This window comes from Artibeus jamaicensis, unplaced genomic scaffold (assembly GCF_021234435.1).
Source record: "Artibeus jamaicensis isolate MK-2021 breed Jamaican fruit bat unplaced genomic scaffold, CSHL_Jam_final contig_710, whole genome shotgun sequence".
NCBI classification, from domain to species: Eukaryota; Metazoa; Chordata; class Mammalia; order Chiroptera; family Phyllostomidae; genus Artibeus; species Artibeus jamaicensis.
This window is the reverse complement of record NW_026521933.1, coordinates 91923-380280: the sequence shown is the minus strand read 5'-3', so window position 1 is coordinate 380280 and position 288358 is coordinate 91923. Positions and strand designations below refer to the sequence as shown.

At 41.4% G+C, this 288358-nt stretch overlaps 3 protein-coding genes, 1 non-coding gene and 2 pseudogenes across 6 annotated transcripts; 4 read left to right on the top strand and 2 right to left on the bottom strand.

The window, feature by feature from the left end:
* Window positions 1–1566: 1566 nt before the first annotated feature.
* On the top strand, window positions 1567–1683 carry LOC119053815 (small nucleolar RNA ACA64). Its single transcript, XR_005083380.2, has one exon. It is a non-coding gene; the product is annotated as a small nucleolar RNA ACA64 (small nucleolar RNA).
* A 19635-nt stretch (window positions 1684–21318) lies between these two features.
* Window positions 21319–22132, top strand: LOC119053813 (RWD domain-containing protein 1-like; annotated as a pseudogene).
* Window positions 22133–49733: 27601 nt separating this feature from the next.
* On the top strand, window positions 49734–165736 carry CCDC93 (coiled-coil domain containing 93). Of its 3 annotated transcripts, none has more exons than XM_053671818.1 (25): window positions 49734–49945; window positions 57696–57809; window positions 59287–59381; window positions 66998–67109; window positions 72685–72783; window positions 74721–74777; window positions 86503–86603; window positions 87218–87235; window positions 103909–103945; window positions 106446–106538; window positions 106809–106859; window positions 107750–107836; window positions 118643–118756; window positions 124563–124625; window positions 129199–129272; window positions 133363–133444; window positions 134373–134444; window positions 135736–135789; window positions 137300–137362; window positions 140815–140923; window positions 144770–144852; window positions 148977–149014; window positions 150423–150507; window positions 152396–152509; window positions 157495–165736. In XM_053671818.1, the coding sequence occupies exons 1-25, from the start codon at window positions 49904–49906 to the stop codon at window positions 157546–157548; spliced, it is 1911 nt and encodes a 636-aa protein (XP_053527793.1). In that variant the 5' UTR covers window positions 49734–49903; the 3' UTR covers window positions 157549–165736. The 3 variants fall into 3 exon arrangements, with proteins under 3 accessions (XP_053527793.1, XP_053527792.1, XP_037007464.2); XM_053671817.1 differs by having other exon boundaries at window positions 118640–118756; XM_037151569.2 differs by lacking the exon at window positions 87218–87235 and having other exon boundaries at window positions 118640–118756.
* LOC119053810 (voltage-dependent anion-selective channel protein 2-like) lies at window positions 87255–89127 on the top strand. The gene is given in 1 exon segment (XM_037151572.2): window positions 87255–89127. A coding segment is annotated over 1 exon segment (885 nt). The 5' UTR covers window positions 87255–87871; the 3' UTR covers window positions 88757–89127.
* A 1796-nt stretch (window positions 165737–167532) lies between the features above and the next one.
* LOC128628363 (5-hydroxytryptamine receptor 5B-like) lies at window positions 167533–175266 on the bottom strand (annotated as a pseudogene).
* Window positions 175267–198152: 22886 nt separating this feature from the next.
* DDX18 (DEAD-box helicase 18) lies at window positions 198153–214607 on the bottom strand. Its single transcript, XM_053671819.1, has 14 exons — window positions 214424–214607; window positions 212346–212810; window positions 209934–210074; window positions 208823–208958; window positions 208353–208453; window positions 208034–208233; window positions 207829–207943; window positions 204868–205007; window positions 203734–203895; window positions 203254–203406; window positions 202455–202568; window positions 200766–200822; window positions 200033–200210; window positions 198153–198294 (listed from the first exon to the last, which is right to left on the bottom strand). The coding sequence occupies exons 1-14, from the start codon at window positions 214506–214508 to the stop codon at window positions 198155–198157; spliced, it is 2187 nt and encodes a 728-aa protein (XP_053527794.1). The 5' UTR covers window positions 214509–214607; the 3' UTR covers window positions 198153–198154.
* Between the last annotated feature and the right edge of the window lie 73751 nt (window positions 214608–288358).

Here is a 288358-nt window from a genome sequence, read left to right as displayed (position 1 = left end):
AGTATTTCTTTTAGGACTGGGTTGGTGTCAGCATATTCTTTTAGACTTGTTTTGTCTTGAAAGCTCCTTATTTGGCCTTCTATCTTGATTGAGAGCCTTGCTGGGTATAGTAGCCTTGGTTGCAGACCTCTGGTTCTCATTACTTGGAATATTTCTTGCCATTCTCTTCTTACTTGGAGTGTTTCCATTGAGAAGTCAGTAGCTAACCTTATTGGGACTCCTTTGTATGTTACTTCTTTTTTCTCCCTTGCTGCCTTTAAGATTCTCTGTTTGTCTTGGAATTTTGCCATTTTGATGATGACGTGTCTTGAAGTGGGCCTCCTTGGGTTCCTCTTGATTGGGACTCTCTGTGCTTCCTGGATTTGTGTAGCTTTTTCTCTCATCAAATTAGGAAAGTTTCCCCTCTTTACTTTTTCAAATAGGTTTTCTATTCCTAGTCCTTCTTCTTCTTTTTCTGGTACCCTATTATTTGAATATTATTATGTTTCATATTGTCTTGCATTTCTCTTAATCCCTCTTCATTCTTTCTGAGCCTTTTTTCCTTTTCTTGCTCTTTCTGTGAGTTTTCTCTATTTTGTCCTCCAACTCACTGATGTGATCTTCTGCTTCATCGATCTTGCTTTTGTTTTCTTCTACTGTGATCTTCAATTCGGAAATTGTATTCTTCATTTCCTCTTGTTGCTGATAGTTTCTATTTCCTTTTTCATGTTGATATAGTTTGCAGTGAGTTAGTTTTAGCTCCCCTGTAGTTTCTGGTAGCTCATTGTGAGCTCTTTGAACTTCCTGATAACCAGTGCTTTGAATTCAATATCTGATAGTTAACTTGCCTCTATTTCATCTAACATTCTTTCTGAGGCTTCCTCCTTTCCTTTCATTGGGGTGTTGTTTATTTATTTTCCCATTGTTTGTGAGACTCTTCTTGTTAGCCTCAGCTTCTTGGATTGATCTGTTCTGACTCCCTGGGTTTATGGTGTGAACTTCTGTGGTGAAATGCCTGTGAAATTCAGTGGTTCAGTCTCCTTCAGTTATCCTGGTGTTCTCAACTTCCACCTACTCCTTTTTGTGTGTGATCATTTTGGGGGGGGGGCAAAATGGTTTATGACAGCAGAAGACTATTTTATGATATTTACAGTCACAGCCAATAGAGAAGAGATAGAAGATCTTTAGGCTATATATAGTGTTAACCGTAATCTTCACCCCAACTTGCCACTTTTAAGAGAGGATGGACACAAGATAAGTCTCTTGTTGGAGAGGGAAGGCTAGTGAGTTGGATCTAGAAAGCAGTGAGGTTGTGGTCGATCAGATTCTAGGGTAAGGTGAGAATAAAGGATAGGAAATAGGTGTAATGTATGAGCAAATAAAGTTAATTACTCCAGTAATAGAATTAAGGAAATTGTAAAGGGGACTAAGATCCAGAAGAAGTGTTATGAAGTATTTACAGTTGTATAGAACAGCTATTATTTACAATAATGTTAGAGCAACAATCATATGACAGACTTTATGTGATCTGTCTGAATAGGGGGTATAGAACTTTGGGTAGTGTGCTAAACGAAAACAAGTGGCGTGAAGTATAGAAAATTGGCCTGTCCGTGACTGTGGGTGAGATTCGGCGCCCAGAGTCACCGGGGACCTCAGCTCACTGCCCACTTGGTGTAGGGAGGTGAAACCCAGGTCCCGACACATGTAAAAATAATAATAATAAATAAACTAATTAATTTTTTTAAAAAAGTAAATTGGCAATACACTGTGGAGGAGAGAACAGGGAAAACCTGTCAAATGATACAATATAACCAGCCAAGGCAAAGGAGCCTATACAGAAAGAGGAGGGATACAAAGATACTGTTAAAATATAAAAGAAGTGAGAATAATGAAAAAATAATAATAATATACATATGCAACTTGTGGCTTCTCTGCTATAGCAAAGTGAAATTTGACTCTCTTCCTCTACTGTTAAGAAGCCTCTTCTTTGGGTACAGCTCTGGTCTGTTCGCAGTTCGAAGTTGTTTGTGTCACTTGTGGGTAAAAGAAAAAAAGAAAGGCAGGAGAAGGGAGGAAAAAGCGGTAAGTTTGGAAAGAAAGAAAGAAAGAGAGAGAGAGAGAGAGAGAGAGAGAGAGAGAGAAAGAAGAAAAAAGGAAAAAAGTATTGAAAGATAAAACAATGATAAAATTTAAAAGATAAAAGATTACTTAAAAAAAAAAATCACCAAAACATCTCTTGTTGGATTCAAACTGGCCAAACCAGTTTTTCTGGCTGCAGCAGGCTGAGGGAATATTAGCGTGGTCTTTCTGCCAGTGCTCTCCCAAGAGCCAAACGGGCGCCTCTCCCCACCTCCCTACAAAGGGGATCTAGGACTTCCTCACAGCGCTCTTTTCCCAGGGGTTACCACCATGGGATGGGTTTGCGGAGGGCATGTGCGCACACACCGGCCAGGCTGCCTGGTTGCCGCATGTTTGGGCGCAGACCCAACCCAGTTCTGTGGGGGAACTCCAGGCCCTCCGTCCAACTTTGGGTTCACTGCCAGGCTGGGTGGGGAGCAGACGGGGCAGCTGTAGTAGAAGGAACCTTTAGTTTACATTACCAAAATTTTCTCCTTTAGAAAGCCTGCCTCTCAGAACAGCCCATTCCCCCAGGCAGACCAGTGACTATTGGAGTCAGAGCCCCACACTGCGCCTCTCAGTTCTCCCAGGCTGGTGACCACAGAGTCCGTGGTTGATCTCGGCCCTTTGTCCTCAGCATCCTCTCTTTGAACTCTAGCAAACAAGTTGCTTCTGGTGCCCAACCTTGCTTGGCCGGAGAAGGAGAGAGCTGATAACCTAGCTCTCCCCCAAGGACCCTTCAGCAGGCCCGGGGTTCCCAAGGAGTCTGAGGGAGATGCACCAGGAGCTGGTCCTGAGCGCTGGCACCAGGCACTGGGCCCCAGGCTGTGCACTGCTCAAGCCCCTACTGCTTCTATCTTTGCTCCCATCCCTGAAACTCCACTGTACTGCCGCCGTCTCCCTACCATCTGGATCCTCTGTGACCGTCACAATTTCTGGTCCCTTATTTTTATATATGCTGGGGAACTGCCAGCTGCCTGTGCTGCTCCTCTGCAGATTGGCCAGGATCCTCTCCCAGGTGTACAAGGAAATGGAATCCGCTCCATCCTACTCCATCGCCATCTTGCAAGCCTCATTTGGCAGTTATCTTGAGAGCATCCAAAGAACCACTGGCAACATCAACCACTCATTTCATAAGCAGGCATTAAGAAGTGACAGGAATCCCTGGGTCATAGGCATTCCACAGTGGCCACACTAGTCTACATTTCCACCAACAGTGCACAAGGGTTGTGGGTTTCCTTTTTCTACAACCCTTGACACTTATAACCACTCACTGTGGTTTTAATTTGCATCTCTCTGATGATTAGTGACGTTAAGCATATTTTCATATGTCTACTGACCATATGTATGTCCTCTTTGGAAAACTGTCTTTTCAAGTCCTTTGCCTGTTTTTTAATTGGCAGTAGAGGGATGGATAAAAAAAGTTGTGGTATATTCACTCAATGGAATACTACCCAGCTATAAAAGAAAAGAAGAAAATCTTACTTTTTGTGACAGCATGGATTGACCTAGAAAGTATTGTGTAAAGAAAAATAAGTCTGTCAGAGAAAGACAAGTCCCATAGGATTTCATTTATATGTGGAATCTAATGAACAAAATAAACTAAAGAAAAAATAGAAACAGATTTATAGAGAGTAGACTGACAGCTGTCAGAGTGGAGGGGAGTTGGGTGGCTTGGTGAAACAGATGAAGGGAGTAAGCAGAAAAAAATTTGTAGACATAGACAACTGTATGGTGATTACCAGAGTGAAGGGGGATTTAGGGAGTAGGATAATAGGGATAAATGGTGATGGAAGGAGACTTGACTTGGGGTGGTGATTACACAATACCATGTATGGACAATGTAATATAAAATTATACATCTGAAACCTATATAATTATATTAACCAATGTCACCCCAATAAATTCAATAAAAACATAAATAAATATGACAGGAGGGTACTTGGCATGGTACCATCCCTCCACTATGGAGCCCTTCCCAGGCAGGAAGAAAGAGAAACAGTACAACATAGAGACATTATGGAGTACTCGTTTTTGAATAAGGTTCTACTAATGTGTAAATAACCTGCTTTCTCTGACCATGTCTTTAGCAGACTAAGTGGTTAATTGTTATTGATCAGTTCTGCCCACTGTTCCAATATCAGTCATTATTGGAAATAATCTCAGTATCCTTCATTAAGCATGCATCTGTTTCCATGGGAATGTATTTTAAACATGGAAAGCTACTTGAGTGTTATTGGTTTCACTGTTTGTGCCGGCACCGAGGGCTGTGGTTGCCCAATCTGTCATAGTTAATCAACTTTCATCTCTTAACACTGGCTGCAGTTATCAATGAGGTAAGGATTAATATTCTGGGCAAAGCAGATGATAAATCATTTGTATATAATTAGTGTACAGCAAGGTTACAGCTGACATGAATTTTTATCTTAATTATGAGAGAAATTTGTTCCATTAATTTAATTTAGTTTGCATGAGTGGCTAGACACCTAACAAAGTTAATCTTACACCTGTCATTACAACATTGAGGAGAGAACCTCATGTTGAGGCAGTAGTCTCCAGTCCTCCAGTGATGGGGATAATCTATTTTCACGTCCTGATGTGAAAATAGATGATTGTAGACAGAAGATGTAAAGTCAACTCTTTTTAAAGTTGTCCCTGGGTATTTATGGGAGAATAGTGAGGCGTATCAACTGATGTTGCACTTTGGATACCAGAGTATCCTTTCAAAACAACCTCTCTCCTGCCTTGTAAATCAGGTGGAAGACACTAGACACAAGAAGAGATTTGTTCTGTTTTCAATGTATATATGTTAACATCAGAGCCTTTGCCCCCCCAAAAAGAAAGCTTTGCCTCATGACAAGCTATTGCATTTTTATCGAATGCATTGAATTAAGAAATGTGTGCTATTCAGGTTGTCTATTCTAAGTGTTTCATGTTTATGTTATAATTGAATAGAATAATTCACATAACATGATCTATTGTACAAGTGGTAATTATGCAGGCATCCTAACCGCTTCAAAGTACTGCACAAACCTAAACCCTGCACTAATTATCTAAGTAATTACTAAGTCTGATCAATCATATTTGATTGATAGAATAGGTGGGGCTGTTTATGTGGCAGAATGTGATCTTCTTTCTTTTCCTAGTGATTAACTACACATTTAAGATAAAAAAAAAAAACAACTAGCTAACCTGGCTTATTTAAAATCATTTCCTTATGGACTCACCTCCATAATAATTATTTTGCCTTATATGTCTGATCTGGTGCAAGAGGAATCTTTAAAGGATAAGGGTGGAAAGTCACAAAGTCACAATACAAAATTCTTGTATCCAGTATGTCCAAGAAATGATTCCAGTGATGTTGAAACAGGACTAAAAATGAAATCATGGATAAGCCCATTTCTGAAACTGCATTTTTGTAATATAAGTTGCAGTGTCCAAAGGAGTAGGCCTTTGCATTTAGGAAACCCCAAATCAGCCTATGACTGAAACGCTAATTGCACAGTAACTCAGATTAATGTATTGTAATATTAGTCCACAATTATCACTTGGTGATAGGGTCAAGAAGTGTATAGTTGGTTATTCACAAGAAATGACTGATTTAAAAACAAAGAGCTCTAATGGAATTCAATAGTGCTTTTCAGTCATTCTGCTTGGCATCTCTATTACCTGAGATGATTCACAGTCCATTATGGGAGCTTCCATGCTAATAGAATGTCTATCTTCTGTAATACAGACACATCAGAGCACTAACTGGGAATCTGTCACAATGAATTTCATCTAGATTTCACTTCATCTCTTCATGGACTGTAAAATTTGCTCTTGTACAATGCCTAAATTTACTGTGGGTAATTGAGAGAGATCTATAGATGCAGCAGCACTCAGTAAAAAGCAGTTTTCCAAAGATCTATTGTAAATTGTGCAGCTTTGCCTTAGCTGGGGAAAGATTATGGTGAGCTGAATCTTGCTTTTACTAATGAGATGTTTTGGTGAGTTCAAAAAGCAGGGATATGCTTTAGGGGATTCTGCCACATGGAAAAAGAAAAACAAGGAATGCACCTATCTTTCATTCCCAGGAAATCGTTACAAAAGGACAAAAATAAGTTTGGACACAAGCTTCATTACCTTCCATGGGAAGTATAAATCAGGGCTATGATAACCATAATATTTTCCAAATCTGCCTGCATTTCCTTGGCAGAGAAAGAATGTCTCACGCATGATCCAGGCTACTAGGAGCTTACATTTGCCTTCTCTTGCAGCTGCAGGTAGAACAAATTCCATCTCTCATTTGCTAAACCTTCTGTTTCACAGATTGTTAATCCTACCTAAAATGTTTGGTATTAAACTATCTGCATGAATTGTTGATAAAGAATTAAGATAACATTTGCACTATTAAATATAATGTGTGCTCATATTTTTTCAATGGATACTTGGGTTACTGCTCATAAAGTATACATGTCAACCATTTTTTCCCCTTCAAATCGTTTCCCTTTCTTTATTTTACTTATCCCCATCAAAAGCTAAACAGAATCACTGGGTGCCCTTAACAATCATAAGGTTTAATATTTGTTAGCCAATTAGAATTGTGATATATTCTATAGCTCTTTTCCTAAGCCAGGAACTGAATAATAGCATCATGCTTCACTGGCAGTGAAGTGAGCTGAGCCTTTACATTAGGAGAAAATCAGAGTGGTATGACTGCAGTTCATTACTGAAATAGGCAACTGATGAACTGAAAAGACAAAGGGCATTGTTAAATGAAATGTCATTATTAGAGGTGCTCATGTTTAACAAATGTACTGTAAGTTAATTCAGTAGTGTTTTCTATAAAGTTCTTCACTGAATGTTCACTGCTCATTTTTACTGTCTCTGCATACCTAACATCTGCTTTAAAATGTTTTAAAGGAAACAATGTCAACTCCCAATCATGGGAGTAATTAAACCTAGGTCAGAAGCATCCTCTCCTGTGTCACTTTCATTGAAGATCCTGGCCAGATGCTATTGTGTTTCTGTTCCTAGATTTACATGGATGTAAATAATACTGGAAAAACAAACCCATAATCATTTTGCAGAAGACTTGAGAAAAATATTTTCAGCTTAAGGGAAAAAAAGCAATGAAACCTCTTTGGCATCTGTGCAAAACTGTTTGCTTGGCTCTGGAGGTGATAAAAATAATTTATGAAGCTCTACATTTTTAGCAAGAGGAAATGACCTCAGTTTTTGGCAATCTGATGCAGTTAGTGAAGCCTCTCTCTACTACTTTATGGATTTCCTTGAGCCACATATTCTGTGACCTGTATTTCAGATTTATTGGCAGATACATAAGCCACATTAAGTAATATAAAATGCAGTGAATGCATCAAACAACTCAGCGGGGACCAACTGATAGCCAGCAAGAGGTTGTATTTTGGAAGAAATCACTCGGAATAAGATACCTGTTTATGCATTTGTTTAACCGGACTCTCATTTTTTGTTTTAAATAAAGACATTATTTCAAAACAAAGAGTCTCCAGCTGAACACATAATATATTGGGTGGCAGAAAGAGGATGTATGGCCAACTTTAAAATCTAATCAAACCCTCAGGATTTTGAGTGTAAACACTCCTTGCTTCCAGTTTTGGGGGAAGCTCCCTTTTCAGTAGAAGAAAGGGAGCCCTCAGTGTATTGTATTTGTTTGTAAGCAAGACAATAGAGTGTCATTTTGATGAGGAAGATGGAGACTGCCCAATAATGTGTTTTAGTAAATACTTACTGCCCTAATTGAGAGAAGGAAGGTATCTGAGAGGAAACGTGTATTAAATAAGGCCATATGCTAAGCACTTGAAACAGAGTGGGAAGAAATTTTGTAAAACCTACCCCACCCCCATCCCTGATGCCATAAAAGGCAGGGGTCCAATGTCACAAAGTGAAAGAGAACCCATGTGGTAGTCAGGAGGCGTGATTTCTAGCTGGGCCAGCTGTGTTGTCTTGGGCAATTCACACCAGCTTTCTGGAGCTTACAATGGGACTCCTGGCATCCCTTCCAGCACAAAAATTCTTTGATTCTTTAAACAATGAGGCCCAAATGATTGATGTAAGAGAAATGAGATCATAGGATGCAGGGGACACCTTGACCAGCAGTGAATTACTTGGGAAGATGCAGTCCCTGGCATAAACTCAAATAGAAAAATGATGGACATATGGTTTCATGGGGAACTTATAATTTACCTTCTTATGATTGTTACATTTTACCATTAACTATTATCCTTTATTTTTTAACTATTACCTTGTAAAAACAACCTTGTGTGGTGTTGGTAAGGATATGAAGAAAAGAGAAGCCTTGTGTACTGTTGTTGAGAATGGAAATTGGTGCAGCCACTGTGGAAAGCAGTGTAGAAGTACCTCAAAAAGTAAAAACAGAACTACCATATGGTCCAGCAATTCCACTTCTGGGTATCTATCTGAAGAAAATGAAAACACTAACTTGAAAAGATACATGTACCCCATGTTCATTATATCATTATTTACAATAGCCAACATATGAATACAACCTAAGTGTCCATTAATGAATAAATGGATAAAGAACATACAATGAAATACTACTCAGACATAAAAAGAATAATTTCACTTATATGCAGAATCTTAAGAAACAAAACAAACAAGAAAGTAAAACAAAACAAAACCAGACTCATAGATACAGAGATATATAGGTACAGAGAACAGATCGGTGGTTGCCAGAGGGGAGGGAGGTGACATGGGGACACAAAAATCAGTGAAAGAAATGAAGAGGTACAAATTTCCACATGGAAAATAAATGAAGTCATGGGGATGTAATGTACAGCAGGGAGAAAATAGTCAATAATGGTGTACTAACTTTGTATGGTGACAGATGATAACTAGACTTATTGTGATGATCATTTTGTAATGTAGATGCATGTTAAAATCACTATATACCTGAAACTAATGCAATATTACATGTCAATTGTAATTCAATAATAAAATAAAATAAATAAATATAGTCTTGTGGGACTCAGATAAATGTACTCTTCTCCAAAATAAAATTTCAGGTGAATTCCACCCTATGAGGATCTCTCTGTTTTCTGAAAGTGAATTACTTTGTCTGCAACCCTTAATACTGCCCATATATGAACATGTAAGAAGAGTGGTTAAAGAGTGGCTCAGTTTCTAGAGTCAGATGGCCTGAGATAAAGTCCCGGTTTCACCACCCTTAGCTGTGTGACCTTGACCTTGGGCACGTCTCCTAACCTTTCTGTGCCTCACTTTTCTTGCCTGTATAAGACAGAGGGCAATAAAAGTGTTTGTTTAATGGACTGTTTATGATGATGGAATGAGATCCAATTTGTAAAGCATTCAGCACAAAGTAGGACACAGAGTAAAATTCTCAATATATATTAGCTATTATTATCCTTTTTCATGCCTTTTCTTAACAAGAGAACAATTCATTAAATGCAGAGTCACAGCAGTACATGCCATTTTGTACTGTTGGGATCACATATCTTCAGAAAATAAGCACTGATGGATAAAGTCCTGTGAAGGTGTGAAAAATAGAATGAAGCATAATAGTAATAGACTAAAAATATCTGCCCCTGTTGCATGAAGAGCAATTCTAATAATGGCTAACATTCAACACATACCTCATGCCAGACACTTGACGTAAGTGATTTCCAATCACTACTCTGCAAGATCTGTATTATTATCTCTGTTTTACAGAAACAAGAATTGAAGTTCAAGGAAGATAAGCCATATTCACAAAGAATACAACATTGAAGTGAAAGAGTGATATTCAAACCCAGGTCCATCAACTGCCAATATCCATTTCTGTCATGTAGTCCTTGTGGCCACAAAATACTGTCTAATCAGACAAACACTCGACCTCTGAACATGTCATAGAGCTATGTCCTGCTGATGAGAGTGGGAAGAGATTAGAGATAAGGTAACCATAGGAGCCCTCAATGCTGAGTCACAGAGCAAAACACAGTGGCAAAAATTTAGTCTTCATATATGCGTAGTGTGATAAGAAATGCAGATTGTAGCCACTTTGGGGCACATATTATAGCCATTAACATCACTAGGGTTCTTTCTGAACCTTAACAAAAACAGTGGCTTACAGAAAAAAAGGTGTTAAATAATTAAGACATTGAATATGGACATTAAGTAACAATAATATGATGCCTTGTTACCTGGAAATAACAGTCATATCTTATGCTTACAAAACTCCTCTACCTTCCTAGAATGTTCATCACCGTCAAGTTCCAGGTAGTAAATGGGGGACTTCCCACTGACTAAGTTGGAAAGTGGCCTGAGAAGAAAGGGGTTTAAGAATGCAATCAATACCAGCCATAAAATCCCAATGGGAAGTGCCAGTACAGGTCATGACTTGGATGGGGGCCAGTGGAAAAATCATGCTGGGGGCCATATTCTTAGAAAAAACATGGTATTATGAATGTCTTTGTCTGATTGAAAATATATGGTCTCTCTAAGCAACCATTTCCAGATCTGAATGCTGTCCACCCTTCAGAAATATTTCATCCTAGACCTGAGTTATTCTCATTGTTTACCCAGTGCCAGATATGCTTGGGATGATAAAACAGAGAGCACAAGAATATATTTGCCTTGGGTAAATGTTCTTAAAGTGCTTCACAGCAAAGAAGTCCAGAGCTCTGCTAGTAAATTAATAAGAGAGTTGAGGCGAGCACTACCTCTAATAATTCAAAACTAAAATTAGATATTCACCTGAAATATTCAGGTAACCAAAACAAAAACAAGGGGGACTTTGTTTATTTAAATTGTGAAGATAATTGCCTCAATTCTCCAATTCCCCTCACTCGGGTAGACTTGGCTTGAGTGCTTCAGTATCCATGGTGACTCATCTAATAAGTAAACTGCATTAGCTCTGCCACTAGCAGAGAAAAAATAAAAAGGTCTTGAAATCTATCTTTCATGGCTTCCTTCCAGAGCCAGGGATTTCATTATATCCTGAAGACATGAGGCAGTTCAAAGAGATTTGAAACATGGGATGAGAAGGAGGAGAAAAAGAAGTTTGGGCTTATACACTTGCTTTTTAGTTTTGTTTTTATATATGATAATCAGACGCTAGAAAGGAAACTCAATGGGGATGCTCCAGAATTTGGTTTGAGTTTGTTCTATGGTTGAGATCTTTGCAAAGTGTTTCCCCACATAAGGAAGCTTTCACATTTACCCTTATATACATAATTTCCAATAAGTAAGACAGGAGAATCCTTTAAAAAATACATACATGATTTTATATTCTGTGGCTGGAATGCAACTTGATGGAACAAATGCAAAACAGTACCTGTTTAATAAATTCAGATGGTGTGGAATGATAATAGAAATCTTCCCAAAAAAGGCACCATAATATCCTTGCAAAAGCAGAACAGCAATTTGCTTTGCATTTGCATCCAATCACTTTTGAAAACCATTTTATGATTATACGCATGTAAGCTATTCTAATTATTACTGTAAATAATTAATCATTTCTTTTGCAACCACTTACTAAATGGCTGTCATAACACTGTTGTGAGTTAGGGGAAGAAAAAGATTCAATATTCAGTTATTAAAACACGTAATTAAAATATTTATTGTTTTCTATATGTTGTTTGTACTTTTACTTCCTCACACTTGATCACAGAATTTCTCTAGCAAGGAACAATATTCTCCATTTGCTTAGCTACATCGCCATCTGTTGTTGGGAAGTGGAAAACAACCTCTTCTGTCTTTTTTTTTTTTTTTTTTTTTTAAACATGAACAATAGCTTCATCCTTACTGCTCAGGTTTTATTTGAATTTTGAAAAGTTTGATCCTCAATGTTCTCTTCCTAAAATATTTTTCTTGACTTTATTTGTCTTATCACTGACTATACTCTTCTGCTGACTAATTTAATGACATCATCTAAGTGGTAAATTAAGTCAGCCCATTACAAATTACAGTGAAATATTCCTATTACAACAACATAGAAAAAATGTGAAATAGGAAACTACCTAACTAACTTGGTTTACATAAAGTCATGATTGAAGGAAACTTAAGTTTGGTAACCTACAGATTTACTTTATACCTACTCATCTTTATAATAAATCTCACATTTGTTGAATGATTGCTGAGTGCCAAGAACTGTTCATTTTTGAGACAATCTAATGATGGAGACACTTTTTGTGCCAATTTGCAGTTAAGGAAAACAAGTCCCTGAGAAGTAAAGTAATTTGCTAATGCAGCATTAGTTACCTAATTTACAGGGTCCAGTGCAAAATAAAAGTATGGGGTCTCTTGTTCCAATAGCAGACAAAAGTGCCATTAAAGGTACTAAAATATAAGCGTTTTTACTTTCTTCCTAATCTGTCTATGAACTTGTGATATTTTAATTTGCTATTTAATGCCACTCTAAGCAAAAAATAATAATTTTGAGTTAGTATAAATTTATCATTCATTTTTATATTGTGCAATGTCAGCTTTAAATGTAAATATAAGAGCATTTAAGTTATATGCAAAATAGCGAAAGTTACACAATTTGTTGTTTTGCAGCTTATATCATCATATAAATGTATTTTGCTCTTAGCAGAAGAATAGAAGTGCTGCACAGACTAACTAAGCTGTTTCTATTACACCTGATGTGTGAACATTCTAACAACACTTTCTACTTTTGGCTTTCTGAGGCGCAAAGAAATGAAAGGAAAAGGAATTATAATAATAATTCTCTTTCCTTCTATGTCATTGTTTACAGCAGAAGTGGTTGCTTTTTTTTTTTAAATTTTATTTAGTTATTTTTCAAGTACAGTTTTTGAAGTGGTTGCTAATACAGAGAAATAATATAAGAAAGGTTTTGGTACCATCCCCTGTTATTCATGTTTCTCAGTATGCTATTGTCTTCTTTCTGTATTCAAAGCAAGTTTTTGTTCAAATGGAAAATAAATCATAGACATAACATGCTTACCTTGTATGTACTTTGAGTCTCACGGAACTTCCACATATTGTGAACTCACCAGAACTCTGTGCTCATGGGGCATTGTGAACTCTTTAAAGGAATGGGGGACAGATACAGTGGATACCCATATGAGCTCATCTTCTCTGCTCATGTTCATGCTCTAACATCTTGTCAGCCTTCACTTACAAAACATAAATTCAAAGATATAACCATCAAGAATTTCAAGACTGTGATATCAAAGCATTCAATCATGTGTGGGGCTCTTGGTACATGGGGTCCCCCAAGACTACACAGGCCACAAACCCATGAAGCAGTCCTGAGAAGACAGATATACACAGACTGTCTGAATCCAGAGCTCATGCTCTTAAACACCATGTTCTCTTGGCCCTCAGATTGTGCCAAGAGATACTTTTAAATGTTCTACACTATAGATTCCATTATATACAGAATTAAAATTAAGACTATGTCAGCTGGAGCGCCTTATGAGTCCAGCCTCCTCTTTTTGCAGGCAGGGGATAAGAAGCCAATGGAGCCAGGATGAAAGCCCTGGTGCTCTGGATCCATACTCCTCAATTCAACTGAGTAAAGGAACACAGTATCTCTCTGTCTTCATCTTTCCTTTCCCAACCCACCCGTCCTTCAGTGACTTGCTATTCCCTTCCTATGCCATAGCAGTTATGCTCAGTCCCTGTGATTCAGATGAGGCTGACTCTCACTTCTTCCACCAGGGGCCAGAGAAGGACCCCAGGCAGGCCTGGCAAAGCCACATGCTCCACAAGGACCTCACCTTGGCTATGGGGAAAGGGACACCCTCTTCCTCTGGAATCTTGAGGCATTGGGGACAAAAAAGTTATGGAGCATCCAGTGGCCAACTTGTTACCATGTAGAGAGGGCCTGTCTGAGAACAAGGCCAGTGTGGAGGAAAATAGAGTCGAGATGCTGAGCAAAAAAAATCCCTAAGGGAGTACAGCTTTTGAGCATCTTGGCTGAGTCCTCAGTTACATTAATGAGCAAATAAATCTCCCTTTTATTCTTAAACAAACTTAAATCAGGTTTCTGTTACTTCTAACAAGGAAGCCTGACCTAACACAAATGAAGATATAGATTTACAAACCATCATATAAACATGGTAATTGAAGCCATGGTGACAGTGTAGTGAAGAGAGGTCCGAAAGATGAGGATTGAAAATAATGTATTGACTTGGCAATTAGGAGGTTGGTGGAGACTCACACCAGGAGTTTATTGGGTTTTGGGAAACAAGGCCAGGAGATAGGGGTTAAAGAGTGAATGTGAATACTCTGTGTTAAAAATGGTGAGTTGAGTACATGTACTATTGCTACTTCCTTCTGAGACACAACTAAAATGGAAAGAAAATATTTTTTAAGGTGTTCAACCTGCAAGAACTGTGATAACATGGCAGACTACAGTGGATGAAAGTGGGCCACTGCAAATAAAAAATATCAACAAATTTTTGGAAGTGGAAAACAGATGGAGGGCTAGAATATGGCTTTACAAGAGGGAGGAACAGTAATGCCTCAGAGCCTGCTTGAGGATGGTTGGCAGTGATTTGCCACCTAGAACTCTGAAAGCCTTGGGGCTGAGGTACAAGGTAGCTTGAGAACTGGAGTAAGGCTCCAGTCTGGCAATAGGTTAACTGTCTGAAAACCTCTGTTAGAGCCACTGGACACATCCCTAATCCTCCCAACCCCATCTTTCATAGTTGGGTCATTAATTCCTTCATTCCCACAATAAATCAGACCATTATTCTCTGGAGATACTGAAAGGGCCAGAATCCTAACTGTAGAACCCTTTGCAATGTAAGGCCACAGATGTGGTTCTGTGCCCCAAGCCAAGGGGTTAGAGAATGTCCAATAGCTACTGATTAGAGCCCCCTCCTGTCCCCTCTATTTTGCCAGAATATCAGTAGTCAGGTGTATACACCCCAAGAAAAACACTGTAAGAGCTTCTCTGTGGAAACAATACAGAGTATCGACAATGGTGGTTTATACTGTGGCACTTTAACCAAGTGGAAACTACATTTAGCTGAATCCCCTTTCCTGTGTGGTTCTGGGTGAGGGTGGCAGGAGGGATCTGTGTGAAGTTTTGAGACAGAAAGAGGAAAGCAGCCTCTACCAGGCTTTGAAAGTTGGTGTAGGGGGCCAGACCTATCTGCAGCCCTTGTCATTGGTCCTCTGGCTCATCCTGGTAGTGTAGGGCAGTTCCTCCAGTCCCGACCAATGTTTAGCCTTTCAGGGTACTGGATCGTGCATGTGTGCAGCTCTATGGCAAAATGCTTTAACTTCATTGGTGGGTCACTTGCATTATTGAGGTTCAGGTGTCAAGATCATCCATTGCAGCCACCCCACCCCTTTTTCCCAGCTCACGAAGGAACTTAGGGAGATGAAGGAAGAAGTCCTCAAGTTGAAGCTGCCCAGAAGAGTCACAAGTATTCCTCCTGGCCCAGTCACTGGATCATAGGAAGTATGGTCCCGATGCAATAAAAGATCAGAGCATAGCACCTGGGCCTTTGGAAAACTACACTCACTGTGTGAGAGATCTGAGAGGTGCATCCTCAAGAGCACTCTAATGATAGTAAACCAGTAAGGGAGTGGGGAGACCTGGGGTATTCCTTCTCCTTATGCTCTGTATCAGTTTTCCAAGGCTGCCATATAACAAAAGACAACAAGCTTGGCATCTTAAATCAACAGAAATTTGTTGTCTCACAGGCCCAGAGACTAGAAGTCTAAGATCAAGTTGTCAGTGTGCTAGGCTCCCTTTAAAACCTGTAGGGGAATCCTTCCTTGCCTCTTCCTAGCTTCTGGTGGTTTACTGGCAATCTGGCATTTCCTGGGGTGCAGTTGCATAACTGTATATGGCTGGATATGAGGATTTGTTTTAACATTAGCAACACTTCTTTATGTTTCAGGTCTTGAGTCTTCACCCATAAAATGAGAGGACTGTATTAGCTAATAAGATTAATGCCAACACCAAAAATACACAAAACACTCAAATTCTCAACAAAAAGCATGGTTCCTTCTCTTTGCCAGGCACCATATGAAGCCTAAGGACAATCTCTGAAGTTTCATGAAGTTTATTTTTTTTAATATATTTTATTGATTATGCCATTATAGTTGTTCTATTTCCCCCCTTCATTTCCCTCCACCCTGCACACCCCTCTCCCACCATTCCCCCCCTTTAGTTTATGACCACGTGTCTCAAGTTCTTTAGATTCTATATTTCCCATACTATTCTTGCCCTCCCCCCATCTATTTTCTATCTACCGTCTATGCTACTTATTTTCTGTACTTTCTCCCCCCTTTTCCTCCTCCCACTCCCCTATTGCTAACCCTTTGTGTGATCTTCATTTCTATGGTTCACTCCCGATCTAGCTGTCCTCTTAGTTTGCTTTTGTTATAGGTGTGTTTGTTAATAACTGTGAATTTGCTGTCCTTTCACTGTTCATCTTTTTTATCTTCTTTTTCTTAGATAAGTCCCTTTAACATTTCATATAATAAGGGCTTGGTGATGATGAACTCCTTGAATTTGATCTTATCTGAGAAGCACTTTATCTGCCCTTCCATTCTAAATGAGAGTTTTGCTGGATAGATCAATCTTGGATGTAGGTCTTTGGATTTCATGACTTGGAATACTTCTTTCCAGCCCCTTCTTGCCTGGAAGGTCTCTCTTGAGAAATCAGCTGACAGTCTGATGGGCACTCCTTTGTAGGTAACTGTCCCCTTATCTCTTGCTGCTTCTAGGATTCTCTCCTTCATTTTAATCTTGGCTAATGTAATTATGATGTGCCTTGGTGTGTTCCTTCTTAGATCCAACTTCTTTGGGACTCTCTGAGCTTCCTGGATTTCCTGGAAGTCTAGTTCCTTTGCCAGATTGGGGAAGTTCTCTTATTATTTGTTCAAATAAGATTTCCACTTGCTCTTTCCCTTTTCCTTCTGGTATCCCTATAATTCAGATGTTGGAGTATTTAAAGATGTCCTGGAAGTTCCTTAGCCTCTCCTCATTTTTTTGAATTCTTGTTTCTTCATATTCTTCTGTTTGGTCATTTTTTCCTTCCTTCTGGTCTGCTCCCTTGATTTGAGTCCCAGTTTCCTTTTCATTACTTTTGGTTTCCTGTGCATTTCCCTTCATTTCTATTAATTTAGCCTTCATATGTCCCTCTAATTTGTGGCTAAAATCAACCAATTCTGTGAGCATCCTGATCACCAGTGTTTTGAACTGTGCCTCTGATAGGTTGGCAATTTCTTGTTTGCTTAGATTTATCAGCTCTGGGGCTCTGAGTTCTTTCTGAGCCATCTTTTGATTTGTTCGCACCTGTTATGTATGAGGAGTGGCACCTTAGGTGTTTACTAGGGTAGGGCTACTCAGGTCGCTGGTTTGTGACGCTGTATGTGGGAGCGCGGTCAGAGAGGGAGCAATAGTGGTCCCCTCTGCTCCTTCCCGCTACTGGGGCCTGCCCAGTCTGTCTCACTGCTCGCTCCTTTGGTGGTTTATCTGCACACAAATGTGTGACCATAGTCAGCCTGCGCCTTGCGCCTTCACTGGGTCTGCCCGTGGCTACCTCACACCTGGGATCAGCCCTAGGCTGCCTCCGCTCCTGGGTCGGGGGATCTTTTTGCCCCACCCGCTCTGCTGCTGGCTCTGCCCCTCTTACCGGTTCTGGCTGAGTGGTTCATTGTTGTTGGACTCCCATGCTGTTCAATTTTCTGTGGTTTGGCTGTGTTTTTTGTTGCTAAAATTTTGTTGTTTTTAGACTTGGTCATGTGAGAAGGCACAGTATTTTCACCTACGCCTCCATCTTGGTGGAAGTTCTCATGAAGTTTAAAGTACAGACAGGAAGAAAGTGAAGACTATTCAGAATAAATGAATCGTGGTACATTCACACAGTGGAATGCTACAACAATCAAAATAAAATACTAGTACATACAACAATCTGGGTCCATCCCATAGTCAAAATAGTGAGCATCTGTAAGGAGGTCAAGAACAGGAGAATTAGTCTTTGGTGATAAAAATTAGAAACGAGAGTAATTTATGTGGAAGGGGACATAGTCTTTTGATATATTGGAAATGTTCCGTAGCTTTATCTGGGTAGTGGTTCCTTGGATGTACACACATATGTAACATTCTTCAGCATCAGGCACTTTACTGGGTATATGTTATATTCCACTGCAATATTAACAAATATCCTCATGTATAATTAATTATTGGCAATAAATGCTACTAAGGAAAACAGAAGTGTTCCACAATAAGACCTGATCTGATCTGGGGACTACAGCACAACATCCCCCCAAAAGTCAGAAGTGGCAAAGAGGGGGTTCACAGAGACAAGCTTGTAGAAGGCAGTGAGGTGAGAAAAGCTTGACCTCTGGAAGATCTGAAAGAATATCAGAAAGGTTGTGGCACACAACACAACAGAGGGAACAGTGTGAGACAAACATGAGGTGGTGGGCTTGGGCCGGAGCAAGCAGCTACTTGTAGCTCATGTAAAGAATGTTGCGCTCAGCTCTGGGACCTATTGGAAGGTCTGTCAAGGAGGATATACATCACAGATTATTTAGAAAAGAGTGGATGTTCAGATTTCCTGCTGGATGAGTTGAAAACTGAGGGTCTCTCTGTAGCAATACTTAATTTTCCAACTTGCATTTAGGGGATCCACTCTTAATATAAATCATCAAATCTCTCCTTATTTTTATTGCCCATTCTACACCAGAGAGCTTTGTCACTGTGTTGGTCTCTCACAGACACACAGGAACATGCATATACTCTCCCAGATATAACCCCAGGGAATGGACTACATTTAAGTGTACAGACAAGACCCTTTTGCATAACCAGCCAGCATAGTCATTCAGTGCACCACTGCTCAGTCTTCCTGGGGAACACCAGTGCTCCACAAGGTATCAAGTGGTATCCATAGGCCAATACCTTTGTGAAATACTTGATCGAAGTTTCAGTTTTTCTATTGCAGAACTTCTCCAGGTATTTCTCATGTTAGTATAGTATTACAGTACATTATAGTATTCTTAACAGATGGAAATAACGCGTAGCACTTCCAAACTTATTGGAACCATGGAGTCCTTTTGTGGGATGAACACCAAGGTTTTATTCCATAAAACACATTGTTGGGGGTAATGGGGGAAAGAAGGGAAAGGATTATCAAGGAACATGTATGAAGGACACATGGACAAAGACAACAGGGTGGGGGTAGGGTTGAATGTAGGAGGTGGGGGTGGGTAGGGCAGGGGGAAAGTAATGAGGGGGAAATGGGGACAACTGTAATTGAGCAACAATAAAAAAATCCTTAGGTGAGGATAAAAAAATTTTAAAAACACACTGGAAATGGTGATCTGAAGCCTGACAGCACAGTGCTCAGGGACATTTTAAGAGACGGTGATTTATGGCATTACGACAACCAATAACTTCCTTTGTCTTAATTCACTTTAAGAATAAATGTAAATAAATGACAGAAATCTAAGCTTGTCTTTTGTCTTTCACCAAGTTGGATTTCTTCCTTCACCATTCCTGCTCATGGGTATGTAAAATACAGCATAGTCGATAATATTGTAATAACTATGTATGATGTCAGGTAGATACTAGACTTATTGGGGGACCACCTTGTAGGTTACATAAATGTCTAACCACTATGCTGTACACATGATACTAGTATAAATAACTGAAAACTTTTCTAAAAATTTAAAAAGAAGAAAGCATTTTGCATTTAACCCCTTTCAGCAATTCCCATAAAAGTAATTGAACTCAGATCCTCATCCTAACTTCAGTGTTGACACATCAAATTGTGTATTTCATATCTCATGTCTAAAATCATGTTATCTATTGTAGACAATTTTAGTGGAACAGAATGTAAAGAATCCTAGAAATTTTAATTCTGTTCCATCTGACATATTGAGAATTGTTGGTATTCAACCCAAGCTTTGCATTTTCTTTGAAATTTTCAAAATGCATAGCCCCATGCTTTCTTTCAAAAGTTCTGGTATTATTCAGAAGCAATTACGAAGAAAAATGAAATTACCTTTCGTCATTCAATCTACTCAAGGCCTTAGAAATGTAGGCTGACAATGAGCTGACAATTATTTTCAATCCACTTTCAGTTAATTTCACTATAAATTGAGCCTGAGGACTGCTGACAAATAAAATATATTATTCATCTGAAAACATTCTCTTTGGGGTTACAGATCTCCAATTTATTTCATTAGTGATCATGATCAAACTGAGAATTGATTTATGCAATAGTTATCCCTCTACAATAATTAATTAGAAAACTAATACTTTGGTAGAGCTTTGAAAAGGAGCAGTTTCTAAGGCTCTTTGATAAAATAGAAAACTTTTTAAAATAATTATGAGGCAGTGTTCCTAAGGGAGTAGATATGCATTGCCCTTGCCTACTTCCACATTTCACTATAGTTAAATCACAGTCAAGAAAAACTTCTTGAATCTCAATTCATTTCATCTAAGGATTTTTAGTAAGTATTGTACTACATGCTAGTCACTGTGTGCTAAGTCTGTGAGTATTAAAGAAATGGAGCATCCTCAATAAGTGAACATGGGCAGGTAACATTCACTGTCCTAATAAATGCTACAGTAGCCATAATCACAAAGTGTTTGTATAGTCACAGAGGCTCCAGGGATTAATTCTGCTTGAATCACAGGAAAATGCTTCATGGGAGAAAGTGGTAATGGAACTGGTCCTAGGACAACGAGCACATTTTCAATTGGCTGATATGAAGGGCTGCGGGCCAGAAGGAATGCAAGCGTAACTCTGAGCAGAGAGAATAGTATAAAAAATTACAAAGAACTGGGGAAAATCCAGGTAGGTTTGAGAAGAAGTGAGAAATCTAGAGTGGCTGTGAGAGGTTTAGGAGAGAAAAAAGTGTTGGGACTAGATTGTGAAGGAGAAACCTAAAGCCCACAGACAATTTTTAATAAGCTGTTCTTTAAATTGGGGGCTGTATTGTTCATATAATAAGATAAATCTGGTGGTAGTGCCATGGTACTGTAACTTTTCTGGTGAGAGGCAATGAAAAAATTGTGGAAGAGGAAAATAGGGATGCAAGAGGGAACAACACTTGTGAATTGTTCAGTTCATTCCATGGGAGTCAAGGTACATTGAGACTAGCAGTTGGAAGGATTTATGGGTGATGATGTCATGGAAGCTGTAAGCAAGAATTGGTGAGAAAAATAAAGTATGAACTGGTCCCGGCTGCAACACACTGCCTGGGTGTCTGGGCAATCTGTGGACAGCAGCAAGGGCCATGATGGCAGATGACAGTGAGGAGGAGTACAAAGGGCTGGAGGCTCTGGAGTCCATCTACTCCTACTCCTTTATAGTATTATCAGAAAATCCTCCCAGCCTCACCATTACTGTGACATCTGAGGCTGGGAAAAATGATGAAACTGTCCAGACTATCCTCAAGTTTACATATAGTCAGAAATATCCCAATGAAGCCCCTCTTTATGAAATATTCTCCCTGGAAAGCCTAGGAGATAATGGTGTCTCAGTATTTTAAAATTATTAGCATTACAGGAGGAGAAAATCTTGATATAGTGATGATTTTTACTTTAGTGACAGCTGTGCAAAAAAAATTAAACAAAATAGTGAATCAAATAAAAACTAGAAAAGAAGAAGGAAAGAAATAACCAGAAAAAGAAGAAGCTGAAGAGCAATCATTTCATGGTACTCCTGTTACAATTGAGAATTTCTTAAATTGGAAAGCCCAGTTTAATGCAGAACTCTTGGAAATTAAAAAGAAATAAATGGGGTCGGGGAGAGGGGTGAGGAGAAAATACAGACAACTGTAACTGAACAACAATAAAATAATTTAAATTTAAAAAGTAAAAAAAAATGAATGAAAGAAGAAAAACAATCAGGAAAAATAAATTAGTGGGAAACAGCTCTTTGAAACAGATCATAACCTTGATACATCTGATACCCAGTTCTTGGAGGATGCTGGAAACAGTGTGGAGATAGATGAGTCTATGTTCCAGAAAATGGATGACTTGGAGCTGGAGGATGATGAGGATGATACAGACTACAATCCTGCTGACCTAGAGAGTGACTTGACCAATTGATGGACCATCTCTGTCTGCAAAGAGGCTTGACTGCCACAGTATCAATGGCTATGCTGAGAGGATATAGATTTTTCTTTCTTTTTTCCTGAGGAAAAATAATTTTCAGGGTAATATTCTTTTGAAAGCTTTCATCAATAAACTTAATAAAACTGACCTTAAAATTTCAAATAAAAAATAAAGCATGAATTAAGTACTAAAGTCTTAAAGGAAGGTGAGTGTGTCTTGGAAGGAGACAGAGGAGGATGATGTTTCTTCACTCTTTGGTTCATTTATTTATTTAAAACCTACTCCACTGGACATTGGGAAAACACACACCAATAAGACACATTAAGTAAGCAGGTTTGATCAAAGGGGTAACATATTGTGTTCATTGAGGGGAAGGCTTCAAGGTGAGATAACATAACTACAAAGTGGAAAGTCATGGAATTCATAATAATGTGTACAGTTTAACAACACCTTATAAAGAAATGGGGGGAAATGGTGCTACAACTCCTGCTTCCTGCTTCATGTTACTTTTCCAGGCAGAAAGATAAGAACAGAAAAGGGCAAATGATGTGTATGCTGTGTGTTACCAACTCTGAAGGATTTTTCCTAGAAAACAGCCACTTACATTTTATTCTCAGAATTGGGTCACATGTCTGCCAATAATCTGCATGGCAGCGTGGGAAGTGTAGCATTTAACTGAGCTCATTTCTAAGCCAACAAGTTCTCCTGGAAAGGAAGCAAAGAAGAATGAATGTTGTATAGACAAATAAGAAGTACATTTTGCATGTTTAAATATATTTTTATTCTATCTCCTGGTTGATTAAAGTCTTACTAAAGTAGAGGAGGAGGAAGATGGTGGCAAGGAAGGAGGGAGCAGATTCCACTTCCCCCTACACATGGGAGAAAAGCCTAGCCAATCTACAGAGGAACAGAGCAAACAGCCAACAGTACCCCAGCATATATGAAGATAGGAAACCAAAAATTGTAGTGGACACTGAGAAACCAGATGGTAAGGAGAGTGCTTGAAGACAATAAGGTCCCAGGGACCAGTGCAGCTCCAGCCCCAGGCCCGGCACCTGCCTGGTCTGCCACAGTGTTCTTGGGAGAGAGCTGGGTGAACTGCTCCCTCCCTGGACAAACAAGGTTTGAGCAGCACCGGGGAGAGACCTGGTTGTTTGAAGTCACAGAGAGGAGAGTAAGGACTAAGTGGCAAACACACAGGGTCTATGACTACTCATGGAATCTGTGGACACCAGTTGGGGAGAGCTGAGAGTTATGCAGTGATAGGCCTAGACCCTGATAGTCCCCAGTCTGGCTGGAGAATTGGACTGTTCAAGAAGCCAGGTCTCTGTATGGAGTGGCAGGCATGAGTAGGAAGAATTTCTTAAAAAGAAAAAATGAAAAAGGAGACACCGTTTGGGGAATTTTCCTGCAGCAATCTCTCCAGCCTCCTCCCCACCAAGCCTGACAGTACTCTGAAAGGAAACCCTGCACATTCGCATAGCACTGGGAAGAGTGCACACCCAAACTTGTGGGGCTGCAAGTGGCCTAGCTAAGCGCACAAGCCCACAAACCAGGGAGGGTGCACTCTGAGGAAGACTTGGAAACCACACCCAAGGCCTTGTGGAGAGGCACCAGGCTGACTGAATTCGGGAAGGGAGAAAAGCCCCTCAGCCTGTTGCAGCCAGCAAGACCAGAAAAACTGGTGTGGCCAGTTTGAAACTAGTAAGAGGACTTTTTTAAAGTAATTTTTTTATTTTTTAATTGTTATTATTTTTTCATCTTTCAATTCCTTTTTCCTCTCTCTCCTTCTTTCTTGTTTTATTCTTTCTTTCTTTCCAATTTTATCTCTTTTTCCCTAATTCTTCTGCTTCTTTCTTTTTAAATACCCACAACTGAGACAAAAAAACCTGGAACTGTGAAAACACTAGAGTTGGATCCAAAGAGGAGGCATCCCAACAGCTGAGACAGTGAGACAAATTTCACTTTGCTATTACAGAGAACCTGCAAGATATTGCATATTTGTATTATTATTTTTTCATTATTCTTACATCTTTTATTTTAATAGTATTTTTGTGTTCCTTTCCTTTCTGTTTAGTCTTCTTTGCTTGGCTGCTTATATTGTATCATTTGACAGATTTTCCCTATTCTCTCTTTCATAGTATATTGCTAATTTACTGTCCTTCACTTTACTTGTTTTCCATTAGCACACTACTCAAGGTCCTCCCTATTCTTGTTATCCAGATCCCATTAATTCTGTCATATGATTGTTGCTCTAATATTATTGTAAGTAATAGTTGTTCCATACTATTGTAAATACTACACAGCACCTCTCCCAGATCTTAGCCCAATTCACGGTTTCCTGAACTCTATTACTGTAGTGGTTAACTCTATTGTCTAACATACTACACCTATTTACTCTCCTTTACTCTCACTTTAACTCATAATCTAACCTCCCACAAACTCATTGCCTTCTAGATCCAACTCACAACCCCTCCATCCACAACAAGAGTCTTACCTTCTTTCCATCCTTTCTAAAAAGTGGCTAGTTGGCTGGAATATCATGGTTAACACTATACATAACCAAAGGATCTCCTATCTCTTCTCTACTGGCTGGTACAGTAAATATCAGAGAATATTCTCTTGCTGTCTTAAACCATTTTGCCTTCCCCCTCCAACTGATCACAAAAAAGAGAAGGTGAAAACTATGAACACCAGGATAACTTCTGGAAGAGGAAACCCAACAACAAAGGAACCACCAACAGATAACAACAGAAGAAGGTGAAGAAAGGAGTGGAAGCCACACTAAACTCAATTCAGAACCTATCTGGAAATACAACTAAATAGTGGAGAAATTACTGAGAACAAACAACTGAACAAGAGCAAGAAAGAATCCTCAAAACCTTATACACACAGAAGAACCAGCTTCAATACAATCTGCCCTCACCAGGAAAACAAAATATAAGAGGTGGTGGGCAGAGTGACCCTCAGTTAACCAGCTGGTGAAAAGGACTCAAAGGCAGCAAGGGAGAAACAGGAAGTAACATACAAAGGAGCCCCAATAAGGTTAGCAGTTGACTTCTCAATGAAAACACTCCACGCAAAAAGAGAATGGCAAGAAATATTCCAAGTAATGAGAACCAGAGGGCTACAACCGAAGCTACTTTACCTAGCAAGGCTCTCACCCAAGATAGAAGGCCAAATAAGGAGCTTTCCAAAAAATTGAAGTCTAAAAGGATACACCTCCACCAAACCAGCTCTGCAAGAGATGCTAAAGGGACTGCTTTAAGGAAAGGAAGGAAAAGAGAGAGAGAGAGAGGAACACAGGTACAAAAATGGCAATGAATAAGTACCTATCAATAATACCCTTAAATGATAATGAATTAAATGCTCCAATCAAAAGACATAGAATAGCTGAATGGATAAGAAAGCATGACCCACACATATACTGCCTACAAGAGACCCAACTCAATACAAAAGGCCTACACAGAGTAAAAATGAAGGGCTGGAAACAAATTTTCCAAGCAAACAGAGGAAAAAAGACCTGGGGTAGCAATACTCATATCAGACAAAATAGACTTCAAAAAAGGGGCCATGAAGAGAGACCCAGGCCCTGGCTGGTGTAACTCAGTGGATTGAGCGTGGACCTGCGAACCAGAGGATCAAGGTTCGATTTCCAGTCAGGGCACAGGCCTGGGTTGCAGGCCAGTTCCCTGCAGGCTATTTCCCAGCAGGGGAAGCACTAGAGGCAACCATACATTGATGTTTCTCTCCCTCTCTCCTTCCCTTATAAAGATAAATAAATAAAATCTTAAAAAAAAAAAAAAGAGAGAGACCCAGAAGTCACTTCATAATACTCAAGGAAAGAATACACCAAGAAGACGTAAACATTGTAAATATATATGCACCCAATGTAGGAGCATGCAAATACATAAAGAAAATCTTGGAGCACTTCAAGAAAGGTATTGACAGCAACACAATCATAGTAGGGGATTTTAACAGCCCACTGTCAAAAATGGACAGATTTTCCAAACAAAATATCAACAAAGATATTGTGGCATTGAACAATGCCCTAGATTAAATGGACTTAACTGATATATATATATAGAGAGAGAGAGCTCTTCATCCCAAAGAAGCTAAATACACATTCTTTTTTTTAACTTTATTTATTTTTTAAATTAATTTATTATTTTTTTGATTATGCCATTACGGTTGTTCTATTTCCCCCTTCATTCCCCTCCTCCCTACCCCCCATCCCCACCATTACCCCCCTTAGTTCATGACCATGTGTCTCAAGTTCTTTAGATTCTACATTTCCCATACTATTCTTGTCCCCCCCATCTATTTTCTATCAACTGTCTATGCTACTTATTCTCTGTACCTTCTCCCCCCTTCTCCTCCTCCCACTCCCCTGTTGCTAACCCTCCTTGAGATCTTCATTTCTATGTTTCCACTCCTGATTTAGCTGTCCTTTTAGTTTGTTTTTGTTTTAGGTGTGGTTGTTGATAACTGTCAGTTTGCTGTCCTTTCACTGTTCATGTTTTTTTAACTTCTTTTTCTTAGGCAAGTCCCTTTAACATTTCATATAATAAGGGCTTGGTGATGATGAACTCCTTGAATTTGATCTTATCTGAGAAGCACTTTATCTGCCATTCCATTCTAAATGAAAGTTTTCCTGGATAGAGCAATCTTGGATGTAGGTCTTTGGATTTCATGACTTGGAATACCTCTTTCCAGCCCCTTCTTGCCTGTAAGGTCTCTTTTGAGAAATCCGCTGACAGTCTGATGGGAACTCCTTCGTAGGTGACTGTCCCCTTATCTCTTGCTGCTTCTAGAATTCTCTCCTTCATTTTAATCTTGGCTAATGTCTTTTTGTTATGAATGATGATGTGCCTTGGTGTGTTTCTTCTTGGGTCCAACTTCTTTGGGACTCTCTGAGCTTTCTGGATTTCCTGGAAGTCTATTTCCTTTGCCAGATTGGGGAAATTCTCCTTTATTATTTATTCAAATACGTTTTCCACCTGTGGCTTTTCTTCTTCCCCTTCTGGTACCCCTATAATTCGGATGTTGCAGTGTTTAAAGATGTCCTGGAGGTTCCTAAGACTCTTCTCATTTGTTTGAATTCTTGCTTCTTCACTCTTTTCTGTTTGGCCATTATTTGCTTTCTTCTGGTCCACTCCATTGATTTGAGTCCCAGTTTCCTTTTCATCGCTATTGGTTTCCTGTGCAATTCCATTCATTTCAATTAGTTTCACCTTCATATGTTTCTCTAATTTGTGGCTATAATCAAGCAGTTCTGTGAGGATCCTGATCACCAGTGTTTTAAACTGTGAGTCTGAGAGTTTTGCTATTTCTTCATCACTTAGATTTATAGGCTCTGGGGCCCTGAGATCTTCTTGAGCCATTTTTGGTCTGTTTGAGCCCCTTAAGTATAAGGAGGAGTGGAGCCTTCGACTCCCAGGTTGCTGGGTTGTGACGCTGTATGTGGGGGTGTGGTCAGAGCGGGGAAATGGCGGCCCCCTCTGCTGTTTCCCGCTGCTGGATGAGGAGCAGAGCCTTAGGTGGTTCCCCAGGGCCCGGCCACTCAGAGTCGCTGGGTTATGACACTATATGTGGAGGCAGGGTGAGAGCAGGGAAATGGCGGAGCCCTCCTCGGCCACTCGCCGCGGGGACCCGCAGGGTCCCGTCCAATCGCCCACTCCCTCCCTTGTCTATCCGTGCACAAATACGCGACCACAGTCAACCCACAGCCCTGCTCTCTCGCTGTTTCCCCGTGGTTGCTGGGTCTCTCACTAGGTCCAACCCTGCGCTTAGATTTCGTGCACCTGAGTCCGTCTGACTGAGTTTTCCTGTGCTACCCCAATCTGCCAGCTGCTGGTTTCGCCCCTTACCAGTCAGGCTGAAGAATTTGTTGTTGACAGACTTCCGAAAAGTTCAATTTTCTGTGTTCTTGCTGTGTTTTCTGTTGCTAATATTTACTTATCTCTAAACTTGGTTATGTGAGAAAGCACGGCACCTCCACCTATGCCTCCATCTTGGCGGAAGTTAAATACACATTCTTTTCAAATGCACATGGAACACTTTCAAAGATAGACCACATGGTAGGACACAAAACAAGCCTCAACAAATTCAACAGAATTGAAATTATACCAAGCATTTCTCCAACCACAAGGGAGTGAAACTGGAAACCAACCCCAAGGGAAAAAACCCAAAACACTCAAAATCATGGAGATTGAATAGCATGCTATTAAACAATGAATGAGTCAAGAATAAATTAGGGAAGAAATAAAAAAGTTTCTGGAAACAAACAACAACTTAGGGGACACAGCGAAGGCAGTCCTGAGAGGAAAGTTCATAGTGATACAGGCCTACTGAAAAAAGATAGAAACATTTCCAACAAAAAACCTAAACCTATGCCTACAAGTACTGGAGGAACAACAAAGACAGCCCAGAGCAAGTAGAAGGAAGGAAATAACCAAGATCAGAGCAGAATTAAATGACATAGAAACTAAAAGCACAATTATAAGGATCAATGAATTCAGGAGGTGGTTCTTGGAAAAGATAAACAAAATTGACAAAACTTTATTCAGACTCATCAAGAAAAGAAGAGAGAAGACCCAAATAAACAAAATCAGAAATGAAAGGAGAGATTACAACTGATACCACAAAAATACAAATGATTGTAAGAAACTACTATGAAGAACTGTATGCCAAGAAATTGGAAAACCTAGGTGAAATGCACAAATTTCTAGAAAACTATAACCTTCCAAAACTCAATGAAGAAGAAGCAGAAAGCCTGAACAGACCAATAACAGCAGATTAAAATTGAAGCAGTAATCAAAAAACTTCTGACGCACAAAAGCCCTGGACTAGATGGTTTCACAGGAGAATTCTTCAAAGCATTTAAGGAAGAGCTAACCCCTATTCTTCACAGACTATCAAAAAAATTCAAAATGATGGAAGACCCCCAAACTCTTCTTATGAAGCCAGCATCATTCTAATCCCAAAACCAAAAAAGACACAACAAAGAAAGAAAACATCAGGCCAATATCACTGATGAACATAGATGCTAAAATCCTCTACAAAATACTGGCAAACAGCATATAGCAATTCATTAAAAAGATCATACACCACAACCAAGCGTATGCAAGTGAATTTATCCCAGGGATGCAAGGATGGCACAATACTCACAAATCAATAAACATAATGCATCACATAAACAAGAGCAAAGATGAAAATCACACGATCATATCAATAGATGCAGAAAAAGCATTTGATAAGGCACAGCATCCATTTATGATAAAAAAACACTCAGCAAACTGGGAATAGAGGGAACATTCCTCAATATAATAAAAACCATACATCAGAGACCTATAGCCAACATCATACTCAGTGGGCAAAAATGAAAATCTTTCCCACTAAGATCAGGAACAAGACAAGGTTATGCACTTTCACCACTTCTGTTCAATATAGTACTAAAAGTTTTAGCCACAGTGATCATAACAAAGAAAGAAAACTTCAGGCCAATATCGCTGATGAACATAGATGCTAAAATTTTCAACAAAATATTGGCAAATCGCATCCAACAATATATCAAAAAGATCATACACCCCGGCCAAGTGGGATTCATCCCAGGGATGCAAGGATGGTTCAATATTCGCAAATCAGTAAATGTAATACATCACATAAACAAAAGCAAAGACAAAAACCATATGATCATATCAATAGACACGGAAAAAGCTTTTGATAAGGTACAACACCCATTTATGATAAAAAAACACTCAGCAAAGTGGGAATAGAGGGAGCATTCATCAATATAATAAAGGCCATATATGAGAGACCTACAGCCAACATCATACTCAATGGACAAAAACTAAAAGCTTTTCCACTAAGATCAGGAACAAGACAAGGATATCTACTTTCACCACTTCTATTCAATATAGTATTAGAAGTTTTAGCCACAGTGATCAGGCAAGAAAAGGAAAAAAAAAGGCATCCAAATAGGAAAGAAGAAAGCAAAACTGTCGCTGTTTGCAGATGACATAATAGTGTACATGGAAAATCCTATAGACTCTACCCAAAAACTGCTCGAACTAATTAATGAATTTGGCAAAACAGTGGGTTACAAAGTCAATATCCGGAAATCAAAGGCATTTTTGTATACCAACAATGAATCAGCAGAAGCAGAAATCAAGGGAAAAATCCCATTCGATCCTGTAGCAAAAAGAAAAATAAAATATCTGGGAATAAACCTAACCAAAGAGGTAAAAGACCTGTATGCAGAAAACTACACAACACTGAAGAAAGAAATCAAAGAAGACACAAACAAATGGAAACATATACTGTGTTCATGGATTGGATGAATTAACATCATCAAAATGTCCATAATTCCCAAAGCAATATACAGATTCAATGCAATACCTATTAAAGTACCAATGGCATATTTCACAGACATAGAACAAACACTTCAAAAATTTATATGGAGCCATAAATGACTCGAATAGCAGCTGCACTTTTGAGAAAGAAGAACAAAGTAGGGGAGATCACAATACCTGATATCAAACTGTATTACAAGGCCATTGTAATCGAAACAGCCTGGTACTGGCATAAAAACAGGCACATAGACCAATGGATTAGAATGAAGAGCCCAGAAATAAACCCAATTCTCTACAGTCAATTAATATCTGACAAAGGGGGCAGTAACATAAAATGGAGTAAGGATAGCCTCTTCAGCAAATGGTGTTGGGAGAACTGGACAGCTACATGCAAAAAAAAATGAAACTTGAGCATCAACTTACACCATACACCAAAATAAATTTAAGGTGGATAAAAGACTTAAATATAAGCTGTGACACCATTAAAGTCCTAGAGGAGAACATTGGCAAAAAAAAATCTCAGATATTTCACGCAGCAACATTTTTACTAATATGTCCCCTAGAGCAAGGAATATAAAGGAAAGAATAAACAAATGGGATCTCATCAAAATAAAAAGCTTCTGCGTGGTTAACAAAAACAGTATTAAATTTAAAAGACAACCAACTGTATGAGAAAACATATTTGCCAATGATACCTCAGACAAAGGTTTAATCTCCAAAATATACAAAGAACTTACCTGACTCCACTCTAAGAAGACAACCAACCCAATTAAAAAATGGGAAAAGGACTTGAACAGACACTTCTCCAAGGAGGACATACAGAACATCCAGAGACACATGAAGAGATGCTCAATATCCCTAAGCTATCAGAGAGATGCATATTAAAACTACAATGAGATACCACTTTACACCAGTCAGGATGGCTATCATAAACAAAGCAACAAACAACAAATGTTGGAGAGGTTGTGGGGAAAAGGGGCCCTTAGTTCACTGTTGGTGGGATTGCAGGATGGTGCAACTATTATGGAAAACAGTATGGAATTTTCTCAGAAAAAATAAAAATCGACCTGCCTTTTGACCCAGCAATTCCACTGCTAGGATTATATCCTAAGAATCATAAAATATCAGTTTCAAAGAACCTATGTACCACAATGTTCATAGCAGCACAATTTACAATAGCCAAGAGTTGGAAGCAACCTAGGTGCCCATCAGTAAATGAATGGATCAAAAAATTTTGGTACATATACACAATGGAATTGTATGCAGAAGAGAGAAAGAAGGAGCTACTACCCTTTGGAAAACATGGATGGAACTAGAAAGCATTATGCTGAGTGAAATAGGCCAGGTGTTGAAAGACAAATACCATATGATCTCACCTTTAACAGGAACCTAAACAACAAAACAAACAAACAAGCAAAATATAACCAAAGACACTGAAATAGAGAACAGGCTGACAGTGACCAGAGGTGAGAGGGGACGGAATTTCAGGGGAAAAGGGGAAAGGGTCTACAGGAACAAGTATAAAGGACACTAGAGGGGTGTCCTTTATAAAATTGTAAAGAACTAGGGGGGATGGAAATGGGAAGGGGGTGGGGAGGGCTGGGGCAGTGGGCTGGGATGGAAATAAAAGAAAGAAAACTGCACTTGAACAATTAAAATAAAATAAAATAAAATAAAATCTTACTAAAGTGTAGAATTCTAAGTTTAAAATATTTTTTTTTATAATTTTGAATGCATTGATTCATTTTGTTTTGGCTTCTGGTATGACTCTTAAGAAATACCAATGTGATTCTCATTTCTTCTGTATTGATGTGGTCTTTTGAATCTTAGCAACTTCTCTTTTTCTCTAGTGTTCTAAAATATTAGTATAATGTGCCTTGGTGTGGATCATTTTCCCATTCGTTATGCATATTTGGAGGGTCTTTTCAATTTGACATGCCTGTATTATTTCTTCAAAAATCCCCTCCTCTATTGTCTTCTATTGACCTCCCAGATGTTTGCATGGCTCTATCTTCCAATTCTTCTGTTGAATTTTTTGTTTCAGCCATTGTTCTTTAATTTTCAAGAACTCCATTTTTTACTTTTAATTATTATTAATTATAATTAGTAGTTATCCATAATTATAATTATGTAATTATAGTATGCAAAGCTGTTAGTTTAGGTTTTAAATAATAAATTTGGAGTTAAGGCTCCAATCTGGGCTTAGGTTCAAAGCCCAGAATGTAATGTAGCCCCATATTCCAAAGGAAGATGCTTGACTATGAGACAGTAGGACAAGTCCTGTGTCCTTAGCCCACCTCCCATCTCTAGCTCATATATAAAAATAAATAAATATACAAATAAATAAATAAAAAGGCTAGAAACTCTTCAGAGTCTGCACTTTTTGGAAGAGTTACATGTGTGAGTATGAACATTTAAATTGGATGTTTCTCTCCACCATTGAGCCAAGGAAGGGGAGGCTTCATGACACACACTGAAGACCCTGGGTTCACTTCCATGGGTAGAGAACATCTCAAGCCCTGGTCTGCTTGTGCTGAGCTGAAGAAGCCTGTGGGCTTGATCTATGCCACAACCTGGGTGAAGGGTAGAGGGTCAAAGAGATTAGAGCCTTCTAATCACCTTGGGACTGTCTGGAGAGGCCTGTGTAGAACAAAGGAGGAACTACAGTAGAAATGGTCTAAACTTCCATAGTTACAGTGCACAGATTCATGAGTTTTTTCAAGGACTAAGAGGAAAATTAGCAAAGTAAAAGTGAGCTTGAAACAATTCAGCTCAAGAGCTCTGCATTACCAGAATGAGCTTATATCAGGAGTAGGTAGGAGAATTAAGGGAACATTATTAGACATCAGCCTCATGGTGCTCCCTGCAGTAAAGTGTGGGGAGAACAGGGCAAGTTCAAAGTCCCACAAGACAGTACACACATAAAATCTTTTAAAAGCACCACCACCAAAAGCATCATCTTTGGGACATCTGCCACACAGAGGAATCAATGGTAGGTTCAATAGCCTAATCAAATATGATTTCCTCCTCTTCTAATTCCATTTTCCCTTGGCATGACACTGGGATTAAGGTAAAACAATCAGTTGGTAAATAGGGGAAGAAGTGGGGTGAGAAAGAGAAAAAAACACCATAAATCCTCACTTTTGTTTTGTAAATTCAAGGTCAGACCTAAGTGAGGAAGGGGAGAAAGTGTGAATTGGATGAAAGATAAAAGACTAGATTAGACTGGGCCATTTAACATCTGAAAATGAGATTATTCTAGTCTACAAAAGCACCCTGAAGAGCCTTAGAATCTACACAAGATACCATCCAGGTGGGGAAGAAAGAAAATCTGAGAAAGCAACTTTAAAGAAGTTGGATAGGAAGAAAACCAGGTGGCTTCCTGCTTGCACCTTGACAAGTACGACCAATGTAATAAACTGGTTATAATAGCATTGTTGTTGTTTTTCCATTCTCTTTGTCCTTGTAGAATTACACCTTTTCCATCATTTTATTTGGATTTCAGGATGGAAACATGTGTTCAGCCAATGCAATTATACTTTTTCTTTTTGTACCAAGAGCTCCTTTTTCAGAAAAAAAACTAACTTGACCTAGTGATATTCAAAATAACAAATCAGTGGATGACAGAATGGTCACAATTTCCACTTAAGAAAGAAATTCTAACTTGTAGCTACCATTTGAACTTCTCTGAATGATACAGGGTGCAGCCAGGGCCCCCCCCCTCAAAAAAAAAGATTTAGAAAGGTGTCCAGAATTCAAAGTGTATAGAAATATTGGAGAGACATATTAAGATGTCCTCACCGCCCCCCCCCCAGGGGGAAGGGATGAATGGAGCCAGGCCATTGAGAGCTATTTTGCATAGCAACAGTTTTGGAGCTAACCTCTGGAGGAATGGTTATTTAACATATCTATAACCTTTAACTGGTTTCATAGATATGTTAAATAGCAGTGGCCAAGTTTGGGGCCAGAGAGAAGGAACTAGCAGAGACTCGGAATGTAACTAAGGGCTGCTCTCCTGAGTGAGTGGACTGGGACTCAGGAGAATGTAACTAGGGTCGGCGCTCCTGAGAAGGGAGAAGGTAGTGAGCAGGGGACTCAAGATGGAACTAGCAGGGACTGAGGATGGAACTAGGAGGACTCAGGATGGGAACTAGGGGCTGCTCTCCGGAGTGAGAAGGGCTTGGACTCAGGAGAAAAAAACTAGGAGCTGCACTCCTGAGGGAGAAGGTAGTGAATGGGGACTCAAGATGGAACTAGCGGGGACTGAGGATGGAACTGGGACTCAGGAGGATGTAACTAAAGTCTGGACTCCTGAGAGAGAAGGAACTAGCAGAGACTCAGGAGGATGTAACTAAGGTCTGCACTCCTGAGTGAGAAAGGCTTGGACTCAGGAGGATGTAACTAAAGTCTGCACTCCTGAGTGAGAAGGACTGGGACTCAGGATGGAAACTAGGGGCTGCGCTCCTGAGCGAGATGGCCTAGGCGAGAGCTTGGAAAAGACTGGCTCCGAGACATGAAGGGTCCCCGCTTGGCCAGAGGGAGAGAGCCACGCGGTTTCAGCAGAGTGAGGACCCCCTCTTGGTGAGGTGAAAGAGGGAGCCACGTGGTTTTGGCAGGGTGCGGACCCCCTCTTTCCCAGGTGAAAGGGAAAAACCACGCAGCTTTGCCAGAATGGAGATTCCCTGCAGCCAGGTGAAGAAGACAGCCACATGCTTTTGGTGGAGTGCAGACTCCTGCAGCTTTGGTAGAAGAGGCCCACGCAGCTTTGGGGTGCCCCCTTTGGCCGCGTGGCCTGAAAAGCAACAGAGACTTTGACTGGAACTGGGTACAAAGGACTCTTGCCAGTGGACCATGAGAGGGTACCACAGTACTTTGGATTAACTCGAGATCCTGCCTGCACGGTGACACAGCTGACGGTGCCAGCGGCCTGCAACACAGACGTGTGCTCTTTTCCTGATTTACAGTACCCGGAGTTGGGACAGTGGGAGAAGGGAGCGCTGTGTGGGTGTAGGTGTACAACCTAAAGGACTTTGATATTTTAGTGGTGGCATTAGGCCTGAATAGCATTAAATAAACATTTTGTTTCCTTTTCACAAATCTCTGGCTTTAAGAGATGTCTTTCCAATTGGCGGCGGACAGAAGGGCCCAGTAGATTTTAGTATTTTGTTTTCGGGAGGGGCCCTGTTGTATAGCAGTTTTGGGCATCCCTAGGTGGGCCAAATATTGTATTGCCCCTCCCTCGGACCTCCTCCTCTTGTTCGGTAACATGAAGACAATTATTGACTGTCACATATGCCATCTTGTGGCCACTCTGAGGCACACAAGTAGGTGAATTTTACCATACTACACTTTTCACCCCTTCACTCATCCACCCACCCACTCATCCACCCACCCATCCATCCATCCATGGCACAGTTGTTCAAGGCAGACTTTGAGCATGCAGGTAAAACACAGACAGACCTTGTCCTTTCTTGAAAAGCTGACAATCTATGGGGAGAAAACATGTTTTGTTTTGCTTTTTGAGGGAGATTTGTAAGAGTTATGCTTCTAAGGTTCTATTTTATATTTTCAACCTTTTTTTTTTTTTGTCTCTTAACTGGCTTCTTCCCTGTAATTTGATTAAAAAAATTTTTAAGTCTTTTCCATCTTAAAAAAAAAGCCAAAGAAATAAAAGTCTCTATCAATCATGTTGCCCCTAACTAAATCACAAAATAATTTTTCTTTTCTTCAGTTCATAGTCAAATTTCTCCACAGAGGAGTCTACACCTTGGTTCCTTCTTTCTTGCCTCTAATTCATTTTAGTGCTTGTTTTTATTTCACTTCAACATATCTTTATTATAAAATATTTAAAATATGCAGAAAATAAGAATATTATAATTACTCATCTATTTGTCACCCAGTTTTATCAAATATTGATATTATATCATAATTGCCTTAGGTCACCTTTCCCCAAATATAAAACATTACTGATAGAGTTGACACTCTCGGGTCCTCCTTCCTGCTCCATCCCCAGCAAAACCTTAATTATGAGCATAATTATCAGGTATGCTTTCACACTTTTACTACACATTTATGTATTTGTAAGCATTGAATGTGAACTTAGAAAAGTCATTATGAACGTTGCTTTTCTTAAAAACTCTTTACATTTTAATATTTATCCATATTTAAACATGTAACTCTAGTTGATTTTCACCACAGCATATTCTATGTATAAAGAGATAAAACATTATATATCTATTCTTTTAATGACTATTTAGGTCATACTTAATATTTGTCTATCTCAAACAATGCTTGCCATGAACAATCTCAAGAATACTTCCTTGTCCACATGTGTGTTCTTCAGAAGAGGAACTTCTGTCCTTCCTCCCATCATGCAAAGTGAAGAGGAACCTCCCCAGGAGTTCTTCCCACTAAAAGTCTTTGCTAGCCCATCATATCTTCCACTGGCAACAAGAAATGTTGCTACACCAAGCAGTGGATTCAGTCTTCTGTCCACACAACCTAAAAACGGTGATTCAACTTCCAAGTTGATTCTATCTTGTAATGAGTCCACTTCTGAAGCTCCAGAACTGCAATGGGATAGTATTTTTCTCTCTCTACTGATGTAATTATGGTTATTTTTCTCTTACTTTTACTGTTCTTAAGAGATGATATAATAGTTCAAATAAACAGTTTTAGGATTATGATTTTTAGAATGATGTTTTATAACTTTAGGTTATTTAAATTCCAGTCTTATAAATCAATAACTTCCATAGTATTCTATTGGGTTGGCCAAAAAAGTTCATTTGGTTTTTTCCATAAGATGGCTCTAGTAGCACTTAGTTGTCTTTAACTTCATTTGAAATAATTTTGTTAGATTGTATTGTGACAGCTGTCATATCAGTGTGCATTTTAAAAAGTCATTAAAATTGGTAAATTTTTGTGTTGCCATTTTAATATTGAAGATGGGAGAAAATAAGCAACACTCTTATTATATTAGGCTTTATTATTTCAAGAAAAGTAAAAACACAACTGAAATGCAAAAAAAAAAAAAGATTTGTACAGTGCATGAAGAAGGTGCTGTGACTGATGGAAAGTGTCAAAAGTGATTTGTGAAGTTTTGTGCTGGAGATTTCTCATTGGATGATGCTCTACGGTTGAGTAGACCAATTGAAATTGAAATGATCAAATTGAGACATTAATTGAAAATAATCAGTGTTATACCACGTGGGAGATGGCCAACATACTCAAAATATCCAAATCAATAAAGTTTTTAGTAAAAATGAAGACTGTCTTTTATTTTACAAAAAGAAAAGCACAAACTTTTTGGCCAACCATATATTTGTAAGTAGAGGAATTAGACTGTTTGTGTTGATGTTAATAGGTTTGAAAAAATAATCCATAAACATGGAAGTAATATTTGTCTTTACCAAGAATGTTTGGGTAAAAAGATTCTACAACATAAGTATGAATCTTACTTGCAAATTATTTCCATCATTTGATTTCAAACTGAAAATATAATGTGTTTTTATTGCTATTTAAGAAGTCTTTCTCACTGATCCAGAAAAACATCATTTTCAGTTTCTCTTCTAAAATAATTTTGGGTTTTCTCTCATTTAGTTTCAGATAGACACTTGACAAAACTGTAATTCCTAGGATAATGTTATATAAATGTAGATTATTTCAAAGTACATTCCCTGAGTCACTGTTTCCTTTCCTTCTGTAGCCAGACAGTGTAAGGGTTGAATTCCAATTTTTGCTATTTACTAAGTCCCTGTAATATGAATGGCAGTTTCACATGAGCAATCTTGTCAGTAGGGACATTTGGAACTCAATGTTCGTTTCTAGAGACCAGTGGCTGAATTGACTCCAGTGATAGGACTAACATGTTTACCCAATAATTTTTCTTTAGGTCTTTGGATTGCTCTCTATATGCTTAGGTGAAATCCAAGCCCTGTTCCCTGGTGCATATGATCCTTCCTGGGCCAGGCCCCTCCGCCTCATGCTCCCTGTGTTCCAGGCCCCAGGCCAACCCAGCTCTTCCTGCTCTGCCCACACAGGTCCTCCAGCCTGAAACACTCCCCCTACTCTGAGTCTCACTCTTACTTGCCCCCAGTATTATTTCCTTGGGGAAACTCTCACTGAGTTCCCATTTGAAATCATTGCTCCTGCTCCTCTTTCTCACCTTACCTTTCAACTTGCCATTAAGGGCACTTACTTCAAAATACAATCATACAATTTTTGTTACAATTATTTGTTGACTGTACACATTCATTACAAAGCTCCACTTTGTTCCTTTTCTGTAGCCAATGTTTTTCAGGCAGAGAATTAAGGCATCTGGAGAGACAATTCTTTCTTGTTCGGTGTATTAGTTAAGTTATGCCACTATGAGAGTGCTTAGTAAACAAACTCCAAATCTCAATGCTCACGACAAATACTGATATACTACTCGTGGGTCTGGCTTGGCTGGGTTTGGCTGGGTTTGAGTCCGTGAACTCCCTCTTCTCCTACATCTGGTTCCCATTCAAGGGCTCAGGTGAGGGTTCAGTGGCTACCTGGGTATGTTCCTATGATGGATGGAAGGAGCATAAGAGAATAAAGGAAACAGAATAAAAGGTTCTTAATAACTCTGCCCCCAAACTAGCACAGTCTAATATCTTCCCACATTCCTCTGGACAAAGGAATTCTTGCGACTCAAAGTTAAAACAGGACACTTGATATCCATAACATCTGGGTGCTAAATGTTGGTAATACCTTCCAGTCATTGTGAAAACTCCAAGTGCCCCTTAGGTGCTGAGTCATTCCCCCACCCCAATGACAACTCTTCTCAATGCCTGACCACAGTGGGCACTCAATGAGTATTTGCCGAAAAATTAATTTTGCCAATTTGCCCTTCAGAACCCTTGTAAAAACTTAATGACTAGGGAGTGCTATGGCATTAGTTTAATATTCTTAAAACATTATTTTTTCCATGCAAAAAGGTAGCTAATTTTAACTTTTTAATGTAAGGCTGATAATTTTTTTTTTTATATTTAGTGAGAATTTCTTTAGGAGTTCTTTATTCAAGTCTTTTACCCATTTTTCTATTAATTTTTCCCTCATTTGTAATAACTCTTGTCACAAGTAATGAATATTTTTCCAGTTTGTCTTTTAAATGTTTTAATACTTTTTTTGATAGGCAGATATTGCTAATACTCAAATAGCTTCATGTCTCATCCTTTTCTTTCATGACCTTCTGCAGTCAATGTTTTTAGTATCAACGTAATGTTATACCAAATAGACATATTATAATGTACTTAACCTTTCCCTTTTTATGGGCTATTTACATAGTTTCTAGGTCTTTCTCTCATAAATAACATTGTGATATAGATATTTGTACATAAATCTTAAAAGTGGAATTATCATATCCAGGGATAGGTTTTTAAGTTGATACACTTTGCCAAATTACTATTGAGAGTCTACTCTCCTGGTGCCATAACCTATATCCTCCCCACCTCCCAGGATCCACACCCCAAATCTTCACACCCTAGGTGCCCACACTCCAGGCCCTGCTGAAGGAGCCCTTACTGGCCAGCCTTATATAGCAGCAAACAAGGCAAGAGGGGTGAGAGTGAATCTGGAGGGGCAGAGGGAAGATGTCCAGATTACCCCAGATGGTCCTTCTGCCTGAAGTGCTTTTCCCTAAAGTGGTCCCATGCCACCTTCTTGGGATTTACGTCTCCCCTTACACATGAGAGCTCTTCATGTAAAAGAGCCTCCATTTATGCCCTATGATAATACACTGGACTGCTTCCCTGCTCCCCTGCAGATCACTTATTTCTACCCTGTGTTATTTTACTAATTTACATGTTGAATGTCTATTGGCATCTGGTATGCTGGCTGCAGTACCTCCAGTGCCTGGAACTATTCTCTGGCATGGAGAGGAGTGGTTCTCAAATTGGCTGTTCAGTGAAATCACCTGAAGTTTTAGAAATTCACTCATCCCAATAAGAAGTGTGTTGTAAAATTTTACTGTTTGAGAATTGATTGGTATATAATTAACAATTTTCAGAAAGAACTCTTTTAACTTAAGGACTTTTACTTTATGAATTTCAAACTTTGTATGCCACTGTGCTCTATAAAGAAATATTATATAATGAGGTCACTGTTCACTACCATGTTACCCAGAGTATAAGAGTTCTGTCCACAAGGTATCCAGCCATGAAAAACAGAGACATTTACTGAAGAAGATACAAGATATAAGAACTGTACATAGGACAATGCCACCTCAGCCCCCTTCAAAGTAGGTACCTTGGACCTCACGCAGTTCTCCTAGTTGCCATCAGCTGCCCTGTCATATTTTCCTGAATCTAATTGATGGCCTAAAATCTCATGATTTTAGTTTTCAAAAAATCCAGAAGTTATAGGGTGCCAAATCTGGGCTGTAGGGAATCTGAGCAACCTGGGTGATTTGATGTTGTGTCAAAAATCTCTGTACAACAGGTTCCAGGCAAGATGGAGGCATAGGTACAAGTGCTTTGCTTCCTTACATGACCAAAAGAAGGATAACAACCAATTTAAAAAAATAAACAGCCAGAAGTGCCAGGAAATTGATCTGCATGGAATTCCAAATACCAAGGAGTTAAAGAAACATTCACCTAGATATGTAGAAAGGGTGGAGAGGTAGACGGGCAGCTAAACAGAAATGTTGTAAAATAAGGCAGCTGATGGGATGGGTGAGGCAGGGCTGGCTAAACAGGAAACTAAAGACTCAAAGCTAGCTGTAAAATACTGCGTGGGTTGCAACAATGGGAGACACTCCCAGTCTCACAGGAGAGTTCATTGGAAAGCAGGGCTGGAGCAGAGCAAGCAAGTGTCATTGTTCCCTCTCTGAACCCTCCTTATATACAGTGCCACAATGCAGCAAGAAGGGTTGCCCTATGCTGGTGAATACCTAAGGCTCTGCCCCTTACAGTGTAACAGGTGCACAAAGACAAAGAAATATGGCCCAAATGAAAGAAGACTTTTCTGGAGTCTAAACTCCAGAAAAAGAACAAAGTGTTAAGAAGACAGGCAATCTATCCCATGCAGAGTTCAAAACACTGGATGCTCACAGAATTGGTTGAGCTCAGTCGCAAAAGGAAGGAAGAATTGAAGGCTACCCAAAGAGAAATAAAGCAAAATATACAGGGAACCAACAGTGAAGGGAAGGAAACAGGGACTCAAATTAATGATTTGGAACAAAAGGAATAAATAAACATCCAACCACAACAGAATGAAAAAACAAGGACTTAAAAAAATGAGGAGAAGCTTAGGAACCTATGGGACAACTTTAAGCACTCCAACATCTAAGTCCTAGGGGTACCAGAAGGAGAAGAGGAAGAGCAAGAAATTTAAAACTTATTTGAATAAATAATCAAGAAAAACTTCCCCAATCCGGTGAAGGAAATAAACTTCCAGGAAGTCCAGGAAGTTCAGAGAGTCCCAAAGAAATTGGACCCAAGGAGGAACACACCAAGGCACATCATCATTAAATTAACCAAGATTAAAAAGAAGGAGGGAATCTTAAAAGCAGCAAGAGGAAAAGAGACAGTTACCTACAAGGAGTTCTCATAAGACTGTCAGCTGATTTCTCAAAAGAAACCTTGCAGGCAAGAAGGGGCTGGAAAGAAGTATTCCAAGGACCTACATTCAAGATTACTCTCTCCAGCAAAGCTATCATTTAGAATGGAAGGGCAGATAAAGTGCTTCCCAGATAAGGTCTAATTAAAGGAGTTCATCATCACCAAGCCCTTATTATATGAAATGTTAAAGGGACTTATCTAAGAAATAGAAGAAAATAAAAAATATGGACAGTAAAATGACAACAAACTCATAACTATCAGCAAATGAAACTAATAATCAAAAACAAAAACTAAGCAAACAACTAAAACAGGAACAGAACTAGAGAAATGGAGATCACGTGGAGGGTTTTTAGTGGGGAGGGGGAGGGTAATAATGGTGGGGAGGTACAGGGAATAAGAAGCAAAACTGGTGGGCATAAAATAGACAGGGAGAGGTTAAGAATACTATAGGAAACAGAGAAGCCAAAGAATTTATATGTACAACCCATGGACATCAGCTAAGAGGGGGGGGATGCTAGAGGGTAGAGGGTTGCAGGACAGAGGTGGATAAAGGGGATGAAAAATTGGGAAAACTGTAATAGCGTACTCGATAAAATATACTTTAAAAAAAAAGAAAGAAAAATCTCTGCACAAGACGTGCTGCATGAGAGGGCACGTTGTCATGCTGAAGCTGCCAATCATCACTTTCCCATTGCTGTAGCCTTCTGAATCATCCAAATAGTTCCCATGGAGGAATGTTCAAGCTTAATGCAAAACATGATGCATTCATTTCTCTACTCAGTCATTTTGAATTCGGTGGTCACACAGTACCACCGATGCTCACTCAGTGGCATCTACCACCCCCAATTACTAGTACAGTGAAGTCATCATTGTTCACACATGCAAATTCCAATCCACTCTCCATGGCTGCCAGGTTACATCAATGTCAGGCAAATCACTCTTATTATATTAACAATGGTTGGACTGTTTCTGGACAGACCTTGTATATCCCCTGTATTGGTTTATATATAAACAGTATATATTATGTATAAAACAATATATTTCAAAGAAAAATAAATATTTATGTTTCTCCCCAGACCAATTAAATCTTAATCTCTGGGGGTGGAACTCAGTCAGGCATTGGTAGCTTTTCAAGCTCCCCAGGTGATTCCAACATGCAGCCAAGTTTGAGAGCCAATGACATAGAAGGAACTCAGAATATTTGTTGGATGGATGAATGAATGGATGATGGATGAATAAAAAGACATTGTAAATAAAAAATTTGGAGCTCTAGTCCCAGCACTGCCACTAACATGATATGTAACCTATGCTGTGTCACAGTACTTTCCGAACACCAATAGTTGCAGTAGGTGCCTCCTAAGGTCCCTTTCTGCTTCAAGACTTCATGATTCCCCTTCTTAGTGACAGCAAGAGCTCAGAAGGAAAGGACCAGGAAAAACACGAGGGCAGAATGATTGACGCTTTATAGAAAATTTCATCCAGGATAAAGGTGATCTAAACAGGAAGCTCAGTACTATAATACTCTTTTACCCAAGGAAGAAAATATTTGTGAGGGTCTTGAGAATCTTGCACTTAGAAGAACATTACATATTTCTGTGCTGGAGGTGCAGAGGAGGAAAAAAATGATTCCTAATACATTATATTATTAATATAACCCCTAATATCCCAGTAGAAAGACAAAATGTGTGTGTGGATACTCTGAACCAGAGTGGCAGGAGAGAGATGCATTTATCTGAGAGTCTTCACAAAGCTGCCTTTTCTCCAAGGCTCTGCAGGGTTCCTCTCTCAAAAGTGGGCTACTCAAGCATTCTCAAGCTGTTTTGCTGGGATCTTAAACAAACAAACAAAGAAACAAACCCATGCTGTCAACTCAACTCTGCTACTGTCACACAGACAGTTTAAACAGGAGTTTCTTTTTTAAAATTTTTATTGTATTTTTTAATTATCATTTAGTTCCCTTATACACCCTTCCCCCCAGCTATCACCACACTGTTGTCCATGTCCATGAGTTCTTTTTCCTTTTTGTTCAATTCATCCACCTTCTAACCTCCCCCTACCCCCAACAGCTATCTTCTGCTCTCCATCTATGAGTCTGTCCCTATTTTCCTTGTTAGTACAGTTTGTTCATTAGATTCTATTATGAATGGAAATCATATGGTATTTGTCTTTCTCTGTCTGGCTTATTTCATTTAACATAATGTTCTCTAGATCCTTCCATACTGTTGCAAGGGGTAAAATTTTCTTCTTTTTTACAGCAGAGTAGTATTACATTGTGTAAATATTCTATTGTTATAAACAGGACACTTTCTTACTGGGAAAGATAACCACTCATGTTTATTAAAAACATTACACAGGGATTTACAAGAGAGGACTTCTGTATAGCCTACACCAGTGATTTTCAACTGGTGTTCAATAAGGAGCACACTGATGTGCTACAAGAAATTTTAGAACATGTATTACCTGACTATTTACTCAGGGGCACTAACCTCTTCTTCCTTAGACTCTCAAATTAAAAAATGACAACAGCCAACACAGCAAAAGCTGTCCAGTGTGAATGAGTTAAAATTATTCCTATTTTTGTCAGATTGGCAAAATATATCTATTTTTTGTTGTGCTGCAAAATTTTAGTAGTTTAAATGTGCCATGCAACGAAAAAAAGTTGAAAATTGCTAGCCTACCTGAGTTCAATTATTCTTCAGGCTCTATTCCCTGGGCTGCTTTATATACAGTTATTGAGGCTCACCTGCTATATGAAATTCCGCTACCTGTCCGTAGGCATCATTACATGCCTGGTCACCCAACAGTGGCTATAGATTATAGCACTCCATTCTCCTTCATTCTATACTATCTCAGGGAAGGACAACTTTAAGATTACAAAAATAACACATTTGGGGGAATTATGAGAGTGGGCACTTTAGAAATTGAGTTTCTGACTTTCAGCCAAGATGGAGGCCTAGGTAGACCCACTGTGCCTCCTCATACAACCAAAAGAAGGACAACAACAAATTAAAAAAGCAAAACAGAACTGCCAGAAAATTGAATTGTATGGCAGTCTAACAACCAAGGAATTGAAGAAGAAACATTCATTCACACTGGTAGGAGGGGTGGAGACAGGCAGCCAGGGGTGGAGAGGACTCATGGAAAGGTGGCAGCTAGAGGACCAGGGTGGGCAAGTTGGTGGCTGGTGGAGCAGGTGGTCCCACACTTGTGTGTGGATAAACCAGGAGAAACAACTGGGGAGTGGGACAGACCATGCAACCCATGGTTCCAGTGCAGGGAAATAAAGCCTCAAAACTTCTGACTAAAAATACCTGTGGGAGTTGAGGCAGCAGGAGAAACTCTCAGCCTCACAGGAGAGTTCACTGGAGAGACCCCACAGGGTCTTAGAATGTACACAAAAACACCCTCCCGAGAATCAGCACCAGAAAAGCCTAATTTGCCTGTGGGTAGTGGGGGAAGTGTTTGAAAGCTGGCAGAGAGCTGAACGAGCTGAACAAGCTTCATTGTTCCCTCTTGGACCCCTCCCACACATACAGCACCACGATAGACCAAAGTGGGTTGCCCCACCCTGGCAAATACCTAAGGCTCTGCCCCTTACTACGTAACAGGCTCTCCCAAACCACCCCCCAAACAAAAGCCCCGAATGAAAGAACAGGTCAAAGGTCCAAAAAAAATACAACTAAGCAATGAAGAGATAGCCAACCTACCATGTGCACAGTTCAAAACACTGGTAATCAGGATGCTCACAGAAATGGTTGAGTATGGTCAGTGAAGGCTATGCAAAGTAAAATAAAGGAAAATGTACAGGGAACCAACAGTGAAGAGAAGGAAACCAAGACTCAAATCAACAGTTTGGAGAAAGAAGAAATAAACATTCAACTGGCACAGAATGAAGAAACAAGAATTTGAAAAATCAGGAGATGCTTAGAAACCTCCAGGACAATTTTAAACATTCCAATATCTGAATCATAGGTGTGCCAGAAGAAGAGGAAGAGAAAGAGATTTAAAACTTTTTTGAAAATATAATGAAGGAGAACTTCCCCAATCTGGCAAAGGAAATAGACTTCCAGGATGTCCAGGAAGCTCAGAGAGTCCCAAAGAAGTTGGACCCAAGAAGGAACACACCAAGGCACATCATAATTACATTAGCTAAGATAAAAATGAAGGAAAGAATCCTAGAAGCAGAAAGAGATAAGGAGACAGTTACTGACAAAGGAGTTCCCATCAGACTGGCAGACTTCTCAAAAGAGACCTTACAGGCAAGAAGGGGCTGGAAAATAGTATTCAAAGTCACGAATGAGTAGTCACGAATGAGTAGCATAAATGGCAGGTAGAAAATAGACAGGGGGAGGTTAAGAATGGTATAGGAAAGGTAGAAGCCAGAGAACTTTTATGTATGACCCATGGATGTGAACTAAGGGCGGGGAATGCAGGTGAGAGGAGTTATGCAGGGCTGAAAAGAATAAAGGGGAGAAAAAATAGGACAAGTCTAATAGAATAATCAATAAAATATATTAAAAATAAAAATATGCCAGGAAAAAAAGAAATTGAGTTTCTTTGGCTTCACAATGGAGGCTACTTCTACTTCATATTTTAATACACATAAAACATAACAGTTCCCATCTTAACACTTTAATTTGCACATTCAATTTTTTTAATTATTGGGAACTGGAGAGTAGTCCATGCAATTTTGTCAGTACACCTGCATTTAACAAGGAAATGGCAGTGCATAAGGCCTTTCCAATCATATGTGTACCTGGGTTCCAGAGACACCTGACACCTCTTTTATCAGGATAAACTCCAGGAGTGTGGAGTACAAAAGGCAGGGAAAATTTCTTCAAGGACATTTACTGAATACCCACTTTTTAAGATGCTAGGGCAGCAGAGAGGAAACACACAAAACCTATTTGATCACATGGAGCTCATAGCCTCATACTCCTGTCCCTCCCCCAACACAGAAAAAGAGAGTAGAATCAAAAGTTTTCACAAGTTATCTCCTCCTTCATCACTTAAAAAAAAGAAAGAAGACTTCCAGCCAAGATGGAAGCATAGGTAGACACACTGTGCCTGCTCACACAACCAAAATTAAGGACAACAAAAATTTATAATCAAAAAACTAACCAGAACTGACAGAAAATTAAACTGTACGGAAGTTTGACAACCATTCATCCAGATTAGTATGAGGGGTGGAGTTGGCAGCCCGTGAAGAGGGGTGGTGGCAGGAAAAAGTGGTGGCTGGCAGACCCCGGGCACAGGGTGGCAATGAGCAAACCCAATGAGGCACACAAGGTGGCTGGCTGACTACAGTCACACATTTGAGCACAGATAAACTAGGCAAAAATGGGGAACGAGACAGACTGTACAACCCAGGGTTCCAGAGCCGGGAAATAAAGCCTAAAAACACCGATTGAAAACACTTGTGGGGGTTGAGGTGCTGGGAGAGACTCCCAGCCTCACAGGAGAGTTCGTTGGAGAGACCCACAGGGTCCTAGAATGAACACAAGCCCACCTACCTGGGAACCAGCACCAGAAGGGCCAAATTTGCTTGGGGAAAGTGATAGAAGGAACTGAAATATGAGAGTGGAGCAAGTGCCATTATTCCCTTTCTGACCCCACCCCCACATACAGCATCACAACCCAGTGACTGGCTTGCCCTGCACTGGTGAACACCTAAGGCTCCACCCCTTATACGTAACAGGCCCAATCAGACCAAAAAGAAAAAAAGAAGGGCTCAAACGGAACAACAGATCAAAGCCCCAGAGCCCATACATCTAAGTGACCAAGAGCTAGCCAACCTATCAAATGCACAGTTCAAAGCACTGGTGATCAGGATGCTCACAGAATTGGTTGATTGTGGTCACAAATTAGATGAACAAATGAAGGCTACACTAAGTGAAATGAAGGAAAATGCACAGGGAACCAATAATGATGGGAAGAAAACTGGGACTCAAATCAATGGAGTGGACCAGAAGGAAGAAAGAAACAACCAAACAGAAAAGAAGGAAGACACAAGAATTGAAATAAATGAGGAGAGGTTTAGAAACCTCCAGGACATCTTTAAACATTCCAACATCCGAATTATAAGGGTACCAGAAGGGCAAGAGAAAGAGCAACAAGTGGAAAACTTATTTGAACAAATGAAGGAGAACTTCCCCACTCTGGCAAAGGAAATAGACTTCCAGGAAGTCCAGGAAGCTCTGAGAGTCTCAAAGAAGTTGGACCCAAGGAGGAACACACCAAGGCACATCATCATTAAGTTCCCCAAGATTAAAGACACGGAGAAAATCCTAAGAGTAGCAAGAGATAAGGAGATAGTTACCTACAAAGGAGTTCTCATAAGGCTATCAGCTGATTTCTCAAAAGAAACCTTACAGGCAAGAAGGGGCTGGAAAGAAGTTTTCCCAGTCATAAAAGGCAAGGACCTGCATCTAAGATTACTCTACCCAGCAAAGCTATCATTCAGAATGGAAGGGCAGGTAAAGCGGTTCCCAGATAAGGTCAAGTTAAAGGAGTTCATCATCACCAAGCCCTTATTATATGAAATGTTAAAGTGACTTACCTAAGAAAAAGAAGATAAAAAATATGAACAGTAAAAAGATGGCAAACTCACAGTTATTAACAACCACATAAACTAAGCAAACAACTAGAACAGGAACAGAATCACAGAAATGGAGATCATATGGAGGGTTAGCAACAGGGGAGTGGGAGGAGGAGAGAGGGGGAAAAGATACAGAGAATAAGTAGCATAGACAATAGGTAGAAAATAGAGAGGGGGACCAATCTTCCGCACCAATCTTCCTCTGTACCCCTATTTCCGAATCCTCCCACAATCCATTACACCTGCCAGTATTTCTGTATTATTACAAGTTTACAGGGCTGCCATCATTACTCTGGGCAGTTATCATCCCATGTCCTAAAGCCAATCTTCTTCAAGCCCCCAAGCAGGTGCTGTAACTTGGGAGACCTGCCCCCCAGTTACATCTTGGAGGGGGAGTGACTTCATCCCCCTGGCTCCAAGCCTGGCCACAGCCATTTAACATATCCAAGTGACCCACCAAAGGCTATAGATATGTTAAATAACCACGCCATAGATTAGCCTCAAGGCTATGGCTGTACAAAACAGCCCTGCATGTTCCTGCTCCATGTGTCACTTCCCCCAACTCACACCTGTGAGGGAACAGGTGAGGACATCTTATATGTGTCACCAATAACTCCTATACACCTTGAGTTCTGGACACCATTCCAAACCTTTTTAGGCCCCCCCCCCTCTTGGCTGCACCCTGTAACCCCTTGATACATCCCGATCCTGAGCTAGCAGCAGGCCTGAATTCGGAATTCCCAAGCTCATCCGCACTGGAACTCTGACCCAGGAGAGAGGGATCTTCTTAAGTCCAGGTGAGGGAGAACAAAACCCACTTTAGTTATGCGAGCGAGAAACAGAGAGGGAAACCAGAATGCAAAATTTCCCAAGACACGGGACTAGTCCCTTTAACAAAGCACCCTGAAGGAATATGCAGAGCCCCAGCGCAAAGATTCCACAAAGAAGGACAGCCCCCAAAGTGGAACTGGAGTTCTCAGGTGCCCCCGACCCAGCACAATCTGGCCTCTCCCGCGCAGACGCAGTCGCGCCTAGTTCCGGTCTTAGCACGCATGCTCCACAGGGCAAAGGCCCTCCCAGCACCGGCGGTGGCGGTTGCTGCAGTTGAGGCGGCGGCGGCGGAGGAAGTTCCAGCTTTGCACTTCACCCCGGTAGCAGCTTCGCAGCCGAATAGCTTCCTCCCGGCCCTCCACTGGCTTCGGTGCTGCCCACACGTCTGTCCAGCCAGGTCATGGGGTTACCGAAGGGGCCGGAGAGCCAGGATGTCCCAGAGGTAAGGAACCCCCCTCTTCCTGACGCGTCAGGCTCCTGAGAGAGGGCTGAGCAAGCCAGGTGGCGGGCATAGAGGGCTTCGACTTCATTTGGGGCACCCCGCCCCCTTCCTCAGGTGTGTGCAGAGGCGGGGTCGGCTGGGCCTGAGCAAGTCCTCCAGCATGGGCAGAGATTAACTTGAGCAGTCCCGGGTCTGCTAGGACTGAGGTGGCCTTCCCTGCCCAATAACTGCCCCAGCGCAGCCCTAGGTGCCGCGGGACTCAAGGTCCCAGCTCTCTCCTGCTTCGGCCGGAGGGCCGGGGTTGTTACACCAGGAGTCACGAGACTTGCTTTGGGACCGTCTGGGCTAGTGTTGTGCAACCAGCAGCGACCTCGCTCCTGCCGCTGTCTCACTAGACCCGCGGGGTTCTGGCGGCCAGCCCCACCCGCCTTGGTGCCTGGAGGGGACTCCCCACTACAGTAACCCCTGTGCTGGGACCCGGCGGCGTTAGGACGCTCGGGGGCTGTGCCCCGCTGAATCAGCTGTCGCGGTGTCCCGTGGTGCTGCGTGGCAGAGGGACGCAGCACCCGGCAGAAACGTTGTTGCTTATCTGGAAGATAACTGGTACCTTTCCTTCCAGAGGTGTTTATTAGTAAGTACTCGCTTGGTCCTAAAGGACGGGATAATCGGTTGTTTCCGGTTTTCCCCGTTGGCTGAGAATAAAGGTAAAGTGCATTTCCTTCTGGATGCAAGTGTCGCTTAACTAGGTGGTTTACAGCTGCCTTCTCTTGTAGTGGATTCACCCGAAAGCTAGTCTAGTTTTTTACATTCTTGAAAAAAATGGAATCCACGCTGTATCTCTGTCCCTGCCTAAGGTTCTGAAGCAGGTGTTTGACAGGGGATTGATTTCTGGGCGTGATGAGTGGTCCCTTTCCTCTTAGCTGTTTGTGGCCAGTCTTGCTTCTCTGTCTTCCTCCTCCTCAGTTCTTTCATCTCACAAGTACCCGCTAATTGAAAGATCACTGTTCTGTGCATAAAAGCTGGGGTGTAGTGATGGAAGGATAGACTTACCTGTCAGTGTGTATTCTGTCCCCAGAATGTAAGTCCATTTTGTTATCTTAGGAATCCTAACAAGTGTTGGGTTGTCAGAATCTTTGTATTAGGTAAAACCTTACACAAAAGGTGCTTTGATGATGCCGGGAATTGTGAATACTGGGGATCTGTACTGTGATATTTCATTTGACATTTCTTTTTGCCATTTCTTTATTCTAGGCCTTTATGAAGTTTTTTCCCTAGTCTTTTGCTGTAGACTCCTGTCTCCCTGGTTCTACTTTAAATACATTGGATTCAGTGTCTCACTACCAAAGGAGATCTTTCTAAAATAACACGCAACCTGCTTCTGTGTGTCCTATGTTTAACCCTTCTCTTACTGCTAGGAGGCTAGGTCTTACTTGTCACTTTTCCAAGAGCCTAGAATAGTTCTTGCCAATCAGAAGGCAGACAAGGTGATTATATAATCAAGTTATATCATTTAGTTAAAAAACCAGTACATATAGTCTGTGTCATTAAGCTGTTACTAGTCCTATTAATTTGTTAACTTCAGTTTTTTAAACCCTTTATGGTATGCATGTGGAGGATAGAAAGATAGCTCAGGACTTGGCCCTGCTCTCTAGCTTACATGAATATACAGTAGAATGCAATTGAAAATTTAGTGTGCCTGGTTTAGGAGCTCACAGTCATTTATCTTCACCAGAATTTTTTTTTCAACAACTGTATGTATTACCCAGCCTGCTGCTTTTTATGACTTTAAGGAGACATTCCTTCATGCTCTTTTCCATTTTGTTTCAGTGTTAATCTGTGAAACAAATTTGGGGTCTTATTAGCATTATCCATTCAGTCAGTGTCTTGTGCCCAAAATTCTGGGGGTGAATGGTTGAGAAGAATGCATCTTCCATGGGGTGCTCCTTATCATGGTCATCCCATGATAAGCTGTACTCTTCTTGTCCTTCAGAGTAAACGTGAATTCCCATTATCAGTGTCATTACTGTGAAAACATTTTGCTAATACAGGACTGGTGCAGGTCACGCACTTTATGTAATGACTGATTGTGTCATTCTATAGCAAGTGTGTCTTTGAAGCCTAATGCTGTTTCAGAACAGAGGGGTGAACATGGGTGAATAATGTATGGGTCCTTTCCTGAACCAGGTAATAGAATAGTCTACTCAGAACAACAGGCATGCCACTCAAAGGAGGTTCTTACTTAATTGTGTGAATGGCATGGATTATAAATAAAATAGAAATGCAGAGAAATGACCATTTCAGGCTCTATTTGTAGGGTTTGACTTCAAATGGGAGCTAGAATTCGAAGATAATTTCTGGATGATCAGGGAATGTTAGGAGGAGGAGACTGGTGTGAACACTGGTTATCTGTGTTGGCCATAGCCGTGTCTGGATTGTTTTGGGGGGAGGTGAAGGATGAAGCTGAAAAGATAGCTTGCAACCGAAGATCTGGATGACAGACTAAGACATTTGGAGTTTATCTTATAGATAGTGTCTATAAGTGATGTAGTAATAATGAAAGCCAGGGGATGAGCTAAAAAGATAATGATGTGAAAGCTGTGATTCAGAAACAAATGAGCAAGACAAATTAACAAAGAAGAAAGATTGAGAGGCAGTTGCAATAGTCCTGGCATGAAGTGTAAATAAAAGAGAAGGGAGGATTAATGTGAGGTGCATAATAAAGGAAGATTTTAAAGTCGTTGTTGAGTAAGGGAGTAGTCAGAAGTGGGTACAAGGATTTGAACTAGGATACTTTGGTGCTGGTTTATATAGATAAATTTTTTTTTCTTTAATTTTCTGCAGCGATGCAAGAGAGGAAAGGCACAGCTCATGAATGTGAATGGAAACAAAAGTACTAGAAAGTTTAGATATATTTGACTTGTAAAGAAACACCTGCAAGTAAAGGTAGAATATTAAAATTGTTAAATCAAATCTCTATATATATTACATAAATTTATTATTTTAAATTATATTTTATTGATTATGCTATTACAGTGGTCCTCAATTTTTCTCTCTTTACCTCCCTCCACCCAGAACACCCCACTCTCTCAGGCAACACCCCATTCTCCTACCATTGTTCATGTCCATTGGTTTCATATAAGTTCCCTGGCTACTCTATTTTCTATACTGTACTTTATATGCCCATGGCTATTCTGTAAATATCTATTTTTACTTCTTTAAAAATTTTTTTAAAGTACTTTTTATTGATTATGCTATTACAATTTTCCCAATTTTCCCCCCTTTATACCCCCTCCACCCTGCCCCCTCAACCCTCCAGAATTCCTCTCCCCTCCCCCTGTTGCCACCCGCACTTAGTCCATGTCTATGGGTTTTACATATAAAGTCTTTGAGTCCTCTGTTTCCTATACCATTTTTTATCTTTCCCTGTCTATTTTATGCCTAGTAATTATGCTTCTTCTTCCCTGTACCATTTTCCCCCATTCCTCCCTTCCCCTTCCCCATCCCCACTGAACTCCCTCTGTGTAATGTACATTTCTCTGATTCTGTTCCTGTTCTGGCTGTTTGCTTAGTTTTCATCGTTTTTCTTTTCTTTTAGTTTCATTTGTTGATAGTTATGAGCTTGTTGTCATTTTATTGTTCATATTTTTAATCTTTTTCTTAGATAAGTCCCTTTAACATTTCATATAATAAGGGCTTGGTGATGATGAACTCCTTTAACTTGACTTTATCTGGGAAGCACTTTATTTGCCTTTACATTCTAAATGAAAACTTTGCTGGATAGAGTAATTTTGGATGTAGGTCCTTGCCTTTCATGACTTCAGATACTTCTTTCCAGCCCCTTCTTGCCTGTAAGGTTTCTTTTGAGAAATCAGCTGATAGCCTTATGAGAACTCCTTTGTAGGTAACTATCTCCTTATCTCTTGCTACTCTTAGGATTTTCTCCATGTCTTTAATCTTGGGGAACTTAATGATGATGTGCCTTGGTGTGTTCCTCCTTGGGTCCAACTTCTTTGAGACTCAGAGCTTCCTGGACTTCCTGGAAGTCTATTTTCTTTGCCAGATTGGGAAAGTTTTCCTTCATTATTTGCTCAAATAAGTTTTCCATTTCTTGCTCTTGTTTTCTCCTTCTGGCACCGCTATAATTTAGATATTGGAACATTTCGGGTTGTCCCAGAGAGTCCTCAGCCTCTCTTCATTTTTTCGGAATCTTGTTTTTCATTCTTTCCGGTTAGATGTTTATTTCTTCCTTTTGTTCCAAATCATTGCTTTGAATCCCGGTTTCCTTCTTGTCATTGTTGGTTCCCTGAATATTTTGCTTTATTTCATTTTGGGTGTCTTTCATTTTTCGTCCAAGCGCAATCAGTTCTGTGAGCATTTTGACTACCAGGACTTTAAATTCTCCATCATTTAGGTTGGCAATGTCCTCATCGCTTAGTTCTGAGGTTTTGCTGTGTTCTTCATTTGGGCTATATTTCTTTGTCTTGGAGCACCGGTGTGGTTGTTCTGGTTGAATTTTTCTTTAACTCCTTTGTTGTCGCAGTTCCATGTAGTTTGATTTTCTGGTGCTTCTGGCTGTTTATTGATTTTAGATTGGTTGTTATCCTCCTTTTGGTTATGAGAGGAAGTGAAGGGTCTCTACCTACACCTCCATCTTGGCCGTAACTCCCCCCTATTTTTACTTCTTAATCCCCTCGTCTCTTCACCCATTCTCCCTTACCCCTCTCCCATCTGGCAACCATCAAAATGTTCTCCGTATCCATAATTTTGTCTCTGTTCTTCTTGTTTGCTTAGTTTGTTTTTTAGATTCAATTGTTGATACAGATGTATTTATTGCCATTTTATTGTTTATAGTTTTTATCTTTTTCTTAAATAAATCCCTTTAACATTTCATATAATAAGGGTTTGGTGACAATGAACAACTTTAGTTTTTTCTTGTCTGGGAAGCTCCTTATCTTCTCTTTGATTGTAAATTATAGGTTTGCTGGGTAGAACAATTTTGGCTGTAGGTCCCTGCTTTTCATGACCTTGAATATCTTTAACCTTTGGCATTTTAATTAATTTTTTAAATATATTTTATTGATTATGCCATTACAGTTGTCCTATTTCCCCCCTTCATTCCCCTCCACCCTGCATACCCCTCTCCCACCATTCCCCTCCTTTAGATTATGTCCACCCGTCTCCAGTTCTTTAGATTCTATATTTCCCCTACTATTCTTGCCCTCCCCCCCATCTATTTTCTCCCCATCATCTATGCTGCTTATTCTCTGTACCTTTCCCCATCTCTCCTCCTCCCACTCCCCTGTTGCTAACCCTCCATGTGATCTCCATTTCTGTGGCTCCACTCCTGATCTAGCTGTCCTCTTAGTTTGCTTTTGTTTTAGGTGTGGTTGTTAATAACTGTGAGCTTGCTGTCCTTTACTGCTCATATTTTTTATCTTCTTTTTCTTAGATAAGTCCCTTTAACATTTCATATTATAAGGGCTTGGTGATGATGAACTCCTTGAATTTGACCCTTATCTGAGAAGCACTTTATCTGCCCTTCCATTCTAAATGAGAGCTTTGCTGGATAGATCAATCTTGGATGTAGGTCTTTGGATTTCATGACTTGGAATACTTCTTTCTAGCCCCTTCTTGCCTGGAAGGTCTCTTTTGAGAAATCAGCTGACAGTCTAATGGAAACTCCTTTGTAGGTGGCTGTCCCCTTATCTCTTGCTGCTTCTAGGATTCTCTCCTTCATTTTCATCTTAGCTAATGTAATGATGATGTGCCTTGGTGTGTTTCTTCTTGGGTTCAACTTCTTTGGGACTCTCTGAGCTTCCTGGATTTCCTGGAAGTCTATTTCCTTTGCCAGATTGGGGAAGTTTTCCTTTATTATTTGTTCAAATAAGTTTTCCACTGGTGGCTGTTCCTCTTCCCCTTCTGGTACTCCTATAATTTGGATGTTGGAACGTTTAAAGATGTCCTGAAGGTTCTAAGCCTCTCCTCATTTTTTTGAATTCTTGTTTCTTCATCCTTTTCTGTTTGGTCATTTTTTTCTTCCTTTTGGTCCACTCCCTTGATTTGAGTCCTAGTTTCCGTTCCATCACTCTTGGTTTCCTGTGCATTTCCCTTCATTTCAATTAGTTTAGCCTTCATATGTTCCTCTAATTTGTGACTAAAATCAACCAGTTTTGTGAGCATCCTTATCACCAGTGTTTTGAACTGTGCATCTGATAGGTTGTCTATCTCTTGGTTGCTTAGAAGTATTGGCTCTAGAGCTTTGAGATCTTCTTGAGCCATAAGGATTTGGTTTGTTTGCACAAGTTATGTATGGGAGGGCAGAGCCCTAGGTGAACACCAGGGTGGGGCAACTGAGTCGCTGGGTTGTGGGGGCGGGGTCAAAGAGCGGCAATGGTGGTCCCCTCTGCTGCTTCCTGCCTCTGGGGCCTGCGCAGTCCTCATTGCTCGCTCCTTCACCTGGTTTATCTGTGCACAAATGTGTGACTGCGGTCAGCCTGCTGCCTCTCGCCCTGACTGGGTCTGACCGTCGCCACCCCACACCTGGGATCTTCCAACCGCCACCCGCGCCCCTGGGTCGGTCTGGCCAAGTTTTTCTGTGCAATCTGCTCTGCCAATTGCTGGTTCCGCCCTTCTTACCAGTCTGGCTGAATGGTTCATTGTTGTCGGACTTCCATATAGTTCAATTTTCTGTGTTTTGGCTGCGCTTTTGTTACTAAAACTTTGTTGTCTTTAAACTTGGTTGTGCAAGGAGGCACAGTGTTTCCACCTACGCCTCCATCTTGGCTGGAAGTCAGTGGCATTTTAATTATGATGTATCTTGTAGTGGGCCTCTTTGCTTCCATCTTATTTTGGGACTCTGTGCTTCCTGGACTTGAATGTCTATTTCCTTTACCAAGTTAGGGAAGTTTTGTTTCACTATTTTTTCAAATAAACTTTCAATTTCTTGCTCTTTTTCTTCTCCTTCTGGTGCCCATACACCCATATGATATGACTGTTGGACCTCTTGAAGTTGCCCCAGGGGCTGCTTATACATCCTCATTTTTTTAAATTCATTTTTCTTTTTATTTTTCTGGTTTGTTTTTGCTTTCTTATATTTCAAATCATTGATTTGATTCTCAGCTTCATTTATTCTACTGTTGTTTCCCTGCAAATTGTTCTTTATTTCAATTAGTGTATCCTTACACTTTGGGAAGTCCAAATTTATTATTTTTAAGGCAGTTCTGTTATATGGCAATAAGGTCCTTTAATATCTCTGGGTTGAAAGCCTTTATATTTGTGTTAAAGATCAGAAAGAGTAGTGTAGAGAGGCATATGTATGTGAATTAATTTTTCTTACACCTTTTAAAAATAATTTGGACCAAAATGAGTATGCCTCTGAAGTTAAAAATGAAAAATAAAAATCACCTTGTTCCTGTCTGTAAGGAATTTATCAACTAGTTGAGAGTCTATCGAGTAAACTGTGTGTTAGAGAACAGGGAGATAATGTGCCTTAATCTTCCTTTCTCTGGATTTCTTTAGCACCTGGTGAATAGGCTGCGCTGCCTGTGTCTTCTCCCCCCACCAATGATGATTAATAGCTTGTTGAAGACTAGGGACTTTCTTCTGTGAAACTGGCAGCACTGTGTCCCCATGTTCCTTTATGACTACAGTGATACGGCCACTGTCACTTGGCAGTATTGGGCATTGGGAGATACACCTGGTGTTCCTTTATTCAAGGTAGCATTTACCAGTCCTTTACATTTTGTTTTAGGTAGAAACAAGAGAAGATGAAGAACAAAATGTCAAATTGACTGAAATTCTGGAGCTCTTGGTTGCAGCTGGGTATTTCAGGGCAAGAATTAAAGGCTTGTCACCTTTTGATAAGGTAAGAGGAAATGTTTCTAAACCATTACACTTTTTTTTTTTTGGTCAGGATGGCACTGTGGAAGGGAGAAAAGATTGTGTTTTTACTTTCTCCATGTTCATGTTTTCCTTTCTGCCTAATTCGGGTTCATTATGGAAATGTTCAAATTTCTTATTAAAATAATAATATATCAATAGATACACTTTGAATTCCTTTTCTATGCATGAAGCTTTGGGAAATGCAAATGAGCCATTGAAAGTACTCATTTTGAGGAACTTAAATTTGGGGCAGGAAGATAAAACTTATGTAAAATAAAATAATCTGAGTTAATGAGCTATCCCAAGTCAGTCTGCTTACAGACAATTACCAGATTTTCTTTGGATGAATGGTAAATGCTTCATTTGGAGGAGGGAGAAGTCACTGTGGGGTGAAGTTTAATTTGGCAGAACCTGAAACAATTATTATGCACAAGGCTTAGTAATAGGTGTTGAGGGCAGAGATAAGACAGATACCCTGTAATCAAAGGGTCCGACCTCTATAGCATAGAGAAGAGAGACAGAAAAAGCAACATGCATAGAATAAATAATATGATGCAGTAAATACTACTGCAATGAACTATACACAGCAATGAAGCAGGCTGGTCAGACAGGGCAGGCGAGAAAGCTTCTTGGTAGAAGAAAGTGCTGAGTGCTCCAGTGGGCCACAGCCCTGGCTGCCTGTAACAGAATCACTGTGGATTGTTTTAGATACAGATGTCTAGGCCTCACCATTGAAATTCTGGTCAACTAGATCTGGACTGGGACCTGGAATGCATATGTTATTAGGCATCTTACACTTCATAGCACAGCTAGAAGTAAGATCCACTGTTTTGGGGGGTTTTTTACATCAAGTTGTGTTCAAAAAGGATTTTGTTTAAAGTGGATTTTTAGTCTTAGTGTCATTTGCATCTCAGAGAAACCCTGTGAAAAAAGTAGAGCAGGCATTCACATTTCCTTTTGGTAGGTGAAAAAAAAAAGATGTATGGAAATTAAGTAATGAGCCACAAAATCTGTTTTGCTACTAATTTGTCTGGTCCATAAAACACATGGAATCTGGCACTTGCCTGAAACTGGGTAGTTAAGGCTTCTCTGACCTGAGCATTAATGTCTGTCTCCTTCAGTATAAAGAAAGTGAAGTGTGATATGTCCATGTAGTAATAAAAATCAGTTTCTTAGTCATATTAGCCACATTTCAGGGGCTCAGTAACTACATGTGGCTAGTAGCTGCTCTGTTGGACAGCGAAGTTACAGAACTTTTCCATCACTGGAGAAAGTTTTATTCAACAGTGCTATTTTAGATGAATTGTAGTTGATAGAGTCAGAACATATATACCCTCTCTAACAATAGAAAATTGTGTATATTCATTGAGACTGTAAAAAATATTTTTATTTTAACTAGTTTTCTCTTCTTTCCCTCTCTCCAAGCTAGGAAGAGAAAACATATTTTCTTTGTCTTGCAGGTGGTAGGAGGAATGACATGGTGCATTACCACTTGCAACTTTGACGTAGATGTTGATTTGCTCTTTCAAGAAAACTCTACAATAGGTCAAAAAATGTAAGTTGTTAGGGTTTGCCTAAAGGGGAAAAAAGAGTAACTTTTGAGTGTACCAGAGGTTGTGCTAGACATTTTTACATATTGTATTTTAATTTTCACTATAACAGGTATTTCACAGTTTTATAGATTACAAATCTGAGGCTGAAAGAAGCCATGGTCACACAGGTAGCATGTAAGAGTCATTTCAATATTTAGGCTCTTTCTAACACTTTTTAAAAATTTTTTTTTTCAGTTTTTCTGAGATGTAATTAATATATAATGTCATATTAGTTTAAGGTATACAACATAATGATTTGATATATATATATATATGTGTGTATATATATATATATATTTACCACAGTAAGTTTAGTAAACATCTATCCTCTCACATAGATATACATTTTTTCCTTATGATGAGAACTTTTAACATCTATTCTCTTAGCAACTTTCAGATATAGATGTAGTATTGATAAAAATAGTCAGCATGCTATACATTAAATCTCCAGAACTTTTTTATCTTATAATGGAACTTTGTACCTTTTGACCACCTTTGCCCATTTTGTCCACTCCCACCTCTGTCAACCACCAATCTGTTCTCTGTTTCTGTGAGTTCGGTTAAGTGAGACCATACATATTATTCATCTTTCTCTGTCTGACTTCTTTCATTTAGCAATGTCCTCAAGGTCTATCCATGTTGTCGCAAATAGCAGGATTTCCCTCTTTTTTATAGATTAATAATATTCCATGGTATATACACTACATTTTCTTCTTCATTTGTCTGTTGATGAACACTTAGGTTGTTCCCATGTCTTGGCCACTGTAAACAATGCAGTGAATATGGGAGTGCAGATAACTCTTTAAGATAGTGTTTTTGGTTCCTTCTAATATATACCCAGAAGTGGAATTTCTGGATCATGTGGTAGATATACTTTTAATTTTTTGAGGAACCTCCATGTTCGTTTCCACTGTAGCTAGACCAATTTATAGTCCCTCCAACAGTACACAAGAAAAGAAAAAGGGTTTCTTTTCTCTAGTGCTTGTTACCTGTTGTCTTCTGGATGACACCCATTCAAACAGGTGTGAGGTAATAGCTCATTGTAGTTTTGATTTACTGTACATTTCCCTGATGAGTAGTGCTGTCCAACAACTCAAATACTTTTTCTTGCCCTGGCTTGTATAGCTCAGTGAATTGAGCGCGGGCCTGCAAACTAAGGGGTTGCGGTTTGATTCCCAGTTAGGGCACATGCCTGGGTTGCAGGCCAGTTCCCAGCGGGGGACTCACAAGAGGCAACCATACATTGATATTTCTCTCCCTCTCTCCTTCCCTTCCCCTCTAAAGAGAAATGAATAAAATCTTTAAAAAATTTTGTTTAAAGGAAGGGAAGTTAAGGGGAAAAAGGGGGAGGTATTTGGAGGAACAAATAGGAAGGACACAGGGACGAGAACTAAGGGGGGTGGAAATGGGAGGAAGGTGGGGAGCAAGGGGTGGGGGAGGCTGGGATGGGAGAAATAGACAAAAAACTGTACTCGAAAAATAACTAAATAAAATTAATTTAAAAAAGGTTTTTTTAAATAGTTTTTCTTGATGAAAGTTTCTATAGACTGCTTAGTGTATCTCTTTCTAATGGCAGCTAATTTCAATGGAAGTTGAATAGGGTGAGAAAAAGAGAATCTTTCCCTCCCTGTTGCCTCTGTGAAAGACAGAGCTTTGCTTTGGAGGAGGCATGGGCTCCTTGCTAGAGATTTCACCTGAGGGCCCCCTGTGTGGTCTTCCATAGCTCACCAGGGGCTTGGCGATTTCTTTAGACCTTTTGGCATCCCCAGTTCTGCTCCCAGCCCTGGCGTTGTGTATCTGTGTGAACTTAGGCAAGCCTCAGTTCCCTTATCTATAAGCAGATGGATTTGTGACCTCAGATCTCAATGATTCTGTGACTTACTTTTTTTTTTTTTAAGTCTTATTCTCCCCCAGGGGGGGGAAAAACACTCCCCAATGGATTAAAGATGGTTTACAAATATGTATATGAACCAGTAATAGCTGAAAGTTGAGGCAAAGATAAACGGAAGGGAAAGAGAAAAACAGTGGAGACAAAAGGCAGGGTTGGAGATAAGGCTAACACATTTGCAGTGGGCGACAAAATGCCTTGTTTTCCTAAGGGTAGGCTACAGATTGAGCCCTGACCTTCTGGCAGACAAGAAAAAGAAAAACATAATAAATGACCCAGTTCACAGTTTCTATATAGTAAAAGAAAAATCAGTCCCTCAGAATCATCAAAATTCTTAATACTAAGACCATCTCTCCAGGTCCCTGTTGTTTAACACAGTGACACTATTCTCATCAGTTCCCCGGCCATGGAGAATGGGGCTCTGCACCCGTAACACCTGCTGCTGTGGGACTGTGGCATCATACCCTGCCAGAGCAGTAGTGAAAAGTCCTGCACTGGGAGGCAGTGCAGTGCAGTGCAGGTGTCTGGCTTTGCTCTCTGCTGGTCAGGCTAAATCAAGAGGTAGCTTTTTATTCCTGTCTTTTTGTTTGTTTTTATTGTGTTAAATTCATGAAGTTAAAAAAAATTCAGATACTACCAAAGGGAACAAAATATACAGCTGTCTCCCTCTCCCTCCCCATTCTATACATCAGTTTAATTTCTTGGAAAGAATCATCTTCGACTATTTAGGTTTTAGATTGTTCAGAGTGGTGACTTCTGCATCTCCCAACTATGTATACACTTTGTTTCATCTGTGTCTAATGAGAAGAGGAAATTAGCTCCCCTATACTGCTCAATACATCCATCTTCCATCTTCCAGTCTTTTATTACCTGCTCTTCTATGATCACTTGTATAATTTTAATCTGTTTAATCTTCTATATCTTGGCTTATAAACCTAAGATAGTCTCTTCTGGCTCCTACGTACATAAAGTAAACATTTTAGTATCTTTGTTTTCCCTTTTACCTTTCAGCCTCCATCTACCATTATAACATTACTTTTGTAATCTTTGGGCCATAATATTTAGAGTCTCTTCAATAATAGGAATTAAATTGTCCATGCTTTATCTACAGATAGATTCTAAAAGTAAATCTATAGTGTTTACAGGAAGAACTAAGACTTTTGCTGGGAGCAGAGAAGAGGAAATGTTATCTTTTGGACAATAATGATATTGTTTAAAGTAGAATATTTAAAATATTATAATCAAAAGGAATCTCTTCACTTATTCATTGACTCAGCAAATATTTATTGAGCTCCTACTATGCATCAGGCATGTTCTGGGTACTTTTGATATATTAATGATTTCATGATAGATTGGATATCTGGGTATGAGTTAAGAGGGAAGTCAAAGGTTATTCTGAGGTATTTGGCTGGAGCAAGGTGGCCTGTATGAGTCACTGAAAATCAGGCACATCATATGTATTTTCAGTGGAAGTTGGGAAGCCACAGATGCAGGGGGCTAACTAGTTATATTTGAATTTTCAACTCTGTGGGGTCAGTGCCCCAAACCCCTATGTGGTCAAGGGTCAACTGTAAATCGCTTTATAGCTTTTTTTTTTTTTTTTTAATTTCTAATTGCCTTCTTGTTAACAAAGAAGCACATACATTTGCTTGTAGGAAAGATCAGCCTGCTTCTTAGTCTGTGTACATACTATCATGAATTCACTGTCTTCTCGAGGACACTCTTGATTGAAGCCTCTTTCTGTTAGAGTTTGAGGTGATTGCTTTTTACATTTGTGGCACCATGACATACTAGGATTTCTTTCCATTGCATATTTTTCTGGTTTAGTCTTACCATTTCTTACATTCTACGTATCTTTTCTCCATAACTTCTTTTGATACTTTACAGTGGTCCTTAGTTCTTTTTCACCTTGGTGTTCTTGGGGGTTATGATACATTTCTATCAGTGGTAGTACTGTTAATAGATAGTGTAGTATATTGTTTTTTATATAGGTTCTCAATTTCTTATCCATATTTCTGAACTCTAAAACACTGAAATATTTTTTTTCTTTTTAAGTGTGGGTTTAAAACTCATGGAAGCAAAATATAACCTGAACTAACTTAAAGCTATTTGTTGTCTTTACTGATCCCATTTATGTGAGTATTTGTAAGTTTTGCTGTAGGGTGCTGCTCTAGATTTTACTGGAGTCCTACATAATATATAGTATATGCATGCCTCTTAGGTGCACTAAAGTACAAACATCTGAAAAAGTCTGAATTCTAAACCACATTTGGCCCCAAAAAGTTCGGTTAAGGGATTAAAGATGTGTTATGTTCTCTGGTATGTACTTGATGTGTAGCCTTTAAGTTTATAGCTATGAACAGTAATTGTGGGCAAAGCTGGGGACAGGAATTTGCATAACTTCAAGTTATCTGTCAGACTCCTAGCAGTTCTTCAGGAAATTGGGTCTTTATTATCTGTAGGAGAATTGACATAGCCACAGGGCACTGAATTATCCAAAAGTCTTCTCTGTTTGGTTTTGGAATATGTGTTTTGTTTGGGAGTTGCTCCTTACAAAATTTCTAGTTAGGTGCAATTTAGCCTAATACTACCTGTTTACAGTGCCTCACCATATCCCAGCTGATGTTATGGGTGGCCAGGTAGCACAGTCCGAGGAGTGCACTCATCTACTGAGGGTATGATTATCTTTCAGGCTCTTTTCTGCGTGCCAACTACGGCCTTATTCCCCTTGATCCTTCTTTCTTGAGGGTTCCATGAGCTCCTGCCCTCCATCCCAGCCTGTCCTAAAGCCCTATTACTACTTATGCTCAGAGATTCATTGATGAGATTTTAGGCTTATAACTGAGTTCATTTTAACAACATTACTAGGCATCTATGTGCAGAGCATCTATGGACATGTTTTTTATTATTTAACCTTTGCAACAACCTTTGAATAGGCAGGACAGGGGTTATCCTTCATTTTATGATAGGAGTATTAGACCAGAGCTGTCCGTGTGACTTGCCAAAAATCCCAGAGTAGGTGAAAGAACTGGAATTTAGATCCAGGTTTAATTCACCCTCTTTTAGACTGTTTGCAGTGGAGGAGGAAACAGTGCACTGAACACTTTTAAAAGCTAAAGAATCAAACTAATTCCATGTAGTGACATGTGGGCATCATAAAATCTTAGACTGGGAAACCTGCCTGGTGTCTCTGCAGTTGTCATTTTCCCTTAGTTTTAGAAAGTCAGAGGATTCACCCTGAGCTCCAGGGAGAAGCCAGATGGCATTGGTGGGTTTCTCTAAGAAATCCTTGCTTTTGTCCCCTGGAAGTGTTAGTGCCTCAGGTGCTTCCATATGCTGCCAACAAGGAGGTGGGTTTAAGAGGGTTGTAAACCCTGAGCTGACCTATAGCATCCTCCCTCAGGGCCTTTATGAACTGAGTGAACAGGCTGTCTTTAAGGACTGGCCAAGGAGAACCTTGTCTAAAGGTGGAGGGTTGTGATGGTTGTTGGGGGTTCCAGCTTCTTTTTTAAGCCACTGAATGATTATAGGCAGTCATTACCCTGTGCAAAACCATAGACCTATAGCCACTAGAGGGAGCTTTCCTCCTACTGAACTAAAATATAGCGGAGAAGAAAGGTGGCCCCCCTCTACCATAAATAGTTAAGACCTGCCTGGAGCAAGGACACAAGGCTTGAAGTTTGGGGAGTAGGGCCAGTTAATCACCCACTTCTTCCCCTCTGAAGTTTGCATAGGAGTCTGGTAAAGATGAAAATAAAAAATAAAACCCATCAGAGAGAAAGAGCACAAGATATTGCCAAATGGGTTTGCTAATACATCCCTACCAGACATCTGATTTGAGCCCCAGGAAGAGCTGGACAACCACAGGCTTCCCTACTGAGGCAGGGCACACATCTCATGGCAGAAAAGATGCATGGACAGGCTACTCAGAAAGGAGGGACTGCAGGAATGGCTGAGAGCCACATGACAGTTTTCTTTCATATCTTGGACCTTTTGGATAAATTGCACATCCTATATGCTTCTCTTCTGAGAAGTAGATATTCCTATCTTAAGTGAATGTGTGTAGTAGGGTATCAGTCGTCCCCTCTCCAAGTTTTTTATTCTTAACATATTAGACTGGACATCGAAACTACAGGTGAGTGGAGCCTGGGATGTGGCTGTTTCCCTCAGCAGTTTTAACCTTGGTCCCACCTTGTATAGCTGGCTACTTTCTGTATATAAATGTTTTCGTAATGTGTTCTCTGGGTACCATTCCCTGGGGAGCCATTGAGCTTTTATCCCTAGATTATTTAGTTCCTACCAAGACTGACAGATGAAACCTACTAAGGGAACATAGATAAGATTATTTCTCTCATCTAGACTGAGTTAGCCATTGGTCTTAAGGGTATGTCTCCTGGGAAGGATTATGGAACTGCAGAAAAATGAAGAGGTACAAGATTTCTTTGAACAAGGACTACTTCTGGTACACCCCAAACTTAATGAATTTTAAGCATGTAATAAGACCTGGTAACCTCATTCACCAGGGCCTTCATTTATTAGCAAATTCTACACTTATAAACAAGGCCACAGTATTTACTGTAACTGGGTAAGATTTTTTTTTAAATAAGGGTCTTATATGAGGATATAATCTAAACTATCCCTGTAGGCTGAGCCAGAAGCTCCCATTTCTCCCCTTGTAACTTTAACATTCCTGTCTGTGTGCCATGGCTTTGGGGTTTAGCAGAACCATTAAATAATCTTTATTCACTGTAATTGGATTCAATTCAGATATAAGACGTTGGAGATCAAATATCAGCTGATAAGAGATAGAGGCTTAAATCTGTGGTAGCATGGACTTGTACACAAGTCCCTCTGTTACTCCTGTCATAAAACTGACCCACCCGGGCCCAGGTTGAGCTGAAAAACTTCTCCAGCAGCAGAGAGGGGCTTACTTCCTGAGACAGAAGAATGCTTTGGGACCTCAGGGAGCCTGATTCCTCCCTTTTTACTCCCAGCCATCTAGGAAGAGGACTGAAGTAAGGTATTGGAGAGAAGTCATTGTCCCTAATGCAAAGCAGAAAATTTCTCTCTGGAAAAAAAGAATGAGGGTACATGGTTCCCCAAAATCTGGTATTTATTCTAGCATATCAAAATTTAAGACTTTTTTTATTTTGAAAATACTTTTTACCAGAGTAGAGAACTCCAATTTTTTCTTGAGCTTGAGGCCTCATATTTTATCTTAATATTCTGGGCACCTGGTACAAAAAATAATTATTTTTTGCCTGACTCATATTTACAACAGTTTTTAAAAGTGTAAGGTAGCAGTTCCAAGGCTTGTGGAAAAAGGAGGGTAGTAAAGTGAAATGTAAACAAATGTGGCACACTCATAACTTTTTATTTTACCATGTAAAGATGTTAAGAAACAAACCTACTACTTCAAACATCACCCTCATTTCATAAAGAAAAACTATATTAAAAAGTAGGAAGCACACAATCTTAAAATAAAGGAAGAAGGCAGTTTTGTGGCCTTAAATGCATGTACAAACACATCTCAGTTGTGCTTTTCTTTTCTAATTTTGCAGTCAGAGAAACTTGGTGATGGTCTGGCATTGAGAAGTGCCAGGTTTTTCTGTGATACTGCCAAGACTTGAGAGATGTCTTATAGGCCACTGAGTGTGTTCTCACTCTTTGCTTGTTGCTTTTTCCAAATAGAGCTCTATCAGAAAAAATTGTCTCAGTTCTTCCAAGGATGAAGTGTCCACACCAACTGGAGCCTCACCAGATCCAGGGGATGGATTTTATTCACATATTTCCTGTTGTTCAGGTGAGACCCTCTGTGTGGCTTCTTGTCCTCTGAACATCAGATTCCTATAATACTCTTGACTCTTGAGCTCTCTGGCCTAGATTCTGAATCTAATGGGTGTGGTATGGATTTGGTGGCAGCAGAACATGACGTGGTTTCCTGATGTCTTCCTCAGAAGGTCGCTGGTATTCCGCCTTCCCTAGTTTCACATCTTCACTCGATCTTTGAATGTCCCCATTAGTTGCTTTTCATTGTCTTTTTGGAAAAGCTAGGACTCTACAGCCAGCATGGTCACCTCTGACCTATCCAGACTCATTCCTTGCTTTTCTTTGTTCTTTCTGTTTTAATCCCTCTGACTCAGATTTTCTCATGGCTATAATGCTTCCTCCTGTCACAGGGCCTTTCCAAAAAGGCTCTTTCCTTTTCTTCTTAACTGCTTAATTCATATTTATTCTTCAGGGCTCAGTTCCACCAAGCCTTCTCAAGAAAGCTTCCCCTGAATCTAGAACAGGTTTTTTTGCTATATCCAGTCACATAGCCTCATTCCCTTTCTTCACAGGAATGTTCCATACTGTAGTTTTTATGATATATATTCAAGCGTGTGGTTATTTATCTGTCTCCATCAGACTGTAAGCCTCATGACGGCAAGTGCCACGGCTGTCTCACTCACTGTTGTGTCTCCAGCACTTTAAAGTGCCTGGCACTTTGTGGTCATTTAGTTCTTATTTGATGGCTGAATGCCTGATGGGAGACTTATCTCCTCCTCAGCTTTTCCCAAAGATTCTGTGATTAAGTGGCTCATGCTGTACAGCTCCTGATATTCTCTGCAGTTCTATTGTGCCTCTCCTTTAGGCACCTTGAAAAGATGAGGAGCAAAGAAAGAGACCTGCCTTCATTGTTTGCGTTGTGAACAGTACTTTGTATATACCGGATTTTTTAGACTGTAAGATGCACTGGAACACAAGATGTACCTAGGTTTTAGAGGAGGAAAATAGGAAAAAATTTTGAAGCAAAAAATGTGGTAAAATATTTGATAACATAAATAACATAGGCCACCGCCCCTCCCCCCCAGCGAGCCAGGTAAGCTACATTCAGGCTATAATTTGCACCTCCATTTTCCTCCCAAATTGGGGGGTGTGTGTCTTATAGTCTGAAAAATGCAGTAATCCTAATAGAGACTTTGAAGAATCTATTATAATCCTCACCTGAACATCTCAGGAAAGTAAGACTCAGAGAATGTAATTGATCTGCTTAAAGGTAGAGTAGAAGAGCAAATGTTCTAGTCTAAACTCTCTATCTCCAAGCCTTGTACTTTCCCACTCCACTATTCATGCAGCCACCTACTAGAAAGCTGCACAGCCCTTGCTAGAAAAGTCTTAGCTCTGTCTCAGGATTATATAGTGTAGGTACATGAACTCTGGAGACTTAAATTCTCATCTGTGAAGTAGAGGTATTATAGTACCTACCTGATAGGATGAAAATTGAGTTACTATGTGTAAAGCACATAGCTGAAGCACTGGTGCATTTAGTAAGTGCTTTATAAGTGTTATATATATTTGTTTTGTTGTTATTACTGTTCCTGGGAAATCCTTCCTACTTTAGACTTCAAATCAAATAGCATGAATTTGTAAATTTGAGGCTAAGACTTTTACTCAAAATTTGATTTGTATCTGTGAGACTTTCTGTCTCTGTGATTCAGGGAAATGGTACCTAATCCTCTTTGTGAAAACAGGAAGTAGGGACCTTCTATTGATTTTTACTGAAACCTCCAACACCATCACTCTTCCAAGCTGTTGCCTTTTCCCCCTGAAAGTCTGGATCTCTAGTGATTAGACCTTATTCCACTGTATCCCAGAACTTGGAGGGCAAAAAAATCTAGTCCAGGTATGAGAGGGGGATTAAAAGGAAATGATCTCTTATAGTTAGTGTAGGCATTTTGAGTGTCTGTGAAATGAACGGTTCTGTTTTGAAAGTAGAATGCTGGAGGGCTTTTCGTCTGGATGTGAGAGCCTAAGCTAGTGGTTATCGGATCTTAATTTCATGGACTTGTTAAGTTTAAAAGCAAAAATGGAGGTTGAATGACAATTGCACCTGTATTTTTTCAGGCAAGGATGTTTTTATCTTGCTTTCACCATCACTTTCTAAAAGAAATGCCATTTAACCTCAATCTCAGAATAAAGGACAGGTCTTCAAATTTAATACCTTTAGCATTATGAAAAACTCACCACATATCTGTAGTCTTTTCCTGTTTTGCTGGAGACCAATTTAGAGAATAGTCATGGACCATAGATTGAGAAATCTGTGGTCCATGAAATGGATAGATTTCATGGATTTTTTTTTTTAACTCATTGTCTATGTGATTCTAGAGGCTCACTACCCATGGTCACTGTTTAGCAAATCTGTGGTTACAGTCTGAATGCCAGCTAAGAGAAAAACAGTCCAGCTTTCAACCACTGTTAGTTCTAGGTCATATCTATTTCCCCCATGCCAGACATGTGAATCCTGTGAGGGCAGTAATTTTTTCCGAATGCTTGGCACCTGTGGCAGAGCTTGGTCATCCAAGGTGTTCCCTCCATCCAAAATGGATTTCCAAAATGGAGTGATCAATTCCCTAAGGGAATCTTATGACTCAAAAGGCTTTACTTTCCTTTTCTGATCACACTATGCAGGATCCAGACAAATAATTATTCAGTGTAGATCTGATTAACAGAAGAAAATCTGAATAGGAAACAAGCATGAAAGGCCAGAAATTGGATCTCCCCATCTGAAGGAAAGCAGAGCAAAATTGAGTTGAGCAAGAGTCAGCCTTCTTTGTTGTCCTGGGCTATGCTGTTGCATGAGTGTGCAAGTAAGGTGCTAGGGTAATTCTGAATGCTTTCTGACCTGCCCTGCTTCTGGATTTTAGTGCCCAAGGTCATTGTTTGGAACTGGGGTAGAGTGGAGTGATGGAAATAAATGCAAGATATTAACAACAAAAGAATATTTCTCATATAGTTACTTGCAGCCACCCCTATCTGGACAACTTCCTAAATGTGACCTTTACTCGGGCTGGCCCCCTCCACACACAAACATTCTTTCCAGCCCTGTGGGAACAGTATGTTGTATGCCATATGTCTACTTTCCTAGGTGGTTAAATTTTGCCAAGTGTAGCTGTGCTGTCAGGGAAACACAACTACCGTCTAAAAACTGCTTTTGAGATGTAATAGTTCTCTTTGGAGAGAGAACAACAACCTTGACAGATGGGATCCCCTTCTATAATGTTCTTTAGTAGTAAAGGGAATGAATGAAGAGCCAGGGTGGAGAAGCGGAGGCTCTTTTTTGCTCTTTGCATTCTTCCACCCCTTATGGGATGTGGGTGTGTGCATGTGTGTGTTTTAACTAACTGGGGTTTTAAGTACAGAAAAATCAATAGCAGTTACTTCTGCATATCAGCCCAATAGAACTGGGAAACATGGTACATGTGTGTAAAACCCACATGTTCAGTCTTCTGGTGTGGAAGACCCACCCCTTCAGTTGTGACTTGCAGCTTTATGGCTTGCTAGTCAGTGGGCAAATTTTGTAGCTTGTCTGAGTTTCAGGTTCTGTAAAACACAGCAAGCACCAACTACTTAACATGTGGATTAAGAGAGAAAATGTGAGTACCAAACTAACTTAAAGCCAAGGGCTTTTGAGAATATTCTCACCCTACCCTATTCTCAGCTCTGACTATTTGGGGGATTTTTTTTTTTAATCTGTCAAATGAGTGGTTATATTAGATGTTCTCTGGTTCTTCCTTATTCTCTGCTCCATGGTGCAAGCAGCATAGGAGAGAGAGATATTAAGATCTGCCTAGAGCCAGATAGTTGCGGGAAATAATTGTTTCTGTTACGCTTCAGGCATTTACAAAACATTCCAGTATTTGTGATTTTGTTACAGAACAACAGCCCCCCCCCCCCACCACCAAGGATGGTATACTGATACTGTCCTGACCACCTACTGGGCTTGTCTGTCTGCTGCCAGAGGAAAGACATCTCTCAATGCCAGAGATTTGTGAAAAGGAAAGGAAAGGTTTATTTAGAGCTATACAGACTTAAGTAGTGACCTAATGTCTTCATTAAAATATCAAAGTCCTTTAAGATAACCACTGACGCCCACAGTGCTTCCTTCTCCCCCTGCCCTAATTTGGGGTACCGTATCTCAGGAAAAGAAGCACATGTCCATGTTTCAGGCCCCTGGCACTGTCAGTTGTGTCACCATCCAGGCAGGATCTCCAATTAATCCAGAGCCATGTGGCACCTTCTCATAGTCCACTGGCAAGAGTTCTTTGTACCCATTTATCCAGGCAAAGTCTCTCCTTTCCTCCACCAGAGCTGCGGAGAGGGTAGGGTCAGCACTCTGACAAAGCCAAGTGGCGATTCTCTTTACCCCCAGCTGTGGGGGTCCCCACTCTGTCCAAAAGCACGTGGCTCTCTCTATGCACTGCCACAGCCGTGTGGTTCCCTCTCCTCATATGGCTGCAGGGGTCCCCACTGTGGCAAAGCCCCATGGTTCTCCCCTTCAGCTGGCTGTAGGGGTCCCTACTTTGGCAAAGCCGAGTGGTACTCCTTTAATGGCTGCCGTGTCTTGGTTTTTAATCCCCGTGCCAGTCCTCCTTTGCAGCCCAATTTCTGACTCCTCCTACAGTCGGCTACACTTGCCAGCATTTCTGTATTATTCCAAGTTTACTGGGCTGCCATTGTGAGTCTGGGCAGGTGGGGCCCCCTGGTGTGGAGCCAATCATCTTCAAGTTCTCACACAGGCACTGTAACTCAGGGAACCTACCCCCGAGTTACGTCTTGGGTGGAAGTCATGTCTTGGGTGGAAGTCAATTCCATCCCCCTGGCTCGGAGCATGGCCACAGCCATTTAGCATATCTGTGCAGCCAGTTAAAGGTTATAGATATGGTAAATGACCATGCCAGAGTTTAGCTGGGAAACTGTTGCTATGCAAAGCAGCTCTCAATGGTCCTGCTCCATTTGTCCCTTCCCCCAAATTACACCTGTGTGGGGTGGGTAAGTCCATCATCAGCCCTTCTTCCTTGTTCACTCACTGATTGACATTTTGGTAGGTGTGAGTTGATATCTCATTGTGGCTTTAATTTGCAACTCTGAAGGCTGGCGATGTTGGGCATTTTATATGTGAGATGAGGACATCTTATATGTCTTTCTAATATTCCCTGGATACCTTGAGTTCTGGAACCCATTCCAAATCCCTTTTTTGGGGGTCCCCCTCTTGGCTGCACCCTGTTACAATTTCATTTGCTCCCACAGCAGCTCTGTGAGGTGAAAGGAACTGATACTCTCACCTCCACTTTATACAGAGAGGGGCACTGAGTCCTGAGGATCTAAGGTGAGGCTTTAAAGCTTTTGCACATCTATTCAGCTCTAGGTCCCACTGGATCATAGCATCTCAGATGTCCAATTGGTGGCTTTACCTGTAGAACAACACATGTTGACAGTTTCTTATCACTTGGTCCATTCAAATATGGTGATTTGTTTAGCAAGTTGTGCCATTTTTTAGTTGGCCTTCACCATGGTGGTATTTCATCTGTACTCACAGTCCTAACTTTCCTCCCCAGTGGCTGGTGAAGCGAGCTATAGAAACAAAAGAAGAAATGGGTGACTACATTCGCTCCTACTCTATATCCCAGTTCCAAAAGGCCTACAGTCTCCCGGAGGTGAGTTTTCTATTTTTCTCTTCTTGCCCAGCTGAAACCATGACTGCACACTTCGAGGCTCCCTAGGAAGGAACTCAGTAAGCTCAGGCTCTCCTACGTGCCCACCTCCCTGCCATCTGGGCTTCTACTGGGTCAGCACTGAAATGGGGCCTCCTGGGCTATTGGAGCTGCCTCTTTCTATTGTTACAGAACGAGAGGTCGGGAGGGGGGGCGATATTTGGCCCACCTAGTGATGCCAAAAACTGCTACAGAACAGGGGTCCCGCCCAAGGACCGAATACTAATATCCGCTGGGCTCTTCTGTCCGCCGCCAGTTGGAAAAACATCTCTCAATGCCAGAGATTTGTGAAAAGGAAAGGAAAGATTTATTTAGAGCTTTACAGACTTAAAAGTAGTGACCCAATGTCCCCATTAAAGTATCAAAGTCCTTTAAGATAACCACCGATGCCCACAGCGCTTCCTTCCCCCCTGCCGTAATTTGGGGTACCGTAAATCAGGAAAAGAAGCACACGTCTGTGTTTGAGGCCGCTGGTATCGTCAGTTGTGTCAGACAGGATCTCTAGTTAATCCAGAGTACTGTGGTACCCTCTCATGGTCCCCTGGCAAGAGTTCTTTGTACCCAGTTCCAGTCAAAGTCTGTCCTGCTTTCCAGGCCACACGGCCAGAGGGTGCACCCCAAAGCCGCGTGGGCCTCTTCTACCAAAGCTGCAGGGCTTGTCACTCCACCAAAAGCATGTGACTTTCTTCTTCACCTGGCTGCGGATCTCCATTCTGGCAAAGCTGCACGGTTTTCCCTTTTACCTGGGAAAGAGGGGGTCCGCACTCTGCCAAAACCACGTGGCTCCCTCTTTCACCTCACCAAGAGGGGGTCCTCACTCTGCTGAAACTGTGTGGCTCTCTCCTACATGACTTCAGGGGTCCTCACTCTGCCCCAAACCGTGTGGTTCTCCCCTCACCTGGGCAGTTATCACCTCATGTCCTGGAGCCAATCTTTTCCAGGCTCTCACGCAGACACTGTAACTCAGGGGCTCGGCCCCTGAGTTACATCCTGGGTCCAAGCCACTCCCTTCTCCCTGCTCCAAACTTGGCCACAGCTATTTAACATATCTATGAAACCAGTTAAAGGTTATAGGTATGTTAAATAGTCATTCCAGAGGTTAGTTGCAGAATTGTTGCTATGCAAAACAGCTCTCAATGGCCCTGCTACATTTGTCCCTTCCCCCTGGGGGGTGAGAACATCTTATATGTCTCTCCAGTATTCCTATACACTTTGAATTCTGGACACCATTCCAAATCTTTTTTTGGGGGGACCCCCCCCTTGGCTGCATCCTGTATCACTATGAGCACTGAGTGTAAAGCCCTACAATTTTGTCCTTTTGTCTCAGTGTTGGTCGTTGGTCCAGGACTTTTTTTAAATTAAAACAATGTGAGTATATTTTTGTAGAGTTACATAAAGCTTTTCCAGAGACCATTTGCCTAGGACATTCCTGTATTAACAGTTTAATAATAATCCCAACAACAATAGGTGATAGCTATCAAATACTTAACTTGTTCCAGTCCCAATTTATCACATGCCTTCTACTCCTTAATCCTCTCAACTGCTTCCTGAGATAGGTAGTGTCCCAAAACTGAGGCTTAGAGGTTAGGTAACTTGCCTGAGGTTTTAGAGCTCATAAGGATTTGAAATGAAAATATTTGTCTTTATCACTACACTCTATGGTTCCCCTTTTTCTTACCCACTGTAGGGGTCTGTTTAGGAGCCATCTGCAGAGGCCCTAGCTTTTCCCATACAAAATATATTTTAATTTATTAGAAAATTGAGATGACTTCTGGCAAAGTTATGATGTGAAGTCAGTCTATAAGACAGATTTCTGAGCAGTCCAGTTCAGTTTCAGTCTTCATACAAGTTTTGTTTAATGCCTGTGTTTTGTCTTACAGGATGATGACTTTATAAAGAGAAAAGAAAAGGCCATCAAGACAGTTGTTGACCTTTCAGTAAGTTTCCCTGTCCCTATTCTTCTGAAAAAAGAACAAAGGCTCACAGCCTCCAAATAGCACTGATTTAAATCACAAAACCCTGCTCTCTCAGGTTTCTCTCTGCTGGGATTGCCCAGGAGCTGACCTCTGGTGAGTGTGAGGGAAGCCCTGCCTGTCTTCTGTGCCCCATATTTGAACACCACCATTCATGAGTCAAACTTGACACAACTAGTGCCCTATGTTTTCCTTAGTTCCAGTTTTAAGGGAGAAGTTTTCCAAACCTGAAGCCCTTCCTCTTTTGTGCCAGCCAGTTACAGGTATAACTTTGAACAGCTCCCAAAAAAGCAGATAAGCAGATGATGAACTGGAGGTGGTAAATTTGGGTCATCACCCCCTTGGTGGCTTTGGAGAGGCAGAACAGAATCTGAGCTTTGCATAAGAAACTCTGGAATGGCCTTTGTCATCATATACAGTGTATTTTAACAATGGGGGACTGCACGCATGTGCCCATTTCCCCAGCACAAGGGGCAGAGGAAAGCTTTGGGCTTTTTCAAAACACTCTGGGCCAGAGCCCAGCAGAGCCCTTGTCAGCCCACCCCCACCTCACTTTCCAACCTTCCTGCCTGAGCTGAAGGGAAGGAAGCCTCAATGCCTGGGTGTAAATTCTCTTCCAAAAATAATGTATAGTGCTATTTTGCATGATTTTTACTTTAAGAATAAGTATGTGGTCTCCCAGGGTGATTACTCTGAAATAACAGTCACTTGATGATGAAAGACGTGCAGTGCTTGTTTAAAACAATAACAAAAAAGTCTTTCTCACTTTATAATTGTAATTTGTATCTTTTCCCTGGTTCCATTTTGGAAGTTGGAAGAGTAGAAAATTTTTAAGATAGTTACACTCTGAAGTCAGACTCTGTTTTCAGATTCGGTGGCTGTATTAAAAATAAGAAGAAAAAGAGTGCCCTGACTGGTGTGGCTTGGATAGGCATCATCCCACAAAAGTGAAAGGTCACTGGTTGATTCCTGGTCAGGGCACATGCCTGGGTTACAAGCCCAATCTCCAGATTGGACATGTGCGAGAGGCAACTGATGGATGTTTCTCTCACACATTGATGTTTTTCTTCCCCTCCTTCTGCCCTGCGCTGTCCCCTCTGTCTAAAAATACAGGCATACCTTAGTACTTGTTGGCTTCAGAACTTGTCAAACCCTGTACTTGAGGCATTTTGATAAGAAAAAAATGTTTCAGCACTTGGCACGTACTCCAGACTCCTTGCACTTGCTAGAACTTGTATGAGTCACGATACTGCTCTGCAAGAGAAAATGCTTCATCATTTGGTACTCGTTGGTTTGACACTCATCACAAGTTCTGAAACAAATTAACGAAGAGTACTGAGGTATCACTCTAAATAAAATCTTTAAAAAAATAAAGAGAGCACATGATATGACAGCAGAGTAATTTTTTTCCTGGTCATGATATAGATGTATAGTTTAGAACTTCTTTAAAGTTATTGTTTTAAAGTTGGTAGATACAGGGGAAGAAAGTCAACCTTAATCTCAGAACACAGAAGCATCCACTTTTGATGTTTGTACATATATCTTTTATGCTTTTATTGTGTGTTTTTATGCTGAATTGGAATTATACTTTAAATATACTTTTGTAGAGTATTTTTTTCACCTACCAATACAGTCTTTAAGCTATTAAAGAGTCTTCCAAAAGCATTTGTCATGACAAATAATAACCAATTGGTTGGATGTACTGTTGCCTTCCCTTATTTTAAATGATGCTTCATCTTTGGAAAGATAGGAGAACCAAGCATTGCCTCCGATACAAGGAGCTGAGGAGGTGGGGGCAGTAGAAGGAGGGAAAATTCTCTTTGAATTTTGTACTAAGTTTGTGTATTACTTATTCAAACACAATAAATAAAAGTAAAGTTTTTATAATGCTTTATTGAATATCTTCACATGTAAATCTCACTATGATCCCTGGGTAGAAAGTGAGGAAACATTATGGTTTTTAGCCATATTTCCCAGAATAAAAGGCCATTGTAGTTGTCAATAATCTTATCAGTGAAAGAGGGCCTGACGTCTCTATACCAATTAAGTATTTGTGGCCTCCAGTGAAATTATTTCTTCTTTTCATTTGTAATACAGTTTTTTTAAACCTCCTCTTCTTGATAATGTTACTGTATAGAATTTAAGGACATAATGATAATAACAAATACATAGTACCCAGATATTGTTCTAAGTATTAATGTGTAACTCATAGCAACCCTATGAAATAGTAGTATTTTTTTGACAGGTGAGGAAAGTGAAGCGCAGATAGGTTATATAAGTTGCCCAAGGTCGCATTGATGATGATGGTGCCAGAATGCAAACCAGTATGCTGTGAGTCTCTAGTTAAAAAGATGTTTGCGACTGATCAGAAAATAATATCAAGATAAAGGAAAATGAAAAAAAATGTATAATAGTTTGTATTGCTTAGTTTATTTCCTTTTTTATGTGTAAACTTACTTGTCAGTTGACTGTCAGTACATTTTTGGCAGGAGTGGTTAAGAATTTCTGTAGGTGGCAAGAACCAGGCTGTGGGTTTTCTTTTCTTTTCTCCCTGTCTGCTGGAAGTAGCTCCCCCTTCCAGATTCTCAGATTTCTTAGCTGTGTTCCATTGCCATTTACTTCCATCGCTCTCACCTACCACCTCTGTGATGGCTTCCTTGCAGCCTTGGAATGAGTCGCAGGAACTCACAAGAGACTCTAGGACTGCAGTACATGTCCCTGGCTTATTCTTGTGAGTCAGTATAAGAAATGGAACAGGTTGCTGTTTTTTGTTGTTGTTGTCACTATTCCCAAGGAGAATCCTTCCCTCAGTAAAGGGGTTGTCACCCCTTTACTAGATGACCAGGGTTGTGGCTCTTGGGAAGTTTCAGGTTCTAAAGAGGATTTTTTCTTTTTCATTCTTTCCTCAGTTCTCTTTTCAGGTGCTTCCTCAGTATTTTTTACCTGTTCCTTATTGACAAGCCTGAAGGTCAAAATTTAAATTGTGAATGCTAAATTAAGGATTAAAATCAAGTCTAACATACAGGTCCCTACTTTCAGACCCTATAAATTGTGTGCAGCAGCCATGTATTGTTTGAGTGCCTTCTCTGTGGTCGGCTCCTAACTAGGCATCATCTTATTAACTCCTCAGCAACACTCAGGGAGTGACGCATTATTATTTGTATTTCATAAATTAGGAAGTTGAAGCTCAGAAAGGCTAATAATTCCCTACATAGTTGTAGAGCTATGAAGAAGCAGCCAGATTTTGATTTTACACCTGACTCCTCCAATGAACAAGTGTTGGTACTTCCACTTTTCTCTGTCTTTATCTGCTCTCTGATTTCCCGTATATCCTGGTGCCGATTTTGCAGTACTGTTCTTGACTCAAGGACTCTGGGCTGTTATTCATCTGGCTCCTAGACCCTCAGAAACATCAAATTGGTTGCGTGCTCCCCTATGACCTTAGAAGTCACTTACGGGGGCATTTACTGTGGCTGTTCCCATTTAAAGACCCTTCGTTTGTCCAGCTGGAGAATGTTTGCCAAAGTGGTGGTTGTCCTATTATTTTCTTTTTTCATGAATTAATATGTACCATTGTGCTTCAAGCAGAAGGATTTTACTTATTTTTGCTTAGAAATAAACCTTTAAAAAATAATAAATTATAAGCATTTTAATATTTTTTAAAACATATAACTTATTCTTGTTTTTAGCCAACCTTATAGGATTGTTTCAGTCTTTTACATTTGTCCTTGGTTATATAGCCCATCCATTTTTTTGGTGCATGATTTTTTGTTCTTAAAAAGCTTATTTTTTCCTTTATGCTGATACTAAGAATAACAATGAAAAATTGGGAAATGGAGAAACGATGTGGACCCTGGCTCGTGGGGTCTGGAACACTGTGGATGAGATACTAGACAAATTCACATGGACTGCCAAGTCCTGTGGAGGAAAAGGGATGGCATGGCCACTCTTTTAAGAGGAGAGCACCCCGACCTTTGCCTTGACAGACTTCTATTGCTTTTCTGTGCACCTTACATGATGGTCCTCATTTAGCATGCGCAGGTTCGCTTTAGGTGGTTACCTTTTACAGAAAACAAAGAAAGTGATGCTGCTAATCCCATCACAGAAGAAGGATATTTGCAAATGCAAAGGGAAAAGTGGTTGAACTGGTTACATTCCATACCAGGGAAGGTTTAGCACAGACTTGAAGAAGTTACACTAGGCACTTTCTGCCTCAATTCAGGGTGAGGGAGTTTTAGGGAAAGCAAGTCTTAAAGTGGCCTAGGTACAATGCAGGCCTGATTCCCCATGGGAGAACCTATCCGTGGGCGTGGGTCCTGTCTGGGCCCACACCATGCAGAATGGCCTCCTGTAGAGAAAAAGTGCAAAGACAAATCAGCCATGATACCACCAGCCAGGGATAATCACTGATATTCCAATTAGGAAATACAGAGTTATGAATATCCATATAGAATTAGGAAGTAGAAAAACAGATGACACTGTACTGTATATTCTGTTTTGATGCAAGCTTGTTTTGCTCAACAATATAAGCTAGGCTATTTTTCCATGCCAGTAAATATCTCTCCCTAGCATTCTTAATGTCTATAGATGACTCATTGTGTTATACTAATGTAACTAGCTTAGTTATGAGGTGGGCCGTTATGTAGTACATCCTCAGAGCTAAATTTTTTCTTTTATCTTTAATTATTTTCATAGGATCACTGTCCTGGTCACTCACTGCCAGCCTGTTCTCAATTTCAGTGTCTTTGGTTATATTTTGCTTGTTTGTTTGTTTGTTTTGTTGATTAGGTTCCTGTTAAAGGTGAGATCATATGGTATCTGTGTTTCATCGCCTGGCTTATTTCTTTTGGCCTCATTTTTCTTTCTCTTGGGGATTATTCCCAGTACTTCTTTTCTTTTTTGAAATGTGTACCTTTCTTGACTTCTCCATATTACCTTATCATACAGTATCTAGCTGCTTAGTGTTATAGAAGGCCTACTTGATGGGAGGTGGTATTTTTAGAGTATATAAGAAAATGAAATTATTGCCACCCAGGGCAGACCTCTCCTCACCACCTTCCCCTTCCATGTTTTTTTAAAAATACATTTTATTGATTATGCTATTACAGTTGTCCCATATTCCCCCAATATCCCCCTCTGCCCTGTACCCACTTATTCATCTCATTTAGTACAGTAAGCTGTTGTACAGTGTACTTCCTCCTTTTATGAGCTGGCAGCTGTTCATGTGCCTGAAGAAACTGTCCTGTGCAGTGAGGTCTGTTATTCTTAACCTTGAGTTAAGAGTATCTGTGAATTTTTACCCCAAGTCCCAAAGATACTCATTTACTTTTTGTTGAGCATTTTTGGTAGTGCTTAGAATTTTATATGTTAATAGAAGGAACAGGGGAAAAAAAGACTTCTTAGAGCTTCCAGTCTAGTTGAAAGGAAATAACTTTGCTAAGCTTATTAAATCACCTAAGAGACCGTGATGTTTAAAATTACTTCTCCAGTGTGTTCTTCCAAAGAGAGGGCCTTTTATACAGCACATAAAATGTAAATGTGGCAACATAAATAAAATAGTATCAATATATTTTATTAAGACTTCCGCCAAGATGGAGGTATAGGTGGATGTGCCGTGCCTTCTCACACAACCAAGTTTAGGGACAACTAAATATTAGCACCAGAGAACACAACCAGAACACGGAAAATTGAACTTTTCGGAAGTCCGTTAACAACAAATTCTTCAGCCCGACCGGTAAGGGGCGAAACCGGCGTCTCGTGAGGAGTTGCACGGGAGGGCTCCAGTCGGATGAATCCAGACGCACGGGTTCCAGGCCCAGGGTTGGACATAGTGAGCGACCGAGCGACCCACCGGGTGAGCGACTGCTGAGGAGACGGTGGGGAGGCAGTGCTGCGTGTTGACTGCGGTTGCCTGTCTGCGGGCGAGCGGACGGGCGAGGGAGTGGGCGGTTGGACCAGCCGCGGCGGGTAAAGGGCGCCGCCATTTCCCCGCTCTGACCACGCCCCCACATACAGCGTCACAACCCAGCGACCTGGGAGTCCAAGGCGCCACTTCTCACATTTAAAGGGCCAGAACAGACCAAAAATGTCGCAGGAAGACCTCAAAGCCCCAGAGATAAATCTAAGCGACGAAGAAATAGCAAAACTCTCAGACGCACAGTTTAAAATACTGGTCATCAGGATCCTAACAGATCTGGTTGGCTATAGCCACAAATTAGAGAAACATATGAAGGCTAAACTAAGGGAAATTAATGGAATTCCACAGGAAACCCATAGAGATGAAAAGGAAACTGGGACTCAAATCAATGGAGTGGACCAGAAGAAAGCGAATAATGGCCAAACAGAAAAGAGTCAAGGAGCAAGAATTCAAAGAAATGAGGAGAGTCTTAGGAACCTCCAGGACATCTTTAAACGCTCCAATATCCGAATTATAGGGGGTACCAGAAGGGGGGAAAGACACAACCACCAGTGGAAAAATTATTTGAACAAATAATAAAAGAAAATTTCCCCAATCTGGCAAAGGAAATAGACTTCCAGGAAATCCAAGAAGCTCAGAGAGTACCAAAAAAGTTGGACTCAAGAAGAAACACACCAAGGCATATCATAATTACATTAGCCAAAATTAAAATGAAGGAGAGAATCCTAGAAGCAGCAAGAGCTAAGGGGACAATCACCTACAAAGGAGTCCCCATCAGACTGTCAGCAGATTTCTCAAAAGAGACCTTACAGGCAAGAAGGGGCTGGAAAGAAATATTCCAAGTCATGAAATCTAAAGACCTACAACCAAGATTGCTCTATCCAGCAAAACTTTCATTTAGAATGGAAGGACAGATAAGGTGCTTCTCAGATAAGATCAAATTCAAGGAGTTCATCATCACCAAGCCCTTATTATATGAAATGTTAAAGGGACTTATCTAAGAAAAAGAAGTTAAAGAAACATGAACAGTGAAAGAACAACAAGCTCACAGTTATTAACAACCACACCTAAAACGAAAGCAAACTAAAAGAACAGCTAGATCAGGAGTGGAAACATAGAAATGAAGATCTCAAGGAGGGTTAGCAACAGGGGAGTGGGAGGAGGAGATGGGGGGAGAAGGTACAGAAAATAAGTAGCATAGACAGTAGATAGAAAATAGATGGGGGGGGCAAGAATAGCAGGGGAAATATAGAACCTAAAGGACTTGAGACACATGGACATAAACTAAAGGGGGGGTAATGGTGGGGTTGGGGGGGCAGGGTGGAGGGGAATGAAGGGGGGAATAGAACAACTGTAACAGCATAATCAATTTAAAAAATAAATTTAATTAAAAAAACAATATATTTTATTAATAACATACATATTTGTATATAAAATATGTATCTAAGCTCTAACTATGTGTTAAATTCTGTTAAATAATTAATCTTCACAGCAGCTCTGCTTATACCTCTTTTACAGATGGAAAGCCACAGAGGTTAAATAACTTCCCCTGAATCAGACAGGTAGTGATGGGGTAAGGACTAAAACCCTGTCTGACTCCAGGTCTTCACTTAGTAAGATTGGTGAGGACTCACTGTGAGCTAGACTACATTCTACGAGCTGAGGTGACTCTAGCTGTCAGGAATTTGACGAATTAGGGGCTCATCAAGGAAGAAGATATGGCCATGAGGTGGCACTAGCACATGCAGGTATTGAATGCCTGGCATTTGATAAATGATAGCCATCACTAGTGCTGCTCTTAGTAATGGCAAAGATAAGTTGATGTTGCATACCTTTTTAAGAGTACAATCATGTCAAGTGTGGAGAGTTTTGTTTTTTTTTTAATCTCAAAATTTGAGTTAATGATGGAATTATGTTACCAAGTCAGTATCTTTACAGAACTGAAAGGACATGAAGAGACTGGGAGTCTCCTTCAAGACCCATTAATCCAGCTTTCATTTCACAAATAAGGAAACAAACCTGCTGATGGAACTGCCTTTCCAAGGTCATCCAGCTAGTTAGTGTTAGAAGCAGTACTAGACATCAGTGTTCCTGACTCCTGTTACTTTAAAGGGTGACTCACTTGGTAATAGTTCTTTTTAGTTAACCTAGAAACCTCAGACTTTTAAGTCTAAATTACTATTTAGACCTAAATAGTAATTATTATTATTTAGATCCTTATTAGGTCCACATTGTTGTAATAATTCATGTGGCAGCTTCAGATTCTATAGTGAGTCTCACGAGAGGGTTCAGCTGAAACGGCTGGTGGGTGACTAGAATGCCCATCAGAACCGAGTTAGTGTAGTAGTAAAACCTTGGGGCCAGTAGCCAGAGTACCTAGGGCCAGGCATAAATCCTTTTAGCAATCCTGAAAAAATTGTTTAATCTCTGCTTCTTCAGAAGTAAAGTGGAGGTAATAGTATCTGCCTTAACCCTCTCTCAGGGTAATTATAAATTGCAAAGTGTGAGATGTTTTTGAGGTGCTTTAGAATGTAAGGAAAATTACACAAAGGTCAACATTGTCATTGTTGAGCAGAATAGAAGTTCCTTTTAACTGTTGATTTCAGTATGCTATTGTTTTGGAGTCATTCCTTTTTTTTTAGAAGAATCCAATTTCCTATTTCAGTTCATTGACTTTATCAACAGTAACTACTATGGAAGATAGCAATTAAGCTCAATTATATAATGCAGCTATATCTATAGAGCTATAATAGCAGAGTTCAGTGGAAATTAAAGCATACACAGTAACTGACATCATATGAGTTCATTATGTTTTTTCATTACCCCATAAATCTCTTTTATGTTATTTATAGCTTTCTACTCATGTAGACACCAACAGTAATCTAGGGAATATTCATGGTAGCAAGCTGTAAGAACAACCCTCTAGCACCATCTCAGACCCTGTTTCATTTCTTTTGCACAAAACTTGAAATTATATAGTATACGTGACAGAAAGAATTTTTCCTTTCTGTTCAGAATATTTCATGATAAAAAGTAAAATAGGTTCACGTCAAGATGGGGGTGGAGGTAGAAACACTCCGCTTCCTTGCACAACCAGAAGAAGGAAAACTGCCAATTTAAAAACAGTAAACAGCTCTGGCTGATGTGGCTTAATGGATTGAGCACTGGCCTTGGAACCAAAGGATCACTGGTTCAATTCCCAGTCAGGGCACATGCCTGGGTTGTATGCCAGGTGTCCAGTGGGAAGCACATGAGAGGCAACCACGCATTGATATTCTTCTTTCTCCTTTCCTTCCCCTCTCTCTGAAAGTAAGTAAATAAAATATTTAAAACAAATAACCAGAAGGGCCAGAAAATCAGAATGCATGGAACTCTGACAACTAAGGAGTTAAAGAAACATTCACCCAGACCTGCAGGAGTGGCAGAGACTGATGGCTGATCAGAGAGGACACACAGCAAGGTGGGGCTGGCTGAACAGGAAAATAAAGACTCAAAACTTCCAGCTGTAAAATACTGTGGGGTTTGCAAAATGGGAGAAACTCCCAGTCTCACAGGACAGTTCATTGGAAAGTGGGGCTAAAGCAAAGCAAGCCAGTGGCATTGGTCCCTCTCTGACCCCCCCCCCACAGTGCCACAACACAGCAAAGAGGGTTGCCCCACCCAGGTGAATATCTAAGGCTCCACCCCCTTACAGTATAGCTGGTACACAGAGACAAAGGAATATGGCCCAAATAAAAGAACAGATCAAAACTCCAGAAAAAGAGCTAAATGATGAGATAGACAATGTATCTGATGCAGAGTTCAAACACTGGTAATCAGGATTCTGACAGAACGGAATGAGCTCAGTTGCAAACTGAAGGAAGAAATGAAGGCTATCCAAAGTGAAATAAAGCAAAATATACAGAGAACCAACAGTGAAGGGAAGGAAAGAAGGACTCAAAACAGTGATTTGGGGGGAAAAAGGAAGAAATAATCATCCAATGGAACAGAATGAAGAAACAAAAAATTTAAAAAATCAGGAGAAGCTTAGGAACCTGTGGGACAACTTTAAGTGCTCTAACATCCAAATCCTAGGGGTGTCAGAAGGAGAACAAGAAGACCAGGAAATTGAAAACTTATTTGAACAAATAATGAAGGAAAACTTCCCCAATCTGGTGAAGGAAATAGACAATTAGGAAGTCCAGGAAGCTCAGAGAGTCCCAAAGAAATTGGACCCAGGGAGGAACACAATAAGGCACATCATCATTAAGTTACCCAAGATTAAAGATAAAGAGAGAATCTTAAAAGCAGCAAGAGGAAAGGGGAGAGTTACCTACAAAGGAGTTCCCATAAGTCTATCAGCTGGTTCTCAAAAGAAACCTTGCAAGCAGAAAGGAGCTGGAAAGCGGTGTTCAAAAATCATGAAAGGCAAGTACTTACATCCAAGATTACTCTATCCAGGAAAGCTGTCATTTAGAAGGGAAGGGTCGATAAAGAGGTTCCAGATAAGGTGAAGTTAAAAGAGTTCATCATCAGCAAGCCCTTATTATATGAAATGTTAAAGGGACTTATCTAAGAAATAGAAGAAGATAAAAAACTATGAACAGTAAAATGACAGCAAACTCATAACTATCAACAACTGAAGCTATAAAACAAAAACTAAGCAGACAACTAGAACAGGAATAGAACCAGAGAAATGGAGATTACATGGAATGCTATCAATGGGAGACCTGGAAGTACAGTGAAAAGAAGCATAATTGGTAGGCATAAAATAGACGGGCAGGTTAAGAATAGTACAGGAAACAGAGAAGCCGAAGAACTTACACATACAACCCATGGATGTGAACTAAGGTCAGGGTGTGGGGGATGTTGGAGGGTAGAGGTGTTCAGGGCAGAGGGGCGATAAAGGGAAGAAAAAAATTGGAACAACTGTAATAGCATAATTAATAAAATATACTTTTAAAAGAAATAAAATAATAACCAGAATTATCAAGAGGGGGAACAATTTTAATTAGAATAAAAATGCTACTATCTGGAGAAACCTGATAGTAATGCCTGTCCTGGTGATGTCCAGGTAGAGATAAGATGTGGTGAGCTCTGGTACTGGAGAAGAAAAGTTCCTGGGACACAGAAGTAGAATGCCTTGCTTGTATAAGACGATTGCCCACTTGGACCCAAAGCCCTCAGCAAATATTACTAAGGGATTATTTGACTGCCAGCTTGGCAGTCAAGGACATTCATTTGGGATAGAATGACAATGCAGATCACCTGGGGATGAAAACCTAAATAAAGTAATTGAGTACCTCTATGTGCTATATAGTTGTTTAAGAGGGTGTTGGAGTGTGTGTGTGTGTGTGTGTGTGTTCCAAATCTGTTGGGATTCTTGCTTTTCCATTTAGAAAAACCATAGCTAGATCCCTACCTTTAATTATACACCCCCCCAAAATCTGAATGAATGAAAAGGCTAAATATAAAATTAACACACAAGAACTTTTTTCAAAATTTCTGGAATTGGAAGTAAGTTATAAAGTGATACATTTGACTACATAAACATACTGAAATGTCATAGAACAAAAAAAAAACACCAAGTTACAACAAAGGTGACAAACACTCAATTGGGTGGAAATATTTGCTACCTAAAAGTCAAAGGAGCAGAGTCTTTGAAGGCAGACACCCTTAGTGCCCACTGTTGTGATGGGGAAATACACGTTACCCTGACTTTGCATTTGGCAACCAGTTCAGAAGGAGAGTTGTCTTATGCTCCGTATCTCCTTTGTCTCATTCACTTTTTAGGATGCTTACAAGCCCCATCGAAAATACAAACGCCAACAGGGAGCAGAGGAGCTGCTTGATGAAGAATCTCGAGTCCATGCTACACTTTTGGAATATGGCAGGTATGAATGGGGTCCGGTCTACAGTTTGTATTTTATAAAGCAATTGGAAAGAAAAACTACTTTGAATTTCTTTATTGGGATTAACTTGGTTAGTTTTTTACCTGATTGAGTTTACTGTTTTGGGCCCAAGATTTCCAGCATCTGGAACTTTTCTCTGGTATTGAATTACCCAAGTTTCCGAGGGTAGCTTCCTGATGGTGGTAGAGTCCTGATCCTGGGACCTTCTCTCTAAAAATATGTGTAACTGTGTGCTTCGGCTCTGTTCTCGTTGGGGGTTGGGAGTTTGGGGCATTTGTGGAGGCTAGGGGTGGTCTGCCCTTCACGTCTCTGCCATTTGATAAAATCTCCAAGTAAACTAAAGAGTTTTCAACAGTTTAAGCATTAGAATAATAGTTTTGGTTTCCTATGAACAATTGCCCTAACTAGGAAAATGAAGAATTTAGAAGTAGTTTTGTCACTTCTTAAAAAAATCTCTAATTTTTAAAAAACAACTCTTACTTTATATCCTCAGTTTTTACTTAAAGCACAACAATAAAGAAGTACTTCCTCTTATTTGAAGTTTTTGGTTGACCCTGGGTATTAACCTTCATTTATGTCCTGCATTTTCTACTTAGGGTAACTGATTCTTTGATGTGAGTATGTCTCCTTGGGCTTTTTACCTTTATACTGGGAGTGGTTGCTGTGTGCTTCTCTGCCTCATAACCCAACCCTTGTTGGGTGGCTGGAACTAATAGCATTGCCACTAACATCTCCCTGCATGAGCATCTGATGGCTTCCACCTCTACGAATAGGAAGTAAGAGAGAACCAGGATACTAGCCTTAATTGGCTGAAGTACTCCATCTTTCAAATGGAATTATTGCTACTTTTTGTGTGTGTTTTTGAGGCGGCTGTGTGGGGTCATGTCCTTCTTCCCTAAGAATGAAAAAACTAGTCTGTTTCAAAGGAAGTTGTTAGTCCTGGCCCTAAGTTATATGTGATGGCTGCCCGCACAGGTCGCCAGTTGTTGCTGTGAATTGAACTCACCTGTGTAAGGCATCATCAGACCAACTACATAATTTGTATGACCTAGTTTAAAATGAAAATGCAGGGTCCTTTGTTAAGAATTATTGAAATGATTAATTATTGAGAATTTCAAGGATGGGCCGGTCGGTGTCTCCTTCACTTCACCCTCAAGTCGCGGCAGCCTCAGCCCAACCCCAAGCGTGCCAAACAGCTGCGATGGCCCCCCTCTGGAGACCACTAGATCAACTTTTTCCACAGCCTCGCCATGGCAATCTATGGACAGACCTGCGCACGGCCAATGTGTATCCCTCCATCATACGCTGACCTTGGCAAAGCTGCCAGAGATATTTTCAACAGAAGATTTGGTTTTGGGTTGGTGAAACTCTATGTGAAGACAAAGTCCTGCAGTGGTGTGGAATTCTCAACATCTGGTTCACCTAATACAGACACTGGTAAAGTTACTGGGACCTTGGAGACTGAATATAAATGGTGTGAGTATGGTCTAACTTTCACAGAGAAATGGAACACTGATAACACTCTGGGAACGGAAATCGCAATCGAAGACCAGATTTGTCAGGGTTTGAAACTAACATTTGATGCCACTTTTTCACCAAACACTGGAAAGAAAAGTGGTAAAATCAAGTCTTCTTACAAGATGCAATGTGTAAACCTTGGTTGCGATGTTGACTTTGATTTTGCTGGACCTGCAATCCATGGCTCAGCTGTCTTTAGTTAGGAGGGCTGGCTTGCTGGATACCAGATGACCTTTGACAGTGCCAAATCAAAGCTGACAAGGAATAACTTTGCAATGGGCTACAGGACTGGGAACTTCCAGCTACACACTAATGTCAGCGATGGGACAGAATTTGGAGGCTCAATTTATCAGAAAGTATGTGAAGATCTTGACACTTCAGTAAACCTTGCTTGGACATCAGGTACCAACTGCACTCGCTTTGGCATTGACACTAAGTATCAGTTGGATCCCACTCCTTCCATTTCTGCAAAAGTCAACAACTCTAGTTTAATAGGAGTGGGCTACACTCAGACTCTGAGGACTGGTGTGAAGTTTACATTGTCTGCGCTGGTAGATGGGAAGAGTATGAATGCTGGAGGCCACAAATTTGGGCTTGCCATGGAGTTGGAGGCTTAATCCAGCTGAAAGAAACTTCTGGGAATGGATATCAGAAGATTTGGCCTTAGTATATTTCCGGTGTGACCAGCAGGATTTTTTTCCTCCAAGAAGGTGATCAAAACAAAGGATGAGCTAAACAAGAGCTATCTTTTAAATATTTACAGTTACTTGTTAGCTGGTTTCTAGTTGAATTGGTTGTCTGTCTAGTTACCAGGGCTGCTGTTGTGCAGCCTCCTATACATTATTTAAATGCATTTAACTGTTCAATGAGCTACCCACCAATAATGAGATAAACCTTTATGAAAACTGTGCAGTCGTGTGCATGTTTGTTTTTATGTTCCTTTTCACACTGAGCACTGCCATTGAATAAAATGGATCAGTGGATTTAAGATGAGGTTAAAATTTCTTTTGTTAAATAGCAACCATTAGAATCACTTTTGGTGCCCTAAAACATGACAAATTATAAATAAAACAAGTATACATAAAAAAAAAAGAATTTCAAGACAGCAAAACAGCCAAATGTGGGGCACTTCTGAGTGTAGAGCCCTTTCCAACTGGACAGGTTGAATGCCCTAGGCACTGTGTTGGGGTCTTTGCAGCCAAACCTCAGCTCCAGCTGGGCAGGCGAAGCTGCACTTTACTGGGAGAGCCAGTGCTGGGGAGAAAGCCTATTTGTGTCGGCATGTTCCAGAGCCCAAGTGTACTTAAGGGATATTGTGGCTTTTGTTCGTCTGTATTGTTCATACTTCTAGTTTTGCCATTATCATGCAAACTTGACTGTTCCTGGGGCTGCAAGGGAATCAGAGATTCAGTAAATTGTCCACCTCCTGAATACCATGCTACAAATTTCAATATTTTGTTTTGTTTTGAAATAATCAGTTTCACATTGGATCTTTTGCATGTGTCATAGATGATAGTTGTCACCATGTGAAGTTTGGGTAAATTCAGGACATTCCTGCCCATCCTCAGGAGTGATTGGAGCACATTGAGGCCAGAGTCTGACTTGAGTTTCTTTAGGGAAAAGAGCAAGACACTGGTTTTGTTTTTGACTCCTAAATTTGGAGGCCAAGAAAGAGCAAAATGTCTCAATTCCAATCTTAGTTTCTGTTGGTGGAGTCATGCTGACTTCTAAGCCTAGGTAGATAGGATGAAGGATTTGTTTTATTTTTTAGGAGAGATATTATTTTGCTTTCTTTTTAGCTTTGCTGTTAAGGAATGATGAGTTTTTGAGATGTGGGGAAGTAAATACATATTAATCCTTATATTTAGTTCATTTTCCTTTTTGAGAATACTAAAGACTGCATTCAAAAAAGGGTAAAAATTAACTTTTTTTTTGGTGCCTGAGATCAACTATTAACTATGAAGAGCCTCAGACCGGGACTTGAAGTCAGGTTTCTTGGACTCCAAAAGTATGGCATTATCATTATCTACAAACATTATTTGAGCCTACAGTGAGAGTTTGGCTCTTGGTTTTATTTAGAAAGACAGGCCCAGTCTTTGTGTGGTCTGAGACTGAATAAGAAGAGAGTTGTTATTAAACTTACAGAACAAACTGGATAAAACATAAAGCCCTGACAAGTGTGCATTCTATTCTCTGTTCTGGGAAGGTCCCTTGCCTTCTTTTTATTAGACTCTTGCCTCACAGTTCTGTTTGGTACTCTCCACCTCATGGAGATCCTTACCATTAATTAAATGAGGATTACATAACCATATGAAGAACTTTCAACTGTTTGTCCTCTTGGAGAAAACAGTAAATGTTAACTATTAGGTAGTAAGGTCACAGCAATAGCAACAGCAGTTTTCAGTTCTAAAATTCCCTTAAATATGACCTTTACTTTAAAATAAGGATCCTTTCCTAAGCCTCCCTTTCAGTTATCTTTGTCTCTATATAGTCATTACTCCTAGGACTAACCCTCTCTCTAACCCTGTTACAGGAAGTTTTACCCACTCTTCCTTCCTTCCCCAGTCAAGCAGGCTGGCCTTTTGTTGGCTCTGGGACTCACTGCTCCATCCTACCTTTCCCCTTATTTTTGTGCACACCTTAGTTGCTCATCCCCACCTAGGAATACAAATTCTCCATATTTCATCAGTGTTCCTTTCATCAGTCTAGGCTCACAGTGTACCTGGCTTTGAGGTTAGCATTATAGCTTCTTCCTTCTGTTCTGACTTTTCATCGCTCAAATAAGGCTAGACTTTGAGCCTGGTCAACCACGCTGAAAGGTTTAAGGATTATGTGTCTATTAAAAACATGTTTGAACTTCTGCCAAGATGGAGGAATAGGTTGAGATGCTGTGCTTTCTCACACAACCAAGTTTAGAGACAACAAAATATTAGCAACAGAAAACACAGCCAGAACACAGAAGATTGAACTTTTTGGAAGTCTGATAACAACGAATTCTTCAGCCTGACTGGTAAGAGGGGCAAAGCTAGCAGCTGGTGGAGAGGGGTTGCACAGGAAAACTCGGTCAGATGGACTCAGGCACGTGGATCCCAGGTGTGGGGTTGCAAGGGGCAGACCCAGTGAGCAACCCAGTGAGTGACCGGCGGACCCAGCAAGGGCACAGGGTGGCGGGTTGACTGTGGTTGCGAATTCATGCACAGATAGACCAGCGAGGGAGTGGGCAGTGAGATGGGACTGAGCAGGCCCCAGTGGCGGGAGGCAGTAGAGGGCGCCACTATTTCCCCCCTCTGACCCCGCCCCCACATACAGCATAACAACCCAGCAACCTGGGCAGCCCTGCCCTGGTAAACACCTAAGGCTCCATTCCTCATACTTAATGGGCGCTAACACACCAAAAATGGCTCAAGAAGATCTCAAAGCCCCAGAGCCTATAACTCTAAGCAATGAAGAAATAGCAAAACTTTCAGATGCACAGTTCAAAACACTGGCGATCAGGATACTCACAGAACTGGTTGATTTTAGTCACAAATTAGAGGAACATATGAAGGCTAAACTAATTGAAATGAAGGGAATTGCACAGAAAACCAGTAGTGATGAAAAGGAAACTGGGACTCAAATCAAGGGAGTGAACCAGAAGGAAGGAAGAAATATGAAGAAACAATTCAAAAAAATGAGAGACTTAGGAACCTTCAGGACACCTTTAAACTCTCCAACATCCGAATTATAGGGGTACCAGAAGGGGGAAAGGAACAGCAACAAGTGGAAAACTTATTTGAACAAAGAATAAAGGAGAATTTCCCCAATCTGGCAAGAGCAATAGGCTTCCAGGAAATCCAGGAAGCTCAGAGAGTCCCAAAGAAGTTGGACCCAAGAAGAAACACACCAAGGCACATCATAATTGCTTTAGCCAAGATTAAAATGAAGGAGAGAATCTTAGAAGCAGCAAGAGAGAAGGGGACAGTCACCTACAAAGGAGCTCCCATCAGACTGTCAGCAGATTTCTCAAAAAGAGACCTTACAGGCAAGAAGGGGCTGGAAAGAGGTATTCCAAGTCATGAAATCCAAAGACCTACATCCAAGATCACTCTATCCAGCAAACCTTTCATTTAGAATGGAAGGACAGGTAAAGTGCTTCTCAGATAAGATCAAATTCAAGGAGTTCATCATCACCATTCCCTTATTTTATGAAATGTTAAAGGGACTTATCTAAGAAAAAGAATATAAAAAATATGAACAGTAAAAGGACAGCAAACTCACAGTTATTAACAACCACACCTAAAACAAAAGCAAACTGAAAGGACAGCTAGATCAGGAGCAGAAACATAGAAATGAAGATCTCATGGAGGGTTAGCAACAGGGGAGTGGGAGGAGGAGAAGGGGGGAGAAGGTACAGAAAATAAGTAGCATAGACAGTAGGTAGAAAATAGATGGGGGGGGCAAGAATAGTATGGGAAATATAGAATCTAAAGAACTTGAGAAATATGGTCATCAACTAAAGGGGGGAATGGTGGGGGCGGGGGGTGCAGGGTAGAGGGGAATGAAGGGGGGAATATAACAACTGTAATGGCATAATAAATAAAATTTTTTAAAAAAGAGGAGACTACTGACAAAGCAATGTGCCTTGTAAGAAGGGCAAACCCAGACACATGCAGAGGAAGACACTGTGATGACACAGGGAGAACAGCACCTGCAAGCCCTGGTGTTCCCGAGGCCAGCAGAGACCAGGAGACAGAACAAATCCTTCCCTCGCAGATGTCAGAAGGAAGCAACTTTTCAGACACCTAGCCTCCAGCACTGTGACACAATACAGTTTTGTTTTTTTCAAGCTGAAAACAAGCAAACAAAACAAGTTTGACTATATTTGTTTAAATGATATGGTGTCGGAAAAACAAGACTAATAGTTTTGTTTTAGACTTAATCAAAATTGCAGGTGTATAATATTTTAATTTTATTATGGCCCCAATCAACTTTTAGGAGCTAACCTAAACACCTAACCACAAAATAAAATGGCCAGTATGGGGGAATGCATTTTATAACGTGGATCCTGGCTCTTGGGGTCCGTAGCGTTATGGATGAGACAAGATAAATTCACATGGACTACTGAGTCCTGTGGAGGAACAGGAACAGCTGGGTTTCTCTCTCAAGAGAAAAAGCCTTGGAGCTCCTTGGCCACTCTCTGAAGAGGAGAGTGCCTTGACCCTTGCCTTGACAAGCTTTTATTGGGTTCAATTTGTGCAAGAATACAGAGTGTGTGTGTAAAGCTCATCAGTCTTTGTCTGGCAGAAATGATTAAATAATAGATAACATTCAAAGAACTCTGAGGGCTTATTCTGAGTCAGTGTCAGATAGTTAAAGGGCCATAAAACTTTGGGGAACAAACTTCCTGTTTGGACCCTTATCATTTAAATTGAGGGTATTAGCAAAATAGGTTTCATAGCATTATTTCAGGCTTAAGGCATTGTTTTAGGCTTAAGTTAGGCAGGGGAAGTAAGGCAGACAAGAGATTAGGAGACTTCTTTCAGACAGAATGAGGACTCAGGCTATGTCAAAGCCGAGGGGTGAGTGTCCATCAACCCCTTTTTCTATAGCCCCCCAAGTCCTTCCCTGAGGGCCCCTTCACAACTGTGCCTGTCTTAGGTTGTCCCTCTTTTGAGGACTCTTACCTGTCATTGGCAACCAGTCATCCTCCCAGGGTCAAGCAGGGTGAAGAGAAAGGGGGCAGAGGTGGTGCCCCTACAAGGAAGATAAGCTTTGTCTGTTAAGTGGCTTATGGTCCCAAGGTCCTTTACTCAGCCTTAGCCACAAGGGATTACAGCTTCTGAAACCAGGCAAGGCAGTTCCCAACAATTTTACATGCAGTATAATTGACTTGCAAGTGGAGTTTTGAAGCACAACCACTAGAATGCTGGAGTTAGCCTATTCCACACTGCTTGAGGCTTAATTTTGAGTTGTCTTGAAGTCATTCTGTACTTAGTAAATAAAATATGAAGTGTCTCTCTCAACCTATGTCCCATATGATAGTAAGACCTGTTTATACTCATAGAAGGTATGTAGTAAATTCTTGTTCAATGAACAAAGAACAGAGTTCACAGTCCTTAGTATTTAGGGATTTCTTATGCCCCTGTTTTCCTCAGATTCCAGATAGCTTGATATATCTTAAGTTTCCCTGGGGCAATTATTCTTAAAGGTTAGTTTGTTTCCTAGAACTGTGATGATCAGTAAGGTAGGCACTAGCCACACATGGCTATTGAGCACTTGAAATGTGACCAGTGTGGCTCATGACCATAATTTTAATTTTAGGTAAGTAAAATTTAAATTTTAAAACTCCTGCTGGCTTAGTTATTAGAATGTTTTATTATTAGTTGGAATAATTTGAGTACATGAATGTACTACTTTTAAGTTTATATATGTGGTTCTTGTTTTTTTCTCTTGAACTACACTGTTCTAGAAGATGTGCGTCCTTAATGTTGAAGACCAGTTACTAGGTCTAGGTAATAGGACCAGAGTTCTGTTGGTACTGACAGTGCAGGACATCAGCAAAGGTGGTGAGTCAGAGCTAACCAAGGGGAAGATAGGAATAAATTGCCCATATGGTACTGCAAATCAGGCTGGCTCTTGAGACAAGAGGGTAGGGCTGACTGGGCAAGAAGAAAGAGAGGTTGTAGGATTGAGTAGCATACCTCGAGAGGATAAATGAGAAGTAAATGCTCTTATGGTAGAAGTAAATTGAAAACCCCCCATACTCTTTGTGAGGGATGATGGGCCATAAAGGGATGCTTTCTTTTCCTGGTGAAGCTTAAGCAACTTTGGAAGAGGAAGAACAGGGCATACAATAAGGCAGGCATTACTAGGCAGTTGAAGACAGCTCCTTGTCATGGAAGCATCACCATCATGTCACATGGAGAAAGAAACCTTCAGAAAAGTTATCTGGACTCTTTACTGAGCAAACATTTATTAAGTACCTACTATGTGCCAGATACTATACTGGATCCTGGGGATACAAAGATGAATGAAGCTCTATATGAATATTCATAACAGCGCTATTCACAACTGCCAAAACAAAACAATCCAGTTGTTGATCAGCTGGTGAATGGATAAACAAAATGTGGTTTATCTGTGATAGGATTTTATTTACTCATAAAAATAAATTAAATACTGATTTGTGCTACAATATGGATGAACCTTGGAAATGTGCTAAGTGAAAGAAGCTAGGCATAAAAGGCTACATACTGTATGATTCCATTTTTATGAAATGTCCAGAATAGGCAAATCCATAGAGGTGGAAAGTAGATTACTGGTTGCCAGGGGATGGGAAGAGATGGAAATGGTACTAACTGCTAATAGGTATGGATTTCTTTTAGAGCTAATGAAACTATTCTGGAATTAGGTAGTGGTGATAGTTGCACAAAATAGTGAATACAGTTAAACTACTGAATTATATGGTTTACAATAGTAAATTTTTTGTTATGTGAATTATACTTCAGTTTTAAAAATGTAAAAAGGAGCTAAATGAAGCAGATACCCTTTCTTCCAGGAGCTGGGCAGGCAGATTCCACATAACATAATTATATACTCTGGGATGAGTGCACTGGTGGTCTAAACAAGAAACACACAGCTGGGAGCCTACCCTAGTTTTGAATGGTTAGAAGTCTTCCCAGAGCCTGTCTTTAAGGACAGAATAGTTTAATTCTACCTGGGAATTAAATTGCTTAGATTTAGTAGTTTACTGCTTTATTTGGAAAATCCATTAAGTTCTGGGGCCAGCTAAGGGCTGTCTGCCTGAGGATATGTCTTCTACCCTTCAGTTCTATACAGACTAAAGTCTAGAAAACTACAACAAAAAATATATTCAAGGTACAAAAACACAGAAGTGAAGAAACTTGGTGAGATCTCTCAATTGGTCAAGATTCCCTAGTTGAGAACACAAAACCCTCCTGCTAGTTTCAGCAGAATGATTGACTAAATACAGGGATCCTTGGGAATGTTTAAAAGATGAAATCTAGGCTGAGCTATTGTCTTTTCCCAAGCATCACACAGGAACTGGGCCTCCAAATATACTGCTGTTTTCCACAATGAGGAAGCTGCTAGAAGCCTGTGGAATTGGGAAGCTGGTGCTTCAGCTGCTGACAAAAAAAACCACACTACTTCTGCCAAAATCAGGAAGCCACTGTGACAGTTACTGGCCCACACAACAGCATATACTTCTCCTGTGATCCACATTGCGCAGTCAGTCCTTTGTGAGCATTCAAAACACCAGCAAATGCATCAGATTGGTAGGACCTAACTAGCATTCAGAACCCTATGTGCAAGGGAGTATGGAAAATAAGAGTTTTTTTGTTTTTCAGCCTCTCTACTAGGAAGATGCAATAGATATTGACTAAGCCAATTCACAGACTCTGCCATGAGGCCCTTTATAGAATGTAGTAGATATTTTAGCTTTAACCTTGGTCTGTTATACTTTGGTGTAAGAAATGCCATCAATTTCTGAATATTGACTTTGTGTCCTGCTACTTTGTCAAATTTACTTATTAGGTCGAGTAGTTTTTTCATGTGGTGCGTCACATTTATTGATTTGTGAATATTGTACCATCCTTGCATCCCTAGGATAAATCCCACTTGATCATGGTGTATGATCTTTTTAATGTATTCCTGGATCAGGATTGCCAATATTTTGTTGAGGATTTTAGCATCTGTGTTCATCAGAGATATTGGCCTATAATTTTCTTTCTTTGTTGTGTCTTTACCTGGTTTTGGAATTGGGATAATACTGGCCTCATAAAAAGAGTTTGGGAATGTTCCCTCTTCTTGAATTTTTTGGAGTAGTTTAGGAATAAGAATTCATTTTTCTTTGAATGTTTGGTAAAATTTGCCCATGAAGCCATATGGTCCAGGGCTTTTGAGGGCTGGGAGTTTTTTGATTACTACTTCAATTTCAGTAGTTGTTACTAGTGTATTCAGGATTTCTGCTTCTTGATTCAGTTTTGGAGGATTGTGTTTCCAGAAATGTATCCATTTTTCCCAGGTTGTCCAGTTTCTTGGCATATAATTATTCATAGTCATTTCTTACAAGCCTTTGTACTTCTGTGGTATCAGTTGTTACTTATCCTTTTTTGTTTTTTATTTTATTTGAGTCCTCTTTCTTGATGAGTCTGGTTAAAGGTTCATCACTTTTGTTTATCTTTTCAAAGAACCATCTCCTAGATTTATTGATCCTTTGAGTTGTTCTTTTAGTCCCTATGTGATTTAATTCTGCTCTGATCTTGATTATTTCTTTCCTTTTCCTCTCTCTGGGATTTGTTTGTTATTGTTCCTCCAGTTCTTTTAGAGGTAGCAGTGGGTTGTTTGAGATTTTTCTGTCTTCTTTAGGTAGGCCTATATTGCTATGCATTTACCTCTCAGGACTACCTTCACTGTATCACATAAGTTTGGAGTTGTTGTTTGTTCATTTTTATTTGTTTCCAGTTCTTTTTTATTTTTTTCTTTGATCTCATTATCACCCATTCGTTATTTAGTAACATGTTATTCAGTCTCCATGTATTTGAATGTTTTTGAGTTTTTTTCATGAGGTTGTTTTCTAGCTTCAAGCCATTGTAATCTGAGAAGGTGCTTGATGTGATTTCAATTTTCTTGACTTTCTTGAGGCTTGTTTTGTGCCCTACCATGTGGTCTATGAAAATGTCCCTTGTGCATTTGAAAAGAATGTATATTTTACTTCTTTGGGATGAAATGCTCTGTAATTATGTATTAAGTTTATTTATTCTAAAGTGTTGTTCAATGCCACACTATCCTTGTTGATTTTTTGTTTGGATGATCTATCCATTGTTGACATGAGGTGTTAAAATCCCCAATGATGACTGTACTGCTGTCAATCTCCTTTTTAAAGTTCTCCAAGTTTTTTCTTATGTATTTATGTGCTTCTTTGGAGGTGCATATATGTTTACAAGGATTATATCCTTTTGTTGGACAACTCTCTTAAGCATTATGTAGTGACCTTCTTAGTCTCTTGTTATGGCCTTTTGAAGTCTATTTTGTCGAAGTATTGCTACCCCATCCTTTTTTTTTTTATTATTTTTTTTAGATTTTATTTATCTTTAGAGGGGGGAGAGAAGGAGAGAGGGAGAGAAATATCAATGTATGGTTGCCTCTTATGTGTCCCCTGCTGGGAACTGGCCTGTAACCCAGGCATGTGCCCTGACTGGGAATCGAACCACAATCCATTAGTTTGCAGGCCCATGCTCAGTCCACTGAGCTACACCAGCCAGGTCTTTCTTCATCTTCTTAAAGCAATCCCTTTAGCATCTCTTGCAATGCTGATTTGATGGAGATGTACTCTTTTAACCTTTTTCTTTTTTTGTCTGAGAAACTCCTTATTTCACCTTCCATGTAAAATGAGAGCTTTGCTGGGTAGACTAGTCTTGGTTGCAGATTTTTGCTTTTCATTAGGTGGAATATTTTGTGCCAGTCCCTTCTGGCTTGTACTGTTTCTATTGGCAAATCAGCAGATAGCCTTAGGGGAGCTCCTTTGCATATCACTAGCGGTTTCTCCCTTGTTGCCTTTAAAACTCTTTAAATTTTGTCAAATTAATTATGATGTTTCTTGCAGTGGGTCTCTTCAGGTTCTTCTCAGTTGGAGCCCTGTGTGCTTCCTGAACTTGCATGACTTTTTCCCTTATCAAGTCAGGAAAGTATTCTTTCATCATTTTTTCAAACAGGTTTTCTATCCCTCGTTCCTTTTCTTCTCCTTCTGGAATCCCTGTATGCAAATATTGTTATGTTTCATACTGTCCTACAGCTCCTTTAAGCTATCTGCATTCTTTTTAGTCTTTTTCGTTTTGTTGCTCTGACTGGGTGTTTTCTCATGTACCCTCAATTTACTGATTTGATCCTCTGCTTCATCTAGCCTGCTTTTATGTCCTTGTAGTGTATACTTCACTTCAGATATTGTATTCTTCATTTCCTCCTGGTTATTTTTGATACTTCCTATGTCCTTTTTTTTGCTGATGTAGTTCCTTGTCATTCTCATTGAGTTCCTTTAGCATCCTTATAACCATTACTTTGAACTCTTATATCTGAGAAATTGCTTGCCTCAGTTTCATTTAGCACTTTTTCTGGGGATTCCTCCTTTCCTTTCAATTGGTGATTGTTTCTTTGTCTCTGCATTTTAGGTGGCTCTTTTTGTTTGTTTCTGTGTGTTAGATTGAGCAGCTTTGACTCCCTGTCTTTGTTGAGTGGCTTTCTATGGTAGGAATCCTGTGGGACTCAGTGGTGTAGTCTCCTTGTACTCCTGATGTGGATACTCTAGAGATAGATGCCTTTTATGCAGGGTATGTGGCCTCTCTTGTTGTAATTGGGTTTTGGTTGTTGGTGGCTCATTTATTGGTGGGTTCTCACCTCCAGCTGGCTGAGTGTCATAGTCCCCACCATGTCTTGTATGCTATTGTGCAGGAGCTACCAGAACAAAACATCCCAGCAATCAAAAACTACACCAGCAAAAATACCCCTCTCACCCACTACCACAATACCAACAACAACATGAGCTAAGATTGATAAAGGTGGGAAGAAAATAAGAATATTATATGAAATGAAAAAAGAATATGAGGTGACAAACGGAAAGAAAAATGATTATGAGAGGGTAAGGGGAGGAGAAATAAGAGTTGGGAATACAGATAAGGTAAGGAAAATAAAAAATAAAATTTATAAAGTAAATTAAGTAGGAAGGGAATAGGTAAACTTGAATAAGAAAAAGAAAGAGTATAATACAAACTTTGTAGAAAAAAATAATGGAAAAATAGGAAACAGATTGAAGAAAAACAACCACCGCAGCAATATCTATGCCAAAGGAGCCAAGCTTCATAAAGATGGAAAGAAAATAATAGTGTTACAAGAAAGAAAAAAGATTGTGAGAGGTCTAAAGGAAAGAAAAATGACTTTGAGAGGATATAGGGAGGAGAAACAATAAACATATGTATTAGAAATGAGGCTAAAAAAGGGAGAAAATAAAATTTAAAATGAAGGGAAGACAGAGAAGGAGGAAGGCAGAATGGAGTTGGACAGGGGAACAGTGAAAAATGAGATTTAAGAATTTTTAAAAATAGTGAACAACTGGAGGTAAAATTGAAGAAATGCAACAATAACCTTAATATTAATGACAACCGAGGAAATATTAATAAAGGTGGAACTACAATAAGGATATTATAAGAAAGGGAAAAGAATGTGAGATGACTAGTGGAAAGAAAGATGGTTTTGAGAGCATGGAGGGAGGAGTAATGGTAAGAGTGAGGAATAGAAACAAGGTGTAGAAAAGGAAAAAGTAAAATTTAAAACAATAAGAAAGAGAAGGATGAAGACAAAATGGAGTAAGAGGAGGGAAAGTAAAATATGAGATTGCAATTAAAACAAAAAATTATAAAAGTAAAAAATATGTATATATAAATATAAATATTGATATAGTAGCAACAAAATTGAAGACAAAGAAGCAATGTTAAAAAGCTATGCAGGAGAAAAAAATAGCACAATGAAGAATGAGTTGGAATTCATCTCAGCAGAGTCTAGTATGTGTTGGCTTACTGTCTTTTCCTTCAGTATGAAAAAGCTGACATCCTTTCCTAATGTCAGTTAGTGTCATAGTCTAGCTTTAGGCAGCCTGTTTAAGGCTATAAACAGTCTACAGTCTGTGGCTGTCTCCTTCAGGCTTGCTTCATCCATTCTGTTCTGCCCTAATGACTTTTTATCAGCACAAGGCCTAGGGGTAGTTCATCTAATATCTGACAGCACCACATGCACCACTTCCACCTGCTTCCAGAGGGAGCCTCTGGTGCAATCAAGAGGGTGGGATTTCAGGATCAGTCCCCAGGAGGCACTGTTCAATCTCCAGGGAAGATGGTGGGTGTGTTCCCCTGCCCCTATGCCAAATGTCTTGGTCTGTCCCAGATTATTTCCAGTAATGTGTAGTTTGTAATTAATTAGCTGCCTGTTTCATGTGAGGGGCCAATCTGTAAAAGGGTCAGCTCTTTTCTGCTTGGTGCTGATGGCAGCTCTTTGTGAGAGCTGAGGCTGGGCATAGCCCTGAATACTTCTTGCTGCATCAATTTCTGATCTCTCTGCTCTTTTCAGTGGAATAGGGCCCGAGGAGGAGCCAGCATAGCATCTAATAAAAGTTCATGAAGGGCTCCTTGGGAGATTCTTTCTTTCCCCTGTGGATATGTGGTCAGCAGTGGGTTTTTGAGCCTAGCCTTGCTGTGTGGAGTTTGCTGCCCTGCAGGTGGAGGTTGGGATGTCTTCCCCTTCCCAGAAATTTGTACTCCGCAGTTTGAGTGGGCCTGCCTGGCTACAAAGAATCTCAGGTGCTCAGCTCCTTTCTGTCCAGTTCCCAGCTCACTGCTCTTGCAGGAAACAGACTCAAACCCTCTTTTCTGTATGTATCCCTCCCCAACCCCCATCACCAGCTATGCTGGATAGGGCCCTGCAGTGTGCAGCCTTCCACTCTTCCTGGCTAGCTGGGGTCAGCAGGCATGAACCACATTTTGAATCTGGTCCCTTTGCTGGCCGAGCCGTTGTGTATATGTTTGGGTTCCCTACTCAGCCATGCCTCTGCTCCTGTCTTTAAAAAAGTCCCTATGTGTCACCCACACTGCAACCCTGAGCCACTGCCTGGCTCTCTGTACACTGCACTTCCCCCAAAGGAAGTCTTTCTTGGTCAGGTCTGGCCACAGCCTGCCTCCAACAGTCTTAGGAGCTAGAATTTCTCTCTTGAACTCTCCCAGTTGGTGTTGCAGCTGTAGACATTCTGCTTGCTCTGTGTGTGCAGCCTGAGTCTCCCAGACACCATATATTTTCCCAAGTGACTCCTGATCAGTGTTGGGTACTCCCTGTTTGGGACTGGGGTCCCTACCCCACTCCAAGAGGAGCGGAAGCTACTAAGCTGTTTTTTTTCTCCTTTGTTCTCTCCTCTATTGCAGAGACCTCATGCAGGGTACCCCCCCTTCAACTTATAAAGTCTCTTACTTGATGGAGCAAAGCCTCCTCTTTACTCCTTGGCTTCAAAATTCATATCAGCTAAGATTCTGTTGATTGTTGATGAGGTCACTTGTTGGAAGATCAGCTGAAAATCTGCACTGGGGGCAGGAGCAAGTGGGCTCAGGCTTCTACCTACTTGGCTGCCATCTTATGCCCTCTGCACTTTGGGTCTGTAGATTTATGCCTAATGGTTGAGCATGTTGTGCCCAGCAGTTAATTTAGTGGTTCCTCTGATTATATGACAATCTATTGCATGGTCAGGTGGTACTTTTGGCTTCTTGATTTCTTTGTTTTATTTTCACTTGTTTTAGAGTATTTCAACACACATTGGAAATAGCAAATGTAAAAGTAGCATCAGTTCCCTCCAGGAGAAGGATGCAGACATTCAAATAGGTAGTTGAACATGATTGCCATGTTGGAAGTGGGGGAACATGTATAGACATAGGGATGGATCATCTAGGGCAGGGTGTCTGTGCATGAGGATGCTCTGGAGAAAAAGAGGCTTTAGAGCTGAAGTGCGAGGAGTGAATAGGAAAATAGAAAGGAATAGGAATAGGAAAAAATTCCAGTGTGTTCAAAGCTGTCTGTTCAGGCTGGGTGCACTGGAGCATGTAAGGTGAGCTGCAGGAAGTGAAATGGTTGTTAGGCAGGACCATAGAAAGGAAGCCCTAATGAGAGTGCCCAGGAGGTTTTGTTTTGTCTCGAGGGAAGAGGCCTGCTGTTGATTGGTATAGATCAGACCAGTGGGAAGTTGGATAAGTATGGGGAAAAGGCCCTGGCTGGTGTGGCTTAGTGGACTGAGCATCAGCCTGTGAACCAAAGAGTTACCAGTTCAATTCCCAGTCAGGGCAAATGCCTGGGTTGTGGGCCAGGTCCCCAGGAGGGGGCACGAGAGAGGCAACCACACATTGATGTTTTTCTCCCTCTCTTTCTCCCTCCCATCTGCTGTCAAACTAAATAAAATATTTTTTTAAGGAAGAATGAGAAAGAAGAGTGAGAGTAGAGTGAGGTTGGAGACCAGCTAGGAGGGCAGTACACTGAAACGTTAAGCGAAGCGTGGCAGGAGTGAGAGCAGAGCCGGAGCCCTTCCTTTGTTTTTCTTAAATGGCTGCATGTCACTTTTGTTTCCTTATAAACTATTTAAAGGTGAGTGAGGTTGGGTATTTTTCCTCATGCTTTTTGTTTTAGGTCAAATGGTTTTGGCATTATTATACTTAATTTTAAAAAGTAGATATTAATTACAGCCAGAAAATAAACTAATGTAAACTAAAGTGCATTTTTGAATTTTTTTAAATTTAAAGTTGAGTGACATGAACACATTATTGGCAAAATGCTTTAGTTATGCTTGAGAATAAAAAATGGGCTGGACTGAAAGTTTTGAAAGTTGGTATTAGAGAGCATGCTTAGCTTGAGCAAATACATTCACATTTGTTTATACAGGTATTTTTAAGGCTCTTAACTTAAACTGTGGATCTGAAATGCAGTTGCTTCTTCAGAGTGCCAGTTGCACTTAAAAAGAATGTTGTACTCTGCACTGTCTGAGAGTTCCTTAACTATTCACATGGCAAATAGGGTGGTTGGCCCTTTATTCCAAAACAGTGGAATATGTTTGAGGTATAGACATTCAGAGAGTTATCTCCAGTCACCAAATAGCCTAAATTCACTTTTCATGTAAAAATCCAACTAAAATGCATTTTACTAACTTTATGTGATTTTTGAATAGTAATTGAGCTCCCTTTTTTGTGACCTACAGGAGATACGGATTTAACCGCCAGAGCAAAATAGAGAAGGTAAGAAAAGCATATATAATAGGAGAGAATATTTGAGAGATGGAAGTAACCCTCCCTTTTGTCTCTGTCTGACACTAACAGGCTGCCCAGCAGGGGTGGGAAGGCAGGGCTACTGCCAACCAGGCTCTGGTCCTTGGGCAATCCAGGGCTGTGAAGATGTGCACCAGTCTGGGGGAGCTGAAGCAGCAGCCCCATCTGGGGCTGGAAGAGAAGGGTGATTAGATGTCATGGCCCTTGGGTCAATCCTGTGGGCTCTAATAATTCTAAAAGTGTGAAGGTGAAGTCTACTGCCAAGACCCTACGCACTCCTCATCTAGTGAGAAAGACCACAGACAGGTGCAAACTGGATACTGGCAGTGAAATAGAACACAGCCATAAATTACAGGCCCTCCTCTGTACTAGGATAGCTAGCGTGGAAAAATCAGGTAAGTGAAGATGGATTTTTCTAACTTCACAAATTAGTCTTGAAGATTTTTCTTCATTCTTGTGTTTATTAATGATCCTTAACATCAGAAGCAGGGCATGCATATAATCTTACAGTGCCAGACCTTTACTGTGCTCCAGGCCCTTTGTTCAGAGCTCCACATGTGTTTTTTTTAATTACTCCTCTAAACAGCTCTGAGGGACATGCTCATTCCTATATTTCAGGTTAGAAAGGTGAGGCCCAGAGAGGCTCAGTAATTTGTCCAGGATCACACAGATTCTTAAGTGCCATATTAAGAATCTGAATCCAGGCTCGTGTGACACCGAGTATGCACTCTTGACCACTTCCTTTAAAATAATAAAGTGCTAACTAAAATAGTCAATTAACTCTTAACCAAAGTTCTGCAGCCTGAGGTCTATTAATAATCTTTTTTCTCATTCCTCACCCCCGGATTTTCTGGAATGGGATACCACTCCTCCTCTTGTTCTCTTGCCACCCTTCCTTCTGTCTAGGTTCCACATCCTTCACATTTTCTTTCTGGGGGCCTTCCCTGAGTCCAGCCTCCCTCTGCTTCCTGGGGTAGTTGTTGTCTCGGTCATTGGAGGCCCTGACAGTGATTAAAGCATGTGTTCGAAAGCCGGGCTTGCTGGTTTCAGATCCTAACCTCATGCCTTCTCTGCGTGACTTTGGGCAGTATGCTTAATTGTTGTGCTTTAGGTCCTAGCATCTATAAAATGGGGGCAATAATTGTACTACCTTGCAACATTGTGAAGATTAAAATACAAAGAACACAGAATGATCCATACATTTTAAACATCTAGTTATTATTATTATTTTATTAGCAATTAGTCATGCATTGGTTGTATCTTTTTTGGTTTTCTTGTTATTTATTTTTTCCACATTTGTGTTTTCACTCAACTAAACAGTCATTTCTTCTAAAACAAGGCATTTTTGGGATTTCAGTATGTCATGTGGCATCTGATATATAAGAATTTGATGCCTACATTTAATTTGATCTCTAATTTCAGCCTGACAGGAATGTTTATGCATATGACTATATCCTAGAAAAAGGCAGCTTGATTATGATTGGAAAAATCATGAAATGCCCATGAAAGAGTATTCACATCAGCCCCATCTTCTCATTATGTCAGATGGCACATTTGAACTGGAAGTCTTATCCCCTATAGATACACACAGCAGTTGGGAGCTAGGTTGTTCCCCAGAGTCAGTTGTAGACTTGTTTTAGAAAAGCATTCCAGAATTAGGATTGTGTGAGAAAGATATTTGAAAACAATCTTCCCTTTCAACCTTAGAAGACCCTAATATCCAGAGAAGGTAAGTCCAAGGTCACTCAGCTGATAGATGTCAGAGGTGGATTAAAACCAAGAACTGAAGACTCCCAGCCCATGTTTGAGGAGCTGTAGTTAATGCATATATCTTAAGTGTGGTGTGGTACATTTAGAGCCTGAGACTAGATACAGAATATGGAGCTTGGTCACCAGGTGAAGCAGTTTAGATTTTCATCCTTTAGGCCAGTGGCTTTCAAATTTTGTTGACTTCAAGTTTCATGAAGCAGTATTTAACCCTTGACTGCCTGCATAGCACTCTGATGTGTTCATTCTTTATTATTTTTATTTAATCTGTTTAGATACTCATCCTACCTAAATTATTTTTGTGTCCCACTAATAGGTGTCAACTGGCAGTTTTGAAAAGCACTCCTTTGGGCATTGATTTGTTCTTGAAAGCATTAAAGTAAGGGAAAGACCCTATCAAAATGTAAGGATAAGTCTGGCAAATGTGAATGATTTCATAGGGATTTAACCGGCAAGCAGTTGAGTAATAGAGACAGGCATTCATTGGCTGGGGTCTGAAGCTCAACCTGCTTGCTCTGATGTTGGAATGGAAACTCAGGTCTCTGGAGTTTTCCTTCCAGAGAATCAATCTTTTGCAGGGATTGGTTCAGCCCTCCAGATCTGTGTGTTTTCTTTCACAGACTCGTGCCTCTTTGCAGTATTGTCCTTTCTCTACTCAGTCTCCAACTCCGATGCTCAGCTGATTTTGCATCTTGCCTTCTAGGCTGAGGACAAGAAAACAGCACTTCCCACAGGGCTCTTGGCTGCAGAAAAAGCTGATGCTCGGGAGGATGACGAGCTTCAAGCAGCTGAAGAGGTGTGTGGCCCATGTAGGTCCCCTGAAGGTTCTGCTTAACCATTTGGGGAGAAATTTCACTTTCATTCCCAGCTTTCCAGAATGGCCAGGTGCTTCCCTCAGCCAGCTGCTATTAGTTGACCTTTCACACCCTTTTCAGTTTCCTTTTATCACCTAACAAGATTCACCATAAAAATGAAATGAAGTAAAATAATGTCCTGTTTAGACATACCGTGTTAGTCTTAAGTGGTCAGATCCACTCACTGCTACTTCTCTGCATTCCTCTTTTAGCAGCGTATTCAGTCATTGATGACCAAGATGACTGCCATGGCAAATGAAGAGGTGAGGTGGGAGTGGTTGTGGGGAGGGCATGGTGTAGAGACAGGGACTTGGAACCAACCTGCCTAGCTCTCTGGGGCCTCTTCCCAGAGGGACCACCTTCTTCAGAGCCTTGTCTTCTCAGCACCTGGTGTTTCCTGCTTCCTAGGGCTCTTTCTTTTGAGAAGTTTTTTTATAGTGTTGCCATCCATGGTAACCCCTAGGAGGAAAACTTGAGGGACCCTTGTGAAGGCAGGATGTTCCTGCTGGGATAGTACCATATGGGCCTCAGCGGGAGAGTGATGGTTCAGTTCTCCTTCTTCACGACCATGAGTTACATCCCATGCCTAAGGAACCACTGTCTTCTGTTTCTTTCCTACCATCTAGGTAGAAAACAATACCAAGTTTAGAGTTGGTCTCAGAAGTCAAGGGCTTTCCAGGAGGTTTAATGAAAGACTTTGAAAGGATCATTTCTTTGGAAAGGATCATTTCAAGGAAAGACCTGTGGTAGAGATATTTTAGGAGTTCTGAGATTCTTCTTCCACTTGTGCTTCCTTTTTCCTTTGGTCCTAAGGCTGTAAACTTCCCTATAGGATCTGTGTAGTGACCTTTAGGAAGAGAGACTTTGGGATGGAGTATATAGGATGAAGAATGATTTTCCATTGTTATCCGAAATCCCAAGAGAATCTGGCAGTAAGCTGAGTGCCTCAGGAAGTGGAGAAGGTGGCTTCACATTTGTTCTGAAGCTTATTTTCTCCCTTCCTTGTTGATGAATACATAAACAAAAGCCAAACTGTTTTCTCCCTTGGGAATATCTATTTTGCTGTAGTGCTAAGTTTTTCAGAGTGTTCGGTTTTCCAATTCTGTGAAGGACAAGACATGGCCTTGAGAACACACCCTCCCTCTGATTGCAGAGCCATCTCACCGCAAGTTCTGTGGGTCAGATCGTGGGACTCTGCTCCGCTGAGATCAAGCAGATTGTGTCTGAGTATGCAGAAAAGGTACGTGGGGGCTCAGCTGGTGTCTGCCTCAGGTAATGCCCCAAAGATTTGTGCTTTTTCTGTATACCCTTCCCTAGCAGAGGCAGATTGTAATTCATCAGGTACGCTTGTCAAAAAACATATGTCTCACAAAACCATCAGCATTTGCCCATTAACTAAATTAATTTTCTTTTCAGTGCCTATTTTTCTACAAACATAAAGAGAAAACCTGTCTCCCAGAACAATTATCGCATCTGGTAAATCAGTGCCTGAGATACAGCACAGGCATTTTTCCTTCTCTACCAAGCTTCTTATGACTTGGGCTCAATTTGGTAATTGGACTGAGGAGTGAAGCTTTGCCACTTGGGAGATAAATCCCATAACTCAGCCAAGCCCAAGGCAAAATTTTTTGTTCCACTTTATTTAAAGGGTATAGAATGAACACAAGCCTGAAAGTGATATTTCAGTGTTATATTTTTTTCATGCTGAGAATAGGCAGCAGGACCTTGAATATCTCATGGAAACAGTGATTAATCATTTTGTACAGAACTGATTCTGGTGTGGCCGAGATGTAGTATCAGTAAAATCAAATTTACAAGGCATTGTTTCACATCCTTTCTTCCCCACCATACTCATTCTGCCCCCCTTAAAACGTTCATGTCTTTTGAAACATCCAGCTTTGCTTTCCCTGTCTCAGAAGCCTTGTCAAAAAATTAGCTCTGCTTTGACCCCTGTGCAACAGCCTCCTGAAGTAATTATGCAGGTGATGTAATTGGGAGGGGATGTCACAGCAGGTGGTCATCTTCCAATTAAACTCAAAAGACGTGAAGATGTAGTTATGTACTTTTAGAATAATCTAAATCCTTTTCTGGGCAAACCTCAGAAGGCACTTTGACCACTGTCACCTTCCCTTTGTTGTAAATTGAAATAGAGGACATTGAAATCTATGAAAGTTGGATTAGAAAACCCATGTTAAGAAACATTGGCTTGAGGCATGGGGGCAACAGAACCTCTCCCCCAGACAGTCGAAACCAGCTTACTCACTGTCTCGCTTAGAAGGCCAGAAAAAAGTAAAATTACAAATAGTTTTGGACAGCTCTTTTTCCAAAGACATATAATTTAATTTCTTAGAGAGAATTAGAGGTCAAGAGTTCATTGCTTGCTTATCTGTGTTGTTCACATTGAGTAGATCATATAGCATTAAAGATGATGATTTTTAAAATTGCCTTTAATCTAATCCCATATCACAGTTATTTCACATTTGCATTTTATCTTCTAGTGTTTGTTTCTGATACCATAGTTGTACCTAGTTGCAGTCATTGTATATTTCTAAAAGAGATAGAACAGCAGGGTTAAAAACACAGCATTTGGAATCATATTGCGGCTCATATCTGTCTCCTCTATTCCCAGCTATGTGATGAAAGCCAATTTATTTGACCTCTCCTTGCCCTTAGTATCTTTTGTAAAATGGAAATAATATTACTTTCCTGGCAGGGTGTTGTGAAGATTAAATGAACTGACCAAAATGCCTAAAATAGTGCCCGGCACATTATAGCTGTTCAGCTAATGGGTAACCTTTATTTGCATTTTTATAGTCTGCATTTTTGTGGTCTCATCAGACCCTAAACATTTTCTGTTTTAGCCTTCATGATTATGTGAATACTAGGTAAGCCATGTGTTGATTCAACACAATCCATTAAACATTTTCCTATTGTTAGACTTTTGTTTCTGTTTGCCATTGTAGATAACACTGTTGTAAAGCCTGAGCGGGTATTTTCTGCTAAAACGTTTCCTGGGAGTTGATGACTGGGTAATGACTCCTCTGTATTGCCTTATAAATAAGTTGTAATAGTATAAAATACTATCAGTAATGAAGGGCCAAAGACCACTAAGGACACACCTTTAGTTGAACAAGTTGAGTTTATTGCTGGTTCTACAGGGAGACCGACCACACTGCAATGGGGAACTATGCAGCATCTCAATAAGGAGGTAGTAGAAAAGACTTGTTATAGGATTTAGCCTTGTTTTAGGTCATTGGGTGAAAGTTCAAAAGCATAATGCTTTGCTCTGTATTGGATGCTTTAAGGAAGGGCAATTGAATGAATGGACATCTAAGTAAATCTCATGTATATATACATTGGGGAGTGAATCCTGGTTAAAGCTGTGTACTTATTATTAGCCAGTATAGGGGGATGTTTGGTCATTTGAGGGATTTGATCAATGTTCAGGTTTTTGTTCATGTTCATACATGATTACAGAATGGTCATAATTTTTGCTTCTGTCTTCATGACCTTGTCTGGTGTTGATGTTTTTTGGAATTGTTTGTGGTTAACACCAAGGCCTAGTATAAGTACAGAACAGCTCAATCAACATCAAGGCCTTGCTGAGGTCAGCTCTCTTTCTTTTATGGGTTTATTGTTGTTGTTGTTGTTAAATTAGTTATCTATTGCTGCATTGCAGTATTATCACAAATGTGGCTTAAAACACCACATGTTTATTATCATATAGTTTGTGTGGGTTAGCACTTGGGTACAGCGTAGCAGAGTTCTTTGTTTTAGACTCTTAACAGGTTGCAATAGAGATGCTGCCTAGGGCTGCCATCTCATCTGAGGCTCAGTGAGTGAGGGAAGAATTCACTTCTGAGCTCTTATGGTTGTTGGCAGCATTTAGTTCTTGCTGGCTGTCAGCTAGAGGCTACCTTTATTTCCTTGCCATGTGGGCCTCCCCAACATTGTCTTGTTTCATCAAGGCAAGCAAGAGAGCACTTTCTCACAAGACACATTACAGTTTTATCTAATATATTTATATACATGCAATCACATACATCTCATATTCTTTGCTGTATTCTAGAAGCAAGTCACAGGGTCCACCCACTCAGTGGGAGGTATTACACAAAGGCCTGAACTCTAGGAGGCAGAGATTATGGGGTCATTTTAGGATTATCTGCCACAGTGTGTTTTTTTCTGTCTTTAATTTTACTGCCTTTAAATTGAACTTAAACAGGCACTGCCAGTTTATCTAAAACCCATGTCCCTGCCTTCAGGGTCTCAGCAGTGAAACTGTTGGACGTAGAGATGGGATTGAGGAATGCCCGGAGGGAAGTCATCAGTGGTACTTTGAAAGAAACCCAAATTAGGCTGAGATCAGGACAGATTTTTGCTTAGTGAAGAAAAGGGACAAATAGTTTGGGGAGGATGAAAATGTGAAAATTATTTTGTAACCAAGGAATGAATCAAACAGCCTGCCTGGTACAGGCATTTAGAAAGTTGACAGACAGTGGGATATAAAAATAAGATATATATATATATATATATATATATATATATATATATATTTTTTAATATATGCATATGTATATGCAGGCTTCTCTTTTCATTTGTTAGTTCAAAAGTCCTTTTAACAATGTAACATGATAAATAATCCACACATTTCAAAGCAAGTCTCTGAAATATGTAACTCAATATAGTTCCTATAAAGCATAAGGGAAAAGGAACATGAAGAAGCTTCATTCATATAATTCATGGGTGTCAGTAGGCTCTTGGCCAAGGAGCACCATCTCCCTTTGTTTCTAAAGGGTAATACCCTTCTTAAAATGTGCTAGATGAGACTCAGAACCATCCTAAATTGAGTTAAATGGAAGTCTTACAAATACAGAATTAAAGAAACCACACCCATCCAGGCTGGTCCTCCATCCACAAGTGGTGGATAAAAATTTGGGGAGGGATATCTGAGGAGTGAGGAGTCCCAGCCCCACATTAGGCTTCCCAGCCCAGGGTTCCAGTGCCAGGAATATAAGTCCCCATAACTTCTGGCTGCAAAAACCAGCAGGGATTGAGTTAGTGGAAGAAACTTCTGGAGTCCCAAGCAGTTCCCCTTAAAGAACACACACACAGACTTACTCAGTCTCACTCCCTCTGAGCTCCAGCACCATGGTAGCAACTTGAAAGGCACCAGTAGCATACAGGGAGGAACTGAAGTGTCTGGTGTCTGGCATCAAGGCAGGAGCTAGGGGACAGCTTTCTCACAGACAAAAAGGCAGGCAGAAACCACTGTCTCTTCTCTGAGCCCTCCCCGAACAGAGCCACAGAGCCAGTGGGTAGGTGCCATGTCTGAGACTCTCAGCCTGGCTAAAACACTGTTTGTCCAGCCCTGGAGATCCCCTGAGACTCTGCCCCATCTAAGCTGTTAACTCTCACTTAAAAGAATAATTTAAGAGGGCTTTGGGCTGAATAAAGATAACTATACCCCAGGAACCTTGCCTGAATCAGAAGGTGATGGGAAGTTTAGCAACCAGCAGGCTCTGGATCCTTTATTAAGGAATCAGGCCTAAGGGTGATTTCTAATAAGTTTAGATGTGAATATTTCTAATTCCATCATCTGGTTACACCCCCAAAAATCGTTTTTACCATTTTTCTATGGAGTAGAAAGTCTTCCTCACTGGCATATGGAGTAGAGGAAGAATGTGGGGCAAAGGAGGAGTTGACTTCTTGGGAACCTCTTGCTGTGGCCACAGACGGAAAAACCCAGGTTGGGATCAGGAGGGTGAGAGCAGAAGTGGATTTTTTTTTTAAAGATTTTGTTTATTTTTAGAGGGGAAGGGAGGGAGAAAGAGAGGGAGAGAAACATCAGTGTGTGGTTGCCTCTTGCGCACCCCTTACTGGAGACCTGGCCTGCAACCCAGGCACATTGTTCCCTGACTGGGAATCGAACTGGCGACCCTTTGGTTCAGAGGCCTGCACTCAGTACACTGAGCCACACCAACTAGGGCAGGGGGTGGATTTTTATAACCCTTCCTTCTAGACTTGTTTCTTCACATAAGGTCACAGGTGTTAGACAAATCATATCTGAAATCTGTATACTTCTGGAGGGCCAGGATTTCATCTTTTGTCTCTGTTGCCGAACATTACTGAGTAGAGGCTAACGAATGACTGGAAGACTGTGGAGTCTCACCAGATAGCCATGACAGGTGACTTTCCTTCTTAAGATGGGTCCCTCTGTGATGTTGTGTGGATCAGCTCATTGTTGTCTCCTTCACAGGAGTGCTAACAAAGCACCATTTCATTTGTCTCTGCCTGTCTCCCAGGACTACAATATTTGGTGTCAGTGAGGGCTGGGATCACTGTGTATTGCCAATGCCTAACATGGGATTTTCATAAACATCTGTTAAAGGAAGGAAGGAAGTTAGGGAGAAGAAGGAACAAGAAGAGCTTTTTGAAAACTCTCGGTGGCACAATTTAGTCTTGGGGAGAAGGTGGAGGATACAGCCTCTTTATTTATGAGTGAATCAGGTTTTCCCAACTAGAATGTAATCGTCCAGTGGTAACACCTGTGTCTTTTTCCACATCTGTAATGTCTTCCACTCTGCCCCACACATAATAGAGTCTGATCAAAGGTTAGTTGAAACCAACCAAGGAAAGTAGGAAGAGATTTACAGCTGTAATCAGAATTTAGAGAAAGGATCCCAGTATATCTAGAGAGAATCATGCTAAATATGTTTGTATTTCCAAACTGCTTCAAGATTTCCTAATGAGATACACAGTAACTTACTACCAGCAGGGAGAATGGTATTGCTAATGAATTGTCAGCATGGTAGAATTGTCTCAAGTCTCACAGGACAGCCTATACCTTCCAGGGTCCTTATCAGTTTGAAGAAAGACATAAAAAATATTTTTGTCAAATTTGAACATCATTTAATTTAAAGTGAGAAAAGAAGAGGTGTCTAGTACACTGGAGAATGGAATCAATATTCAAAAATATGTTAGATTGAAATTATGACCCCAAACCAATCAATTTATTTTTTAAAGAAGGTAAATATGAACTATTTTATTTAGTTTCAGAAAAATCAGTTGTACCAATTCAGGATTTGATGAGGATGTCATCTACCCTGACAGTAGCTCATGGGGATAAAAGTGAGAGGTTTGGATTTTTTTACATACATCATAAATGTTAAGTGCATTTTTACCTTGGGACCTAGAGCTGTGCCTTAGATTAAGCAATGTTACATGAATGTGTGTCTTTGAAATTAGTGGGAGTCAAGAATATTGAAAAGTGTTTATGTATTCAGCTTCATTAATAGAAATACAGTGTGGATCAGGGCAAGTAGATGGATGGTTCCATCCTGTCTGCTGTTCTCAGACTACACCTGGAGTAATTGAAAATTTCAGAGGAGAACAACCAAGATGGAGAAGGTTACTGACAGCTTGTTATAAAAAGGAGAGAGGAAAGATCTGTGATGCTTCTAGATAAGACAAAGTAAACTGAAAGAGTGATTACACTTAATCTCTGTTGCTTCAGGAAGGAATGCGCAGGTACTTGGTTGAATCTTGGCAGACCTGATTTTGCTGTCTATTTCTGCTGGCTTTCGCCCATCATACTTGGACTTTGTGTGTGCTTTTGATTTTTGACTGTAAGTTCATATTTCTTAGAAATTTATCTGTAGAATTTCTTTGAGTCCTAGAGTTGAAGTTTTGTTCTTCCAGACAAGATTTACTTTTGCTTCTGGCAAGCACCCAGGGACACCCCAGCCCAGGTCTATTGTACCATCTAAGCAGTGTGTAAATTTGGATCACAGAGCGACATGTGCCATCAAGGAACATGTATAAAGGACACATGGACAAAGCTAAAGAGGGGCGGGTTCGAGGGTGGGAAGCAGGATGGGTGGGGTGGGGTAGCGTGGTAGGGGAGAAATGGAGACAACTGAACTTGAACAGCAATTTAAAAAACAAAAACAAAAAATCACCTGTGGGCCAATCTGTTGTTACAAAATCTCATTGCACACTTTTCCTCATGCCTGTGTCAAGGTTTATGCGCACAGCAGGTGCTGAATTGAAAAATTAAAGGTCGAGATCACCTGATTTTGGCAAATATGCTCAAGAAAAACACCAACTTCAGTGAATTCACATACCTTCCTGGATTTCCACTTTCACTAGTTTTTTGTCCTTCCAAGGTTTCTTACATTCTTGCTAGCTTATAGATTCTTAAAAGATTAAATAAATAAATGTTTTCTATTTTCTATTTGTTTGTAATAGGAAGGTTCATCAAGGTGCCAGTAACTTAAGTTCATCTGTTCAGAAGAGAACTTCTGGCCCCCTTGTGAGATAGGGATCTTTACTATTGACGATTAGTGACCGTATTGGGGGAGAGGGGTAATATAGGGAAGATTCCTGTATTAAAAAGATTTTATGTAGATGACCTTTTGGGTCTCTTTCATTATGAAAATATATAGTTTTAGCTAAAGTAATCATTTCTTTGTTTCTTTGAGGAATTTACTATTTTGAAATGAGCTATTATTAAATAACATTTAAATCTGATTTCCCTCAGAATGGGAGTTGTGAAATGTCAGTTATTAGAGAACATTGAATCTGAACTAGAAGTCATCTAATCCATGTTGTAGTTTGAAAGCACATTCTTAATCTGAAATTGTTGAACAAAATTAGATTGGTATTATAACCTTCACTCCAATGTAAACACAAGTGGAACGTTTGTACATGGTTGGTAATTTTTTTGAGAGATGTTACACTTTTCAAGTTGAAATCAATTAATACGCCCCAGGATTTACATTTTTTTATGTCAAGAATTTACTGAAAAGCCCTGTTTCCTATTCTCCAGCTGAACAGTTTTGTCTCATTCTTCAACATCCAAGTTTGTCATCTTCAGTGTTTTTCCCACTATGACTCTCAATGAAAAGAATGTCAGATGGGACGTACCTTAATGACCTGTTTCTGCCTTCATCAGTCTTGTGCTTCAGGCTTTTTAGAGGGTATTCGAAAGAAATGAAACACTTAGATTGCTTAATTAAAAGTAAGTTTGAAAAATAAAGCAATCAGCTTTCCATTGATTAGGTTAAGAAGTCTTTGCTGTTCAGCTCTAGAATAAATTATTTTTAACTTCCCATTAAAGAAAGCAGTTTGCATAGTACCATCTCTAGACTCAAAAGCAAGTGAAGGAACTCACAAATTCATATGTACTGTGGTCCTGCTCATATGCACATTATTCATTTTAATTTGGCTAGAGAAATGTCAAATATGGAAATGGCACTCACTGTCCCAATATTGGTGTATGTTAATGCTTTGCAAATACAAATTTAAGGGACTCCTCAGAGCAATGAGAATTGCTACCTAGCAGTAAGAAAAAGGATTTGAAAGCCCGTGTTTGCTGAGAATACATACTATTACCGCAGACATATAATAGTATATTTGTACAGAGACTTCCAGCGTCTTTCTGTGCTCTGTTGATATTTTCTCTCTGTTTTTATGGTTCTCAGAATCACCTGTCTGGTAAAAGAGTGGGATCAGAAAGGATTTCCCCCTCCGGGTGTTATATAAATGGTGGTTGGGCCCACTCCATTGATTGGAGTTCAGTGCTATGAGGCTGTCTCAATCAATGATTGGGGCCAATAAAGAATTTCTGAGTGAGTCAGGCTCCTTAAAATAAAGTAGTGGTTCTCAAAATTTTTAGTTTTAGGACCCTTTAGAACTCTTTAAATTACTGAGATCCCAATAGCTTATATATTAATTAATTTACAAATCACCATAATAAATATATAACATATTCAAAGCAGTGATGTTATCACATATCATGTAAAACCTAGAAATTTTTCACTATAAAATTATGAGAATGAAAAAATATCTTAGTATTATTATGAAAAGGATTTTGACCTTGAAGTTCCCCTGGAAGGGTCCTGTGAGATGTGTGGCTAAAATTTTAAATCTAGATAGATGGATAGATAGATAGATAGATAGATAGATAGATAGATAGATAGATAGATAGATAGATACAAGAGAGAGAAAGACAGCCAGCTATAGGGAGAAAGAGAGATAGACTATCCTGGAAATCTTTACATATATCAAGATAGCCACTAGTTTCCCTTGATGAAGAGTTTTTAGAAGTGAAGTCAAAGGTCATAGTTTTAAAATAAAGCTGCGTGTGTACCACATATGCTGATAAGAGGGAATGACGTTTAGTGGGAAATGCAGTATTCATTCTCTTGGAATTTTGGTCATAAAATCAGTTAATCAGCCAGAAATCCTACTAAGAGTTGGAGACATCATCCAACCCGTGCCCAGGGTTCCGGATAGCAGCGAGTGAGTGTGTGCTCACCCCTGCAGACTGGAGGAGGTCTGGGACACAAGTGAGACACTGACCCCCTCTGACCTGCCTACCCACAGCTTGGTCTGGTTCAAATCCCGACACGTAGCTGGAGGAGATCAGGGATCAGGGTACTGAAGATAATCTGAACACCAAACATGGGGATATACCATGTAGGGTAGTTCTTGTGGATGGGGAATTAATTCTAATTTAAATGTCACTAAATTGTGAGGTAGAAGGCTTATGTCATTCTGCTAGTAAGGTAAAATTCTTTGAGGATATTCCAATGACACTTTAGAAATCAGGGTCAAGTTGGATGTTAAAACCAAAATCTAAATTATTTATAAGAAAAACACTACTAAATTTATAGCAGACAAAAGTGGCCAAGTTAATAACACAGTTAAGGGTGATGCAGTCAAAGTAGAGCAGACATATTAGTTAACCGTAATTCTGTTTCTGACAGGTGATTTGGAAATTGAGAGGGGTTGCTCTTTCCTCTTCCTCCCCTTTTTTTGTACTCAAATAATTTTCAAAATGAACTCTCCCAGACTACAGGTCATGGATGTCTTGATATGTCCAATTATATCTTTAAAAGGTAAATTTCACTTCCCAGAAATGTGGATAAGCTGATATATGTTAGTTGACATTTTCCAAAATCCTAGGTTTCAAGACTAGATATGTTGCAAAGCCAAATGCTTTGTTTTTCTATTTCCTTTATGGCCTACCAGCCCACAAGATAGAAAATGATATTCCTTACTGTTTTATGCAACCACACCCTGCTGGTTGTTTCCTACCTCCAGAGTTGTTAAGGAGCTAAAAGTCATCACCTATTAACAATGCTGCTGAGTTATTCAGGGAAATCCTTACCCAAAATAAAATGTGGTTATAATGGGTATTAAGTTATTCATGTTCAGTAAAGCTGTCTACGATCTTCCAAATGAGTGTTCTAAGTATACCTATAGCAACAGGGTCAGCTTTTTTGTTTCTTTTTCCTGAGATTCTCCTTGGTGTCCTGCAGCATGTGTTTGAATTCAGCATCTACAGCAGGCTTCTTCCTTCTTTGTGTGATTTCTCAGGAATGTTGCTACATTCACCTCATCACCTGGTCCAGACATCTCTCCCTTACTTCCATTCCTGACAGTCTCTATATCCTATCCAATCCTTCTTCTCCATCCCCTCCTAATGTATATAATTTCAGGAATTTCCTACTGGCCTCTGTCAGCAACTTTTATGCTTCTCAAATCTATGTTCTGTGAATACCAGACAAAGAGAAATAAGAAATGGTTAAAAGAGTGGGGAGAAATGGGTGGGGAGAAATAAGTTGGGAGACTAATGTTTTTCATTGTAAGTGCTTCTGAATGTTTAAACTTTTTAACCATTAATGAAATTGAATCAATTCATCATCCTTGGTAACTCCACAGTGATAACATGAAGATGTGTGTTCGATCATGTTACTCCTCTGTTTAGGACCTTTGATGATGCTCTTTGCCTGATGATAACAATATAATCACAGTTATGTCGATATTATATTCCTGTGCTCTGCACATGCCATTCCCCGTGCCAGGAATGCAGTTACATAGACAGGGAGTGATCATTGTGCTGAGTCTCTTCTCTGGACCTACATTGTACACAGGAGCCAGTGGTGCTCTGCCCAGACTGAGCAGGAATGGATCTCTTTTACATGAACCAAGGTGGACTGATTAAGTCCTTTGGGATTGCCTTCCCTGTTTTCCACAGCAGTCTGAGCTGTCAGCTGAAGAAAGTCCAGAAAAATTAGGAACCTCCCAACTTCACCGTCGGAAAGTCATTTCCTTGAACAAGCAGATTCTGCAGAAGACCAAACATCTGGAAGAGGTTGGTGTTTTCTTTTCATAATTTTATTCAAGTAAAACGGAGCCATTGTTCAAGAAGTGAAAAATTGGGGGAGGAGTTAAGGTCTTTGTGGTAAAATGGTTAAAGGAGGTTCTAGAACAGGGGTCAGCAAACTATGGCCCTTGTGCCAACCCAGCCTCTACCTGTTTTTGTAAGCGAAGCTTTTTTGGAATGAATATATATGCATGTGTACATATTTTCTATGTCTATTGTCAAGTTCCTGTGGCAGAGTTGAGTAGGTACAGCAGAGACCACATGGCCTACAAAGCCTAAAATATTTATTATCTGGTTCTTAACAGGAAAAGTTTGCCAACCTCTGTTCTAGAAGATCACAGGGCAAGAGTATCATTTATTAATTCACAAATATTTACTCAGCACTTCTGCATGGTAGGAAATAAAGTAGACTATGAGGATGAATGAAGAAAAAGGTATCCCCATTTTCAAGGATCTTAAGAGAGCAATGGGAGACATACACTAAGCAAAGCACATGCATCATTTAGTTAGAGCTGCGACGTGGTAAGTGCTTGAAAGAAGTTTAGAGAGCTGATAGGGAGACTTGACCTAATCTTGGTCACAAAGGACTGCAGCTGGAAAGATGAGTGGGCGCTGGCTGGGGAGGAAGTCTGCATGGGAAGTGTGTGGGGCTTGGGAGAAGATTTAGGCAACAACATGAACTAAGACCTGGGAGAGGAAGGGTCTTAGCCAGTTTCTGTTTTATGGCTGGAGAGTCATGCATGAGGCAGCTGGTCCACAGAGCCCTCTGAGGTCATGTTAAGGACAGTAGAAGCCATTTTAGGGTTTAAGAAGAAAAGTAGCATGATCAGCCTTGCTTGTTTCAAAGAACATTCTGTTTGCTTTGGGAGCATGAATTAAGGATTTGGATCCCAGTAGAACTATTAGGAGGTTGATCCAGTAGTCCAGACATGAGCTCTTGGTGGCTTTGACTAGTGATGCTAGGGGAAATGGAGGAAACAGAATCATTTTTAAGAGCGCTTTAGGGAATGGCATCTGTAATGTTTGATGATGGACAGTACTGTTTTAGAAAGACCTTTATATATTCACCTTGAAAAGTAGACATAAGAGGAAGCTGGGGGGGGCGTTGACTCAGGAACAGTCATTAGAAGATAAAGCATTGTTACATGCATTGGTAATAAGATTTAATTAATTAGAAAAATACATGTAGCAGGAGAAAATGGGAATGAATATTGCTTTCTGAAGTTCACCAGTAATTTCAACAATTGACTTTTGAAAAATGGGTGCTAGTTGGCATTTTGAATTTGTACATTTTTTATCTTTTCAGATCCCACACCTTCAAAGATAGTACTATATCAAATGGTCCTACCCAGTTATTTATTTTATTGAATTTGTTCTGTTATAATTTGTTCTACCACAGGTGAACAAACAATAGGTTGGTTTTACCAAACACCCTGAATCATAAGCAAACAAGGATACCAGGGTGAACTGTGATTGGTTTTCATTTGATGATTTGTTTAGGCATCTTAATTCTTAGCACAAAGATTATTCTTTACTCCTGATCCTTGCCAGAGAAAATAACCTGAAAGTGATTGGTTCAAAAAGATGGCAGTGAATCAAGGATGAGGCTCTATCCGTCAGAATGTCCTCTGAGGGAGGATAGTTGTGAGGATATTGCAGACCCTATGAACCAGAGTATCTCAGCATGAGTAGATGTTTTCTTTAAACTTGGAGAGAAGGAATGCTATGCCTCGTTCCAGGGGCAGTCCAGGCACGTGCTTCGTCCAGCTGAAAACAGCAAGCCTCCCTTAACTTGTGTTTACTAAGAACCTATTTTTTTTTTAAGATTTTATTTATTTATCTTTAGAGGGGAAGGGAAGGAGAGAGGAAGAGAAACATCAATGTATGGTTGCCCTTTGTGCATCCCCTGCTGGGAACTGGCCTGCAGGGAACCTGCCTGCAACCCAGGCATGTGCCCTGACTGGGAATCAAACCGCGATTGTCTAGTTCTCAGGCCTGCGCTCAATCCACTGAGCTACACCAGCCAGAGCAGAACCTATTATTTTTTAGGCATACTGCCTAATATGCATCAGGCTGTCAGTAAAGGACAGTGATCATTATTGCAGTGGCACCGGCACATACAATAACCCCTGCCTATGTGCTTGGCCAACTGGGTGAGGAAAATGAGGTAGGGAATTGCCTAGGGTCACATATCACATGTGAATTAGGGAGTCTCAGATGATGATAAAAATATGCCTGGAAAGACTGCTTCAAGAATGAAATGGAAATACAAACAGGAATGGACTTTTATGAACCAAAGCTTTATGCAAATACAAGGAACCAAAGATGAAAATGTTTCCAAATAAGCCTAGATGTGAATGTTTTACAAAGATTTAAAATCAACATCAACATTTTCATAAACACTTTTTTGGGCTGTAAGAATATGCATTTTTTTCTAGGTAACTTGCTAAACCCAATTTAATTTGCAATGTTCTGTCAAAAAAGTATGAAGCCTCTGCCAGGTGTGTCCAATGCCTCTTGGCATCTCTGGGCCACACTGGAAGAAGAGTTGTCTTGGACCATCATTAAATACACAAACACTAACAAAAACTGATGAGCAAAAAAAAAAAGGTTTTAAGTAAATTTATGATTTTGTGTGGGGTGGCATTCATAGCCATCCTGTGCTGCATGTGGCCCATGAACCACAGGTTGGACACCCCTTTGTTACTGTCCCTAAATCTGTCCTTCTGCTGCTCACGTCTCAGCTAGCTGGATTATAGAATTTTTTCATCTCGTAATAGTCTCTAATTCTATCTGTCAGAAGTCACAGGGGTCACAAAACAACAATCCTAACAATAAGCCTTTTATGTAAGAATCCAGGTCTCTAGAGCTTCAATTCTAGATCCTTCTGTTCTCTCAACTGTCTTTCTGGCCACTTCATCTGGCCCCGTGAGCCCACTTTACACTTTCTTCTTAGTGACACTGAATAGTGAGTCACACTAAGGGAGCATATTCTGTGTGTGTGTGTATACTAAACACATTTTTTCCTATATCAATGTTTAAGCACTTCAACCAAGTTTTTACATCTTTTAAATTATAGGACTCATATAAGCTTACTGTAAATAAACCAAATAGTATAGAACTATATAAAAAAATGTTCTGCTTCTTAGACCCAACCTTTATTTTCTAGACCTTTGCAAGTACTTATATATGCCCATTCACCTGGGGATGGTGGATAGTCTGGTTACAAAATTGAGTTTGTTTTTCACTTACTCTATCACAGATATCTTTCTTTCAGTAATAATAATGGCTAGTAAGGGCTTTCTTACTGACTACAAGGTGTTTTTTTTTTAATTAACTCATTCAATTCACACAACATCCTTATGAAGAAGGTACTGTTACTGTACTCTCTCATCCAAGTACTTACCAGATCTGACCCTGCTTCTGAGATCAGGTGGATTCCAGGCGGTATGGCTGTAGATTGTCCTTATTTTACAAATAAGGAAACTGAGACACAGATAAAGGAAGTAATTTTGCCTGTAGTCACATGGCTTATTAACAGTGGAACAAGATTTGAACATGTAGATCTACTTTATATTTTCTAATGACTATATAGTGTGGCATAGTATATATGTACTGTAATTTATTTAACCTGACTCCTATTCATGGGTATGTAGGTTTCTCCAAGATTTTTTCCCAGTTGCAAGTTTATGCTGCCATGAATGTCTTCATGCTGTCTCTTTGTGCAAATATGTAAATATGTCTTTAATATGTATTTTAGGAAGTAGAATTGTTGGATCAAAAAATACATGCATTGTCAGTTTTGTGAAAAATTGCCAAATTATTCATCAATTATTTTTACCAATTTTCATTTCTACCAAGAGTATAAGAGAGAATTGAAACTTTAAGAACCTCTCCTACAAGTAATGCAGGGGTAAAGCAACCAAGATGCACCTGTGGCCTTGGTGATAGGAACCCTGGAGAAGTTCTGAGTCCAGCAGAGGAATGGGGGAGGGGTAAAAGCAAGAGGAGGAGTAGAGGACATCTCATGATCCAAGTGAACTGCTGCAGTGGCACAGAACTGCAGTACAGCCGAGTTATCTGGTAGATAACTGAGAAGACACCAAAGATTGAGGAAAGAAAGAGGAAGCAAGTAAGAAAGTATTAAATAGCAGCTGAATTTTGGGGGCGATGAAGGTTAAGGAAGCAGAAAATGTAGGCAGGAGAAACCTGGAGGACTACAGCAAAATGAAAACTAAGCCTAGCTACTGGGACAGTCCTGTTTAAGAAAATATGGTCAGATGAGGAGAAGAGTAAAACACTTACTACTTAAATTAGTTAACAGAAGAGAATAGTCTTCCATTCTTAGCACACATCTACTTCTCTGCCAAGATCCAGCTGTTGAATGTGAATCTCTTGGTGAAGCCTTCCTTGAACTTCCTAATGAGTAAGGTGACTGTTTCCTTGGGCACCTCATGGGCCTGCCTCAGCTGTTGCTCTGCTCAGACTACTCTTGTCCCCACTTTACTGGTCCTTGAGGGCAAGGACTGTGTTGTGTTCGTAGTCTCCTCCCATTCACCTCATTTGAGCAGAGCATTGGGTAAATACCAGATGGGTGGGTGGGTGCAGGGGTGAGAAGAGGGCAGGCAGGTGGCTGAAGCCCTTGGGAAAATGCCAGGACTCCTTCCTGTAGCTTCAAAGAGTTTTCAAGAGTTAAACCACTAAGATTTCAAGAGGAAAAGGGGGGAAAAAACCCCTTCCTGTAGAAATACTGTCATCTCTACTAGATTAATAAAAGCTGTCCCTTCACAGGTGCCTCACTGTGAAAGGGGAGAAGCCAGAGCCTTCCTGCTTCCCTCCTTTGTCACTTTTGTTCTCTGTTTGAGTTGGCTTCCTGATAGGCCTTGTTGAAGTATAACCACTCATTGATCTGAAGACTGATATAAGTATGATTGAGGAGTAATGATTCCTGAAGATGACATAATTCTCAATAAGTTGCTTACAGGTTCAATGATGGGGCAAAGTGATTTTGACATAATTTTTGAGATAATAGGATAAAATTTCTCAGTGTTGATTTGTACACAGGTAACAAATAATTTGATAATGGTTTCTGCCATTTCCCCTTTCACAAAGTAGAAATGTGCAAACCCTTTGAACTTTTAGTGGAATGTTTTCAGATTTCTAAAATTTCATAGACAACACAAGGCTATATAAACCTTTTTAGTAAGGAAAAGGAGAATGACATTTCTGAGATGTAGTTTACAATTTATGCAACTTTCAAAATAAAGGTAATTTGTTTTCTTCCTGTTAGTGTTGAAGTCCTGAATGCTTTCTTCTTTCTTGCATCGTTTGCCAATCAGTCATACTCTTTGCTGGAATCCTGAGTACTGAAGTGCAGTTTGTATTCTGTGAATGGGCAAGTTGGTTAACTGAAGCAGTTGTAGCCATGTAGAAAAGTTAGACCTGAATTTAAATCCAGGCTTTATCAGTTATCAGCTGTGAAGCTTTAGTCAAGTAACTTAATCTTCCTGAGTCTATATTTCATCTTTAAAATAAGGATATTGTCCTCTTCCATTGAACATAAGTTTCAGTGATAGGATTTATGCAGAGTATCTGGTATCTTTCCTGACATGTAGTTGATACTGTATTATATATGAGTTTTTTCTTCATTTGCTGTTGACATCCTTTCTAAAATTCCCACATTTGCTCAGTTTAAATCTTTCTGCACTTGTATTTTCTCATCTGTGAAGTGGGAGTATCACCCATATCTATGATGTAAGAATAAGAGCAGCTGTCTTGTATGTTTCCTTTACAGCTACAGGCAAATCACACCAATCTACAAGCCAGGTACGATGAAATGAAGAAAACACTGACAGAGGTGAGCTGATTTATCTTCCTCTGCAGGCCTTTTTAAAATTCATTTTTGACCTGCACTGTTATGAATGTCGTGTGCCATCAGTCTATGTGGAGGAGTCATGAATCCCTTCTCAGGGCTCAGGCCTATTTGGGGGCACAGGACAATCACATGACAGTGCCTGACCCATGCCATCAGTTTATCCATGCTTCTCTGTTCTGTCTAACCCATCAGTGATTTAGGTGGGAGGCATCACAGAGTGGGTGCAAGGGTCAGGATAGGCTTCCTGAGGAAGGTAGGTCTGATGGGGGTTGGGGCAGGCCATAACAAAGAACGTGGTGGGTCATTCACAGTCAGTGGCCTCTGCTCCTCAAGCTGCAGGGCGTGGAATAGCTCCTAAATATGGAATTTAGTGAGAGTGAGACAATTTCCCTTTGTAATATGAGAGAACCACAGTAATGTAATTTGCTGTTCAAAATTACCGATTAAGCCTAGGTGGGATGGAGGAGGAGGTTTCAAAAGAAAAGGGGATTTACTGGTATGTTTTGGAGCATGTGGTTCATTTTCTAATGTAGATTATGAGTGTACCATCTCACATTTTCATTAGAGTGTTGCTTACCTCCCACATCAGATTGCTCAAGAAGCAGAGGAGCAAAACAAACACCTCTGATGCCAGCTCTGTCATGAGGAGAGTGAGATAGTTGTATCCTGTGCATTCCCATAATATTGCCCTCACCTGGACCAGGAGAGCTCTCATTGTGATTTTGGAGCTCAGGCTATGGCTATACTCTATAAAGGCCTCTTTGTGAGTGCCCCGCCTAGTACTTTTTTTACCTCGTGGAAACTGGACTGATCTTCAGACATCTCTGAAACCAAACCAGTCGCTGTTTTTTAAAATTTCACATGAAATCTGCCTCCTTAAAATTCTTATGTTTACAGCAGTATGCAACACTTATATACCTGAAAACCTGACAAAGATTTTTAATTCTGACCTGGACTAAATCACTTTATTATCAGAATGTTTCAAATGGGCAGTTAGAGGAAATTCTTCTAAAATTCTTTCTAAAGATGCCTGTTAGGGTAAATGAGCTTTCTTTCTACTCTTCTGTGATTATATTCCTTATGGATTAGATGACCAGCTCTTGGGGTGGAATTTCTGCTGCTGTCTTACTTTTAATGCTGAAGAGTCCCTAACATGAAGTTTGCCAAGTCTGGATCAGTCTGTATAACAATCTGGAAAATATTAAAGGGACTACATCTTGACACCAGTTTCCTAAACCTAAGGCATTTATATGCCTTAGGATATAAATCCTATGTGGCTTTTTGTGCTGAACACTAAATCACGTATTTCTTAAGCCACTTTCAGGTGCTGAAAAAGTAGAGGTGTGATTTAACTCAGTAAGAAGTATTCTGCCTATCCTCAAATAATAATAGCAGTCAGCATTACTATGGGCTGGGTATGCTCTGGGCCCGTCACTGGTATATAAGTCCGATGACTCCTCCCAACAACCCTAATGACACAGTTATCATCTCTGTTCTGCAGATAGGGAAACTAAGGCAGAAAGGTCATGCAGAGGGCCAAGCTGGTAGTGTGGCATGGAACACCTCTAAGAGAGCTTACTAGTAGGACAGTCAAACTAATTCCCATCTACAAAAATGGGAAGCTGTACAAAACCTAGTTCTAAATAACTTAGGAAGAAGTCTGGTTTTGTCAGAATACTGAAGACCAGGCTTGTGAATAAGTAATGAGCTTTGTGTTTAGGCCTCAGTCTCCTTACCTATTCTAGGCAAAGACTGGGCAAAATGAGTACGCTGAACCCTTTTACATCATTATTCATGGGTTTTACCATTTCAACAAAACCCAGTCTTCCAAGATAGCCTAGTGGCACTGAAAACCAGGGAGACCTATCTTTCCATTAAATTTAGGAAAAGTAAAGCCAGGCGTGGAAGGTAGAGGACAGATGACTTCATGCCATCTATGAGGGCAGGCTGCACGCCACTGTAAGAAGGCCCAGCAGACTGGCTGGCCCCTGCATCCACCACCAGGTTCTAGCCTGTCTACTTTTTAATTTCAGCAATCACAATTTAAATTTTCTGTATGCAAAATTAATTCTGTTTAATATATGCTGCATCCTGTCCTGTCTTTCTAAGGGCATAAGTTGTCTCAAGTTTTTCTTGACTTATAAACTATTTCTTCAGATCAAAATTCATGTTAACTTTATAGACTTTGCCGAGAGCTGCATGGGGAGGAGGTCCCTGAGGGGGTGAGGGTGACAGGAGATTAAGAAAGACACAGACAGTTTAAGGAAAAGTGGGGACCTCGTCCTCTGATGGAGAGACAGGGACCCTGAATATGGTCTTTGTGTTTATTTTATGAGTTAGTCGATAAAGCTCAAGGACGTTTCACAGGCTTAGGGAAAAACTGCAGGTATAATTGCTCTGTTCCCAGGCTAGCTAAATGATAAATATTTCTTCTGCAAAAGTTACAGTCGCATTCAGCTGAAGCTTGTGGTTAACTATTTAACTGTCTCCTTCTTAACCCCTGTGGGTTCCAGCCGTATGATGCCAGCCTTCACCGTCCTCCACGCACTTTTTTATGATTTTATCTTTCTTCAGGTGTTTAAAAATTTTTGATGGGATCCCTTCTTTGATTCTCAGGTTTTCTGTTACCAACAATGTGTGGACTGTGTATCCATTTTATGCAGCCTGCTTCATGTGATTAATCTGGGAGGGTGGGTCCTACTCTTTGGTGGGATCAGTCGGTGGTAACTAATATTCGAGGTTGAGCAACTCCCCACTTCTCCTGGGCATTGTTGACTCTCTGGGGCCTTGCCCTGCCTCTGTGACTCGAGCACCAGCTCTTGAATTAGCCCATGGGTTGAGGGAGCCAGGCCATGTGGTTTAGCCCAGCTGGCTGATCCTGATCCATATCCCAGCCCTGCAGCCCAGTCCTTCTGCATCCACTAATTCCATACAGTGGGCCTCCTCCACCCATTCCTGTCTACTGTCCATCTTTCTTGTCCCTTGTTCCAACATAATAGTCTAGATTTTTAGGACCTGGGGCAAGAAGGGATTTCTGCAACTTGTGTTTGGTCTTTCATTTTCAGCTAGAGCCCTTGGTACATCTTTTAACTTGTTTTTTTGAATAAGTAACACATTCACATAGTTCAAAATTCACAAAGTATATGTGGTATACTACTGTAACTCAGCCACATAGTTTGCCTCTCCAGAGATAACTAGTGTAACCAGTTTATTACGGATCTTTCCAGAAGTAGTTCATGCATATGCAAGTAACATGTATATTCTTTTATGCATGTACAAGGGAGGACCCCCCAAAAAGAATTTATTTATAAAAATGTGTATTTATTCTTACATGTTTAAAATTCAGTCCCTTTCCAAGTACTCTCCATTTGATGCAGTACACTTACCAAGATGTTTTTCCCACTACTAAGTGGAAGTCATTGATTTTGGCAACAACTCATTGCCAAAATCACTGAACTCATTGACTTTTGAACTAAGTGATTTTGATGCCTTTCAGTGTTTCTGCTATTTTTGTTTCACTTCTCCTACATCGGCAAAACATTTCCCTTTGAGGACTTTTTTCATTGGGGTAACAAAAAAAGGCACTCTGGGTGAGATCCAGTGAATAGGCCGGGTGGGGCGTGGGGGTCATGCTGTTTTTGGCCTAAAACTGCTGAACACTCACTGGGGTGTGGGTGGATGCAGTCATAAGTTGCCTATTATTGAAATGTACAAACGCATTAAGAGTCTTCAAAAAAATTCACTGAAGCCAAACACAGTCTCTCACAACAATGGCAGCTGGTACACTGATACAGGTGGGTTCTGAGAACACTCACCTAGCAGGGGAAGCCTGTACTACAAGGGACTCACTCGCCCTCTGGAAAGTAATTCCTTTTTTGGGCGTAGGGTCCTCCTTCATATACATTTAATATATCCACTTCTTTGTAATTATTGGAAGCATATTATATTTGTGGTTTTATACCTTGTTTTCTTCATGTAACAGTAGATATTAGAAATCATTATGAATTGCATTTTTAACAATGGCTTAGTATTCTATTACATAACTGTACACTTTATATTTATTTCTTAACTTTCTTTAAAATTTCTTTTTTGAAAACCTTACTCTGACTCAGAAAATGGAAGTGAAACAATTCTAGAAGATAGGAGATTTAGTCCTGCCCTGTTAATAAACCTGATACTGGCATTCTGACATTTAAGCCCGGGTCTCTGTCTCACAGCCACTACTTTTAGTTCTCCTTCCTAGTAAAAGGTACCTGCTGTCAACATTACTCTTGACTTTTTACCCATTTGCTGCTGTGATTGAAAGTTGTTGCCAATGTTTTATTAACTATCAGTATGCATCAAGAAGGGTCTGGTTTTGACCTTTCCATGTTGTCCCTTCAACCCTATCCTATTTTTCATGTCCATCTATTTTCTCAGTATTTAGCTAAATCTTGTGGGCTCACCCACCTATTAGAAGTGGAGTACAGGTGGAACCAAGGGGAAGGAGAGTGGAAGCGCTTGCTCTTCTGTTCTACCAAATCTCGAGCAACAATGCCTCCGTTCTCTCTTGCAGTTGAAGAGTTATAGTGAGAAACTGGATAAGGAACAGGCATCCCTTGAGAAGATAGAATCCAAAGCTGATCCAAGGTAAGAAGTTTCAGCATGTGTTTATTTTTTTATTTAAAGAAAGTAACTTTTCCAGTACCTGGTGGCTTAATTTCTAGTACCTAGAACACAGGACTAAGGAGCTAGAGGTAATTTTGTCCTCATATAGGTCAGTTAATTTCACGTGGTATCCAGAATGGTCCATTGCTCAGTCACGTGCTGAGATGTGCTTGGGCTGCCTGTTCCTCCCAGTTGCCCTGAAGATCAAAAGCAGTATGTTTTGGGCTTTTTAACCATTTTTCCATTTTTCTGTTTTTAAAAACTAAGTAATTTATTCATGGTACAAAAAGGTACATGGTGAAAAGTCTCCCTCCTACCTCATCCCCCAGATACTCAGTTCTCCCTGGAGTCAAACTGTTACCAGTTTATTTTAATTATATATATATTTTTTATTTTGAGAGGACATTTATTAAAGCTGGGGACAGTGAAACAAGAAGGGCTTCAGATAGAAGAAGCAACAAGAGAGCACCTGGGTGGGGGTGCTTCGGTGCTCTAGAAACATTATGGGAAAGAAGTGAGCCAAGATGGGGCTGCTGTCGGCTCACTGGAAAGTCAGAGAAAAGGAAGCTGTGGAGACAGGTTCAGGGGGTTAGCCTGGGATGAGCTGCCCCTGCCTATTGCTCTCCTGGTTGCAAGTCTTATGGGGACTCTTAGAGTTTAAGTGAAAGAAGATACACTTGAAAAAATGAGATTTAAGAGGGCATGCCCCAAGGAGAACATATGCTGGCTTCTTTGTCTTCAGAGGTGTTACCTGCTTTCCAGAGGTGCATTCTTTAGGGGAAGTTGCAGGAGAGGATCTCAATAGAATATTCATTAGCTTTCCCAGATGTGTCCTTTCAGGGTCATGGTCTCTACTGATTGGTTGGTGCCAAGGCAGGGGGTCATTAGTCAATGTAGCTGGTCCTAGCTATGCCTGCCTGGTTTTGCTGCTTTTCTGGGCCTGGAGCTGAAGCTTAAGGTCTCTCTGGAAAAAGTCCAGCCATTGTTAATATAACAATAACATCAATGTAACCTGGCAGCCAAGGAGAGTGGACTGGAATGTGCATGTATGAACAAGGATGATTTCACTGTGTTAGTCAGTAGGGGCGTTAGATGTGAGCACAAGTATATTGTGTGACCATTGCATTCAAAATGAATGTGTGAATAGAGCAGTACATCTGCATCAGGTTTTGCTTTAAGCTTAAACATTCCTCCATGGAAACTATTCAGATGATTCAGAAGACCTCAGTTAGGGCACCTAATGATTGGCAGCTTCATCACGACAACGTGCCTGCTCATGCATCATGTCTTGTGCAGAGCTTTTTGGCCAAACATCAAATCATCCATTTGACTCGGCCCCCTTCCAGCCCAGATTTGGCACCATTCAACTTACGCCTTTTCCCAAAAGTAAAATCACCTTTGAAAAGGAAGGGATTTCATGCCATTGATGAGATTCAGGAAAATATAACAAAGCAGTTGATGGCGTTTGAAAGAACTATGTGAGCTCGCTACTTTGAAGGGGACTGAGGTGTCATTGTCCTATGTACAATGTTTCTTGTATCTTCTTCAATAAATGTCTCTTTTTCATATTGCACGGCTGGGTACCTTCTGGACAGACCTCATACAACTGAGGCATAGTTGTTATCTCTAGGGAGGAAAGGTCAGGGGAGGGTCTGAACTGCGTGACCAGTGATGTGAAAGGTCAGGGGGTTCTAAACCACATGACCAGCTATATGCCAGGGAAAGAGAGGCTACCCTGGGGGTGAGATCTGGCTCCAGTTTTGCTGGTTGCTAGACACCTGGGGCTTTCTACCCTGATGACTTTCTGTATCTGGCTGTAAATTACAGAGCAGTTTGTTGAACCGTCTCTCTCAGTTTTCCCATTCCACTTGCTAAGGAATTTTCCTAGCTTCTTACTATCCTCCCTCATACCCTCATCAGAGACTTCCATCCCTAAAATCTTGTAGGGGTGTTAAAGGAAAATAGTGTATTTTCAGTAACTGCTTCCTGTTGACAAGGGTCATGGTTCCTGCCTGATAGAGTATGGTCTCTCGCTGCCTGATATAAGGGAGACAAGGCATGTGAGATCTGAGACTGGAACAGAGAAACAGGGATGGGTCGGAAGCCCTGAAGCATCGTCATCTTGGTTTGGAATTGTATCCTACAGGTGATAAATTTGGCAAGAAGGTTAAAAAGATATGGTCCAAAGATGAGAAACAGAATTATAGTAACTAAAGGTCTGAATAGAGATAAGAACCAGGTGATAGAGGAAGGGACCTACAATACTTTACAGTATCCCAGATTAGGTTTGTGGAGGGACCTCCCCGGATGAAGGTATGTCAATTGCCCGGAGCCTTCTTGTTTAGCATACTTAATTCAGATTAGGATAGGAGGAACATCCTAAAATCTTCTTACTGAAGTACATTTTCTTCTGTCTCAGCCTCTTGGGCAGGAAAGGGAAAATAGTTGCAAGGTAACAGAACTTTGGTCCCTTCAGTCTCACCCTTTTAAATAATAAAGGTTTACATTGCAGAAGTGAAGTTGTAGATTGCTCCTTATTTCATTAACTCAATTACTTAGTCCTGAAAATAAGTCAGTTCAGTTAAATGGTTGAATCTCATTTCAAGAGGCAGTGCTACATAGGGACCCCCAAAGTGAGACCTGTATTGTGTAAACAAGCAATCGGGTATGTAATAAGAGGTATGCCTATGAAAACAGAAAACAGTTTAATGATCAGATCAAATTATAAACCAGTTTCTGAGTTTATAAGTCTTTCTCTTGAGAAGATTTTTAGACGTTAGGCTGAAAGTTTCTTTTGATGGAATGCCAGCAAGCAGTGACAATCTGGTAGGTTCTCCATATCTGTAGTTTGAGTGTCTGGCGATGTCACCAGATGCTCATGTAAATTCTGTATGGATTACAGTGTATCAGTGGTTCTCAATAATTCAAGTGAGAGGATAGGAGAAAAATGTAACGTTAAGTTTGGAGAATTGTAGCCAAATATTTAAGAAAACTGGAAAGATTCAGGATTCAGTTCAGTTGTGTTTTGTCTGGAACTGGGAATCTGTAATACACAGTCGTAGGTATTAGACATTGTTAGCAGTTTTTAACATCATTTGCTTTAAGCCTTGTCTCCTTGGGAGTAAATGTAGAGTCTTTTCTGTGAAAATCAGCCTGTGGGTTGTTTTTTTTCACATTTTAAATTAACTGTTTTTATTTTATTTATTTATTTTTAAATATTTTATTTATTTATCTTTAGAGGGGAAGGGAAGGAGAGAGGGAGAGAAACATCAATGTATGGTTGCCTTTCATGCATCCCCTGCTGGGAACGGGCCTGCAGGGAACCTGCCTGCAACCCCGGTATGTGCCCTGACTGGGAATTGAACCGCGATTGTCTGGTTCTCAGGCCCGTGCTCAATCCACTGAGCTACACCAGCCAGGTCTTAAATTAACTGTTTTTAGAGAATTTAAATTACATTTGACATTTCTGTCACTAAACAGTTTGGGTGGTAATATCTCCTAAGTGTCACTCACTTGAATGAGATTTTGAAATCATAAAAAGCTTCAGGCACAGATTAAGCATTTCTGGGTTTGACAGACATTTTTAGCAAAGAAGTACCCACAGTTTACTTGGCTTTATAATTAGAAAACCTTCTGTCATGACATGGAACAAAGTACTATTAGATGCTTGACATTTTTATTTTCAAATTAGTGTGTTAATGACCTTAGGCAACATTTTTTTTTTCAGAATAGATATTAAAAATAGTTTTCCCTACTTTTCCCCCTATGTTTTGAGTACTGTTGGGTAATTGGTATCATTAAGTATATCCAGCACTCTTGAAACTCATTGATGTTTCTGCAGTTAACATTTTAATTTTGGATTCTGTAATGTTTGTTTGAATGTAGCTTGATGGACTCTGACCCAATTAAATAATGGTAGTCTTAATCATTTGTGGAGAAATCAATTAGACACTTGGGAGAGACAGAGGAAATTAAAAAGGAAGTCCTTTTTTAGCTTGAGACTTGGTTTTAGCTGTGATTCATAAAATCAAAATGCCTTGCCATATGTCATTTGTTGGTCTTTTCTCTTCAGTATCCTGCAGAACTTGAGAGCACTTGTAGCCATGAATGAAAATCTAAAAAGCCAGGAACAAGAATTTAAAGCACATTGTCGAGTAAGTATTGCTTGATATCTGTAGACGTTAAACCAGGACTCTTGTAAAATCTCTTGTTTTGCTTCCCCTTGTCCTGATGTGGCATCCTATCTAGGTGCAGTTAGAAAGTAATAGATTCATGAAGCACTTATGGGTCAGTTGCGTAAGATGAGTAGAGCACTGTGTTAGGTCCCTCACTGGACACCAGAATTGAGTTAGATTAGTAACCGTGTGTGTCAAACCCCCAAAATTGAGAGCACAGTCCTTTATAATGTTTTCTAATTTATACATGTATTTTAAATAAAAGTGTTATTAAATATAAAGGAATAACATTATGTAAAGCTAGGGATGTCCTGAAAATCTGGGAAGTTTGTTATGTGTAAGCCCTTGTTTCTACCATCTGGGAACTCGCTGTCTAGTAGTGGAAGTGATGGATATGCAAGTGCCCATGACCTTAGCAGGAGGCAAGAGGTGAGGCCAGGTGAGCTCTGTGTATATTCCAGGGGAGAAGAGGCCAATCTGGCCCAGGAGCCATCTGGAAGCTGGATCTTACTTATGGTCAAGTGGAAGGAAGGGGCTTGGTTAGGCAGGTCCCTAGGCTAGGGGGTACCCAGGAAGGTGGACAGGCTTGTGGAAAAGTGGAAACAGAGAAGGTCAGTTGGAAGTGGGCTCCAAGCCACCCAATTATTTCATGCCCCAGTGATTCCTGCATGTCTCACCTGCCCTTTACAAAGAAAGGGCTCTTCTGACTGAAGCGCAGCTGCCTGTAGCCTCCTGGAAAAAACTTTCCCAGGCTGAAAATTGGAGATCAGGGCAGTTACTTCCTAATAGACTTTTTGTTTTAGCATAAACTCACAAAATGTGAAAATAAGACTCTGGATCAAGATGAAAAATTGTACCCAATTTCTAGCTTGCCAAAGTTTTATAAATATTTATATCACTTTTAAAGGAGGAGATGACACGGCTACAACAGGAAATTGAAAACCTGAAAGCTGACAGAGTACCAGGTGGAGAAGAAAAGGTAAAGGCCCTGAAGGAGTCCTCAAACCCGGAGGTGCTGACAATGAAAAGGTTTCTGGAGAATTAACCAGCAGAAGGACTGGCTGAAAAGGACAAATTCTTTTAACAGGGTCCTGTGCACACACATTTCTCAACTGGTTTCAACATGATTTTGTTAGATTTTTCATCCTTCTCCTTTCTCTTCTTCCAGGTGGGTAAAAGGGCAGCAGTGGGTATGGATGAGAGCCACTTCAGACAAGAATTACCAGATTACAAGTCTTCCTTCCTCCTTTAGGAAAGGGGTGTTTCCAGGAACCACCTGAGCTGTTTTCCATTCAATCTTTTCTTCTCTAAATTTAATACCAGTTTACTCATTTCACCCTCCACTCCTGCCTAGGGACCCTGTGCCCAGTCTTTAAAAGGCAGCAATGAGCAGGAAATGGGAGCAGTGCTGGATTAATATTAGAGCTCCAGCAGTGCAAAAGCTCTGTGGACTTAAGGGGCACAGCTGACTCTCTGAACAAAGACTTGGTCTCTGTCAGGCATTAAATTACAGCACAAGGACAGAAAAGAAAAGTCTGCTTCTCTTACCAAGTGAGATTTTAAGGATTGCTATGTTTTGTTTTCCCTTCTCACACTTGATTCAAAGCTTATTTCCTGACCACCCCTATTCTTGGGAAGTGAAAGTTGGACTTGGCCTCAGAACTCATCAATTGCACCGTCTCCCTGGTAGCTGTGGGGCACTTGAGGCTCAGGGAATGGAAGAGACTTGTGCAGGCCCATGGGCAGGAGTGCCCTACCTTACGCCCTTCACTGAGGGACTGAGAGGGACACCGTCACACTCAGTGGGGACATACTGCCTCTCTGGCACGGTGGGGTTGTGTCAGCCAGGCCACAGTGCTCCTCCTCCCCATGAGAACGGGGAGTGGCAGAGTCAGGCCACGCAGTGTAGTGGTGTCCGGGACATCACTGCATGGCCTGCCGTGCCAGCTCTTTCTAAAATTTTGAATCTTTGAGGTTCAAATTATCAGCCCAGTCAGCTTCTGAGTTTACATACATCACTGACTTAGAATTTTATTTCTCTTCTCAGCAATTTATTAGAAGGATTATAACTAGCATTCAAAGACAAGTTTAGCTTACTCGTGTGTAACTGACAGACATTTAAGAGCAATTTAAAATCTGGTGCTCATATATAACTGTTTCCTTTCTATTCCCTGACCAGACATGGTCAGTGAACTGTCCTCCATCCTGTCCCTTTTTACATCTAGTCCCTCAGCTTCTGTCCCGTTCATTCACCTTACTTATCATTTCAGACCCTCTCCAGTGGAGAGCCACATGATGCCCTCACCCCTGTGATGTCTCATAATGTGAGTACCTGCCCGTTGTCAGGGCTGCCAGTGTTCCCTGCAGGTGTGGTGACCGGCTTTATACTCTCCGTGACACTTTCTCATGCCTACTTTAATTTTCTCTACGGCCACTTCTCATCTGTAGTCTGTCAGGAACATTACCCCCCTTTATATAGCTGGCTCCTCAGATGGAGGCAGGATCTCACCAGGGATGGCCCTGAAGGCCACCATTCTGGGAAGATGGGGGTTCTTGTGCAGGTGTTCCGTCTTTACTCTGGCGTCCCTTCTAAGAAGGGGAGAGCTTGCACTGGCTGTGTGTGCCAGTCAGAACCCACAGGCTCTGAGTGGGGGTGGTATAGAGGGAAAGAACTTGTTTTACAGTACTACATTCCAGGGTCAGCAAACTGTATAAGGCCAGATAGTAAATATTTTTAGCTTTGTAAGCCAATTTCACCATTGCAATCATAGTCAATATGTAAATCAAAGCACATGCCAGTATTCCAATAAAACTTTACTCAAAAAAAACAGGCAGAGTCAGATTTGGCCCAGTGGCTGTAGGATTTGGCTGTTGGACTGTAGTTTGCTGACTCCTGTCCTGAGTTAAAACTAGTGCTTCCAGAACTCCAGCACTCCAGCAGACCTTCAGGAAAAAGAGAAAAGGGAGCAGAGGAGGAGGAGAGAAGCAGGAAAGCCTTTGAACATATGCCCTCTCACGGGTTCTCTTCCATTTGTGCCTTAGAAACTCCTAGAGAATGAGCTTCAGAATTCCTGTGGTGAAATTTAGGGGGTTGCCTGCAGCTGAACCCTGTGGAGGAGACTGTCTCCCTGCCTGCCTGCCTGCCTGCCTATCTGTCCTGTGTGTGTGTACTTGCATGTGCATGCTTTGGGGCAGGGCGCTTTCTCTAACTCAGCAAACCATCTAGCCATCCATGTCTCTTAACTTACTGTGTTCAGTGAGCTGGATAGTTTTTCTCTTTAATTCAGCTCTGTTCAGAAACACTTTCTGCAGTTGCCGCAATGTTCCGTATTTACACTGTTCAATATGGTAGCCACTAGCTACACTGAAATGTGGCCAAAGCACCTGAGAAACTGACTTTTTTTTTTTTATTTAGGTGATGTAAATTTAAGTAGTCATGTGTGGTTAGTGGCCATCATATTAGACAGTGCAGCTTCAAATAAAAACACAGAAAGCAAACTGGTATCACCTTCAACAGAGGCACAGGGCAATAGGTTCTTTAAGTTACAGTTGTTTTTGGTGAGGGGGGTAAATGGATTTGGGGACACTTCTCTTAAGAACATTGGATTCACCATGGAACCAAGAAGAAGAAAGAGTTGTTACAAAGGGATGTGAAAGGGGGTGAAAGATCTCACATGACATAGGACCCAGACCCTAAAACTTGGCCATTTGAGAAAAGAAATTTGGGGCCTTGGTATGGGGGAGAAAAGGTAAAAAGCCTTAAGCTTCTAAAGACCTTGTCAAAGAGTGCAGGTTTTCTATTCCCAGATAATTGTGTTCTCCTCCACTTTTTAGGAAGACCTAGACAGACGATATAATATGGAGAAAGAGAAGCTTTATAAGATTCGTTTACTACAGGTGAGTAAAAACAACAGCACACAAATATATAAATGTATCTAGCTAGATATGAATGTCCTATAGCAGAACTGGAAAGTTTCATTCTCTGAGAACTAGAGAGACATGGTACTAAGGCTGCTGTTTGCTGCCCTTCTCTCTAGAGGGTAACTCCGTGGATTAAGATGTCGATAATAACACTTCACATTTGGTATGTTACTTTCACTATCATCTTACTTAATTAGATCTTCACCCTGGTCAAAAGTAGGTATTAGCCTTGTTTTCTTTGTGAAGAAATTGATTCAGATCTACTAAGTACTTGACCAAGATCAAGCAGCTAGTAAGTGCCAGAGCCAGCATTCAGGTTCCAGTGTTCTTGTCTAATACTTTTCCTTTAAAATTAAGTGCCCATTTTAGCTGTCTTAGTTGATAACCTTGGAGGTTTGTGAGGATATCAAGTATGGGGGAGGTAGGTTTTAAAGTTGGCTCCAAAGCTACATTCACATAGTCAAAATAACATTGTAAAATCCCTTACATTGCCAGTATCTGGCCCATGGTAGCTCATAGCCAATAGTTAACTTGTGTTTTACTCCAGCCCTGGCCTTCTTTCTATTCTCTGGGAAGGGAAGGCAGGTTCTGGCAAAGGGCTATGAGGATGTGGGCAGTGGGACCCTGTTTTTTGGTTTGTTTGTTTGTTTTTTATCTCTGGCTCCTGCTTATTTTGTTGAACTCTTTAAATTTGAGTGAGACACAGAATTAAATAAAATCAGGACAGCATAGCTCTGTATTTGGAATCTTTTTGACTATGTGATTATATTTAGTTTTACATTAGGTCTCAGGAATAATAGATGGAATGGCCCATTTTCTGAGAGCTGGCTTGCTCTTTGAGGACCAAGGCATATCCATATACGTCAAAGTACAAGGGAGCTTTTATGCAAATTCCAAACTGTGAATAGCTTCAGACTGTCTAGAGGGAAGCCACAGTAAAATCATAAGGGCCTGAGCCAGAACAGGATTGATGGGGATGGACAGACATGAATAGCAGGGGAGAGACTGAGAACCTGTATCTGATGGAACTGACTGATGGGTGAAAGAAAAAGAGGAGTCAAGGATGATGCTTTGAATACAATGTTCATAGCAGCATAATTTACAATAGCCAAGAGTTGGAAGCAACCTAGGTGCCCATCAGTAAATGAATGGATCAAAAAATTGTGGTACATATACACAATGGAATTCTATGCAGCAGAGAGAAAGAAGGAGCTATTACCCTTTGCAACAACATGGATGGAACTGGAAAGCATTATGCTGAGTGAAATAGGCCAGGCGCTGAAAGACAAATACCATATGATGTCACCTTTAACAGGAAGCTAAACAACAAAACAAACAAGCAAGTAGAATAAAAACAAAGACACTGAAATAGAGAACAAGGGGACAGTGACCAGAGGGGAGAGGGGAGGGGATTTAAGGGGAAAAATGGGAGGGATTTAGAGGAACAAGTATAAAGGACACAGGGACAATAACTAAGGGGGGTGGAAATGGGAGGGAGGTGGGGAGCATGGGGCAGAGGGGCTGGGATGGGAGAAATAGAAAACTGTACTTGAAAAATAACTAAATAAAATTTTTAAAAAGTGGAAAAAAAAAAGGATGATGCTTTGATTTCTGACTTGGGAAGTAGGGTGGATATCTGTGTTATTCATTGAGAAAAAAACATTAAAGGAAAAGGAATAGGACTAAAGGGCTTTGTAGTGTGACTAAGAGTGTTAGCAAGATCCATTTGGGGCTTTTAAAGGTTAGGGTACTCAACTATGTAGAAATGTCCAAGAAGTGATGGGTGTTGGGGTCTGATGCTCAGTGTAGTCTGAGCTAGAGCTTAGGTGTCATTTATGTAGGTGGTAATCGAGGCTGTGAAAATGCAGGTCATGAAGGGGTCTTGAGCTAAACCTTCTAAGAAGAGGCCAAGGGAAAGGAGGAATCATGAACAAGGCTTGACACCAAGTGGGCAGCTGAAGGCGAGGAAAACATGAGTCCGAGGTCTCTTGGCAGCTGAACAAAAAGCTCAGTAGACAGAGCAGTAAATGTTGCTAGAAGTTAAGAGAGCTAGAATCTGAAAATTGCCCCCTAGACATATCCCAGAAAAGATGTGCAGTGACATTGCCAAGAACAGTTTCAGTGGGGCATTGAAGAAGCCTCTGGGAGTGTTGGGTGAAGGATGTCTGAAGGGGGATGAGGAGTTAGAGGGACAGAGAGTATGTTGCTCTCAGGAAGTTTGGCTGTTCAAAGGAGGAGAAAGGATGGTAGCTGGAACATGCTGAGGGTTTAAGGAAGCGCTTTTTTTTAAGGAGTGCAGGATTTGGACATACTTAAATGCCGATGAGAAGGAGGCAGTAGAAAGGGAAAGCTTAGAGAGTCAGTAAAAGTAATGAATGATTGGCCTTAGCTGGTATGGCTCAGTGGATTGAGAGCTGGCCTGTGAATGGAAAAGGTCACCCATTCAATTCCCAGTCAGGACACATGTCTGATTGCAGGTTGGTCCCCACCGGGGGTGTGAGAGAGGCAACCGTTCGATGTATCGCTCACACATTGGCCTTTAATTCCCTCTCTTTTTCCCTCCCTTCCCCTCTCTCTAGAAATTAATAAGTAAAATCTTAAATTTAAAACAAAAAAGAATGAACAATTGTATTTTTAGGTTCCAAAAATAAAAACGGGAGTCAGAGCTTGAACACCCATGGTGGGGTGCTTGTACCACTGTGGTTGGTGGGTTTCTCATTTGGAGGCTCGTATTTCCCCAGTGATTTAGGGAGCCACAGCTGCCACTGTGAGTAAAGCCGGCTTGGGAAGCCAGAGGACAAGGAGGCACAGAGGAAAGACAGGACCGAGAGCCCAGTTAGTCCTGAGACTGGAACTGTATGGTGGAAGCTGAGCAGCTTTCTTAGCAGCCGCCCTGCTGGGGAAAATAGTGCTCCGAGCTGCCTGCCCCAGGGGCCTGCACTCCCCTTGCACCACACCACACTACACTGCTGCACCTCCCTGGATGCAGTCAGTGAGCCGCTCTGGCCAGAGTTCGAGGTAAAGAGAAAATACTGGAGAGGTATTTTAAGTGTTAGCTATGGGAGCTTTTCAGCCACGTGAAGGGACTTGGAATGTATAAGGTGGCATTAGTTCCTTGTCACCTGGAACTGATGGAACTGGCTACTATAGAGTCCTTTGGGGCCTTGTGGGCTCACTGGGTGCTCTGGCCACATAGCCAGTCCCAGTCCTAATCCTCCTTTTTTGTCCATTAATTTGGTACCCTCTGTGGTTCCAGTTTGCAGCCACACCAAAGTCAGAATCTGAGATGGGACCCTGAAGCCAACAGCAGAATTTTGGGCCTGTATTCCAGGGCAGGTGGGTGGCAGGAAATATTTTGGCTCCCCAGAAAACATGTAAGGAAGGCCTTTTACCAAACAGTGTTTTCTCCTCTTCCCTTTTGCATTTAGGCTCGAAGAAATCGAGAAATAGCGATTTTGCATCGCAAGATTGATGAAGTGCCCAGCCGAGCTGAGCTAATACAGTACCAGAAGAGATTTATTGAACTCTACCGCCAGAGTAGGTGCATTGACCACTAATGAGCTCTCTCAAAGCTGGTCCTGGGAGGGACAGGAGGTGAAGGGCTTTGTCCCACTTCAGTGTAATGGAGGGTGCATCATAGCACAGTCCATGAAAGTCTCTGCTGTAAAGGATTCCTTTATATTGTCAGGCCCACTCAGCACTCATTCCATGTAGCCGTGGTGAGTAACTCATAATCCTGGGAGCAGCACTGGTATGCTCTTGCTGTCCTCTTTATGAACAGTTTACTCTAGTTGAGCTATTAAAAAGCAATATTTTGAACCAGCACTCAGCCATTTGGGTCCACTGAGCTCCCAGTCCCCTTGCCAGCATTACACAGAACATTATGACCCTATTATCTCTAGATCGGTTCTCACTCATTGTTCTTTTCCACAAACTTTCAGGCTTATGTGGTCCTTGCCTTTAATAGCATCGTATTCATTCATTAATCCTGGACTGGATCTTCCTCAGCCTAAATCAGTGACCACATCTTGTCAGGCTTAGAGTGGTCCTCAGAGCTGTCATTGCGTTCTATTCCCACTGCTACTGCCATCTGTTCTTATGTGCATGTCAACTCAGCTGTGTGACCATTAGCTGGTCTGTAGCCTTTGCTGTGAGTCTCTCATCCATGTGTCCATCTGCTGGGAAATCTCCAGGGGCTCCCAGGGCCTCCTAAATCAAGCCTCTCTCCTTATTCTTTCCTGTCTAAATAGCTGCCTTGCGGGCCCCCACTCCAAGTCCACACTCCAGCCTCACCAGTCCTCACACTGCCTCTGCCACCTGAGGCCTCAACCTGTGTCTAGAACCCTTTCTCCTCTGTCTGACAAAATCCTTCAAGATCAGCTCAGATATCCTCTGTGAACAGATCCTGGACCATCACCTCTTCCTGTGGGCTCCCACTCTTATGTCCCCTGGACGCCTCAAACTCCACAGGCGCAAAACTGAATTCAGCCTCCCTGTCCCGTTTTTCTTCATGGTCACTGGCATCACTGTCTAGCCAAACTGGGCCCCCTTAGTCCACTCTTGAGTCTCACTACTCTGCATGTTTCATTTCTGAGTAATGGCCAAGTCCATTTATTTAGCATTTCTGCTGTAGGTACATTCTCATCATTGCCCAAAGCCTGACCCCTTCTCTGCACTCTTGCCTGGCAGATCTTTCTCAAATTTGATAATTTACCTTCTTTCTTTTGATAATTTACCTTCAGAATCCTACATGCACTAGTGAAGTCCTGCACCATCCAGCCAGAGTCACCACTAGGCCTCATTCTCTCAGGAAGGTGTGAGTTGTGGGCTGTGAGCCTCGTCTGCAAGTCCAGCTGCCACTGCCCTGCAGTCCTCACTCAGCATACCTTGACTCTCTGTTTTACTTTTTTTTAAATGTTATTTACTTATTTTTAGAGGGGGGAAGGAGGGAGGAACAGAGGGAGAGAAACATCAATGTGTGGTTGGTTCTCGCATGCCCCCAATTGGGGATCTGGCCCACAACCCAGGCATGTACCCTGATTGGGAATTGAACCAGTGACCCTTCGGTTCACAGGCTGGTTCTCAATCCACTGAGCCACACTAGCCAGGGCCCTTGACTCTCTTTTAAAATCCAACTCAGACTTTGCCTTGAGATCTTGGCCTCGCAGGCATCTTCCTAGTTCAGTCTAGAGCATTGTCCTTATTTGAGTCCAGAATCATGCTTCCTTTCATGTCTTTCCCCACCATCCTGAGCATTGCAGTGGGTTTTTTGTTTGTTTGTTTTGTTTTTAGAAAGGGGAATATGTGGAGAAAGGTATAGAAACATTGATGTGTGAGAGACACATCAGTTGGCTGCCTTGTATGCCCCCAACTGCGGACCTGGCCCAGGCATGTGCCCTAACTGGGAACCCAACCCACTGAGCTACAGCAGTCAGGGCCTGAACATTACAGTCTTCATGTTTGATTCAGGTTGCTGAATCATGTTTTGATTCAGTATTGCTGATACTCTGAGGCATGTATCAGCAATAGCAGTTTCTCAGCAGAAAATAGTTCAGCCTTTAAGTTAATTTTTTTCTTCTAATTTTGTACCCTGCCTACTTTAAAGCATTTAACAATAAGTAATACCTTGTATTTATATATTTCACAGGGTAAATTTTACATGTTAAAGTCATTTTGATAGGACATTTTTACACCAGAAGCATTTTAATTTGTTGTACCAGAATATCTACATCATTTTCTCTTCTAAACGATCAGGCCCTGAGTAGTGTGGCTCAACAGGTTGGCCGTTGTCCCACGAAATGGAAGGGTGCGGTTGGATTCCTGGTCCCCGGCTGGGGGGCGGGTGAGGGGCCGCCAATGGATGTTTCTCTCACACATTGATGTCTTTCTCCCTTTCTCTCTTCTTCCCTTCCCCTCTCTCTAAAAATAAATAAATAAAATCTTTATTAAGCAAACATTATTATCAAACACCTGCATCCCCCACCCAGTCCTTGAGCTGGATGGAGTAAGGGTGACAGCTACGCTCCTGAGCAATTAAGCTGAAAGTTGGTTGGTTGATTTACAGCAGTGATTTTCAACTTGGTGACCACCCATTGTTATAACCTGGGCCACGCCCCCTAAAATCCTATATAATTTATCATGGACTTTACCCCAGGTGATTCCCTTTTTCAGGCAGGATTGAGTACCACTGTTTAAAGCTTTTAGCAAAATTTCCCTGACTTCCACCTATCTTTGAGCTGCACTGCAGCAGAGAGACATAGCTTTTACTGGATATAAAAATTAAAAGTGACTTGTTTAAAGAATCATATTTAAGTGTTTATGGCAGTTGCTGAAGAAACCAGAATTGCCCAGGCCTGCTCTGCCTCCCCACTGCCCACCTCTACCCTGCCAGTCCTGCTGCTTCAGAGGGAACTGGCTTTTCAGGGAGCCAGAGCCCGTAGCAGGAAACCAGACCTTATTGTAGTCTTGGCTGTGCCGTGCCTGATAACCTTTAGGTATCAGGGTCTTGAGCTATAGCTACAGTGAAGCGCTCAGCTTACAAAGCCTGACTGTGAACCCATGTCTGGGGAATTTCACCTCTTTCTGGGCCGTTTTGTATTATGGAAATTTAGAGCAGTGCAGAGGTCACAGGCTCAGAGCTATGTGACAGGGGCCACCCAGCCAGAATGGAAAGGGTAAGTTTGGGTAGGAAGCTTTCACCTCAGTGACCTCATTCTCTGGTGAGCATGGCACACTCCCAGTCCTGGAATTTGGCCATTTCCTTGTGAATCATTTTTCTATAGAGAAAAGTGAAGATACAGAGTAATTTAATAGGTAAAGATATTGGGAGCCCTGGTAAATAAGTGCCTCCTTAGTCATATGCACAAAGATGGGAAGAGAATTCATATTCATTTGACATCTATTCTGCCCCTGGATAGGCATATCATTCTTCTAGGGGGTATTTTAAAGGGTCTACTGAAGAGATTTGTGCTCACTGTGGGAGTTACCAAAGTGAACAGGCTACGGCTCCTGTTCTTGGAGGTGCGGGGAGAGAGGAAGCCAGCCATATAAACAGGAAGAGATTGAGTGACGGCTTCATCATCCTTGCCACCTTCTTCTCACCTGAAGGACCTCTGAGAAGCCCACATCTGACAGGGAGATTCCTCCAGCCACCCCCTCTTGGCTGGGCCACTTCCAACTGGCCTCGTGCCATCAGCCTACTGCAGCTCTGCACATGCTGGGTTTTTTTGGTTACTTGTGGGGCTTCTGCCCAGAGTGCAGGTTGAAAGTATTAGCCTGACAGGTCCAACCCTTGGTGGTGGAGGGTGTCTTATGGGGGAGTGTGTGCTTAGGGTTATTTTGATACATTTTTTAATCTGTTTGCTGATTTCTTTGCATTTATAGTTTCAGCAGTACACAAGGAAACCAAGCAGTTCTTCACTTTGTATAATACACTGGATGATAAAAAGGTTTATTTGGAAAAAGAGGTAAGAACCTTTATTAAAAAATATTTAATGAGATTAGCAGCTGCCAGTGCTGTTGACCCCTGAGGTTCAAATTCACTTACTGTCTGGGATATATTCAGTTTCAGCAGAAAAAGTGCCTGTTGTATGCCCAGGGCTGAAGTAGTCAGAAAGTGCAAGATTCCATGGGAGCTCATGTTGTCTGGGGTGAGGTGAGGCAGGTGGACAGCCGTCTCACAGTGCATGCAAGACATGCCATCATTAAGATAAACAGTGGGAGGGCAGGAGGTGCATATGGAGGGGGGTCTGGAGTGGGTGAAAGTTTAGTTTGAGTTTTAAAAAAAGGAACTAGCTAGCCCTGGCTGGTGTAGCTCAGTGGATTGAGCACAGGCCTGTGAAGCAAAGGGTCACTGGTTCAATTCCCAGTCAGGGCACATGCCTGGGTTGCAGGCCAGGTCCCCAGCAGGGGACACGTGAGAGGCAACCACACATTGATGTTTCTCTCCCACTTTCTCCTTTCCTTCCCCTGTCTCTAAAAATAAATAAATAAAATATTTTAAAAAATTAAAAAAGGAACCAGCTAAATGAAATGGGGATGGTGAACTTGTCATTGTTTACATGGGGAAATGTCTGTTTAATTATTGTGACAGACAGAGGCGTGAACTGAAAGGATGGTAAAAAGCATGAGTGAAAAGGGCACTGACAGTCCCTCCATCTTCCTCTGACTCTCAGGTTAAATCCACTAGTGAGTCAGGTCTCCCCAAGGTTGGATGACGAATGATCAGGGCATGGTATACAACTACGTTCAAAAAGGGAACAGTACTGGTCTCAACAGTAGTGTTACAGAACAAGGGCCAAGGCAGAGTACGATATACTATTACTGAAAGAACCCCCCACTAGGGTTGCTTGTCTGCCACCAGAGGATATAGATGTCTCTCAATGTCAGAGATTTGTGAAAAGGAAAGGAAATGTTTATTTAAAGCTATACAGACTTAAAGTAGTGACCTAATGTCTTCATCAAAATATCAAAGTCCTTTAGGATACCACACACACACACACACACACAGTGCTTCCTTCTCCCTCTGCCCTAAACTGGGGTACCGTATCTCAGGAAAAGAAGCACATGTCTGTGATTCAGGTTGCCAGCACCATCAGCTATGTTGCCGTTTAGGATTTCCAGCTAATCCAAAGCCATTCGGCACCTTCTCATGGCCCATCAACAAGAGTCTTTGTATCCCTTTTCTTCCAGGCAAAGTCTCTCTTATTTCTTAAGCCATATGGCCAAAAGGAGCACCCCAGATCCACAGGGGTCCCCACTCTGGCAAAACTCCCTCTCTCCCCAATGGCTGCCTTGTCTCAGTTTAAATCCCCATGCCAGTCTTCCTCTGTACCCCCATTTCCGACTCCTCCTACAATCAGTTACACCTGCCTGCATTCCTATATTAATCCAAGTTCACTGGGCTGCCATCATGAGTCTGGGCAGGTATGGCCCCATGTCCTAGAGCCAGTCTAGTCCAAGCTCTCATGCAAGCACTGTAACCAGGGTGACCTGCCCCCCAGTTACATTTTAGGTGGAAGTCCCTTCCATCCCCCTGGCTCAAGGCATGGCTACAACTATTTAACAAATCTATGCAACCAGTTAAAGGCTATAGATATGTTAAATGACCATGCCATGGATTAGCTGCAAAGCTGTTGCTGTACAAAACAGCTCTGCATGTTCCTGCTCCATTTGTCCCTTCCCCCAATTCACACCTGTGGGTGCAGGGGGAAGGACATCCTATATATCTTTCTAATGTTTTCTGGACACCTTGAGTTCTGGACTCCATTCCAAATCCCTGTTTGGGGCCCCCTCTTGGCTGCACATCATTTCAGTAGCATTTCAGTAGCAGCACAGTGTGGGGTTGAAAACATGAGCTTCAGAGCCAGATGGATTTGGGTTGTAGCCTGGCCTTGTTTTCTCCACAAGGAAAATGGGGACACACCTGCTTCAAATGATTATAGGAAGAGAATGAGAAAAATGTGGAGTTCCTTGCACATAATGGTTTTCAATTCATATTAGTTCCAGTTTACTCCCTCACTTTAAGGTTGACAGAATTTGTTTTCATTTTATCACCTTGTAACCTGCACTGATTGCCACTTTAATAAGAACAGTGTTACAGATGTATCTCTTTCCTGAACCCACATGGAGGCATCTGTAATTGTTGTCACCCTTATTGCCTGATGTTAGTCAAATGAGATAAATCTCCTCCTACAGCAGCAGTGTCAAACTCATTTTCACCTGAAGCCACATCAGCCTCCCGGTTGCCTTCAAAGGGTCAAAATAATTTTAGGACTGTATAAATAACTATTAAGGAGTTGAAGTTACATTCCACTCTTTGAAGGCAACCTCAAGGCTGATGTGGGCCCCTGGTGAAAATGAGTTTGATACCCCTGCCCTACAGGGACATTCCTTGAGGAGAGCTGAGCTCTCATTTTCTGTGTATCTAGGGCCTTACATAGTAATGGGCACATAATAGCCATTTGGCAAATGTTTGGATAGATGATTTGATTGCCTTTGCTGGGATAGCTCTGCTACATGTCCTGGCCTTGGAGGCCTTCCTTCCTGGCATTCAAAAGATTTGCCAGCACTAACTCAGGGATGGGCTAGCCCCCTCTGAAAAAGCCTTGAACCCACTGAACTTCCTTCACTGGCAGTGCCTGAAGTTGCGTTCTTTTATTTCTTTTTCTTTTTTTTTAATTATATTTTATTGTTTATGCTATTACAGTTGTCCTGATTTTTCCCCTCTTGCCCCTCCACCCACCCCTCACTCCCTCAGGCAATCTCCCCACCATTGTTCATGTCCATGGGTCATGTGTTTGAGTTCTTTGGCTCCTCCATTCCTTATGCTGTACTTTACATCCCCTTGGGTATTCTGTGACTACTTCTTTGTACTTTTTAATCCTCTCATCTCTTCACCCATTCTCCTCTCCCATCTGGTAACCTTCTGGTAACCAACTTCTTTTCTCTTGCCTTTAAGATTCTCTCTTTATCTTTAACCTTTGGCCTTTTAATAATGATGTGTCTTGGAGTGAGCCTCTTTGCATCCATCATAATTGGGATTCTCTGCACTTCTTGGACTGACATGTCTATTTCCTTTACCAAATTAGGGAGGGTTTTTTTTTCTTTTTTCTTTTTAGTGTTGTTGAAGTACAGTTGTCTCCATTTCCCCCCACCATTCTCCCTGCCCCACTCATCCCACCTCCCACCCTTGATCGTACCCTCCTTTGGCTTTGTCCATGTGAAGTTGCCTTCTTTTAAAAACTAGGAGTGTGCGGGGGAGTGGGGGCTTTTTAATTCTAAGCCACATTAACACATAACTTTGCATTCGCATAAATTGTACATTTTATTCCAAACCTGTTTATGCCTGTGATATTGTAGTTTTCAGACATCCCAGTGGAGTCACAGGAGAAGAATATCATTTTCATGTTACAGACTGTGAACCTCAGGTCCAAGTATAGTAAACTCTTAATCCTGACTGAGCTCACAAGTTAGTGACACAGACAGAACGAGGAACTAGGTTTCTAGTTTCTCTGGACTCAGAGCTCTGCCCTTGACTGTATCCTTGGGGCAGATAGAGGGGCATACTGTGCAGGGGAAGGCAGTTTCCATGGGAATGGAGGCCTTGAATGGTGCATTCTGTGGAGCCCCTCAGAGCCACTCAGCTGACCACACTGGCAAAAATATTTTGTGGGAAGGAATAGGATGGAAATAGTGTTCTCACTCCCCACCCTGACTAACTCTGTGCTCAGCTGATAACCCTCAAAATAAAGGGCAGTGTTTGCAAAATAGAAAGGGGAGTGGTGGCAGCTTGCCCAAAGAGCCCAAATATTAGCTTAGTGTCTTCCTGTGGGGATTTAGGTCCCTTTAATGAGCCCTCTTCCTACATTCCTGTGGTCATGGGGTGTCCAGGTAGATTCTCTGGGGGAAAACTGGTGCTAAGAACGTGTTGCTGTTTAGTTTTGGTTTTTTTCATCTTAGTTTCATCTCCATAAACAAAATGTGCTCTTTCAGAAGCACTACCCAGAGCAGGACAGGCTTTCAGTAGTTGAGGCAGCTCAGGAATCTTTCAGTCTTTTGCTTATAGTTTTTCCCTTTTTTTGTTTCTCAGATCAGTCTGCTGAACTCAATTCATGAGAACTTCTCACAGTAAGTGCTGTCAGACTGTCTGTCAGTCTCCCCCTTGTGTACCCCCTTGTGGTGTACACTGAGCTTCGTGTCGGCCCCCTTGGTGTTGCAGTGGTGTCGCAGAGCAGGACTCAGTGCTGTGTTACATGATTCTAACACTTTCACCCCTGCTACTAAGCCCAGATGTTTCTTGGTTCACATGATTCTTGAGTTTTTACAAAAAACACTGTATTAGAGTTCATTTTTATAAACAACAAGAAATATCTTAAGGAAAAGTTAACTTTCAAATTACTTGATTGTGTGATTACTATAATCTCTTTGTATATTACTTTTGTCTTGCTAAGATTAGATTGATATTTATTTTTGAAGACATAGCGATATTTTAAATGTAGATAATGAAACAATCTATATAATTCTTAAAAGATTGTTTAAAATATTGTGGTAGACATTGTTTTTAAATTCATGTATATCCTCTAAACAGCTTCATTCGGATATGAATTTTTTCCTCCAAAAATTGGATGGCAAGGTCCACCTATTCTGAAATCCTACCAGCCCTTGGGCACGCATGCCCATTGGCCCACCCACCATCCAGACAGCTCCAGGGCCTGCTCTCTGTATAACAGACTTTATTTCCTTCCAGCACAAATCGCTACTGTCCTCCCACGGGTGACCAATAACTTCAGATCATAGTAGATTACAAGCTCTAGATTTTAAGCTCCTTCATTTCTAATACACCTATAACTCCCTGATAAGATTCAGTTAGTAATTTAGAACCTTGTGAGACATTTCTAAAAATGGTACCTTCATTTTTATTTGACAGTTGAGAGAGCCTGCAGTTTGTGTTTTTGTGATGTGTGCTGTTGCCATTCTTTAAAAGAATTCTCAATCCTTGTATACATGCACTCTGGCCGCCTGGTTTCTCTCCCTCTGTAGAACTGGAAGTGAAGGGGGATGTTTTAGGACATCAGGGAATCTACTCATTTAGCTGCAGCCTCCAGAAACAGGAACAGATTTCCCAGCTTGGTTTTAGGAAAATCTCAGGGTATGTCTACCAAAATTGAGCAGTGTCTCCAAATTGTCAAAATCTTAAAAACTAAATGAAATTTATTTCTTAAGCAGTACCTGCTATCATTCAAAGTAAAAAATATTTTTGTTAATTTTAGTGATATTTTATTTTGATTTAACAAAATACATGTTACTGAAGAAAATTGAAGGAGGAGTAAACATAAATATTCAGTTATAAAACCAGGCTAATTTTTTATGCCTTTTTCAGAGTTTAGAATTCTTAACTGCCTGGGACCCCTGGGCTCCTCACGGGTCCATTTGAAAAGACCTCTTGGAGCGTCATGTGGGTATGGGGCTGACCCTCAGCGCCTCTCTCATACTCACTCCATGGTGCTGATCACACTTCCACGGTTTTTTCTTTCAGAGCCATGGCTTCCCCTGCTGCCCGCGACCAGTTTTTACGTCAGATGGAACAGATCGTAGAAGGAATTAAGCAAAGCAGAATGAAGGTTAGATGGCATCTTTTATGTAACACAGGTTTTATACTGGTGTTGGAGAAGGCCCTGAGAAATACCAGCTTCTTCTGGTTGTTCTCAGTCTTGAGGAAACATGTTCAGTGTCTCTGCAGTGGGCAGGGCCAGCTCCCAGGGCTTCACGCCCTGGTGATTCAAAGGCAGCTCTTAGCAGAACCTTCCACTGAACACCTGCTTTGTGCCAAGCACTGTGCTAAGTCTCCTTAAGCCCTCTTTAAGTGAGTGTGTAATACCCATTTTACAGATAAAATCAGCTTTCACCAGCAGCCTTCCTCTTTTGTGCAGAATCACTTCCTCATGGGATTTTTGGTTCCTGACATTCTTTTATTAGAGATTGGTTCTGCCATTAGATTCCTTAGGATCCCAACAGCATTGTAGTTTTTCAGGAATCTCCTATAAAAAGTGCAAATAATTGCTGAACTGAATTCTACTGATGTGACAGGATATTGAATGCCTCGGAAGACAGGATTGAATATCGAAGAACTGAAAAGGGGTGTGGGTGCTCCAGAGGTAGCTTTGCAGAGAATCATCCAGTCTGGGGACAGCATGGGATTTTCCTTGTGTTGTGACTTTGAATGTAGGACCTTTTGTCAGTAGTTAAGCAGACTTGCTGTCTGTAAGCCAGACCAGCTATATTTTCCTACTACTTGTAACCAGGTGAATCCTCACTAGTACAGTACTTCCAAGTGGCATTTGCTTTTAGTCCTGTTTTAAAAATGTATCACAGGAAAACAATCCTTAGGCAAAGCATTAAAACCTCCTGGAGATTTAGGGTATCTCTTCTTATGATGTTGGAGCATAGTGGTCAGTAAGTGATACCAGAATGCAAACAAATAAAAGTTGCCTGCGGGACACATCATCATAAAAACCCACCCACAAAAGACAAACATTCAAGCTGCCTATAATCTCATCTCATGTGATAAACTGAGGGCAAAATCTCTCCATATCCCTTTCTCTATAGAAAAATATTAACCTCCCCATTAATGACTTTAGTAAAATGATGTCATAGGAGAAAAAAAATCTATCACTAGTGATGAGACTTTTCATCCACAAAGATGACAGCTGATAGGAGGCAGTATTTGCCTTGTGCATAGACACCCTAGGCGGGATAGGCTGTCTTTCCAAGAACGCATGGAGTCCTTTCTTGATGATCTGGAGTATGAGGTGGGTGGAAGACAGAGAACCTGGCTCACCATGAGCCTATCACAGCCCAAATCTCAGTGTTTCGACCCTTCCACCCTGCCATGCTCCTCCTCTGAGAGCTGTTCTTACTAAGAGTAAGAACAGCAGGAACTTACTGGGTTTTTCCCTTTGGCTTCTGCTTCCTGTTTACTAGGAGATGCCTTCCTGGGGAAGGTACTGTCCTGACCTCTCATTCTGTCCATCTTCCCCAGGCTTCATGCTGTTGGAACCTCAGTGCTGGATAATTTCTTGTTGAATAGGGGCTGTCCTGTGCATTGTAGGGTGTTTACCAGCATCCCTGGCTTATAACAGTAAATACTAGTAGCACCCCTTCCTCACAGTTGTGGTGACCTAAGCTGTCACCAGATATTGCTAGATGTCCTCTGGGGGGCAAAATAGCCCTTGGTTGCAGACCCCCAACTTACTGATTGTAAATTGATTTTAGTCACTCAAAAAAAAAAAAAAAGGGAACAGTTAATGCCCAGTGGTAGGAGAAGTGCTAAATAAAGAGACCCTCCATGCAATATCATGTAAATAAATAAGCCAACCTCAAAAATTATATAAAGAAGGATGATACTGGAGGAAATCTATGAAATATTAGTAAGAGTTACCTTCTGGATGTTGCCAACAGCCATTGGTCAGAATATGCTTTTCATTACTATTTCCCAAAATATTTCAACAGATGGAAAAGAAGAAGCAAGAGAACAAAATGAGAAGAGACCAGTTGAATGACCAGTACTTGGAATTGTTGGAAAAACAGAGGCTATACTTTAAGACTGTGAAAGAGTTCAAGGAGGTAAGGGGGAGGTCGGTCCAGTTATGTAAAACTACAGGGAGATTTATGTCCACTTCTAGAAAATCCTTTAAAAACTAGAGCACTTAGTTGATTTTCCATTGGCAGTGTAATCTGACAGTGGAGTGTGTGTGGCATCTGGGTAAGTCAACGTTGTGTTGTTCTGAGACCATCTTGAGGCTCTAATTGAATGTTCCAGAGACATTACATCTTTATTTTCACTTTTCTAACACTTAATAAGCACATTAAATCCATGAAATGACATCAGTCCACCTCAAAGGGCACCTAGAAACAACATTTGTTATAGATTCATATCTGGAGCTTTTCCTCCCCTCAATCTTCGCATGGAGAAGGACCTTCAAATGCCATGTAGGGAGAGTAAACTCTGAGTGTGCGGGCTTGGGTTGAAATCCTACCTTTACCACTTAGCAGCTGTGCACTCGGGCAGTGATGTAGTCCCTCCAAGCCTTCATTGTTGGTGGGTTCTGTTGGGTCAGATGACAAACGAACACATCTAGCACTGTGTCTGGCACCAGTACCACCCAACAGTTACTGAATTTCCTTTGTCCATGTCTTTCCTTCGCTGTATTTGGTCAGGGCTACTCTCAGTTGTTCCAGAAAGACAAATATTTGCTCTCTACTTAAGAGATAGTCCAGAAGGGAGGTTATTTTGTCACTTCCCAGGATCTCAGCAGCTTTTTTTCCAGGAGTTTCCTCCTTCATTCTAACCCAAATCCATGTGGTTTTAGTGAGTTTAAAGATTGCTGAAAATACAGAGGCACTAAAGGTAAGTTGTAGCCTTGTGTTTGGTTTACAGAGTAAAAAATAATCTTTCCATACCAATAATTTTCTTATGTATTTTTAGGGCCTTCCTTCCTTTTTCCCTCCCTTCCTCCCCCCTCTCTTTCCTTTCCTTCCCCCACTTCCTTCCTTCCTCCTTCCTTCCTTCCTTCCTTCCTTCCTTCCTTCCTTCCTTCCTTCCTTCCTTCCTTCCCCCACTTCCTTCCTTCCCCCTTCCTTCCTTCCTTCCTTCCTTCCTTCCTTCCCCATCTTTTTCTTCTTTATTTCTCCATCCTCGTTTTGTAATTTAAGTTTTTGGAGTCACAACCCTTGGGCATTTCAAAATCCTTTATCTTTTTAATAAATGTTCTTCCAGCTCCTACTATGCCTCTGGGATATATCAGGTTGTAAAATAAATAGTCAGTCCGTAGGTCAAGAAGTTTATGTTGTGATGGGGAGGCAGGTAAGTGAGGAAACAGAAGCAAACAGAAACCCTAAATTTCTGTTTGCTTCCACTCCCCTAAATTAGTAATAACAAATAAGTAATTTCAGCCTTGGAAGGACTTGGCCATGGGCAGAACAAGAGTCCTTCAGCCAGGGAGCAGCCGGATTGAAGGCCTACAGTTGGGCAGCGTGGGAGAGTGACCAGGTGAGGTGCTCGAGACCTAAGGGGGCTGGAGCTGAAGTTTCAGAAGGGCCAAGGAGTGAGCAGGCAAGGAACAAACAGGCTCTTTTTTTCTCCTAAATTCAAATAACTCACAAAGAGTGAAGGCCCAGAGGAGAAGAATTACATTTCAAATATTGTTTGAACATGCCAACAGTACCCTTTCGATAGAAGAAACAAAAAGCCAATAAGTTGGGGGATGGGTAAGTATATGTTGTCAAAATCAAAGCAAATTAAAGCAGAGTTCATACTTGTACCACAGGCTCTCAGGGCTGAGGGTTTAGGATGACATCCAAAGGAAATGGTTCCTTCAGGTACATTAAGTATCAAGAGTTCTGTGTTCCTGCCTTCTCAAGCTCACTGTCACAGCAGAGACCCAGGATGAGCCCTTCAGAGCCAGGGAAGACCTGCTAGACCAGGTGCTTGCCCATGCCTTAGTGTTCTGAGGAATAGAAGGGGGGGGGGGTGTATGATGTTCTTCAGATAGCTAAGTATTTTTTATTGAAAGGCCTCACCTTTTTAAAAAATAGCACGTGCTCTTGTTTTTTGATGTTAAAATTGCCCTTCTCATAAAATGATGGTGATAGTGCGTAGTTGTTATTTTTCATTAGCATTTTACTTGGCAAACATTTTAAATTACCAACTACCTGTCAGTTTTTTAAAACCTTAAACTTTCTTCCACGAGCTCCTCTGAAGTAATTTGGGTCCACCCCAGGTGGCAGTGGTACCTTGCTTGCTGCTCCCCAATCTCCTCTCCATACCTTCAACCAGAGTAATTCTGATATTTTGCATCTTGCAGTTCCAAGTAAGATCTCACTTTTGGTCTTTCATCTGGTCTTTCAAATCGGTAGCAAAACAGTTTGAAAAGTTGGACTTTCATCCCAGGGTGGAGCCTTCTCCCAGAACCCTCTCTGTCCTGTCTGCTTTACCTGCCTGTCCCCCACATGCTTAGTCTCCTGCTCTCAACTTCTGAATTCCTGCCACATCCTGGCCACCAGCACTTGTGCTGGGCAATAATTACTCTTCATGCAGAGCACAATAATATTGTCCAGAACATCATCTTCAGCAGCCTTAGTGGTTCTGTTTATTGTGTATGGCTTGTTCCACATTAATTGAACACCAGTGAAGCCCCATGGGTTCCATGTAGGCACCTCGTGATGCCCTCATCCTAACTTCCATCCTCCTCTGGTGTCAAGATTTTTTGATTTGAAGCATGGGGTTGCCTCTGGAATTCCATTGGCTGGATCACACTGGGAGAGTTTGTTAATAATAAGTCTACCAAGAAACAAAACATATTCTGAAATCACAGATTGCCTTAATTTCAGTATTACATTAAGTAGTTGTGTCTCTAAACTAAAATCACTCACAGGGTCACCAAAGCAAGATTTAAATTCTAGCCTAGCACTGATGAATGAAGTTGGCTTGTCATTCTTAATCTTGGGTGAGCCGAAGTGCTATGTCGGGCATGTATCAGGCCCCTGTGGTTTTAAGCAGGAAAGAAACAGAGGCAAGGAGACAATTTTCCTTTTCTTCTAGAAAAAAATGTCTAAAGGATTCTTTCTGTATCTGCTCTGAACAGAGAGTATTATTCTGTAGTCTCCCAAAGGTTTCTAGTAGATTGCACAGAGTTTAGTCAGTGCTCAGCACACACCAGCTGACAGCCTAGATATCTTTGCTGAAAAATCAGGCATTGTCTCAATGTGGTGTGATGTACAGAATTATCTCTGCTGGGAACTCTACACCCCAGGAGTATTTTAATGCTTGCAGTTTTTATTTTTATTTTTTTAAACATTAGCTGTTGTTTTTTTTAACAGTGCCATTTTTTTAAGGTTTAATTAATTTATTTTTAGAGAGAGGGGAAAGCAAGGAGAAATACTGATGTGTGGGAGATATGTGGGTTGGTTTCCTCTTGCATGCCCCCCACTGGAGACTCAGCCCACAACCCAGGCATGTGCCCTGACTGGGAATGGAACTGGCGACCTTTCAGCTCCCAGGCCAACACTCAGTCCACTAAGCCGCACCAGCCAGGGCCTGAGTTGTTTTTGCCTTGTTTAAAAGGTGAGGTGGGTAACAATTGAAGCTAGTTTATTCATTATTGTATTATTTTGGTTTTTTGTGGAGGTTTTCAAAAGTACACAGAAGTGTAGGGAAAGTACTACCTGCTCTTGTTCCATCTCTACCCACCCTACTTTGGGAATTGGGCATGTAGAAGTTTTTTCCTCCTAGTGGCTGATTTCTAAAAGGAAAACTTTCTTCTTTACTTTTCGAATAGAACAAATGTTATTCAACTTCACCTTTTTTCTTTTCCTAATCCTAGAAAAAAATTAACTGCCTCCCCCTCCAAAAACATGTGCTCAAAAAATGTCAGAGCACCTTGTTTCTGACAGAAGAATTCAGCCTTACTCCCAGCCCAAGAACCTGGCTGTTCTCCATCTCTGAGTGAAAGATAAGTGTAAACCCTGTAGGTAAACTGGCATTAGTTTTAGTAAAACCAGGGACATTGCAGCCATGAGCTGTGATTCTGCCAGAAAGAGCAAAGGGCCACCAGAAAACTCAAAGCATGTAGGCCCAGGGTGTTGGAAACATTGACTCTGGTGGTCTTGGTTGCAGAGGATTCAAGGGGGAAATGAAGCTTTTTCTTCCACACTAAAATGGACCTCCAGGGAAGAAGCATGGCTGCTGGAGTTCTGGGCTCTCAAGTTCAACCTCTCCAGGCTCTTCCCATTACCATGTTCACCTCTCAGTCTAAAGCAGGGCTCCTTGTACCATGACCCAGGGAAGGGGTGGAGATTTTTGCTAGCAGATGGAAGTATTCAGAGCTATCAAGTCCAGTCAGAACAAGGGGGCAGAAAAACACAAAATAAGAAGCTTTCGAAGATGTCTAAAGGGAATATAAAATAATGCAGAGGTGACCTAGTACTGCTGGACATCAGTTCCACAGAGACAAAGGCGCCAGTGACCTCGCTCAGTAATAATCCTCAGCATATACAGTAATAGTTCTCATATAGCTAATTCTTAAGGGGGAGCAGGTGTCCCTTGATGCCTGTTTCTCATCATGTTGTCTTTGAGTTTGTCTTTCTTAAAGTTAAGGATATTCTTAACCTTCACTGTTGTTAGAATAAGAGCTTTTCTACTGCATTGCCTGCTGTGCTCCTTAGTCTGCCTCCAAGGACCTCCCCCACTCTCTTCCCTCTCCATAGTAATCCAAGATTGATACACAAGTGTCTGCTTTCAGCTCTTGTCCCCTTGAAGGGTTTAGAGGTTTCATGAAGTCTTTTAGAGTGACAGTGCGTAATCCTGACATCCTATTCTCAGTCTGACAGTGCAGACAGCGCATGTCATTATAAACTGTTCTGGTATTGAAAATCAGTATGTCCCTGAGAGCTTTCACCATGCTGGTAGCAACATGCTAGGAGTCTGGTTTCGTTGGTCAAAAGTTATCTACCATGGGACTCAGGGAAGGACAGTAAGACCACCTGAGCCTCACATGGGTGCTAATGTAGCCACCACCTCTCTGTACAAACTCTCTCTGCTTTCCCTCCAGGAGGGCCGCAAGAATGAGGTGCTGCTGTCCAAGGTGAAAGCCAAGGCCTCCTGAAAATTCCCAGCCATCTTCGTATGTCATTGACTTTTTTTTTAAACACCATATATCCACTACAAGATTATGAACTAGTTCTGAATACTGCAGTGGAGAGATGCAGATACAATGATTTCCGTGCCCTGGATGTTTTCTTTCTCCTGTTGGCTTCCATTCTGTCTCTGTATTGGTTATTGTGGATGGAAGTAGTCAGTTTAAATACTGTGGCTTAGATGACACCCATCATCCTCTGGAGAACTGTGAGCAGTATTTGTTCTCTATGTCGATTCACCTTTTATTTCTCCAATAACACTGCACATATGACAATACCTGTATTTGTATGGACTCTGAATAAAGAGGAATTCATTTGCTCAGCAAGTATTAATTGAATAACCATTGACACAGAAGCATTTTGGAGTCAGATGTGTCAAACCCAGTTCCTGTGGTTGGACACCCAGCAAGTGGCCCAAAGAACAGATACAGCCCACCTGACCAGAGAGCTTGGCCACCTGGGATTATTTTTTTAGTAAACAAAGGGTTTTATAGCTAAATGATCATCCCATGTGAGTGTTGGTCACTTGGGGCCTTCACTTGCCTTTGGTGCCTTTTGTTTCTGGCTGCTTGTGGTGCCAGCCAGCAGGCTTCATGGTGTATTACTTAGAAAGAAAACTCAGTGTCTGCTGTTTATTTCTTATGTACTGCTCAAGTTCATTTCACTGAAAGTTGAAAATAAGGGCCTCATATTGAGGACTTAAATATGAATGACACCTTATCATTCTCTAATTCTCATTTCAGTCACAGCCATCATGTGGATGGCCTTGTGCATCCCCCTCATTCCACGTGCCTTAATTACACTCTGGACAGCTTGTGGTGTAAGCACTGAGACGAGACACACCATTCGCTGCAGTCCAGGGCAGTATGTGATAAGTCTCAGAGTGACAGATGATGAGCAGGTGTCGAGAGGTCAGGAGGTGTCAGAGGAGAAAGAGCACTGAGTTGTGTAGAGATCCACATGGAGGCGGGAGGATTTGGGCTAGATCTGAAGGGGTCCTAGCATTTTAGTAGGCACAGGTAGGTGGGAAGGCCATTTTGGATAAAGATTTGACTCTGACTAAAAATTCAAAAGGGTGAGGGTTGAGCCAGTCTTCGTGCATTTTTCTCTTCTAAGAATCATCTCAATTTTTAAAAATGACATGGCTGAGAGAGAGATTTAGCCGGACATTTCTAGACAGAGTTGAATTTAAATCATCCACGAAATACTCCTTCTGTCCTTTTTTAAAAAAAAAATTAATTTATTTATCTTTAGACGGGGAGGGGAAGGAGAGAGGGGGAGAAATATCAATGTATATGCCTCTCATGTGTCCCCTGCTGGGAACTGGCCCACAACCCAGGCATGTGCCCTGACTGGGAATCGAATTGCAATCCTTTGGTTCACAAGCCCGTGATCAGTCTGCTGAGCTACACCAGCCAGGGTATGTCCTTTTTTTTAATTGTAATATTTTATCTGAAGGCTTTAGAGACCAGTCCAGAAAGATGGGCTGGGACAGCTTTGGAGGGCCCTGAAGCAGGGAGGTCTGAAGAGTTGGCTTCATTCTCTGGAAATGAGCAATCCAACACAGAACTCCTGTCCTGGACCCCAGGGATCTGGCAACTCAGTCAAGCTCCGGAAGCCCCAATGTGAGGTTTGCACTTCATTCTACATAAACCTTGCACACATACCAGTCAGTAGGTTTGGGCTGTAAAACATAAAAGCTTAAACATGTTAGGCAAATGGGTCATTCACTGCTGTCACAGGAAGGTCATGTTCATTTTTAGTTCCCTCGGGTGCTTGATTAAGCATGGCTGACGTGTAAGAAAATCTCATGCTGGTTTAACAGCAGCTGGTTTCTGTGCCAGGGCCAGTGAGGCCTGCATGACAGGCATGGCTGCTTGTGGAGCTAAACCATGGACATCTCCACTCCACCTAGGCTGCTCCCTGAGCCATGGCCTTTGTGGATTTTGAAAGGCGAAGTTGAAGTAAGAGCTGCCGAAGAATGGGTAGGTAGCACTTGGAGGGCAGAGGAAGAAAACAGCAGTTTGACTGTAAAGTATTTCAGGTTCCAGGAAACATCTGTGTTATCTTGAGAAGTTCATAGACCTACTTCCTAATTAACTTTTTGAGGAGTTAGGAGATTGTTCAGATATTTGTCCAAAAGTGGTAGGGAGGAGTAGTGGGTGACATTCTACAGTTACTCTAGGCCACCTCTCTGTGTTATTGGGAAAAGTATGGCATGACTAATCCAAAGCAGCCCATATTTTTTTTTTTTTTGAAGTGGGGCATTTATGTTAGATTATGTTTCCAAAGAGTTTTATTTGGTTTGGGTTTGGTGCAGAGGTCTCAGTTGATATCTTTTCCCTTTTTGTCATCTACAAGGCCTAATACTATTAATAACTTAGTTTCCATTTCTTGAACACATTTTCAATTAGCAGAAGCCAGTCTGGAGAATTCCATGTTTGCTACGGATGACCTACATGGTAGTGGTGCCTTTTTGAGTAACAGGGCATTAAGTGTGCTTTGCAGGCTGAGGGGGTGCCCAGGCCCAGTCTCTTCAGAATTTAGCAGGGGTTCCTCCCAGGAACACATCCTTCAGTGTGCTCAGACAGAGAATGGTTGGGTGTTCTACCAAGCCCATACACTTTCCCAGTCCTAAGAAAGTAGGAGGGGAATGTAGGCATCTGGAGGAATGAGGTTTCCCTGGCAAGCAGGCAGCTGTCTAGCAGTGTGCTTGCTAATAGAGCAGGCTTCCCATGGCTGGCCACCAATGCCCTAGGATTCTCCGCCAGCCTCTGGGTTGGGAGTTCTCCTCTCACATACGTCTCATGGAATACATGGAGCTGCTTCGGTTTAAACCCAAATCAGAGCTGCTGTGAGCAGACAAACTAGAAGAGGCATCTGGAAAGGCACTCGAGACATATTTTATTATCCTTGGCCTTGGTTCAGTTTCTCATGGGTCACTGGAATCAGCTAATAGCACTCAAAGGAGGTACCGAGAACAGCTGCCATGGTTAGACATGAGGAGTCAGCTTTGTTTTTCTTATGGAGAGCACAGATTCCAAGTTTGTCAGGACTAAGCTCTTGTTAGAGTCTGGAACGTGTGGTTTTAACTGAGTTCTACTTCGTAGCCTGTGTTCTGTGGATGGCCAGGTCCTACTGGCATCTACTGAGCCTTGACAACAGAACCAGGAGGCAGAGGTGCTAGTCCAGACAGGAGGACTTCCCAGGCTCTTGGGACCTCCTGAAATCAGAGCAGCAGTTGGAGAAGGCCTCAGGCAGCCCTCTTACTCCCTCATAAAGTAACCTCAGGTTGTAACATCAGTGGCCCCATCACCTCTATAGTGACCAAAGCAAACCTGCCTAAAAGGACAGTTTGAACAGAAGGAGTGGCCTGCTATCACCTGAGCCAGCTTAGTCTTGCCCTCTCTGCAAGGTGACTGATCATCAGTGTAAGAGGGAAGTGACATTCTAGTGATAATTTTTAAAACTTTAGTTTTTTAATTATAGTTTACGTTCAGTATTATTTTATAATAGTTCAGGTATACAGCATAGTGGTTACACAATCATATACTTTAAAAATATTTCTCCCAAAATTACTAGTACCCACCTGGCATTATACATAATTATTAAAATATTATTGACTGCATTCCTAGCTCTCTACTTTATATCCTGATGATTATTTCATAACTACCAATTTTTACTTCTTAATCCCTTCACTATTTTTTCACCTAGTTCCCCAACAATCGTCAGTCTCTTCTCTGTATCTGAGTCTGTTTCGATTTGGCTTGCTTGTTTTGTTGTTTAGATTCCACATATAAGTGAAATCATTTGGTGTTTGTCATTCTCCAACACACTTATTTCACTTAGCATAATACCCTCTAGGTCCATCCATGCTGTTGCAAATGGTAAGATTTTGCTTTTTTGTGTGTGGCTGAGTAATATATATCCCACAACTTTTTTATTCAGTCGTCTGCTTGGGTTGCTTCCATATTTTGGCTGTTGTAAATAGCACTGCAGTTACCATATGGGTGCATATATTTCTAAATAGTGTTTTGGATTTCTTCAGATATATACCCAGAAGTAGACATAAGGAAGTTCCATTTTTAATTTTTTGAGGAGACCCTATACTGTTTTTCACAGTAGCTGCACCAGTCTTGCATTCCCATCAACAACGCACAAGCATTCCCTTTTCTTCACATCATTGCTTATGAATTCTTTATAAATTCTGGATAGTAACTTTTATCAGATGTATCATTGGCGAATGCCTTTTCATTCTTTTGATGGTTTCCTTTGCTATGCAAAAACTTTTTAGTTTGATGTCGTCTCATTTATTTTTTCTTGTTCCCCTTGCCCGAGAAGATCAACAGTGGAAATTCTGTTCTTAAACTTAATTCGTCCTGGAAACTGTTCAAGAAGTGATTTGTTTGAAAACCAATCTGCTTTGTCACCTGAGAGACACATGATTAATCATACAGGTATCAGCATGAAAGGGAACTGATTTCTAAATATTTCTTATGTATTCTGCTACTTTGCTGAATTAATTTATTAGTTCTAGTAGGTATCTGGTGGAATTGTAATGGAACTAGTGGGGTCCCACTGCCTGCTGACCATAGGCAGTAACTCTGGGCACAGAGTTCGTTTGAAAGGAAAATGAAATTTTTACCTACTTATAATATAGACAGTGGATTTCTTGGTATCTGCCCCCGCCCCCACCACTGGAAGAGCAAGCATGTTGCTGGCAGGTGACTCGGGAGGTAACCGCCACGGCGGTTTTCCTAGGGCTTTGTGTGTGGGAGAAGGGCACGGGCTTGTTACCTGGCAGCGCCACCGCTGGGGACCTGCCAGTCCAAACCTCCTCGCCGCCACCCTCATCACCTGTTCTTACTGGCCTTACTCCCAGCACCAACAAATGCTCCTTGCGAGGCCTGAAGCTCTCAGGGAGGGGTGCAGGACCTGACCCTCCCCAGCTGCTCTGGGGCTGGAACCAAAAGGCCCACAGGGGCGTGGTCCATGGGCAGGTGGCAGCCGTAGCTTCCTGCCTGGGAAGGGGCACAGGGCTTGTCCACCCAAGCCCCACAGCCTGCGTCCCCCCAGCCCTCCTACCTAAAATCTGTTGCGCTCCTGGACAGGCAGGTCCTAGAGCACTATGGCAGGGGGCACTTGGAATCCTTCCAGCTAGGTCCTCAGCTCAGGAAACTCAGACCCCAGCCTCAGACCACCAAGCAGGGAACAGAGGAGCAAAAGCACGGTATTTGCAGGTGCACCATCTTTTAAAGAAACCCCCCCACACACACACGTACATACACAGCAGGTGATATAAATCACCTTCCTAGCTTTTGGAGCCTCTCTTTTTTTGTGTCATGTACAGTAGTCCCGGTTGCTGAGGTGACGCATGCACCATCTCAGGCTCTTCCACCATTTTCCAGCCTTCCCCTTTCCCCTCCTTACAGGATCTTTAGGGTTCTCTATATACAGTATTATGTCATTTACAAGTGATGACAACTTTAGCTCTTCCTTTCCAGTTTGGATGCCTTTTATTTTTTGTTCTTGTCTGTTGTGAGTCGGACTTCTAATACTATGTTGAGTAAGAGTGTTGAAAGTGGACATCCATGTAGGATGTTCTTTCATGTAGGGCTTGCTTCTCTGTCTTCAAGTGAAGATATTTTTCAGGAGAATCAGTGTGAGGAACTGGTATTGCCTACATTTCTTGAACCCTTCAGCCATCATAAAGGTTCTTGATCCACTCGTGCAAGAAGGTGTATAAAACGCATCTTTCCCTTGTTCAGTTAGTATATGTTTTTCTCTTTTATCTGCGGTTTTAGATAAATGATCAACGTACTTCTGTGAAAAACTTGCAGAGAAGTTGTCAGAACCCATAATGATTCTATATCCTCTGCTAATCCTAATGTTGACTTTTTATTACTTCTGTTTTTATGTGTGCATGCTCCATTAACGTTAAGTCAAAATGTCATTATTGGTTTGCTCCTGGAGAGCGCTTTCAACCACATCAGTACCGTGTTTCCTGTTTTCCAATTGCTGGCTATGTTGCTTCTTCCTTTGTGAGGCCAAGGACTGTTAAAACATGCAGGAAGCTTTCAGAAGAGGTTCAGGCAACAGAAGGGCAGAATGAGAAAAGCCGTGGACTTTTATTGTTTGTTGGGAAAGTTTTCAACCACATCTTCATTTTCACTATGAAAATTATTTTCCTCTTACAAGGTCCTCGTAATTGGTCTTACAATGGCATAATTTGCTTCTGTATTTTTCTTGTATTGCTGAGTAGCAGTCAGCTTTGCTAGGCTTAGTTTCACAACATTCTTGGTATCAAAATTGGAATCTTCATTGTCTGATGCAGACCACGAATTGTTATTGCCAGTTTTGTTGGAAAACCTCCTTAAAGTGTCTGCTTCAGAACTCTCTTCTACAAGATTGCTACTTTCAGAAGTGTTTCTAGGTCTATTTTCTTTTTTATATTCAGAAGTTAGTTGGTTTATTGCTCCAAGGCTAAAATGCAGGACAAAAATGAAACCTCATGTAACACTTGGGTATTACATAAAAGTTGGTAAAAAGTCCTTTAAGAGTCTCTCCACCCCGAATTACCACAGCCTCTGCCATTTGTTCGGGTCCAGCAGCCTGGGCGCCCACCAGCCTCATTCCTCGGTCCATTCGTGAGTGTCCTGTGCCCTGCCCCCTGCTCACTGACCACCTTGTGCTACCAATAAGTCTTGATAGTTGCTTTGGCTGAGTGTGAGGTGTAGGTAATTGGCTTAAAACATGCTCCGAGGAAGAACACTTTAAGGGCGTGCTTTATAATTTACTAATGGCCAGTGTTGGCCTCAAAGTAAAAGCACATCTCTCCACAGAAGCAGTCCCGTGAAAGCCCAACAGGATGAGGCACCTGTTGTCCGCACGTGTGGACAGCATACTCACGTAATCACATTCTGTCGTTTCCCTGCTCTCTAGATGGCTCCTGCTGGAACCGTGTGAGTCCTTTGTGAGGGCTGTTGCCTTGTCCTGCCCTCTGGAGTGTAAGAGTAACACAGGCAGGGACCTTGCCTGAGTTATGCACTAGTCTCCCCAGCATCTGGCAGGCCTGGAGAATCAGGAAACTCTGGTTAGATAAAATAGCTTCTTCAAATTGCAACTTTGCATCCCTGTATTAGCAAAGTTTCCACCTAATTTATGCTTAGTTTGAAAACAGGTAGACAATTTATTGAGCAGCTTTAGAGAATCTCAGAGTATATTTGTTATACTCTTCTACCCTTGAAGGTTTGGAATGAGAAAGATGTCAGAGCTCAAATTTACTTTATAAAGATGTTTTTTCTGCCATGTACATTGGGGGAGAGAAAGGGGGAGCACACTGATGTCAGAGATTAGACTGTGTGTGTGCTGTGTGTTCTGGCTCAAACTATGTCATGATCCGAATGTAACTTAACTGGTTGAAATGACTCAGCCATGGAAACCAAGAAGTGGAAAGCAGTACTCATGGCAGAAGTATGACTTTTATAGTCTCTGGAGGGCAGTTGGACAATATCCCTCAAAAGTGCAAGTGCACAAACCTTTTGAGGCAGCAGTGCTACTTCTAGGAATTGTTCCTGTGTATGAGGATTTCACTACAGCATTGTGATAGCAAAAAGCTGGTGCCCTGGCTGGTGTGGTTCAGTGGATTGAGTGCCGGCCTGCAAACCAAAGGGTCGCTGGTTCCATTCCCGGTCTAAGGCACATATCTGATAATTTTTTTAAGTTGGAATCTACCAGCATCACAGGGCAATGGCTAAATAAATTATGGTGAATCCATACAGTGGAATGTGAAAAGCTCAGAGCCACTCTGTATGTCCCACCATGGAGTGGTCCACAGGCTGCATGGATCATTTGGGGGGAAAGGGGTTCATAGTGTACTGGTGTTTGTTTATAAAAAGAGAAAGGGGATGGAGAAAAAATGCCTATGGGTGTATCTGTGGGTGTGTATCTGTGTCCACACACACAAATGTATATCAGTCACGTGTGTGCACGCGCCTCGGATATTTCTGGGAGATGCACAGAAACCCGGTGGCCTTGGCTGCCTCTGGGCAGAGGGGTGGAGGTTATTTCCCACTGTATGTACACTTTTTGTACCTTTTGAATTGTGTACCATGTAGATGTATTATCTGTTCAAAAAATAAAAATATTTACATTTTAATTTGACTTACTTTTTAAAAAATAGAAGACAGAAGATTCTCATTTAGTAAATCTGCTCTCCTTAGGAGTTTAAAGCCCTTGCACCAAAAGTAGTTAAACTCTCCTTTTCTTGAGTCTTGGAGGTAAGACCAGGGAAGTGGAAAGAGCGCTGCCCTCTTCTGATAGAGCAGTACTGGGAGACAAAGCAGTGAAGATGGTTCTGTTCTGATGGTGAGAGGGTACTGGGGTGATGAGCCGGGGAAGGGAGGGAACAGATGGTGAAGCAGCTACGCTCCGGAACAGACTAAGGCTGCTGCAGGGTTGCCTCTGTCCCACGAGGATCATAGAACAGCCTCCGTTCTTCTGGCTTTTGGGGTTCAAAATGTAGAGGACCTCTGAGCCATGGTCCAAGGGGAGTTGTTCACACTCTCCACAAGCTGTGCCTGTGCTCCGTGGAAACCAGCTGTGGGTGCTCCTCACCAGCAGGACTGTGACTTGGTCTCGCCCCGGTGGCCACATCCAGGGTCCCAGGAGAGACTCACGACAGTTGTTCTAAGACAGAGAAATCCTATTTCTCCGCTAGGAATTGGTTTACACATGGGTGTCTTACCCACTTATGGCCAGTACTTGGTACAATAGCTGCACGTGGTGGTCGGTAAGCAGTCATCTTAAATTTATTCCTGATTGTATATTTTAGGAAAGGAGATATAGAGGGGAAGATCATTAACACCATGTGGTATCTTTCAACCATGATGGGAAAATCCCCAGGAGCCCCAAGCTTGAGCTGTAGCCCTTAAAACATAATGGTGGATGGCCGAGAAGGTCATTTGATTGAGAATCACATATCTACCTGCCCCACTCCCTCCAGGTTGTCAGTCAGCTCAAAGAATGTCTCGATACCTCAGCCATCAGGTAAGCCAGTGGTGGAGAAGACTCTTGTGCAAATCAAAAGGCCTACTTAGTAGGCATCCAGCCCAACTGCAAGATCAGGTGGACTGCTGACAAGGTGATTTAGTCCAGGTGTCCCTCTTGTCCTCCCCCTCTCTGCCATTGTGTGTGCACATGTGTGTGTTGAACAGCTAGGTAGGTGGGTAGATATAGATGGATACATTTGAATGTATGTACACACACATAAGACTCTGAGCCTAGAAATGAATGCTTCAAGAGTATTTTTATTTCACATACAAGTCAGTATGGGGAAGTAATGGGGAATTTCTCACAGCTGCTCTCCCTCGTGGTACAGAAGCAGAGAAGGCGCCTCACCAGGGGCTCGTTGTGCTGGCGGCACACGGGAGTCACCCGAGGAGCTTTCAGAAGCACTGCCACCCGGCTCTCACCGCCGCCCAGGAACGCCAATTTATCTGGTCCAAAGAGCAACCTGAGCATCCAGCAGTCTCTCACTGTGCAAAAAAAGTCTCTAGAGAAGTGATATAAATCACCAGACCTCTTTTTTGAAAGTCCGATTCAATAGATAGGGGTTTCACTGAACGCTTTTTAAATACCAAAACTTTGGATGATCCTTTGGATGACCTTTGAATGTGCTCATGTCACATATAGGACATACTGCCTTGAAATTGGAAGATGCGTTGGATCGGGTGGATAAAGGGTTGGGGGAGGGCTGTTTTATAAAGGAGACAGTTTTCTGAGTGGGCCACAAAACAAGCCCTGTGCTGAGAGAACCTCTGATGAATATAGTATTAGACAAAGGAAAGGCAAATCAGCTCTTGTCAGTTCCAACCAATCAGCAATAACTGCCTAAAGTGCTGTTGGGGAAGGATTCTGAAGCAGAGTTCCTGTTCAGGGGGGCATGGGCCACGATCGATTAGCAATGTCTGCCACCACAAGCATAGGTGAGCTGCACGCATGCCACACATTTGCCTTCTGGAGAGCCTTTGTGGGGCTGCCCCCTGCAGCCCAGGCCCAGTGTGCTGCTCTCAGCGCTGTTAACGTTCAGCTGTGGGGGAAAGCTCCAGGCAGACTGGGGAAGGGGAGAAATGCAAGTTCCCACCCCACAACTCTGCATGTCTCTCCAGACATGAGTTAATCTCTGCTTGGTGAAGAGGCTTTTAAAGGCATTGTTGTAGTTCTTGTTAAATGCTCTGTAAATTAGGGGATTGAGGAAAGAATTGGAGTAGCCAAGCCACAAGAATGTGCTTCTCCAGGTGGGCAGGCTGCTGAGCTCCATCAGGACGAAGGGGGTCCAACACAACACAGACACTCCAGTGAGGATGGCCACTACCAGGGCGGCCCTCTTCTCCTGCTCCTGCAACAAGTCCCTGCTTGCTGAAGAGCCACCATTGGGTGACACAGCGTGAATACCATCTCAACCTCCCGAGGTGCCTCCTTCATCTGTAACAAAGGAAACATGGAATTAAAAAGAAAATACACTGGGTGAGTACAGTGACATGAGGCTACTCCAGTCTTGGCCACCACCTCCCCTTGCAGCCTCATTCAAGCTGCATTTGACCGTAATCCATCTAAAAATGTTAGGTGAAAAGGTTTCTGAAACTGTAGGTTAAAATATGGTCTGAAGGTCTTCAGGGTGTGAGAGTGGTGGTCCCCACAACGTCAAATAATATGACTAGAAGGGAGGAAGGCAGTTAAGAGCAGGGGCACCTTGGTGTCAGCCCCAGCTCTGCAGACTTGTTTCTCCACCTATGAAGCGAGGTGACCAGAGTCACCTCCTCTTGCCTTAAGGCTGTCATGGAGGTGAACTGGGAGTGCATGTTGGGTGCACAGCACAACCCCTGGCCCGTGCACTCACCCACTCAACAGTTACGGAGTGGGCCCGGGGCTGAGACTAGGACCCCAAATACAACAGACCCAGGCCTGCCCCTCACAAGGTTCATGGCTCAAGAGGTGGCATGTAAACAATAATATTGAAAAAAATGTATAATTACTGTGCTGAATGGATGGATTCAGTGTAAATTATGGGACAATTCTGTATTGCCTAGCTTTCAAAAACAAATTGTAAGTGCTTTTGTGCTAATAATTAGCTTTCACTTAAGGAGCTTCTGGCCCATGCTCTGCCCCTCACTGCCATCCTCTGATTTAACTCTTACTTATCTCTCAGCTTAATGGCTACCACCCCTCTCAGAGTGGTCTTCCTGACCCTCTTAACTGAATCACATCTCCCTGTTTGCTTCCACATTCTCATCTTTTGAATAAATTTGTGTAATTATGGGTGTGACATCTGGTTCAAGCCAAAGGAGGTCAGTGACTGTCTCTTCCTCTTCCAATACCTGTCTGCTGTCTGGCAGCAGCACCTGCCACCTGCTAGGGACCCCAGGAAATAGCTGCTGAATTAACAATTGGTCATTACAAAAGAATAGTCGACACCTACCTTTCTCTTCCTTTCCTGAACGCTGCCAGACATGGCCACAACTGCTGCCAAACACACACGGGCAAGAGGCTTCCAGGCAAGTTGTTAGTCACAACTAGAAGCAACTTTCAGGACAGCCACACGACCGTGGGGCACTTCACAGTGCCCACTCACATTCCTGTGTCTTCTCTCACTTGGGTCACAGTGGCCAAAGCTAAGGGAGTGGGGGGTTTCCAGGAGGCCTGACTTAAGGAAACCCAGGACTCCTCCCTCCAACACCACCTTTAAATTTGGTGCCTTCCTCTGCTTCTCCTACCACCCTGGCTCTGTTTGTAAAATCACTAAGTCGGCCTGCAAAGAGGTCACGAAGATGTGTACAAAGAAGAGTCCTTTCCTTCACAAGTGTTCCCCCGGCATCTTGAGACCCTGCTCCCATGACTCTCGCTCCTGTGAAGGTGAGATCCTGTGAGCACTGAGCAGTGCTCAGGAGCTATGTTGCTGGAGACAGTGTGGATTAAGGAAAAATGAATAAAAAGAACAGTGACTGTAGGTCTGGTGCAAACTTCAGCTTCTCCACTAACAACTGTGTGTGGTCTTGGGTAAACTCTCCGTGGTGCCTTAGTTTTCTCTAATTTAGAATGAGCGTGGTGTGGCAGAGACGGTGATCCCCTAGATTTCAGGTGGGGAGCCAAGGGAAGTGATACAGATCCACTTGAGAGACAAGGCAGGGAAAAGCTGCTCTACAGTAGCCCCTCCCAGTGTCTAGAAGGGGATATGTTCCAAGAACCCCAGTGGCTGCCTGAGACCTGGGATAGAACCAAACCTTATGCTACATAACTGTTTTTTCCTATACAGCAGGTCCTTGAATAACATTGTTTCTTTAAATGCTGTTTCATTATAACACTGATGAGAAGCTGTAGGAACTTTTTTTGGTATAAATTAGCCTGTGGTTAAATTGGTTTCCTTATGTGTCATTTCACTTAAAGCCACAGAACCTACTGACGTTGTTAAGTAGGGACTTACTGCACCCACCTTCTCACTTAAAGGAAGAAGTGAACAGCTTCTGCTTGTCGGAGCTGCATTGTCAGCATCTCTGCCCTTGCACTTTGGGACTGCTACTAAGTATAATAAGGGGGACTTACCACAAGCACTTCTGTGCTACCATAGTCAGTCTGATAACAGGCAGCTACTAAGTGGCTAGTGGGTGGGCAGCGTCTACAGGGTGGAGACGCTGGACAGAGGGATGGGGTGCACTCCTGAGGCTTCTTCACACTACTAAGAACAGCACACAGTTTCAAACTTCTGAATTGTTTATTTCTGGAATTTTCCACTTAATATTTTCAGACTGCAGTTGACCTCGGGTAACTGAAACCACAAAGGTTAGGAAAACTGTGGATAAGGGGGGACTACTGTATTGCCACAGTAATCTCAGAAGCCACATGTTCCAAGCACTGGAGCTGAAGGAATGACAAGTGGCCCAGATCCATGAGCCTAGACGAGAGCTATGCAGTGTGGGCACCAGACCCACACTGTACGCCAAGTGAGAATGAGCTAAACGCAGCAACATGACCCAGGAGTTTGAGTGACAACTTGCTGGCACCTTAGGAAGCAGGATGCTCTCCAACACCATCCCACATACAATCTTAGCATCAAGTGACTCAGACTTTCAGCCATGACAGACCAATACTGTGTACTAGAGAAGAGAAATGGCAGCCCAAAGTGGGGAAGCAGCTTACCCCAGGTCCACTGCCAATGAATAGCTGTGCTGAGTAACAACTGTCCCTGCCTACCACAGCACTTTCTCCACTACTGGTGGCCACCCCGGTGATTGGCTAGGCTCTTGTGTAGTCAGTCGCATCTTTGTGTCACCTGTCTGAACGGGGCCTGTCAAAAATGAGCACTAAACTCAGGCTTGGCAAGCCTTGTTGGCACTCATTTCACCGTGATTTCTCTGGGTGCACGTGGGGTTGGTGCTGCTGTGGAGAGTCAGTCCTACCTCAGCAATCAGAAAAATTATAATCACTCTTTGCATTTCCAAGGGACCTTTCAAAGAACATCATTAATTCTGAATAAAGCTCTCCCCTAACAGCACTTTCTAATTATAATCTTGATATTCCTATTTTATGCTACAAATCCCTTTGCCATTTAGAAAGGCGAGGAAAGCCTGCCTTTCCAAACACATGTATTTGAATAGCCAAAATAACTGAGTTAACATACTGAAATTAAAACAAAACTAACAACAAAAACTTGCCCTCTCTCTCTTCTCTCATGACCCCTTTCCCTGGTCCAAATATTGCATCCGGAAAGGGGCAGTGAGTCCTGTTATTACCCAAGGCTGTGAGCCTGAGACACACCCCCCACCACCTCTCCCACCTCCCACCCCCAGAAAGAAAATTTGGGTCTTCCAGGCCAAGGAGTTAATTAATATGTATTAGGGCCTGGCCAAAAAGACAAAAGGCCTCGATTTTAAATACAGTCCAGAGAAGTTCTGCCAAGTGCCCGGTTCTTTGTCTCATTTCATCAGGGCGATGCTCGCGCCCACAGCAGAGTGCCAGGCCACCCTGGGTTACCTCCTTGCTCCAGCCAGTTCCGCCCACCCCCCTGTGCCAGGCCCTGCGCTAGGAGCTTCACAGTCTTCATCTCATGTGATCCTCACAGCAGCCCTCTGAAGCAGGAGTTGACTTGTTTAGAGATGAGGAAACAAGATGCATAGAGAGGCAGCAACTGCCTCAGTGTTCCCAGCTGGGATTTAATCTCGGGGTACTTTTCCTGCCAAAGTCACGACAGGCCAGCCCTGAGTTTGGGATGGTCAAAGTGACGCTTGGATTATTTTTTACCCTCACTTCTCCCCTTGGCAAGGAACTGGCCAATAGCGTTAGGGGATATGGTCTCTGGACGGGAGAGGATGGATGGGAAATAAGGGGTGAAGGGTCACAGGAATTCGCTCAAGTACGCAGGGAATTCCCAGCCCCCGTAGTGCCACTTGATCTAATGGGGACCAGGAGGTTGGTGGCTGCAGGAGTCACGCGAACCCAATCGCTCGCTCCAGAGGAAAATCAACGGGAGGGCTCAGCTGAGCAGAGCCGTCCTGGAAGCTCTGCCCTTGCAAGCCTGCTTCTGCCGTGTGGGCGGGGGAGCCAGCTACAGCTCGGTGTGCAGGTGCTGAAACCCCTGGCCGCAGCGCACCGAAAACGCAGTGGCGACCCATTCGTGTGTCCGCCGGCGAAGAGATGGCAAATTCCGCCTGCGCTCCAGGTGCACAATCTTCCGCCTCCAACGCTCCCTTTGCGCAGTGTCTTCTTCAGCCAGCGTCCTCTTTCTCCAACCCGCTCCGTGCAGCCCGCCCCTCACCTGCACGGTGGCAGGCAAGGGTAGCACGGCTCTGCAGCGAAGGCGATAATAGCTAAACTTGGCCGCCTTGTACATCTTCCAGTAGACAAAGAGCACCACTCGAAGCAACAGAGAGAAGGCACCGCAGGTTAAAAAGACAGCGTAGAAGTGTTCCTGGCTCACCTAGCAGCGCCGCCAGGGCGATCAGTGCGGAGAGCGCCCAGGTGAGCTGGACCACAAGCACCGAAGCTCGGTGGCGGGTGCGCGGCGTGTACTGCAGGTGGCACGTGAGTGTCCAGTAGCGTCAGGGTGATTGATGGCCGGCACATTCCAGATGCTGGCGGTGCAGCACAGTACGGCGAAGGCGATCCACTCCACACGTGGCACAGGCTCTGGCCCAGCTGCCAACGTCGCCGTCCGACAGCTCGGTCAACAGGCTTAGAGGCATCACCAGCGCTGCCACTAGCACGTCCAACATGGTTGTCGAAGCCACCAAGTTATGCCACACACGGTGAAAGGCACGGACGCGCAGGATGGTGACTAGAACCAACAGGTTCCATGGAAAAGTGGCCGCAATTAGCAACACCAGCAGCGTCACCACCAGCACAGTGAAGACAGAGAAGGGCGGCTCGGGTGGGCTGGGTGGTGTCACCCGAATTCGACCCGATGACTCCGGCAGGGCTTGGGCGGCTGCTGTGGGCCTTGGGTCCCAGGGAAAGAGCGAGGCCTGCGGCTGGGGCGGCTGGGGCCGCTGGGGCCAAGAGATTAGTGGTTGCCGTGGTCACCATGGCGCCCTGCGGGGGATCGTGCACCCCTGAAACGCCAGACACACACGCAGCCAGAATCTGCACCGACTGGGCAGGCGGCGACGTGGAAGCAACCTCTTGAGTGCAGCCAGCGGTATATCTGGCTAAGTGTTTCCTCTAGCTTCTGGAGATACCTAGTATGCCCTGCTTCTCCAAGAACTTTAAGCTCTCCCCTAGGCAGGGTCAAGATAGCTGGTGGCCTGCTGTAGACTAGCTTGAACAGTGTGTACCCAGTGGCATTTGGGGCATTCGGAACTCTGAACAGTGCTAATGGCAGCAGGTCAGGCCAGGGCAGGTTAGTCTCTTGATGAAATTTGGTCAGTGTCTCTTTCTGAGTCCGATTCATACGTTCTACTTTTCCTGAGCTCTGGGGGCGGTAGGCAGTGTGTAATTTCCAATTAATCCTTAGCTGAGTTGCAAGATCTTGGATCACCTTGGTAATAAAGGTGGGTCCATTGTCACTCCCTATGGTGGTGGGCAGTCCAGACCTCGGAATTACTTCTCTGAGTAGAGTCTTTACTACTTTTCTGCTTTTCTCTGTCCGAGTGGGGAATGCCTCTACCCACCTGGAGAATGTGCAGACCATCACGAGGAGGTATTTGTATCCTTTGCTAGGTTTTACCTCTGTAAAGTCTTTTTGTAAATCCTCAAAAGGCTGTAGTCCTTTGTACTGGACTCCTACTGGAGTTTTTGGGTGGCCAGCTGCATTGTTCTGGGCACAGGTCAAGCACTGTGCTGAGTCTGTAGCATATAGCATAGACATGTTGGGAAAGTAATAGTATCTCTTAAGCAAAGTCTCTAGGGATGTTTTTCCCAGATGAGGGCATGGCATCGCCTGACCAGGTGGCTGGCTTGGCCCTGTGGGATGTAGAGCCGGCCATCTGGCAGCTTCCATACCCCAGAGGCTGTTTGTAGGCAGCCCTCTTTCACTGCCCTCAGGTCCCGGACAGCCTATACCCACTCCCATCTGGCTTCTGTACTGGCAGAAGGGGGCTGTTCCGTGGGACTGGCACAGTGTGAGTATGCCTTCTCATAGATGCTTGCGAATGACTTTTGCAATGGCTATCCTGACCTCTCTGGAGATGGAGTATTGGCGGACTTGCCTCGGCCTGGCTCCTGGTTTTAGACCTATTAGTATAGGTGGATGGTTTTCTGCCAGTCCCGGCGGGTTATCTTCTGCCCATACTTTGGGATATTTTTCTCGCAGGTTGACTTCTTTATCTTCTGCCTCTCCTTTCCAGTCCCCTTCAGCCCCCTGATATACCACTACTCTTCCTCCTGGGGGACCAGGACTGCAGTGAGGCTTGGGGTGCCAATCTATAGCTTGGCTCCTCCCAATGGATGGAAAATAACATGGGCTCCTAGTTTTGTGAGCAAGTCCTGCCCTAGGAGCGGTACAGGGCATTCTGGTGGGTACAGGAACTCATGCTTTACCCGGTGGCCCCCAAGTTCAACATCTTGGGCCTGGCAGAATTGTTTGAAGCTACTGGGCCGTCCCGTGGCTCCGACTATAGAGATTTTACGGCCTGACAGTGGTGCAATGGGCTAGTCACCACCGAGTGTCCTGCCCCGGTGTCTATCATAAATGGGAGTGTGTGGCCCCCTACTGTCACTTTGACCATGGGCTCATGGGGGCCAAGATTCAGTGAGGCTGGTCCCTCCTCGTCTGAGTCCAAGCCAGCCAGGCCGAGGACTGTAGGTGCCTGTGACCCTGGTCCCTGTTGCCTGCCTGTCGGCCTTCTCCTTCTTTTATTATAGGGGCACTCTCTTTTCCAGTGCCCTTTCTCTTTGTAATAGGTGCACTGGTCTGGGTGTACACTCCGGGGTGCTGGTCTATTTCCTTTCTCAGATCGGTGTTTTCCTCCTCCTTTAGTCAGCCCTTTCTTGCTTGGTAGGGGGTTACCAAGAGCAGCTGCCAGAAGAGATGCCCTCTCTCTCATCTTTTTCTGGGCCTCTTGTACTGCTGTCTCCTCCCTGTTGTTGCAGACCTTGTTAGTGACCTCTATCAACTGGCTTATATTCATGCCGGCAAACCCTTCACGTTTCTGGAGTTTCCTCCGGATGCTGAAGGCTGACTGGGAGACAAAGGCCATGTTGACCATCCTCTGGTTATCTGGCCACCTGGATAGAACAGGGTGTAGACCTGATAAGCCTCACACAGACACTCATAAAAATCCCCTGAGCATTTATCGGGGCGCTGGGTGACATCAGCTACTTTCGACATGTTTGTCGGTCATCGGGCCCCCACTCGGATCCCTCGGAGGAAGGCGTCCTGGTAACACTGGAGGGCGGCCCTCCCTCCCTCTGTGTTGTGGTCCCAGTCAGGCTGGGCCTCAGGAGCCACCATCCTGGCCCATTGGACTGTGTCAAGGATGCCCACTGGTGCTACAGTCTCTATCAGTGGGTTTCCTGGAAGATATGCCTCCACTCCTCTGTGTTAAACAGGGTGAGGAGCAGTTGCTGGCAGTCCTACTAGGTGGGGTGGTGGGTCTGCCTAATGGACTCCATGAGGTCTATCAGGGCCTGGGGCTTCTCTGAGTAGGTTGGGGTGTGGTGCTTCCAGTTTAGCAAGTCTGTTGTGGTGAAGGGCTGGTAATAGACAATGGTTCGCCCTGGCTATTTGGTTCCATCTGGCCCGATCTACAGCAGGGCCTGAGTCTCCCTTAAGGGCATCTGGATAGCAGGTCAGTGTCGAAGCCTTGTCATAACCAGGGAGGCAGGTGGCTCAGCTGGAGCTGGCATGGAGGAGACCGAGGGTGGTGGAGTTTCAATCTCTGGGGCCTGCGGGAGAGTTCCCAGAGCATATGGGGGAGGTAGACTGATAGGTGGCTCTTCCTCTGGCTCTCCTTTGAAAATGGGGGCGGGCGGCATGTTTCTCTTGACTGGGCGACTAAAACACTGAATTGCATCACTTTTCACCTACCGCCAGCCTTTCCTATTGTCTTAGGCTTCTGACCTGCACACTGCTGGAGTCATGACAGCATGTCCTGCACTAATTCCTGCCATCTGTCTATGTAAGTGTACTGATCTGGGTGTTCTGGCTTGCCTGTGACTATCAAGTGTACTGCCTGAATTATCCTTAAGTTCAGGGTTCCCTCAGGGGGCCAGCTTACCCCAAATGTTGGTTACTCTGATGTACAGAAAGTTTCTAATTGGTCTTGAGTCATGTTTGGGTCTTGGCCCCAAAACCGATCAAAGTTATGCAACATGCAGTCTAATACTGTTGAGGGTCCTGCGCCCATGATGTCCCTCCCACAATGGCGCAGACAAACAAAGGGATGGGGTTTTCAGTTTCACCTGCTGGCCTCTCCTCCTGCGAGAGACTTGGGTCTGACTTAGCTAAGGATGCCCACATAGAATCCGGGTTAAACTCCCAGCCGTTATGCCATATAACAGTCTGAGGAACTGCAGGTTGGGGCCCACTCAGACTCCATAGGTTTTCACCCATGGAGCCACTACTCAATCACTCACACAAACACACAGACAAACCTCCGACAAACATCCGAGAGTTTATACAGTCCTGCCTGAGTAGGACTGCCCTAACCAAGTGGGGATATGTTTCCCCTACCGAGTAACCAATTGGCCTTTAAAGGACTTACAGCTAATTGCCTGCCTGAGAGGTGATCAGTCTCTCCTTCCACCACAAGGGGTGGGTCTAGTCTCGGGTCCTCGTCCCTGGGGCACTTACCAATCCAAAGGCTGTGCAGCTCCCCAAGCCGGACTGGTTCACTCCCTCGCCAGCCCAGGCAGAGAGTGGGTCTTGCTGGCAGCTAACCTCAGAGTCTGGGACGGGTGAGGATCCGAAATAACCAGGGCACCTGCTTCCTCCTCGTCACAGGGCTCCACAGAGCTCCCGAGGCCACCTCACCAGAGGCAAATGCCTGCTTGTGTGAGTCGTTTCCTGATCAGGGAACCAAATATTAAGGGAAGAACAGGAAGCACTCAGTCCGAGGTTCCTTTATTTACGCTCGTGGACCCATAAGAGACAGTCTCCAAATTCTGGGCCCCGATCAGCGGGGAGCAATTGCTTATATAGGGTGAGGGGTGGTCTGTCACTTACACCATTACTTCTGGTGGGAAAGCAAGAAGCAGCTTACAGAAGCGAAATGTTATCTCTAGTACACAGAGACACAATGTTGTCTCTAGCGCACAAATGTTATCTCTAGTGATCGTTTTCTCTGGCGCACAGGGACAAGAAAGAAACAAAGGAAAAAAAACCCCAAGTCATCCCCTGGGTGCTGTGCTATGTTTTAAAATAACTGCCAATTTCCTTTAACAACTGTATGTCTTCCATGTCTTCATCTCCTGGCTAAGGCTGGAGTAATTTTTTGTTGACCCTTAGGCAAAGGGAGAAACCAGTGAGAACTTTTTAAAAAACAGTTCAGTCATAATTGAATCAACCTAAAGGTTTATTATAACTTCTGTACCTGGGGGGTGGAGCAGAAACATAAAGAACACTGAGCCCAAGCTGCCCCTTCTCTTGTTAGGGCAGCAGACAGGCTCATCCTCTGGCTTCTTACACTCTAGGAACAGTTGCAGGCTAAGCAGGCCACTCAGGAGGGTCAGCTCCCAGAGGGGGAGACTTTCTAGAGAGGCACCAAGGCTGCAGCCGGTGGAGGGGTTTTCTTCACTTGAGCAGCCCTACCCCAGGCACTTGGGACAATCATCAGAGACCTGGGCCCTACAGGAAGAACAGTCAAAGAAGAATGTCCTTCTCCTTTACTCTCCCTTCCTCATCCATTCAGGTACTTTCTACTTTCTGCATAGTGTGTGTGGCAGATCTTACACAGACTGGATAGCACACTCATGGGGCATAAAAAAACAACAAAGAGATAAGTCAAAATACAGTCATAAGTGTCAAGTGATGGATAAAACATCTGAAGTAATGAGCTCCTCAGGGACCGATAACTGATAACTGACGTTCTCTACAAGGACTCACTCACAGAGACCAGTGAGCACTGGCTATGGCTGTCCCAAATCACCACATTGCGAGAGTTAACCACCTCCCACCACGTGAGGGCGTTGAGGATTCCTCACCTCCCCGATGCTCCAGCCCCAGTCCTTCAGTCCTCACATCCCAAACTTTCTGGGGCATCTAGCCCTCACAATATCTATTCCTTCCAGATAAGCTCCTAAAGGCTTATCTCAACCCCACCCCTCACCTAAACAATATCGAAACCCTAAAAGATGTAGGTACAGTCCCCAAGGTTAGAGTTGTTGAACTAAATCTGCACGAGGGCTGGTGTGAGCTTTAGGAAGGGAGTGTGAACTGTAGCCACGTTCTGGCACCCTTCCTGCCACCAGCCTGCTCTGTTCACTCCCACCCATGGAGAGCTCCACTCCTGCACACAAACACTGGTGTGTGTGTTAGGCCCGGAATTAGATAAAAGTAGCCAAGAGGAACCCGAGGCAGGCTCCAGACTGTCTCAGCAAGGAAGATACAGAAAGTACAAAGAGTGCTGAACAAGATAAACCGCTTGTGCATGACCTTGTCCTTGCAGAAAAGTATCCATTGTTGCAAGCAGAGAACAGCCAATTGCTAACAGCTACGTCTGCTTCTGTATTTGCTTGCTTGCTCACCCCAATAAAAACCCCAGGCTGTAAGCGCCAGGCGCGACTCTCATTTGCAGCCATTTTGGCACCGTGTCTCCAGACACCCCGAGAGTTCGCCCCTGCGCAGGTAAAACTTTGAAACTTTGGCCAATAAAGTTCCATCTTAAACTCCTGAAAGCTTCCGACCATTTGTTGCTCGCATTGGTGGATGCTACACCTGCACAACGGCCCACCCAGGCACACCTCTGAGGAACAAATGAAGAAAATTAAGGACAATATAACCTAAGTGCATATTCAGAGGAATTTTTTCCCCTATAGGAACTCCATCAGCAGAAAAACCATTCCACAGTGAGAGTGACAGTACTCTTATGGGATGTGGGGACCAGGTTCCCTCCTGGTGGCCCCCGAGCCTCTCTGTCCCAGTAAGGACTGCTGCTTTACTTTGCTATGACCACAATGCTCAAAAGAAATGCCTGCCAGCCAAGGTAAAATTCAGGCCTCCACCTCCAGAGAAACCAAAAATCTGCCTGCAGCTTTAAAATAGTTCTTCCTTCTCCCACCCACTGCTTGTCTCTATCAAGGTTTTAAAAAGCACATGGGCTACTCTCAGCCAGGTACCCCATTATATCTATGGTTGGAGGTAAATCTATATATTATCTCTATACATTAACATGTGCCATAGTGTCATCTGCTTTTATAAAACTGTTTAACCATGTTTCTTTAGTTATGTTTCACACTGAAAGTTAACAATTAAAAGCATATTCCTCTCCTACACTGTAAGGAACCGCTTCTCAGGACATGGAAACGTAGCTCAACACCCACGTGGAAAACCAGTGGGGGTGAGTCAGCAGCAGGACCACACCCGTAAAGAAGTTCTCTCGTGGGAAATGAGGCCTGCGTTATACTTAGTCTGCTTTGTGATTGGCATTTCCTGAAGTCTGGGCTAATTCTCCCAAAGATTGAAATGTAACCAGACCTGTTACTCTTGTCATTCCCTTGCATTTGTAACAGTTTTCAATGGACTGAATTTAGGAGCTTGGGTCTTGGCAGCTCTGGGGCTCCTCGTCTTAATCTTTACTTGTGCTTTACAACGTACATGGAAGTTGTTTTCTTGTGATCACATTCAGAAACAGCAAACACAAGGTTTTGAGGGCCTAACAGCTACAACTGATTTAAAAAACAAAAAAAGGAGAAATGTTGGGAACTGCCCTGCCTGGTTTCAGGAGCTGTAAACCCCCAATGGCTAAGGCTGAGTGAGCAACCTTCGGACCATCAGTCAATTAAGGAGACAAAGCTTATCTCCCTGGCGGGAGCTCTGCTTCTGCTCCTTTTTCCATAACTGGCTTCCAATGCTTGATCAGTTAGCCAATGACGGGTAAGATTTCCTAAGGGGGGAACCACCTAAAACAGGCATGATCATGGGGAGGCCCCAAGCAAGGACTTGGGGGGCTATGGAGAAAGGGGGTGATGGACCCTCTCCCCCCGGCTTTGATGAAGCCTGACTCCCCTGAGTCCATGAGAAGTCTCCGAAAATTCCTTGGCTGTCTTGCCTCCTCTGCCTGACTTAAGCCTGAAACAATGACAGCAGTGCAGTCCTGTGCTGGAAAGGGCAGGCTCCCTGGGTGATCAGGCCTGAGAAAGGATACGTAAAATCCTGTGAAGCCTGCTTTGCTAAGAATGCTCTTAGTTAAATGATAAAGGCCTGAGCAGGAAATGCGTTTGTTTCCCAAAGTTTTGTAGCGTTTTAGCTGATAGACCCTGACTCAGAAGAAGCCCTAATAGTTCTTTGTATGCTATCTATTGTTTGATCCTTACTGCCTGACAATGATTAATGAGCTGTACCAGCATTCCTGAGCAAATTAAACCCAATAAAAGTCTGTTTAGACAAGGGCACATGGTGGTCTCCCCTAAAGAGAGTGGCTTGCTCCTTTTTCTCCACAGGACTCGGTAGTCTGTGCGAATTTGTCTCGAATCCCATCCATAACACCGCAGGCACTGCAGGCCAGTGCACACGTCACTATACCACAAACTGCTGGTCCTCAGCCACCAGAGGTTGGGTTCCATCTGGGGTTGACAATGGTGGCAGTCTTTCTCATCCTGCACACATGAGGAAATTGACCAGGGCTTCTTGTTCATCCCAGCCTCTCCATTGCTGTGGCTTTACTTTAGAACAAAACTGGGAAGCAATAATTTTTCTGGATAAGTAATGAGCTTATCTCCAACCACTACCAAAGTAATGTTAGTGATCAAATGGTACTTGTGGAGATAAAACATGTTCGAGGAAACAGCTAGGCATAATTGGCTTTTTTTCCCCTATGTGGGTGTTGCAGCTAATTCATTTTGCGAAGGGAGGGGGAGTGCAGAGGGAGGGGAAGAGAATGCCTTAGAGTACTTATTCCTCCTCCTACTTCTGGACTTACAAATATCAGATGGGCTCCTTTTTCTGCCACAGCTGGTTTGGGTTTTTTTATGACCAAAAGTAGTTTCCCCCCATGCATTCAAACCTCAACCTTTTACTATCTCTTTCTCACTAAAGCAAAGACCTCTAGCAATGACCCATTGTTTAGAGCTGAAAGTTCTCCAGAGTTAATGATGACAATGAAGACCATTTAATAGCCACCAGGACCCTGAACAAACAGGTCACACCCCAAGGTGGGCTCACGGCGGCTCCACGGTGGGCAGCTGAGGACGCCGCCCAGACAATCTTCTCCAGGCTCACTGGTCTGTTTCCACCCCAGTCTTTTTCTTCCCTGGCTCATCCTGCTCATCTGACCAGGGCCCCCCGTCTGATAGACACCGAATATTAGGGTGGCATGGAAGACAGTTTGTGTCTCAGTGGACCTTTTCTGGACCATTTTAAGCCTTTTACAGGCAGGCAAAATTGGGAAGGAGGGCTGTAATGAGGTCTGGAATTACTCACATTCCTCTGCACCCTGCTCTGAGTTGCGAGGACTGTTGATTTTAGCCCTAGATCCTGTAATGGAACCATCAGCCCCAGGCTGACAAATAGTTGTAATTTCTAATCCCAGAGGAACAAAAGATAAAAGTGCTAAAAACAATAATAACAACAACAACAAAAAGAATTTAAGAACTCCAAGGCTCTTAATTTGTAAAGATCAATTAGGAAATACCTCACAGAGAATTATAGATTAGAAAAAATAGGTCATGGCAAGATGATACATGGTAAGTTTAATATAAGACGTATAAGATGAATATCGAGTCATAAAAAAATATCCCACTAAGTTGTTATCGTTGGTGGAATTCAGATGGAAAGTTTTAGAGAAAAGCATAAACTATTTTGAAAAAGCCATGGGCTTAAGTGTAGATTCCTTCACTCATTGTCCTGCCTCTTGACCCTGGATGAAAACCCTAATTCTGCCCCAAATCCTTGGGTACAGAAGGTGTTATGATTCTGGAAGCTCTAAATATTTGTTCCTCCTGGAAGTGAGTAGTGGGCTGAGATTAATTCAGACTCTTGAGATGCAGGAAAAGCCTCTGTTGGGAACTGCCTTGCCTGGTTTCAGGAATTTAACTGCCTCCCATGGCTAAGTGAGTGACCTCTGGAATGCAGGCCACAGGAGACAAAGCTTGTCTCTGGCAGCAAGCGCTGCTTCTGCTTCTTCCCCTGCCCCCAATGCATGGTTGATGTCCCTGGCGCGTACAGCCCCTCAGAGAGGCGCCAGACAAGATCACTTGGGAGGCCATCATGGAAGGACTTGGGGGGGGGAGCTGCAACAAAGAGCAATGGACTCCCCCCCTCCCCAGCTTTGACATAGCCCAAGTCCCCATGACCTCTGGGAGAAGCGCTTCCTGGCTCTAATCCACTTAAGCCTAAAAACCTTGGATGGGGAAGGCGGTGCAGCCCTGTGCTGGAAAGTGTGGGTATCTGGGGTAAATCGGGCATAAGAAAGAATATGTAAAAATCCTGCGAAACCTACTTTGTTTAGAATGCTCTCATTTAAATGATAAGTGTCCAAGCAAGAAGTTGGTTCCTCAAAGTTTTATGGCTCATTAGCCATCTGACCCTGACTGAGAATAAGCCCTCATAGTTTTTTGAATGATATCTATTGTTTGATCCTTACCTGTATTCTTGTGCAAATGAACCCAATAAAAGCCCTGTGAGCAGGGGGCTCTTGGCCCTTCCCCTTTGAGGGATCGGCCACCTTTCCTCCCCAAGCAGATCACATCATGTCTCAGTCATGTTTACTCTCATCCGTGGCACACGGGGGGACTTGCGAGGAAAGTCGCCCCCACAAGCCTCGGAGGTTCAGTTTTCCTGGTGTGCTAATGGTCAGTAAGTAAACTTCAGAATTTGGAAGCCAGTATCACAACTCCAGTTGGGCTCGTCTCTGCCCCCTGCTTTCTCCTCACACTTCTATCATTTTGATCTTCCTCTTCCTTGGAATTGAATTCCCCGTGGAGGGCAGGAGAGAGTCATTACCACACCTCCTCCACGGACTTTCTTTGATGTTTATAATTGCTGATTCCAGCACATTCGAGGCACACTCTTCCATCTCACCAAGTCTGAGCTTTTTTTCTGGGCTTTATAAGAAGTCTGGTCTTTGGATACTCTCACTTTAGGCAAACTTAAAAAAAATACAGTTCGTGTCCCAGATTATATTTCCTCAATGATTTTTTTCTTTAGTCTTTAAGGGTTACAAAGAAAGCAGAAAACTTGCAAGGTTCTCTTTCTTTGTTCTATGCACACTTTTCCTTCAGCATCTCCAGACACTTCCTGAGCAATGATGTGGCCAGATGCCCTCTTTGCTAGCTGAGTGGAGAATGAAGGGGAGCTCTGGAGCCCAGCAGGCCTGGGTGCAGATGCTGGCTCAGCCAGCAGCCAGAAGTGCTCTTTGGTCTGGTGGGTCAGTGCTCTGCACAGCTGTCTCCTTGCCTCCTTGCAGGGGCCTCCCTAGTAAGGGAGATCAACCATCGCAAATTCTGTTCCAAATAGGATCTGACAAGTGAACGCAATGAAATCCTTCTCTTTCTTTTCCCTTGTTGCTCCATTCTTCCCCTTTCTGTTCTTATTCCTTTTTAAGCCATCAGCACTAACTCTCAGATTCCCTATTAAGATTGAATGATTTGTTCCCTTGCCTGCTGGGGAGGCTGTCACAAATAGTCCTCCATCCCCAGCTTCTTCTGGAATAGCCTCTGCTCAAGGGAATCCCTTGCCCAAGGTCACTGCCCCTTCTAGGAGGCTGCATGATCATGATCAAGATGGAGTACAGTCCTGGTCCCTTTTTTCCAGCCTGAGACTCAGATGAGTCACAGGCCTAGCTTCAACTTTTATTGAAACTGACTCATGGCTCAGATTTTTATTCAACCCAAACCTTCCATCTTCACCCTTGAAAGTGATGTTTTCCCCTAAGTCACACCCCAATAAACTTCCTGCACACTAGCCTCCATCTCAGCAACTGTGTCCTAGGGAACCCCATTTGCAACAGCCATGAAGAGGCGGGATGCAGAAGACACTACTTGATGGACAAAAGAAATGCATATTAGATAGGTTGATAGCATTACAAGATGATCACTAATGAAGAGTCATAAGTTACCATTCAAAAAACATGGTCATAGGAAGACATCAATGGGGCGAGAGTAGTGAGGGGAGGCTTCCTGGAACAGGCAGGGTAAGAGCTGGGGCTTGTTGATAGAATTTGAAAAGGAAGAGAAACAACACAGTGTGCTTCAGGTAGAAGGAATTGGTGAAGTGATCTGAGAATGAACATCCCCGATTTGTGGAATAGGAGTTTCATGTGGGCAAAGCAGACATTGTTGGAAGGTGGAGAGGAACTAAATATATGGTTTGGCTAAGCCACATTGTGGTTAGTTACAGATTTGGAAGAACTTTGACAGCCAGGCTGAGACATCCACTGTCCACAAATGGTGCAGGACTTACTAGGCTTGTTGGGTAAGAAGAGGGACACATGAAGCATATATAGGTGTATGTGACCCCTAATTAATTGTTGGGCCAGGTGGGCAGAGATTTCATAATAATATTTGATAGTCATAATTGCAAAAAATCACTACTAATTTTACTTATTTTAACACAAATTTACTATTTTTCCCTTTGTCATAGAGTAGGACAGTGGCCCAGTTTCGCCACATGTGTAGGTGTTTCATGAACTTGACTGATGGTTCCCCTGCACTTGGACTTTCCCTGCTAGGGTGTTGAACCATTGTGATGGGACTTGAAAGAAGGTACCAGGACCTGTGCCACCACCCTGTCGCCCACTGGGTTTGTGTGCTCGCGAGCACTTTTTCCAGCAGTTTATAGGGCAGGTCAGCATTGGGACTCGATTGGAGGAAGGGCATCCAGTGGGTGGCAGTTCCACTGACAGAAATAAGGAGTGAACGGTGGCTGGACTCAGGTGGGAGCAATGCATGTAACAAAACCTCATTTCTTTCCACAGCTGGATGATATTCAATTGAAATGTATAAATCACATTTGTCTAACCATTTATCTGCTGATGGACACTTGGACTGTTTCCAACTTTTGGCCATTGTGAATAACATTGCTATAAACAGAGGCGTGCACGGAACTATCTGAGTCCCTGTCTCCCATCCCTTTGGGTGTGTACCCAGGAGTGGGATTGCTGGCCCGTGTGGTAATCATACGTTTCACTCACTGAGGTGCCACCCAACTATTTTCCACAGCAGGTGAGTCACTTTATATTCTACCAGTACTGTATTAGATTTACAAAATTGCTCCACATTTTTATCAACACATTATTTTCCATTTTTAAAACAATAAATATCCTAGTAGATGTGAGTAGGCGTCTCATTTGCTTCCTATTTAATTTTAATTCCAGAAATTATCACTCCCTTTACAATAATTTCAAACAACTATATGTATTTCTTTTGTTTATGGTGTTATTGCTTTTTATGTAAGTGTTTTTGGAAATAAATGAAATTTAAATCCTGCACAAAAGAACAAAGTAAAAACTAAGGAAAAGACAACTGGATTTAAGCAGCTTTACAGGAGTGCTCAGTTGGGTTTATGAAGCTCTCAATTCAAATAGGTTTTCACTTTCCATACTATCTTGTCATATATTTTCTTCTTTCCTGTTTCTTTTTTTAGTTTTTCAAGAGTTTTGTATTATGCCTCTATGGTCCAGGGGAGAGTTTTCTGTTTCCTCAGCAACTTGACAGTTGAACTCATCTGGTCAAAAGAGCTGCTAAATAGTATCTTTCTTGAGTAATATTTATATTATGTCGACAAAATAGGAACACTCAAAACCACAGTGATTTTTTAATGAGGGTGAAATGATACAGGGCTACGGAAATCACAACCAGCAGACCCACCCCTCACCCTGCCATGACTGACTCCATGACAAATTCTGGAAATTCCCAGACTGTCCCTCTTTTTAAAAAAAATTATTTTATTTTATTTTTAAAGACAGAGGAAGGGATGGAGATAGAGAGAAAGGAAAACATTGATGTGAATAATATATTTGATATGATAAAAAGCATATATTTGATATGAGTCCAGCATTCAAAATACAGAACTCTTTCAACTCAAAATGACAACAACAAAGTAACTCAATTTTGTTTTATTTGTTTATTTTTTAAAGATTTTCTTTACTATTTTTAGAGAGGGGGAAGGGGGGGAGAAAGAGAGGGAGACAAACATTGATGTGAGAGAGAAACATCTATTGGCTGCCTCACGTATGTGTCCTGACCAGGAATCAAACTCACAACCTTTCAATTTATGGAATGGCGCCCAACCAACTGAGCCACACTGGTCAGGGCAAAAGAACCCAATTTTAAAATGGACAAGTTATCTGAGTAGACATTTTTTCAAAGAAGTTATACAAATGGCTAACAAGCACATGAGAAGATGTTAAATGACATTAGTCACAAGGGAAAAGCAAATCAAATTCATGAGTTATCATTTTATATCCACTAAGATGGCTATAATTTAGGAATATGACATTAAATAAAGAGAAAATGATGCAATCAAGAGACATGGTAAATACAAGCTGTGTGAGGCAGCTTCTGGCACATCATGGCTTACAGTTTTAAAGCAAAAAAAAAAAGATTTTCTCTCACTGCTGTGGCTCAGCATATTGAGTGCTGGCCTCTGAACCAAAATGTTGCTGGTTCTATTCTCAGTCAGGGCACATGCCTGGGTTGTGGGCTGGGTCCCCAGTGGGGGTCTGCAAAAGGGAAGTAATCAATACATCTCTTGCACCCTGATGTGAATCAGGTCTCACCTCTTTCTCCCTCTCTTTCCCTTTTTCTAAAAATAAAAAAATTAAATCTAAAATTTTTTATTAAGTAGAAAGAGCACAATCTAAAATAATAACAAAAAGTATAGCATGGTAAATACAAAAACCAGTAACATAGTCATTTGTTATCAAGTATTATGTACTGTACATAATTGTATGTGCTGTGCTTTTTATATGGCTGGCAACACTGGGTTTGTTCAGACCAGCATCACCAGACACACATGAGTGATGTGATGTGCTGTGACATTTTGATGGCTGTGATGATGATGTGGGAAGCTTTGGAAAACCTTTGTTCACCCAAAACCCCAGGCGCCCTGGGAGAACGATAAGGCCGTCTGGGAAAAGCAAACAGCAGGATAGTCACAAGGACTGGGGCTAGCACCCCCGCAGATAGAACTAATTTTCACATTTAGCCTTTGTACTCTGCTTCTGCCCCGTAGATAGAACTAATTACCGCATTCCGCTTCTGTATCTCGCTTTGCTACGTAGACAGGAAGACCCCATAGGCTATGTAAAACCCCAAGAATCCTTTGTTCGGGGCTCAGAATTTGGAGATTGACTTCTATGGGCTCATGCACGTTAATAAACCTCGTACTCCAGAATCCCTCGGTGTCTGGTCACTTCATTTTTCTGTAACAATGACACTAGGTGAAATTGTCTTGTCTTGTCTTGCTTGCAAGACAATACCTGGATACCTGTGGATACCTGAAATGGCGGATAATCCCAAACCCTCTATACACTGTTTTTCCTATACGTACATTCCTACGATAAAGTTTAATTTATAAACTTGGCACAGTAAGAGATTAACGACAAAACTAATAATAAAATAGAGGCAATTAGGACAATACACTGTGAGAAAAGTTATGTGAATGTGGTCTGTCATAATGGATCTGATAACTGAGAGGAATACTAAATGACTAAGGGCTGGGGGCCCATGCAGTGTTAGGTACACTGGACAAGCAAGCCTCATATTATATAATTCCATTTACTTGAAGGGTCCAGAGTAGGCAAATCTATAAAAACAAAACACAGATGGTGGTTGCCCGTGGCTGGAGTGCAGGGAGTGGAGAGTGACTGCTAATAGGAACAGGGTGTCTTGGAGAGTGGACATGTCCTAAAACTGATTGTGGTGATGTTTCACAAGTCTGAGTAAGTGGAAACACTTTAAATGGGTGAACTGTATGTTATGTAAATTACATCATAACATATATCTTGATCTATCTCTCAGAAAAACTTTCAAAGGAACTGGACTCCTCTAGCTCTTCAGACCCTGTGGCTGGCCCCTTGCCCTTACTCCTTACGGAGCAGGAAAACCCTCCAGTCCCAGCTGCTGTTCTCAAACTGGCCCACTCTTGGTTATCCTGGGGTTGTTCTGTTTGTAAGTCCATCAGCTGCACAATTATTTTCTGTTATTTCCTCCTGTACTTTGCCAATATAGAGGTTCTGGCAGAAGTAATGCCTGCTCAAGTGTGATAGGTAGGGTAATAATATGGGTGTAATAATTTATAGTTTAAATTTGAACATTTCACCTAAAATGTCATATGATGTGCTTGAGTGTGATATTGTTATGTTACAGAATTACATGCTTATGATTAAATAAAGAAGGGGTAATAAAGAAGGGGTGTTATTTGTGCTGCACCCTGTATAACAAGCAGACCTCCCTCTATTTGGTGCTTTGTCCCACCTGCTTATATCTTAGGATTCAAGAGGATACATCGTCACTTACTTTTGTTGTAATTAATTATTGCCTATGGATTTTTAGTTTTGCTCTCCAGTTGCTCTACTTTTATATGAGGATTCAAAAAATCCCCCCAAATTATGCTAGCATCTCTGCCATCATCTTTCTAGGATTCCTGTAGGGGAGCTTTGTAAAATGTCCCTTTTTGATATGAATTTCCAATATTTTCCTCCAGATTGCCTATATCTTTTGTCGTTTGAGTTTTTTGGATGGGTGACTTGGAGATGAGGAGTTGGGGGTTTGGGGGGTGGGGCAACTTGTGGCTTCCCTTGCTGTCTTTTGTATGAGCTGGTGGCAGCACTTTCTGATAATGGGGGAGTTCAGTCATCTCCATTTTTCGCAGCCTTGAAGCTCTGTGGAGTGATTGGACTTTCTCAGGTTGTTATTAATATGTTCTGTCTTTATTTTGTTGTGCAATTCAGTTCACCTCTTTTAGAGTGAAAAACATTTATTTTAATGTATTTGTCTTTTTTAAACAAAGATTTTATTTATTTTTAGGGAGGGGAAGGGAGGGAGAAAGAGAGGAGAGAAACATCAGTGTGTGGTTGCCTCTCGTTGCCTCCCTACTAGAGGCCTGGTCTGCAACCCAGGCATGTGCTCTGACTGAGAATCGAATGGCAACCCTTTGGTTAATGGGCTGGTACTCAATCTACTGAGCCTTACACAGATCCTGACACATTGTAGGTATGCCCGTCCTAACCAGACCCTGGTGCCAGTGTTGTGGGGAAATGAAGCGACCAGACACTGAGGGATTCTGGAGTACAAGGTTTATTCCTTTACGTGCACGGGCCCAGAGGAGTCAGTCTCCAAATTCTGAGCCCTGAACAAAGGATTCTTGGGGAATATATAGATTAGGGGTCTTCCTGTGTACGTGACAAACGTGGGGTTCAGAAACAGAATGTGATAATCGTTCTATTAGTGGGGGTGCTAGTTTCAGTCCTACTGACTATCCGGCTATCCACTCTCCTGGCGGGGCGGGGGTGGGGGGAGGGAGGGTGCTAGTCCCAGTGCTACTGACTATCAGGCTATTTGCTTTCCCAGCGGGGGTGCTAGTTCCAGTCCTACTGGCCATCCCCTCTCCAGACAGCCCCATCGCTCTCCTATTGCTCCCGGGGTCCTAGGCGAGCCAAAGTCTCCTAAGGCTTCTCCTTCACCAGGAGAGCTAAAATGCTACCTTACACCTTATAGTTAGCAATGCCTGTGGACAGTCTTATGAAACAAACACTGTCAGGGGTGTCCAAACTTTTGGTGTCTGTGGGCCACACTGGAAGAAGAGTTGTTTTGGGCCACATATTAAATATATTGTGACATGTAATCACAAAAAAAAATCTCATAATGTTTTAGGTTAATTTATGGTTTTGTGTTGGACCACATTCACAGCCATCCTGGGGACACATGCAGCTGTGGGCTGCAGGTTGGATGCCCCTGTGGGCTTAGATATTATTTAGAAAGGGGAAGAGGTCTAGTAGGAAAGTTTCATATTTCAATTCAATCATCTGCCAGCCTTCTCGGAGACTTTGCTTCATCACCTACTCTCATTTTTTCTTTTCCTTCTTCACTCTCTCTCTCCTTTGCCCAACCAAGGGCATGCCTATGTCTCTTCTTTCCTAAAAACAGCAAATAATACCACCTCTCCAGGACACTACAGCAGCCCTTGACCTAGACAAGGTGGCAGTTCGAGAAGCATTTTTTATTTTTTATTGAAATTATTGGGGTGACATTGGTTAATAAAATTATATAGGTTTCTGATGTACAGTTCTATAACACATCATCTGCATATTGTGTGTTCACCACCCAAGTAAAGGAAACATGTTTTATTTTATTTTAAGATTGTATTTATTTATTTTTAGGCAGAGGGAGGGGAGAGAGGGAGAAAGGGAGAGAAACATTAATGTGTGGTTGCCTCTCACACACCCCCTATTGGGGACCTGGCCTCAACTCAGGCATGTGCCCCGACTGGAAATCGAACTGGCAACCCTTTATTTCTCAGGCTGGCACTCAGTCCACTGAGCCACACCAGCTAGGGCAGGGAACCACATTTTAAACAGGAAATTAATGCTCATTGCACAGGACACCATGTGGCTGCTCTTCAGGACCCTTCAGTGACCTTTGTCTTCATATCAATTATCACAATGCCAAGTTCCAAGTTGGGTATCCATAACTTGGCACAGGGAACAGGAAGACAGGTAGCTCATCTTTAACCAGAAAGCAGTACACAGGCATTTCAGCAGAAGTCTATGTTGTACAGAAACCCTTCCCACCCCACCCTCATTATCAGTTAGGACTAGGTCTGGCTAAATGTGAGACACACACATACAACCATAGGCAACAAAGGTTAAACAATAGAGACTTTATTTCTACATCACATAAATAAAGTCTGGAGGTAGGGGGTCCGGTGATGTGGTGGCTGCAGTTCCTTCTAGCTTGTGTGCTTGCCATGTCACCTCACACTCCGGACAGAAAGATGGAAGTAACCCAAGGGAGAAAACTGCACAAGGGATGTGACCCATATTTCTAGGTTACTTTTCAGAACTTGCACATGCTACTTCCTCTGACATCTCATTGGCCAGAATTTAGTTGCAAGGGAGGCTGAACACGGTGATCTTATCTGGGCATCCCTGTGCCTAGTTAACATCAGGAGCCCTGCAGCTGAGGAGGGAGAAATGGACTTTGGGGGACAACCAGCACTTTTTGGCAACACCTGCAAATAGAAAGGAGGTTGAATACTTGCTATTTTTTACCTTTCTTTAAAAAATGATATGAGTTTACCATGGCTTCTGTATCAGTTCATTGTGTTGGTTCTCCTCCTACTTTTAGGCTGTCTTATTCTCTCCCTCTCCTGCTCCCTCCCCTTCTCTATTAGTGCACTCTGGTTGCAAGTAACAGAAAGTGGCTGTCTAACTAAAGGAAGGGGCTCCCTGACTCAAAGGGAAGGCTTGAGCACCAGGCTTAGAGATGTGAGAGGCTGGGCAGCTCCAGGGTCTGGGAAGCAAGAATATTTGACAATATCATTGGATGAAGATGCTATAATTAACGAGCTTCCATCTTTTTCAATAATTATATTGCGACTCCTAAAATTTCAAATTGTGTTTGAGAAAGTCGCATTGGTCTTGCTTTTTCTCATCCAGGCACTCAAGGACTGTTTAGATCAAGGCTTCCCATCACACTACTGACATCTGGGCTGGATAATTTGTTGTGGGGACCTGTCCCGTGTGTGGGGATGGTTAGCAGCATCCCTGGTCTTGACTCACAAGGTGCCAGTGGTACCCTCCCCACAATCATGTCAACCAACGTCTCAAGACATGGCCAACTGTCCCCTGTGAGACAAAATTGACCTCAGTTGAGAACCAGTGTTCTAGATGGAGAAGCAAGAAGCAGAACGAAAAAGTTGCAACATGAGATAGATATAAGCACAAAGTACAAAAATGGTCTGTAAGGAACTTAAATTGGAGAGTTTTAAAGTACTTGTATCTATACTGATGAACTTGTCAATGAGCTAAAGCTTAGCCCCATGAACTAAATAGAAGACAACAGAAGAGTATTTGCTGCATAACAGCAAACAGAGGGGCTAACACTTTAGTCTTTGCTTTCCTTGCTACACAAAAGCTACTTTACATTTGTTGATCTGTTTCATTCTTGCACTAATCTTGATAGAGATTATTTTGTGTTAGGAGGAAAGTGAGCTAGTGAAAGTTACATGCTCAAGGCTACATATCAGTTTCTTTGTATTTGCTAATGGAACCGCAGTTCTCTCCACCACCCCATCATCATGGTCATCACATTCTTGTCTTCTTCAAACAACCCCCGTTTCACCCCAGCAGCAATCAGCAGTCATGTCTGGAGGACTGCAGTGTCACAATGTCTCTCAGAGCCGTTTCTTCTTTCCTTCTCTGGTTCCATTCCCCCCACCTCGTTTCACCCCAATCCTCTCCACCCTAAACATTTGCCAGGATTAATCTCAATGCAAGCTGGACATTATATCTTTTTCTCCATTGCAAACCAAATGGAAACTTCATGGGTCTGCTTCCTAACCTCATGTCTCTTTTGAGTTCTCATTGCCTTCCAAAGCAGACATCATGCTCTGACAATAGCAGCTATTTCTGAAGCACTTACCATACTGGTTCACAGAATCCTTACAGCAGTTCAGTAAGGTTGATGATGCCGTTTTTATTTTGCAAGTGACTGGCTGCTTCCTTAGTCTTTGATCATGCTGCCCCCATTGTCTGAACACCTTTCTTCCTCCACTCATTTTGCTACAGTTCCTGCAAGGTTCAGCTCTACCACCACCTTCCAAAATCTGTTCTTGATCATTTAGCCTTTGGAGATGGTTATTTTCTTTTAGTACACTGTTCCCCCATGTTTACCTCGTATCCCTTTCACAGTAATCTTCTAGAATGGAACTGGAATCTTCCCTGCAACCCCAGCATTCTGCTCTCAGTAGATGCTCAAACACGTGTTATCTGAACAAAGTTGAGGCCACTGCTCACACGGAATTTTTTTGATTTTCCTCAATCAAAGCCGCCAGGTAGCCACAGCTACTGGAGTGTCAGGATTGCAAGCCAGCCTCCGTGCCCTCGCCCAGTACCTCCAGCACTGCATTAGGGCTCAGGTGCCCAGGTGCTCGCTTGACCCTCCCATCTGCATCTGAGGACACGAGCGTTCCCTCTTGGGGAAAGGAGGAAAGCCTGCCTCAGCCACTTTGGAGCTGCTCCGCAAATGGGAATGTGGTCTGTTTTAGGGCTGAGCAAAACAGCACTAGTCTCCAGGCCAGGCCATTTATTTAATGGCTATTATTGGCCCTCTAACGAGCTTCCGTGTCCTCTTTGTAATGTCGGAGTATACTACCTGTCCTTCCCAGGGCTACTGGGAGGTTTCAAGTATGGAAAGCATTTCGCTGAGGGCTTGACTCCTCCACTGTCAGACTTATTACTCTGTCTTCCTCGGCCCGTGTCCTGAGGATGCTGGGGCCTGGCAGTGCCTTGTCCCTGCTCTTGCCCTGCTGGGTTCCCCGTTTCTCCAGCTGGAGAAAGGATCCCCGACAGCCCTCCTCGGGCACCAAAACGAGGATCAGTCCATCTCCAACTCCAGCCCTCCAGGAGCCCCCTCGGGAGCACAGCTCCCCTCGCAGGGCCCTCCTCACCCCAGGCTAGAGGCCCTCTGTTGGAGATTTGGGAATCATAAAGTGAGACTCCTCCAGAGATATGTTTTGGCCTAAGGCATCAGAAACCTTGATATTCTGATAGGACAGGATTTGAGAAAGCAACTATGTCCGAGAAAACACTTTCTGTCTTGCTTTTCTGACATCCTTGGTAACTGTACCATAGTAATTTCTGAGCTAACTCCTCAATTCTATGCTAAATGTCTCTAGGGAATTAGTGCATTTAACTCTGTGGCTCCCACCACCTGTTCCCTTTCTGTAGATGAGGAAACTGAGGCACAGCCAGGATGGGGGTCAGGGTTCACCCTAGCCCTGCCCTTTCCCCGTGCGGATACTCCTCTGGAGGCGGACTAATGCCAAAGGCCTGCTTTTCTCCTGCCACCAAACTCTCTGGATCCAGGCCAGATTCTCCAAGATTTGTCCCTGGAGGTGGTGAGCTTGCCACTTGTTCCTTCAACACATCCTTGCCTTACGGGTTTCAAGTCCTGAACTTGCTCCAAATTGACCATTTCCCCTGTGCTTGGGAAGCATGAAGGCTCTGGGCAGGGAGAGCCTGGATGGTGGGAAGTCACCCAACACTTCACCCACCAGCAGAAGGAAACCCACTCCGAGGATGGCAGAATGTTAGAGGTTCTTAGTGATGAGCAACAAAGTACTACTTGGAAAGTGAAGCCACAGTAAGCGGCTAGAGAACTTGGCTGGGTAACCAGAATTAGGGGCAGGCAGGTGCAGGACCACCCAGCTACCATTTCGTGTTAAGCACTGTGCTGCTGCTGGAGCCACAGCTGGCGTCACCTCTGCTCCCTGCAGCCGCCTCTGAAGTTGGACAAGGAAGCCACCACTTGCTTCTGCCCCCTTACCCTTACCCACTGAGTCCATCTGACCGGTCAAACTGAGGTCACACAGCCTTGCCCTGGCTGCAGGGGAGGCTTTTCAGCTTTTCTGATGAGAAGTGATCTCAGCGACCCACCAGGACTTACATTGCAGTCTCCAAACACAGGATTAGACTCTGGGTAGCCCTCACAACAAGGAATGTCCACTAGGGTGGTCGGCCAGTTAAATTCCCATTCCCCTTACATTACAGATGAAGATGAATCCTAGAGGGGAGTATGGCGTTCTTCACAGAGACAGGGCAAAGGCGGATCAGTTTCATCTCCTGGGACAAAAATTAATCAACTGAATTCCAGTTGAATAGAGCACTATTGGGGGACCCTGGGGATTTGGCTGGCTGGGGGAGCATGAGGGCCAGGTCGTTATGTGATCCTGCACTGTGCCTTTTCAAGCAAGACATTTAAACAAGTGTTCCCTCTGGAAAGCCCGTGTCCCCTCTGAGCCAACCTAGTTTGTGGACTAAACATAGTAACCTAACCCATCTCCTAAGTTGGGTATATCCACTTTGCAAGATGACAGCTATACACAGTTTGGCAAGAGGCTCTACATGTACCGATTCTTGTTTGAGTTTTTCCAAACCTAGCTGTACAAGACAATCATCCATACTCCTCTGTCCCGCCAAAGGCCTAATCAGAATTTCCTGGACACAGGGCAAGAATATCTCTAAAAATCTGTTTTTTTCTGTAGCACAACTGGCATTGGGGAACTTACTCAGACACAAGCCTGCCCTCATAGGAGGTGCTATCACCTTTGTATCCACCAAAGGTCACCAGAACTCAAGCATGCAGTTTCCCAGGCTTAGAATAGCTTGAATATTTCTCTATGTATATGCACCATGACTTGGATAACTTTACAGTCTCCTCTAGACTGTAACCAGGCTCCTAAGAGGCACTTGGCTACAGCACGGGTGTCCTGTGCACAGTTCCTAACATCTAACAGGCCTTTGATCCATGGTGACTTGGGGTTATCCAAGTGCACTCTGCTGATCCCTCCACCTAACACCCAGTGCAAATCGGAGTCCCCTGGAAACTGCATTAATCTACTTGACAGTTGCCTTAGGAAGGTGCTCCAGGATCAGAGCACCTTCTTCAATTCCAGGGTATCCAGACTGTCAGAAGTCCTTAGTCTGTATGCCAAAGGCCCAAGCTGGCTCAGGATTTTTGATGAGTTCTCATACCTGATACTGTTGGGCAGCAAACTTTTCATGCAGGATGCATATGTTAATAAACACAGCTAGTGGGTAGGGTACTTTGTGCTGGCACTGTCCTAAGCACTTAGCTTATTCAATTCATGCAGTCCTACAAAGCAGGTTTTCCTACTTTGTTTTTCAGTCATTTAACAGGCCCAGAGAAATGGGAGGCACAGCTGGAATTTGAATCCAGGTATTCTGCTCCATGTAGTTGAATAAATGAGATCCTTTCTCAGGTATTGGATTCAGCTTTACTTATCACTGTCTGCAGCCCAGAGGGTCCAAAGGTTTCTTTGGCATCTAGTGATCTGCTTGGCTTCCTGCCCATGCTGCCAACCTTCCTGGCTAAAGCCACTTAATCCCACCTGTCAAGTAAACAGCTCCACACATGCCGCCAGCCACTGTGCTCTTAGCACAGGAACCCAAGCAGGCCTTCTCCTCATACAAATAAGCCCTGCAGATGGCATCCGGGCTGCCCTGACCCTGTATCTGATTCTAGTACTGGTTCCCTCAGGATTTAAATCCTGGCGTGGTTGGTCAAGTCTGGTTGCCTAGATGCCTCTAGCTGTCATTACAGTAGAAACAAATCGTTTCACCACCTTTTCTTAGAAATGCTGAGACAATCAGGTATCTAGAACCCAAACACAGGTGGACCAAGCACAGTTAACAAAGAGTATTAATAAATGAATCACAAAAACTGATGTGATTAATGACATGGAAAAGTAACATGTTATGAAACAAGGTGGTCACAAATAGTGGGTAGAGGATTTCACATCTGATAAAAAATTTAAAAGTATATATAACACTGGAAGGTTATATACGAAAATATTTAGTCTTTACTTCCATTCCGTGATTAAATATTCTTCTTTTTGCTTTTGTGTATTTTCTGAAACAAAAAAGAAAAACAAGTCATGGATAAAGAGTTAGTAAATGTGAGGAGTCTAGCAATCAAAGTCTGAAATTCAAGAAAGGTTGAGCTTCAAAGAAAGTTGAGAGAACCCAGTTGCAGAATATTATTCTTTTCTTTCCCTTCTGGAATGTTATTCATCAGACTGTTTTATCTACATCTGATGTTTCCAGTACACTTATATTTAACAAGAATCTATAAATATGAACTGGCATAATAGCAAAATGATGCTAGCAACTTTGGTTTTAAATTGCTACAAAATGTAATAACCATTTTGTAGTTGAGGCACACTAGAACTAAAACATAAAATGTAAAATCAAGAGCTCCTACAACAAAAAACTACATCTGACTACATCCCTGCTCTTTCTGACTTCATTTTCAATTTCACTGTATATTTGTTTCAAAGACTGGAAAGAGGCAATTAATTTTTTCCCAAAGACAAACAAAAAAACAAAACAAAAACCCCTCCAAAAAAACAAACAGCTTTGCAGTGTTGAAAGGGCTCATGAAAACCCAAATCACCTAAAACAAATCTGAATGAGAATTCTTTTCTTTTTAAAGGCCTTTGCTAAACTGCCACACGAAGAATGGCTGCCTACTGCACCTGCACTGGTGTAAATGAGGCTCAGAAGTCTGAGATCTCCCCTCATTTCAAACAGAACTGCCAGGAGCATTTTATTCAAATCGTTAACAACTCATAATTCTTGCTCTTAATACAGTAAAATTAGGAAAGGCTCATTATTTTAAAATCTGGTGTATATATAAAAGTCAATGCCACCTTTAACTGAAGGTGCTTCTTAGGTATTTCCAAAAGCTCTTTGCCTTTCTACACAGCAGCATTTTCAGGAGGGGTCACAACTACCACTAAGGTCCAAGAAACAACAGCAACGACAAAAATAAACAGAGACAATTTCCTGTATTGTCACCACCACCATCACTTCCTGTCCAGTGTACTAGGTCATCCTCCTTTTACAGCAGGTTACTGTAGCAATAATCCATGCTGCAGAAATCTTCAGATACCAGGAAGTTACAAAAAGAATGAAAAACGACCACAAATAAAAGAAAAAAACTTATAATCACAACGAAGACCAAAAAGATCCTCTGCTTTGTCATTGAGAAATCAAGAAAAACTGAACTGTTTTACAACCCCAAATAAGAGACTTGCTGGAAATATCAATGCTCAGTGCTCATAACCCAAGTCAACTTATACTCATTAGATCAGTCCAAATCCTAAAGTAAAAGATTTTTTTGTTAGAGCAAGAGAGAAAACGTCATTTTAGGACAAGCTCTTGAAGATGAAAGGTGGGCGTGCCTTCAGTGAGAGAACTGCCTGCTCTCAGATTTCTTGCTGATGTGTTTGAAGATTTTGGACTTCTCGACCTTCTTGGCTTTCTGGTAGCCGAATCCACCACCGCCTCCTCTTTTTTTAAGCTTGCCTTCATTGCTGTTCACGTCTAAAGGTGCATGTTAAGGAAATCAAGCAACACAAAGATCTAATACCTTCATGGAGAACCGAGCAACATGAACACTATGGTCCCTTTACCACAACCCCTCCCTGAGCCACAGAAACATACATTAGCCTATGCAACACACTTCCAAAAAATCAGGAGTGTTTATGTTGACTGCCAACTAAAATTACCAGGAATGGTTTTAAGTCCAGTATAACAGTCATTATTTTCTCCACACAAGAAACTCAAGACAATTACTTGTAAGAGGTAAATCATCAAGCTTATAGGAACACAAAAATACTCCATGCATCAAAACAAATGACTTTCGCCTCTATTTGGGGCTAATTAAGGAATGCTTAAAAGAGTGGAGTTCTTTTTTTCATACAATTCAATATGTAGGCATTTACTCAGTGCCTACGATGAGGGTGGTAACCCAAATTTGTTTTTCTCCTTTGGCAGCTAACATGACAGTGTTATTGAACAGGCTTTACTTTAGCTGCTTCAGTTTCTTCTGTTGAAAATGTCTTAAGAAAGTACACATTATAAAGTCCAACAGAAGCAACTGGAGATACTCCTTTTGCCTTTTATCTTGAGTAGCACCAAGTTTTCTTTTGCTGCTCTTGCAACTTCCTTGTACAAATGGCTGTGAGAGGATAAAAACCCTATGAAAGGTCTGTCTCCTCTCTTCAGCTTCAGGGCATCGTGCTCCTCCACAGCCGTCACACAGTGAAGCCTGGCAACCGCCTGAGGACCTTAACACAGGGAAACTGTTACTGCTGGTAATTAGCTAGATACTAATAAAGGAAGGAGAGCAAAGGGAATTAGACATTGGGCTTAATAAACTGGGAAGCATAAGGTGGTTTGCTTTATCAGGAAACCACAGCTTCACACTCCAGGGGATTATAGCATTTCTCTGCCAAGGGACCGACACTCCTCCATTCCTGACTCTAATACCAGATTGCTGGGTGGGGTGATGAGTTGGACCATACAGGCCTCTCAGTCTGACTAGGTGCTAGCACCAACAAAAAGCCCACAAACGCTTGGGAAATTGATTGGTTCTTTTGAAAATGCACCTGGTCCATCCCAAACCCAAGCTAACATAATCCCAGGGGAACAAAGAGGCTCTCTTGCTTGGGAACCCACATTAGTTCAGTTCCTATACTCTTATCCAGGAGCATGTGACCTTGTGGGTCTAGCAGCTACTGGGCTTGAGACAGACTACGTGGGCTCCTAAGGATTGAGCTTTAATATGAAGCAGAAACTCTGGACACTAGATCTTGTTTTGGCCTTGCTGAAGACACAGTGGGACTTATCCCATGGCAGGATGGATGCAGAGGGGACACAGGGGCAGCCTTCCACAGAAATAAACGGTCTTGCCACACCACAATCTCCCTACATGGGTTCTTAGGATCTGACACAATGAAGCTTTGCATCAGTCTAAGGACCTCATACAGTGGAGCTTTGCAATTCCTCCCTCTGTGCTTTTCTCCAGATTGCACAGTGTTCTGGCTCTGTCTGCTAGTCAAATTCCTTTGTGTTTTTTAAGGCCTAAATCATAACCTGTCTTGTTTGTGTAATCCACACTCCCATAACTAATCCCTGCCTCCTTACCAGCAGTGACCAGGCTGGACACCGTTCCTCCGGTTCCCAGCCAGAGCACACATCTACCCAGTGCTAAGCCCAAATGCCTGTCAAGCTTTTGTCCCTTAATTCCTGCATGAATTCCTAACAACAAAAAGGATACTCAGATCAACAAAAGGAGGCACCTTGAAACCAAATGACAGAGCAACCTGAGGCAAATTTAAGTTATTAACATTAAAGATCTGTTTCAGAGAATGGGAATCATATGCCCGAATGTATGATTTATATGCTTCTTGGGCTGACTTATGAAGGAAGTAGTTCTTTTCAATCAATTTTTCAAGCTGAAATGGAAAGAAACATTGGTTTTAATAAGACAGCATATTTCATATATGTTAGAAAAACCACCCTACAAAAACGTTTGTCTCAATACACTTGTCCCGAGCTTTGTGATATTTGCAAAACCATGCTGTAGTAAGATTAATTGTGAAGTTCCAGCATGGCATGGTCTGAAACAACACAGAGATAGAAATGTGGCATCAGCATAGCAGGAAACCTGAATGATGAGAGTCCAAATTTGTCATTAATAAAAAAAGGAGACTTGTCCTGGCTGCTGTGGCTCAGTTGGAACATTGTCCTGTACACCAAAAGGCTGCGGGTTTGATCCCTTGTCAGGGTGCTTACAGGAGGCAACCAATCGATGTTTCGCTCTCACACTGTGTTTCTTTCCCTTCCCCCCCCCAAAAATTGATAAACATATCCTTTGGGGAGAATAAATAAATAAACAAATAAATAAATAAATGGGAAAAAGGGAGTCCAGGAGGACAATGATTGCCAATGGAACACTATAGAGGCAATGCTGGAATGAAGCTGAGACAGACAAACACAACCAAACAAACCTGAGACTGAATATCTGAAATTTTGGACCAGGAAAACTCAAATTCACTTAATGGAACCTAGAAAACAAAAGCGTGAATGTCAGTAAACTAGAATGGATCAACATTCAGATGTTTATATGATGAGATATGTGAAAAATTGACAAGCCCTATGAGCCGTTGGGAAATGATGGCGCCAGGCAGCAATGGTATCAGGGTGGTTTATCAGGCATTGAAAAGGTGACAGGACAACCTGGCCTTGGGGTTCCCCTGGCACAGACACCTGCACCCCCTTGACTCCCAATGGGAATGGAAAAGTCTCACCTTACTGCTGCAAAGCACATATAACTTATACTGAAGAATCTTCCTAAAAGGAAGGTGAGGAATTTTACAGGACGAGTCAAGGAAGCCCTTTTCTCTAAATAAGGGTTCCCCTGGTGATGAAGCAGCACAAAACTTCGTCAGGAGGCCCACTAGCTCAAAATCCATGTCAGGAGAGCTGCCCTGACCCAACGCCACCCTCTGACAGGAGTCTGTGACACCAGAGGTCACAATAACCATAGGCTCCCACAGGAAGGATTTCGGATCAGCCATCACCTGCTGGAAAACTGGAAGAGTGCCAGACCTATACTAGGTGCTGGGGTGGAGTGAGGTGGGAACAGCTACCCAGGCTATGGGATCTGCCCTCAGAGAGCTTGAAGTTTTAGGGGGAGACAGGTAAGAGGCAACATCTCAAGGAACACACCTGCTGCAGAAACATGCAGGCAGGAGTCAGTGATGCTTCTCAGAAGACAACAGCTTCCTGAAACCAGAGGCAATCTAGAGAACCAGGAAAGGGGTATTGCACAGGAAAAGTGAAAGTGTGTAGGGCAATTTCTGAGAACTACTAGTGGCTGAATGGCAGAAAATGCACTTAGCAAGACTGTGCCAGGAAAGCCAACATGAGGCAAATGACAGGGAAAAGAAGGTCTGATAAGTATTTACAACATCTAGCAACAAAGAGGCCACTTAAAATTCTAATGAACTCAGATTTGGTGGGACAGTCAGATTAGGGACAGTGGACAACAGGGTGAATGGAAAATAAATGGAGAAAACAGGAACCATTTTTCAAAATGGCAGACTGAAGAAAGGTAACAGGCAGTAGCCATACGGGAGGTAGAGGTGGCAGAATAAGTTAAGGGTTGAAGTTATTTTTCTTAGTGAAAGACTTGAGATGGTAAAGAGCTAACTGTAAGGGTGAGACTGAATGAAAAGCAAAATTGATGAATGAGGGAGAAGAAAGAAGTGAATAAATATTCCCCACTGCTTCCAGTGAGGTAAGAGGCAAAGATACTAGGAGTAAAAGATGCAGAGAAGACTGAAGGAAGGGGAGCAGGAGGCAGAGATGGAGGGAGATTTAAAGGAGTGGAGGTGGTTCCAAATGGGGTGTTGGGAACGGGGGAGGAGAGATGAAGGAGGACACAAGACGCACTGCTGACCAACCAGAGCACAAGAAATGAGGCACGTGGGTAGTTTTCTCTGTTCACATTTTTTGGTTCAGACCCACATGAAATCTCATTTACCTCTGTAACAATGGTTCTAATAACACTGCAGCAAATCATGACTCATCAGAACTTCTAGAAACAGTGCTTCAGGCTGTCTTCACTGACCAACAATACCTACACCAAGAAGAATTCGTTCCCAACTAAAGATTATCCAAGCAAAGGTCTTTACCTTGGACTGTTTCAAGTAACGAAGGAAACCCAATTCTTCAGGGCGCAAAATGAGCAAGGCATGCCCCCTTCCGTTTAGGCCTCTGGCTGTTCTTCCCACACGATGAATGTATTCCTTTAGTGGAGAAAGAAAGCTGGGTTCACACAGTGACTGCCACAGGTTGCATGTCCAGGATTTGTTTGGCACTGGACCTACGTGTGTCTGCACCTCTTTATGAGATGCTGCCCCTCCCTCAGGGCTGTTCCCAAAGTTGAGTCCATCATTCCTTCTTCACATTCCATACCTGAAGAGGTAACTGGGTGATGACTGAGGCCAAAGGAAAGCTGGGCACGTCAGTCACATGAACTCTACAATCTAATAAAGTGACCAGTAAGTATGCTTCATCCTCAAATTGGTTTTCTGAAAAATGTTTAAATGCTGACAATTTATATAATCTATTGTTTGTTGAAAATACTCAATAAACTTATTTTACTACATACACTACAGAGTCTTATGTATCTCTATAAACAAATATTATTTCTTTCTGACACCTACTGCTCTTAATAACTCATTCTAAGCACGTAATACCCCTAATTTAAGTTTCACTGAGGCCTCTCAAATTGTTTTACATACACCCTTTTGGTCCTGCAAAAGCCCTACATAGTTTCAGAACCAGAGAAATATTGCAAAGTTACTGTACAATAAAACATGACTAAGAAATAAACCTTTGAATGTCAAATGTAGTATTCCTCAGGGAAGTGGGAGAGGAAGTGTGCTCCTTAATGTAGTCATTCTGAGAAAATCCAAGGATGCCAGTTACCTTGGGATCATCTGGGGGGTCATACTGAACGATCCAGTCAACTTCGGGAATATCCAGCCCCCTGGCTGCCACGTCTGTGCACAACAATATTCCCGTATCTGCATTGCAAAACTGGAAGAATGTGGTCGTACGCTTATTTTGCTTCTGCCTTCCCTAGAATCAAACCAAAACATCTATTAGAGCTGGAAAACTGGAGGCTGTTTGGCAGAGGTCTAGATGTAGAACCCCGAAACTGTGGAGCTGTGAACCTACTTTATTTCAAGTTCACTCCCTGGTCTGTAATTTTCTCAAGTAGGTGGTGTCTCTTATTCCTTTGTGGTTCTCACCCCTCAACACCCAGCAAAGTTCCCTGCCTCCCCCACAGGATCAATCACCTAATGTTGACTGACCTATGTCTAGAGGAGAGTAACACCTGGAACCCCACAGTCTATATAACTTGGTAAGCACAACCTGTTTTTAATAAACTTCATAATCACTTACATGAATGGCCAATACAGGCAAATCTATGTAGTTCAGCAACTCATAGTGGTATTTCACGGACATACAAGATGAAAAGAAGACCATTAGTTTTTTCTTCCGGTTCTTCTTAAGGAATGTAAAGAGCAGGAGGAATCTCTTTTCAGAAGGACAAACAACATATCCCTAGATGCAGTTGAAATGAACAGACACAAAATAACCAAATGGACATTCTCAGTTGCATTAGGCAGTAATTTGCTGAATGCGCTGATAAACATTGTACACAGAATGTCATGCTCCACTTGCAGTAAAATCATGCCATCATTCTAACAAAGGACTCCTAAAATAAGGCTATTTTAAGCTCTTTTGATTCCTTTAACAGGTTTTAACCACTAGACACTAAATTTGTTCCATATTTCTGAGATTACTGGTTATCAACAGTTCTTACAACCATAACGTATTAACACCACTAACTAGAACTCTCCAATATATTGGGGGAGTGATGGGGGAAAATATATTGGGGGAGTGATGCAGAAAACTATAATTGAACAACAATAATTTAAAAAAAAGACACATCAATGATTTATATTTTGAAAGATCTTTAATAGCAAGATCTCAAGTAACCAAGCTTATGTGCGTAGTCCTAAAGATAATAAAGCTAGATGAACATACTTTTAAGAACTAAAACCAATGAGAGTTTTTAAGCTAAACTGTAACAGAAAGTATTTTATTCATCAGAGATTCTATCTGAAAATTCTGTTTTTAATCAACCTAGTTTGGATCTTTGTCACCTCATTTCCGATTTTCCACAGCTACCTGTCTGAGACCAGCTTCTCTATCTTTTAACTTACCTCTCATCTTAGAGCAAGAGATTATTAAAACAGTAAACTTTTTCTTACTACATCAATATGTGGTAGTAGCTAATAATGATTCTTACATGGCAAGTGGCATTAAGAGGCAGTAAAGACAGCTGATTAAATTATTCAGAGTTCAAGATACCTTAAGCAGGAAAGCCAGAGGAGACTCAATACCCAAGTTCACTATATTGGAATTAAAAGTTCAGTAACCCACCTGCTTTCTGGGGCATACATTAAACAATTACAAGGAAACACCAAAGGAAAAAAAATCCTTAAAATTTAAGATATTGATAGTAAGTACCTGCTCAAGGCCATCCACTGTTGCATTAGCTTTATCATCATCAACACCAACATACAATGGCTCCTTTTTCAGAGAAATCCTAGCCAGGTCTTCAACTTTTCGAGTTTGTGTGGCAGAAAATAACATGGTCTGTCTGCGTGCTGAAACAAATATACGTAAAAATACCATGAATCTTTCAGGGACTTCTTAGAACTACTCTGTAACTACAAATGCTCCTAAGTAGAACTCTCAAAACTGGGAGATGTCACATCACTACAGATATTAAATGTCATGAGCAACTTTATGTTCATTCATTTGACGACTTAGATGGAATGGACAATTTCCCTGAAAGACAAACTGCTAAAGCTCACTCAAGAAACAGAAAACCTGAACAGCCTTGCATCTACTAAAGAAATTGTACTTAAAAACTTCAAGCCCTGGCTGGCATAGCTCAGTGTATTGAGTGCGGGCCTGTGAACCACACGATCACAGTTCGATTCCCAGTCAGGGCATATGCCTGGGTTGCAGGCCAGTTCCCAGCAGGGGACTCATGAGAGGCAACCACATACTGATGTTTCTCTCCTTCTCTTTCTCTCTAAAGATAAATAAATAAAATAATAAAAAAAAAACCCCAAAACAAAAAACAACTTCATGTAAAGAAAACTCCATCCCTACTGGTTTTTAGTGGCAAATTCAAACATGTAAGGAAGAAATACTGCCAGTTCCTCACTAACTCTCCAGGACACTAAAGAGAATTTAGCTCCCAACCTATTCTTTGAAGCCTGCCATTACCCTGATACCAAAATCCAACAATTACTCATGAGCACAGATGCAAAAGTTCTAAACAAAACTTAGGCAAAGTGAATCCAGCAATATATAAAAAGGATAATTAATGCATGACCAAGTAGGGTTTATTCCAAGAATGCAGGATTGGTTGCTTTAACATTTGAAAATTAACCAATATAATTTACTATATTAACAAACTAAAGAAGAAAAAAATCAAATCATTTCAACAGACACAGAAAAAGCTTTTGACAAAATTTAACATTTATTTCTGATTTGAAAAATCTCGACTTGGGGCCAGGATGAAGGCAAAGGTAGATACACTTTGCCTCCACGCGCAACTAACGGGACAACAAACTTAAAAACAGAAAATAACCAGAGCTGCCAGAATCGAACTGTATGGAAGTCTGACAACCAAAGAGTTAAAGGAGTTAATATTCATTCAGACTGGTAGGAGGAACAGAGACAGGTAGAAGGAGGAGAGGACAGGCGGAGCAGAAAGGACAGGGGGCAATGCAGTGGCTAGAGGACCTGGTGGGGGGACTGAGGGTGGGAGGGGACTGTGGGTGCGGGGAGTGCAGGGTGGAGAGGAATAAAAGGGAGAAAAATGGGACAGCTGTAATAGCATAATCAATCAAACATATTAAAAAAAAAAAAGAAAAATCTCAGCAAACTAGAAACAGAAAGGATAACCCTCAATCTGATAAGGGGCATCTACAAAAAACAATCCACAGCTAACATTGTACTTTATGGAGAAAGAATGAATGCTTTCTTTCTCTTCTAATATCAGGAACGAGACTCCCCTGTAAAGATCAGGAATAAGACAAAGATGTCTTCAGCACTGTACTGCAGTTTTTTGCCAGTGTACTTAGGTAAGAAAAATATTAAGTGAATTTAATTCACTTTTTAAATTTGTAGATGATATGATTGCCTATGCAGAAAATCTATCAGCCAGCCTTGTTTGAAGGGTCATACTAAACAATTCAGTTGAACATAGAAATAATTACACTGCAAGACATAGGATGGATAAACTAAAATCAACTGTACATGAACATACCAAAAAACAAACAATCTGAAATTGAAAATTTAATGGATTACTTAGGGATAAAGATAATGAAAGATGTGAAAAACCCTTCCCTCTGAAAACTCTAAAAACACTGTTGAGAAGTCAAGAGGCTAATAAATGGAAAGGTACCTTATTCACGGGTTCAACTTACTCAATATTGTCTTCCACCAGTGATCTATATTCAATATACTCCCAATCTGATTTTTTAGGGAGTAGAAATTGACAAACTAATTCTAAAATTTATACAGAAATGCAAAGGACGAGACTAGCCAGGGAAATTTTGAAAAAGAACAAAGGAGTTAATGCTACCTAATTTCAAGAATTAATCGGTAGAACTGGAACTCTGTACACTGCTGATGGGGACTTAACATGGCAGAAGTTAAATACACACTAGCCAGTCTACTTCTCAGTGGGTACCCAAGAGAAAAGAAAATAGGCATCCATAAAAAAAAGCTGCAGATGAATGTGTACAACTCCTAAATCTCTAGAAAACTCATCTGTGGTGACTGAAAGCAGATTAACAGTTGCCTGGGAGAGAGCTATGTGTGTGAATAGCTGCTGGACGTAGGTAAAGGTTGTTCCTACTGAGGCTGAGAGGGATTACAAAGGTGCATGAAGACACGTTTGAGGGTTACTAGACAGATGTAATGATGGTTTCACAGGTGTAACATCAAAGTTTATCAAATTGTGTATTTAAAATATGCACAGATGTCAGTAAAGCACTAAAAAAGAAATTGTATAATGAGTACAATAATGGCCTTATTACAGATAAAAGCAATTTATAATGTTACAAGTACTATAATCAAGGTATGTATAGCTCAAATATCACACAGAAGGCAACAAGTCTCCGGCTACCTGGGAGATGTCAGATGAAGAAAAAGATGGAGGGTTGGGGTGGACAGGGATGAGACATAATGCTGTTTAACTTGCATTAAGCCTCTAAAATGGCAAAACAACTATATTAAGTTACTAGTAATTTTGATACTTTTATTGCAAACTACCTTTAAAGTTAATTGGCATAGCTACTTCACTTGCTATATTAAACTTCTTGTACTAGTATTTTTCATATAGGAACCACCCTCACCTGCTTCTAGCAACTACTTTGCAAACCACATGCAGATGCTACTACTTACTTGGCAGAAGTTTAATAATTTGCTTTAATTCTTCTTCAAACCCAACATCCAAGATGCGATCAGCCTCATCAATAACCAGACACTGTAGGTTTTTATACATAAACCCTGGAGTATTCTAACAAGACAACGGATAAAGAAACATTGTTAGCTGTCAAGGTTGTGCCACACAAGATGAGACAGGCACTACACACTAGTGTTTTCTTACCTGCATATGGTCCAGGAGACGGCCTGGTGTAGCCACAATGATGTTGATCCCGTTAGCGAGTTTCTGTGCTTCAGCGGATCTGTTACTGCCACCCATGATTAATCCGTATGTGTGAACATGGTGTGTCATTAGCTCTTTAAGAACACCAAAAGTCTGCATGGCCAGTTCCCTAGTAGGTGAGAGAATAAGAACTCCTGTTCCTAAAAAGCAAAAAATGAGATATGGTAAAAGTCAAACTGTAATTATCACCATGAGTTCATAACAGCTAAAGTAAACTTCCAGTGAGACAATGGCAGAAACAATCAGATCAAAGCCTTACCATTCCTGGGCATAAACTTTAACTTAACAATGAGTTCCACTGCAGGGATGAGAAAGGCCAGGGTTTTGCCACTGCCTGTTTTTGCAGCTGCGAGAAGATCCCTGAATATGAAAAAGGGAAAGAAGGAGGGAGACACTCAGTCTACTCATCATCAAGTACTAACTGAACAGTTAGTTACCAGCCACAATCACATAGGTTTTAGGCTCCAAGGCAGAACAGGAGTAAGAAAGACAAAGTTGCTACCTTTTCTATCACTGAAATCAAGCTCAGAAATAAGAATAGTAATACGAAACAAAAGTGAACACTTTTCTTCAAACATCAGTAAATAATTTAAAGCCTTTAATGCAGGTTGGATATGTAAACCAACACATAGTGCAAAATCAACAGAACACACTGGTACTTTCTTTCCAAACTACTAGCACTAAAAAGAGAGATACTAATGGTCAAACATCAATCAATGTTAATCGTACCTGCCTTCCAGAAGTGGTCTGACACTTTTATGTTGAATTTCAGTCATGTTTGTAAAGCCCATTTCTTTTATTGCCTTTAGTGTGTTCTCATTGACAAGATTAGATAGGGAAGCAAATGAAGTATCCTCAAAAGCTCCTAGACGGAAGACAGTTTATTATTAGCACATTTATCATTTTTATAGTTCATATAGCTGAAGTTGCCTAACTTAGTTTTGCTGATTGAAAGCATTACTGGGTTGGAGTCAAGCTTATAATAGCTTTCTCCACTAAGAATAAATCCCAACCATTTTTATGTAACATAAAATGTTTACAAAATCTAAAATAAGAAGTAAAAAACAATCAGTATAATAAAAACCAAGTGTTAAGTCAATCAAAAGAGTGGTTAAACTCATTCCCAAAAGACAACTGAATCAGACAGAGCCAACCTGCTAGGCTGAACCTGCATATCAGGTGTGTGTGTGGTTCTTCAGCAGGTGAAGCAGCAACCTGGGAGACAAAACTGCCCTGGTTGAGAACTACTGCCATAACTTTTGCAATTCTAACTATGCAGGTCTGGAGTAGGGCCTCAATATTTTAACAAAAACCCAAACCAAACAACTCAGGTAACTCCCAGACATTCTTGGTTAGGAGCAACTAATTCTAGTTTAAACTCTAGAGTTTACAGATATAGAAACAAAGGCCACAGCAGGTTAACCTGGCACAAGCTCTCCAACACTGTTAATTCCTTCCTCTCCCTTCTTTCTCAGTAATAAGCCGGTATTAAACCTCTGGTCTCCAGACTTCTGGCCAATAATTTTCCCACTACAACAGGGAATGAGCTTTAGAAAATGATAAACCAAAGGAACAAAGGATCCCAGAAGCTGTTTGTGTGCACTATTAAAATACTGTTGGGAGTAAAGGAAAAAATAGAGAAACAAATACTAAGACACAATATGGAAAATAAAATGCATCACTTAAAATATAAAAAATTTCTTTTTGGTCTTTACCAGGTCTTTTGAAGACCAGGTCTTTGGTCTTTTCCAGGTAAAAGTCACAATTAAAACTTCAAATCTTATAATCCAAAGAAGCACAGCATTTTTAAGATCTACCTGGAAAACTTTCTACACGTTACCTGTCAGTCCCAGGGGCAGGCCGGGCACTTCACTGTCCTCTTCACCATCGTCAGGCTTCTCCACATTGGTTTCTGTTTCTCCTGGAGCCTGGGCATCTTCTTCCAATTCCCCTTTGTCTTCAGTTTTTGCTTTTTTTGTATCTTTGTTTTTAAAAAACAAAACAATTTTTTTCTTGACATAAAAGTACCAAATGAGATCACAAAAATATGTATGATTTAAAAAGGTATATTTTTACTTCTTTTTTAAAAAAATTTACTTATTTTTAGAGAGTGGAGAAGGGAAGGAAAGAGAGAAAGAGAAACCTCAGTGTGTGGCTGCTTCTTGCACGCCCCATAGTGGGGACCTGGCCCACAACCCAGACATGTGCCCCAACTGGGAATTGAACCCATGACCCTTTGGTTCACAGTCCAGCACTTAATCCACTCAGCCACATCACCCAGGGCTAAAGAGGCTTGTTTTAAAAAGTTAAATACATTTTCAGTTTTAATTTGCTAATAACTTTTTTCATAATTAAAGATTTGGTTATATTTAAAAACCCAGTAGGACATCCAGATTTTCCAACAAAACCTTCTTATGTAATCATTTATAAAAAAAGAGTCTAAGCAATTTAAGTATTCTAATTGCACCAAGTTCTCTAATACTTCACTGAGGGGAAAAAAGCATATCATTAATACTTAAAAAAAAACCCAAAAACAAAACTCATAACAAGCACTAATTTTCCCTCCATGCCATTAAATGTTAAGTTTTCTATAAAAAGTTAATTTTGTTTTAAAGATGAACAGAAATACCAAAGGCTCTTCATGTCACTAAAGATAAGACTTCAAAGCAGGGGCAACAATTTACGTAACAGGGTGAGAGAAACTGGCCTGCCCCTTGATTTTAAGTGCTGTGGGAAGAAAAGGTAGGGCCTTCTGGCTTTTTACTTCTATATTCATAATTTTCATCACTCTCTTCAAAGTTTCTCTGGGTCAAATGGGTCAACCACCACCCTGGGCTTTCATCAATTTATGGTAGTTAGTGACACTGGTTAGAACAGACCTGACCCAGACCAGAACTCAGGATGCTGTAGCCCAGAACTGGCCCTTAGACTTTACTACCATCCTTCTGGGAAATAGTCAACTCTGCAGGACCCACGTGTTCAAAAGCCATGGATACCATCAGCTGGTCTGCACCACTTAATCACTTGTATTTTCCTTAAAATAGTCCTTAAAATTCTCAGCCCTGAAATTCAGTGCTTGAGAATTCACTTTCTTCATCATATTTAGAAAAGAACCCTAAAGGAACTAATAACTTTAGAACACGATGACAATTACTTTTAAATAAAAACTTCAAGGTCTTACCTTCATGCTTTTCTCTATCTTGCTTCATTTTTTATTTATGCAATTTATAACTTTTAAGTACATTTAGTCTGTGGGCAACATGAAGACAGCCGCGCATGTTTGCAAAAGTTCAAAGCTCCTTTCTAATGAAAGCTTTATTTCGGAGAGACATAAACAGAAAATTCTAACCCAGATGTTGACAAAAGTTTTGCCAAAAGGGCCAGATAATAAACATTTTAGGTTTTGCAGGCCATCTGGTCTCTGTCACCATAAAGACCAAATAAACAAATAGGTACTGCAGTGTTCCCGTAAAGCTTTTTTTAAAAAAAAAATAGGTGGAAGGCTTAATAGTTTGCTGACATCTATTCTATCTTCCCTTGGAATCTCTACTTGCTCATATCTCAATTAAAATGCCTTTCCCTTCACCTAAGTTTATTCAAATCCAATCGTTTTCCAAAAGAAAACTTCACTTCACTTCCCACTTAATACTATCCTAGCCATTATACTCACTTGGAAATTACTATTCTATTTATCCAGGCATCTCCCAACTGCCATTGTGTACACTTTGCATGCCCAAATTATTACTGATCCTCCTTTCAAAATGGAAGAAATTTATGGTAAAAAAAAAAAAAAAAGAACGGGACAAAAATATAGATAATTGAAAAGAATCATTAATGTAAAGGCCTGAGAAGGTAGATTCTACTACCAGCCTGGATTTCTTTAGTATCAACAACTTCACATGTCTTTTTGTGAAGAGGCACACCTAAAATACTAAGCCACAGTATGTTCTGTTTATCATACAAAGTCCAGCTAACAGAAGAGCGAATTTCTAAATGTCTAAGGAGATTCTTAAGCATCAGGTTTTATTTAAGGTTCTTAAGGAATGTAAAGGCATGACACATTGTTCAATATTTTGAGAAAAGTTAAATTGACCCCCCCACCACGTTTCTTTTAGCTACCAGCCTAGTTTCTGATATACTAGGGAGTACAGGGGCATCTTGCATGTCATGTGGGCACGATAATAATAGAGAAAAAAAGAATGACAGCCGAAAAATAGTTTAAACAGCTTAAACTCAGGAATGAAATACTTACCAGGCCCATGATCATCCACCATTTTTCTCTTTTTCTTCTTCTTTTTCTTCTTTGATTCTGAATTGGGAGACTGCACTGCTGCTGCTTCTCCATTGGTTAATATGGTAGATTTCTTGGCGGATATTTTAACTTTTATGTTTTCCACTTTTTCTTTAGATATGTCTCCATTTTGGGCTTCTGACAAGCCCTTATTCGTAGACTGCTTTACAGATTTTCTAACTTTTCCACTTCTTTCTGTTTCTTCAGATGTATCTCCATTTTGGGCTGCCGATAAGCCTACCCTCACAGATTGTTTTAAGGATTTTTTAACTTTTCCACTTCCCACTGTTTTTTCAGGTCTATCTCCATTTTGGGCTTCTGATAAGCCTACCTTCATAGACTGTTTTAAGGATTTTTTAACTTTTCCTACTGTTTCTTCAGACACATCTCCATTTTCAGTTTCTGAGAGGCTCACATTCCTGACCCCTGTTTAAAAACAGAAACAGAACACATTGTAATCAAGAAGTGTACTTAGAAACACTGTAATCACCACTGAGAAATTCCATGGCATCCAGAACTGAAATGATTTCGTTTTTACTTCCCTTTCATAAACACTAAATTCTCACTTAATGTCATTGACAGGTTCTTGGAACTGCAACTGATTTTACACTGGCTAATTGATGTAAATGAGAGTTAAGGTCCTAGGGCATCTTATTAATGTTATAACCAATAACACTGAACAAAGCATTATTCGAGGACCTGTTGCCTGTCATTAAAACCACTTGCAATTTTATGATGTTGCACTACAGGGCAAGTAAATTTCCTTTATGGAAAAATGCTGTAAAAGGGAAAGTTGCATCTTACTTCAGAAACCACCATCTCTATCCTTAAGAACTAAAAAGTCTGGGAGAGGAAAACTCTATGAGGTTAGCTATAAAAGATACATTTTAGTATTAGGTACTCTAATACATCTGTGACTAACAGATATATTAGAAACAACCTACCTCTTATTCACACAACTAATGCTTCTCATATAAATACAACTTCAAAACATTCACTCTCAACTTTCCTAGATGTTAGTGAACTGAAAATTGCTGAATAAACTTCACATTTGTCCCAATACTTATAAAAACTACCTGGAAATGTCTTTATGAAAGTTTCCATGTTTATTTACAGAAAAAGATAACATCATATTTTAACCACTCCTTTAAATACCAAAAAATAGTTAGTAATTGGAAATACAAAGGAATTTCAAAAACATTATTTCCGAAATCCAGATTCCCTCTCCTCCAGGACTTCTTCCGACAAATTAATCTCTCTTGAAAACCAACTGGGATAAAAGCATTAGTCCTCAAAAATTGCCTTCGTGGGTTTACATCTTATTATACAGGACTGAAAACTCTTACTCTGAACAACTTCAATACCTGTGGCTTCTCGTCAGGAAGTTAGGTAAGCAAGGTGATTCAGGTATAATTCTGTATGAATTTGGTAAAGATATAAATATGCAGAAGTCCTTAAGTAAGTTATAAACTCAAGTTGGAAGTGATGGGAAAATAGGGTTGGAGAGAGGCTTTGCATCAGACATGCGCGTGTAGCAGTTTTGAAAGTGTAAATGTGAAAGTGCAAGAGGAGTAGGGAGTGTGAGTGGACATGGACAGGAGAAGGTAACAGTGTCAGGATATTTTTGTGAAAAAAGTGACAATAAGCTTCTTTTGAAATAATACACACATCAAATATTATAGATAACGTAAAGTTTATCTCCAAGTTGCATGGAGATAAAGTTCCACACGTCTAATCGGAACTGGGTGAGAGGTGGGGACGAGATGGAACCTTAAGGTGGTGAAGGAGTTAGAATAGGAAGTAGAGGTGGAAGCGGCTGGTTAGACGATCACGACAGTTGTGAGGCCACGGACGAGTCGGTACCGGCTCAAGACAGGACTCGAGGGTGCCCCAGGCTGCCTTTTCACTCTTAACAAACACACGTGCTCGCAGGGACGCTGCCCACGCCACACCGCAGCCGCGGTGACACTCGAAGAGCCTCACGGCCATGCGTGGGCTCCCACAGCAACCGAGGCGCCGCGAAGCTTAGCGCATCTCACCCTGTAGCTTTAGGTTTCGCTGCCGCAATTTGAGGTTCCGCTTCTCGATCTTCTTGCGCAGCAGTTTCATCGGTAGATGAGACATGTCGATGGAACACCTTCAGAGCGGCGCAACAGCCTGGATTCTGGTCTCCTGAGGAGTGACGTTACTTCCTCTCCCGCAGCACACTACCACCTCGGCCAACAGCTAATACGTCACAGGAAACGCTCGTGTCCTGTGCACCGAAAAATGTGTCCCGGGTGGAAATGTTTCCGGTCTTGTGCTCCGTGTTACCCTTGACGACCGGGTTCTGTGCATCGCCCCCTGGGTCCTTGGAGGTCTGCGCCTGCGCCGGGTTCATATTGCGCCAGAGCTGGAAGAGCATCTAAGCTGTTGTGAGTCCTGGTAGGATATGAGTAATCCCACAGGAGTCCCTTAGGGAGTCTCCAGTTTAATGTTCTTACTCTCTTTGGACCTTGGACGATTGGGAAAGTTGAATTAAATCCGAGTTGTATATATCTGTTTGTGTGTTTCCAAACTTGTTTGCCCACTGTTCTTAGAAATATATTTTCCATGTCATTTGGTACGCACGGTCACATAAATATAACATTTCTCAAAACAGTACTCTGGCGTTTCACTCATATGTTTTTTTACATCCCCTTTACATGATTCTATTCTGAGCCTTTAAAAATTCACATCACGATTCCTTTATATCCCTGCAATATTAGTGGGTTGGCTGCAGTTTGAAAAACAGGTTTCTAAATCCCCAAGGCGCATCCATGGTCCCTCTAGGAGTCTAGAACAGAAATTGTAGTTTGGTTATCTAGTAGGCCATTTATTTTCTTTATTTTTTTGTGGGGTAGAGAAGTGTATAGAATAATTAAAAATAGTTATGACTAAACAAATTGGGACAGTTCTTATAAAGTTGATATTTTTCTTTACAAATGTGCCCCAGTTCCCCTTGACAGTAACCAATTTGTACTGAACAATAATGAGAAGGGTCAATGAAACCTGCCTTAATTTGTTTACTTGAAGAGGTAGGGCAAGAGCTAATGAGTAGACATGATCAAGGAGAAGAAAGGGGAGGGAGAACTTGTGGGCAATTTAAACAGAAGATGAATGAATTCACTGAGAAATCACATTGAATTGGTCTGGAAAACCAAGACAAATGAATCATGGTGTGCCTAGACTGCTGATGAGTAGGCAGGCTAAAAGATGAGTCACAAATTTAAACTGGCCTGCACACACACACACAGCTGCACACACATCACAGTTTAAATAGATATCAGTATATATATATATATATATATATATATATATATATATATATACCTTGTATTGTTTATATTTTAATTCCTTTTATAGTATGATATTTTGTCATAAAAAAAGCTTTTTCCTGGGAGAGAGTTTTCTTCCAAGGCCTAGCCAATTCTTAGAGATAGGGACAGGCTAGGAACTCAGCTAGGAACATGCCTTTGTTAGGCAAATTAACCAATTGTTAGAGGAGGTCTTTGAGAGGACTTGACTCACCTGTTGACCCTGGAGCTGACCCCAGGCCATTGGAAACTCCTTATCCCCTCCACTGCCCAGGGAATGTATATGTGCCCAACATTTCCACGGTAGGAGGAGGCATTTTCAAGGACAAAGCTTTGAGAGAGCAATGGATTGTGAGACTATCTGGATTGTGTAAGTGACTGAATCCCATTAAGGCACTGTATAAACTTTTAAGATTCCAGATGATCTGAAAATTCAGATGGTGGGTGCAGAGATCTACTCACTTTCTGGCTACCTAAGACAAGCCTGGAAAGTCAGGTTCCTTGTTTGGTGAACCTGCTACCTAACAACCTGGAGTGATCTGCCTCTTTCCTCACCCTCTATGTATGGGGCAGTTCCAGATTTAACCGGGGAAAATCCTGAGGTTTTGAACCAATGCCAACCCAGGGCCATGCTTTCTCTATCTGGCTTTTGCACATGAGGAGGCAATATTTTTCTGCCTTAACCATTCCAAGGACCAGGTACTAAGCAGCTAGCCAATCTAATGTAAATTGTTTACCCTGTTGTACCTCGACTTTCCCAGTGGAATTTTAATAAAGGCCATGGCCTTGGTTATCCCCTTGGTTCTGCCCTTGGTCCTGTTTCTTATACCTCCTGACAGATGTTGGTGCTTTCCCATGGTGTGGTGTGCCTTCTGTTTCTACAACCTGCGAATATAATAATCTTTGATTTCCGGAGCCTCTCCTGTGCCTGTCTCCTCTTGTCACGTCTGACTGCCGATCACACAAAAGAGCAAAGAACACAAAATACATATCTACTTATGTAGTTATCTGTACATATATTCACATGATTACACACAAGTATTGGGTAAGTGACTTTGAAATTCACATCTACTACCCTTAGGTGCAACAATTAGCATGTTTTCCACATAGAAAGTGCTCAAAATTATTATTTCCTTTCTGTTGTAACTTAAATTTGTGGGTCTGAGAATGCTTTGGTTGTAGTAATGGAAGGTAGTTCTTTTCTCTAGAGTAATCTCTTCCAGCTAATAGTGAGGTTTGGCAGTCATTTCCAGAAGACCATAGAACCCACAGTTAGTGTGTTAAAGATGTTTAAATCAGGAAAGCTGTTTCCTTCAGGTGCATGGAAATGCTTTATTTTAGGGATTAATAGCCTTTCAAGAGTCATATGAAGTCTGTCCAGAAAAAGTCCAGCCATTGTTAATATAATGAGAATGGTTTGCACAACATCGATGTAACCTGGCAGTCAGTCAATAAGAGCGGACTGGAATGCACATAGGTGAACAGCACTGACTTCACTGTACTAGTAAGTGGGGGTGGTAGATGCCATTGAGTGAGCATGTGTACTGTGTGGCTGCTGCATTCAAAATGACTGAGCAAGTAGAGCAACGATTCTGCATCAAATTTTGCCTTAAGCTTGAACATTCCTCTGTGGAAACTATTTGGATGATGCAGAAGACCACAGCTATGGGCAACTGATAATTGGCAGCTGCATCATGACAACACACCCACTCATGCATCATGTCTTGTGCAGAGTTTTTTTTTGCTAAACCTCAAATCATCTAGGTGACTCAGACCCCCTACAGCCCATATTTAGCACCCTTTGACTTCTGGCTTTTCCTAAAACTAAAACCACCATTGACAGGGAAGAGATTTCAGATCATTGATGAGACTCTGGAAAATATGACAGAGCAGCTGATAGTGATTGGGAAAATTGTGTGAGGTCCCACGGTGCCTACTTTGAATGGGACCAAGGCATCATTGTCCTGTTTACAATGTTTCTTGTATTTCATACATTCTTCAGTAAATTCCTCTATTTTTCATAGTATATGGCTGGATACCTTTTGGACAGGCCTCATATATAAGGCTATTGATGTCAGTCATTCTGGGTTTTTAGGAGAGGAATGAGAGATGATAACCTTGGATCAACTCTCAAAATTGGGGGTGGGATTTATTTTAATAGAGTGAATTTTCAAGACCAAGTCTAGTAAACAAATGAGTATCATTTAAATTGTATTTCCAAAAATATTTGTGAAGTTTGGGGAAGTAGTAATTAATTGTGTGCCTTTGAAAACCCTATTGTCCCTCACTGCTACAGCCCATCTTTGTATTATCTATTCAAAGTATATGTTTAAGTCTTTATAACTGTTTGTATGGGTTCTCCATCCCAGACATGTCCTTCCCTAGAATATATTTGCCAATTATTCACTTATTTATCAATTATTCACTGAACATATTTATGCTTGGAGTATGTGAAGGTGTGTGCTAAGTGCTGGGAATAAAATGGTGGATAAGGTCATCTCAACTCATCTTCATAGGACTTACAGGGCTTACATGGAGAAGATAGAAACATAAACAATTATGGTAAATTATACAGTAATAAGGGAAGCACCCTGCTCTGAGAATGTATGGGGTTGGGGATGGAGTCTTTCATTCAATACCCACTGTGCACAAACACGGAGCTGTCAGTAGTCAGTGCCAGGGGCAGATTTGCTGCCTTTACTGCCTACAAGAAATGTTTAAATTTAATACGGGCCATGCCTTACCCATACCATTCTTTCAATTTCATTTGAGATCCTTTAACATTACACAAGTGTTTATAAAATAAAAGTCATATATTTGAGTAGTTTATTTTCATTCAAAATAAAAACCCCTACTTCATTGAGAAAAATCACCAATCTATTTCACAAACCCCTTATAGTTTGAGGAAGAAGTAACTGACTCTGTCCAATTACTGCCTTAGGACTCTTGAAGTGATTTTCTGGAAACTTTCAAATGCCATTTTCTATGAGTTTAACCACTCTAAAATGTTAATGAACTTAAGTGGGGTCGGATTGAGGGTGGGAAGTGGGGGTGGGCGGGGCAGGAAGAGTAGTGAGGACAAATGGAGACAACTGTACTGGAACAACAATAAACAAATAGCAACAAAACGTGCTATATTACTGTAAATAAGTGGAATTTTGCTCCCTTTTTGTGGCTTGACTTTCTGGGATCAGACTTGGGTTCTCTGTATTTCTGCATTTACCAAGCAGATGGCAGGTGCTTAAGAAATGTCTTCTTCAGTGAACTAATGGATGTGACAATGAGACATCATTTTAGAGACCATCACCACAATTCTCTAATTATTATCGAGTCATTATTATTGCAATGGTTCTAGGAGCAGGAGAGGGTCCAGAAATACATAACAGAAATCTTTCTCTCAAGAAGTGTACTCATTTATTACCATAAAAATATTTATTCTGTGCCAGGTACTATTCTGGGTGCTGGGGATTGGCACTGAACGAGGCAATCAAGGCCCTTGTTTCCCGGGAGCTTGCTGCTTAGAGAGGAAGAGACAGATATAAATAGGTCAACAAGTAAGTGAACAGGATAATTTTATGTCAAGCTAAATGCTGAAAAGACATTAAAGCAAGATGATGCAATATAACAGAGAGAGAGATGGATAGAGGTGGAGGGCAGCATGCTACTCAGGGTGGGAGGTATTTATGTGGAGACAGTCAGCTGTGCAATGAACTGGGGTCAGAGAGAGGACTGGCAAAGATAAACCTAGTATGTCACTAAATCATAACAGAACCACAAGAGTAGCTGTGCAGGGGAGAGAGGCCAGGGACTGAGCCAAGTTAGGGGAGTGAAGCTTGAATATGGGTAGGGCGAGAACCTTAAAGAGACAATTTTCTTTGACTACATTCCTTCCAAGCCAGCCAATCTGGCCATTGATGACTGAATCACAGACGACCCTTGCTTATCCAGCATGTTGTGAAAATAAGAGTTCAGAATTGGGGTTTATTTTTAATAATGTTTTTATTTGGCATGATTTCAAATTTGTAAAACAACTGCAAAGACAGTACCTTTCACCCAGTTCCCCCTTTCCATTCCCAGTTCCATTTAACAATTCATGTAGCTATAGACGTTTGTCAATGTTAAGACCTTAACATCAGTAAGTTATTATTCAGTAAGCTACAGGCTTCATTCAGGTTTCAACAGTTTTTCTGCTGATGTCCTTTTTCTTTCCCAGGATCCTACCCGAGATACCAAGTTGAATGTAGAGAATTTTCTGAAATATGATTTTTGCCACTTCCTAAGCATTCTGTTTGAAGACAATAAGGGGAATGGGTACTTGCCAGAAGCTGATCATTTTCACATTTTAGCTCATAAGACCTCACTTTTACTGATTTTTAGATTTTAAACAAGTGTATACCAAGATCTCTTCCCCACCCCCATGCTCACTTACCCCATATTTTCCCAGGATAGTGTTGGGGTTCACATTATAATCCTTTCGTGGCAATTTTAACAACCACCATGCCAACTTATTTCTTTAAAATTTTTAAAAATGAACTACTTTGGAGAATGAGTTTAGGGAGGCAGCTATTACACCTCAATCTTCTACCTAGCTATTTTACTTCAGTGAAAACTATGAGAAGGCTGACTCCTCAGCAACTAATTTTATGCAATTTATTAAACTACCTACCTATATGATACTTTACTTCTCATCGAATTTTGCCTTCTATAAGAAAAGAATGTTATTTCCTTCATCTTTAGAGATTGCCCACACTTACAACTTTCCATTAATTCACTACTTCTTTCAAACTAGTATGGATTAATCAATGGTGCTGTGCCATGTAATTGGCAAGCTAGGTGCTGGGAGTATAACGTTAAATTAGCCAAAGTGCCCACCCTCAAATGCTCACACTGTGGGGGAAGTCAAAGACATCCTTGTTTCTCTTTAGACTTCCCATGCTCAGTGAGTACCCGGACTTAAGCATTTAAATAGTCCCCCAATAAATGTTGGATACTGTGTTTCAATAAGTGCTCTCTGATAGCAGTGGTGAGAGTGTAGGTAAGATGATTCACCAGGTGGCTGTTGCAGGAGTTTAGAAGAGACATTATGAAGGTTATGGAGCTAGAACAAAGTGAGTTAGATATATTTTCTGAGAAAGAATGAACATAACTGGGTAACCAATTGGATGTAGGAGTTAAGAGAGAGAGAGAGGAGTAAAGGATGCTTCTGAAATTTCCAGCTTGGGATGAATTAGAATGCAGGAACAGGAAAATAAGTTTGGAGGACAGTGGTGGAGAGGAGGAAGGCAGGAGATAAAACTGGTAGTGAACATTGTATTTGAGAAGAATTACATGTATTAGATGATCCACAAGTATGTCTTGGATGAGTGAAAGTAGAAATGGATCAGTCCTTGAGAAACTGGATGGATGGGAATGATAGGCTAAATTGAGCTAAAGGGCTTTCTGTATAAAATTCTTAGTTTGTGATACCATTTTCCCAGCAGTTTTGGCGGCTTGAGAAGGTAGGGGAGGGCCAAGAATATGTGCCACAGGAGTTGGGTCTGAAGCATAGGTAGAATTTGGTTGGGGAACAGTATAACAAAGGTGTAAGGTAGGATTGAACCTCCCATCAACAAGGGAGTAGACTCAGAAGTTTTAGAGGGGAGTTGGGTAAGTAATAATGAAGATAAGGCAATATGGTAACATCATATATAAGGCTCTTAAATAAGAGCCTGCTGTCTGGACATAATTTGATAGTTTATGACAACATAGGCTCTTAACAAGGGCAGGGAGTGATACAAGTCATGCTTTTGGAGGACTTCTCAGCTGTGTTCATGTGGACTTGGATAGGGAGAAACTTGAGACCAGCTGTGACTATTTTGGTAATCCAGGAAAGCGATGGGATTTCCTGGTGCTTGTTCCATGTCCCCTATGGTCTCCTGTGAGTGGAACAATGGAATATCTTTCCCTCCTTCCCTGTCTTCACTCAGTCTTGTCCACCTGTCAGCCTCCTCCTTGTGCTTCAAGACTCAGCTTCAGTGATGCCCACCCTAGGGAGCTGCCCTCAGCTCTTCACCCTCTGTCAGGGTTGGTCTCTCCCTCCTCAGGGCTGCCTGTGTGTTGGGAATGATTTCTACTGATGCTCCTTTCACACTGGATGATAGCATATTCTCTTGAATATCTTTCTTTCCAGTACACGATGAGTTACTCAAAGACAGAGATTTATCCCTGGGCTCCAGAACTCTGCCTAGCACATAATAGGCACTTAGCAAATTGATTTCAATAAATTAATGACAGAGAGAATGGGCAAAAAAGAATGAGTTAAGAGTATATTTGGAGAAAGATAAAATTGTTAAAACCTATTGATTAATTGAGTTGAAAGAAGAAGAGCTATCACAGAAATGATGTAGTTACCAAGGGTACGGTGGGTGGAGCTTTCTGGGGGTAATAAATTTGGTCTGAAACAGCATCATATATGAATAATACACAATAACATGTAACAGATATGCTTAAAATAATATATAAATATTGTATACTATACAATTATATAAATTATATATAAAATTTTATATATGTATAAATTATATATGTATTTGACTCTTTACATACATATATACCCTTTATACACATACATTTAGTTTGAAAACTATAAAATGCTACATGTTTTAATTCCAAGAGAACAATTAAATTTAGGGTTTAAGGGCTTATGTTTGGAGTAAGACAGATACAAGCTTGAAATCTAGCTCTGTCATTTGCTGCCTATATTACTTTGGGCAAGTAGTTACCCCTTTTTAGCCTCAATTTTTTTTACCTGCAAAAGTGATGTAGTAATAATTGTTATGTCTTGGAATTGTGTGGGGATTCCATGAACCTACATGTTACACACATTTCATTTAATGCTTAGCTTTTATTAAATGACAGCTGTCATTATTATTCATGCACCTGAAGCAGAATTAAAGGGGAGTTAGGTAGGAATAGGGACAGCCAGTTAAAACCAGTAACAGTGGGGAAGCCCTTGAGCTGGGGACTGATAAGATGAGGGACAAGGGAAATGGATTTCTCCTACATTCATGTAATCACTTTTGAGTAAGTTTAATTAAATCGCACCTATCAAAGCATCTCACTAAACAGTTTCTATATTTTATACAGGAAATTTGGGGTGAAGTACTAACTAAACTCATGTGACTAATTGGGAGGAATACCCGTATGTCCAGGTCATAGTCACCTTTCTGTATCAAAGGAAAGAATGTGTTAACACAAGGTCTAGAGATATACCATATTTTGTTGTGTATAATGCCCTCCAGTATATAATTTGCACCCATGTTTTTGTAAGCATTATACATGGGATTATTATACTCATTATTATACCTATGGTATGTAATCACTACACCCATGTATAATGCACATCCTTAATTTTTCTTAAAAAATTTGGGCAATAAGTATGGGCATTATACATGGCAAAATATGGTAATTATTAAAGCCCATGCTGAAAACTGATTCTGTGTATACATTTCTAGAAGACAGAGAGAAATATATGATTATCAAAATCCAAAAGGAGTATCTTCATATACCTTAGTTAAAAAATATACTAAAATATGATATTTATGAGAAGCCGGCTTGATTTTCCAGCCTATGATAAAGGACAACCTTATGTAAACTTTCAAAGGTTTCCTTGCTTGGGTTTATGTAATGATGTGCAGAGAGTAATTTATCCTATTTTCCAGAATGTCTGACTTGTATTCCTAATCAGGGGATCCGAGGACCTGACCTGGGATAGGAAAGGCAGAGGTATTTTGTCCAGAAGGATTCATGGGATGCCGGGGCTGGAAGGAATCTTGGGCTATTGGTGTCCCAGAGCAGAGGCTCAGGGAGAACTGTGAAGGCCTTACCCTTGGGGATGGGGTATGGAGAAGGCGCAGCTGGGTGTCTTCCCACACAAAATCAGGCTTGCTGCTCACAGAAAAATTTGAATATATGTTCTTATGTATTCCACACACTTTGGAAGGAGACAGTGAAACAGGTATCACATACCTGGTTTTAGGAAAGGAAAATAATTCCACTAAAACAAAGAGACCCAGTGCCTTCAATCAAGAAAATAGATTAGGTCCAATATTAGAGGGAACTCCATGCCTTGTCCTGTGAGGCCTCAGCCTTGCCTTAACCTGTATGTCAGGTTAAAGTATTATTTAAGGCAAAAAGAAACAAAAAGATACAAACATTTTCTTTGATAATTTAATACGGTAGTCTATTTGTCCTTAAAAATTATTTCTTAAAAGCTATTCATGAAAATATGTCTTGTTCAAATAGAAGTCATTTTTTTTCTTTTAAATCATGATATTTATTGCCCATCTCATCTGTCACATGTGTATTCATCACTCATCCAGTACGTGCTAGATACACATTTTATATCATGTATTTATTATTAGTCACATTAATAAGTTACAGGTTTTATTTGAAGTATAAATTAAAGGTAGTAGGACATTTATAGTTAGCCATGGAATTAGACTCAAATTTGAATTGGTTATCACAGGATTTTATTTTATTTTTTTAAATTTATTAATTTTATTGATTATGCCATTACAGTTGTTCTATTCCCCCCTTCATTCCCCTCCACCCTACCCCCTGCCCTACCATTACCCCCCCTTAAGAATTTAAGACCATGTGTCTCAAGTTCTTTAGATTCTATATTTTTCATACTATTCTTGCCCCCCCATCTATTTTCTATCTACTGTCTATACTACTTATTTTCTGTACCTTCTACCCCCTTCTCCTCCTCCCACTCCCCTGTTGCTAACCCTCCTTGAGATCTTCATTTCTATGTTTCCACTCCTGATCTAGCTGTCCTTTTAGTTTGCTTTTGTTTTAGGTGTGGTTGTTAATAACTGTCAGTTTGCTGTCCTTTCACTGTTCATGTTTTTTTAACTTCTTTTTCTTAGGTAAGTCCCTTTAACATTTTATGTAATAAGGGCTTGGTGATGATGAACTCCTTGAATTTGATCTTATCTGAGAAGCACCTTATCTGTCCTTCCATTCTAAATGAAAGTTTTGCTGGATAGAGCAATCTTGGTTGTAGGTCTTTGGATTTCATGACTTGGAATACCTCTTTCCAGCCCTTTCTTGCCTGTAAGGTCTCTTTTGAGAAATCAGCTGACAGTCTGATGGGAACTCCTTTGTAGGTGACTGTCCCCTTAGCTCTTGCTGCTTCTAGGATTCTCTCCTTCATTTTAATCTTGGCTAATGTAATTATGATGTGCCTTGGTGTGTTCCTTCTTGGGTCCATCCAACTTCTTTGGTACTTTCTGAGCTTCCTGGATTTCCTGGAAGTCTATTTCCTTTGCCAGATTGGGGAAATTCTCCTTTATTCTTTGTTCAAATAAGTTTTCCACTGGTGGCTGTTTCTTTCCCCCTTCTGGTACCCCTATAATTCGGATGTTGGAGAGTTTAAAGATGTTCTGGAGGTTCCCAAGACTCTCCTCATTTTTTTGAATTCTTGTTTCTTCACTCTTTTCTGTTTGGCCATTATTTGCTTTCTTCTGGTCCACTCCATTAATTTGAGTCCCAGTTTCCTTTTCATTGCTATTGGTTTCCTGTGCAATTCCATTCATTTCAATTAGTTTTGCCTTCATATGTTTGTCTGATTTGTGGCTATAATCAACCAGTTCTGTGAGGATCCTGATCACCAGTGTTTTAAACTGTGCGTCTGAGAGTTTTGCTATTTCTTCATTGCTTAGATTTATAGGCTCTGGGGCCTTGAGATCTTCTTGAGCCATTTTTGATCTGTTCGCACCCGTTAAGTACGAGGAGCGGAGCCTTGGACTCCCAGGTCGCTGGGTTGTGACGCTATATGTGGGGGCATGGTCAGAGCAGGGAAATGGCGGCCCCCTCTGCTGTTTCTCACTGCTGGGTGAGGAGCAGAGCCTTAGGTGGTTCACCAGGGCCGGGCCACTCAGGTTGCTGGGTTATGATGCTGTATGTGGAGGTGGGGTCAGAGCGGGGAAATGGCGGTGCCCCCCGCTGCTGCTAGCTGTGGGGACCCACTGGGTCTCGTCCAATCACCCACTCCCTCGCTTGTCTATCCTCGCACGAATGCGGGACCACAGTCAACCCGCAGCCCTGCTCTCTTGCTGTTTTTCCGAGGTCACTCGCTGGGTCTCTCACTAGGTCCAACCCTGCGCCTGGATTCCCCGTGCCTGAGTCCATCTGACCGAGTTTTCCTGTGCTACCCCACTCCGCCAGCTGCTGGTTTTGCCCCTCTTACTGGTCAGGCTGAAGAATTTGTTGTTAACAGACTTCCAAAAAGTTCAATTTTCCGTGTTCTGGCTATGTTTTCTGTTGCTAATATTTAGTTGTCTCTAAACTTGGTTGTGTGAGAAAGCACGGCGTCTCCACCTATGTCTACATCTTGGCGGAAGTCTCTATCCTAGGATTTTATAAAAGTGTCCCTTTTTTGGGACTGAGATAGTTTAGGATAACATCTTGAGACTATTTCCATATTAATTGATGACTTTTTCCCCCTTACATGCCAAGTCAGCCTGTACCTGGTTTGACTGAGGGATCTCAGGCTCAGTGAGATGCAAATATTGTAGTTTGAATTTTAACTCTTACCCTGCACTGTCAGGTTCCTATACTTGTTGTGTTGTGGGGTCCCTCAACAGTATTTCTGTTTGATTCTGTAATTTTTCTGTCATTTTTAGTTATTAAAAAACCTAGCTTATTGAACATATCAATCTCACATTCAATTCAGGCCTACCTTTTTATTTTTTTTTTTTTTTTTTTTTTTAAGAGCAGGCGAGGTATTTGTCTCCAAAGATTTCAAGGGGAGGAATGAGACATTTGCTGACTTCCTTCCTTCTTCTTTCTTGTTCCTGTCCTGGGGGCCTTACAGTGAGGAGAGGGGACAGAAAATATAAAGAATCATTTAATTTTTTGAGTTTTTAATGGTGAGTTGGTTCTCCTTTTCTTTGTTGGTTGAAAGTGTTTTTTTCTTGAACAAACAACCACATGGTGGTGGGATATTTTTCTCCTTATTTTTCTAGTCGCCATCCGTCATCTAGCTCTGTTGCTGAAGACCTGGACAGGTGGAGGCCCCAGCAGCTTCCATGGGCAACCAACTTAATTCTAAGATGTTCCCATAGGCATTGGTCCTTCTGTGATTCACCTGTATTTTCCAGCTGAGCCTAGGTGGCAGGCTCATTGTGTCTTTCTTCATGCACATGCCTCATATGCCATGCAGTAGATGTCTTCAGCAAGTCCACAGTGTCAATCTCATCTACACTTTGTTGGCCTCTACTGCAACACCTTATCTTCCCCCAAGTTTCTTAGATAATCATTGCAGTAAGGCTAAAAGTACTAAATGAAAAATGTGTACAGTTAGTTATTTTCCTTTGCTTCTTTCTTTAAGCCTTCTCTGCTCAACTTGATAATAACAAGTCTTATACTTAATGTTTCATTATCATGGGCTTATTTGGCAAGTAGATGCTTATGAATTCACAAGCATGACTTCCTGGATCATGAGTTCATGTGTAGACAAAAGAAGGCCTGAACTATGAGCATGGCGTGTTAGCTCAGTGCATATCTAGATAGCTGTAGTGTTTCTCTCTTTTATCTTGAGGAATTCCCTTCTGTCACTATGAAACAAGAATGTCTCCTTATTTTCCTCTACTTTTTCTTTAGGTTTGCCTAATGTCTGTACATCTCCAATTTGTACTTAAAATTTTGTGCTTTGTTTCCTTATAAAATCAGGATGATGTTAGAAAATATCTTGTAGGTTTGTCAAGAGAATAAAATGAATAAACATACACCAAATGCCTAGAACAGTCCTGTCACACAGGGAAAACTTGATGAATGTTGTCTAATGTCAATAAGATGTTCCTCTGACATGCTATTTTGTGTCTGTAAACAATGCCTCATGCAGGGTGAAAGTAGCCAGCCAGAGAACTTATGGAAAATGTGCTTATTGGGCTCTGAGGTCTTGGAGCCAAGAGAATGTATCTTATTATACTTGTCTTCCAGCATGCAGTATGGTGCCTGACACATGGTCAGTTCTCAGTGGGACAAGGTGAATGAACGAACGAACATGCTGTCAGTGCTTCTTTAATCCTTGGCATGCCCTCTTTAATCCTTGTATGTCTGATGTACATATGTGTGAGTCACACAGTACAGCTCAGAGTTCAAACCTATTGCTTGAAATTCTCCAAAGTACAGGGGAAGAATGAAGACTCTTAGAGACACAGGATTATAAACCATGAAGCACCAAGCACAAATTTTATCAAATCACCTCTCCACAGCTCTCACAAACTACTTGAACACTTCTAAGAGTCTTGTTCTTGAGAATGCACTTGCATGTTTTCTACTTGAAGTAGCATTCCCACTGTAGACCTTTCTATTTGTTGTCAAGCCTAGCAAATAGCATCAACTGAATAAAGAGCATATTAATCAAAACTTCAGAAGCTGCCTCTAGCTTGTAACTTATAGAATGACAATTATTACTTAAGATCATAATTTTCCCTGGGGTACATAGATTTTCTATAATAAACAATTTTTTAATTTAATACGAAGGTTCTGAATAAAAGGAATACAATCTTTTTCCCTTCAATCAAGTGCACTTGAATTCTTTATATCTATTCAACTAAAAAACATTTTAAGAAGTCATGATGACTTCTGGTTAAGTTGTTGGTGTAAATAAATGTGGCACTCAAGTCTTCCCACAACCCCATCAAAATTACAACTAAACTACAAAGCAACCATCATTTAGAAATGCCTGAAATCTAGCTGAATGGCAGTCCTACAACTAGGGATTTAAAGAAGATCACACTGAGGCTGGTAGGAGGGGCAGAGATACTGAATAGGCTGGTACTGCACCCAAGTGTGGTGGTTTAAAACTGGGAGGGATATCTAAGTTGCAGAGGTTCCCCCTGAGGAGTGAGGGGTCCCAGCCTCACACCAGGTCTCCAAGCACTGGTGTTCCAGTGCCAGGAGGAGAAGTCCCCATAACTTTTGGCTGTAAAAACTAGTAGGAATAGTGGCTGGGTGACATGGAGGGCTTCTGGAGTCCCAGGCAGTTCCTCTTTAAAGGACCTGTTCCTTGACTTACTCAACTCACTCCCTCTGAGCTCCAATGCTGAAGAAGCAGCTTAAAAGGAACCAGGGACATATAGGGAGAAAATGAATTGTCCAGCATCAGGCTGAGAGCTTGGGGTGGGCAGCTCTCTGACAGAAAAAAAGTGTTAGCAGTGGCCATTGTTTCTTTTTTTTAAATTTTTATTTAATCATTTTTCAAGTACAGTTTTCTGTCTATTTCTCCCATCCCAGCCCATCCCGCCCCATGCACCCCACCTCCCTCCCATTTCCAACCCCCTTAGTTCTTGTCCTTGTGTCCTTCATACTTGTTCCTCCAAATCCCTCCCCTTTTTTCCCCTTAAATTCCCTCCACTCTCCCCTCTGGTCACTGTCCTCCTATTCTCTATTTCAGTGTCTTTTGTTTTTATTCTGCTTGCTTGTTTGTTTTGTTGTTTAGCTTCCTGTTAAAGGTGAGATCATATGGTATTTGTCTTTCAACACCTGGCCTATTTCACTCAGCATAATGCTTTCCAGTTCCATCCATGTTGTTGCAAAGGGTAGTAGCTCCTTCTTTCTCTCTGCTGCATAGAATTCCATTGTGTATATATACCACAATTTTTTGATCCATTCATTTACTGGTGGACACCTAGGTCGCTTTCAGCTCTTGGCTATTGTAAATGGTGCTGCTATTAAGATTGTGGTGCATAGGTTCTTTGAAATTGATGTTTTAGGATTCTTGGGATATAATCCTAGCAGTGGAATTGCTGGGTCAAAAGGAAGGTCCATTTTTATTTTTCTGAGAAAATTCCATACTGTTTTCCATAATGGTTGTACCAGTCTACAATCCCACCAACAGTGAACTAAGGACCCCTTTTCCCCACAACCTCTCCAACATTTGTTGTTTGTTGCTTTGTTTATGATAGCCATCCTGACTGGTGTAAAGTGGTATTTCATTGTGGTTTTAATTTGCATCTCTCTGATGGCTAGCGATATTGAGCATCTTTTCATGTGTCTCTGGATCCTCTGTATGTCCTCCTTGGAGAACTGTCTGTTCAAGTCCTTTGCCCATCTTTTAATTGGGTTATTTGTCTTAGAGTTGTGTAAGTTCTTTGTATATTTTGGAGATTAAACCTTTGTCTGAGGTATCATCGGCAAATATATTTTCCCATACAGTTGGTTGTCTTGCTAATTTAATACTGTTTTCTTTAGCCACACAGAAGCTTTTTATTTTGATGAGATCCCATTTGTTTATTCTTTCCTTTATATTCCTTGCTCTAGGGGACATACCAGTAAATATGTTGCTGCGTGAAATATCTGAGATTATCCTGCCTATGTTCTCCTCTAGGACTTTAATGGTTTCACAGCTTTATCCACCTTGAATTTATTTTGGTGTATGGTGTAAGTTGGTGCTCAAGTTTCATTTTTCTGCACGTAGCTGTTCAGTTCTCCCAACACCATTTGTTGAAGAGGCTATCTTTACTCCATTTTATGTTACTGCCCCCTTTGTCAAATATTAATTGACTGTAGAGAGTTGGGTTGATTTCTGGGCTCTCTGTTCTGTTCCATTGGTCTATGTGCCTGTTTTTATGCCAGTACTAGGCTGTTTTGATTACAGTGGCCTTGTAATACAGTTTGATATCAGGTATTGTGATCCCTCCTACTTTGTTCTTCTTTCTCAAAAGTGCAGCTGCCCTCTGGGTCATTTATGGTTCCATATAAATTTTCGAAGTGTTTGTTCTATGTCTTTGAAATATGCCATTGGTACTTTAATAGGTATTGCATTGAATCTGTAAATTGCTTTGGGTAGTATGGACATTTCGATGATGTTAATTCTTCCAATCCATGAACACGGTATATGTTTCCATTTGTTTGTGTTTCCATTGTTTCTTTTCTGAGATTCCCTATACCAACACACACAAAGAGTCAGCAGGTGGGAACCACATTTGAGACTCCATCAACATTGCTCACACTGTTTGCCACTGCCCTGGTAATTCCATGAGACTTTACCCCACCCAACTTACAGGCCTACCCGAGTTATTTCCAGTGGCTTTTCCATACAAATAGCCTCTCGCTTTATGCTTAAGACACCTAAAATCTCTCAAACAAACAGCACCTGCCCCCTCCATACTCTATACCACTTGCTAAGTGGCCCAGGCCCAGCACGAGCAGCAGCTAACCTTGGTTTGCATCTTTGCCTGTCCTGGGCACCTGCAAGGTGCCCAGCACAAGTTGCAACCATCTACAGATCATTCTGTAGCTTGTTCTGGGTGTCCCCATGCAAAACACAGATGGTGGCTGATCTTATACCTACCAGGAGGCCCCAGAGACAGTGCACCTGGTGGACAGCTTCAGACAGAGGCAGATTACAACACTACCACCTCCATGAGTGACACACTCAAGGAGCAGACTCAGTGAGCACCAAAACCTCAATGAAGCAAGTTCTGTTCCATAGCGTTGAGTACTGCACAGCAGCTTACTTGCTTTAGTTGCAGCTGATCCTTGAAGTTGATTGGTCTGGAGGTCAAACCCTCCCAGTGACACCAACAGCAATCAAGGCTCAGCTACAACAGGACACTGAACACAACCCACACAGGGGTGCACCTGGAGCACCCCCTTTGGTGTTTAGGGAGGCTGTATCACTGGGACCCATAGGACACTTACTACATAAGGCTACTCTACCAAGTCTGGGAGACATAGCAGCTTTACCTTTAGACACAAACATAGGAAAGCATCTAAAATATGGAGACAAAGAAACAGGTCCCATATGAAAGAACACAAGAAATATCCAGAAAAGAACTAAATGAAATGGAGGCAAGGAAACTACCAGATACAGAGTTGAAAACAATGGTTATAAGGATGCTCAAGGAACTTAGTCAGAACTTCAAAAAAAACAGTGAAAACTTCAATAGTATGAAAAATGACACAGAAACCATTAAAAATAACCCATCATAAATGAAGGATACACTAACCAAAATGAAGAATAATTAACTTACAGGAAGTCAGTGGTAGAGTGGTACATGAAGCCAAAAATCAAATTAACAATTTGTAATATAAGGAAGGAAAAGACACCCAATCAGAAAAGCAAAAAGAAAAAAGAATCCATTAAAATGAAGTTAGTATAAGGAGCCTCTAGAACAACTTCAAGCATACCGACATTTGCATCATGAGGGTGCTGGAAGGAGAAAAGAGAAATCAGGGCATTGAAAACCTAAGTGACTTCCAGTCAAGATGGAGGCATAGGTAGATACTCTCTGCCTCCTTGCACAACCAAAAGTACAACAAATTTAAAAACAAAAAATAACCAAACTGCCAGTAAATTGAACTATATGGAAGTACAATAACCAAGGAGTTAAAGAAGAAATATTCATCCAGATTGGCAGGAGGGGCAGAGAGGAGGCAAGGCAGTGACTGGCAGACAGAGGCAGGTGAGGTGGCAGCAGGTGGATTGGGCAGTCCTACATTTGCATGCACATAAACCCAGAGGAATAACTGGGGAGTGAGACAGACTGCACAATCCAGGGTTCCAGCACTCTTGGGAACCAATCTGCCTGGTTTCAGGAGTTGTAACTACCTCCCATGGCTAAGGATGAGTGAGCTACCTCTGGAATGCGAGCCACTAGGAGACAAAGCTTATCTCTGGTAGCACATGCTGCCTCTACTTCATCCCCCTGACCCCAAAGCATGGTCAGTTAGTTCATGACAGGTAAGACTCCTCAGAAAAGGGGCGACCTAAGCCAGAGGCGACAATCACTTGAGGGCATCATGGAAGGACTCAGACCCTCACCCCCCAGCTATTCTGACATAGCCCAAGTCCCCATGTTCTCTGGGAGAAGAGCTTCCTGGCTCTAATCCACTTAAGCCTGAAAACCTATGATGGGGAGGCAGTGCAGCTCCTTGCCTTGCTAGAGTGGTATCCAGGGTAATTAGGCATAAGAATGAATCCCTAAAGTCCTGTAAAACCTGCTTTGCAAAGAGTGCTTTTATCCATATGTTAAGGGTCTGAGCAGGAAATGAGTATGTCTCCCAAAGTTTCTGCAACCCCTTTTACTGACAGACACTCAGACTAAGCCCTCAGATTTCTTTGAAATGTTACCTACTGTTTGATCCTTATCACCTGTATTTCTGTGTATTAGAACCCAATAAAAGCCCCTGGAGGAAGGGGCTTCTGGCCTTTATCCTCTGAGAAATTGGCCACCTCTCCTCCCCAAGCAGATCATGTCTTAGTAGTGTTACTTTCATCTGTGGTGGATGGAAGTACTTGTGGGCAAAGTCACCCCCACACAGCACAGGGTGATAAAACCTCTAAACATCTGACTGAAAAAACCTGTGGGAGTTGAGCAGTGGCAGGAGAAACTCCCAGCCTCACAGGGGGAGTTTATTGGAGAGACCCACAGGGTCCTGGAACATACACAAAAACACCCACTTGGGAATCAGCACCAGAAGGGTCCAATTTGCTTGTGGGTCAGAAGAAGTGATTGAGAGCCAACAGAGAGTCAAACAAGCAGGATTGTTTCCTCTCCAACCCCTCCCCCACATGCCGCACCACAATGCAGGAAATGGGTTGTCCCACCCTGGTGAGTACCTAAGGCTCGGCCCCTTACTACCTAACAGTATGCCAAGATAAAAAGAAATGGCCCAAATGAAAGAACAGATCAAAGCTCCAGAAAAAAATAAAGTAAGTGATGAAGAGATAGCCAAGCAATCAGATGCACAGTTCAAAACACTGGTAATCAGGATCCTCACAGAAATAGTTGAGTGTGGTCACAAAATAGAGGAAAAAGTGAAGGCTATTCAAAGTGTAATAAAGTAAACTATACAGAGAAACAACAGTGATGGGAAGAAAACTGGGACCCAAATCAACAGTTTGGAGCAGGAGGAATAAATAAACATTCAACCAGACAGAATGAAGAAACAAGAATTCAAAAAAACTAAGGAGAGGCTTAGGAATGTCTAGGACAACTTTAAATGTCCAAACATCTGAATCATAGGGGCTCCAGAAGGAGAAGAACATGAGTGAGAAATTAAAAACTTATTTGAAAACATAATAAAGGAGAATTTCCATAATCTGGCAAGGAAAATAAATTTCCAGGAAATCTTATGGACTGGGTGTTTGTTTCCTCCCCAAATTCCCATGTTGAAATTCCACCCCAATGTGATGATGGTATTAGTAGGTGGGGTCTTTAGCAGGTGGTTGGGATTGGATGAGGTCATGAGGGTGGAGCCCTCATGGATGGAATTAGTACCCTCATAATGGGTACTAATTCCCTCTCTTCCCTCTGCCATGTGAAGACACAACAGAAATTCAGTTGGCTGTAATTAGAAGAGGGCCCTCACCATGCTTGTATCCTGATCTTAGACTCCCAGCCCCTGGAACTGTGAAAAATAAGGTGTTTATTAGACTAGGTGTTTTTTAGACTAGGTGTTTATTAGCCACGTAGTCTATGGAAATTTGTTATAGCAACTTGAAATGATTAAAAGGCGACAAGAAAGGTACATATGAAGTCAGTCAAGGTAATCAGTATTCCCACTTGCTGTCCTGGATTCCTGTTTGTGCCTTTGGCACAAGTGCAAAGCCAGGCATGGAGCTGTCTGCTTTTCCAGCATCCAGAACTAGAGGAATCATGCTTAATTATTCATTCACCAAAATTCATTGAGTGCCTACTGTGCTGGCACCATACAAAGCACTTGGAACACAAAGATGAGCAAAATTCAGGCATTCTCATTGTTTTCGTGTGCTCTGAATTTATGAAGGTGGTAGGCATTACTTGACTATTTACACATGGATGAGTCATTACACACACAAAAAAGCAAGGTTCTGAGAGAATGGAATGTGAATGTGCTAAGGGCAAAGATTGCTGCTACATGCCTGTCATGGGGACAGTACTGCCACCTAGGAGGAACTCTGGAAATCTGTGGGAACATTTTGTTTGCTCCCACAATGATGGAGGTATTTAGAGGAAGGGGGAACAGAGTGTTAGACATCCCACAGTTCACAGGAGAGTCTTTTACACAAAGTTCTGTCTCACTTCACACATGACTTTCAAACATCTTTCTGGATACTCATGTGTTACATTCTTTAAGATTGGATTTGAACTCCATTTTACATAGAAATGCAAAGTGTTTTTGCATGATTTTACAAACATAGACTTGTCGAAGAATGTAACTTCAGTGTAGATTGAGGAGAGATTATACTTCATTTTGTTTGCAACTTTAGTAAGAGTTATTTATCATTTTGGTAAATCATGTCACTAATGGCAAAGCTGCTGACAGCATTTAAATCACAATACAACAAACCTGTAATTTGGCCTGTATTTGGGCCTCATTCATTCACATGATTCTATATATGAAATCATGTGCAAGCCCATTAATACTTTATTGGGTCTTTTAATGTGGTCATAGCCAATCATTTATATATTGGATATGTGTTGCCTTTTATCTTATTTTGGCAGTCTGTTTAATCTCCTTAACATAAAGAAATATCACATTCATCAGGCCCCAAGTGGATAGTTTCTTGCTTAAACAACTTGGTTAGTTTTTCTTCACTTCAACAATATATAATCTTAGAGCAGTATTTTGCTCTGTTACTTGAATACAGTAATAAGTGATAGTGTGAGTAAGTTAATCCATTCTACAGGTGCTTATACAACTGCCAAGACAAATTTGATATCTAATGAGGGTATGGTACCAACTTAAAGCAGAGACAGCTCTCATAGGAATGAGAACAGGTAGACAATTAGCACTTGGCAACTACCTTCCAGGACCCCTTGCTCCCAAGATATTCCTTGTGAATATTTATCCACCACTTGTGGATGTGGGACCACCCTGTTCCAGCCTCGATGGATGGGGTTTCTTTAATTCCATAGTTGTCAGACTTCCATTCAACTAGATTTCTGACAGTTCTGAGTGATGATTGTTCTATATTTTAGTTGAAATTTTGATGCGGTTGTGGGAGGAGGTGAGGAGCTCTGTCTGCCTACACTGTCATCTTGATATGAAGACCTCAAAAATGGTATTTTTGATCCGTGGTTGGTGATCTTCACCTGTGGAGGGAGGACTATATACATTGATCTAAGCTATTTTATGTAAGGGTCTTGAGCATCTGTGGAATTTTCTGTCTACGGTGGGGGGGTGGGTCCTGGAGCTGATAGCCTGTGGATACCGAGGGACAACTAACTGAACTCTTGTCTACCTAGTTAAATCCACCACTCTAAACAATATATTGACACTCAAAAGATTTAAGCCAACAGTAACTCTTTGCCAGATCTAAGAATAAGTAAACAGATTCAATGCAGATTTATAGGTTTGTATTATGCAACACTAGCTGCAGTGTTGCACAATATGCTTTTAGTTAAGATTTTTAAAAAATATATTTTATTGATTCTGCCATTACAGTTGTCCCATTCCCCCCCTTCATTTTCCCTCCACCCTGCACGCCTCCTCCCCCACCATTCCCCACCTTTAGTTCATGTCCATGTGTCATAAGTTCTTTAGCTTCTACATTTCCCATACTACTCTTGCCCTCCCCCTGTATATTTTCTCCCCACCATCTATGCTACTTATTCTCTGTACCTTCTCCCCCTTCTCCTCCTCTCACACCCCTGTTACTAACCCTCCGTGTGATCTCCATTTCTGTGGCTTCACTCCTGAGCTAGCTGTCCTCTTAGTCTGCTCTTGTTTTAGGTGTGGTTGTTAATAACAGTGAATCTGCTGTCCTTTCACTGTTCATATTTTTAATTTTCTTTTTCTTCAATAAGTCCCTTTAACATTTTATATAATAAGGGCTTGGTGATGATGAGCACCTTGAACTCGACCTTACCTGAGAAGCGCTTTAACTGCCCTTCCATTCTAAATGAAAGCTTTGCTGGATAGAGCAATCTTGGATGTAGGTCCTTGCCTTTTATGACTTGGAATACTTCTTTTCAGCCCATTCTTGCCTGTAAGGTCTCTTTTGAGAAATCAGCTGACAGTCTGATGGGCACTCCTTTGTAGGTGACTGTCCCCTTACCTCTTGCTGCTTATAGAATTCTCTCCTTCATTTTAATTTTGGCTAATGTAATTATGATGTGCTTTGGTGTGTTGCTCCTTGGGTCCAACTTCTTTGGGACTCTCTGAGCTTCCTGGATTTCCTGGAAGTCTATTTCCTTTGCCAGACTGGGGAAGTTCTCCTTTATTATTTGTTCAAATACGCTTTCTACTTGTTGCTCTTCCTCTTCCCCTTCTGGTACCCCTATAATTCTGATATTGGAATGTTTAAAGATGTCCTGGAAGTTCTAAGCCTCTTCTCATTTTTTTGAATTCGTGTTTCTTTCTTCTTTTCTGTTTGGTTGTTTCTTTCTTCCTTCTGGTCTGCTCCATTGATTTTAGTCCCAGTTTTTTTCCCATCACTATTGGTTCTCTGTGCATTTTGCTTGATTTGACTTAGTGTAGCCTTCATTTTTTCATCTAATTTGTGACTAAAATCAACCCGTTCTGTGAGCATCCTGATCACCAGTGTTTTGAACTGTGCATCTGATAAGTTGGCTATCTCTTTGTCACTTAGAAGCATTGGCTCTGGGGCTTTGAGCTGTTCTTCTGCTTGAGCCATAATGTTTTGGTCTGCTCACACCTCTTATGTATGAGGGGCGAAGCCTTAGGCGTTCACCAGGGCAGTGCAACCCAGTGACTGGGTTATGATGCTGTATGTGGGGGTGAGGTCAGAGAGGGCATAATGGTTCTTGCTCTGCTCTCTCTTGGATTTCAGTCCCTTCTGCTGCTTCTGACAAGCAAATTGGGCCCTTCTGGTGCTGGTTTCTGGGTGGGTGGGCTTGTGTACATTCTAGGACTCTGTGGGTTTCTCCAACAAACTCTCCTGGGAGTCTCTCCCAGCACCTCAACCCCTGCAAGTTGTTTCAATCGGTCCTTTTGGGATTTATTTCCTGTTGCTGGGGCCCTGAGTGGTGCAGTCTGTCTCACTGCCAATTTTTTGCCTGGTTTATCTGTGCGTGAATGTGTGTCCGCAGTCAGCCAACCGCCTTGCACACCTCACTGGGTTTTCTCATTTCCTCCCCTTGCCCAGGTCTGCCAGCTGCCGCTTTTCCTGTCCCAATCCCTCTCCATGGCCTGCCCCTCTTACAGGTCTGGATAAATGGTTCATTGTTGTCAGACTTTGGTACAGTTCAATTTTCTGTCTCTTCTGGTTGTGTTTTTGTTCCTGAATCTTTGTTGTGCTTAAAGTTGGTTGTGCAAGGAGGCACAATGTTTTCACCTATGTCTCCATCTTGGCTGCAAGCTAGTTAATATTTTTTGAAGAGGGAGACAAGGATAGTGACAAGATATTAAATGTTCATTTTTTTTTTAGGTTGCAAAAAATCGAGAGGCAAGAAAAAACCTTCTGTATTTTTTATGTAGGAGACCACATATAGAGAAATTCACTCAGCTGTGGTTGATATAGATAAAATAGATACCCTAAAAATGCTATGAGTTATGTGGAGGAGATATTAGTTTTTAGAACCTCATCTTGGCCTTGCCTGCAGTAGCTTACTTCATTCATGGTCATTTTTATCTGACATCCAAGGTCAGGAAATCACCACCAGGGGGCCCTGAAAATATTTCTATCTGATTTCAAAGGTCTTTTTTCTTTCAATGAGTACAGCAGATCAAATATCCCCAGTGGAAATTGGAGGGGTGCCTTTATGCCTATTTAAAGTCTAGCTTCCTCTCATGGATATTTTCACCCAGAATGTAGCAGCAGCTGCTGAAATGGCTTTGATGTAGTCTGGGATTTTATCAATTTTTTTTGAAGTAATATTGAATAATCTTTTATGCTTGGCTTTTGTTTTTTTTGATGAGCTAAAATTTTATGTAAATTTGACATTCATGTAGTTTTTAAAAGAGATTCATTTTTTAAATTAAAAACAAAAATAAAAAGTAAACTACATTTCTTTACTTTTTCACTGAACTAGAATAATAGGGATTTTCAAGGTCTGTGCTTAGTATGTGGTTTGTTTTCTTAACATTTAATTCTTTATACTAAATTGATCCTAAATATTTTTTTACATTTTCTGTATCAAGAACCATTATTTTGAAGTTAATAATTAATTGGGGATACTATAAGGTAACTGTTAATTGTTCAAAAGTGATATGATTTGTGGCCATAAAATATTATGTACTTGAAAAAAAATAATTAAATAAAATTTAAAAAAAAAGAAAGCAAAGACTTGACTAAAGGTAGTAAATGCACAATAAAATGTAAAGATGTTGTAAAATTATGCACCAAAAACCTGTATCATTTTGTTAACCAGTGTCAACCCAATAAATTTATTACAAAGCAAAAAATATATATTTTTATTGATTATGCTATTACAATTTTCCCAATTTCCCCCCTCCATTTCCCCTCTGCCATGCCCCCCAACCCTCCAGCATTCATGACCCCAGTTCATATCCTTGGTTGTTGTTGTAGACCACTCTGCTTGGTTTTAGAAATTGTATCTCTACCCCTGTGGTGAAGGGCGAGGGACGACCATTGGAATGCCAGCCGCAGGAAACAAAGCTTGTCTCTGGTGGCAAATGCTGCCTCAGTTTCCTCTTCCATGCCCCCAAAGCTTGGTCAGAAGTCAATGACGGGTAAGACCCTTCACAGCAGGAGGCAACCTAAGCCAGACACGATCACTTGGGAGGTCTTCATGGAAGGACTTGGGGGCTGCAACAAAGAGCAATGAACTCTCGCCCCACCCGGCTTTGACAAAGCCCAGAGTCCCCATGTTCTCTGGGAGAAGCACTTCCTGGCTCTAATCCCCTTAAGCCTGAATACCTGATGGGGAGAGGTGTAGCTCCTTGATTTGCTAGAGTGTGTCCTGGGGAAAAATCTGGCATCACAAAGACTTGCTGATAAACCAGTGAAATTTGCTCTGCTAAGAGTGCTTCCATTCATATGTTAAGGGTTCGAGCAGGAAACCCTAAAGCTCTGTTCCTGACAGACTTGAACTCGTAGTAAGCCCCCACATTTCTTTGAAATATTATCTACTGTTTGATCCTTACTGCCCTGTATTCCTGTGTATTAGAACCCAATAAAATGCTATGGAGCAGGGGGCTCAGGGCCTTTTTCTTCTCAGAGAAACTGGCCACTGCTGGCCTTTGTTTTCCCTGAGAAACTGGCCACAGCTCACTTCTTCTCCCCAAACAGATTATGTCATGTCTCAGTCATATTCATTTTCATCCGTGGCACAAGGGGGGACTCGTGAAGAAGTCACCCCACAGGTTGTAAATATAAGTTCTTTGAGTCCTCTGTTTCCCATACTATTTTTTAGCTCTCCCTGTCTACCTTATGCCTACCTACCATGCTTTTTCTTCTTTGTACATTTTCCACCCTATTCTTCCTTTCCCCCTCCCCACTGAAATCCCTCTGTGTGATGTCCATTTCTCTGATTCTGTTCCTGTTCTAGTTGTTTGCTTAGTTTTTTTGTTTGTTTTTCTTTTCTTCTAGGTTCATTTGTTGACAGTTACTGTTTATATTTTTGATCTTCTTTTTTTAGATAAGTCCTTTTAACATTTCATATAATAAGGGCTTGGTGATGATGAACTCCTTTAACTTGACCTTATCTGGGAAGCACTTTATCTGTCTTTCCATTCTAACTGAAAACTGCTGGATGGAGTAATCTTGGATGTAGGTCCTTGCTTTTCATGACTTCAAATATTTCTTTCCAGTTCCTTCTTACCTGCAAGGTTTCTTTTGCAAGCAAGAAGAAATCAGCTGCCTAATGGGAATTCCTCTGTAGGCAATTCTCTCCTTTTCTCTTACTTCTTTTAGGATTCACTCTTTGTATTTAATCTTGGGTAACCTAATGATTATGTCTTGGTGTGTTCCTCTTTGGTCCAACTTCTTTGGAATTCTCTGGGCTTTCTGGACTTCCTGGAAGTCTATTTTCTTCACCAGATTGAGGAAGTTTTTCTTCATCATTTGTTCAAATAAGCTTTCAATTTGTTGCTCTTCCTCTTCTCCTTCTGGAACCCCTATAATTCAGATTTTGGAACATTTCAGGTTGTCCCAGAGGTTTGTAAGAGTCTCTTCTGTTTTCAAATTCTCGTTTCTTCATTTTGTTGCATGTTTATTTTTTTCCTTTTGTTCCAAATCATTGCTTTGAGTCCTGGTTTCCTTCTTGTCACTGTTGGTTCTCTGAACATCCTGCTTTATTTCACTTTGGGTATCCTTCATTTGTTTTTTCATTTTTTTGTCCAAGCTCAATCACATCTGTGAACATTTTGATTACAAGGGCTTTAAATTTTCCACCAGGTATGTTGGCTATGTCCTCATCGCTTAGCTCTCTTTCTGAGGCTTTACTCTGTTCTTTCATTTGGGCCATATTTCTTTGTCTTGGTGCAGCTGATAGGTTGTAAGGGGGTGAGGCCTTAGGTATTCACCTGGACAGGGCAACCCTCCTTGCTGCGCTGCAGTGCTGCTTGGGGAGAGTTCACCAGTGAGGGAACAGTGTAGCTCTCCTGCTCATCTCTGGTACACTTTTTAACAAACTCTTGCATGAGGTTGGGAGTATCTGCCACCACAGCAACCCCAGGCATAGCCCACAGTCAGCTCTGAGTCTCAATTTTCCCCTTAAGTCAGCTGCTCCTGCACAGCCTGCCAATCTTGGCAGCCAGGCCCACCCCCAAGGTTCACTTGTCATGGAGGTTTTTCTGAGTTGTCCTGCATGGTCTGCTGCCTTACTAGTCTGGTTGTTCTGTTTTTTTTCTTTAATTCCTTTGTTGTTGGAGTTCCATGCAGTTTAATATTCTGGTGCTTTTGGTTGTTTATTGATTTCAGATTGGTTGTTATCCTCCTTTTGGTTGTGTGAGGAAGCGAAGGGTCTCTACCTATGCTTCCATCTTGGCTGGAACTCCATAAAATATATATTTTTAATCTGTACAATTCAGTTTTTAGTTTTATTTATTTTTAAAAATATATTTTTTATTTTTAGAAAGAGGGGAAGGGAGGGAGAAAGAGAGTGAGAGAAACATCAATGTGTGGTTGCCTTTTATGTGGCCCCAACTGGGGACCTGGCCTGCAACCCAGGTATGTGTCCTGACTAGGAATTAAACTGGTGACCCTTTGGTTCCTCAACCTTGCGCAATGCACTGAGCTACACCAGCCAGGGCTACAATTCATTTTTTAAAGTATATTTTATTAATAATGCTATTATAGTTGTTCCATTTTTTTCTCCCCTTTATACCCCTCTGCCATGTACCCACTTGACCACCAGCAATCCCTCCCTTATTTCATATCCATGGGATATATATATATATATATATATATATATATATATATATATATATTCTTTGGCTTCTCCATTTCCTATACTATTCTTAACCACCTCCTGTCTGTTTTGTACCTACCATTTATGCTTCTTATTCCCTGTACCCTTCCTCCATTCTCTCCATCCCCCTCCCCACCGATAACCTTCCATGGGATCTCCATTTCTGTGATTTTGTTCCTGTTCTAGTTGTCTGCTTAGTTTGCTTTTGTTTTTGTTTTTTAGGTTCAGTTATTGATAGCTGTGAATTTGTTATCATTTTACTGTTCATAGTTTTGATCTTCTTTTTCTTAGGTAAGTCCTTTTAACATTTCATATAATAAGGGCTTGGTGATGATGAACTCCTTTAACTTGACCTTATCTGGGAAGCACTTTATCTGCCCTTCCATTCTAAATGAGAGCTTTGCTGGGTAGAGTAATCTTGGATGTCAGTCCTTGCCTTTCATGACTTGGAATACTTTTTTTCAGACTCTTCTTGCCTGCAGGGTTTCTTTTGAGAAATTAGCTGACAGTCTTATGAGAACTCCTTGGTAGGTAACTGTCTCCTTTTCTCGTGCTGCTTTTAAGGTTCTCTCCTTCTCTTTCATCTTGGGTAATGTAATTATATGTAACTTAGTGTGTGTTTCCTTGGGTACAGCTTCTTTGGGACTCTTTGAGCTTCCTGGACTTCCTGGAAGTCTATTTCCTTTTCCAGATTAGGAAAGTTCTCCTTCATTATGTTTTCAAATAAGTTTTTAACTTCTCACTCTTGTTCTTCTTCTGGCACCCCTATGATTAGGATGTTGTAATGTTTAAAGTTGTCCCAGAGGTTCCTGAGCCTCTCCTCATTTTTTTGAATTCTTGTTTCTTTATTTTGTTTTGGTTGAATGTTTATACATTCCTTTTGCTCCAAATCATTGATTTGAGTCCCTGTTTCCTCCCCTTCTCTGTTGGTTCCCTGTATACTATTTTTTAAAAATTCACTTTTTATATCCTTCTCTTCTTTGTCTATTTTGTGTTTGTATTCAATAATTTCTGTGATCTTTCTGATTACTAGTGTTTTGAGCTCTGCATCGGACAGGCTGGCTATCTTCTTGTCATTTAGTTCTTTTTCTAGAGTTTTGATTTGTTCTTTCATTTTGGCCATATTTCTTCATCTTGGAGCACCTGTTATATTGTAAGGGGTGACGCCTTATATATTCAGCAGGACAGGGCAACCCTCTTTGCTGCATTGTGGTGCTGTATGTTGAGGAAGGGTGAGAGAGGGAACAATTCTGCTTCCTGGGCTTACGCTCTGCTTTCAGTCACTTCCCTCACTACCCAAAAGCAAATTGGGTCCTTCTGATGCTTATTTCTGATTGGGTAGGTTTATGTATGTTCTAGGACCCCATAGGTCTGTGCAATGAGTTCTGCTGTGAGGGTAGGAGTTTCTCCCACCATCACAGCCCCCACAGATTTTTACAGCCAGAGGTTTTGAGTCTTTAGTTTCCTGTGCTGGAAACCTGGGTCTGTCTTGCTCCACAGCTGTTTTTTCCAGTATATCCACACACAAATTTGGGACTGCCAAGTCTACCAGCAGCTGCCTCACCCATGTGGTCTCTCATCTCTGCCCCTCCTACCAGTCTGGATCAATGTTTCTTCTTCAATTCCTTGGTTGTCAGACTTCTACACAGTTTGATTTTCTGGCAGTTATGGTTGATTTTTTGTTTTTAAATTGGTTCTTGTTCTTCTTTTGGTTGCGTGAGGCAGCAAAGTGTATTTAGCCTCTATCTTGGCCAGAAGTCCCAATTCATTTAAAATTTTAGAAAAATATCACTCATATTTAGTTAGGTACCAATAGTAAGATTATGCATAAGTTTCAAAATAATTGTCATTTTTATTTCAATGATCTCTTTAGGGGGAAGGGACTCACACTATTTAAAATGAGATATAGGTAGTAAATCTCTATTATTTTGAAGAAATGAAAAATATCTGTTTAGTCTGCTTACCTATTAAATTGACTTCTGTGGGTTTAACATTACTTATCTGAGGTATGATTATTCTCAAGTGTTAGAAAGAGTTTTATAGTTTTACTGAAATCTACATTGAATTCAAAATTAAAGTTGTACCAAATGCTAATATTTGATAATACATGAATATATTTTAGTAATAATTGAAAAAAGATAGAATTAATCCAGAAAGTTTTCTGACCTTGCATTTGATGATAACAGATAACCACTTGACAGGGATTGGCAGGAGAGATTCAAGCATCATAAATCTGGTTGGTAAGTAGAGATGTCCTTTAAGATACTGCTCATGTTTCAGATATAATATTGGGTTGGTCAAAAGATTTATTTAGTTTTTTTCCATAAGATGGCTCTAGTAGTGTTTACTTGTCTTTAAATTCATTCAAAACAGTTTTGTTAGATTGTATTATGACAGCTGTCATATCAGTGTGTATTTTAAAAAACATCAAAATTGGTGAATTTTTGTGTAGCCATTTTAATATTGAAGATGAAAGAAAATAAGCAACACTTTTGACACATTATACTTTATTATTTCAAGAAAGATAAAAACACAACTGAAATGTAAAAAAAGATTTGTACAGTGAGTGGAGAAGCTGCTGTGACTGATGGAAAGTGTCCAAAGTGGTTTGTGAAGATTTTGTGCTGGAGATTTCTCTCTGGGTAATGCTTCATGGTCAGGTAGACCAGTTGAAGTTGATAGCAATCAAACTGAGACGTTAATTGAGAATAACCAATGTTCTACCATGCGGGAGATAGATGACATACCCAAAATATCCAAATCAGTAAAGTTATTGGTGAAAATGAAAAATGTATCTTTTTTTATGAAAAAAAAAGACACATGAACTTTTGGCAACCCAATACATGTGTGAAATCAGATACTATTCAGTTCCATTAAGACTGTGGTTCCAACTTCCACAGTTTCTTTTTTTTTTAATCCTTACCTGAGGATATGTTTATTGATTTCTTTTTGAGAGAGAAGAAGAGAGAGAAGAAAGAGAGAAACATTGCTGTAAGAGAAAAACATTGACTGGTTGCCGCCAGTATGCATCCTGGCTGGGACTGAACCTACAGTCAAGGTCTGTTTCCTGAATTGAACCTGCAACCTTTTGGTGTATGGGACAACAGTCCAACCAGCTGAACCACCCACCCAGGTCCCTACAGTTTCTTTATAGACAAGTGTTTTTGTGACGTGGAATAAACTAGAAATTTAATCTGAAGACTGCTTATGGTCCCTGGAGGAATATCTAATCAGGATTAAGTGATCGAATTGACTTTGTTTCTGTAACTGGTTATTAGGTATAACTGAATCCATGTGTCTTTACAGTTTGCTTGTGCAATGCCTATGTGCACATAATGAATGTCATGTGCACATAGGCATAAACACATTTCTTTAATAAATGTGTTTAATGCATTCTTTTACCCAGTGCTCTCATAATATCAGCAAGTCATGTCAATTTGTTAAGATGGCTGCTATTAGTAGGGCTCAGGAATACCTCACTGGATGAAGGTATGATCTTAGAATAGATTTAACAATTTATTTCTGGAGTCAACTTCTTTCACTCAGTGAAATCCAAGACTGAGTTCACTGTTGGAGTTAAGTGATGAACACAGATTTTGTGTTCCTGTATGTGTATGGGGTGAAGAATATTTTCTTCCTCAGTACTTATAGATATGAATTCTATAAAAGTCTACTTAAAGGTATTGGAGTCAATTAGTATATTTACTTTTGAAAGTTGCTAGTTGATAATGGTTCTTAGACTGAGAAATTCTAGAAACATCTCATTTGAGAAAGTGAATCACCATTTACAATGCTAATTAATTCTCATCTGATGGCAGCAAATTCTCTTAGTTATTAGAGATCACCTTGCTTTTAACAGACATTGGGCAATTTTGAAATTAGACAAAAAACCATGTCTGACTGTCAAAATGGATCATGCAAGATCTAACAGGGCTGTTCAACCTTTTGGCATCTCTGGGCCACACTGAAAGAAGAAGAGCTGCCTTGGGCCACCCATTAAATATACAAACACTAATGAAAACTGTTGAGCAAAAAAAAAAAGGTTTTAGGTAAATTTATGATTTTGAGTTGGGCTCCATTCATAGCCTTCTGGGCCACCTGTGCCCATGAGCTGGAGGTTGGACACCCCTGGAAACCTATGCCCTTTATTCTGGAATGAGCTTCTTGAGCCTTGCAAATCTCTGGACTCTTGATTTGCCTACATTTCTTCGAAGACTGATGACTAATTTTCCATCCTACAGAAACCACAGATTTTGGGACTGAGTGGGTGACAGAGAGAGCAGGTACAGGGAGCCACACTGGGAGGCAGCAGGAAATGATTGCCAACATTGAGGAGGACACCATAAAACACATTCAGATTTTTAAAATGACAGCAATTTTGAATCATAATTTGGAGTCACTGAGTATAGGAGCAGCCTTCTGTCTCTTAGCAGCCTGTGAAAGTGGTTTCTAATGATGGCACGAGCAATTTCTAAGGATGATTCCTGGAGCCTTAGGGTTTTTTAGCTGTCCCAGGGGTACCAAATGGGTGGGACTCAGCTGCACCTCCATTTCTCACTTCAATTCTTCTTTTTATCTATTTTGTACGTTCCAGTTCTGTAAAGGGCTTCTCAGCTGAAATTTGTATTTGAAAGCCAGCATTTTATAGTTTGGTTCCACAATGAGGCTGAGTCATTAAATTATGTTCAGTATTCTTTGAGAAAATGGCAGGGAAGATAAAAAATATTCCAGAAATATTTGCATTAAAATGGTAAAAATAAAAGTTTTGTCATCATAAGCTCTAAGTAAATATTTGTTGAACAGATGAATTACTAAATGCAGAGGAACTCAATGTATCAGAAAAGTTGCCTCCCCCCACATCACCGAATAAATAGGCATGACTAAATGTACCTTATTTATGTGTATGAGGCTTGACAGAAAATTCTCCTGTTTTGAATTTTGTTGTATTTTAGGTTCCTGGGTTCAATCTTCTAAGAACAACTCAATAGAGAAGCGACAACATTTGGCAAGGCACTTGTCAAAAGTGCTTTCAAGTATCACTGTGGTCTTTAAAGCATCTTTAAGAAATATGTCATCAAAGTATGTACAGCGAAGGTTGATTATTCATTCTCTTGCAAATGTGGAAATTGAGAGTAAAATCAGCTGTGAAGGCAAATACAGTTTATGTTGTTTTTGTAATTGATATATTTAATTTTTAAAAAGGGTGCTTATTTTCTTAAAGGTAATCGATTTGATTTTTTTGTGTGTATTGAATGGCTATAACTAAGAAGGATTCAGAGCTGAGCATGGAGTCTAGTTGTTCACACATATATATAAAGGCAACAGGAGGAGATTGCAAACATTGAGGGGGACACCATAAAACACATTCAGATTTTTAAAATGACAACAATTTTGGACCATAATTTAGAGTCACTGAGTATAGGAGCAGCCTTCTGTCTCTCAGCAGCCCTCGAAAGTAATATATATATATATATATATATATATATATATATATATATATATAGTGCTTAACTGTATTTTATGGCTAAAATAGTAAAATACAACATGCATGTAAGTCAATATAAGATATTTATAAATAGATACATATATGTACATATGTATATGTGTATATGAATATATAAAATAGAAATGTACCACTCAGTGATTTAATATGGGGGTTGGCAACAGATTTTGTGTAAAAGGCTAGATGGTAAGTATATTAGTCTTTATTGGCTATATGGTCTTTCTCACAGCTACTCAAGTCTGCTGTTATTAACATAAAAGCAGAAATGGAAAATATGTAAACTAATGTGGGGCTGTATTTAAAAAAAGTTTTATTTATAAAAGCCAGTGCTAGAATACATTTGGGCCACAGGTGTGGTTTGCCAATCCTGATTTATGACATTACAAACTCCAGTGTTACTACCACCCAGTACTAGAAATACTATATTGCCAGCATTTCAGGAGCCCCTAGTGTGTGGTCCCAAATGCCATCTACACCATCTCGCTCCTAGCCTGACTTTTATGCTATTACAATCCTTGCTTTTCTTTGTAGTGTAATCTGCAAACATACAATATACATTAATAAAGTCATACAGTATTTTCCCCCCAGCATTCTTTTTATCAGATCCATCCCCGGTGCAGGAAGTGATCATTTGATTATTGCTATCAGGAATTTTTTATGTGAATATATTAGCTTTCACTTTTCCATCCTAATGCTTGTGGACATCTGATGGTCGTCTTCATGTTTGGCTTTTATGAAAAATGCTCCTGTGAGTATTCCTATGCATGTCTTTTGCTGCACACGTGCATACCTGTCGATTTGGCATGAGTATTCTTTGTACTTGTATTTTAATAGATAATAGCAACAGTTTTCCAGAGTAGTTGTACTGATATTTTTACCTACAATGCACAAGAGTTCTGATAGTTCTACATCAAGGGTCAACACACTATGCCAAGTGTGGAGTGGTGGAGGCTGATCTGTACTGTCCCCCTCCACCATTGTTACTCCTCTGCTGGCAGCCACATATCATGGCTGCCCAGGGCCTGTGCTGATTACCACCCACACCCTGGAGACACTGCTGTTGCCAATTGCTGGGGCATCAAGAGATGAAATCTCAGTCAGCCTCACCTTTGTCCATCCTGAAATAAATTCCCCAGGAGGAGGGAGAGTTGGGATTTGATGGTCCTTGGGGCAGAGAGGGAAACTGACCATGGTGGGTGCCACCAACTCCCTGTTCACCATGCCCCCTAAGTCTGTCTGTAGCCAACCACAATGGGGGGCAAAGGCTGTCTACCACCTGGGACAGTCCACTTCAGGTAAACATGGCAGGGTGAGGTGTGGAGTGTGGCGAGGGGAACAAGAGTTTTCTATTGTTATAGAAGTTCCTGCATTCATAACATCCTTGGTTTTGTCTTTGTCTTTTGACCACAAAGCCTAAAGAATTTACTGAATGGTCCTTTACAGGAAAAGCTTTCTAACTTCTTTTCTACTGTCTCACCAATACTAGGATGGTGCCAGTTTCTTTCATTTGAGTAATTCTGATGGGTCTGTAATTATACTGCATCATAATTTTAATTCATATTTCCCTCATTGCTGAAGATATTGGGTACTTCAGCATGAGGATTGGCCATTTGGATATCATCTTCTAAGGATGTCTGTTCAGGTATCTTGCCCATTTTTCTTTTGGGCTGTCTTTTCTCACTGGTATGTAAGAGTTCTTTATATCTTCTGGATGTGAGCCTTTGTCAGTTATGTCTTACAAGCTTCTTTTTCTACTGTGTCTTCTTTCCTCATGGCATCATTTGATAAACAGAAATTCTATAGTTTTATTTACCCATCTTATCTTTTATGGTTCTATTTTGTTTAGGAAGCTTTGTCTAACCTCAGCCATGCAAATATTCCCCCCAAGTTGTTTCTGAAGCACTGTTGAATTATCAGAATCACCTGCAGAGCTTGCCCAAGCAGACTGCTGGCTCCACTGCCAGACTTTCTGACTCAGCAGGTCTAGGTGAGGCTGCAGAATTCGCATATCTACCAAGTTCCCAGGTATTGATGACACTGCTAGTCTAGGGACTGCACTTTAAGAGCCGCTGATCCAGAAGTTTTGATGGTCTTTTACATTTATATGTGTAATCCACCAGAAATTATGAAGTGAGTTTTGACTTCTCACATATGGAAGTCCAGTGCCATATGTTGAAGAGACTGTCTTCTCTTCACTGTTCTGAAAACCACGGGTCCAGATGTATGGGAATCATACTCCAGGCCCTTCCATGGGTCTCTTTGTCTGCCTGGGCCAGTACCACTGTCTTAAACAAATTGTCGTTTCACTATCATTAATCTTGAGGTATGGTGGAGCAACCTCCTATTCCTCCCTTTCCTTCACTATACATCTATGACCTGTTGTCACTTCACATACACTCATGATGGTGCATGCACATGCACACACAGGCACAGGCACACAGGCATGCACTCTGTTGGAGTTTTGATTAAAAATGCGTTGAATCTATAACTTGGTTTGGGGCGTATTTACAATATTGAATCTCTAATCCAGTGCTTCTGAACACTTTTCCCCTTGATATTTCCCCTAAAAGTATATTTGACTCTTCCCCCTCATTCCTTTGACACCCATGAAGCTGTAATGCCACAGATGTATATACTGCATGAGTATATCTGTGCCTTACACATAAAAACAGCACAATTTTTTTCTTCCCCAAAAAATCCTGCCTGTGCCATGTTCTGGCTCTTTGACCCCAATTGTGAATATGAATCCCAGTCCATAGTATAGCCTGACATTTATTTAGATATCCTTTGGTTTCTCTTAAAGAGACAAATTAGACAAGTAGATTTGTAGTACTCATACACATTGATTTTTATGCTGATTCCTAGGTAATTCATATTTTGGAATATTGGATTTATGCCCTTCTGGGTTGGCTGTATAGCTTCCAAGGGCACTCAGGTAAATAGCTGTGGTTACTACTGTGCAGGGTACCTTGTCCTCCCGGCTTCACACCTAAGCACCTGCCACCTGGTTGCCCCACTTCATCGAGCTCTGATTTGTGGGCTCTGTTTTTTGAGACATATGTTTGAAAGTATTACGGTAATTTCAAACAAAGTTGTCATTTGTGGCTATAAAATAAAATAATATATATGATTTTAAATGTAGACATCTAGAAAGAAGGGCCGTGCCTTGGAAAGTGTGCATAGTTAAGGCATAGTTAATTTTTTTCTCTGTTTACAAGAACAGCGTGAGTGCATCAATAGATGGCGCTGTTTCTTAATATATAGAGGAAGCCTTGAATTGGTGGAGTAGTTTGGGAAAAATGTTTTTCGGTTAAATTAGAATTAGGAATAATATAAATAAAACCAGAGAAAATTCTGCAGAATCCCTTGTGATCTACTTCTCTGGTGAGCTTAATTAAACTCAATGAAGAAACTTAAGTTCTCCCACTGTCTTATTTTTGGTGGGCGTTGGCTCTGATTTTGTCCTTTCTCATCCCAGGCTGAAGTGACACATATTGTACAGTTGGTGTGGCCAGAATAAAATCACCCTGACAGAAGCCCTGATGCTTTCCCGTGTGTGGCCTGTGCTCCACACAGAAAGCAGTGCTGGTTTTCATTTTCAAAACCATCTGTGTGGGAGACAGCATAGAGCAGGAGGGAATAAAACCAAAAGCTTCCCCTCCGTGTGTTTTCTGTGCAGCAGTGCAGAGGATCTGGTTACAGATCCTGCCTCTGCCATGTACTGGCTATTTGATCTTGGCAAACTATTTAATCTCTCCGACCTCAGTTTCCTTACCTGAAAAACCAAAGATAGTATCTATATGATACAGAGTGTTGTGAGGTTAACTGACTTAACTGACATAACAACTGGAGGGCGCTTAGCCTGGTACCGAAGGATGACAATGTGCTATTGTGGTCCATGCTTTGAAAGTGACATAGAAAACAGACCTCCTGGGTAACTGTTGTGTGTCCAAGTGACAAGTGTCACTGAACCTGGCTACTTTCATTGCTCTCAAGTTAGAACCCTGCAACCCAGGCATACGGCCAGATCTCTGCTTCCTGGTTCCTCTGAGGAGCTTGCAAAAAATAGCAATGCTCTAGCCCTACAGATTCTGATTTAATTGGTCATGGGGTCAGGTCTGAGGCAACTCCATTGAGCAGCCATGTTGACATGAGGTGAGACCAGGTAGGTGTCAGGATTCGGGTGTGACTGCAGGTTAGTATCTGAGTATCTGTGAAGTGTTGGAGCTGATCCTTTCCTCTTAAGGCAATGTGGTCAAGTAGGTTGCTGACAGGTATATTTGACAGAAAGTTCTGACCAAGCAGATGTGTGATCAAAATATGAGGTTTACATTTTCCCATCAGGAGTGCTTCTTGAAATTGATAAGTAAAGCTCCAGGAACAAACCTTAATAGCACATTATGAAATACCATATATTTTCTCACCCTTTTCCTACCCTTGTCTGTATTGGTGCCTATGTTTGTATGTATGTGTGTGCTTGCATGTCTGCTTTGTTTTTGTCCTGTCTGTTCCTGTTCCTTTCTACCTACCTCTGTCTGTGTGTCCCTCTGCTCTCTACCTGTTTTCATCCTTTTCTGTCTGTCTCCATTTCTCTGTATGTCTTTTCCTTGACTCCTTTGTCTATCTATCATTTATCTATCTATCTATCTCTCTATCTCTCTATCGTCTATCTATTTATCATTTTATTCAGAAAGAGATTTATTATAAGGAGTTGGCTCACTTGATTATGGAAGCTGACAAGTCCTAACATCTGCAGTCAATGAGCTGGATATGCAAGAGAGCTGATAGTGTAAGTTCCAGTTCAGTCCAAATCCAGAGGCAGGAGGAAACTGATGATTCAGCTCAAGGACAGGCAAAGCATGAATTCTCCTTTACTCGACTTCCTTGTTCTACTCAGTCTTTCAACCGACTGGATGAGGCCCACCCACATTAGGGAGGACAATCTACTTTTCTCAGCGTATTAATTCAAATAAATGTTAATGTCCTCCAGAAACACACTCCTCCACATACCCAGAATGATGTTTGACCAAATATCTGGGCCCTGTGGCCCAGTCAGTTTGACACATAAAATTAATTATCATTTATGCCTACTATTCTAGAACTTCTGGGTTACAGAAGTCTTAAACTGGCTGACTAAGGGTCAAATCTGGCTCTTGCATACATTCTTTTGGTCTTCCACCCTCATATCTAATATACAGTGATATTACAGAGCTTCATGTGTATAGTTCCTGCCTGCCCACTTTTTCTAGGCCATGACCAGCTATAAAGTCACTAAATTTTTCACCTATTCTAAAAGTATAGCAGAACTAGGTTAAACATGGTTACTTATGTCACTGAGAAAATCAAAACACATTTACAACTTCCACTGACAAATATTAATTATTTAAAAGAATTCAGCAATTTGACTATTCAACTACCTGGTTTCTTCTCAGTCTTCTGTCATAAGAAGAAAAACTCACTTCCTGATTGATTCATCTGGGGCGAGAAGAGGATTTCAGACATTTATGCCCACCCTGTTTGCCAGGGTGAAGCCCAGGATGTTTTAGTTGTTCGTTAGTAGTGAGGGCTTACCTCCAGCAGACTCTCCCATGATGGGAGGTGACTTTTTTAAGTCACCTCATGCCCCTCTCTCACTGAAATTAGGCAAAATAAAGGATCTGACAGCCCCAGACAGTCAAATCCTTTATTACCCAGGGCACATACCACTGAGCTGCTCGAAATGTTAACTGTCTTCCTGAAATAGCATGGAGCTTGAAAATACAAATTTGTCAGGACACAAATTATATAATTTTTAAAACAGGACTTAAAAGGTTTTTAAAACAAGCTGTTCTATCCAACAGAAATAAAAGAAAAGACAATCCATAACTATGTTATAGAAATATAACCCCCTGAGCTAAAGGCTATGTAATTATACATGTTTTATACTCTTTTCTGAAAATCTTTGTGACAAATTATTACAATTTCCTTGTTTTTATACAGAGCATTGAAATATTTCCAACAGTGCTATTCTTTGGAAATGATAGGGCAAAAACCATTTTCAAGTATTAAAAATTAAAATATATATATAATACTTTCTGTGCCCTTGCTGCCTGGCAGTTTGGAGGTAGAGGTGAGGGCTCTGGGGTGGAGGAGACTGAGAGAGATGTGAGTGTACAGGACGGTTGGGGAGAAAGCAGAGGAGAAGCATGGACCATAGAAACCTCCCAGGGCTCCTTCCCTCAGTAAAGTAGCCTCTTCTTGGCAACACTGGTCAATGCCTACACCACCCAGAAAAAGTCCATGTGCCTCCACTCTCTGGGAGCAATTTCAGAATCAATTGGGGCCTTTTCCAATCAATCTGGCAGTATGTCCAGGTCTGTGATGGCAACTGGGATAAACCAGGGCTGTCAATTCTGCTAGTGCTCTTGAAGCCTCCCAGTTAATTTAAAGGCAGATTGTTTTCTGTGCTTACAAAAAATCCAGCTTTAAAAAGCAAAACTGAAGCAAGAGACAAGGCAGGTCCAGTGACATAATGTATTTTAGTGTTTGTGAGCACAAATCAAGAATTTGGTTAGTGGCACCAAGGAAATGGATGAGAAAAAAAACAAAGACTGTGTTATGAAGAAATGACTGTTTGATTTGCTTTGAGGAAACCTCTGTAGGAGGGCTCTAAGGATAACCTGCTCGACTATGGGTGGGCCAGCACCTGATTTTTCAAAGTTACTGAGTGCCAAAAATAAGCAGAGCTTGCTATGTGCTCGGCTCTTCCTCCAGGGCTCTCAGTATTCCTCAAGGCACTGTCTCATGGCCATGACTTCCCTGCTGGACTCCAACAATGGTGCCTTACAGTTCTTCCTGCACTTTCTCTGCCACATTCAAAACCAGAATATATAGGCACAAAAACTTGGGTTAAAAATCCACAGACTTATACTGCTGGACTGCAATTGCTGACTAGTGTCTCTTCATGGAACTGTTAGCTCCTTGCAAGCAGACTGACAAAGACTATCTCCTTGAGAAACTTCAGTCAGGCTCCTTTGCACCCTCTTCATACTCAGATCTTGACATTGAGCCATGTCCTTGGCCCACTCAGTCCAGTGTAAGCAAGGATCCTGCCAGGGTCAGTTTAGTGAAAAATCCCCTGCCCTGTATATCTGATTAAATTTCTCACCACTCCCTCCACACCCCACAATATCTTATCACCCTGGTTGGCCTTCAGCAAGAATCCTGTTGGGTTTGTCTAGCAAGGATCCCCTTTTACCACTACCATTTCCTTTTAGTAATTTTCCATCCACTAACCTTCACCCTATTCTTTGCATTTAGAATGGAGCCCCATCCCCTTTCCTATTCCAAAACTCCCATTGCATTATCCTCTTGAATAAAGTCTTTCCTACTGTCTTAACAAATGTCAGAATAATTCTTTGTTTTGAGCAGGGTCAGTTTCACTTTGCACCCTGAGGATCTAACATGGGACCAGAATCATAGTGGGTGCTCAATTAATAATTTGTGAAGGGACAAGTGAATAAAAGGACAAAAATTGATAGCTTGGTTTAGCACTGCAAACAGAGTCTTTGAGGGCCCCAGACCTGTGCTGAAATTCCTGTTCGTATATTAACCAGCTATGAAATCATTCATAAGCTATTGAACTTTCTCATGTTTAGCTTTATCAGCTATGAAGAATGAGGATAATATAACCTATTTTGTAGAACTCTTTTGAGAAGCCAATGTAATAACATGAAATATCAGTCTCTAGGTGTTTGTTCAATAAATGGTTAACATTGTCATTTCTAATAGTTATAGTAATGGCAAAATGACTACCCAGCCTGGGGCACATAGGAAAGGTGTAATTCCATCGAGAACTTCTTCACTTCTTCCAAGGCTTTTCCATTCTGCAATGGGCTAAATTGTGTCTTCCCAAAATTTGTATGTTGAAGGCTTAACTCCCCAGATTTGGAGATAGGACCTTTAAGAACATAATTAGGGTTAAATAAGGTCATGAATATGGGGGCATGACATGATAGAAATGGTGTTTTTTATATGAAGAGGAAGAGACAGTAGATCTCTCTCCATCTCCAGGCTCACACAAAGGAAAGGCCACATTAGGACACAGTGAGATGGCAGCTGTCTATAAGCGAAGAAGAGAGGTCTCACCAGAAACTAACCTTGGCACCCTGATCTTGGACTTCCAGCTATCAGAACTGTGAGAAAATAAATTTCTGTTTAAGTCCCAGACTGTGGTATTCTGTTATGGCAGTCTGAGCTGACAAATATATATTCTAAGGCCCATTACTGATGCTTAGCTTCCCATTATGAAAACAGTCCTTCTCCCCCCTCTTTCACACTGTAATTTCTCCATCTATCATTGTATTCCTTACCCATTCAATCTGATGTTTATGAATTCCATTCAAGCCTTTATTCCCTTTTCCAGAATTTGGCTCTTTAAAGCTTACTATTATTTTCAAATCAAGCTACCTTCCAAATGAAAATTGGTATTCAGTATTTTGAGTTTATAATTTTATGTGACCAAGGGACTAATTAATTTTGTAAACTAATTAGAGAAGATTAGTTTTGGAATGATTAGAGAAGTTACAGAGACTTGATACAAACTGGGAAGGCTTTGTAGAGGAACCACATCGTGTGTTAAGAAAGGAGGGAGGTTCCATTATTTTTGCCAACAAGGAGGTGAAATTCTGCATGTTTTGAGGCACTGAGCTCATTAATGCTTGTAATTCAACTTTTAAAAGAGTAAATCTCTTTCAATGACACCATTTGGGTGAGCAGATGTTTCAGTTATTTATTGTCTAACAAACCACCACATAACTGAGTGGATTAAAATAACTGATTATTTATTTTGCCCATGAATCTGAAGTCTGGCCAGGGGTTGGCAAGGATAACACATCTCTGTTCTACGTGATGAGAGCTGGGGCAGGTCTACTGGAGGCTGAAGGAGCCACTTCCACTGTGGCTGAACAGTCTGGTTGCCCAATCAGACTCTGGGTCAGAGTCTCAGTTTTTCTCCATATGGGCCTCCCCACAGGTTGCTTGGGCTTCCTCATAGCATGGTAGCTGGGTTCCAAGAATGAAGTCTGAAGAGACAGGAAGGAAGTGGAAGCTGCCAGTTGTTAAGTACTGGACCTGGAAACTGGCATAGTTTGACTTTTGCCTTAAAATCTTTCTATCAAGTTCTCATGAAGCCCAGATTCTAGGGGAGGGAAACTAGATTCCATCTTTCCCCCCCTCAGAGATTTTATTTATTCTTATTTAGGGAGAGATAAAGGGGAGAGATAAAGAGAGGGAGAGAAACATCAATATGATAAAGAATGGCAATCAGTGAATTGCCTCTCATACATACCCTGACCGGAAAATAAACCTGAAACCCAGGTATGTGCCCTGACTGGAAATTGAACCAGTGACACTTTGCTTTGTGAAATGATGCCCAACCATTGAGTCACACCAGTCATGGGGAAGACCTCATCTTTTGATAGGAGATGTATCAAAGAATTTTTCATCCATGTTTTAAATCTGGCACAATGAATGGTATAAATCAGAAATTCTCAAACCATGGCTATATTTAGAAACATTTTGAAGAAATGTTTAGAAAACATTTAGAAACTATCTCAAGACATTATGGTTTTACTGGGTTGGGGGAGGCTAGGGAGTCTGTATTTAAAAATTTTTTTCTAGGTGATTCTGGTATGCAAACAGATTTCTGGGCAAAAGTTCCTGTGTCCATGGATTGGCAAACATGGGCCATGAGTGTAAGATGAGAGTGAGGTTCCTCTTTCTGTCTGGAGCCTGATGGGAAGAAGCACAGTTCAGGAAGCTGACCCAAGAATTGTATCAACACCAACTGCCTACAAGACAACTTGTTTCCAAATGAGTATAGAGGCAAAACTTTCAAGTAAATGGATCTGCCATCATCACACATGCTTTTTCTCATATTACATTTTACCCGAAATTTGTAAATAAAACAACAAAAATTCTGCCATATTGCCATAATATAATTTGTATTTTCTGATTGTGTGAAGCATGAGTAAGCACCTGGCATTACATTTCCAGCCCTCAGAGAGTAATGTTAAACATTTATAGTGCACTTAATCATCTGTCAGAAATAAAGGCATAATGTCTCGATAATTATTAAATCATTGAATCACACAGAAGATGCTCCCCTCTTTACTTATATAATAACCAGTAACCACTGACACATAGGGCCTTTGCAATGTAGGACAAGCATATCTGATTGTGGAAATGAATAAAAAATCATCTTAAGAGATAGGCTCTTAGAAAAGAAGACAACATGCATATGGATTCCTGCAATACTTGGCCAGGGCAAATAGTTGCTCCCTCCCCATTTATCACAACTCTTCACTCCCTCCCCAGTTATTAGAACTGGTTAAAATTCAGTCAGATTATTGCTGGAAGTGAAGAGTTGTGAAAGAAAATGTGCTTACTTGCTTTTGGAGGATAGATAACTAATTACAAAATGCCCAGCTTTGGGCTTTTATTCATAAGTATGTGCATTATTTTATTAATAAAAGAGATCCATATTTTGATTTGAAATAAGGTTGGGATAGAAAGAGCAATTTGAATTTTCATGACTTTTATTTTTTATGCCGTTTGTGAAGTTTTTTATTATATAAGAACTTTTAATATCAGTCAATGTAATTTTAGCAATATATAATGCAAGAAGTGACTTACATCTGTTGTAGATTCCATCCCTTATCACTGAATAGTCAGCCTAGAGAATTTAAACTTTTAGCCTTTTAAAAATTTGCAGGCTATATTTGTCTTTACAGAAGCTGATGTGAAATCAACTCTTCTTATTTTTTGTTTTAAACCTTCATTCTGGATAAAAGTGAAGCTTCCTAATCTATACAGGTGACAAATGGATGCTCCAATTAACCATGGTGGTGATTCAAGTTTGTGTAGAATCATTATGGGACCCCAAAAGGTCTGCTGGTTCCACCAACATTCCTTTAGTCAAACTTTTGAAGTTTTTCACAACTCCTAGGGCTGGTCTTTGAAAAAAAGTATTAAATACACAATATTTGCCATTGATGCTCATCCTTTTAGTTCTGGACCAATAATCATTAACAACGTCTCTTTCTGCCATTAATTGAGCCTCTACACAGTTATTAAACACAGAATTACTCACAGACCTTTGAATCATTATGGATTGAAGCACTTGTTAGCTGTCACTTATATGTAAAGTTATCAAAATGTCTTGTTTCTGTTACTGCATCTCAGTTTTTGAAAGAAGAATCACATTTAAAATGCTTCTTAACATTTGTCAAGAAGATTGAGCTTTAGGTCAGTTTGCCTCAATGAATTAATAAGTGTGTGCCTCTCTTCCTTGGTCCATAAATGATTTTTTTTAGCAAGTTTTGTTATTTTATTTATTTCTGATTTAATTTTTTCCATTGCACATTCAACTTTCAAAACACTGTAAAGATAAGCAGGTGAGAAACAAGTGAAAAATGCTGGTGGAGGTATGTATAAAAAGGAGTCAGGAATGAAGTCAAAACAAAAATGTAGAGCACACAATCTGTTATTTTATAACAGACAGGCCCCAAATTGCTGTGTCAGTATTCTAGAAACTAAATGAAGAGGGACATTTGATGAGATTAAAAACATACCCACTTCTAAGAAGAATGCACAATTCATTTTGATACTATAGCAAAAATAATGTTCCTTCTGGAACTCTCCCTAATGTGTAATGTCACAGCATCCTCAACCTCCTCAGTGTAGAATGGAACCCAACGGGGTTCCATTGGGATGTCTCTATTGTGTTTCTCCATGTTGACCAAGTGTCATACCACAGCCCACACCAGTGAAAGCCTTTCCATGGGAGGGAAGCAGAGAAAGGAAAGGGGACAAAGACAGTCTCAGTTTACACATTTCTGCCTTTCTAGCTTAATTCAGGAGTGAACTTTAGAATATCTAGATGGAAGGACGTAAAGGACAGATTTCACATATCCTCCCAAACAACTTTTTTCTCCAAATTGAGCTTTTGATAAATACTAACAGGCAGCAACATATTTAATGTTACACTTCTGGGCAAATGCTTATATTGTACGTATTTTGTGTCATCAACTGAGTTGACACACCCTATGAAAACCAAGGTGCAGAGAAGGCACTTACCTGAATTAGTGTCCCCTTCATTCTGCTAGGAGGTGAGCTGAGAGAATATCTGTGTGCCAGGAAAGAGGGCTGAATTGTATTTTTGCAATTATTGTCTCTGGAACATGAGAATCAAAACAGATGGGCTTACAAATGCTAATAGTCAAGGCAAGTTGTTCCCAAAGGCAGAGGGAGTGAGAAGTAAGGTGACTGGTTTGTGTTGATTCCAAGATCAATCAAAAGGGAGCTTTCTGGCAAAACAATAGATTTACTCATTCAATACTGCTAGGTACTTGACATGTCAGTGGGGGAAAAAAAGCACATGTTGTAGTTCTGTTTTTTTTTATTCTCATTTTACACAGAAAGATCTATGTGTTTGTGCCTTCCACCATAGGTTTTGAAGCTCAAAATTTGTTTTCTAGCTTCTAAGTGTCATAACCTTCAAAGAGCAGAGGGCTAAACCTACTCATGTGGTCATGTAAAGACTTCAATTTTATGTTCCGGTAATGACTGCGGTCCTGGCATCAAAGAGAGAATTGTTTTTGTTTCCTTATTTTCAACTCAAGCAATAATATAATGGTTAGGAATTACTGTTAGTAACACAGATGAGAATGGTATTCCAATTTCTCTACTAGAATAATTGCAGGGAAGCCACACTTTTATACCGAATCATTTTGAGACCTATTATTAAATATAAAAAGCTGTTTTAAAATGTTAGTAATGGTGGAAAAAGATTCTTTATTTATTTTTTGACTTTTGAAAATTCATTTTCTATTGTATTTTTTTGCTTTACCATTTATCCTCCTTATGCCTTCTCCCCCCCAATCACCACACTGTTGTACATGTCCATGAATACTTTTTCCTTTTTGTTCAATCCCTCCATTCCTTATGTCCCCCCCACCCCACAGCTGTCATCCTGCTGTCTATGAGTCTGTCTCTATTTTGCTTGTTAGTTCAGTATGCATTAGATTCCACATATAAGTAAAATTATATATTCGTCTTTCTCTGACTGGCTTATTTCACTTAGTATAATGTTCTCCAGGTATATCCATACTGTCACAAAGGGTAAAGTTGTCTCCTTTTTTATGGCTGAGTAGTATTTATTGTGTAAATGTTCCATAGTTGTTTTATCCACTCTACTGATGGATACTTGGGCTGCTTCCATATTTTGCAGATTGTAAATAATGCCACAATGAACATAGGGGTGCTTATGTTCTTTTTAATTAGTGTTGTGGGTTTCTCAGTATATTCCTAGAAGTGGGATGGCTGGGTAAAAAGGCAGATCAATTTTTAATTTTTTGAGATATCTCCATACTGCTTTCCACAATGGCTACCCCAATCCACATTCCCATCAATAGTACAAAAGGGTTCCCCTTTCTGCACATCCTCACCAGCACTTGTTTGTTGATTTATTGATGATAGCCATTCTGACAAGTATGAGGTAGTATCTCATTGTGATTTAAATTGCATTTCTTTGGTGATTACATTGAGCATTTTTTCATATGTCTATTGGCCATATGTATACCCTCTTTGGAGAAGTGCCTATTTAGGCCCTTTGCCCATTTTTTAAATGGATTTTTTTTGGTGTTGAGTTTTATAAGTTTTTAATAAATTTCAGATATTAACCCCTTATCAGATGTATTGGAAAATATGTTTTCCCATTCTGTGGGTTGTCTTTTTATTTTGTTAGTGGTTTTCTTTGCTGTGCAAAAACTTTATAGTTTGATGTAGTCCCATTTATTTATTTTTTCTTTGATTTTCCTTGCCTGAGGGGATATATCAGTTAAAATATTGCTATGAGAAATATCTGAGATATTACTTCCTCTGCTTATTTCTAGGATTTTTATGGTTTGGGGTTTAACATTTAAGTCTTTAATTCATTTTGAATTTGTTCTTGTTTGTGGCATAAGAAGTGGTCTAGTTTCATTTTTCTGCATGTATCTGTCCAATTTTTCTGACACCATTTATTGAATAAACTATCTTTATATTTTAGCCCATTGTATGTACTTGGTTCTTCTGTCAAATATTAATTGACTATTAATTAACTATTAATTTGACTATTAATATTAATAATTGACTAAAGATGTGGGTTTACTTCTGGGCTCTCTATTCTGTTCCATTGATCTATGTGTCTCTTTTTATGCCAGTACCATGCTGTTTTGGTTATTATAACTTTATAATATAGTTTGATGTTAGGTAGCATGATCCTCCAACTTTGTTTTTCTTTCTCAGATCATTGTTGCTATTCAGGGTCTTTTGTGATACCATATAAATTTTTGAAATATTTGTTTCAGTTATGTGAAATTTGTCATTCCTATCTTGATAGGAATTATGTTGACTCTACAGACTGCTTTGGGTAGCATGGACATTTTAATGATGTTACTTCTTTTTTTTTTAATTTTTTTTATTGATTATGCTGTTACAGTTGTTCTATTCCCCCTTTATTCCCCTCCACCCTACCCCCCATCCCCACCATCACCCCCCTTTAGTTTATGACCATGTGTCTCAAGTCCTTTAGATTCTATATTTCCCATGCTATTCTTGCCCCCCCATCTATTTTCTATCTACTGTCTATGCTACTTATTTTCTGTACCTTCTCCCCCCTTCTCCTCCTCCCACTCCCCTGTTGCTAACCCTCCTTGAGATCTTCATTTCTATGTTTCCACTCCTGATCTAGCTGTCCTTTTAGTTTGCTTTTGTTTTAGGTGTGGTTGTTAATAACTGAGTTTGTTGTCCTTTCACTGTTCATGTTTCTTTAACTTCTTTTTCTTAGATAAGTCCCTTTAACGTTTCATATAATAAGGGCTTGGTGATGATGAACTCCTTGAATTTGATCTTATCTGAGAAGCACCTTATCTGTCCTTCCATTTTAAATGAAAGTTTTGCTGGATAGAGCAATCTTGGTTGTAGGTCTTTAGATTTCATGACTTGGAATACCTCTTTCCAGCCCCTTCTTGCCTGTAAGGTCTCTTTTGAGAAATCAGCTGACAGTCTGATGGGGACTCCTTTGTAGGTGACTGTCCCCTTAGCTCTTGCTGCTTCTAGGATTCTCTCCTTCATTTTAATCTTGGCTAATGTAATTATGATGTGTCTTGGTGTGTTCCTTCTTGGATCCAACTTCTTTGGGACTCTCTGAGCTTCCTGGATTTCCTGGAAGTCTATTTCCTTTGCCAGATTGGGGAAATTCTCCTTTATTATTTGTTCAAATAAGTTTTCCACTGGTGGCTGTGCCTTTCCCCCTTCTGGTACCCCTATAATTCGGATGTTGGAGCGTTTAAAGATGTCCTGGAGGTTCCTAAGACTCTCCTCATTTCTTTGAATTCTTGCTTCTTGACTCTTTTCTGTTTGGCCATTATTTGCTTTCTTCTGCTCCACTCCATTGATTTGAGTCCCAGTTTCCTTTTCATTGCTATTGGTGTCCTGTGCAATTCCATTCATTTCAATTAGTTTCGCCTTCATATGTTTGTCTAATTTGTCCGTATAATCTACCAGTTCTGTGAGGATCCTGATCACCAATTTTTTAAACTGTGCGTCTGTGAGTTTTGCTATTTCTTCATCGCTTAGATTTATTTCTGGGGCTCTGAGATCCTCCTGCGCCATTCTTGGTCTGTTGGGGCCCTTTAAGTGTGAGAAGCGGTGCCTTGCATTCCCAGATTGCTGGGTTGTGACGCTGTATGTGGGGGCGTGGCCAGAGCGGGGAAATGGCAACGCTCTCTGCCGCTTCTCACAGCTGGGTGCGGAGGAGCAGTGCCTTAGGTGGTTCACCTGGGCCGGGCCACTCAGAGTCGCTGGGTTATGACGCTGTATGTGGAGGTGGGGTCAGAGCAGGGAAATGGCGGCGCCCTCCACTGCAGCTTGCCTTGGGGACCTGCCGGCCCGGTCCAACCGCCCACTCCCTCGCCTGTCCACCCTCGCACAAATGCGCGACCTCAGTCAACACGCAGCCCCGGCCTGGCTGTCTCCCCGCGGTCGCTCGCCTGGTTGCTTGCTGGGTCGCTCACTAGGTCTGACCCTGCGCCTGGATTCCGCTGGCCTGAGTGCATCTGGCCGAGTCCTCCTGTGCAACCCTGCTCCGCCAGCCGCTGGTTTCGCCCCTTACCGGTCAGGCTGAAGAATTTGTTGTTAACGGACTTCCGAAAAGTTCAATTTTCCGTGTTCTGGCTGTGTTTTCTGTTGCTAATATTTAGTTTTCTCTAATCTTGGTTGTGTGAGAAGGCATGGCACATCCACCTATGCCTCCATCTTGGCGGAAGTTGACAAATGAATCATGATGTTACTTCTATCCATGAACACAGTATGTGCTTCCACTTATTTGTATATCCTGCAATTTCTTTCTTCAGTGCCTTATAATTTTGAAAGTACAGGTCTTTTACATCCTTGGTAGAAGTATTCCTCAGTATTTTATTCTCTTTGAAGCAATTGTGAATGAGATTGTTTCTTAATTGCCCCTTCTTATATTTCATCATTGGCATATAAAATTGCAACTGATTTCTGGATATTAATTTTGTATCCTGCCACTTTGCTGAATTCATTTATCAGTTCTAGTAGTTTCTTGGTGGAATCTTTAGGGTTCTTTACATACAAAACCATGCCATCTGCAAATAAACACAGTTTTACTTCTTCCTTTCCAATTTGGATGCTTTTTTTTTTCTTTTTAGATCCTTTATTTTTATGGGGCAGTAGAGAATGAGCAGTACAAGATGTTCTCAATAAAAATTTTCTTCTCTCACTCTGACTGGTGTGGCTCTGTTGGTTTGGTATCATCCTGTAAAGAGAACAGTCTCCAGTTTAATTCCTGGTCAGGGCGCATGCCTGGGTTGTGGGCCTGGTCTCCATTTGGGGCAACTGAGAGAAGCAAGTGATCAATGTTTCTCTCACACATTGATGTTTCTCTCTCTCTCTCTCTCTCCCTCCCTTCCCTTCTCCCTAAAAACAAATAAATAAAATCTTTAAAAAAATAAATATATTTTTCTCTCTTTAAAATAGATGATCAAAGACATCTCAGTGTTCCTGTTCTTTTAGAAGATATGTACATATATGAGGAATGGCACATAGAAAGACTCATATCTTTGTAATAACACATGGAAGTTCATAGAATAAGAGAAAGCTTAAGCTGCAAGGAAATGTCTAGCCCAACCTCCTCATTTTGCAAAGCAGATTTTTCTAGAATGGGCCATGACTTATAAATGTCACCAAGTTAATGGCACAGCAAGTGTTGAGTTCATTCCTCCCCTTTCTGAAACCCATGGCCTGCCAATGGTGTCTAGTAGCTCCCAGAATTTCCATTTTCTTGTTTCCAAAATGTGTCCAGTTCTGTGGGCACAGAAGGTGACCATCATGGAAATCATGTTCCCCTTTGCCAGCAGGTATGTGAGAAGAACTTTACTGGTGCCCTTTGGAAGAAGTTTTGTGTCTGACAAGAGGGAGGCACATGAGAACAGAGCTCTTTTGCCAAAACCTCCTTTGCTTTCTCCTGTGGACACTATCATGGCAGGACACAAAGCTTAGAGATGTCTCAGCTTTCTTTATGACTGTAAGAGGAAATTGTTACCATTGCATTGATGTTGGCAGACTGGGAAAAGAAAATAAGTCTTATCTTTGTTGATATCATTGGTCTTCTGAGAAAACTTATGACTGACTTCCCATTAGGTTAGCAGAGTTCTCCTTTGATTTAAACTAGGCAGGAGGGTACTTGGTATATTCAAGATAAACAAGGGGCCAGTGTGATTTAAGAGCTGTGCATGAGAGGGAGTTTAGAAGGAGATGATGTTAGGAAATGACGAGAGATGAAAGCAGGTGGGATTTTGTAGCAGGCTAAGTACTTTAAGCTTTTAATATGTGAGTGAAAAGGCATGAAAGAGCTGGGAGTAGAAGCATGAAGTGTTCTTAGTGTAACTGAATCACTCTTGCTGCTATGTGAAGAATAGACTATTAAAGGTCAAAGCTAGAACCAGAAAAAAATAGACTATTGGAGGTCAAAGCTAGTCCTCTTGGGACTCTTGATATAATCCAAAGCAAAGATGCTTAGACCAGGATAGTTGTGGTAAAATGGAGAGAAGTCATAAGATTCTGGGTACATTCTGAAAGTAAATAACATCTTTCTCTCCCTTCCTCAGTAAAGACAGACTGTCACATGAAGTGCCTCACTGGATGTGTTTGGACTCTTTGAGCCTTGACAACCCTATATTCTTCCACAAATGGTCCTTGAGAGCTTGTTTGGAGGTTCTAGTAGGGGAGTGCAGCTACTTGTACACCCTTGACTGAAGAATGGTTCTCCTTTTTTGAAGAAGGTCTTCCTCTTCAACTGAGTGGGAACCTTCAGAAGAAACACACATGGAGCAGCCAGGTAGAAAAAGTATATCCTCCTCACCAGCCACATGAGCTGAATTCACCCTGGTAATTAATGGGTAACAGATATCACAGCCAGATTATGCTCACATCCAGATCATTTCTTGACTGAATCAGTTTTGATCAGGTTGAGACACACATGTACACACAAAAATTGATTTAAGATAACTACAGGAATTTTGGCCTGAGTAACAGAAGAAGCAAAGTTGCCATGGTCCAGATGGGGAAGACAGCAGGAAGAACAGTTTCAGGGGGAGAGTCAGGAGTTCTGCATGGGGACAGCTTTCCCCACAAGCCCCCTCGAGTGCCATGGATAGAGAGTAAATATGACTGAGACATGATGTGATCTGCTTGGGGAGGAGAAGTGAGCAGTGGCCAGTTTCACAGGGGAAAAAGGCCAGCAGAGGCCAGTTTCACTGAGGAGAAAAAGGCCTCAAGCCCCTTCCTCCAGGGCCTTTTATTGGGTTGTAATACACAGGAATACAGGGTGGCAAGGACCAAACTGTAGATAACATTTCAAAGAAATCTGAGGGTTTAGTCCGAGTCAGAGTCTGTCAGGAACAGAGTTTTAGGGTTTCCTGCTCGAATCCTTAAAATATTAATGAAAGCACTCAGCAGAGCAGATTTCACAGGTTTATCAGCAAGTCTTTGTGGTGCCAGATTTTTCCCCAGGACGCGCTCTAGCAAGGCAAGGAGATGCACCTCTTCCCAACAGGTATTCAGGCTCAAGGGGATTAAAGCCAGGAAGCACTTCTCCCAGAGACCATGGGGACTTGGGCTTTGTCAGAGTCGGGGGTGAGAGTCCATTGCTCTTTGTTGCAGCCCCCCAAGTCCTTACATGAAGGCCTCCCAAGTGATCTAGTCTGGCTCAGGTTGCCCCCTGCCATGAGGGGTCTTACCTGTCATTGACTTCCGACCAAGTTTTGGGGGCAGGGAGAGGAAACTGAGGCAGTGTTTGCTACCAGAGACAAGGTTTGTCTCATGTGGCTGGAACTCCAAAGGTCGTCCCTTGCCCTTAGCCACAAGGGGTAGAGATACAATTCCTAAAACCCGGCAGAGTGGTCTATAACAGTTCTGTTCTGGACGCGTTACATTTGAGGTGCCTATTATACTTATAAATAAAGATATTAAGCTGGCTGTCAGATCCTGAAGTCTGAAGTTCAGGGGAGAAGACTATGCTAGACATATACATTTGGAAAATTTTATCTTATATTAATTGTATACAAAGCCATAGAACTGGGTATGATTTCCAAAGGGATGAGTATAACAGAAAAGAGCTTTTTTGTGTGGTGCCTCAGAGGTGATTAGATGTTTCAAGGTGAAGATGAATATCTCTTTCCTAGCTACTGGTTACCAGAAATTCATTGAAGTGGATGATGAATGCAAACTTTGTACTTTTTATGAGAAGCATATGGCTACAGAAGTTACTGCTGACTCTCTGGGTAAAGAATGGAAGGTGTATGTGGTTCAAATCATTGGTGAAAATGGTAAACAAAGTTTTCCCACAAAGCAGGGTATCTTGACCCATGGCCATGTCTGCCTTCCTCTGTGTACGGGGCATTCCTGTTATAGACCAACGAGGACTGGAGAAAGAAAGAGCAAATCTGTTTGGGGTTGCATTGTGGATGGATGTCAATCTCAGTGTTCTCAACTTGGTCATTGTAAAAAAAAGAGGATAAAGATATTTCTAGTCTCACTGATTCTATTGTGTCTCAGGCCTGTTTTTGAAAGATTTGGGGGCCCCTGGGGTATGACATCATAGGCAACACAACATATGATGAAATGAATTAGCTAGGAAGACTAGATTATATTGTGGTAACAAATAACCCCAAATATCAGTAGCTGAAATCAAGTATAACTCCTTAAATGGGCATGTAAGATTTGTGTACTTCATACAGACTAACTAGAGAGGTTCCAAGATAGCTTCAAAGTAGCTGAAGCTCTATTGACTTGCTCTCAGCCCCATACTGGTCTTGCATCTAAACCACAGAGCAATCAACTCAAAAATCCAGCCATGAGAGAAGGTGTGTTCAAGTGGGTATGAGTTAGCATGTGTGTGAGTGAGCATGTGCATGTGTGCAATCAGTTTGCAAGTACCTGCCTGCTTGCAAGGATACTCAGGAGTGGGCATCCCAGCTACTCCTGTTGGAGATACTGCTGCTGCTGCTACCCAGACTGGCATGTCTGACTGTGTAGATTTGGAGCAAGAGACACCTTGTGGTGATTACAATATCCTCCTTGAGACTTGCCTGGACTTAGGTCTGTGCCCTCTACCCTGGACAGGGCTGTGAACCTTGCCACCACCCAGGGCCATAGAGTCTGGGGGCTGTGGTACTTGTCAGGGAGGGATGTCTCTGGCCCTGGGAACCACTGGGTCTGTGAATGGGACAGAGTCTGACTGAGGAGGCTACAGATTAGCTGCGGAGCTGGGAGCATTAGGAGCGGAAAGAGGTGGCCAGGGTGGTGCTGACTGCAGAGGCTGTGGTTGGAGTACAACAGTGGGAGCATGAGGCTGAGACTCACTGGAAGAAGCCAAGAGAGCACCACACCACCGTCCAGGGTTATAGTTTTGCTGTTGGACTCTTCTCTTCCTTCCCCAACCCCTTCAGGATGATATGAGACTTGTAAGAAGATGATGCATTCAGGGTATAATCTATAATTTGGGAGATAGGGGCAGAGGCATTGCTGTGAGAGAAGCATTAATTGTGGCCTCCTGTATGTACCCTGACTGGGGATCTGACCCACCCTAGAAGCCCTATCAAAGCAGATGTGGTTGTGGTAGAGGTGGAACCTCTTAGTCAGCCGGATGCAGGAAAGTTCCCACCAACAAACGGACCAATAAAAATCAAGGCCCAGGACTTCCGCCAAGATGGAGGTTTAAGGTGGATGTGCCGTGCCTCCCCCCACAACCAAGTTTAGGGACAACTAAATATTAGCATCAGAAAACACAACCAGAACACGGAAAACTGAACTTTTCGGAAGTCCGCTAACAACAAATTCTTCGGCCCGACCGGTAAGGGGCGAAACCGGCGTTGGGTGAGGAGTTACAAAGGAGTCGACCCGGGCGCGGAATCCAGACACGCGAATCCAGTCGCACGGGTTCCAAACCCAGGATTGGACCTAGTGAGCAACCGAGCAGCCCACCAGGTGAGCGACTACGGAGGAGTCAGTGGGGAGGCGGTGGCAGCGAGTTGACTGTGGTTGCCTGGTTGCACGCGGGTGAGGGAGTGGCGCCGCCATTTCCCGCTCAGACCACGCCCCCACATACAGCGTCACAACCCAGCGACCTGGGAATCCAAGGCGCCGATCCTCCCACTTAAAGGGCCAGAACAGACCAAAAATGTCGCAGGAAGACCTCAAAGCCCCAGAGATAAATCTAAGTGACGAAGAAATAGCAAATCTCTCAGATGCACAGTTTAAAACACTGGTCATCAGCTTCCTCACAGATCTGGTGGACTATAGCCACAAATTAGAGAAACATATGAAGGCTAAATTAAGGGAAATGAATGGAATTCCACAGGAAAACCATAGAGATGAAAAAAAAACTGGGACTCAAATCAATGAAGTGGACCAGAAGGAAGAAGAAAAAAATCATCAAACAGAAAGGAATGAAGAAATAAGAATTGAGAAAAATGAGGAGAAGCTTAGGAACCTCCAGGACATCTATAAACGCTCCAATATCCGAATTATAGGGGTACCAGAAGGGGGAAAGACACAACCACCAGTGGAAAAACTATTTGAACAAATAATAAAAGAGAATTTCCCCAATCTGGCAAAGGAAATAGACTTCCAAGAAATCCAAGAAGCCCAGAGAGTACCAAAAAAGTTGGACTCAAGAAGAAACACACCAAGGCATATCATAATTACATTAGCCAAAATTAAAATGAAGGAAAGAATCCTGGAAGCAGCAAGAGATAAGGGGACAATCACCTACAAAGGAGTCCCCATCAGGCTGTCAGCTGATTTCTCAAAAGAGACCTTACAGGCAAGAAGGGGCTGGAAAGAAATATTCCAAGTCATGAAATCTAAAGACCTACAACCAAGATTGCTCTATCCAGCAAAACTTTCATTTAGAATGGAAGGACAGATAAGGTGCTTCTCAGATAAGACCAAATTCAAGGAGTTCATCATCACCAAGCCCTTATTATATGAAATGTTAAAGGGACTTATCTAAGAAAAAGAAGTTAAAGAAACATGAACAGTGAAAGGACAACAAACTCAGTTATTAACAACCACACCTAAAATGAAAGCAAACTAAAAGGACAGCTAGATCAGGAGTGGAAACATAGAAATGAAGATCTCAAGGAGGGTTAGCAACAGGGGAGTGGGAGGAGGAGACTGGGGGAGAAGGTACAGAAAACAAGTAGCATAGACAGTAGATAGAAAATAGATGGGGGGGGGGCAAGAATAGTATGGGAAATATAGAACCTAAAGGACTTGAGACACATGGACATAAACTAAAGGGGGGGTAATGGTGGGGTTGGGGGGGCAGGGTGGAGGGGAATGAAGGGGGGAATAGAACAACTGTAACAGCATAATTAATTCAAAATAAATAAATAAATTAAAAAAAAATCAAGGCCCAAACACAAAAGGACAGTCCACATAACCCACACAAGAGACATTCCTAGAACATCTGGATTAGGAGATCAAGAAGTATATACCATGGACTTCTCTGCTCTGGGGAGAGATGAAAACCACTGGAGAGAAACCCACCATCTTTTTTTTTTTTCCTTAAAGGGGCAAAGCACAGGTTTTTTGTTTGTGGCTACTCACCTTGGACACCAGTGAAGGGAGGGAGGCACGGACTGGAATCACATTAGAAAAGTCTGGAGTGGGAGGCATCAGGGAGAATTTTGGGTTAGCAGCTGTGGGATTTTCAGGGCTTGGATATATCTGGGCTTCACAGCAGCCATCTTTCTTGAGAAGAGCTAACCACTCCCAGGAAAAAATCAATTACGTTACCCTGTGGGATACTGCTGCTCCCACCCTCTGGAAATCCTCTTGCTACAACCTCTGAAAACCTGTTTGCTCCCCTCAGCAACTTTTTATTGTTATTTTTTCAGTTTTGCTCTATCTTTGTGTTCTGTTTTGTTTGTTTTCTTTCTTTTTTCCCATTCTGCATCTTAACACTTGCTGAGGAAACAGCAATATAAACAGACTCAAGGGTCATCAGAGACTGGTGGTAGGGTGTAGGCAATCCCTACACTATCCTGGGAAACAGACTGGTGCTTCCCTTCATGGATGAGCCACAAAAACACCCTCCCAACATCTGGTAGACCCAAAATATGGGCTTTGGAAGCCTACTAAGGGCCTGCCCAGATGAGCACAGAGAAATAATCCTGGACAGACTCAGACTAGTGGCTTGGCGGAGGGAGAACACACCCATTCTCTTCCATGATGTCTGAAAGGCACCTGCCATGAGAGGCCCAGGAATCACAGGCATCTGTTTCCTGCAGAAACCCTCTCAGAAATAGTTGGGTCTGGGACTAGTTTAAGATTGACAGCAGGCCAGCAGGCAGAGACAGACAGAAGTGGATCCTGTGGTAACTTGGGACATTTGCTGATACCTAGTGCTGTTAAAAACTAGCATTGCAGAGCAGTTTGGCTTATCCTGGGAGCTGCCAAGCCCAGAAGAATCAGCCACAGACTGTGGATTATCTGTAGATTTGATAAGGCAGCTGAGGGTGAAGAGTTACTGACAGTGGCTTACACCAGACTCAGATATCAAAACAGTATCCAACAGAGAGAAACCAGAAGGCAAGACCTAAACTGTGCTGAGACAAATCTACTAGGTTCTTTTCATTATCTTAGCTATTTCCCCTTTTTCATAGACTTTATTTAGCTTTTTATCTATTTTTTCTTTCCTTTTTGGTGCTTTAATTTTTCTTTCATATCTCCTATTCTACTTTTATCTTTGATTATTCAGCTCCCTTTTCTTTTGTTCTTTTTAGTAATTTTGTTACCTTTTCTGTGTTTCTTTTCCTTGTTTTTCTCTTTAAATTAATTACAAACAGTAGTTCTCTTCCCCTTTCTCCTCTCATAATTGCTTTTCTTTTCTTTGGTCTTCTCATATTCCTTTTTCCTTTTCTCTACTATTACATTTCACTTTCCACTGTTATTATTCTTTGCTCTCTTGTGGTTGATATTGCTGTGGTGGTTGGGGGTTACTTAGTTTGGTGTTGTTTTTTTGTTGTTATGCTATGTTCTATCAGCAGCTATACAATAGCATAAAACATGTGGTGGGGGTGCTGGGAACTGCCCTACCTGGTTTCAGAAGATGTAAGCCCCTGCCTTGGCTAAGGCTGAGTGAGTGACCTTCAGAGCAAAAGCCACTCCCTGACAGGGGTGCCACTTCTATTTCTTTTTCTTCACTCTGCCTGGCCCCCAATTTTTGATCGGGTAGCCAATGACGGGTAAGATTCCCCAAGGGGGGAAAAACCTAAGACAGGCATGATCATGGGGAGGCCCCAGCGAAGGACTTGGGGGTCTATAGCAAAAGGGAGTGATGAACTCTGGCCCCTTGGTTTTGGCATAGCCTGAGTCCTCATTCTGTCTGCAAGAAGTCTCCTAATCTCTTGGCTGCCTTACTTCCCCTGCCCGACTTAAGCCTGAAACAATACCTTAAGCCTGAAACAATGCTGGTGGTGGGTGTCACCCTGTTCTGGAAAGGGCAGGTTCCTCTGAGTGATCAGACCTAAGAAAGAATATGTAAAATCCTGTGAAACCTGCTTTGTTTAGAATGCTCTCAATTAAATGATGAAGGTTCAAGCAGCAAGTGAGTTTGTTCTCCAAAGTTTTGTAGCCCTTTATCTAACAGACCCTGACTCAGAATAAGCACTTCTTTGCATGCTATCTATTGTTTGATCCTTACTGCCTGACAATGATTAATGAGCTTTACCTGTGTTTCTGTGCAAAACAAACATAATAAAAGCCCATTGATGAAAAGGCTCTTGGTCCTTCTCCTTTGAGAGATTGGCCACATTTCCTCCCCAAGCAGATCATGTCTTGGTAGACTTATTCCCCTCTGCGGCAGACAGGGGGGTCTGTGGGCAAACCTCCCCCACAGTGGTGATTGAGTCTCATAGTTAGCCAGTCAGAAGGGAGTGCCCACCAATGAATGGCCAATAATAATCAAGACCCAAATACAACATAAGAGTCCATATAACCCACACAGTGGTCATTCCTAGAGCATACAGATCAGGAGATCAAGGAGTCTACACTGGGTCCCACAGGATTCCTAACACACATGGCCACTCCACAAGAAAGAGAGTCATAGGAAATCAATCTAATACATAGAAGCAAGCACAAAAAGACAACTAAAATGGAGAGACAAAATAAAAAAGAAGAAAAACAATCCCTAGACTTCTGGTCAAGATGGAGGCATAGGTAGACACACTGTGCCTCCTTGTGCAACCAAAAGAAGGACAACAATAAATTTTAAAACAAAAACCAACCAGAACTGCCATAAAATTGAATTGTATGGAAGTCTGACAACCAATGAATTAAAGAAGAAACACTCACCTAGACCAGTAGGAGGGATGGAGACAGGCAGCCAGGCAGAGAGGACTCATGGCAAGGTGGCAGCTAGAGGACCCAGGGCAGGCGAGGAGGTGGCTGGCAGACCAGTGGTCCCACATTCACATACAGATACAGCGGGAAGAACAACTGGGGAGCAAGACAGACCATGCGACCCAGGGTTCCTGTAGGAAAAATAAAGCCTCAAAACCTCTGACAGAAAAAACCAGTGGGGGTTGCAGCAGTGGGAGAAACTCCCATCCTCACCAGAGTTTGTTGGAGAGACTCAGGATCCTGGAATGTAGAAAAACCACCCACCCAAAAATCAGCACCAGAAGAGCCCAGTTTGCTTGTGAGTAGCAACAGAAGTGACTGAAAACTGGCAAAGAGTGAAGCATGTGGCACTATTTCCTATCGGATGCCTCCCCTACATACAGTGCCACAACATAGCAACAGTGACATGGGTTGTTTCATCCTGGTGAAAACCTAAGTAAGGCTCCACCCCTTACTACATATGGGTATGCCGAGACAAGAAAAAAATGGTCCAAATGAAAGGACAGATCAAAACTCCAGAAAAATACAACTAAGTGACATAGAGACAGACAACCTATCAGATGCACAGTTCAAAACACTGGTAATTAGGATGCTTGCAGAATTGGTTGAATATGGTAGCAAATTAGAGAAAAAAATGAACGCTATAAAAAGTGAAATAAAAAAAAATGTACAAGAAAACAACAGTGATGTGAAGGAAACTGGGACTCAAATCAATGATTTGGAGCAGAAGGAAGAAGTAAACATTCGACCAGACAGAATGAAGAAACAAGAATTTTAAAAAACTGAGGAGAGGCTTAGGAACCTTCAAGAGAACTTTAAACATTCCAACATTTGAATCATAGGGGTGGCAGAAAGAGAAGAGAAAGAGCAACAAATTGAAAACTCATTTGAACAAATAATGAAGGAGAACTTCTCCAATCTGATAAAGAAAATAAACTTTCAGGAAGTTCAGGAAGCTCAGAGAGTCCCAAAGAAGTTGGATCCAAGGAGGAACACACTAAGGCACATCATAATTACATTACCCAAGATTAAAAATAAGGACAGAATCTTAAAAGCAGCAAGAGATAAGGAGACAGTTATCTACAAAGGAGTGCCCATAAGACTGAGAGCTGATTTCTCAAAAGAAACCTTATGGGCAAGGAGGGGCTGGAAAAAAGTATTCAAAATTATGAAAGGCAATGACCTGGATCCAAGATTACTCTGTCCAGAAAAGCTATCATTGAGAATGGAAGGGCAGATAAAGTGCTTCCCAGATAAGGTCAAGTTAAAGGAGTTCATCATCACCAAGCCCTTATGGTATGAAATGTTAAAGAGACTTGTCTAAGAAAAAGAAGATAAAAAATATGAACAGCAAAATGACAACACACTCACAGTTATTAACAATGAAACCTAAACACAAAAACAAAAACAAACTAAGCAAACAACTAGAACAGAAACAGAATCACAGAAATGGAGATCACATGAAGGGTATTAGTGGGGAGTAAGAGGGGAATAGAGGGGGGAAGGGTACAGGGAATAAGAAGCATAAATGGTAGGTAGAAAATATACAGGAGTAGGTTAAGAATATTATAGGAAATGTAGAAGCCAAAGAACTTATATGTATGATCCACGGACATCAACTAAAGTGGGGGAATGTTGGTGGGAGGGAGTGTGCAAGGTAGAATAAAATAATGGGGCAAAATGGGACAACTGTAAGAGCATAATCAATAAAATATATTTAAACAAAACAAAACAACCTCTAAACAAAAGAAAAGGAGGAATCTCCAGAAAAAGAGCTAAATGAAATCAGGCAAACAACTTATCAGACATGGAATTTAAAGTAATGGTTATAAGAATGTTCAAGGAACATAGCGAAAACTACAAGGAACTTAGTGGGACCTACATCGGTCTGAAAAAGAATGTAGAAACCTTTAATAAGAACAAGTTGGAAACCAAGAATGCAATATCTGAAATCAAGAACATACTAGAAGGAATTAAAAGCAGGCTAGACAAAGCAAAGGATGGAATCAGCAAGTTGGAAGTCAAGGTACAAAAAACACCAAGTCAGAGTGAAAAAATAAAAAAAGACTAAAAAAAATGGGATAATTTAAGGAAGCTTTGGGACAACATAGAATGTAACAATATTAGCATTATAGGGATACCAGAAAGAGAAGGAAAGAAGCAAGGAATAGAAAATCTATTTGAAAAAGCAATAACAAAAAATTTTCCCAACTTGGTGAGGGAAAAAAATCATGAAAGTCCAGGAGGCAAGATGATCCCAATGAAGATGAATCCAAAGAGGCCCACTCCAAGACACATTACAATCAAAATGGCAAAATTTAAAGACAAAGAGAGAATCTTAGAAGCAGCAAGGGAGAAACCTAAACAGCTAGTAACATAAAATGGAGTTCTGATAAGGATATCAGGTGATTTCTCAACAGAAGCACTACAAGTCAGAAGAGATTGGCATAAAATATTCCAATAAATGAAAAGCAAGAACCTGGACTTCCGCCAAGATGGAGACGTAGGTGGAACCACCTTGCCCCTGTGCATAACCAAATCTAAGAACAACTATTTTTAACAACAATAAACACAACCAAGCCACACAGAAAATCGACAATACGGAGTCCAAAGACAACTAAATGCTCAGCTAAACCGGTAAGAGAAGCGAAGCCAGCAGCGGAGCAGGTTGGCAAGAAAAAATCCCCGGGTGGTGCGCGGTGCACAAGCAGCTGAAGGCGCTGATCGCGGGCTAGCTACGGGAGCACACAGGGAAGAGGCGCGGCGGGCTGTCTGCAGTCGGTCGCGCATCTGCGTGCAGATAAACCAGTGAGAAGGGAAACCTGCGCGGGGCAGCAGGCTTGCACAATTCCGATCAGATAAACAGGCCCGGGCGAATGGTGGTACTGAACGGACTGGGCTAGTGGAGAGGACCTCCATTGCTCCCTCTCTGACCACGCCCCCACACACAGCGTCACAAACCAACGACCTGGGTCACCCTGTCCTGGTAAACAACTAAGGCTTCGCTCCGCTTACTTAATGGCACGAATAGACCAAAAATGGCTCTAGGACAACTCAGAGCTCCAGAACCGATCGATCTAAGTGATGAAGAAATAGCCAGTCTTTCAGATGCACAGTTCAAAAGACTGGTTATCAGGATCCTTAGAGAACTGGTTGATTTTAGTCACAAATTAGAGAAACATATGGAAGCTAAACTAATTGAAATGAATGGTAATACAAAGGAAACCAATAGTAATGGAAAGGAGATTGGGACTCAAATCAAGGGAGTGGACTAGAAGGAAGAAAAAATTATCAAACAGAAAAGAATGAAGAAATAAGAATTCAGAAAAATGAGGAGAGGCTTAGGAACCTCCAGGACATCTTTAAATGTTCCAACATTCGAATTATAGGGGTACCAGAAGGGGAAGAGTCATTAGTGGAAACCTTATTTGAACAAATAATAAAAGAGAACTTCCCCATTCTGGCAGAGGAAATAGACTTCCAGGAAATCCAGGAAGCTCAGAGAGTCCCAAAGAAGTTGGACCCAAGAAGGAACACACCAAGGCATATCATCATTATATTAGCCAAGATTAAAATGAAGGAGAGAATCTAGAAGCAGCAAGAGATAAGGGGACAGTCACCTACAAAGGAGTTCCCATCAGACTGTCAGCTGATTTCTCAAAAGAGACCTTACAGGCAAGAAGGGGCTGGAAAGAGGTATTCCAAGTCATGAAAACCAAAGACCTACAACCAAGATTGCTGTATCCAGCAAAGTTTTCATTTAGAATGGAAGGACAGATAAAGTGCTTCTCAGATAAGACCAAATGCAAGGAGTTCATCAGCACCAAGCCCTTATTATATGAAATGTTAAAGGGACTTACCTAAGAAAAAGAAGATAAAAAAGATGAACAGGGAAAGGACAGCAAACTCACAGTTAGTAACAACCACACCTAAAACAAAAGCAAACTAAGAGGACAGCTAGATCAGGAGCGGAACCATAGAAATGAAGTTCTCATGGAGGGTTAGCAACAGGGGAGTGGGGGGAGGAGAAGGGGGGAGAAGGTACAGAAAATAAGTAGCATAGATAGTAGATAGAAAATAGATAGGGGGAGGGTAAGAATAGTAGGGGAAATACAGAATCTAAAGAATTTGAGACATGTGTTCATGAACTAAAGGGGGAAATGGTGGGGGAGGGGTATGCAGGGTGGAGGGGAATGGAGGGGGGGAATAGAGCAAATGTAATGGCATAATTAATAAAAAAGTTAAAAAAAAGACTCTAAGAAATTGATAACATGTCTACAGACCTATATATTGAGAATATAGTAATAATATATGTGGGTTTTCTGTCTACAAAAAGAAAAGTCAAGAGAGGACTTCTGCCAAGATGGAGGCATAGGTGGAAGCACTGTACCTCCTCGCACAACCAAATTTAATAACAAAGTTTTAGCAACAAAAATGCAGCCAAACCACAGAAAATTGAACTATATGGAAGTCTGACAATAATGAACCCTTCAGCCAAACCGGTAAGAGGGGCAGAGCCAGCAGCAGAGTGGGATCGGGCAGGAAAGATCCACTGGACCAACCCAGGCACACGACCCAGGTGCACCAGCAGCCGTGAGCGGATCCCAGGTGTGGAGTAGCAGCAGGTGGACCCACTGAGGGTGCAAGGTGGTGGAATCACTGAGGACTGACCACGGTCACACATTCACTAGCAGATAAACCAGTGAAGGAGCGAGCGGTGAGACAGACCGTGCAGGCCCCAGTGGCGAGAAGTGGCAGAGGGGACTGCAATTGTCCCTCTCTGACCCTGTTACAGGAAAATGAAGTGACCAGACACCGAGGGATTCTGGAGTACGAGGTTTATTAACGTGCACAAGCCCAGAGGAGTCAGTCTCCAAATTCTGAGCCCTGAACAAAGGATTCTTGGGGTTTATATAGTCTACGGGGTCTTCCTGTCTACGTAGCAAAGCAGGATGCAGAAGCGAAATGTGGAAATTAGTTCTATCTGTGGGGCAGAAGCAGAGTACAAAGGCTAAATGTACTCTGGGGGGAATAGAACAAATGTAATGGCATAATCGATAAAAAAGTTTTAAAAAAGAGTCATAACAAAGAAAGAAAATTATAGGCAACATCTCTGATGAACATAGATGCTAAAATTCTCAACAAAATAGTAACAAACCAGATCCATAAATACATTAAAAAGATCATGCATCATGATTAAGTGGGATATATTTTAGGGATGCAAAGATGGTACAGTATTCACATCAGTAAATGTGATACATCATGTAAACAAAACGAAAGACAAAAATCACATGATCATATCAGTAGATGAAGAAAAAGCATTTGATCAAAACATTCAGCAAAGTGGGGTTGGGAAGGAGCAAACCTCATCATAATAAAGGCTACATAGGATAAACCTACCGCCAACACCATATGCAATGGGCAAAGATCTAAGAGTGTTTCCCATCAAATCAGGAATAAGACAAGGAGTGTGTGTCCTTTCACCACTCTTACTCAACATAAAACTGGAGGTCCTAGCCATAGTGATCAGATAAGAAGAAATTAAGGAATCCAAATTGGAAAGGTAGAATTAAAGCTGTCAGTATTTACAGATGACATGACAGGGTACGTAGAAAACTCTATAGTCTCTCAAAAAACTGCTTGGCCTAATAAGTGAATTCAAAAAATAAAAGAATACAAAGTCAATATTAAAAAATTAAGGAGAAATTAAGAAAAATATCATTTACTTTAGCAAAAAAAAAAAAAGTACCAAGGTACCAAGGAATAAATTTAACCAAGGGGGTAAAAGACCTGTACTTGGAAAATTATACAACACTGAAGAAAGAAATTTAGGAAGACACAAAAGATGGAAACATATACCCTGTTAATGATTGGGAGAATTAACATCAGTAAAATGTCCGTATTACCCAAAGCAATCTATAGACTCAATATAATCCCTATCAAAATACCAATGGCATATTTCACAGATCAAAAACAAGTCTTTTAAAACTTTATATGAAATAAAAAAAGGCCCCAAATAGCAACAGAAATCTTGGGAAAGAAGAACAAAGTTGAAGGGATCAACATGTCTCATAATCAAACTATAACATAAGGTCACTGTAATAAAAAGAATCTGGTACTGGCATAAGAACAGACACACAGATCATTGGAACAGAATAGAGAGCCCAGAAATAAACCCTTGTCTCTGTGGTCAATTAATATTTGACAAAGGGGGCACGAGTACACAATGAAGTAAAAATAGCTTTTTCCATAAATGGTGTTGAGAGAACTAGATAGGTACATACAAAATAATGAAACTAGACCACTATCTTATACCATACACCAGAATAAACTTGAAAAGGATAAAAGACTTAAATATAAGTCGTGATACTATGAAAGTCTAAGTGGAAAATTTAGGCAGTAAAATTTCAGATATCCCATGCAGCAATATTTTTGCCAATATATCTCCTAGGGTAAGGGAAATAAAGGAAAATAAACAAATGGGACTATATCAAATTAAAAAGCTCCTGAACAGCTAAAGTAACCAACATCAAAATAAAAAAGGGAACCTACTGCATGAGAACATATTTGCCAATGATGCCTCAGATAAGGGTTTAATCTCCAAAATATATAACTCAACCCATATGACTCAACACCAGGAAGACAAACAATCTAATTAAAAAATGGGCAAAGGATCTGAATAAACACTTCTCCATGGAGGACATACAGAGGGCCCATAAGCATGTGAAAAAAATGGTCAACATCACTAGCTATCAAAGAGATGCAAAGTAAACCAACAATGAGATACTATCTTACATTTGTGAGAATGGCGATCATTAATAAATCAATAAACGAGTGCTAGCAAGAATATGGAGAAAAGGGAGACCTACTGCCCTGTTGGTGGGAATGCAGACTGGTGCAGCCACTGTGGAAAACATGGAATTTCCTCAAAAAACTAAAAATGGAACTGCCTTTTGACCCAGTAGTCCCACTGTTGGGATTATACCCTAAGAATCCTGAAACATCAACTCAAAAGAACCTATGCATCCCTATGTTCCCAAGCACTGGGAACAGCCTAAATGACCATCAGTAGATAAATGGTTTAAAAACCTGTGCTACATTTACACTTGAAATACCATGCAACACAAAGATAGAAGAAATTGTTACCCTTTGCAACAGCAGGGATGGACTTGGAGATGAAAGACAAATACCATATCATCTGTCTGATAAGAGGAATCTAATAAACGGAATAAACTAACAACCAAAACAGAACCAGAGACATGGAAACAGGGAACAGACTGACAGCTTCCAGAGGAAAGGGTGGTGGAAAGAAGGGGAAAGGATTAGTCAAAGAACATGTATGAATGATTCATGGACATGGACAATGGTCTTGGGAGTGGGGGTGGGGTGGGCTGGACAGAGGATGGCAATGGGAGAAAAGTTGCAACAACAATAACAAGAATAAACAATAATAATAAAAAAAGATGTGCATTTCACTATATGCACATTTTGGCAAAAACAGAAACAACCAAACCCTGCAAACATATATTGGGCCTCTCTTAGTCATACACATGGAGAAATATTTAGGGATAATGTGTACTGATATCTGTAACTTACTATGCAGTACACCCAAAATGAAATAGATTGAGTGGATAGAGGGATGAAAAGTTAGATAGAGATGTGAAAAAGCAAATACAATACAACAAAATATTAATTGTACAATCTAGGTCTTGGGTGCAAAGATGTTCACTATAACTTCTTTTGATGTCTAAATGTTTGAGAATTTCCATAATCAAATGCTAAAAAGGCCATGATTGTAGCTCACATTATGCATCATCATGGGTCAAGTTGGAGGTCTAAACATCTAAAATATTTTGGATCACACTGACAGAGGGGAAGGAACTCTGGAGGCAATTAAATGTGCTGTAAGGGATGTGACTTCTGCGGTTTTTTGTTTTTGTTTCTGACCTAGTCATGTGGCTCCACTCAATTACAGGGGCCTGGGAAGTCTGTCTCAACCGTGTGCCCAGAAATGGAAATACTGGAGATATTGAATGTTCATTACTAATGACTTTTTAAATGAATGGTTAGATATCCTAAGGGGGGAAGCCCCTTAGCTGCTTTCATCTCTGTGCGAATTGTCATTGGCCATATTTTCTTTTCAAATTTCAGTTTCTTGCTGTGTTTTGGGGCTCACCTTTTCTTCTTTCTTCCCTTGCTTAGCACCTACTTGCTTGTTCATCTCTTGCATAAAAAGTGAATTCTATGATTTTAGTTCTTCCAGGCTATGCCGAAAGAGCCTCAAGCCCTTGTTAGATTTGCAGATGAAGCTTGTTTTACTTAATTTTCCCTGAGAGGAATTTTATGGTTACTCACAGAGTAAATGCTACATCCCCAATCTCATGCTTTACCATGGTGTCTGTAGCTGGAAGAAAGTGGTGGGCAGGGATGGGGGGACTTTTCCTCTGTAACTTTTGATGGCAGCCATGAGTTTGGTAGTTTAGCATGATGGTAAGAGCAGACAGACCACCTAGCTACCTCACCTTCTCCAGCTACCTCACCTTCTGGTTCTATGACTTGGGCAAATTGCTTCTGTGCATCAGAATCTTCATTTTTAAAATGGGGATGCTAGTAATATTACCTTTTAGAGTTGCTATGAGAATTAAATGATTTAATTCATGAAAATGCTTAACTTTCTAAGGGCTCAATAAATGGCAGCTATTATTATTACCAGCAGTAAGTAACTTCAGGATGAGTGCTTAACCTTCAGAACTGTACTATTTTTTCACCTGTAAAACAATCTCCTGAGGACACCAGCCACTGAGTCAAACTACAGGTTCATGATAATTTTTTTTCTGCTCATGGCACTGTGGGGAGAGTTATATGATCAATACATTTTGAGATTATGTTCAGATGGAAACCCATAGAAAGCAGGGATTCTTCATAACTGCTTGGGTCACAGTTTAGGCAGGTCACTGCTTGATCAAGCCTTGATAATGATGGCGACTGAAGTGTTGGGCTTAGATTTCTCTGTTTCCAAATGTCTTCTGGATTCAATCTGAAATAATGAACTAAAATGTTGGAAAGTTTAAGAAAGGTTACAATTACATAGTTAAGAAGACTATTATACCTAGTTAAAAATACCCTTGTTGAATTTTGATATAGTTCTTTCTTTTCTTCAGATACTTCTAATGAAGAAACACATATGGCAGGCATGGGGTAGGCTTTAAAGGTAAACAAAATAAGCATGGTTCTGGCTCCCACAGGCCTTATAACCTGTGGAGATGCAGACAATTGCAATACAGCTTAGCTGGATTCAGGTAGAATGAGTGAAAGTTACTGAATTTTTAAGTATATTTTATTGATTATGCTGTTATAATTGTCTCAAGTTTTTCCCTTTGCTCCACTCTGCCTGGTACACCCCTTCCCTCCAGCAATAAAATAGCACCCACACTGTAATTCACGTCCATGTGTTGTGCATGTAAATTCTTTGGCTTCTCCCTTTCCTATACTATTCTTAAGATTCCCCTGTCTATTTTGTTCCTTCCAATTATGCTTCTTGATTTCTACATTATTTCCCCCTTCTCCCCCTTCCCCTGTCCCAGCTGATAAGCCTCCAAATGATCCGCATACCTATGATTCTGTTCCTGTTCTGGTTGTTTGTTTTTATTTTTTAGATATTTTGTTGTTGATAGTTGTGAGTTGGTTGTCATTTTAATGTTCATATTTTTACCTTTTTTTCTTAAATAAGTCCCTTTAACATTTTATGTAATAATGGCTTGATGATGATGAATTTCTTCAGCTTTACCTTGGCTGAGAAGCACTTTATCTGCCCTTCCATTTTTTAAAAAATATATTTTATTGATTATGCCATTATAGTTGTTCTATTCCCCCCCTTCATTCCGCTCCACCCTGCACACCCCCTCCCCCACCATTTCCCCCCTTTAGTTTATGACCATGTGTCTCAAGTTCTTTAGCTGCTATATTTCCCCTACTATTCTTGCCCTCCCCCCATCTATTTTCTACCTACTGCCTATGCTACTTATTTTCTGTACCTTCTCCCCCCTTCTCCTTCTCCCACTCCCCTGTTGCTAACCCTCCATGTGATCTTCATTTCTATGGTTCTGCTCCTAATCCAGCTGTCCTCTTAATTTGCTTTTGTTTTAGGCGTGGTTGTTAATAACTGTGAGTTTGCTGTTCTTTCCCTGTTCATCTTTTTTATCTTCTTTTTCTTAGGTAAGTCCCTTTAACATTTCATATAATAAGGGCTTGGTGATGATGAACTCCTTGAACTTGATCTTATCTGAGAAGCACTTTATCTGCCTTTCCATTCTAAATGAAAGCTTTACTGGATAGATCAATCTTGGATGTGGGTCTTTGGATTTCATGACTTGGAATACTTCTTTTCAGCCCCTTCTTGCCTGTAAGGTCTCTTTTGAGAAATCAGCTCACAGTCTGATGGGAACTCCTTTGTAGGTGACTGTCCCCTTATCTCTTGCTGCTTCTAGGATTCTCTCCTTCATTTTAATCTTGGCTAATGTAATGATGATGTGCCTTGGTGTGTTTCTCCTTGGGTCCAATTTTTTTGGGACTCTCTGAGCTCCCTGGATTTCCTGGAAGATTATTGCCTTTGCCAGATTGGGGAAATTCTCCTTTATTATTTGTTCAAATAAGTTTTCCACTTGTTGCTTTTCCTCTTCCCCTTCTGGTACCCCTATACTTCGGATGTTGGAGCGTTTAAAGATATCCTGGAGGTTCCTAAGCCTCTCCTCATTTTTTTGAATTCTTGTTTCTTCGCATTTTTCTGTTTGGTCGTGTTTGTCTTCTTTCTGGTCCACTCCCTTGATTTGAGTCCCAGTTTCCTTCCCATCACTATTGGTTTCCTGTGCATTTCCCATCATTTCATTTAGTTTAGCCTTCATATGTTCCTCTAGTTTGTGACTAAAATCAACCAGTTCTGTGAGCATCCTGATCACCAGTGTTTTGAACTTTGCATCTGAAAGTTTGGCTATTTCTTATTCGCTTAGGTTTATGGGCTCTGGGGCTTTGAGTTTTTCCTGAGCCATGTTTTGGTCTGTTCGCACTTGTTACATATGAAGAGCAGAGCCTTAGGTGTTCACCAGAACAGGGCCACCCAGGTCGCTGGGTTGTGAGGCTGTATGTGGGGGTGGGGTCAAAGAGGGGCAATAATAGTTCCCTGTGCAGCTTCCTGCTGCTGGGGCCTGCGTGGTTTGTCTCACTGTTCACCCCTTTGCTGGTTTATCTGAGTGTGAATGTGTGACCGCAGTCAGCCTGCTGCCATGTGTCCTCAGTGCGTCCACCCGCTGCTACTTCACACCTGGGATCTTTCCACGGCTGCCTGCGAACCTGGGTTGCATGCCTTGATTGGTCCGGTGGATCTTTTCTGCCTGACCCCGCTCTGCTGCTGGCTTCGCTCCTCTTACCAGTCTGGTTGAAATGTTCATTGGTGTCGGACTTCCATGTAGTTCAATTTTCCCTTGTTTTGGCTGCGTATTTTGTTACTAAAACTTTGTTGTCTTTCAACTTGGTTGTGTGAGAAGGTACAGTGTTTCCACCTATGCCTCCATCTTGGTGAAAGTCCTGCCCTTCCGTTTTAGATGATAGCTTTGCTTGACAGAGTAATCTTGGTTTTAGGCCCTTGCTTTTCATCACTTTGAATACTTCTTTCCAACCCCTCTTGCCTAAAAAGTTTCCTTTGAGAAATTAGCTGACAGTCTTATGTAAACTCCCTTGTAGGTAACTGTCTCCTTTTGTCTTACTGCTTGTAAGATTATCCCTTTATCTTTAACCCTTGGCATATTAATTATGATGTGTCTTGGTATGGTCCTCTGTGGGTCCAACTTCTTTGGGACTCTGTGCTTCCTGGACTTGTATGTCTATTTCCTTCACCACATCAGGAAAGTTTTCTTTCATTATTTTTTCAAATAAATTTGCAATTTTTTGCTCTTTCTCTTTCCTTCTGGCACCCCTATGATGCAAATGTTGGACCTCTTGGAGTTGTCCCAGAGGGTGTTTATACTACTGTCATTATTTTTAGATTCTTTTTTCTTCTTGTTCTTATTGGTTTTTTTTTTGCTTCTCTATTTTTCAATTCAATGATTTGATTCTTGATTTCACCCACTCTACTGTTGTTTTCTTGTAAATTGTTCTTTATTTCAATTTGTGAATCTTTCATTTCTGACTGGATATTTTTTATGTTGCTGAAGTCCTCACTAATTTCCTTGAACATTCTTATAATCAGTGTTTTGAACTCTTCATCTGATAGATTGGTTATACCCATTTGTTTAGCTCTTTTTCTGGATTTTTGATCTGTTCTTTCATTTGGACCGTGTTTCTTTGTCTTCTCATCTTGGCAGCTGTCTCTTTCTATGTTTGTTTCTATGTATTAGGTAGAGCTTCTTTGACTCCATGTCTTGGTAGTTGGCCTAATGTAGTAAGTGTCCTATAGAGTCCAGTGGCACAGCCTCCCCTATCACCCAAGCTGGGTACTTGAGATGCACTCTTTGTGTGGGCTGAGTACACCCTCTTCTTGTAGTTGAGCCTTGTTTGCTATTGGCAGATCAATGGGTTGGATTGACCTGGGTTCGTCAGCTGCAAGGATTGACTGTGTCTATCCCTTGATTGACTGTGTCAACCCCTGACCTCATGGAAGATCAGCTGTGCAGGGGCATGGTGGCAGTGCTCTGAAGTGATCTGTAGTTGTCCACTGGAAGCACTGGCCCTGGAATTTCCTGGGTAGTTCAGGCCAAGGTCAGCCTCCACCTGTGTTATGCCTAGGGCTGCCTTGCCTCATCTATAAAGCTATCTGAGAAGGCTGCTATTTGTACTGAGCTTGGAGATTCCCAGGTGAAGCTTAGCTGTGAAACTAATCTGGCTGCTGCTAGTGCCTGGCCTGGAGCTCACTGAGGCTAGCTGTTGCTTGGTTGATAGGATTTAAGAAGTTTTGTAGCATGAGCCAGGACCAGTATTCATTTGGAAAAGCAGCTTGGATGGGCCCATAAGTTGCGTGGGGCAGAGTCTCTTGGGATATCTCAGGTAAATCAAACAGTGTTACCCAGGTCGATGAAGTCTCAGACATGGCACCAGCTTGCTGGCTCTGTGGCTATGCTGGGCAGAAGGAGGAGAAATCAGCAAAGAGACAATGGCCTGTTCTTGCCCCAATGACTGACACTTCAGCCTCTCATAGTATACTACTAGTGCCCTTCAAGCTGCCACTCTAGTGCTAGAGCTCAGAGGGAGTGAGTCTGAGTAGGTGAGTTCATGTGTTTGTTCTTTAAGAGGAACTGCTTGGGGGTCCAGAAATTTCTTCCACTGACACAATCCTTTCTGGTTTTTGCAGCCAGAAGTTGTGGGTACTTGTCTTTCTGGCACTGGAGTCCTGGACTGGGCATCCTGTTGTGGGGGTGAGACTCATCACTTCCAAGATATCTCTCCTAAATTTTTATCTACCACATGTGGATGAGAAAGCAGACTTTTCCATGTCTACATGCCTCCTCCCAGTCTCAGTGGATGTAGTTTCTTTAATTCTGTAGTTTTCAGACTTCCATTCAACTCAATTTTTGATGGTTCTGAGTGATAGTTGTTACATATTTTAGTTTTAATTTTGATGTGGTTGTACAAAGAGGCAAGCCATGTCTGCCTATACTGCTATCTTGACCAAAAGTTACTAAATTTATCATACAGAAGATGTCTGTTATCTTAAATCTCTCTAAACATACCATACATACCTTAAGATGAATAACTGATATCACTTAAGAACAGAAAAACTTTATTTATGGCATTGTTAAAAATATTTTATATTCATTTACATATATGATATGACCTAATAACAGAATCTCTAGGAAGTATTCATTTATCTCTCTATCCCTCCTTCCACCATTCATTAATTTATTCATCCATTTATCTATCCTTCCAAATTTATCAATCAACTCATGTATTGTATCTAGACCCTTGCATAAGATATTGGGTATAATATATGGTTCCAGACCTAGAAAACTTTACTTCCAAATAAGGATGACAACAGAATAGTTACTTGTAGTGATAGGTGTCCTATAGACATACAGGTTTTCTGGGGAGAATTGTTCTGGTTATTTATTGTTGTATAATAATTTATTTCAGAATTTAATGTCTGCAGCATGGCTTTCATACATCATTTTAAAAACAAGAATAGTTATTTATTAGCGCACAGTTTCTGCAGTTCAGAAATTCGGGAGCAATTCTGTGGAGCAGTTTTGGATTAGCCTCTGATGAGGTTGCAATCTGGTGGTGCCTGGGGCTAGGGGCTAGGGGCTGGGGCTAGTAAAGAATCATTTACTCCCATGCCTGGCACTTGGGCTGAGAAGGTTGGGGGCTGAAGCATCTGGAGCAGTTGGGGAACTTCAGACATATCTCTGTATCTCTGTTTGGTTTCTTCACATAGCCTTTCTGGCTTGGTGGCTTCATGATAAATAGACTTCTTACATGGTGACTTAAGGCTCATAGAGGGCATGACTTTGCAAAGGAAACAAAGCATAAACCTTTGTCACCTTTTATAACCTAGCCTTGGACATTCTGCTGCATGGCTTTCATACATTCTATCTGTGGGAGCTCTCATGAGTTGCTTAAGTTCAAGGGGAGGAGAGAGAGATTTTACCTCTTGAGGGGAGAGAGGTAACTTACTGGAAGAGCATGTTGAGATAGAGATATTGCTGTGGTCACTTTTAGAACATGCAGTCCACCCAGGAGCACCTAATATTTTTCTTAATGGAATTGTGTGTAGCAAGTGTCAGGGAAACCTCCATAGCTGAGGTGATGCTTGGGCATTGT

What these genes read in the sequence shown, in the direction of transcription:
- DDX18 (XM_053671819.1), bottom strand. Translation starts at nt 214,508, where the DNA reads ATGTCTCATCTACCGATGAAACTGCTGCGCAAGAAGATCGAGAAGCGG. An exon ending in CAGTGGATGGCCTTGAGCAG is followed by an intron (nt 203,896 to 204,867) that starts GTACTTACTATC and finishes AACTGCATCTAG; the next exon opens with GGATATGTTGTTTGTCCTTC. An exon ending in GCCTCCTTTTGTTGATCTGA is followed by an intron (nt 198,295 to 200,032) that starts GTATCCTTTTTG and finishes ATGCACCTTTAG; the next exon opens with ACGTGAACAGCAATGAAGGC.
- CCDC93 (XM_053671817.1), top strand. Translation starts at nt 49,904, where the DNA reads ATGGGGTTACCGAAGGGGCCGGAGAGCCAGGATGTCCCAGAG. An exon ending in GCTTGTCACCTTTTGATAAG is followed by an intron (nt 57,810 to 59,286) that starts GTAAGAGGAAAT and finishes TTTGTCTTGCAG; the next exon opens with GTGGTAGGAGGAATGACATG. An exon ending in AGGCCTACAGTCTCCCGGAG is followed by an intron (nt 72,784 to 74,720) that starts GTGAGTTTTCTA and finishes TTTGTCTTACAG; the next exon opens with GATGATGACTTTATAAAGAG.